Source organism: Eretmochelys imbricata, chromosome 5, assembly GCF_965152235.1.
Source record: "Eretmochelys imbricata isolate rEreImb1 chromosome 5, rEreImb1.hap1, whole genome shotgun sequence".
Lineage (NCBI taxonomy): Eukaryota > Metazoa > Chordata > Testudines > Cheloniidae > Eretmochelys > Eretmochelys imbricata.
Genome location: NC_135576.1, coordinates 29,364,817 through 29,653,174, shown reverse-complemented (window position 1 = coordinate 29,653,174; position 288,358 = coordinate 29,364,817). Strand labels below are relative to the sequence as shown.

General features: G+C 42.8%; 3 protein-coding genes across 3 annotated transcripts; 1 reads left to right on the top strand and 2 right to left on the bottom strand.

The window, feature by feature from the left end:
• Positions 1-97,646: 97,646 nt before the first annotated feature.
• Positions 97,647-108,726, bottom strand: FBXO4 (F-box protein 4). The gene is made up of 7 exons (XM_077816800.1): positions 108,423-108,726; positions 106,039-106,274; positions 104,469-104,686; positions 103,162-103,237; positions 102,470-102,648; positions 100,087-100,262; positions 97,647-99,395 (listed from the first exon to the last, which is right to left on the bottom strand). The coding sequence occupies exons 1-7, from the start codon at positions 108,606-108,608 to the stop codon at positions 99,306-99,308; spliced, it is 1,161 nt and encodes a 386-aa protein (XP_077672926.1). The 5' UTR covers positions 108,609-108,726; the 3' UTR covers positions 97,647-99,305.
• Positions 108,727-109,593: 867 nt separating this feature from the next.
• On the bottom strand, positions 109,594-114,571 carry RIMOC1 (RAB7A interacting MON1-CCZ1 complex subunit 1). Its single transcript, XM_077816799.1, has 6 exons — positions 114,438-114,571; positions 113,726-113,832; positions 113,156-113,302; positions 112,643-112,774; positions 111,491-111,602; positions 109,594-109,990 (listed from the first exon to the last, which is right to left on the bottom strand). The coding sequence occupies exons 1-6, from the start codon at positions 114,523-114,525 to the stop codon at positions 109,704-109,706; spliced, it is 873 nt and encodes a 290-aa protein (XP_077672925.1). The 5' UTR covers positions 114,526-114,571; the 3' UTR covers positions 109,594-109,703.
• A 34,155-nt stretch (positions 114,572-148,726) lies between these two features.
• On the top strand, positions 148,727-287,605 carry OXCT1 (3-oxoacid CoA-transferase 1). Its single transcript, XM_077816798.1, has 17 exons — positions 148,727-148,939; positions 150,803-150,911; positions 157,743-157,833; positions 178,177-178,312; positions 182,164-182,313; positions 191,962-192,068; positions 200,721-200,781; positions 224,228-224,335; positions 227,220-227,334; positions 227,817-227,911; positions 228,562-228,610; positions 233,986-234,058; positions 234,839-234,914; positions 254,214-254,303; positions 273,991-274,071; positions 275,947-276,048; positions 283,612-287,605. The coding sequence occupies exons 1-17, from the start codon at positions 148,832-148,834 to the stop codon at positions 283,651-283,653; spliced, it is 1,593 nt and encodes a 530-aa protein (XP_077672924.1). The 5' UTR covers positions 148,727-148,831; the 3' UTR covers positions 283,654-287,605.
• The last annotated feature ends 753 nt before the right edge of the window (positions 287,606-288,358 follow it).

Here is a 288,358-nt window from a genome sequence, read left to right as displayed (position 1 = left end):
AAGAGGGAGGGGATAGTGGGAAGCCGGGTGGCCTCCGTTCCTTAAGGATGGGATTGGGAGTGAGGAACGGAAGGTCATGTAAGACTAGGGGCTTGAAGACCCAGGGCCTGCTCTGCAGCCTGAAGAGCAAAAGGTGCAAAAGCAGCAGCTGAGGAGCCCTGCTTTGCAAAGAGGAAAGGGAAGAACAGAATTTGTTTTGGGGGGCAGGATTTCTTTATTGGATTTGGGGGTAAGGGGGGAGGGTTGATTATAGAGGGTGGGGGAATAAAGATATGGTGATAGATATTAAACATGTATGGATTTGGGGAGAAGGGCATGGCAGGACAGGTCTTCGTTACCCAGGCCAGTAGGCTTAGTCCTCAGACAAGCAGAACTCAGGGTAATGTTCAAGTCCTGCTCCTTTCTCTTCCTCCAGACCATATGGGGAGTGAGTGAGCCCTGTAAACAATGGAGATGTCCCACTGATTCAGGACCCAGCCACTCTGGCACAGATGCTGCTGCTGCCACAACTCACTGAGGCTATTTCAGGGTCCCTTTGTTTTTTGCCTATTTCCAGTCCCTGCCCATGGAACTTCTCTCAGCATTTTAATGATAAAGAAAAGCCAGAGTTATTGAATAATTATATGGGAGAGGGTTCCAATCAAATGGATTTGCAGGACACCCTTGGCATGGATTGACCTGGAGGGGAGGAAATATACACGAGAAAGGTCATGCAGTTGCTTGAGGGGTACAGTAGCCACCATGCCATCTCCAGCACTTTGGTTTTGTTTCATAGTGTTAATATGGGCTTATTAACATAGTGGAACTTGGAGTTCTAGTCCTGTATGAACCATGTGGATTTCATTTTAATATTGAATTCCACCTTTTAAGCCACATGCATTACTCATAATATGTTTTATGGTTCGTGGATATAATTGGTGGAAAACATCAGGTTAAGAACATAAGAGCGGCCATACTGGGTCAGATCAATGGTCCATCTAGCCCAGTATCCTGTCTTCCGACAGTGGCCAATGCCAGGTGCTTCAGAGGGAATGAACTGAACAGGTAGTCATCAAGTGATCCGTGCCCTGTTGCCCATTCCCAGCTTCTGGCAAACAGAGGCTAGGGACCCTTCAGAGTATGGTTTTGCATCCCTGCCCATTCTGACCAATAGCCACTGATGGACCTATCCTCCATTAACTTATGTAGTTATTTTTTTAACCCTGTTATAGTCTTGGCCTTCACAACATCCTCTGGCACAGAGTTCCACAGATTGACTGTGTGTTGTGTGAAGAAATACTTCCTATTGTTTTAAACCTACTGCCTATTAATTTCATTTGGTGACCTCTAGTTCTTTTGTTATGAGGAGTAAATAACGCTTCCTTATTTACTTTCTCCACAACAGTCATGATTTTATAGACCTCTATCATATCCCCCCTTAGTCGTCTCTTTTTCAAGATAAAAAGTCCAAGTCTTATTAATCTCTCCTCAGATGGAAGGTGTTCCATACCCCAATCATTTTTATGCCCTTTTCTGTACCTTTTCCAATTCCAATATATCTTTTTTGAGATGGGGCAACCAGATCTGCACGCAGTATTCAAGATGTGGGCGTACCATGGATTTATGTAGAGGCAGTATGATATTTTCTGTCTTATTCTCTATCCCTTCCTTAATGATTCCCAACATTCTGTTCGCTTTTTTGACTGCCGATGCACACTGCATGGATGTTTTCAGAGAACTATCCACAATGACTCCAAGATCTCTTTCTTGAGTGGTAACTGCTAATGTACTATTCTCCCTCTGTCATTGCTCTGTGCAAGTCCATAATGCAGTGCTCAAAGCATCCCTGATTTCTTTTGCCTTTGTGCATCCTGCTCCAACTATTACAGGTGCAATTTCAGGCTGAGTATACCAGTTCAGCAAACCATTACTGTCATAGGTCAATTCAGTGGGATTTCAATCTGCCAAACACACATTCAACCACCATTCTACACCTACTGAGAGTGTATTTAAACCTTCTTTTGCCATGACCTCTGAGATTAGGATATGGTTTCAAAAGCCAAGGCAAAAGGAAGTATGTGGGGCCCCCTAGAATAGCAGTGGGGACAGTTATTCCATTTATGACAGTGTCATTTGGTGTGAATAATGTCTCAGCCTGTCCATGAAGGTCAACTCCAAATTGGTGAAAAACCCTGACTTCTCCAGTGCAGTCCATATTGGCATTTAGAAATCAGCCTTTGTGGTCCGCAAGGGCCTGCATAACAATGTAGCAGTTTATGTACTCAGATGACCCTTGAGGAGGACAAACTATGGGCACATGAATCCCCTCAATGGCCCCCGCATAGTTTTGAAACCTCATTCTCTCAAAACCAGCAAGTACTTCAGGGATATTGTTTATGCCTAAGGCTAAGATTTTGTCACGGATATTTTTAGTAAAAGTCACGGACAGGTCACGGGCAAAAAAGAAAAATTCACGGTAGCCGTGACCTGTCTGTGACTTTTACTAAAAATATCCAAGACAAAATGGGGATCTGTGGATCCCCACACTGCCTGAAGGGGATCAGCTGCACAGGGGCTAGGAGCTGCCGCCTGCAGCTCCGTGGGTCTCCTGCTGTCCATAGGGCCCAGGAACTGTGGAGTGCCCCTGTCGCCTGGGAGCTCGGGGATTCCCCGGCCACCCCTGGCTGCGGGGGGCTCGGGGGTTCCCCCGCCGCCCCTGGGGGCCAAGAGCTTGGGGGTTCCCCCACTGCCCATGATGTCTGGGAGCTGCAGTGGCTCCAGAGGCAGCTAGGGTACCCTGCAGCTACTGGTCCCACAGGCGGTGGGGGACCCTGAAGCTACCCACTGCTGAAGTCACGGAGGTCACTGAAAGTCACGGATTCCGTGAGTTCCACGACCTCTGTGATTAAATAGTAGCCTTATTTATGCCCACCATCTTTGGATAAATCACATGCCTCTTTGCATCAGAAACCTCTGCTTCCATTTTACATTCCATAGTTGATGTTCCATTACCAAACTGATTAGCAATGGACCTGTAGCTGGATGGGGTAGCCAGATTCCAGATGATTACAGGAACCTGCTTCTGGAATGGCATGGCTACTCTCACGCATGTGTCATAACATTGGAAGGGGTTGGAGCAATTTGCATGCCAAGCTTCAGAAACATAGCTTTCTTCATTCAAAAGTTCTGGAGCCACTGCTGGTCATCGCCGGTCCGCATGGCATTGTGACCCCACCAGTCTGTGCTTGTGGTCCTGGTCTAGGCTATGCTGAGAGTGGTGAGCAGCATCAGCCAGTTCGAGTCTTCCATGTCTATATTGTCCTTCTCCTCTGACAGGAGCTTCTAGTAAGTCAGAGAATGCTGCCAAAATGTCCACCAGTGTCTCATGGATGCTCTATCCATTTCACAGGTGTGAAACACAAGCAGGACAAGTTTTTTCAAATGGTGACTCCTCCATGTTGCCAGCTGCAGTTGCCGTGAGCGTGCTGACACAAAAGAGGGCTTGGCAGGATGTGTTGTCAGGCCACAAAAACTTCCTGTGAAGTGCCATGGGATGTCCAGTCAGATTTTCCCACCATGCACTAGAAACAAATGGCTAGTGTGGCTACAATTGGGGGAGTCACTTCGAAGCCTGGAATAGGCAAGTTTGACTTGGATCTGCATAGTGCAGCATAGATGTATGAGCATGGGGTGTAAGAGCCAGGTACAGAAATTCTAAACCTAGAGTCAGTATTCTGTGTGAATGTTCAAGCTTGGGCTTACAAACTCTGAGCCTGTGGGTTCAACTCCCACAGACTCTGGGCTTACACTGTAGTGTAGACATACCCTCAGACTGCCCTCTAGTTTCTGGACGCACAGAGAAATACAAACCCAGAAACATAGGTCAGATTAACCAGTTTTTCAGATACCATCACCCTTTTTCCAGAGAGAGTCCATGGATTTCAAAAAATTAGATTTGTAAAAATGTTATAGATTTGTCACTGTGAGAGTAATGAACCATTGGAACAACCCACCAATAGTTGTGGTGGATTCTCCATTCCTGACATCTGTAAAATTAAGATTGGATATTTTTTAAAAAGATCTGCTCTAGGAATTATCTTGGGGACATTCTATGGCCTGTGCTGTACAGGAGATCAGACTACATGATCACAAAGGTCCCTTCTGGCCTTGGAATCTATTAAATCTGTGCACAACTAGGAGGTTCTGGGCTTTGGGGTTCAATCCAGACCAGTAAGGGGTTGAGTCACCTCCTGCCCTGCAACTCTGGGTGCCTTAAATGCTATGCTGTGGTGGCTCACAGCCCTGACCCCAACAGTCAGCCTACAAGCATGCAGGTCACATCCTGGCTTCCATCACCCAGTTACTTTTTGCAGAGTAACCCCAACAGCCTCCAGTCCCCTGTTTCTCTAAAATCATCTGCCAATGTGACAATTTGCTGAGATTCCCGGAATTGTGAGTTACTGTGTTGCCTTGCCAGAAAACTTGTCAGGACTCTACCAAGCCAAACCTTGCCTTGCCGGTGGCAAACACTGAACCCCGACTTCTGATTTCCCCAGAGACATTTCCCTACTGTCTCCAGCCCTCTCCTGAAACACTCCCTTAAAGAGACAATACCCTGAAGCTCATTAATTTAACTGGGGCTTGACAAACACCCCTATTTCAATCATAGGAGCAATCTGGTTTATGGTAGAAGTGAAATAAGTTTATTTAACAAAAGGGGCATAAGATTAAGTGATATCAGGTATAAGGAATAAAGATAGGAAGCATTACAAGCAAAGCAAACCACTTTTAAGACTAAAACTTAACTTTAGCAAATTACAAACTTTGTGTAAGTGGGTTTCACACCTATATTCAGTTCCCAGGGGAAAAAAAACCCTGATAGGTCTTGTTCCAGACTGCATCTACTGGGTCAACAACAAAAGGAAGCTGCAAATTCAAGGACCCTCCACTGAGAACACACTAGCTCCAATTCCCCCTCTGTTCATATATTATCCAAAATATCTCAGTTGTACTAAATCGTTGAATAGTGAAAACTTCTAGACAGGGAAAAGTGTGAACTGTTTTTATGTCATCACCTCAGGGTAGCGCTAGGATAAGGAAATGAAGAAGGGCCATTAGGACAGCACAAAATACCCTTAAAATATTCTTCCATGTACTCAAGGTTGATTGCTAGGATTGATAGACATGGTTTGTAAAATGGTGATGGGTAAGTATTTTCTTTGAATACTTCATAAAAGTGCCTCATCAAAAAGCCACCATTTTTTCAGTAACAATTGCTGAGTCCAGTACAAGGAAATCTTAACAATGTAAAATCTTTTGGAATTATTGTTTCATTACCAGTTGATGAAAACACATGAGTACTGCAACAGTGGCCCTTCCAATTCTTTTCTTTCTATTTCTTTTCCATTAGTGGGTTAGGACCTACCATCTCACAGAAATTAGCTAACATCTTGAATGATCACAGGGGGGTTGCCATAGAGTTGACAGCTCTTGTTTTTATGTCAGAAATGACCTTCTTAGAAACAAATTTAGCATTGTAGAATACTTACTGAGATCCCATGAACTTTCAAAGATGGTGTCCCTTAGTCCTTGGGTTTTAAGTTCGTAAAATATATTTCACAACTCCTTGATAAAGTGTTCCTGGTCAAGGGTATTGGACTGTGAAATGAGCTACCAGAGGAGATAAGACTGATCCAAATCCTATCTGTCATTAGAACATCTTGCCAGCCCCACTTGTTTACTATGACAGGAACGCTATTACAAAGAAAGGAATTACTAACATCCCATATCAAATATACAAAAAGCAAAGCCTCCTAGAACTTGGGAGAGATGACAAACAGAATCCACTGTTAGATCTATTGCTTTAGGCTTGGAGCTGGTGGTGTGATTCTCAGCTCAAACAGACACACCCTCTCTCGCTCCCATTGAGCTAGCACATTAAAGAGTCGCGGGGCCGTGGTGAGTGGTGGCACAGGCTAGCCGCCCCTAGTACAAACCTGCCTGTGCCCTGTGGATACATACTTGGGGCAGCTAGCTTGTCTTGTCACTTGCTGCTGTTTGTGCTCCCACAGCTACACTCCTGTTTTTAGCACCCTAGCTCAATGAAAGGTCGTGTGACTATGTCTATTTGAGCTGGGAACCACATCCCCAGCTCCAAGTGCAGATGTAACCTTTTTAGTGTCTAGATCAGGGCCCCATGGCACTAGACACTTACAAATGAGTAAAACAAAGACAGTCCCTGCCCCAGAGAGCTTAGGAGAACACTATAGAAATCTAAATGACTATATTTAGTTACCCACCACCGGAATAGCGACAAAGCCACTAGATAAGATAGGTTGTGACAATTTTAAGAATGGCAGACGGGTGCTATGAAGGCATTGGAAGTCATGCTTTTCATATTTATACCCAACAGAGACAGATTAGACTCAATGAACTGACCCATAAATATGCAACATACAGTAGTTATGCTAATACATTGTCAATTTCTACAGGGTGATATTTATTGCATCTAGCATGTCAGTCCTTATAGCAACAAAGGACTTCACAGTATCATGGTCCGCAGAAATAAATTCTTAGTAGCTAGCAAATCACAACTAACCTTAAAAAGTAATATAGTTTCTGTCTGCTGTAACAATTAGTGCCATTTTGCAAATACAAAAATTTAAAGTATATAATCAGTACAAGTGATTCCCATGACAAATTCTGTCCCTGTGCCAAAATAGCTGCACCAATTTATACACCTTACCGCCCACAGATTGAAACATCAGGAACAAAGACTATAGGTCATACTTACATGATGGGGGACTCTCACCTGGGAAGCAACAACTCTGAAAAAGATTTGGGGGCTGTGGTGGAGAATCAGCTGAACATGAGCTTTTGTTTGCGGCCAAAAGAGCTAATGATATCTTTGGATGCATAAACAGGGGACTCGTGAGTAGGAGTGGAGAGGTTATTTGGTATAGTGTGACTGCTGCTGGAATATTGTGTCCAGTTCTGAGGCCCACAATTCAAGAAGGATGTTGATACACTGGAGAGCCACAAGAATGGTTAAAGGACTAGAGAACAGGCTTACAGTGACAGACTCAAAGAGCTCCATCTATTTAGCTTAATAAGAGAAGGTTAAGGGGTGACTTGATTGTAGTCTATGCCTAAATGGGGAACAAATATTTAATAATGGGTTCTTCAATCTAGTAGAGAAAGGTATATCACAACCCAACTGCTGAAAGTTGAAGCTAGACAAATTCAGAATGGAAATAAGGCATACATGGTGAGAGTAATTAACCATTGGAACAATTTACAAAGGGTCGTGGTGGATTCTCCATCACTAAAATAATTTAAATCAAGATTAGATGTTTTTCTAAAAGATCTGCCCTGGGAATTATTTTGGGTAAGTTCTATGGCCTGTGCTATACAGGAGATCAGACTAGATGATCACAGTGGTCCCTTCTGTCCTTGGAATCTATGAATCTATAAATGGTGCATTAACTGCAGTACTGAGGAACAAGAGGATCAGTTGCAAGGAGGTTGGAGGGGGGAACAAGACATGATCTGACAGCTGATGGTAACTGAAACCACCCCATGGCTCCTCTCCCTGTGATCTCCAGTAAAAGAATTTGGCAGAAAGCCTCTTCCCAAAATACTAGCCCGTTTCACCATATAATGTCCAAACATGCAAACATAATATGCCCTGGTTCATCCGCTAACTGAAATCTTGTGATATCCTCAGTAAGTTTTGGCCACTGAAACAGCCTCAAGGGTGTTAATATAATGAATTAAAAATTCTTCAGAGAACAATGAGGCCCAGTCCAAGCTACACATTTTAACTAAGCCCCAAGCCACATACACTCCTGCACATGACTTATTTTATGTATTTGCAGTGTTGTAGTCATAGTGGTCCCAAGATATTAGAAAGACAAGGTGGGTGAGGTAATATATTTTAACGGACCAACTTTGGTTGGTGAAAGAGACAAGCTTTTGAGTTAGACAAGCTTTCGAGCTACTCCGGGTATCTTGAAAACTTGTCTTGTTCACCAATAGATGTTGGTCCAATAAAAGATATTACCTCACCCACCTTGTCTCTCTTATTTTATGCATGTGAGTCACCTTATTGAGTTCAATGAGATTAGTAATCAATTAATGACACGGCTGGCTTCAAACATGGATTCTGTCCACACATCATATGATAAAAATTTGAGTAGTCACCGGTGCATCCAACAGTATTGTTCCTCTGCTGGAAGCTTAGATTGGCATATGGTTACCATCTAATAACCAGTCGAGTGCACTCTTTGGTTGGAGTATGTTCGAAGCATGGGGGGTTGTTTGTTTCGCAGTGCAGACAGGACCCCCAGTTACAGCTGTGCAGGAAAGAGTTCAGCTATCCGGTGAGAATCTGAAATGTCAAAAAATGTTCATGTCCCAAATCGAGATGAAAAGTCATTCTCAGGCTTTTTTTGAATTAGTAATAAAAAACAAATGAACATGGATTAGATCAATCAAAATGTTTTATTTGGATAATTTCAAAACATTTTGTTTTTATTTTGACTTTCTTTAACTTTTTTTTTAGTATTACATTAACTAATGAAAAGTCATTTTGAACTAGAAAACAAAACTTTTCATTCAGAAAATCTCAAAGAGGGATGTTCTGACAGTTTGGAAACTTTTTTTAAAATGTTTTGAATCAGGAAATTAATCTAAACTGGCCCTTTCCCACAAACAGTTTTGATTCTGATGAACTGACAATTCGTGATGAAAAAACTTTTAGCTGGAAAATTCCCAACCAACTCTCGCTCTCCCCCTCTCCCTTTCCTGCTCCTCCTTCCCCCCACCCCAGCCCTCTGGACTGTAGGGAACCCCAGGGTGCAGTACCACAGTGCTGCTGATGCAGCTGAATATACATGTTTCCTGGACACTTTATCCCCTGCTGGGAAAACGGCCCAGATTTTCCCAGAATTCACGAATACAAGGCAGCATGATAGGTGCAGTTGCACTAAATTGTGACAGCAGAAAGTCTGCTGTGGGAACACTAACTGAACCATGTTACTTATAACCAGTTACAAAAATCACAGTTAGAAATTTAGAATGGCATATTTCAAATGTCCTAATGCCTATCCAAAGCTTAGGTTGGAACACTTAGGTCCCGGCTGAAAGTAACGTGAGAACAGACTCTTGTAAGGTCTGCAGGTCTTGTAAGGTCTTGTAAGGTCTTGCCTATATATGGGCCGAATTCACTGCAAGAAGTGGAGTGATTCACTACTTGCCACATATAATCACTTTAGATTTTTGATTTTTGCGGGGGTCTTCCCCACAGAACAAAATACAAATGCTGCACTGACTGGTACATCTGCACTGGGGCACTGGGGGCACACCAAAAAAATGAAAAAATAAAATCAGAGTCAGCTAAAGTTAGTTTCGTCTCAGTTCAGAGTAGAGTTTGCACCAGTTAGTATAACTGATCTTCCAAACAAAGGATCCATGCAGGCACCGCTCTTCCATGCCACAGATGGTATTGTTTAAACACTGGTAGGGAACTCAAAAACAGCAGGAACTGAATGTCAAGAATGCTTTTAATTAATAGGCATGCCTGTATCTAAGGTCCTCCTTCCAAAATTTTGAATTGGATGTATCACTGCTTGCACTGGGGCATACTCTCTGCTCCTTCAGTCTCGTTTCTTCTCAGCTATTGAAGTGGGGGTTGGGGGGGGGGGTGAGGGAAGAAGCTATTTTGGTCTTTTTCCCCTCCTTTTTCAGTATCTTTCTAATGAAGGTGTCTCAGTCTCACCACACTCACAAAATAATTGTCTGAACAAGACAATAAGCTCATGATGTATATTTCTTATGCGGAACACCACAATCCATTTCAGCTGCATGTGCTTCTAGTTCCAGTTTGACTATACGAGTAGCTCAAATGTGAAATATTTATGGGCTTATATCTCATAATGCAACTAAGACAGGCATAAATTGAAAAAGCACCATTGTGAAGGTAGAATGAATTATATTGAAAGTATAATTCATTAAAAAAAATGCTCCTTGAAGGGTTTGTTGAAATATAGTTGTCAGGAAGAGTAACATTAAGGAGTTTGAGACAATGGGTCCTCAAACTAGTTAATTTAGAGCTCCTACTGAGCTAGGAGATTGGTAAACGTTAGTATGCAAATAAGATATGTATGTATATTTGTCAGTTTCTGCTTTCTTTTGTCTCTTATGTTAAATTGGCTTTGGCTTATCTGTATAAATAAGTTATCTTAAGCCTCAGAGAGGGGCTCACATCTGGGTGCATCAGCAAAGCACTTTGCTAATAAACAGAGTGGTCTAACAAATTATTTGAGTCCTGAATCTGACTTTGACAATTTGGAGGTTCCACCGAGATGGCAACCGTCTTCACTGGGGCCGTGTGACTCCTGACTGTTCTTAGGACGGCCGTGGCAAGCTGGCACCTGGGCATTTGGCCCAAGCGGTCCTCCGCCAGAACGGAAGGGTGCATGATCGCGTGAAGTCTACGCCATCGAACCCGTTGGTTCCCACTCTTTTCTGGTAGGGATCCCGGGATCTGACATCAGGAATCTGGTCAGGTAATTATTTCTGTGTTTTGTCCGGACTGAGGACTGTCTTGTCTCTGTGTCTATCCGTCCGTCCTGTGGTGTGTTTGAGTCTGGGCGCCGTCTCTGTCCGGGGATCGGCTGACCAAAGGGTTCCTCTCCCCACCATCTGAGTGAGTGAAATCTGCACAATTGCAGCCGCACCGCGCCTTGGGTAAAACCCTTAGTGTGAAAGCAAGAGCGATTGAGGCAGTAGCCTGTGGGCTCCTTTTGTGTGTTGCACCGGGCATCGCTCTGACAAACCCGACTTTCCTTCTTGTGTGATTGGTGTGTAAAGTCCTCCTGTATGGGTAACCAGACCTCTAAGTCTGGACAGTTCCCTAAAGGAACGCCGGCTCAGTTTATGTATTTTAGGAAGAGTCCGGACTCCTGTAAATTTCTGGAAAAATGGTCTAGGATAAGGGGGTCAGGTAGAATGGCTACTAACACCACTACGCTTCTGTCCCCAGAAGACTTTACAGCTATTCTGAGGGAAAATGGGCACTTTTCCCACAGAAATGGTCTATAAGGGACTGCTGCAGGCAGCAGACAGAGAGGGAATCTGATCAAAAATTGTTTGACTATTGGGTAATGTAATCAAAATCACTAAAGGATGTAAGGGGTTTCTATTGGAACTTAACTTGGCTGCTCCTGGTTGTGTCTAGTTGTACAAGATGGAAGTATAATCGGGGTACAGTTGTGTAAAAGAGTAATCACAGTGCAAGGGATGTTAGGCAAAAGAGAATTTTGTGTGTGTGTGTATAGTGCTAAAATCTGAAGCCGTGTCTCAGCTATTACCTGAGAACAAACTTATAGTTTGGTACAGCAGAGAAACTATTGCAAACATGGTCTGTTGCATAAGAGGGAAAACTGAGGTACACCACCTCATGAATTTCATAAATGACCAGTGAGGGGGTAATTCACTAGCCTGACTATAGAACAGCCTGACTATAGAACAAAATAAGGACATCCTGGAGGTAATTCTTCTGTTTTTCCTGCAATTAGCAAGGAAATTTGTAAAAGAAAGTGGTATTATTATTAAGCAATAATCTGTCCCCACCAGGGGGGTGGAAATTGTTTCTTTTGTTTTTAGACTCTACAAGCAAGCTGGCACCAGCGGAAGAATAACTCAGAATACCATGGATCTATGTTTTGTGTTGTTTGTCTGTGGTGTTTGTCTTGTTGCTAGCATTGTTGTGTTTTAATGAACAGAAAACCTCATGACATGGGTGGGGGATGGCTTCAAAAGGCTGACCTTGGGGGCGGGGGTGGGGGAAGGGGGAGAGAGATGTGTACGGGAATGCAAAAGGCTAACTCAGGAGAATCCCAAAATTCAGTAGCTACTGTTAGGATCTTGGGACAAAGACCAAGTAGACGTTTTAAAAGACAAACTTGGCCAACCTAAAACTAAACTGGCAAAAGGAGAGGCTGATTGTTTCATGCAGCGGTGGGAAGAGGCAAATCATAGGTGGACAGAATCAAAACTTGCCTCTCTCAAAGATTCTGGCTTCTATCCCACCAGATGCAACTCATTTTACTGTTGTTAATTTGTGCTCTGCTTTCTTTTCTGTCCCAGTTCACCCTGACTCCCAGTTCCTGTTTGCCTTTTCTTACAAGGGGCAACAGTACACATGGACCACACTACCCCAGGGGTATACTGAAAGCCCGTCATTTTTTCCCAACCATTAGCCCGAGACCTTGCTGACCTTGTTTTTCCATCCAGGTCCACACTAGTCCAATATGTAGATGATATATTCCTCTGTTCCCCTTCATTGTCCGCCTCTGAAACTGACTCTTTAGTGCTCCTTACTGCCCTAGCAAATAAGGGTCACAAAGCTTCTCGCTCTAAACTACAACTCTGTCAAGCTTCTGTCACATACCTTGGCTTTCTCCTCTCCCAGGGTTCCCATGTACTTTCTCCCACCCTCTCACTCTCCAAGCTATCCTTAGCTTTCCCCGACCCCGCTCCCCATGCCAGGTCCTGAAGTTTTTAGGCATGGCTGGATTTTGCAGACAATGGATTCCCCAATATGCCTCCCTTGCAAAACCTCTCCAGGAACTCACTCGATTCTCTGTGCCTGACCCCATGCCGTGGCCCCCTGAGGCCAATTCTGCCTTTGTTTCCCTCAAACAGGGTTTGGCTTCTGCCCCTGCCTTAGGGCTGCCTGACTATTCTAATCCTTTTACCCTTTTCTGCCACGAATAATCTGGGTGTGCACTTGAAGTTCTCACTCAGATGCACAGAGAAAAGAACCGCCCAGTGGCTTATTTCTCTGCCACTTTAGACCCTGTTGCCCAAGGCTTACCCCCCCTGCCTGCGTGCTGTGGCTGCTGCAGCACGCCTAGTCAAAATGTCTGATTCCCTTGTTCTCCGCTCTCCTCTTACCCTCCTGGTCCCTCACTGACCTCACCCTGCTCCAAGACTCTGCCCCAGAAACCGAGAAAGAATCCTGGGTTGCCCAAGGTTGCTCTCTACATCCTGATTCCTTTTGGCGCTCGCCTACTGGTGCCTTTGTAGCCCCCTTTTCACTCTACCTGTCTCTGGCCTCCCTGCTACATGGTGTTTCGCATGTCGGAAAGGAGGGGATGGTCTCTGCTGTATGGTCTCTGCTGTAACAAAGACAGGATGGTGGGCCGCCCCCATTTTAGCTCTTTTACAGCCTGACACTGTGCAGCCTGTACCATTTGCGAAAGCCATAATATTGGTAAACCTGTAAAAGTGGCCCAGGGGTTCCGGGGCCTGCTTCAAGCACCGTTCTTGCACAAATGCCTAAGTGTCAACAATATGAATTTATATTGGTTATGGTATGTTTATGCTCTGGTTGGATTGAAGCCTTTCCTTGTCGCAAGGCTGACTCACTGTCTGTTGCCAAATGTTTGTTAAATTATGTTATGCCTGCCAAGGGAATTCCTGCTGCTCTGTCCAGTGATCGGGGTACACATTTTACTGGACAACTTGTTCAACACCTGGACCGTATATTGTATATCAAACACCTGTTGCACTGTCCCTACCACCCACAGAGTGCAGGTGCAGTTGAAAGACGAAATGGTGTTCTTAAGAATAAGCTTGCTAAAATTTGTGACTCTACAGGATTAAGCTGGCCAGTAGCCTCACCATTAGCCCTTATGGACATGAGATCCACTCCATCCCAAAGGCATAAATTAAGTCCCTTTGAAATTTTTATGGGACGCCCTATGCGAGCTATGACTACCATTACTCCCGTTCCCGATTTGAACTTGACTCACAGTGCGCTCCTTCAGTATTGCAAGGGACTAATGCAAGCTGTAAGTCACTTCTATTCACAGGTTCGAGTCGCCTGGCCCACGGAACCCACCTCTGACGCTTGCCACAACCTCGAGCCAGGTGATTGGGTCTATGTATGGCACCATCTTCGAAAGCATGCCTTGGAGCCCCGGTGGAAGGGTCCTCATCAGGTACTGCTTACTACACAGATGGCTGTTAAACTATCTGGCATCGCAGCGTGGATACATGCTTCACAGTGTAAGAAGGCACCATCCCCAGAGAACCAATCATCACCTCAGGACAACGCAGAGTCAATTTTGACTCCAGAAGAAGACGTAGAGGAACAGTCTGCAATACCTTACAATCTACGCTCTCGTAAGGGTTGCCAGAAGCAGACAACAAAAAAAAAAAAAAAAAAAAAAGCAGTAGCGAGCCTAGTGCCTACTGCCTGGTGGACGTAAAACCGTGACTGCGGTTCCCTCAGTTGAGGTTGTCAGAACCAGAAGAGCCTTGCCTCCAACGTGTGCCTCTGCCTGTTCCTCAGCTGCTGGTATCTTACGGTCTGGGGAGACCATGATGACAATTCTTTTATCCAGCAGCAGGTGTGGATAGCTCAGACCCTTAGTATTTATAATTGCTGGGTCTGCAGCCACATCCCAGCCCACTCTCAAACTGGTGTTCCTGTCCTGGCTATCCCACTTAAGTCCCCAGACCTCACTGGAGGGCCTCGTCCATTTAACAAAATACGGAACAGCAATGACTCTTGAGAAGCGGTGGGAATAAATGCATCTAAATGGATAAGTGTGGTAGAGGGAAAAGGTCATTGGTGTTGGGTGTGTAATGGGACAGGGCTGGATCTGGGGAAAAGCCGTTGCCTTCAGCATATTGTGGCCAATGGTGTATGGGATTATTCAAACAAAACTAAAAAGTGGCAGGCCGAGTATGAAGATATGAATTTTTTCTCAACCTGGGATCAAACAGAGAAATCAATCTCATGTTCCCCCTACAGTAACCTTAGTGAAAACAATACAATCTTTCAATGTCATGCAAATAACACCACTCCTCGTAAGGAGAATTACCCTGTACCCTTTGCGGGATACTACTCCTCCTTTGCAAACACCTATATGACAAATGGGTGCAACTGACCCTTCCCAGCCTTAATAGGCCATCGCTGGGTGTGTGGAACCAGAGCTTATACCGCACTACCAGCTAATTGGTCAGGAATCTGTTATCCCACCCAACTCTTCCCACAATTGCGAGTGCTAGGAACCTTCCGTCGAGAACGCCTCCGCAATTTCAGGTGAAAAAGAAGGGACTTAACAGATACCCAACGGTATGTAAATAACATAAGCCCCTTAACCTGGGAAGAGGCCATTGGCGGTTCCTTCATAGCATTAGGGGGAGTAATGCACCATTCAAAAAGACTCCTAAGGTTACAAGCAGTAGTTGAAATAATGGCAAATGAAACCGGAGAAAGTTTAAGAGCCCTGGCCAAAGAAACAGGGGCAATCCGACAGATGGCCCTCCAAAACCGTCAGGCATTGGACATAGTGCTGGCGGCAAAAGGAGGGACTTGTGCTCTCATTGGAAAAGACTGCTGTGTGTATATACCAGACAACACCAATGAGGTAATAGATCGTGCTAGCCACTTAGAACAAATCGCATATCTTCCCCACGAAGAGCCAAGTTCTTTATGGAAGTGGCTAAGTAATCTTTTCAATTTCTCTGGCATAGGAAACTGGTTGTTTCAGGGAGCCCTAACTCTCCTGTTTGGAATCCTAATAATTTTTGTATGTTTTCAGTTACTTTCCTGTTGTATCCAAAATTGTGTCAGGCATGCTACACAGATAGCTGCCCCAAACCAGAGTGCTAATTTGATGATTTTAAATATCACTGATGAACAAAGAGATAAAGAACGCTTGATATGTGGAACCAAGTCATTGTTGGTCATTGCGTAGCTTGACCAAAAGCAGGGATTGTGAAAGTAGAATGAATTATATTGAAATTATAATTCATTAAAGAAATGCTACTTGAAGGGTTTGTTGAAATATAGTTGTCAGGAAGAGAAACATTAAGGAGTGTGAGACAATGGGTCCTCAAACTAATTAACTTAGAGCTCCTACTGAGCTAGGAGATTGGTAAACGTTAGTATGCAAATAAGATATGTATGTATATTTGTCAGTTTCTGCTTCCTTTTGTCTCTTATGTTAAATTGGCTTTGGCTTAGCTGTATAAATAAGTTATCTTGAGCCTCAGAGAGGGGCTCACATCTGGGTGCATTAGCAAAGCGCTTTGCTAATAAACAGAGTGGTCTGACAAATTATGTGAGTCCTGAATCTGACTTTGACACCATACTAGGAGGGTGGCAGTCAGCTGTGAGGTGTGAGGAACTAATTCACCTGTGGCTAATTTATTTGTATCTCCTTAATTGGATGGGACCATACTGGGTTGGGTGAGGGAGCATAAACGTCAGAAGTGCTGCCTGTGGCATTCTTCATTCATTCTGACCTTGCCTTGTCTCTCACAAATCCCTGTGTGGGGGCTCTCTGGGGATACAGATCATACCTGGTGAAGAGCCAGGGCTGACAGGATGGACAAACCACACATTGCTCCCTGTCAAGCCCACATAAGGTAAAATTACCTTCTCACCCCTCCCATCACTGAGTAGAAACCTTGCTTAAGGCAAAGATCGGTGGCAATGCCCCTATCTACTAGCACAACTCCAATGAGAAAGCCCCCGGGAGCAAAGGGAGGGGGCTTCAGTACAGACAATCCTGGCCTCCACAGAATGTAGAGAGCCAAGCACCAAACCCCTCTGCTTCTTCCACAGGGGGACAAGTCTCCTATCATAAGGGAATGGTGGTGGTGGTGATATTTGCAACATTTCAAGTTCCTTACACAGGTATGTTCTCTGTAAGGGGTGATATGGCTCCTTGAATTCAAAATGAAGGGCCTGGAGGTGGGTGAACAGTTATAGAGTCCATGACTTCTTGGATCATTTCTTGTGGAAAGTGTCAAACTTGGAATTTGGGGATTTATTAGCTTGGCATATGTTTCTGAAGGGGAGAGAGAAACACAACATAATATGTTTATGATTAAAAGCAGCAGCTTGGTCAAGTTAGCCAAGAAGACACCAGTAGTTAATTATTTTCTTGCAGCATCATCAGGAAATATTTATCATCTCTATTAACAATAGCAGCAACAGCATGGCTGTAGATTTTATGGCTGGGCATAATTAAATATGGAGAAATATTTAAGAAGCAAAGAATCCCTTATTCCATTCATTCATTCTGACTGGTCTTGACATTGAAAGAGAAGCTTAATCCTTATAGAATAATTTCTCTTCTCATTTCATTCTCTGAGACTTTAAAATGAGCTAATTCAGATTTTGGTCCAGACCCTGATTCCCTTTTTCATTGCAGGTAGCAGCTTTCTCCACAAACAGTCCCGTTCAAATCAGTGGGGCTACTTGTGGAGTAAAGTGCTATCCATCATGAGTAATGGTACCAGAACCTGGCCTTTTGCAAAGAAAGGGTTCCGTTTCTCTCAGGAGTGTCGTTTTGGTACCTATATAAGCCTTTCATTTTTACTTCAAACAATAGCTCAGGACCAAGATGTTATGCCCCTGACGGTCTTTCGTGAAGATGCTGTGCTGCCCCACTCCATCACCTATCAGAAACCTGCATCCAGCCCTCCAGCTAAGGGTCCAGCAGCTATCAGGTTTGGGCATGCTCAGAGCATGCCTACAGAATAAAGTGCTGCTGGCAAGACAGCATCTCCCCCCCGCCCACCTAGTTTGAGAATCCTGCTTTGGGGCTCCCAGGACTTCAGCTTGCACTAGGCCTCTCAGTAGCTCATTAGCTGTGGGGTAGCGTCAGTGCTCAGCCAACTTTGTAAATGCTGACCAGAGGAAACGTAGTCACGTAGGGGGTTAGGTAGCAGCTGAGTGGTGGCTTTGAAAATGTCAGTGGTGCCTAAATGATGGACTTAGGCACCTGAGTACCTTAGAAAATCTGGGCCTAAGTAACTTAGGTTCCTCAGTTTTATTGACTTTCAATGAGATTTAGGCCCTCAAGGCTCAGAACCTCAAAGCTGTTTTGGCACCTAATTCCCATTGATTTCAAAGGGAGGTAGACACCTGAATGCCTTTGAGTATCTGGGCCTACGCACCTAAGTAACTTGAGGCTCTGGGCCTCAGTGTCTGATACACTTTTGAAAATGAGACTTAGGTGCTTTTGAAAGTTTGTCTGCAAGGTGTCAATAATCTTGGAGTCAAATCTGGATACAGGCCCATGAACAAAAGGTAGCAATAAAGGGCAATCTAGTGAAATGAGTGAAATGTTCATGATAGTAACACAAGATTAGTGTGAAGGTCCAGTTCAATCTTTTTTATTAATGACCTAGAAATGGGAGAAAAGATCACAATAAATTTTGTTGCATACTTTTTTGTAAAGGGACTTACTTCTCAGTGTGGCCCAAAGACCTCTTGATGCCACCTGGGAGAGAGTACAGTGGCACATGGGGTACAGGGATCCCATGGGTTCACCAAAAGGAATCATGTACCAGGTTTTAGGGGCTGGACCATACATTTAAAGACTATTTACTTAAAATAATAACATAGAAATTAGAGGAGGAACAGAATAAAACTCATTAAATATTTTCCACCAATTTGCTCTGAACCTTCTTCTGCTCGAAATGTCCTAAACTGTTTAATTCTGGAAGACCTGTTTTTGTTTTTGTTTTTTTTCCCTTTCAGACGTAGGCTTTGGATGGCTACTTGTTTAATAAGATTTGTGTTTGAAGGCAGCTACCTTTGGTAATTTAGGCTTGTGAGACAGAAAGAGCCACTAGAAAAATTACATACACTCAGACACAAAAAGATTTAGATGGAATAAACTGCCAGGAGGATGAGCAGTAAGGGGTAGGTGGTACTCTGTCTACTAGAGAGGAAGAAATTATTGCTTGGTATAACTTTTGAATAACTGAGGAGGGTCAGCAGCAATCAGGGACTCTCATATATTCATGGTATATCTGTTCTATTTAGATTTTTATACTGGACCCATCACTGTGGTACCTAAATGCCTCTGGAAGTGGCACAGAGCTTTTTACCCAGGCAAGTGTCAGACTGTCCCATAGTTTAGTGGTTGGAGCAGTCTTCTGGGAGACCCTGTTCAAATTCTTCTTCTCTGCCCCCCTCACCCAGGCAGAGGGAGGAATTGAAGTTGGGTCTCCCACATTGCTGGCGAGTGCTTTAACCACTGGGCTAAAAGGAGGCCACTGATGCTGCCACCACCACCCACTTTGAATTGGTCCCAATCCTGTGGGTGGCCTCTTAGCCATAATTTACCATCACAATAAAAGAAATTTGTGAGCAACAAGCTGTGGGAGTCAGGAAATAAGCTTCTCCTGTCCCTGGTGGCAAAGTCTAGTTTCACTCCTGCTGTCCCGCCTTTTGCCTCTCTCCAGCTGGCAATGCTCCTTCCATTCAATGCTGTGATGACTGCCTTGTTTCCAGCGGGTTCACTTGGGAACAACAGCCCTTCCCCCAGAGGGCCAAACTGTTCCCCTGGCGCCCAGACTGTATTCTGTCTGTCAATGTCCCAGCGGTCAACCTCACCGATCGTTACTGTCTATGCCCCTCATGGCTGAGCTTCTTGCACACAGCCCCTCGAGTTCCCGCTTCCTCTACAAATCCCCTTTTTACCCCAGCGCCGCCTCTTTTCATCTCCTTCTTTCACCACTTCCAACTGCCTCCTCTATGGCAGACTCTGAGCTCGAGCTGCCCTCTCATCGGCTGTCTCTCCCCCAGGACAGCATTCTGTGCTGCTGCATCACAGCTCCGGGCCCTAACACAACCACCCTTGGTCAAAACTGCAGCAGATGCTCGAGCTAGCACCAGAGTTATTACACTCATGTTAAGGAACAGCAAAAACCAGAGGAATCTTGAGTCAGCTGTCTAATGAAAATTGTTTCTCAAAGCAGTGTGCTTCTTAATGTGATTATTTTTTAAAATTGCTCTTCGCTATTTATGAAAATTGGTTTCTGTGTGTGTTCTGTTGTCTGCATTTACTAAATATCATGATAGTTATATTGTGTAGCTATCCTTATCACAGGCGCTGATTCAGTAATGTATTTAAGCACATGCCTACCTTTAAGCTCACCTGTAGTCCCATTGATATTGGTACTAACTTTGCCAAGCTAAAGCTCCTGGGGTACAGGGATAACCCTTTGTGCATCAGGACCTGGTATTAAATGAAACTCAGCTTCCCCTGTCACTTCTCCCATTTAAGAGTAAGGGATATAAGAGTGGCTGCTTGGAAGTCAGGGTGAAAATAGTTTTGATAAAGTAGGGCTCTGTACCCACAAGATTGGGATGAACCAGAGGCTGTGGTGCTTGTCTGTTTGCTTGGTGCTTAGGGAAACTTAATGTGCTTTAAGAACAGGAGGACTTGTGGCACCTTAGAGACGAACCAATTTATTTGAGCATAAGCTTTCGTGAGCTACAGCTCACGTCATCGGATGCATAAAGTGGAAATGTGCTTTAGAAATACTCACCCCAAAGGCAACATTTTGCTGACTGTAAATGCTTCTTCACTGAATCATTTCATAGCTTCTTTCCCCTCTTCCTGTGTATTTCTTTTTCCATGTGATGTGTTTGTAAAAATATTTCCTTGGTTCTCTCTGTGTAGTCATGTGGTGCCTATCCCTGAAATATCTGAATGCCAAGTTTCTCATCTGTATGCAGCTATCATATCCCTCACATCAAACGGTGAAGCGAAAGCAAAGTATTTAATCAGTCGCAAAACCCATTTACTAAGCGTGTACTACAAAACAGAGGTTATTGTTATTAATGCAAATAACCAAAGAATGGAAAAAAAGAGCATTATGCTTTTCTGTTAATATATCCTTTTAACAGGAGAGAAAGTGAAAACATATTTACTATTTTTTAATTAGTAGAGAACTCACTCTGGAAATTTCACTAAATAGACCACTGATGAGTTGGACAAGCAGGGTAAAGGTTTATTTACTTTTGAATGAGTGGTAATCAGACGACAAAACAAACAGTCTGGGGAAATGTTGACAGCATGTCTAGAGGTGATTGCAACTGCAAATACAAACAGTCTATATTTTGTGGTGGCTCACTAATACCAATAACAGTAAGATAACAATAAAGGGGAGTTCTTTTGAAAAGTTCAGGAACCAGCTGCTGTTGCAGAAATTCATCTAAAGAAAGTCTTCTTGCTCATAGAAACCACTGAGGCAGCATTGCACCTTTGGCACCCAGGGGACAAATAATCATTATGACTTGGTTAAAAATTCTTTTACAGCTTGAATCGGGTTTTGCTTTGAAGTATTTGTTAAGAAAAGGCATTTCAGAGGGTAGGAAGGACAGAGTATGGAGAAGGACTATCACTCCTCAGGGTGTCAGATTACCTAGATAAACCAGCTGTTTAGGGGGTCTTGGAGGGAGAGGACAAGGAGGAATCTGGAAGGATTTCACTTGTAGGAAGAAGGTGTCCAATCAGAAGATCCCATATTCCAGTTTAACTAGAGAGTTAAGAGATCCAGCTCAGCTGCAAAAGAATTAGAAGCTAGAAGACAGGTTCCTCAGCTTAGTGGCAGAGAGGAGACTGTTGGGAGGTGGGGGGAGTGGAGAAGAAGAGAGATGGGGATGACCAGAGGAATGGGGAAGTAAAGGAAATGAAGGGATGCAGAGAAAGGGGTAGGGAAAGAGATCAGTGAATCACTTTAATTTGGGGAAGGAGGGAGCAAACACTAACAATATTCTGTTTGCAAGGCACCAAAAGTATATCCAGAGCCATTCAGAGGGGGACTAAGTAGGAAACAGAAGAAAGAAAACCATAGCCCATATTTTAATAGTATGAAAACAAGTTTTTTTTTAAAAAAAGGTCTTTAAACCTGCATAATTCAAGTTAATTGGAGACATATTTACAGTGCAGTACATGAAGTTCAAACATACCACAAAGAATGCAGTTTAATTGATCAACCCCAAGAAGTTTCACAAACAAACAATGTAAACACAGTGGAGTATGAGGGTCAAACAACAAACAGGTCTTACATAACATGGCCTCCCTCTGAGCTCTGTATTGCACATAAAACGTCAGTCAAGCAAGAAACTGATAACTGGTCACTTTTCTGAGAGAAATAGCCATCAATTTGCATATCTTGGATGGCATGTCACTCTGTTCCTGAACACACTGATTGCTTAATGTCTTTATCTTCTGTGGGCTAGCACGTGCCTCTGACATGTGTTTCCTGGAAGAAGAAACCCTAATCAGCAGTCAGCAAGATCTCACAAAAAGGGTACATATTTTATGCAGCTTTATGCCTTGGCACTTGCTGTTGCTCAGGTTCTAGTGTACTCTTTCTGCTCACTGAGCCTGCTCCTTTCTAGCCAAGCTACATGCTGTGCAGGAATTGAGTGGGGGTGAGGGGGAATGGTGGAGTGATTTTAATTCACTTTTGTGCATCCCATAGTCTCAGCACTGCCAAGGGCCTCCCTGGTGTAAACTAGAGGGCTGCAATAATGTATGTTCAGTTGCAATGGCCCCCTAGTGTCTGTTGCATCAGCTGAGAATAAGCAAGAGCACAAGGAGGTTCTGCTTCTAATCAGGCCCTTCCTCTTCTCAGAAACGCCCCCTATATGGTCCTTTTGCTATGGGACTAAGAGGCAGAGCAGCCAGCTCTATGCCTTTTAAGGAACCTTCTTATGGCAGGGGTATTCCCAGGTGGCTAGGTATGCTGTCTATCTAGCCCCTTGTGCAGCCAAAATGAGGTAAAGGGGCAGAGACTGGATGATAATTATCCAGTGATGGTTTCTCAAGAAGAAGTTGCACCCCAGTGATTTAGCAAGAACAATTTAGTATAGTGAGAGACAGAGGTGGTAGCTGTTTGTTTGTTCACTGCAGGACAAATTTATTTGAATATGTGCATTCAGTGACAGGAGTTAATATGTTTGTCTGTCTAATACAGGGTGGACAAACTTTTGGCCTGAGGGCCACATCAGGGTTGCGAAAGGGTTTAGGCTCAGGACCGGGCAGAAGGTATCTGTCTCCTCTGGCGACTGCAGCCCAACTAAACTCCAGGACCCACCCTTTATACTTCCTATCCCACCCCTTAACTTCTGGCAGGAAGGGTGGGCGTAATCAGGGCATAATCTTCTGTGGGTTTGCAGGGCCTTTTACCAGTGAAAGAGCCTTACACAGTAATATCCTAACCTCTGTTTATTAACAGTTACCAAAACAGAATGCACATGCTAGGCATACAATGCTCACCACTCCCAATAAGGCAGATGAACTTGTCCTAGTGGCCAGACAGGATCAGGTTGTCCGGGGACTCCAGCTTCCTGCATGGGTGTGATTGGCAAGATGTTGGGGTCTGGAAGCTCTGATCTTGGGCTGTGTCCTAGAGTTAGGTTCCAAAGAACTTCCTTTTGGACCCCAGTTTATGTAGTTAAACTTTGAGTGCTGCTTAGCTCTACCTTCACCAGTCATTGTAAACTAAAGTACTACAAAACAGCGTTTTTCACCAATCCTAGCCCACTACAAAACAATTCTTTAACCAATCAGACCTCACCACTGTAGTTGATTTAAATCTTGCAAAATTAGTTACACAGCAGACAGAAACAATCAAAGAACCAGAGACCATTCAGATAAACAATAGAGAAGTAGGGACTGTAAAATAATAAAGTATTGATTTCACAATCACAACTGTTGATAAGTGATTTCTTGCCAGACAGAATGAAATAGAAAAAAGTTTTCTGTAAACATTTTAAGATCTGTTTCTTTATCTGGTGCTGGTGGGTACTATTAGGACCAGAGTGTCTTCTTCTCAGCCCAGTATTACATTGTTTTAATGTAATTTAGATGGAATATGAAGATGTGATTTTCTGCTTCTTAGCCATGGCTGCTTACTAAAGAAAACAGCCTTAGACCTTACAGGCACACTGACACACAGTGGAGCTGTGGTCAGGGCTGGGAGCTGCAGCTGGGAGCGGGAGCCATGGCTGGGAGCATGGGGGCTGGGGCCAGGGGCCGGGCCACGGTTGGGGCCAGGAGCCGAAGCCTCAACTGGGGGCTGGAGCCAGAGTGAAGCTGGGGGCAGAGCAGCACTCCCTCCCCAGTCCTCTAGTGGGGGCTGCCCCCCCCCACTCTTGAATGCTCTTCCATGCCCTAGGGGGGTGCGCTCCAGCGTTTGGGGACAACTGAATTATAACATTCATTTGCATGTATGTGTTAATGAATTACTCATGTGGGCATGTATTGGCTGCCCTGTTAAACTAACAAAGAGTGATTGTAGAGACTATTCAATTTGATTTCCAGTTTTTTGGACAGCGCTTCTTCCTGTCATATCAAATTGCTTGACTGGGCTAAGAGTATCCTCCACTTAACCTACATCCAAACCTGTTTTTGTTGTTTCATTTTTGAGTGTATCACACTCAAATCATTGTGTTCCTGCTGTTGCTAACCTCATTAATGAAACTGTTTTCCATTGAAAACCATGCTTCCTGTCCCTGTGAGCTTTTTCCTTAGTAAAGAGATCAGGCTTAATGAGGTTTTCTTGTAAGTTAATTCTAATAATAAATGTATGAACTGGGAGCAAGAAAAAAATGATGAGAAACTGAAGTTTTTCCTGTTTTCTGGGACTTCTTTTCAAAACAACATGTTCTCTTGAGAGTCTCCAAAATGTGGGTAGGTGAAAGGCTAATATGCTTTGCACTTTAATAGAAGTAAATGCTCAAAGGCAATTTCTCCTAGCTTATGGTTCTGCAGGTCATAATAGAGCCACATCACCGTGTGATTTTCTTTATCAAATTATGTTTAATTGTTAGACACAAGGCAGGGAAACTGGGCTAATATTGGACTCTGCACTCGAGAAGTAGATTTACATGTTCGTCTTGAGCCTCACAGAGATAATAAAACAAAAGATTCAATTGCTGTTTTTCTCTCTCTCACCATGCCCGAAACAAACAAGCAACTGGCTAGAGAAAACAAACGAAAGGCTATATCAAAAGCTCCGCACACAGTTAAAGTGGGTGAGAAATGCCTTCCTTGGGGGAAAAAAATTGTTCCCATAACGAAGGAGACAACCTTGGTGCAGGAGAATGGCAGGTGCTGTACCCAGGCAATTTGCTGCATTTATCAAGTGTGTGTACAAAAGGGAGGAAAGAAATAAAATACATAAAATCTAGGGAGAGAATGTACCTGGAACACAGTGAAACAGTATCAGTGATATGTGATATCAGTAACTCATAACTAGACATGGAAAAACTTGAACTCAGACAAAACAAGCCCCAAATGAGGGAGTACTTGCCATTCTGATCTTCTGCAACAAGATTGCTAAAGATAGCAGCATTCTGGGAAACTCCTGGCCTGATTTTCCCACTCTAGAAGCAGCAAGATATCATAGAAATTTAGGGCTGGCAGGGACCTCAAGAAGTCATCAAGTCCAGCCCCCTGCACTGAGGCAGGATGAAGTAAACTAGCCAATTCCTGACAGGCAGGGGTGAAAGTAAGTTAGAGGATTTACCGGTGTGCCAGAGTCCTGAGCAGGGGGGCGTGGCCTCAACCGGAAGAGGCAGGGCCTTAAATCCCTGGGCCCTTTAAATCTTGAATTAAAGGGCCAGGGCTCCAGCTGGGAGCCCGGGGCCCTTTAAATCACCCCCGAGCTACCAGCTGCAGAGGCGGCTGGGAGCCCTGGGGCTCGGGGGCGATTTAAAGGGCCCAGGGCTCCAGCTGCCGCTACTGCAGCGGAGCCCCGGGCCCTTTAAATCACTGAGGAGCCCTGGGGGCTCCCAGCTGCCACCGCTACCCCAAGCTTTAAAGGGCCTGGGGCTGAGCTGTGGTAGCAGCTGCCGGAGCCCCGAGCCCTTTAAATCCCCGCCTGAGCCCTGCTGCCCGAGCCCTGGGGTAGTGGTGGCTGGGCTCCATCGGGGATGTAAAGGGCCCCGGGGCTCCAGCCGCCGCAACCGCCCCGGCCCTTTAAATGCCCTCTGGAGCCCCACCGCCGCTACCCCAGGGCTTCAGCAGCAGGGCTCAGGCGGGGATTTAAAGGGTCCTGGGAGGGTAGCGGGGGCTGGAGCTCCGGGGCCCTTTAAATCCCTGCCAGAGCCCCGCCACCGCTACCCCAGGGCTTGGGCAGCAGGGCTCAGGCCGGGATATAAAGGGCGCCGGGGCGGTGGGGTAGCAGCGGCTGGAGCTCCGGGGCCCTTTAAATCCCTGCCGCAGCCCCGCCACTGCTACTCCAGGGCTTTAAATCGCCCTCTCGGAAAGCCGGTCCTGGTACGGTGCACCGGCTCTTACCGGTACGCCGTACCAGGGCGTACCAGCTTACTTTCACCTCTGCTGAGAGGTATTTGTCTAACCTGTTCTTAAAAAAGTCCATTGATGGGGATTCCACAACCTCCCTCGGAAGCCTATTACAGATTTTAACTGCCCTTATAGTTTAAAAGGTTTTCCTAATATCTAATTTAAATCTCCCTTGTTACAGATTAAGCCCATTACTTCTGGTGCTACCCCCAGTGGACATAAAGAACAATAGATTGCAGCCCCCTTTATTACAACCCTTAACATATTTGAAGACTGATATCAAGTCCCTCCTTCAGTCTTCTTTTCTCAAGAATACACATGCCCAGATTTTTAACCTTTCCTCATATGTCAGGTTTTCTAAACCTTTCATCATTTTTGTTGCTCTCCTCTGGAGTCTTTCCAATTTGCCCACATTTCCGAAAGTGTGGCACTCTGTACTGGACACAGTACTCCAACTGAGTACACGCCACTCTCCTCCAACCCCAGCTCCTTTTCAGCAGTACTATCACCTAGACAGTTATTCCCCAGTTTGTAGTTATGCATTTGATTTGTACCTTTCTAAATGTAGTCCTTTGTACTTGTCCGTAGTTAATTTCATCTTGTTCACTTCAGACCAATTCTTCAATTTCTCAAGGCTGTTTTGAATTCTAATTCTGTCCTCCAAAGTGCTTGCAATCCCTCCCAGCATAGTGTCACCTGGAAATTTTATAATCATTCTCTCTACTCCATTATCCAAGTTATTAATGGAAATATTGACTAGTGCAGGACCCAGGACTGACCCCTCCGGAGCCCCACTAGATATGCCCTTCCAGTTTGACATCCAATCTGTGACTACTCTGTAAGTACAGTCTTCCAACCAGTTGTGCACCACCTTATTGTAATTTCATCAAGACCACATTTCCTTACTTTACTTACGAGAATTTCATGTGGGATTCTGTCAAAAGCCTTACTTAAAATCAAGGTACATCATGTCTATTGCTTCCCTCACATGCACTAGCCTAGTAACCCTGTCAAAGAAGAAGATTAGGTTGGTTTAGCATGATGTGTTCTTGACAAATCCATGCAAGCTATTCCTTATAATCCTGTTATCCTCCAGGTGCTTACAAATTGATTATTTAATAATTTGTTCCAGTAGCTGTCCAGGAATCGAAATTAGGCTGACTGGGCTATAATTCCCTAGATCCTCTTTGTTCTCTTTTTTAAGGATGAGTACTATGTTTGTCTTTTTCCAGTCCTCTGGGACATCAGCTGTCCTCCATGAGTTCTTGAAGATAATTGCTAACAGTTCCAAGATTGCTTAAGCTAGTTCCTTAAATACCCAAGGATGAATTTCGCCAGGCACTGCTGATTTGAATACATCTAACTTATCTAAATATTTTTTATCCTGTTCTTTCCCTGTTCTGGGTTGTGGTCCTTCCCCCTAATTGTTAATATTAATGATGTTGAATTTCTGATCACCATTAATCCTTTTGGTGAAGACTGAAACAAAATAGACATTATACACCTCAGCCTTCTTGATGCCATCAGTTATTAGTTCTCCTTCTCCACTAAGTAAAAGACTTACATTTTTCTTCATCTTTCTTTTTCTCCTAATGTATTTAAAGAATCTCTTCTTATTGCCTTTTATGTCCCTTTCTAGATTACTCCTGAGGGAATTATGCACACAAAATTTTAAAATTCTACAAAATTCTGCAAATTTTATTTGTCAATAAATAAATGTGGCTCCAGCATGGCAGTGGGGAGCACAGGCCACTGGCTGCATTGAGGTGGGAGATCACCCTGAAGCTCCCACTTCCCCCAGTACAGGGATTCGGCAGTGAGGCTGCACCTGACCCTGACACCACACTAAGGCTGGGCCTGCCCCAGAAACACCCCGTGACCCTGCCCCTTTGTGCCAGGCACACCAGGTGTGGGTAGGCAGGCTAAGCCCAGCAGGATCCAAGCGTGGAGGGGCTTAGTGTGGGGGGACCCAGGTGTGGGGTGAGAGGTTTCTGTGTCGGGCAGTGGGGGTGTGAGCGGCTCAGTGGGAGATCTGGATGCACGGGGCTCGTTGTGGGATTCCAGGTGCAGGGGCAAGGGGACTCTTCAGGGGATCCAGGTGATGGTGGCTGGGCACAGCGGGGGGGTCTGGGTGTGAGGGTTCGGGGGGGTCCAGGTGCTGGGGGAGTGGGGCTTGGTGGGGTGAGGGTCCAGGTGCAGCTGGTTGGGGCTCAGTGGGGTGGGGGTTTGGATGTGGGGGGCTTGTCGGAGGGATCCAGGTGTAGGGGGTAGGGCTTGTCAGGGTGAGGGTTCAATGGGCCTGCTTAATGGGGCAGCCCCAGCTGCTGCTGAGAGGATGCCACATGCCGGGATCCTGCTTCCCCTTGTGATTCCCCTATCCCCTTTTCTTCTCCATCCCCCTCCCCTCACTCCAACATTCCCCTCTCCCTGTCCTATCCCCCCCCCTTCCTTCCCCACTGCCTCTTCCCCTCCCCCACTTTCCTCATTTCCCCACCCCTGCTTACCCAGCCCCACCAGGGGAACTCACTGTTCCACAGAAAACAGGAAGGCTCCCAGAACACAGAAGGGGACCACAACTGGCACAAGGAGGCTGCGTTCAGCTGCAGAGTCACTGGAGCCCTAGACAGGACGCAACCTCCGAGCTGGGCAGCTCTGCATTTGCAGAAATGAGGAGGGAGGGGGACAGCGGCATGTAACCCTGTGTGCGCCCCATGCCTCACCTGTTTGGGGGGCAATTGCATTCGTGGTTGTCACCCCCCCCCCCCACCCTCCGTGGCTTCTCTGCTGTTTTCTGTAGGGAAAAGCAGGAAATGTGCGGGGCGGGGGGTGCATTTTCTGCTGCAGGTGCACAGTCCCGCAGAATCCCCCCAGGAGTAAATCCCTGGCACGCATGTATGCTCAGCACCCCCGCCATGGTGATCACGCAGGCACGCACGCCCAGTCTCCCTCCCCCAGGCCTGCTGGACAGACGCGCTGCCAGGGCTGCCGGGGAAGAGGCGCGTGTCCTCCGGCTGATTTTTTTTTTTGCATTTTTCTGCGCAGGGTGCACAGAAAACTGCAGGCCATATGAATTCTGCACCCCTGCATTGGCATAGAATCCCCCCAGGACTACTAGACGCAACTCATTTTGTGCCTTAGCCTTTCTGATTTTGTTCCTATATGCTTGTGCTATTCTCTTGTACTCCTCCTTAGCGATTCATCCATGTTTCCACTATTTATAGGATTCCTTTCTGATTTTCAGGTCATTAAAGAACTCCTGCCGTAGCCATATTGGCCTTGTACTATTCTTCCTATCTCTCCTTCACAGCAGGATAGTTAGCAATTGTGCCTTTAATGCTGTCTCCTTGAGAAACTGCCAACTCTCTTGAACTCCTATCCCATAGATTTTCTTCCCATGGGACCTTACCTACTAGCTTTCTGAGTTTGTTAAAGTCTGCTTTTTTGAAGGCCATTGTCCTTATTCTGCTGCTCTCATTACTTCCTTTCCTTACAATCATGACATTTATCATTTCATGATATTTTTCACCCAAATTGCTTTGCACCTTCAGACTTGCAATCAGTTGCTCCCTGTTGGTCAGAAATAAGTCTAAAATTGTTGTCCCCTGGGTTACGTCCTCCACGTTCTGGAACAAAACGTTTTCCCAATACATTCCAAGAACTTATTGGAAATGTTGAGTTTTGCTGCATTACTCTTCCAACAGATGTCTGGGTAATTAATGTCTCCCATTACTACCCATTAGTATTATTTGTTCTAGAACTGCTTCATTCACCTCCTCTTCCTGATTTGGTAGTCTAAAGTAGACCCTGCCATGACATCTCTTCAATTTTTTTCCGTTCTATCTTTATCCAGAGACTTTCAACTACTCTGCCTCTCACCTCGTTCTGAACGTCAGAAAAAGCGTATATAGTCTTGATGTATAATAAAACACAGCCTCCTTTTTCCCCCCGGCCGGTCCTTTCTGAAAAAGCTATACCCTCAAGGCCAATATTCCAGTCATGAGAGTTATCCCACCAAATTTCTGTGAAAGCAATTATTTCATAATTTAGCTTATGTACTAATACTTCCAGTTCTTCTTGTTTCTTCCCCCCACTTCTTGCATTTGTGTACAGACATCTAAGATGTTGAGGAGATTCCCCCACTGATGGCTCTTATGATGCTACTGTCATTTTACATATCCCCTGCCAACATCTAACCCTCTGTTAAGGTCACCTTTTGTTATGCTGACCTGTGGGCTTTTGTCACCTCCCACCTTTGAACCAAGTTTAAAGCCCTCCTCACTAGGTTGGCAAGTAAGTGCGGAAAGATCCTCTTCCCCTTCTTGGTCAGGTGGACCCATTTGTTCTCAGAAGACCTTCTTTCTAGAACAGCATCCCATGAATGAGGAAGACAAAACCCTCCTGTTGATACCATCTGTTCACCCATGCATTCCTCTCCAGGATGCCCGTGCCCCTGCTTGGGCCCTTACTTTCAGCCAGGAGAACACAAACTATGCCCCAATTCCTTCACCCTCACTCCAAGAGCCCTGTAGTCACTGTCAAGCTGCTCAGGATCCTATCTGGCAGAATCATTAATGCCCACAGGAGTAGTGGTCAGAGCGATAGATGAGCCTTAGCAATCTTTCTGTAATAGAGACAGTGGTTGTGTATGTCCAAACCTATGAGAAAGTAGGTAACAATAAGATTTTTTTTAAAAGTTAAGCAGATAAAGCAAAGGCACCATTATAATAAATGAACAATAAAAATTACAGAAGTAGTAGCCCCTTAACTTGTGAAAGCTTCTAATTTGGGACAGGTGGACTAGTTGCTTCTAATTTCAAACCCATTTTAATATGGATGATAGGTAAATTTGATTAACTTAAATGTTATTGGGTTCAAGTTCCAACCTGAAGAAAATGTAAAGAGTAAATAAAATTAATGAAAACATAAATACAATCTACAATCTAGGGGACCCATTTTTCATCACCAAGCTTTTAATGAGATTCCTTCTATCCCTGAATACTCAGTGCAAGCTTCCCTATTACTAGGAAAACCTAGTTTGTTTCGTTTCAGAGTAGCAGCCGTGTTAGTCTGTATTCGCAAAAAGAAAAGGAGTACCTGTGGCACCTTACAGACTAACAAATTTATTTGAGCATAAGGTTTCATGAGCTACTGCTCACTTCATCGGATGCATTCAGTGGAAAATACAGTGGGGAGATTTATATACATAGAGAACATGAAACAATGGGTGTTACCATACACACTGTAATGAGAGTGATCAGGTAAGGTGAGCTATTACCAGCAGGAGAGTAGGGGGAGGGGGGAACCTTTTGTAGTGATAATCAAGGTGGGCCATTTCCAGCAGTTGACAAGAACGTCTGAGGAACAGTGGGGGGTGGTGGGGGGGAATAAACATGGGGAAATAGTTTTACTTTGTGTAATGACCCATCCACTCCCAGTCTTTATTCAAGCCTAAGTTAATTGTATCTAGTTTGCAAATTAATTCCAATTCAGCAGTCTCTCGTTGCAGTCTGTTTTTGAAGTTTTTTTGTTGAAGAATTGCCACTTTTACATCTGTAATCGAGTGACCAAAGAGATTGAAGTGTTCTCCAACTGGTTTTTGAATGTTATAATTCTTCATGTCTGATTTGTGTCCATTGATTCTTTTATGTAGAGACTGTCCAGTTTAACCAATGTACATGACAGAGAGGCACTGCTGGCACATGATGGCATATATCACATTAGTAGATGCACAGGTGAACGAGCCTTTGATACTGTGGCTGATGTGATTAGGCCCTATGATGGTGTCCCCTGAATAGATATGTGGACACAGTTGGCAACGGGCTTTGTTGCAAACATAGGTTCCTGGGTTAGTGATTCTGTTGTGTGGTTGCTGGTGAGTATTTGCTTCAGGTTGGATGGCTGGCTGTAAGCAAGGACTGGCCTGTCTCCCAAGATCTGTGAGAGTTTGTTTTGTTTGTAAATGAATCACCCTGGCAAGGAGGAGACTTTAAATGTTTAAAATGTGTGTGGGCAGAGTAGTCTATTATTATTAAACTACAGGATCCAAGGGAAACTAAGGAGGAGGACTCACTGAATGAGTCACTGTGACAGATACTGCAACTGCATGCAATATCTTTGGGGACCTTCTTGTACTAAGCTTATGTATCACTCTGGACCAGGAATTTTATGCAACTCTGACAGGTGGTTACACAGCTCCTCCAGGAACCAAGAACAGTGAAGGGTGAGTAAGATCAATCACGTAGATTGTAAACACCTCCAGAGAGATACCTCCCCCTGGAGAGACTCGCACATACTGATTCAAAAGGGGGTGTCCAGAGACCAATAGAAAAAGAAAAGGCTTTTAACATAAAAGGGCTGGGTTTAAACTGCCTTGGGGCCTTTTTTCTGATCCAACAAATGGAGAGGACCTTCTGTCCAAGGGGGCCCCTCCAACCCTTGTGGGAGGATTGAAAAGACTTTGGACTACTAGGCTGACTGCTGGTATGTTTAAATTTGTTTGTTGTTTTGATTATGTTCTCGCTCTAATGCTTTTACCTTAAGAGTAAAGGTGCTTGCTTAGCAAGAGCCAAGGTAACTTGTAACTGCTGGCAATACAAATGCAAGAAGCCTGGGAAACAAGCAGGGAGAACTGGAAGTCCTGGCACAGTCAAGGAATTATGATGTGATTGGAATAACAGAGACTTGGTGAGATAACTCGCATGACTGGAGTACTGTCATGGATGGATATAAACTGTTCAGGAAGGACAGGCAGGGCAGAAAAGGTGGGGGAGTTGCACTGTGTGTAAGGGAGCAGTATGACTGCTCAGAGCTCAAGTATGAAACTGCTAAATTAAGTTTAGAAGTGTGAGCAACAAGGGTGATGTGGTGGTGGGAGTCTGCTATAGACCACCGGACCAGGGGGATGAGGTAGACGAGGCTTTCTTCCGGCAACTCACTCACGGAAGTTACTAGATCGCAGGCCCTGGTTCTCATGGGAGACTTCAATCACCCTGATATCTGCTGGGAGAGCAATACAGCGGTGCACAGTCAATCCAGGAAGTTTTTGGAAAGGGTAGGGGACAATTTCCTGGTGCAAGTGCTGGAGGAACCAACTAGGGGCAGAGCTCTTCTTGACCTGCTGCTCACAAACCGGGAAGAATTAGTAGGGGAAGCAAAAGTAGATGGGAACCTGGGAGGCAGTGACCATGAGATGGTCGAGTTCAGGATCCTGACACAGGGAAGAAAGGAGAGCAGCAGAATACGGACCCTGGACTTCAGAAAAGCAGACTTTGACTCCCTCAGGGAACTGATTGGCAGGATCCCCTGGGAGAATAACATGAGGGGGAAAGGAGTCCAGGAGAGCTGGCTGTATTTTAAAGAATCCTTATTGAGGTTACAGGGACAAACCATCCCAATGTGTAGAAAGAATAGTAAATATGGCAGGCGACCAGCTTGGCTTAACAGTCAAATCCTTGCTGATCTTAAACACAAAAAAGAAGCTTACAAGAAGTGGAAGATTGGACAAATGACCAGGGAGGAGTATAAAAATATTGCTCGGGCACGCAGGAGTGAAATCAGGAAGGCCAAATCACACCTGGAGTTGCAGCTAGCAAGAGATGTTAAGAGTAACAAGAAGGGTTTCTTCAGGTATCTTAGCAACGAGAAGAAAGTCAAGGAAAGTGTGGGCCCCTTACTGAATGAGGGAGGCAACCTAGTGACAGAGGATATGGAAAAAGCTAATGTACTCAATGCTTTTTTTGCCTCTCTCTTCACGAACAAGGTCAGCTCCCAGACTACTGCACTGGGCAGCACAGCATGGGGAGGAGGTGACCAGCCCTCTATGGAGAAAGAAGTGGTTCGGGACTATTTAGAAAAGCTGGACGAGCACAAGTCCATTGGGCCAGATGTGCTGCATCCGAGAGTGCTAAAGGAGTTGGTGGATGTGACTGCAGAGCCATTGGCCATTATCTTTGAAAACTCATGGCGATCCGGGGAAGTCCCGGACGACTGGAAAAAGGCTAATGTAGTGCCCATCTTTAAAAAAGTGAAAAAGGAGGATCCTGGGAACTACAGACCAGTCAGCCTCACCTCAGTCCCTGGAAAAATCATGGAGCAGGTCCTCAAGGAATCAATTCTGAAGCACTTAGAGGAAAGTGATCAGGAACAGTCAGCATGGATTCACCAAGGGCAAGTCATGCCTGACTAATCTAGTTGCCTTCTATGACGAGATAACTGGCTCTGTGGATGAGGGGAAAGCGGTGGACGTATTGTAGCAAAGGTTTTGACACGGTCTCCAACAGTATTCTTGCCAGCAAGTTAAAGAAGTATGGGCTGGATGAATGGACTATAAGGTGGATAGAAATTTGGCTAGATTGTCGGGCTCAAAGGGTAGTGATCAATGGCTCCATGTCTAGTATGACAGCCGGTATCAAGTGAAGTGCCCCAAGGGTCGGTCCTCAGGCCGGTTTTGTTCAATATCTTCATAAATGATCTGGAGGATGGTGTGGATTGTACCCTCAGCAAGTTTGCAGATGACACTAAACTGGGAGGAGAAGTAAATACGCTGGAGGGTAGGGATAGCATACAGAGGACCTAGACAAATTAGAGGATTGGGCCAAAAGAAATCTGATGAGGTTCTACAAGGACAAGTGCAGAGTCCTGCACTTAGGACGGAAGAATTCCATGCTCCGCTACAGACTAGGGACCCAATGGCTCGGCAGCAGTTCTGCAGAAAAGGACCTAGGGGTTACAGTGGACAAAAAGCTGGATATGAGTCAGCAGTGTGCCCTTGTTGCCAAGAAGGCCAATGGCATTTTGGGATGTATAAGTAGGGGCATTGCCAGCAGATCGAGGGATGTGATTGTTCCCCTCTATTCGACATTGGTGAGGCCTCATCTGGAGTCCTGTGTCCAGTTTTGGGCCCCACACTACAAGAAGGATGTGGAAAAATTGGAAAACGTCCAGTGGAGGGCAACAAAAATGAACTGGACTGGAACACATGACTTATGAGGAGAGGCTGAGGGAACTGGGATTGTTTAGTCTGTGGAAGAGAAGAATGAGGGGGGATTTGATAGCTGCTTTCAACTACCTGAAAGGGGGTTCCAAAGAGGATGGATCTAGACTGTTCTCAGTGGTAGCTGATGACAGAACAAGGAGTAATGGTCTCAAGTTGCAGTGGGGGAGGTTTCGGTTGGATATTAGGAAAAACGTTTTCACTAGGAGGGTGGTGAAACACTGGAATGCGTTACCTAGGGAGGTGGTGGAATCTCCTTCCTTAGAAGTTTTTAAGGTCAGGCTTGCCAAAGCCCTGGCTGGGATGATTGAGTTGGGGATTGGTCCTGCTTTGAGCAGGGGGTTGGACTAGATGACCTCCTGAGGTCCCTTCCAACCCTGATATTCTATGATTCTATAATACACTGTTCGTAGCCCTTAGACACAGAGTAAAGGAGAGGTGCTGGCTTTGAGGCAGACAGGCTTGCTTGGGATATCCCAGTATAAGGCAGAGAGCTGTGCAGCCCTAAAACCCAGACAGAGGAGAGAGGGACAAGGGTCCCTCCCCAGGGGCAGGTGAAACCTGAAACTGGAGGAGGCACTCTTAGGTCTGGTCTACACTGGGTCGGGGGAGGCAGGGAATCGATCTAAGTTACGCAACTTCAGCTACGTGAAAAACGTAGCTGAAGTCGACGTACTTAGATCTACTCACCGTGGTGTCTTCACTGCAGTGAGTCGACTGCTGACACTCCCCCGTCGACTCCACCTGCGCCTCTCACTCCGGTGGAGAACCGGAGTTGACAGTAGAGCGCTTGGTGGTCGATTTGTCGCATCTATACTAGATGCAATAAATTGACCCCCACTGGATCGATCGCTGCCCGTCGATGCAACAGGTAATGTAGACAAGCCCTTAGAGGTGGGGATACAGGTGTAGCTACCCTGAAACTGTGACAATATGGTGGCATGGGTGGGATATGAACTCTCATAAGTCACACCCTGCAGTAGAGACACATTGCCAGTGCTCCTAGAACTATATTTTCTTACTCAAGCACTAGGGCAAAGTGCAAGCCAGAGCAGTCTTTAACCAACTGCAGCATGGCTCCCTATGCTGATCTAGCTCTGCCGACCAATGCATGTTGGGGTGGGAAGTACCCATAGCTCTGCCCTTCTCCATTTCAGAGAAGGTCATGCCACCTAGCTTCTGCAGTTGCTGTATAAAACTGAGTGAATAATTGATTTCTCAGTTTGGTGGCTAGACCAAAATATTTAAAAAAAAAATGTCATTCCTTTCAAACCAAAACTGAATTTTTTCAGCTTTGTTCATAGAACCAAAGAAATTGACACAATTTTGTTTGACTCCAGCAAAACGTTTCAAATGTCATTTTGAAACAACTTCGCAAAACTAAATGTTGATTCAAATGGAACAATACGATTCTGAATCAAACTTTTTTACAAAACTTCATTTCAAATGAAATGTTGAAATGGTTCATTTCAGAAAGATGTCAAAATGGAACATTTTCATGAAAAAAACCCAACCTTTTTGGCCTCACTTATTTGCCAACTTTGACCCAAATTCATAAATATTTTGGTGCCTTAAAACAATTACTATTCAAAAAATTTTTCCCTAGCTCTATTGCCGTTTACGGAGAGCACAAGGACTCTGACCATGACTAGCTCCTGCACTGGGCAGCAAGGGGATGCGGAAGGGTTTTTTGGATCGTCTATGTACCCTTGCTCCATTAATCCTGCAGATTATCAGTAATGAAACAAGCTGAAGCTTAAGTGCTCTTTGACAGGTCAGAGTCATGCAGTTTTTAGCTCACTTCAGAAGTCACATTATATTTCTCTTACTGAATAAACATAAACAAACCACTTCATGTTTTATTTTTCTGGTTAAGTTAAATGTGTTTACTTGCATCTGAACTGAATTTAAGCACTGAAACTAAATAGATTTAAACTCGGGAACATTTTGTTCTTGCTGAATTGCTGCAGGATTGTTGCAGCACACTAAACAACTGGAAATAATGTAAATAAAACACAATCATTTGCATAAGTAAGGAAATTTTGTCATACAGTTGGTTTTGTAAGCATGACAGTAGAATTCTTAAGGATTTACATTAAGTTTTCCTTCTCCTCCCTCCCCTTACAAGAAAAAGGGTTAATTAAAGGAGAGGAGTGGGCAACAGCATAGTTGCAGGAGTAATGATACAGTGGGATTAATGGGAGCCAGGAACTCCAGAGTCACAATCTCAGCTCTAACACTGCTGCTTCCATGATCATGTGGAAGTCACTTTAACCTTTCTGCCTCAGTTTTCCCATCTGCTAATGTAATGGAGATACTCATTTTACATGGTGTTGTAAAGACTGATTAAATTCTGATTAAATTAAAATACTGCATGTAAAATTCTGATTTAAATAATATTATCACTACTTCAACTAGAAAAGTTATTATTTATTATTTGTATCATTGCAATGAGGCCCCACTTGGGGTCTGAGTTCCTATTATTGTGCTAGGCCCTACAAACGCAAACACAATCCCTGTACTAAAGAGTTTACAATCCCTAATTTAATTCTAGTGAACACAAAGTAGCTGCCTTAAATTTAGGGTGAACAAGCCTACAGAAGTTCCGGTATTCACTACAAGTTGCAATGAACCCAAACTAGATCCTGAATTCTCTCATGTGTTCTAGGTACTGAGTCCTGGAACCAGGGTGCCTCTGGGCTGGTAGCTTGATCTAATGACATATACCCCGCAACACAACATCATGATGCTCAGACTGCAATGTAAATTTTATCATGTTGTGTCAGAATATTAAGGCATTATTGTGCTTCAAGCCTGACTCACAGAAATGTGCATTCACTTTGGCAGGTCAGAACACAACCAACTTCCCCTAGCTCTATTTAATATGACGTATTTTATTAAACAGTTTCATGGAACCAAACATGAGGCCTACTGCTGCCCTCTGATACAATACCAATTCTCGCTGAGGTCAGTGGAAACTGGGTGCAAATCTCTGAGTGCAGAATTGGACCCACAGAGGCAACTTTTCAGGAATCAATCATAGAACTGTAGGACTAACTCCTGCACTGGGCAGCAAGGGAATGGTGGAAGGGATAGAGCCTTCTATAAATTAATTGGCAATAATTCCATAACTCTGGTCTCATTTTTTGACTTATTTTCCTGATCATACATTTTTATTAGAAATAAAAAGATGCATGTATAGGATTTTCACCAAGGTTTCATTAGATGTCACAAATGAAAAATACGATGCCTGTTCTAACTAGCTCTCTCTCCTCAGTGTTGTAGGATAAATACAGTAAAGGTAACTGTCAACATGACCCTTTCTTTCTGAAAACAACAATATCACTTTAAGAGTTTTCCAAAGTCACAAAAAGTGCCCGATGGTGCACATCATTATACTATGAAGATGACTCAAGTAATCTCTGTGACTAATGCACAGAACATGAAAACAAAAGCCATGCATTTATGTCACCTCTCCCCCCATAACTAACTAACTAACTAACTAACTAAATAAATATGATGGTCCCAGGTGCAGTGGAGACTCCTCCACTCCCCCTTACTGCTAATTAATCTCCAGGAACTGATCTTCCCCTAGATCATTAATACTTATCTTTGCCTTGAGTCTCCATTGTATGCATGAGCTAACTCATTAAATTTTTTAAATGCTGCCCACTGCAGAAGAGAAGAAAACCAAAGTTATTTGTGAGATCATATATAGAGGAGATAAAGCCAAAGCTATTTCTTGGATGATTTTGCTTAAAAAAAATGTTGATTGCAGTCTCCATTCACTTGATACACTAGATTAATTTCAGATCATGATGTTTGGTGGTGTTCAAGATACCACATTGCTACTGTCTTTTATTTGGAACATGCTCTGCTTTAGAGAAGTATTTTATAGCAAAATACGTATTTCATAAGGGTCAGATTGCATGCAAAAGAAGAGAACACAATAGTTAAAATCCAGTACTGTGGTGAACAAGCACAACAAAGCCTTTGCTTTGCAGTGATAGCTGTTACTGTTTATTCCAGGGCTTAATTTTGATCCCATGTCTCCATAAATGCATTCCAAACCAACTGCACTTGTTGGCCTGTCACAAACACTTATTTGGCCACTTCATAAAAGTCACTCAACTGCAGCCATCATAGACATTATTCTTCGTCTACATGATTATTATGTATATTAAGAAATGCCTAAAGGCCTCAGCTAGAGTCATTGTGCTAGGAACTGTACAGACATATAGTGAGACCCTATAGTCCCTGGCCTGAAGATCTTATAATCTTAATAGACAAGTTAGACAAATAGTTGAAGTGGAAGCTCAGGACTAGAACCTCATTCTGCAGGCTGTTAGGCCAGTTGACCACTCTGTCTCTTGTCCGGAACTCTACCAGGTAGTCCTCAGCTGTCTGACCCCTCTATATAGCCACTAATGCTATACTAGTAGTTTCTATTCTTCATTAAAATATGCGGTAGAACAAGGGTTCTCAAATATTTGCATAGTGTGAACCACACTCAAAGAGATTCTCATGGACCTCCTTCCCATTTGAGATTGCATATCATGCATGTGGCAACTTCAGTAACTGCTTATTTAGTAACGTAATGGTAAGAAAATATTCATGGATTTTGTACAAGGATGTTAGGGAAGTATTTATCTATTGGTAGCTGTCTCTTAATGCAGTTTAGCAGCTGGAAATAAGAAGGAGAGCCAGCATCATGCGACAAACCATTTCTCCACAGATCACCAGCAACTGTTCCACAGACTACAGATTTAAGTTCTCTGCAAAAGACCATGATCACTCTGTATGTGTGGCTGGCCACAGGTGGATGCCTTCTGCACTACACAACTGCTACATTTAGTCACATGAACCACTGTCAGTATAGTTGTCTCAACCACAGCTTTAAAACTATACAGGTAGATTCACAATGGACAAGTTGAATCAATTGCACCTAGACAACCTAGTGTGTCCTTCAACCAGGTCCCTCAGTATGTCCCCCTTTCTGTGTGTGAAATGAGTAGAACACTGGTGTTCCCCCTTCCCTCCTGGGAATTCCAACTGAAAACTTTCAGCCAGTTCTTCCTGGTTCCAGTTGGCAAGTAGTAGAGTCTACAGACATTTCCCCATAGGAATGGCTCATTGGAATCCCTTGTGTCTCCCTGCACAATGCCCTACTCTGGATGCCTCCATCTCACCCTTTTTAATCTGTCGTTTGCCTTTTCCTGTACTTTTTTATGCAAGCTACTCTTTTCTTCCCCCTTTGGGTTTCCTTTTCAGTTATGTTTATCTTGGTTTTTGCTCTGATTTCCGCCAGCACCTCATTCTCTTTCCCTCAGCACCTCTCTCCACTCCAGAAGGCCTCAGCTTGCTTTGTCAGACTGATTGTTGCTGCCACTCGTCTCCCATGCTTTCTGCCTTCCCCAGCTACCTGGTACACAGCATTGTCCCCTGCATGTTGCCTCTTTCCTCAGAGATGGCAAAGAGCAATGCTGGATAATACAGTGTAGGGTAGAGAGTTGCACAAACAGCCATGAGTGGCTTCCCCCACACTTCAATGCTTGTCTATATGCACCAATATGGGCAATACTGGGGTAGACGAAAAGTGACACAGCATGCTTTGGACACTTTGTAAATTAAAAATCAAACCTTTCCTGTTAGCATGGTGTGACAACTCATCAAACCTGGAAAAGTCAGCCACACATCTCCCAAATTAAGCAATGTATATAAAAAACATTAATGCAGTTCGTGATGATACAATAGCCGAAGTGCACATCAGCAGAGATATCCTGGTCAGAGTCCAGAAAAACATCTTGCAAGGAATGGGCTAGGTATACTGAATCCTGTTTTGGGGGGGTGTTCATGAGATGACCTTCTGAAGTCCTTTGCAGCCTTACATTTCTAAGATTCTGCCTTCCTACTCAAACAGTGCAGACTGATTGATAAGGGATTTATTTACTTTTATATACTATGCAGTAGTTTGAAATGGTTCTGCTTCTGAATCAGGCACAGTAGTAAAGTTGTCAATAGAGTGGGGACCTTGAGGAGCACATGAGACACAATCCACTAGGCACTTTCTGTCTGGTAATGTAATAAAGTTTATTAGCAAAACAAACAAGATCACAAACCCTGCAGTATAGCAAAGGAGATAGAGCTGATACAAAATGACCAGCACTTGCATACTCATATCATCCCTTCAGGGGAATAGGTGAGATCATCCACATATGGTCATCAGGCGAATGGGTTTCAATGTATCAAGATGCCCTCAGGCTAGATCTTAACTTTTAAAGAAGGTTATGCTAATACCCACCATATCGTATACATATTATGGTTTCAATCTTCTTTCCTTATTTGCACTTCCGTACCTCAATAATACAGGGAACCCTATCTTCAATAGGTCAATTACTTACTTACATTATACTCATTAACAGTTACATCAATTAGTTGCCATGGTACTTCTGTAGTTAAAACATGTAAGTTTTGGTTAAGCTCAACATAGAATCATAGAATATCAGGGTTGGAAGGGACCTCAGGAGGTCATCTAGTCCAACCCCCTGCTCAAAGCAGGACCAATCCCCAACTCAATCATCCCAGCCAGGGCTTTGGCAAGCCTGACCTTAAAAACTTCTAAGGAAGGAGATTCCACCACCTCCCTAGGTAACGCATTCCAGTATTTCACCACCCTCCTCATGAAAACGTTTTTCCTAATCCAACCTAAACCTAAACCTCCCCCACTGCAACTTGAGACCATTACTCCTTGTTCTATCATCAGCTACCCCTGAGAACAGTCTAGATCCATCCTCTTTGGAACCCCCTTTCAGGTAGTTGAAAGCAGCTATCAAATCCCCCCTCACTCTTCTCTTCTGCAGACTAAACAATCCCATTCCCTCAGCCTCTCCTCATAAGTCATGTGTTCCAGTCCCCGAATCATTTTTGTTGCCCTCCGCTGGACGTTTTCCAATTTTTCCACATCCTTCTTGTAGTGTGGGGCCCAAAACTGGACACAGTACTCCAGATGAGGCCTCACCAATGTCGAATAGAGGGGAACAATCACATCCCTTGATCTGCTGGCAATGCCCCTACTTATACATCCCAAAATGCCATTGGCCTTCTTGGCAACAAGGGCACACTGTTGACTCATATCCAGCTTCTTGTCCACTGTAACCCCTAGGTCCTTTTCTGCAGAACTGCTGCCTAGCCATTGGGTCCCTAGTCTGTAGCAGTGCATGGGATTCTTCCGTCCTAAGTGCAGGACTCTGCACTTGTCTTTGTTGAACCTTATCAGATTTCTTTTGGCCCAATCCTCTAATTTGTCTAGGTCCCTCTGTATGCTATCCCCACCCTCCAGCGTATTTACTTCTCCTCCCAGTTTAGTGTCATCTGCAAACTTGCTGAGGGTGCAATCCACACCATCCTCCAGATCATTTATGAAGATATTGAACAAAACCAGCCCGAGGACCAACCCTTGGGGCACTCCACTTGATACCGGCTGCCAACTTTTCCTAAAATTCCAAACATATACTTTTGCAGTATGTTAATTTGCCTTTTCCCATCACTTACCACTCTCATTGAGTGTTACATTTATCTTGTGACTTAAGGTTAAACTTAGTCACTACCTACATCATAACTGCCATTTTATATTGAGGCCTTAGCTATGCTAAGCTAATTGTCATACAGGCCTGTATGTCCTTGTGTTACAGCCTGGTAATACCTATGCTTTACTTATAAGTGGCACTTACATCTCTGGCCGGCTACAGTGATATTTTCCTGCTGCCCTCAATTGGTGTGAATTGCTCTGCACTGTTGAAGAGTTACCATATTCCTCATTAGAGCAGCAGTCCACAGTAGTTTGCTGGCTTACCTGCAAATGCACACCCTCTTACTTTTTGTTATTATTTACATTCTCAACCTCAGTTTCCACTCGGAGGCCCTCCTTTTTATCTGATTGTAACTCTGCATGTACCTTTTTCTTGTCTGTGTGCACAGTGTGCTGCTTTTATCTCTTTCCCCTCTCAAGTTTCAGGTGGATTTTCCCTCTCCTCCATACAGTGACAATGCTGATGAATTCTAATGTGAAAATACGAAGTCCAAACACTTATTTCCAGATAATTACATGGTTGGACTCTGAAGCTTCTGTTGCCTCAAGCAAGTTTTAACTGCAGAGCCTAGCATGAGGTAGGATGCAGAAGAGTTTTTGTTGTTTTTGGCAGGGATTATCACTAGCAATATGAAAGCTTGAAAACATCAGTTTGTCTTAAAGGATAACATGCTCAGAGAAGCTTGTGCTTTCCTTATCTCACTCACAAGCAGAATTAAAGTCAGATGTTCAAGCACAGAGAGATGGAAGTCTGGAACTCAGCTTCTGTGTGACTAAAAAAAGTAAGGGCCAAATGGACCACCCCTTACACAGACAATGCTCCCTTCTTCCCTCCATTGCCCTTCATGGATTCACATTTTGATCCTCGCTCCCTCAACTTCCTGCTTCTGTCTTGTTCATCATCCCCTACTACAGGGATCGGCAACCTTTGGCACGTGGCCCATCTGGGAAAGCCGCTGGCAGGCCGGGACGGTTTGTTTACCTGCAGTGTCCGCAGGTTTGGCCGATCTCAACTCCCACTGGCTGCGGTTCGCCGTCCCAGGCCAGTGGGGACTGCAGGAAGCGGTGGCCAGCACATCCCTCAGCCCGTGCCGCTTCCCGCAGCCCCCATTGGCCTGGGATAGCGAACCGCAGCCAGTGGGAGCTGCGATCGGCTGAACCTGTGGATGCTGCAGGTAAACAAACCATCCCGGCCCGCCAGCGGATTTCCCTGATGGGCCACATGCCAAAGGTTGCCGATCCCTGCCCTACTATCTTCAACCCTGTTCTGTGGGCTGCCCATTACTCTTCCTTTCCTCCTGCTCTCCCCTCACGTTCTGCTCCTCTTGCCCCCGCTGCTCAAGGACATAGTGTCCAGCAACCACACACAGACACAGCACTTCACACTTTAGCGCTGATTAGCTCTGATAGCAATTACCCATGGTTCCAGGAGAGCTTGTACAACCCGTGCTGAAGTGGCACTATAATAGCCTGACTGGTGTGGGATTAAAGCTATCTTGGGTTTGCCTCCTCAAGCTGCAGTCATACCCTGCTATTACAATATAGACATACCCACAGCATCCAGCTACTGCTGATTTCCCAAACAATTTATTTAATTCACGATGAGAGGGGTTAAGTACATGAGCTTGTACAGGAATTGGGGTTTCTCTTTTCAACTTCCCACCCTGTAACTTTTTAAATACATGATGTAGCAATCCTGGACAAATACTATTTTCCCTGCCATTCAGCTGAAATCCTGAAATGTAGAAATAATTTCCAAACTCAGAGTTCTTGTTCTTATATGAAGAGGAAAGACACTGAACTGGAACTCAGCAGATCTGGGTTCAGTTTTCACCATAGCCACAAACTTCCTGAATGACCTTGGGCAACTCATTAATCTCTCCGTTTGTAAAATGATGGGTTCATGTGTGTAATGATAGTAGGAATTTTGGGGTAGGAACCAAAGTTACCCATATTGTTGTATGGCAGGGGGATTATGTCGCGAGCCTATCAGCGAAAGCATGTTGCTACAGCACTTGGAGCCAGGCAGGCAAGCCAGCAACTCCTATCTGTACAAGTTCTCAGCAACAAATTAAGTAATGTGTTTACTGTTACTTTAAAAGTCTCCCGTATCTTGTCTTATGTTATAATAACAACCTGGCAACATCACATGGTGCCAGAACAAAACTAAAAGAAAAGGAGTAAAACAGACACACACACATACAAACAAAAATGGACCAACTAAAGCCTCCAGCAAAGGTAGTGTTTGAAGCCATAGCCATGCTGTAAGGAACTGTCCTGCATATGGTCAAGAATGCTAGAGATGTAGCAAACGCAATCATTTTGCCAAAATGTGCAACTGTGGAAAGGGAACATCCCAGGACAAACTGATGTTTACCCTCACAGCAGCAGATGAGCACTCCCAAGATTGGTTCTTTGGTATGCGGACTACCGAGCTTCCCACGGATGAGCGGAATAGATTTTTGCTTATTAATGATCACAAAATGGTGAGCTTTAAAATCAGTATTGGGGCACAGGCCAAGGTGATGTCTGTAAAATTATACAACACTTTAAGGGCCAAACCACTTCAGAGCTCGAGTATCCAGCTGATAGCATACTCAGGTGGGAAACTGCACGTTCGTGGTGAACTCAACTTGAACTGTGAGTATCAGGTTAAGAAAGCATAGCTGGAATTTCAGGTGGTGGAATTTGACTTGCAAGCCATTCTTGTCTTCCAGGCTGTGACAAGTTTAAACTTACATTTGAAGGTTTAGGGTGCTTGCCAAGTAAGCCAACCATAAAGATGAACTCACAAGTACCACCTGTAATTCATGTAAAATTCCAGTGGCATTAAGGGACAAAATAGATAATTATACTGTATGGAACAGTTGCTAGTGCAAGAACCTACAAAATGGGTTAATTCTATAGTAACTGTAGACAAACTGGCTTGAGATGAAATAAGACTATGCCTGGACCCAAGACGTATGAATAAAGCAATATGAAGGGACCATTTTTAATTACCTACAGCAGCAGAAACCACAGCAAGTTAGCAAAAGCACCAGTTTTCACTGTCTTAGATGCCAGTACTAGATTTTGTCAGATACAGCTGGATGACAAATTGTAAACTCTGTACTTTCAACACACCATTTGGCAGATTTGGCAGATTTCCTTTTGGCATCTCTTCAGCTCTTGAAGTGTACTAAGGAGTGATCCAACAGACACTGAAGATCTGGAAGGAGTTGAATGTTATACAGTTGATATACTGGTGTGAGGAAATACTAGATGAGAACATGATGACTGGCTCAAGACAGATGTTGTGAAAGGAGCCTGTGACTAAGCAAGAGCAAATGCAAATTGGATCTGAGAGAAATAAAATATTTGGGGCATCACTTGACAATAGAAGGGCTAAAACCTGACAACTCAAAAATTGTAGCAATAACTGAAAAGGCCACACTGACCTGCTAGGCTGAATTGCAAAATTTACTTACCTTGGAAAATTTATCCCGCACATGTCAACAGTAATAATTCCTTTATGACAACTGTTGGGAAAAGATGTTAAGTTTGCCTGGATACCAATGCATTAGGTGGCATATGAACACTTGACAGAATTGCTTGCAAAGATACCCGCCTGTATGTCAAAGAACCAGTTCCTGTGTCAGCGGATACAAGTTCTACCAGATATGGGCTTGTGTTGCTGGCAAATAGGACTCCTGTTGCTTGTGTCTCTAAAGATCTGACAACTACATAACAGAACTATGCCAAAATAGAAAAAGAAACGTTGGCAATGCTATTTGACTGTAGTTGATTTCATCAGTTTAGCTATGGGGGGAAAAGTAGCTGTGGAAACAGACCACAAGCCTCTTAAGGCCATTTTCAGAAAATCTTTGCACAGTACTCCACCCAGGATTCAAAGATGGTTGGTAACACTCCAGAAATATCAACTGTTAAGTGGGATACAGACCAGGGAAAGGATTAGCAAATGCTGATGTTTTATTCAAAGTGTACATGTTGTATGGTGAAGGAGTAAATTCCAGGGGAAGCTGATGTGGCAATACAACTCATGATGTCTTATTTGTCTATTTCAGGAGAGAAATTGAAGGGATTTCAATCACCTACTCCAACTGATATTGTCCTGCAAAACCTTAACATGAATTATTTTGCAAGGTTGGCCAGACTAGAGACCTGAAATATCAAAGCATATCCATGCTTATTGGTCATATAAAGAGGCACTAATGTGCAAAATGGACTTGTCTTTTAAAGAGATAGAATCAAAGTACCAGAAAGTCTCAGAAAAGAAATCTTCGCTATTATTTATGAAAGTCATCTGGAAGCAGTGGTGTGTAAAAGGAGAGATTGAAATGTTGTCTATTGGCCAGGCATGTATAGTCAAATTGGGGACAGTCCTGCAACACCTGTCAAACCTTCAGAAACAAAAAAATTAAACCGAGCCAATGCAACCACATGAGGTCCCAAACAGACCTTGGCAGAAACTTGTCATAGACCTGTCTGAGTTTTAAGGTGCAGATTATCTTCTTCTGGTTGATTATTATTTTAAATTCTTAGAAGTCTGCTTGCTTTGGGATACCATAAGTCTTTCTATCATCAGACTCATCAAGTCTATATTTGCAAGACATTGCATGCCTAAGAACTTATTGGTGACAATGGACCCCAATTTTGCTCTAGAGACTTCAAAAATTTTGCAGTGTAATGAGACTTTGTACCCAAAACATCAAGGCCGTTGTTCCCACAACCAAATGTAATGGTTTTGAGAGAGCAGTTCAAACTGTTCAAAGGATTCTTTTTAAAAAACATCTAGCTTGGATAACAGATCCCTATCTTGAACTGTTGGTCTATCAGAATACAATTATGGGAAATTCAAAATCACCCGCTCAACTCCTCATGGGAAGACACAAAGGAGAGATTGCCGACTCCTCCCAGTTGTTGCAACTCACTGATACAAGGAGACTGTAATAAGGTGGAGTGGCCTCATTTCGGCACAGAGGGGGTTAATGCACCCTGTTGGATGAACTTAGCTCCACCCTTTCCCCCTTGCAGGAAGTGCAGGGGCAGAGCAGGAAGTATAAGGGCCAGGCGTTGCAGCTTAGTTGGGGTCAGATCAAGGAAGGAGCCAGATGTCATTTCCAGGGAGCCAAACTACCTGCAGAGCCCATGGTAGGCTGTGGTGGGCAACGACGCTTCTAAGCTGGCCTGGAGAAAAGGGAAGCTGCAGCCCCAGGAGACAGAGGAACCCAGAGAGGAAGTGCAAAGGAAGCCACTCAGTGCAGAGATGGGAAACCAGGCTTCTGTGGCTGCAGAACAACCCAACAAATGCCAGTAGGAAACAGCCCAGGGAAATGAGACATTGGGCCTGTTGTGTTGCCAGGAGGTGAGGCAGCAACCTCACATTTCCCCGCTGGCCCTGTGATGGGATCACCTGTTGCTTCTAGGGCCCTGGGCTGGGACCTGGTGGACCAGTGTGAGCCTGGGTCCCCCTATCTCTGGACCCACACTCAGGGCTGGACAAGCACTAACTCCTAGGCAAAGGGACCTGAGCTATTAACTGCTTATGGCTCAGCCCACACTCTCAAGAAACCTGAGCTACTGCCTGCTTGTTTGCTCAGCCCATGCCCAGAAGGCTTCAGGCATTGACTATTTATCAGCTTAGTCCTCAGGCAGTATCCCCAAGCCACAGATTTCTTACTGTACAAGCTCCCATCCAGGAGGCCTGAGCTACCTTGTGCAAACCTGGATGAATGATTACCTCACTCGGCGTGAGCACCAACTCCCTGCCAATGCTGCAAACTATCCTAAAATTGAAACAAGCAAATCAGAAATATTACTTTGACAAAGATGCAAAGCTTTTACCAGTGGAAAATGGAGAGACTGTATTTGTCAAAAAGGGGCATGGGAACCTTCAAAGGTGATTGACCAACACACACTGCTCCTAGTATGTGATCTTGTTGAGACAGAGGAAGGAGATAGGATTTGATGAGGAATGAAAATATGGAACAAACAAACTGTGTCAACATACAGCTCAGAAATGCAAGTGAGACCAGACTAGTCTATTGAAACTGAGTCTCAAGTGGTCAGTTCAAATACAGAAGAAAAAAAATATGGGACACAGATGCTGCTGTTTCTACCTCTAAATGCAGAATGATAAAACCTGCTAGATACAGAGACTAATGGTTCTAGACTCTTTAAGGATTCAGATTAGAGTTATGGATGCTAAATTAAGATGTTACAATTAAGTAAAAAAGTTGATATTTAGTTAAATTGTATGTATCTAAAGAAAAAGGGAGCTATAATGATTATAGGAACTTTGAAGTAGGAACCAAAGTTACCCATAGTGTTTGTCAGGGGGGATTTATTAAGTAGTGATCCTTATTAGTGGAAGCATGTTGCTATGGCACTTGGAGCAGGGCCGGCAAGCCAGCAACACCTATCTGTATAGTTCTCAGCAACAAGTTAGGTGTTTACTATTACTTAAGTCTCCAGTATCATTTCTTATGTGATAGTAGCAGGTTGGCAATAGACATTACAATGCACACCACAGTTTATTTTATTAGCAAAATAAATGTTTAAGGCTGACAAATATTAATGATCAAAGCGCACACAGAGGCTGCTGAGATAATACTTCCTTTCTTCAATTTTTTGTCTGTGTGCTTGTTAATAAGAACATAAGAATGGCCATACTGTGTTTAGCCCACTATCCTGACTTCCAACAGTGGCCAATGCCAGGTGCTTCAGAGGGAATGAAAAGAACAGGTAATCAAGTGATCCATCCTGTGTTGCCCATTCCCAGCTTCTGGCAAACAGAGGCTAGGGACACTTCAGAGCATGGCTTTGCATCTCTTCTCATCCTGGCTAATAGCCACTGATGGACCTATCCAGTTCATTTTTCAACCCTGTGAAGTCTTGGGCTTCACAACATCCTCTGGCAAAGAGTTTCACAGGTAGACTGTGTGTTGTGTGGAGAAATACTTCCTTTTGTTTGTTTTAAACCTGCTGCCTATTAATTTCATTTGGTGACCCCTAGTTCTTGTGTTATGAGAAGGAGTAAATAACGCTTCCTTATTTACTTTCTCCACCCAGTCATGATTTTATACACCTCTATCGCATCCCCCCTTAATCATCTCTTTCCAAGCTGAAAAGTCCCAGTCTTATTAATCTCTTCTCATATGGAAGCTGTTCCATACCCCTAATCATTTTTGTTGCCCTTTCCTATACCTTTTCCAATTCCAATATATCTTTTTTGAGATGGGGCATTGGACGAGAAATGGCACAGTGCCTAGTAAAATTGAACTCAAATTTCAGTTAGGGTCTCTATGTGCTACTGTAATACAAATAAAAATAATAAAACAAAGAGTTCAGACCTTGTGCAATTACACTGATTTATACTCTTATGCACACGACTATATTTCTTAATGCTCAGAATGTTAAACAATAGTATTTAACTGCTTTTATTTTCAGAAGACACAGATATATTAAACTCCTGCATTGTGGGAATTCTTTTTATCTAGCTCATGAGAACACAATGTCCTTTAATAACTGTAAATAACTACTGAGGAAACTGTATTTTTCCAGTTGCCTATCCACTGTTTCAAATAGAATGTAATCATCTCCCACACTTTATAAGCACACAATTAGAGCTGAATGACGTTTTTCTGACACTGTTTCTAAAAGCGTCTTCTGAGCTTAAGCAAAAGTGGAATGGCACTGTGAGGTGGTATTTCCTCCCTGCTTGGAACCCAGACTGATAAAAGAGAAAAACAAGAAACTTTCCACCTTCAAGATGGGAACAAAACCTGGGGAAACTCAAGATTCCAACCAAAGTGATGGGGGGGAAAGAGAGAGAGAGTGAGTCAATAGTTAAAAATCTCTCTTGCTTTTTTTTCTTTTTTCTTAATCTTCCTTGCGTTGCTTTGATTGGAATCTTGAGTTATCCAAGCTCTGTTCTCATCTTGAAGGTTTCTCTTGGTTTCTCTTTTAGCCTTCTCGCCGATCCCACATTGTCCTGCAGTTTCTAGACAATCAGCCATGGTTGGGTTAGAGGATTTGCTCCCACATCTGTTGTTGCTATGCATATGCCCAGGCCAACTTTCATTTAGGTCTCATTTACCTATGCAGTGTTCCATTCACAGGTTGCATGTGTTTTTCAATGAGGCTGCTAACACTTTTATAGGCTGCTCAAGGTCCAGCTTACTCACTGGCACTTTCCTCCTATCTGTAACAGGATGTCATTAGCTTGAAGCTCCAAGTCTATGTCCTAACCAAGGAAAGACTTTTTTCTCCCTGTATGCACATATGTGTGTACACACACACACACACACACAGCCAGATTGGATCAGATCCAAAGTTCATCTAGTTCTGTATCCTATCTCCATCTGTGGCCAGCACCAGATGTGGTACCTCAGACAAGTCTCATCCTGATCTCTGGTGGCTGGATATTGGCTTAAGCCTTAAAGCATGACGTTTACTATTCCTTCCAAAATGTTTGTTTTCAATTATAACAACTCTAGAAATCCATATCAATTTCCAGTCCCTTTAAGCATCTTGTTATGTTCTTGGCCTTGGTGGGTTCCTGTGGCAATGAGTTCCACAGTTTATACATATGGTAACTGTTTTCAATGTTTTTTTTTTAAATTAAGCCTAAAGGTGATGCCATATACAGAACAGAAAATTCAACTTAAATGGGGCTTTTTGGACTAACTCAGTTCAATAGCAGAATTTTGCAGTATCTGTGACATCCCATAATGCTGCATTCTGGGACATCTGCATTCAATCCAGAAATAGCCAGGGGACTTAGCAGGAACTATGAAGAAATTGTTTACATTCTTTTAAGCTTATTTATGGACTGCATAGGCCACCATAGCCTAATTCACAGCTGCATTCATTGACTTGGCTGCATTAATTCTACTTGAGTGTGTTTTTCAGTTGAGGTTGCCCATACAGTGTGAAACTTTTCACACACCTCTAATAGATTCTCTCTCCATTATGATAGTACTTCCTCTGATCAGAACAATTTAACTTCCCATTTTGCAGAATAAACTAGGATTGCAGTGTTTGTTCTGCTAGAAAAAATGGCGAGATGAAAAATATATGTACACATTACAACTTTAGGCAAATGTAAACTGCCTTGCAATTTTGTCATTTCTTTGTTGATAACATAACTGTCTTAGGCTGCCATTTGCAATATCAGATTAATTACGTATTTCCAGTAACCTGCTGTTAGCTTCATTCTTCCTTGACAATGGGGAAAGACATGCTTGGATGATTTCCTCTGGACTCAAATGTCATGTTATTTCACTGAAAAGTCAGATGTGTAGGCTCTGGCAGAGAACTTCAGCAGGGAGCTACTTGATAAATTCTGCTGCAGTTTCGTGGGCTCATTTGTACCCAGTAGAAAATGTTTTCTTTTTCATCTTGTGTGTTTCAACTCAACTCTTACTGCTGCACATTCAGCAGCTTCTATAGATTGTGACAAACAAAAATATTCCTTGCTATACGAGCTCATCTTTATGCCCATCTGCTCTTCAGAAAAACAGGGGTCACAACCACTGGGCTGGTGCTTGTAACAGCTGTAGAATACTTCAGGCCCATTTCTGCTCTCAGTGAAATGAGTGTAAGTAGAGAATGACGCTAATGAAATGAAACTGAGTTGTAACAGAGCAGAATCAGGCCCTTCTTTACTCTCACATGGAAAGTGCTGTTGGAGGAAGCGCTTCACTGGAGCAAGTCTTGGCTGTCCCCAGTCTGATTCTCTGTGGAGCCAACATGAACGACGGCCACAGGTAGTTCAACTGCATCGCTGCAGCCAGTCCCACAGTGCTTTCTAAGCAGCTTTGCACTCTGCCTATTGACAAGTTTCCCTGCAGTTACTAATGGGTGAACATTTTTGCCAGGGACAATGTTCCAAAGAAGCCAGAGGTCTGAGGGGCCTCTCAGGGTTCACTAGACAGTCCGGTGTACATTTTGGTGGATTTTCAAAAGGTGAGAGGGAGTAGAGTGGAGGGGCAAAGAAAAACGTGGGTGAAGTGGTTTTCACCAACTTGAAATGTAAGGAAATTCTTACACGTGGACAGTAGTTCCAGTACCCGGTAACCATGGTACCAAGTGTATTCAGATACCGCACATGTAGAGGAGGAGACTCCTGCCTGGCTCATGGGTGTGCAGAGAAATTCTCCCTACTCCACAGAGTCAGTGGGAGGCATGCAGGAAGGTCACAGACAGATCAGATCCAAATAGAGTGACTAGAAGTCCTGATTTTATAGGGACAGTTCTGATATTTGGGACTTTGTCTTATATAGGCACCTATTACCCCCCACCCCTGTCCTGAATTTTCACACTTTCTCTCTGGTCACCCTAAAGCAGTGGTGGGTAAACTACAGCCCGTGAGCCACATCCGGCCCACAGGACCCTCCTGCCCAGCCCCTGAGCTCCTGGCCCCTCCCCTGCTGTTCCTCCTCCCCCGCACCCTCAGCTCACTGGGCTGCTGGCGCAATGCTCTGGGTGGCGGGGCTGCGAGGCTGCCAGCTCCTGGGGCAGCGCAGCTGCAGAGCACGGCTTGACCCAGTGCTCTGTGCTGCACGGCATGGCTGCCTGTCCTGGTGCAGCCGCGCCGCCAGCCACCGGTGCTCCAGGCAGTGCGGTAAGGGGGCAGGGAGCGGGGCGGGGGGGTGTTGGATAGAGGGCAGGGGAGTTCAGGGTGCTGCTCAGGGGGCAGGGGTATGGATGGGGTCAGGACAGTCAGAGGGGCAGGGAACAGGGGGGTTGAATGGGAGCAGGACTAGACCAAAGCCCATTGAAGTCAATGGGACCCTTTCCACCGACTTCAATGGGGCTTTAGATCATGCTCTCATTAAGTGGTGCATGTATGTAGGGCTTGGTATATTGTAGCCAACACATGTTGAACTTTGTGAGCCAAATTTTCAAAAGAGAGCATAAGTGCTAGCATTAATTCAATCCCAGTCATAAACCTCACATTGCCTGGGCAAAATGGGTGAGTACAAATCTGCAGTTTGATGGGTGCACATTTTTGAAATAGATTTCTACAGTATTTGGTATTGGAATCCTCCTATGGGGCCTAAACACATGTGCATTCCCACAATTGTAACCAAGGAGTATGTGGATTGGTGGTGCAGGTGTCTACTTTAAATCGCAAAGCCTCTACTTCTATTCAAATTTCAAAACAAACTTTCCCCTAACAAAGCAATTATAAATAAACTCTTCCTACTTTTCTAAAGCAAATAATTACAATTTAAAAAAAGTCTAATCCAAAAGGAAAGAACAACTCACATATGTATGGTTGTGCTAGATCAGAAGCCTTACATCACAAAAACCAACTATTCAATGAGAAATACATTCCTTATAGTAGAAGATAGCAACAAAACTTCAACTTTGTTAGGGATGGTCTAGATAATACTTAGTCCTGCCATGAGTGCAGGGAACTGTACTAAGTGGCCTCTCAAGGTCCCTTTCAGTCTTACAATTCTATGATTCTATTCCAACTCTGATTCAGGAATTCATAAAGGATAAATGGAATAGAATGTAACTATTTCTAGGTATATGATGGAGGAGGTCAAATCGACAAACAAAGTGCCAAATTTGTGCCATCATTCCAGTTGCTGCAAGCTATTCTAGACAATGATGGAAATTATACTTATTTTGAGAACTTTTGGAGCTCTCTAAATACGATCATTTCAGGTTTAAAAAGCCTTCAGATGTGCTTATTGGCTGTGAGCAGTTAAACGTAGGCCCTATTGCCCTAAAGCCTCAATTTTGTTCGCAGTTATAATTAGGAATATTAGAGTCAGAAAAGATAGTTTTAAAAATTATTTTATCTTGGACTTTCTTCACAACAACTTCCACTCTGATACTGTTTATTATATAACTGTACCCTCATCTTTTATATTTACCACTGTTGAGTCCATTGCATTTTTTTAGTTAATGCTTTTACCTTCTGTCCGTTATTTCAAAACACCACCTATTTACTTCATGAATTTCATCTAGTGGATCACTTTTTACTTGGATGCCTCACTACCGGGTTCATTTTGTATAGCTTTTATTTATTTATTTAGAAGCATCAGTACAGTGAAAGGAAATAAGAGAGAGAGGAAATAAAGCAAATTAATTATTTCTCCCGCAAGCTACACATGTTGAATCATACTTTTGGAGTTGCAGTATTATGTGCATGCATGGGCACACACTCATACTGGGACACTCCTCCCCATAGGTAAAGAACTGAGATTAATTTCCTCTAAATCCAGTTTTGAGAACCCTTCACTTTTAAAGGGTTCCTCCAGATCAGAGGAGAGGCCCATTGGCAGGCTCATGTGTGGAAGCTTCTCCAGCTGCTGCCTGTATGCTAGCAATTCTTGGGGAGAAATGAAGGAATTTAGTTCCCAGTGCTGCCAATCTGGCCCTTTAAAAATTAAAAAAAACAAAAACACTAAACACTCAACAACATACACAAAACAAAAACCCTAAATGAAGCTGTCCACAGGAGGCACTGCAGACTCTGAAGACACTGATTACACTGGATCAACTGGACATAGTGATACTGAAAATGACGCTGATACAATTTATTCCTAATATTTTTTTCAGGAGCTAGTTACTTAAAAAGCCTTGGGGGAAGCTATTACCGATCTGGCTGAAGGTGCCCATAGAGTGCATGATGCAGCTAACCTGCATAAAATTTCCAAACACCTTGGCTAGCACTGCACTATAACTGAATTAGGAAGTGTAGGGTTCAGAATGCTTTGGTTTCAACGTAGTACTGGAGTACAGAGCAAAAAAAAAAAAAAGCCAGAGGTGGATTAACAATAGATTTTTGGATCTTTGGGATCTAGATCTAGTGGTTATAGATTATAAAGCCAGTAGGGACCATTGTGATCATCTAATCTGTCCTCCTGTATAATACAGGGCATAGAATTTTCCTGAATTAGATCCATCAGTATCAATAAGACTTTCTGGATTTATAGAAACTGAGGATCTGTCTCATTGGGTCTCTCTGGGCTGGGATTCTGGAAGGAAGTCTGTCCATGGTGGCCTTATTAGTTGATCCCTGTTAAAAGGGATAAGATTTTTCTAAAATAGTAGGTTTAATTAGATAACATCATAGTTTCTTAGCAATGCCAGTCTAGGTACATGTGAGACAGCCCATCAGTTATGGCTTAAGTGCCCTATTATCTTTGCAAACTAACAACCTATATGGGGAATTTTAAAAAAAATCTTCCTAGCTTCCCTGAAAAAATGGCTTGGTAATTGTATTCATGGCAATTGCTATGCATGATCGCAATAATAAGAGGACCAACATTATGGAGATGGCAGGTATAAATCTATCCACAAGGCAATGATGAATTCAAAGAGCAAATTACCTTGAAAACAAATTAGTTTGCTCACACAATTATTTTTAATGGATGGTTTGCATCTCTTCTCATTTTAGTAATTGAAAAGCATGTTGCAATTGTGTGCCTTATTTTCCCCCACAGAGCGAATTCAAGAAAGCAGAAGCAGACTGATAACCACTCTTCTGCCTTTGATCACTTCCCTGCTATTTGTCACTGTTTCTTCCAACTTTCTGAATATTTAGGAGCTGACATGCTGCTGAAGTTCTGTAGAAAAGAAACGCTGCCACCTGTTTTTCAGTCTGTTTCAACAATTAATGAATTACATGTGTACGTGTGTGTGTGTGTTTATATGAGAGGAAACATTTTCCTACCACCTGATTGATAGGATATTATTACCGTCCCTTTGGCCTGAGCAGTGAGTCAATACTCAAGGCTTTGCTGGGTTGTTTCCGTTAGGTGGAGAAATCAATTATATGAGTCAGGTATTTCTTTGGTGCAATCCTGTTTGTCTACACAGAATGTACACAAAGTCCTATTTCCCTGAACACGGTACAAACAATAGCAGTTTCTTTGTTCGGAAACCCAAGTTTGCCTTTTCAGTGAATACAGTGCCAAAAAAGCAGGTATTGGTTATGCTCACCAGTGCTTCTCCAGCTCTCTCCTGGCTTTCTGCTCACTTTCTCTTGGCTGTCTGGCTGCTTTCTGCCTCTCAAAAACCTAGACATACATAGCTACATCCAATTAATCCCTCAGCACCTATGTTTGCAATCAATCCCCAGGGAAAACTTTTGGCACACATGGCTAAGCTTCTGTTCATGTCAGTGATTGGGATGTGGGTGGTCATGCCTAATGGTTAGAGCAGGCATCAGTAGCCAGGAATTGGAACCCAGGGTCAGATCCGGAGTCAGAGGCCAGATGGCAGAGCCAAGGGTCAGGGCCATAGACAGCAATCAAAGACGAGGGTCAGAACTGGGCTACCTGGAGTGGGCCAAGGCAGTAGCAAGGCTGGGAACAAGCAAGTGCCGGAACTATCTCAGCAATGGATAAATGCTTTGAGCAGCCCCTGAAATTCTTAGGAGCCAGCCTGTTAACTCTTCCAGCCAATCAGGTAGTGCCACCAATTTGGCAGCCTACTACAGGCCAGCTGCACTCATTAGCCCAGAGACTAGCTCTGCTGCAGGCCCTGATTCCAGACAGCTCAGACCTTGTCATGCTGGCCAGGGCTGGGCCATGGCATCTATTGTTTCAACTCTCACTACACAAAGGCACAGTTAATTGCTCTTTCCATTCAGCCTGAATGAAGGGTGCTTTGTACACCCATCAGCTTTAACCAGGTCTGTGACTGATGGCAGCCATTAACACCTTCCAGCATAATGTCATTTTATGAAGTTGTGAAGAATGAAAAGCTGATGTATAACCTCTTTCACTCTCACATCTGGTTTTCTGAAATACAATCCAAATGATACAAATATATAAAACATTTTGTTTCTTTACTGTTAGGTTCTTACTGAAAAAAGGTCTGAACCAATACACTAGATCTAAAGATACCCGAGCACTGGGAAAGTTCAGAACCAGAGCTAAACTTCACAGGTAACCCCTTTCTTTACAGTGGGCTGAACTGAAACCTCAGCCCCACAACACTGGGGAAAAAAAGATCTGGATTCCATTCTGAATTCTGAGTCGCTGGTCCCTTCTCTGCGTCCTGCAACAACAGCTTAAGGGCCATGTTCTGTGCTGTTTACACCACTGGTAACCTCACTGGGTTGCCCCGTCAGATTGTATAGGATAGGATTTGGTTTCATGCACACCTTTCAAAGATCGTTGCATGCTGAACACCACATCCAAATTAAGTGGAATGGAACAAGCAATAATGTAGTTCCTCACACCTAAACTCATTCTAGCAGAATTCTTACCCCATCCACCAATAGATGGCAGAGTTCACTTAGCGACACATAACAGATTTGCAATCAATCATACAATATCTGTTAGTCACATGAGTAAACATGTTAATGGTTCTTAAATCAAGGAGCAGATTCTCTAACCCAGCCAAAGTCTGCTCAGACCACAATAGGGAACTGGTTGCTGCTCCATAATCCTCAGCCATCTGGCCCTGGAGCAAGTTAGAGCTGAACAAAAGCATCCCCATCTTACTCCACGGGCATAATATCCCTCAGGGTCATTTGAACAGTAGAGGAGGAGGTGTAGCAGAATTCGGTCCTCTCACTGTCCTGAACACATCCCCAGAATGCCCTGACACACAACTCTCTGCTCTCATGCTGGGACTGGTAAGGCTCTGGGGGTGGCTGACACAGGGGGTAGCAGAGCTATCAGCCTCCAGCTTCACATTGGTGAAGAGTTCCCCCTGCATGGCGGGAATTCTCCATTAGCTATTTCTGGGTGCTTTTTACACATGTAAGGACAAAATGGCCTTAGTGCACCAGAGAATCCAACACTATTAGCAAAGCTATGGTATTAAATGTCATGTGAGGATAATTCACCTTGGCTACTGTAGGAAGAGTTCATAAAAGAACTGGTGTTATTTGCACACATGCTTAAAGGAATCTACGTTATTCAGACCTTGTTTTTTCTGTTAGAAAGACAAATTATCAGGGTCCTACAAATTCATGGACAGCTCCAGATAAGGTCGCATCAAGGTTGTGAACACCAAGCTAAGCTTATGTGGTTTTCATTATTCCAGATGTCATCTACTTATTTTATACTCACGTCCAACAAACAGCAGTACATCAAAGTGCACTACAGAACTTTTTAGAGAATGGTGCTGGGTCCACATGGCCTGTTAGTGCATGGCAAACTGGTACACAGTACAGTCACTCCTCAACTTGTCATGCACTAAGTTCCCATGTAGATAAGTCCTATGTCCGTTTCATTCTTATCTTCTTGAATCCACTGTCCCCCCACCCCTATTTTCCACCTCTTCCTCCCTTGCTGGTTACTTAGAAGGACAAGGAATTCTAATCCATTTGCTGCCTCACCCTACCCCACCTCAACCCCACAGCCTCACCTGCGACCAGACTATATGAGAGAAATTCCTACAAGACAAAAGGTGCAAAAAGCCTCACATGGCTCAAAAAGAAAAGGAGTACTTGTGGCACCTTAGAGACTCTCAGAGGCCGCAGATGACACTGCTCGGACACTAGGCTAAAGCAACTTAACACCTTTGCCTTTCTTCCTTTTCCTGCACAAATAAGCAGCCTTAAAAGCAGTTTGTGAATAACATCACACAGCACTAACCTGTGGAAAACCACATCAGTCCACATCAGGTTCTCAATCATTATTGATAATTACTTGACATCATAGGAGTGTGCACAATATTATGTTTTAATATAAATGCACAGGATTTCTTTGAGTTAATTTTTTTTAATTACCTAGGACCAAACCCTTTGCTCTGTTCAATGCATGGATAAACAGGATTTACTCCACATGGGTCAGAATTCTCCTGCCCCAGACCTCTGAACGCAATGGGAGATATTCCCCAACTGTTACTGAATGCTCAGCAGCAGCTTTGCCACCTAGTAGCAGGAAACGGTGGAGTTTGGCCAGTGGAGTTGTGCATATGGTGCAAAAAAATTCACAGTGCAGACAATGCCCAAGTGTCTCTGGAACTGTATGGCTACAGGTGTGATTAAGAGAGAATAGTATTGGGACTGGCATAGCAACCTGAGATAGATTTATGCTGCTATAAACAGACTCCAGTATGGAGCAATGGCGAGGTGCTGGACCTCATCAGTGTTTGGGGGGAGGAAGCTGTCCAGCTGCGCTCCAGCCATAGGAATTACGATTCTTTCAGGCAGATATCAAGGGACATGATGGAGAGGGTCCATGACCGGGATGCACTGCAGTGCAGGATTAAAGTGAAGGAGCTGTGGAATGCCACCGCAAAGCCCACGAGGCAAACAGCCGCTCCGGGGCTTCCCCCGTGACCTGCCGTTTTTACAAAGAGCTGGATGTGATACTTGGGGGTGACCCCACCTCCACTCCAAGTACCACCATGGACGCTTCAGAGCCCAGTTCAACAAAGTGGGAGGAGGAGGAGGAGCAGTAAAGTGAGAGCGAGGGTGCTGAAGCGGAGGAAGGCACCCCAGAATCCCGAGATGCATGCAGCCAGGAGCTGTTCTCATGCCAGGAGGAAGGTAGCCAGTTGCGGTGGCCGGTGCTTGGGGAAGGACAAGCACCAGAGGAGGTTCCCAGTAAGCGGCTTTTATTTTGGGAAGGAAGTTATTCGGTGCTGGCTCTTGGGGTGAGGAGGGTTAGGGCTGCATGCATGCCTAGATGCGGAATAGGGCGTTGATGTGCTCTCACATATCATGGTAATCGGCCTCAGTGATCTCTTCAAAGGTCTCATCCAAAACTTGGGCAATGCGCTTGTGCAGCTTTCTCAGGAGAGCCACTGTGTTCCTTGTCCCAGTAAGACTAATATGTCTGCGCCACTATGCTGTGAGGGGCAGGGGGACCATTGCTGCACACAGGCAAGCTGCATGTGGACCAGGGCGGAATCCGCATTGCAGTAGAAGACCCTCCCTTGTTTCCCAGGTCACCCTCAGCAGCGAGATATCTTCCAGGACGAACTCCTGTGGAAAATGTGGGGACAGTGTTCAGTATAGGGGCCCCCTGCCACTGTTGGCTCTCCCGAAGGCACAAAAACCCAGAGGACAGTACAGCCGTGAAACAATCAGTCACGCTTGACCCTGTGCTTACTCACCATTTTGGGGCTCCTGCGGGTTATGTGTGCTCACTTTGGGATGGGCAAATTATGCTATTGTGTAGACTGTGCTTGCCCTTAGGTACAGGGGAATCATTGCTCTGTCTGGTGCAAACAATGCTGCCTCTGTTAAGTGTTGCATTTTGTCTTTACAACCTTGAGATCTCAGCCGTCTGTGTTATCACCGGCTGAAAGACTCCAAAGAACCAAAAAGAGGCCACATAGAAGCAAGGAAAACATGTTGCATGAAGTAATGCAGCATTCAAGTAATGAAAATCGAAAAGGGCAGGAGTGGCGGGACAGTAAAAGGAGGATCCGCCAGCAGAATGAGGAGCGCCAGCACAAAAGCGTGGTGCTCCGGCAGCAAAGCACAGAGCGGCTGATAAGCATAATGGAGCGCCAAGCGGACTTGATCCAGGTGCTTGTAGCCATGCAGGCGGAATGCTACCGTGCCCGCCCCCACCTGCAGCCCTTGTCCCAAAACTCTTTCCCTTGTGCCTCCATGTCATCTCCAACCCACTTTCCCCAACATCCGGGTTCTTACTGCCACTAGCTGGCTCCAACACCTGCAGCTTCACCACCCAGCCCTGAAAACTACAACCCTTACCCACTGCACTCAACCCCCATCACCATGCAGTACAGACATCCTGAAGTGCCGCACTCATTGCACAGCACTACAGACAGGAAGGCTGAGTAAGATAACAGAACATGTGCAAATCTGTGATTGTACCGTTCCCCACCCCACCCCTTGCCCTTTCTGTTTCCCAAGCAGTTGTGTTTCTTTTTAATAAATGAATTTTCTTTTCAATAAATGGATTTTTTGGCTTTGAAAACATACTTTATTATTGCATAAAGTAAAAGATACCTTAACCCAGGAAAGAAACAGGCACTGCAAGTCAGCATAGCAAACACAGATTCCTACTAACAATGAAACCACTGCACTTCACTCCCATGCAGGGCACCAGAGATTACTGGTGGATTTCAGCCTCAAATTGCTCCCTCAAGGCATCCCTAATCCTTGCAGCCCCGCGCTGGGCCCCTCTAATAGCCCTGCTCTCTGGCTGTTCAAATTCAGCCTCCAGGTGTTGAAACTCCGAGTTCCATGCCTGAGTGAATCGTTCACTCTTCCCTTCACAAATGTTACGGAGGATACAGCACGCGGCTATAACCATGGGGATGCTGTTATCGGCCAGGTCCAGCTTCCCATACAGAGAGCGCCAGCGGCCCTTTAAAGGGCCAAAAGCACACTCCACAGTCATTCTGCACCGGCTCAGCCTGTTGTTGAAAGGGGCCCAACTTGATTATCATACACATTGTAAGGAGAGTGATCACTTTAGATAAGCTATTACCAGCAGGAGAGTGGGGTGGGGGGAGGTATTTTTTCATGCTTTGTGTATATAAAAAGATCTTCTACACTTTCCACAGTATGCATCCTATGAAGTGAGCTGTAGCTCACGAAAGCTTATGCTCAGATAAATTGGTTAGTCTCTAGGGTGCCACAAGTACTCCTTTTCTTTTTGCGAATACAGACTAACATGGCTGTTACTCTGAAACCTGTCATTATTCTGGTAAGTGCTCCTAACCATTTGGTCTCAGTAACTGTCTTTGTCTATGGTATAGAAATATGGAAGGATGATCCTCACTTGACTTGCATAACCCAATATACTACTTTTTAATGAACAACAAAATTGCAAATAAACTGGGTGAAAAGTTAGTAAATTCTTTTCAGCTGCAGTTACATACCCTTCTTATGGAGATGTTTGTATAAACATTGAGGACTTGATTTTCAATTACAACAAAGCCCATTTACACCACTCTGGCTGTTTAAATTTCATCAGGCTTTCTTTAATGCCCCTTTACACTGCCAGAATGGACATAAACGGGTCTTAGTGTAATTAAGAATCAGGCCCCAAAAATTTGCTTTGAAGTCCATTTGCTCCAGCTGCTTATTCCCAATTAGAGGTCTTTCCCCATTCCCCACTGTCTTTGCTGCTCCATTACAATAGTTAATGAAGTATCCTGCTGAAAGACACTCAGATCTATATAAACAAAGAAAAGGGGCCTATTAAAAAAAAGCGGTTATTATACATCACATCGGTTAAGTCGTCATCCAGTCTCTCACTCTCTCTCGCTACAAAAACTTTTGCAGTTACTTTCAGTGTTAATAAAAGTGAGGGAATAATACCATTGGCTTATATCGCTTAAGGGAGGCAGATATCTTGCAGTCTTTCCTATATCCCTCTGTCAGCGCACCTCAATCCTGCTGTACAACGACCTATTATGTCAGCCATCATATTTCACAAGCTAGCCGTTTCACCTTTAATTTTGTCTAATGGTTAAAAAAAATCAGAATTGCGACTATTAGAAGTATTGAGCTCTGACTGCTGACTTTGACTCCATCATTTGTGCTATTTACCTGTTATTCTCCAGTTGGGAAGCCATCGTCTGCCTCATTTCTCCAAATGAAAGATTTGATTGAGTTACATTTTCCTCTGTAGCTCCTGTTTCATTTTGCAGGTAAATCCTGTAATGCACAACAGGAGAACAACTTTCAGACTAGGGAATCTCAACTGTTTTGAAGATAAACACCACCATTTTTGTTTAATGCCCCCTTTTTTTCTCTATGCTAGTTATCAGCAGGCTTTTCCACAGGAACAAATGGAGTCAATTATCTGCTAGTTTGCAGAGTGGAGGTTGAAACAAGATTTGTATTGTTCAAAATACTGTTAAGCTTGTTTGGCACATTTCATCTTCTCGTAACTGTTGTTCTTTGAGATGTGTTGCTCATATCCATTCCAATTAGGTGTGTGCATGCTGCATGCACTGTCATCGGAAAGTTTTTCCCTTAGCAGCTCCCGTCGGGTCAACTGTGGAGCCCCCTGGAGTGGTGCCTTCATGGAACTGAATATATGACCCTGCTGACCAGGCCCCTCCTCAGTTCCTTCTTGCCAGCTACTCTGACAGAGGGGAAGGGAGGGGGGGCTTGGAATGGATATGAGCAACGCATCTTGAAGAACAACAGTTATGAGAAGGTGAGTAACCATTTTTTCTTCTTCGAGTGATTGCTCGTGTTGATTCCAATTAGGTGACTCCCAAGCCCTACCTAGGTGGTGGAATCGGAGTTATGGAATCACTGACTGGAGCACTACTCTGCCAAATGCTGCATCATCTCTGGTGTGCTGGATGATGGCATAATGAGAGGTGAAAGTATGCACCGAGGACCACATTGCTGCCCTGCAGATCTCTTGTATCGGGACCTGGGCCAGGAATGCTACCAGTGAAGCCTGCACCCTTGTGGAGTGTGCTGTAAGGGATGGGGCTGAAACCTTGGCTAGCTAGTAGCATGTCCGGATGCAGAACGTGATCCATGATGAGATTCTCTGAGATGAGACCAGGAGCCCTTTCATCTGGTCTGCAACCGCCATGAAGGAGCTGGTTCGACTTCCGGAATGGCTTTGTGCACTAGATGTAAAAGGCTAGTGCCCACTGAATATCCAATGCATGGAGCCTCTGCTCTTGGATATTAGCGTGAGGCTTAGGGAAGAAGACAGGCAGAAAAATGTCCTGGTTGGTGTGAAAATGTGACACCACGTTTGGAAGGAAGGCTGGGTGAGGTCTGAGTTGTACCTTGTCCTTATGGAATACTACGTAGGGGGAGTCAGAAGTGAGGGCCTTTACCTCAGACATCCTCCTTGATGAGGTAATGGTGACCAGAAAGGCAACCTTCCACGACAGGTAGAGAAGGGAGCAAGTTACCAGCGGTTCAAAAGGGGGCCCCCTGAGTCTGAAGAGAACCAGGTTAAGGTCCCACGCAGGGACCGATTGTCTAATTTGTGGGTATAACCGTTCCAGGCCCTTGAGGAACGGGCAACCATGGAGTTGGTGAAGACAGAACCCCCGGCCAAAGGTGGAAGGCCGAAATGGCTGCAAGGTGTGCCTTGATGGACGATGCTGTGAGACTCTGCTGTTTCAGGTGCAGTAGGTACTTCAGGATGAATAGTATGGGCGCCATTCAGTTACACCTGAATGTAAACCTTTTCCACTTTGCTAGGTATGTGGCCCTAGCGGAGGGTTTTCTGCTTCTGCATAGGACCTGTCTTACCAGTTCCGAGCACAGGTTCTCCATGGGATTTAGCCATGAAGCTTCCAGGCTATGAGATGGAGGGACTGGAGGTTGGGGTGATGAAGGTGACTGTGGTCCTGTGTGATCAGGTCCAGAACTACTTGCAATGGGATCGGGACATCCACTGACATCTCCAGGAGTGTGGTGTACCAATGTTGGCGAGGCCACACCAGTGCCACCCTGTCTCTGCAGACCTGGAGTAGGACCTTGTGCATCAGAGGGATCGGCAGAAAAGTGTACAACAGACGTCCCGCCAAGGGGAGCAGGAACAGAGCGTCCTCAAGTGAGCCAGGCAGTGTTTCTGGAAGGAATGGAATTGTGGGCACTTTCTGTTGCTCCGGGTGGTGAACAGATTGACCTGGGGAAACCCCCATCTTTGGAAGATGGAGTGTATGATATCCGGGTGGATGGACCATTTGTAATTATGGAAGGATCTGCTGAGGAGGTCTGCTAGTTCATTCTGCACTCCTGGGAGATAGGGCGCCTCCAGGTGAATGGAGTGGGCTATGTATAACTCCCAGAGCTGGAAGGCTTCCCGACATAGGGGAGAGGAATGGGCTTCACCTTCCTCGTTGATGTAAAACATGGCCGTGGTGTTGTCCGTCATAACTGCCACACACTGACCTTGTAGCCGGGCCTGAAAGGTTTGGTGTGCTAGTCGTACAGCCCTCAACTCCTTGATATTGATATGGAGAGAGAGCTTGTCCTGCAACCATAGGCCCTGTGTTGGGAGGACTATCAAATGCGCACCCCATCCCAGAGCTGATGCGTCCAGGGACAAGGAGGGCTGGGGGCTGTTTAAGGGGACTCCCTTGCAGGCTGCCTGAGGGTCGAGCCACCATTGGAGAGACTCGAGTACTTGCTCTGGCACAGTGACCACTGAGTCCAGGCTGTCGCGCCCCAGGTGGTGGACCAAAGTGAGCCACGCTTGGAGGGGTCTGAGACTCAGTCTGGCATCCCAGACCATGTAAGTGCAAGCTGCCATGTGGCCGAGGAGACTCAGGCATCCCCTTGCTGAAGTGGCCTGGTACCACCTGAAGCCTTGAATAATGTCTGCCATCGCTTGGAAACAGGCATCTGGCAGAAATGCTCTTGCCTGTATCGAATCCAATACCGCCCCGATGACCTCTATTCTTTGGGTCGGTAACAAAGTTGACTTGTTCACATTGAGGAGGAGGCCCAGATTCTTGAAAATGGATCTGACAATCAGACTTGAGACTCCACCTGTTCCCTGGAGTGCCCCCTGAGCAGCCAGTTGTCGAGGTAGGGGTATACCTGCACCTGCCTCCTTTGGAGGAAAGCTGCTACGACCAACATGCACTTGGTGAACACTGGCGGGGCTGTCAACAGGCCAAAGGGGAGGATCATGAACTGATAATAGTTGTGGTCAACAACAAACCTGAGGAATTGTCGGTGTGCAGGCTGTATAGCTATGTGAAAGTATGCGTCTTTCATGTTGAGGATGGCATACCAGTCTCCTGGATCCAGAGAAGGGATAATAGCACTCAGGGAGACCATGCGGAACTTCATCTTTTCCATGAACTTGTTGAGTCCACACAGGTCTAGAATGGGTCTGAGACCCCCCTCGGCTTTGGGGATTAGGAAATAATGGGAATACAATCCCTTGCCCCTGAGAAACCTCCTCCACCGCTCCCAAGGCAAGGAGCGCCTGCACCTTGTGGATAAGGAGTTGCTCATGCAAAAGGTCCCTGAAGAGGGATGGGGAAGGGGAGTGGAAGGGATGGGGGAGCAGAACTGGAGAGAACGTCCCACTTCTACCGTGCAAAGAACCCAGCAGTCCGATGCTATTTGGGACCAAGTATGCTGGAAGTGGGATAGACGATTCAAGAAACAAGGGGAAGGATCCGGTGTCGTGGCGGATGCACCGTCCCCAGTTGCACCTTCATAAAGCCTGTTTTGAGCCCGAAGATGGTTTGGTAGGACCCTGGCCCTGCTTGGGTGAGGGATGGGAAGGCTTGCGCCTGCCATTCCTACCCCTCCTCCTGAAGAAGTCCTGCCTTGGCCAGGGAGGATAGGCAGGGCTGTCCCTAGGCATACGCGGCTCTGTACGGCACCTGAAAATTTGGGGCATCCCTGGGTCTTAGTCCACCCTTCCATGTCTTCCTATCCCTGTTCTGACCCTTCCTGCAGGCTCCCACCACAGCTGGCTGCTGCCGCCTGGTGAGTTTTCCTTCAGAGGGGATCTAGTACTTAAGAGTGAAAAAACCTTCCAGCCTGTCAGAACTATTAGCACAACACTGAAACTGTTAAAGAGCCATTCATGTGGTAATGAAGCCATTTAACAGGTGTTTGCCAACCCCTAGGCATATACTGTAGGTTTCTGAATTTACTGACAAAAACAGTTGTGCATTACTGTAATATTTACTCAGAACATGTTAGTCTACAGGACCTTAATTTAAAATATGCTTTAAAAATATTTCATTAGTGTGTTGCTGAAGATAATAAAATCACATCTCTAAAAAATCCTTGCATAGATTTTTAGATGCACAACCTGGGTATTCATCTTTAATCTTAAATGCTTGAATCTTCAGACATATTGTTTTTTAAATAAATCCTTCAAAAGACCACCCTTATCTAAAATACACATGCGAGCCCAGGCTGCCTTCGGGCATAGGTGCGCTAGTTTAATAATACTGCATAGGGCCCCATAAATCCTAAGGACAGCCCTGAGGATAGGGGCATTGGTGCTGTTGTTGTGGCTTAAAATGTTTGCGTTAGGTTGCCGAGGTGTGCGTGCCCAACGATTTCATGATCACCTGGGAGTCTTTTAGGCTGTGCAGCCTGGAGTCTGTTTGCTCCAAGAACAGGCCTGCTCCGTCAAACAGCGGGTCCTGCAGGGTTTGCTGCACTTCTGGGGGCAACCTGGATGCCTGTAACCCTGAGCCCCTCTTCATGGCTATCCCAGAGGAAAGGGTGCATGCGGCTGACTCCACAGCATCCAGGGAGGCCTGTAAAGAGGTCCATGCCAATGCCTATCCTTCGTCAACTATAGCTGCAAATTTGACTCTGGAGTCCGATGGAACCAGCTCCTTAAACTTCAACATGGAGGCCCAAGAGTTGAAGTTATATCTCCTGAGGATAGCTTGCTGGTTAGCTATCCTCAGTTGCAGGCCTCCCACTGAGTAGACCTTTCTACTGAAAAGGTCTGTCTGTTTTGACTCCTTTGATTTGGGAGTCAGTCCCTGCTGCCCCGTCTCTCCTTCTTGTTAACCATGGTCACGACTAAGGAGCAGGGCTGTGGGTGCGAGAAGAGATATTCGTATCCTTCAGAGGGTATGAAGTACTTCCAGTCAACTCCTTTAGTGGTAGGCGGGATAGATACAGGGGTCTGCCATAGAGTCTTAATGTTGCTCTGGATCGTTTTTATCAGTGGCAGAGCTACCCTGGATGTCCCAAGATGTCCTCCATGGGGTCCTCCGGTTCAACCACCTCTTCTGCCTGCAACCCCATGTTGCGGGCAATCCTGCGCAGCAAGTCTTGGTGGGCCTTGTGGTCGATAGGGGGAGGGGGTCCCCGAGGCCGAAGCCCCTGCCACCACCTCATCTGGGGACCCTCCAGCTCTCTTGCTTCCTCCTGTCCAGTGCTGAGGACCTCGGCGGTGAACGTTGTCGCAGTGGCATGGGCCTGATTGGGTGGCAGAACTTGTGCTGGCATCGTCTCAGAGCCCCGAGGCATAGATCAGTCTCTGGGCGGTGGGGGCGCTCGACTTTTAGGGGCCACGACCCGGACCCCCTGGAAAAAGACCCCTGGGCTTGGTGGTAAGCCCAGGGGGTCCAAAAGGGCCACTGTGCAAGTGGCTGCCACTGGGGGTGCCAAGGCACCACACCTGCAACACGTCAGTGCCTGTCTGACCTGTGCCAGCTACATCACGAGTATAGCGATTTCACATCTGAGTCCGACGAAGCCGACCTCGACCATGAGGACCACAGCAGCACCAGTGGGTATTGCGACAGGGACCAGTGCCAAGGGTCCAGTGTGGGGGATTGGTGCCGAGGATCTGGTGCCGGGGATCAGTGCCGAGGAGCAGGTGCAGAAGACCGGTGCCACTCCACCCTCGATGTCAAAAAGTGTGATCGCCACCCCGTTGGTGTCGGGGACCCTTGCCTGGAACCCAGTGCCGGCAAAAGGTGCCATGGCGTGAGAGACTGGGAGCGGTGTCGTGGAGAGCGGTACCAAACTGGGGAGGGTAACCGCCTCATCATGGACGGCTTGCCTCTACACAGTGCCAGTCGTTGCGGCACCAGGGGCTGAGCAGCCATCATGGCAATCAGATCTTTGGCAGCTTCAAAAGTTTCCGGGGCGGAAGGCAGCTCCAACTCCTCCACCAAGGACTGCCTTTCAGGAGTGCTGCTGGGCACCGCACGCGGCGGTCCCCTTAACAGGACCGAAGTCGATGGCGCTGATTCCTGCACTCTTGGCGCTCAGTGCTCCTGCATAGAACATAAGAACAGTCATACTGGGTCAGACCAAAGGTCCAGCTACCCCAGTATCCTGTCTTCCGACAGCGGCCAATGCCAGGTACCCAGGAGGGAATGAACAGAACAGGTAATCATCCAGTGATTCATCCCCTGTTGCCCATTCCCACCATCCCTGCCCATTGTATCTGATAGCCACTGATGGACCTATCCTCCATGAATTTATCTAGTTATTTTTTGAACCCTGTTATAGTCTTGGCCTCCATCACATTGTTTGGAAAGGAGTTCCACGGGTTGACTGTGCGTTGTATGAAAAAATACTTCCTTTTGTTTGTTTTAAACATGCTGCCTATTAATTTCATTTGGTGACTCCTAGTTCTTGTGTTATGAGAAGGATTAAATAATACTTCCTTATTTACTTTCTCTACACCAGTCATGATTTTATAGATGTCTATCATATCCCCTTTAGTCATCTTTTTTCCAAACTGAAAAGTCCCAGTCTTATTAATCTCTCTTCAAATGGCAGCTGTTCCATACCTCTAATCATTTTTGTTGCCGTTTTCTGAACCTTTTCCAATTCCAATATATCTTTTTTGAGATGGGGCGACCACATCTGCACACAGTGTTCAAGATGTGGGTGTACCATGGATTTATAGAGAGGCAATACGATAATTTTCTATCTTATTATCTATCCCTTTCTTAATGATTCCCAACATTCTGTTCGCTTTTTTGACTGCCGCTGCACACTGAGTGGATGTTTTCAGAGAACTGTCCACAATGACTCCAAGATCTCTTTCATGAGTGGTAACAGCTAATTTAGACCCCATCATTTTATATGTATGGTTGGGATTATGTTTTCCAATGTGTATTACTTTGCATTTATCAACATTGAATTTCATCTGCCATTTTGTTGCCTAGTCACCCAGGTTTGAGAGATCCTTTTGTAGCTCTTTGCAGTCTGCCTGGGACTTAACTATCTCGAGCAGTTTTGTATCATCTGGAAATTTTTCCACCTCACTGTTTACCCCTTTTTCCAGATCATTTATGAATATGTTGAATAGGACTGGGCCTAGTATAGACCCCTGGGGGACACCACTATTTACCTCTCTCCATTCTGAAAACTGACCATTTATACCCACCCTTTGTTTCCTATCTTTTAACCAGTTACCAGGCCATGAGAGGACCTTCTCTCTTATCCCGTGATTGCTTACTTTGCTTAAGAGACTTTGGTGAGGGAGCTTGTCAATGGCTTTCTGAAAATCTAAATACACTATATCCACTGGATTCCCCCTTGTCCACATGCTTGTTGATCCCCTCAAAGAATTCTAGTAGATTGGTGAGGCACGATTTCCCTTTACAAAAACCATGTTGACTCTTCCCCAACAAATTATGTTCATCTATGGGTCTGACAATTTTGTTCTTTCCTATAGTTTCAACCAGACCAGTTTGCCCAGTATTGAAGTCAGGCTTACCAGCCTGTTATTACCTGGGTCACCTCTGGAGCCCTTTTAAAAAACTGGTGTCACGTTAGTTATCCTGCCAGCACACTGTCTTCGGCACAGGGGAGCGACCCCTATCAGTCTTCCTATACTGCTTGCCACTGGGGAGTGGGAGTAGTGCTGGGTTGTCTCCACAGCCTGCAGTGCTGGGAAGCGCTGGTGCCAAGGGTCTCTTAGGCCAGAGTCCTTCCTTGGCGGCGTGTCGCATACAGAGGCTGGGGCGCTCCGCACGGACGCACTTGGTGCCGGGTCCTGATTGTCCGCGGTAGGCTGGGGGCAAAGAGCGGAGTCCATCAAGAGCTGTTTAAGACAGAAGTCTCGCTCTTTCTTAGTCCTGGGGAGGAATGCCTTACGGATCCTGCACGTCTCTGTCTGGTGTGTCTCCCCCAGAGACTTTAGGCACGAGTCGTGGAGGTCATCTGTTGACATAGGCTTCCTGCAGGATCCAGAGGGCTTAAGCCCTTGGGACCGAAGCATGCCCCAGAACGCAGGGGAAGGGATTGGGAGGTAACCCCAGCCCCAATACCTTATCTACAAACTACAACTATATATATAAAACTATAACTAATTACAAACTAACAGCTACTATATACGCTAAGGGAAGCACTTGCTACGCACGCGCTTGCAGTTTCAACGACCGTCACTGGCTATAAGAAGGAACTGAGGAGGGGCCGGGTCAGCGGGGCATATTTTCAGCGCCATGAAGGCACCGCTCCAAGGGGCTCCACAGCCAACCCGACGGGAGCTGCTAAGGGGAAAACTTTCCGACAACTGTGCATGTGACACTCACGCACCTACTTAGAATCAACATGAGCAATCCCTCAAAGAAGAACCTGTGTGTGGATTTGAAGGCATTACTTGCCAGCCAAACAGCCTATTTACAGTGCTGGAATTAATGTGTTATAATGGCATGACAGCAGAGCATTCAGCAGGTATGACATTAGTTAGACACAGGAGTGAGCTGGATCGTATTCTGCCTGTACTAGCAGATTCTACATTTGTCACATCACATCTCCTTATCACAGAGACAGAGGAGAGAATGATAGTTAGGGTTAGAAAAGGAAAAACTGCATGTGCAACATAGGGTGACCAGTTGTCCTGATTTTATAGGGACAGTCCCGATTTTTGGGTCTTTTTCTTATATCGGCTCCTATTACCCCCCACCTCCTGTCCCGATTTTCCACATTTGCTGTCTGGTCACCCTAGTGCAACAAAGAATGTTGAAGTGATACTAAGGGTATTATCTACATTGCAGATGGGAACATGCTTCACTGAGCTAGCACCTAACAAAAGTAGCATGGCCACAAGGAGCACAGGCAGCTCAGGCTGGCTGCCCAGGTACAAACCTGGGTCTGTATCCCGATGTCTAACTGAGCCACCACAGCCATTCTGCTATTTTTTGCACACTAGCTCAAGCAGAATTAGTGTAAGTCTGTCTACCCACACTGGAAAGCACACTCCTAGCTGCAGTGCAGACATACCCTGCAATTGAGGGTATCAATGGGTAATTTTAGCACTCCTTATGCAGCATAAGTTTCCTTGCAGCCCCAAAGATGTATGAGACTAAGGCTATGTCTACACTGCAGAGCCTACATTAGCACAGCTACGCCGGCATAGTCCATTAGTGTAGATGCAGTGAACATCGACAGGAGTTTTTTCTGCCAGTTTAGGAACACCGCATCGCTGAACGAAGGGAGCTATGCCAACAGAAGCTCTCTTCTGTTAGAACAGCTGCATCTACAGTGGGGGTTAGGTTGGCATAGCTGTGTTGGCAAGGGGTGTGATTTTTCACAGCCCTGACTGGTGTAGTTATACTGATACATGTTTGAGGTATAGACCAAGCCTCCACCAGCCCTTATTAAAACCACTTGGCTAGTGATGGATGTGTCTTCCTTCCAGTCACATCAATAAGACTGCAGGGGAACTGCACACCTAGAAGTTCCCCAAAACGTCCAGTGTGGGAGGAGGGGGCAATACACCTACGCATCCAAAACAACCAACCAACCATGTCAACTGGAATGTTCCCTTGAGACAGAACCTAGGGAGAAGTTGATGAACTTAGCTCTCTCTCTTCCATGTTCTTCTTTTTCCATCTTTTCTCTCTGTCTCCTTCCCAACCTTCTTAAATATTCCATCATAGTTAATAAATCTAATACATTGACCAATTTATCTGACTGTATGAAAAAGAATTTTTAAAAAAACTCTTGCTTTATTTTTTAATAGGGTTTAAAAAAACCCTTGTGTATTCTACTTTCTAGTGAATCCATCTCTACAGGTCTGTGCTTCATACCATTTTACAGCAATAAATAATGTGACTAGAACTTGCACTCCATTCACTGGACCAAATTATTACATTGCTTTGTTACACATTATAGCCTTGTCTATCCTAGCGATATATAAGTGCAATCACTGCTGGAGCTCTGCGAGTGCTGCCATTAAGGGAAGCTTGGCATAGAATTCTGGCATATTTTAAACCACCAGCAATAAATATGTAATAATTCAGTAGTTTAAATTCCTTTGCCTTTCTGCACTAGATTCTCCCCTTAGTAGCACTGGTGGAGTTGCATGTGTGTAGAAAAATGCTTTAAAACATTAAAAGGATAGGGAACCTCCTTCTGCTTAGTAACTGAGTGGCTTTGTTTTAACCCATTTAAGTTTCCTTTTGAGCACGATACAAATGAATGAAAATCATAGCCATCCCAGTACTGGTTATTCAGCACTGTGGCACTCTTGTCATATTGCTAGCAGTCCCACTGAAGTGCTGGGCCTGCTTTTGCAGTATATTATAAAATACAAATGAAGCCTTTACAGCACAAAAGAGTACAATTTTCTCTCATTAGCAATCACTTTGCAGCATGGGTCTGTGCTGCAGTTGGTTTACTGGTTTCTCAAAGCTATTTCTGTGGCTCTCTCAGCTACAAGCGCATCCATTATCATTTCTGCATTTGATACAGACAAGTTTTTACACAGTCACAGTTGTTTCTCTCTGTGTTATAAAGCAGAAACTCCAGAAACAATGTCCTTGTGCTAAGAATACCATTTTTTTTAAAGGAGCTTTAGCCATGACAGAAATTTAAATGTATTTTTCTCCCTGTACTTTTTCTTTAGTGCTCTGCTTAGTCCTTGATTTTGGAAAAAGCATGTTTGAAACTGGCTCGCCCAGCATGTTTATTGCCAATGCAGAGGAGGCCTGTGAATGCTAGATACGCTCCCTGTTTCTTAACCTATTCTCTTCTCCTCCTTTAGATTATTATAGTACTTATCCTCTCTTGTTAGCTGTGAAAGCATCACATTCATTCCTTCAGGTCATCTTCAGATGCTGCACAGATTGTTACCCATATACATACCATACCCTTTCCTGCATCTTCTTCCTATTTTCTGCTTTGAAAAAAAACCCCATGACAGGAATTATTAATTGATTCCTTTCTGTATGCAACAAAATGGAAGGGAAATTATTCTCCAAAGCACAAGATCAATAAAATTGCTTACTTTCACCTGTGAAGGAAACTATATCAAATTTCTACAGCATTTCTGTTATAGTATAATTAATCTTCAATGAAGAATTAATATTACATTTTAGTTTAATTGTACTTTTTCCAATCAAAAATTAATAGAAATGTAAGTTTTCTTTTGATATGAAAAGAAAAAATGCTCAGTAAATATAAGGTCCTATTTTCATTAAAGTGGCCTGCAGCTCCTTCTAAATATGAAAAATAGTTTCATGGCATGGTTAAACATAAAACAAATTGCAGTAACGGGATATTGCACTTTTTTATATGGGTGAATTTCAAAAGAATACAAAGCACACTCTTGGAAATGTATGGCAAAGTTTTTTTTTTAAATTCCTTTAAGGATTAAATTGCAAGGGATTTGGCAGCCCCAAGAGCAACACCACACACCACACCCAGGGCCAACTACCCTCCCCACCCATCTTCCTCCTGCGTGCATGCTTGCTTGCAGCCTCTACTTTGCTGCCACTGGCAAACATCCTCCTGGAAGACCTGGGGAAGAGCAAACTCATGAGTCCTGGCCAGAGAACTGCATGCAAACAATTTCATCATGCTAGAGCATGAAAGACAGAGACTGTATATACGAAACAGAGAGATTGTATATACACTTACACACACACAAGTGTTGTCAAATGTACAAAATTAAGTGAAAAATATTTTCCCTTTTATCTTTAGTAATCTTAGGGGGTTACTTGAAATATTAAGTACAAAATTTCAGACAGAAGTGTAATTTTCGAGTTGGTGGGGTTTCTTTATGCAAAGCATTTTAATAACATGTAAACCTCTCCTGGGTGGTTTCTCTCTTATTTTTAATTCTCAGCCTAGAATCTTGGCTTTTACAGTTACCTTGGACCCCATCCCTTCTTAGCTAGCCTTGAATGTTATTTCATAGTTCTTCCACTCTGTTAAGAAGGCCATCTTCCTTCATCTGTACCATAGTTTTATCTGTGTGCACAAAGAGATTAAAGGCTGGGATCCTACAGATGGAATGAAGAAAGAAGCAGTAAAATTTAAACACAGTCTAGATATGCAGGTCAAGAGAGGGCGCAATCAAAGACAAAAGCAAGATGAACAGACTTGAGTGGCAGGGAGATGGATCCACAGCAACAGAGAAAGGGGAGAACAGGAAGGGATGATATTTTGGCATCAAATTTAAGTTGATGGTGAGACATGCAGACACAGAAACGAAAGCTCAGATGCCTCTATTCTGCCAGAGATACAAGCCTCCCACTTGTTAAACTTTCAGTGCAAAGGTGCTTGTCTTTCTCCCATGCTGCCCCTAAACATGTGTAAGGATAAGGCCTTTTCCTGGAGCCATATTGTAAGGTCTGAGGCCTTTGTCTGCAGCCATATTGGGAGAGCAGCAGCTATGAGCTAAGAATAGGGTTGCCAAGCCTTCCGGATTGACCGGGAGTCTACCGGAATTGGCATCAATCTACTGGTGACTATTGAAAGCAATCTGGGAGATTTTAATGGGCCTCTAAAAGTCCAGTCGGCTGCGTGGCGGGGCTAAGGCAGGCTACCTACCTGCCCTGGCTTCGGGCGGCTCCTAGAAGCGGCTGGCAGATCTGGCTCCTAGGCGCAAGGGTGGCCAGGGGCTCTCTGTACACTGTCTCTGCCCAGAGTGCCAACTCCACAGTTCCCATTGGCTGGGAACCACCGCTAATGGGAGCTGCAGGGGGTGGTGCCTGCAGGCAGGGGCAGTGCATGGAGCCACCTGGACGCCCCTGAGCCTAGAAACTGGAGGGACATGCCAGTTGCTTCCGGGAGCCACCTGAAGTAAGCACCACCCAGCTGGAGCCCACACCCATCACCCGCACCCACACACCAACCCCTTGCCCCAACCCTGACCCCTCTCCCACATCCAAACCCCTCGGCCCCAGGCCAGAGCCCCCTGCTGCACCCCAAACAGCTCATCCCAGCCCCACCCTGGATCCTACACCCCCAGCCGGAGCCCTCACCTCCTCCTTCACCCCAACCCCCTGCCCCAGCCTGGTGAAAGTGAGTGCATGTGCGGGACAGCGAGTGACGGAGGGAGCGGGGATGGAGTGAGCAGGGGCTGGGCCTCAGAGAAAGGGCAGGGAAGGGGCATAGCTTCAGAGAAGGGGCAGGAAAGGGGGCAGGGCAAGGGTGTTCAGTTTTGTGTGATTAAAAAGTTGGGAACCCTACCTAAGAATTAGACGGCCACATCCACACATTCATCTAAATTACATTAAAACAATGTAATAACAGGCTGTTAAAGAAGGCACTGCTGTCCTAATAGGACCCACCATTACCAGATAAAGAAACAAATCTTACGATGGGTAAAGAAAACTTTGTTTGATATCATTCTGTCTGGTAAGAAATAATTTACCAACAGTTCTGATTGTAAAATCTTTACTTCTATTGTTTTGCCTTTATGGTCCCTACTTCTCCCTACTTGTTGTTTATCTGTATGGTTCTTTGATTGTTTCTGTCTATTGCATAACTAATTTTAATTTAATTGTTTCTGTCTATTGCATAACTAATAACATAAATCAATTAAGGTGGTGGGGTATGATTGGTTAAAAAATTGTTTTACAATATGTTAGGATTGGTTAGAGAATTATGTACTAATGGTTTAGTAAAATGATTGCTTAAGGTATAGCTAAGCAGGACTCAAGTTTCACTGTATGAATGGGGGTCCAAAAGGAAGTCCTTTGGAATTGTTGGATCATATTAAAGAAGTTCTGTATTGAAATCACAAATGAACTTGATTCCCCATAGTTTAAATTCCAGGGTATTACTAATTAAGAGGTCTCTTGGTTTTTGGTACTGTTTCTCTCCCTCTATGTGTGAAACTTGAAAGCTGCTAATTGCGTTAGTACATTCTAAGACAGAGTCTGTTCTCAAAGCAATTCACACAGAGAGAGACTCAAAGCAATACTCTGTAACAACTGAAACAGCACCCAGAGACTCCCCGCCCTTTTGTTGTATTAACAATTGTGATTAAAATAGAGATAGAGGATGTATGTGAATGGATGCTTGGTATGGATAATAACAGAATGATCAGGGAGGTGCCAGCCTAAGAATCCAGTGTCCATCAGCTGAAGAAGGCGTCAAGTGGAAATAACCAGAGGACCCCCAGAGGGCAGACTGGAATCCACCCAACAGCCTCAAGAATGGGAGAACCAAAGAACAAGATAACATCTGGCAGCACGGAGTTGTCAGGAATGTGACATCTGCTGATTGATTCAGCAACAGCATGATGAAGCAATTCCCATAGACTGGCATAGGAAGAAATTCCTATAAAAATCAACTCTAGAAAGTGAGAACTTTGGGGTCTGATTCTGCAAACCAACTTCCAGGAGCATCAGATGAGCATCTGACAAGGCCCTGCTCCCTCCTCATGTCCAGGCCACCTGGCCAGTGGCTTGGCATGAGCAACTCTAAGGCTGGTAACTATGATAACAACCTTGCAGAACCTGTGTGTGTGTGTTTGTATGAATGAATGTGTGAATAAATATGAGATTGAATGGAATGTTATAGCTATAACTAACTGCTTACTATGATTCTTTCTGTATTCACAATAAATGTGGTATTTTGCCTTTTCCCCTTTAATAAGATCCTGCTGGTTTTTATTTTATTGGTATAACAGAATCAACTCAGACACAGCCCCAACATCAGAGCTGCCAGACCTCAATACCCTGCCAATGACACTGTGCAGAAGCTGGAGTTCCTCAGATGACCTCATCCTGACTGGCCATCAGGAGAAGTTAATCTGCCTTATTGGGAGTGGTGAGCATTGTGTGCCTAGCGTGTGCATTCTGTTTTGGTGATTGTTAATAAATAGAGGTTAAGTAGAATATTACTGTGTAAGGCTCTTTCACTGGTAAAAGTCCCTGCAAACCCATGAAGTATAAGGTTACGCCCTGAGCCCATGGAAGGGTAAGGGCAGGTGGCCCTAGAGTGTGCGAGTAACAGAGAATTTTGTGGAGGTAACACATGGGAGGAGCTCCCCATAAACATCTGCAAAGCCAATTTGTTGTCTTAATTCAAATCTCTCTTCAAAACTCTCCTGTGCTGTGATGCCTACAAAAAAAAGACAACAGGCAGCTGGTGTGCTAAGACCATGGCCTATCATGCGGACCATCATGGTCCCATTGCTTCTTTGTGCTCCCCCATATGTCTGTCTGTATCCACCTGCTCTCTTGTCTTATACTTCAATTGTAAACTTTTTGGTGCAGGAACCATCTTTTGTTCTGGGTTTGTACAGCATGTAGTACAATGGAGTCCTGAGTCCACAACTGGGGCTCCGAGGTGCTATTGCAATTCCAGTAAAATCAATAATAAAGGTCAGGCCTGAAGATTTCTGAGTCATCAGCATACAAATGGTAATTGAAACCATGTGAGCACATGAGATCACTTAGAGAAAGGATGTAAAGGGAAAGGAGATGGAAAGGACTAAGGACAAAGCCCCATGGGACACCCATGGAAAATGGGATAAGGGAGAAGAACCCACCAAGAGGTGCTGAAGGACTGACCAGAGATAATGAAGTAGAAGTAGAAGAGAAAAGGGTCATGAAAGCCATGGGGAGGCAAGATTTCAAGAAGACACGTGCAAGCAATGATATAAAGAGCAGCTGAGAGTCACGGTAGAGGCCCCGAGATTTGGCCATTAAAAGATCATCAGAGACCTTTGCTAGAATGCCTTTCAGTAGAGCGGAAAGGGTGGAAGCCTGATAGGAGGGGATCCATCCAGGATCAAGTTGGAAAAAAAGTCGAGGCAATGATTGCAGACAGTGTGTCCAGTGAGTCTGGAGATGAAAGGGAGAAGGAAGATGGTGTGGCAGTTGGAGAGAAAAGTGACTCAGGGAAGGATTTTTTAGGAAAGCAGCAACTATAATGTTGACAGGTTTCAGAGTAGGTAGCCGTGTTAGTCTGTATCAGGAAAAATAACGAGGAGTCCTTGTGGCACCTTAGAGACTAACAAATGTATTTGGGCATAAGCTTTCGTGGGTTAGAACCCACTTCATCAGATGCATGGAGTGAAAATACAGGAGCAGGTATAAATACATGAAAGGATGGGGGTTGCTTTACCAAGTATGAGGTCAGTCTAACAAGATAAATCAATTAACAGCAGGATACCAAGGGAGGAAAAATAACTTTTGAAGTGGTAAGAGAGTGGCCCATTACAGACAGTTGACAAGAAGGTGTGAGTAACAGTAGGGAGAAATTAGTATTGAGGAAATTAAGTTTAGGTTTTGTAATGACCCAACCACTCTCAGTCTCTATTCAGGCCTAATCTGATAGTATCCATTTTGCAAATTAATTTCAGTTCTGCAGCTTCACGTTGACCTTGGGAGACAGCCCAGTCCTCGCTTACAGACAGCCCCCCAACCTGAAGCAAATACTCACCAGCAACTACACACCACACAACAAAAACACCAACCCAGGAACCAAACCCTGCTAAAAACCCCGGTGCCAACTCTGTCCGCATATCTATTCAAGGGACACCATCATAGGACCTAACCACATCAGCCACACCATCAAGGGCTTGTTCATCTACTAATGTGTTATATGCCATCATGTGCCAGCAATGCCCCTCTCCCATGTACATTGGCCTAACCGGACAGTCTCCATGCAAAAGAATAAATGGACACAAAACTGACATCAGGAATCATAACATTCCAAAACCAGTAGGAGAACACTTCAATCTCTCTGGGCACTCAATAACAGACCTAAAAGTGGCAATTCTTCAACAAAAAAACTTCAAAAACAGTCTCCAACGTGAAGCTGCAGAACTGGAATTAATTTGCAAACTGGATACCATCAGATTAGGCCTGAATAGAGACTGGGAGTGGCTGGGTCATTACAAAACCTAAACTTAATTTCCACAATACTAATTTCTCCCTACTGTTACTCACACCTTCGTGTCAACTGTCTCTTACCACTTCAAAAGTTATTTTTCCTCCCTTGGTATCCTGCTGTTAATTGATTTATCTCATTAGGCTGACCTCACAGTTGGTAAAGCAACCCCCATCCTTTCACATATTTATACCTGTTCCTGTATTTTCACTCCATGCATCTGATGAAGTGGGTTCTAACCCACGAAAGCTTATGCCCAAATATATTTGTTAGTCTCTGAGGTGCCACAAGCACTCCTCATTATTTTGACTGTAATGTGTTTGCATTGTGAGGGGAAGGAGCATGCTGAGAGTGAGAAGTTAAGGAGAGAGTGTTGAGCCAAAGGGGGTCACTAGGAGACAGGGAATATTTTCTCTAAGGAAGGAAAAGTGATTAGAAGAGGAAAGGTGACAAGAATCCTAAATGTCAGTGACAGGAGAGCAAGAGGAGAAAGTGAGGGGGGAGTGGTGGGACAGGTCCTGTTGGATTTCACCTTCAGAAAGGTCACAGTACCCTGTAGGGAGAGGCAGGAGGGCACAAAATTAGAAGCTGCAGAACTCAATGCTTAACATATCTAGGACTGAAATACTGATAAAAACATAACAATGTCATGTCAGTAACCCACCGGACAACTGGCCAGGGGCACTTTGTTCAATGAGAGAGGAGAACGCTGCAGAACGAGGCAGGAAATGGCTTTCCTGTCTCGTGAATGTTTTCAAGAGTTCAGAAACTGTCCCCACTCCACATCAGGATGAAACTGAGAGCTGGGGGTGGGGAAAGACAGACAGCAGCAGATAGACAATAATCAATAGCCTAGTGGTTAGGGCAGTCGTGTGAGTTGTAAGGGATCCAGGTTTGAATCCGTGCTCTGCAGGGACTTGCATTTGAGTTAAAGCCACTCAGAGAGCCTAAAGTTGAACTTGAACTGCTAACCTGAGTTAAAAACTGAATTGCCCAGTCTTTATTTCTGTTAATCTGAGTTAGCTAACCCTACTTTAAAAAAAAAAACACTTAAAAAAAATCTACCTGCTCCCTCTTTGTCTCTCATTTTGAGCAGACATTCCATTCTGGACCTCAGTGGAAGTTTCATCAAATCTGGTATGTTCCTCTGAACAGTTTCAGTGCAGTGAATCTTCATTTTCCAACAGAAAATTATTGACCAGCTCTACTATTCAGCTAGCCGGGACTCAGCAAAGAAAAGACCTTGCTCAATACACATGGGAGCTGGCAAACACATAACTAGATAAATTGCAGTGTTCAGTCTCTGGTAGTGAAGTCAAATGGGAATGTATGTCTGCATAACAAACCTGGTCTATAAAATCAGCCTTCTAAGAAGCCAGTCTGAAAGTACTGCAGGCTACTGAGAAGCTATGTCAGAAATTACGGCAGACAAAAATATCAAGAAGAAAAGGAGTACTTGTGGCACCTTAGAGACTAACCAATTTATTTGAGCATGAGCTTTCGTGAGCTACAGCTCACTTCATCGGATGCATACCGTGGAAACTGTATGCATCCGATGAAGTGAGTCCGATGAAGTGAGCTGTAGCTCACGAAAGCTCATGCTCAAATAAATTGGTTAGTCTCTAAGGTGCCACAAGTACTCCTTTTCTTTTTGCGAATACAGACTAACACGGCTTTTACTCTGAAAAATATCAAGCTAAATCTTTTATTATTTCTGGAGAACAACCAATCTTGTAAACAAGCACATTCTAACTTTAAGAATTGAGTGGTCTCATTGAGTTTGATGAGACTGCTCAGATGTTTAAACTAAGTACGTGAGAGTGTGCAGGATCAGAGCCCATATCCAGATACCAGAATATCCAAGAACTTAGCATACTAAACAAAAGGAAGTGCTGGCCCTATCATATTTATGGAAGAAATTTTATCTGATGTCTTAGACCTTTTTATAGCTCTACTCTATATAGAAAACTGTTATTGTATTCCATTGCTCAATCAACCTGATAACCCCAAAGCAGGGGTGGCAGTATGACCTTCCATGTGGCTTATATCCAGGAACAAGACAGGATATTTATAGGCATCCAGGAAAGAGCAGAATCTGAATTTAGAGAGCTTCCAGTATTTTTATCTCACAAAGAAAAAATGAGGGGACTGTAACATGCTAAATTATGGGTTACCTATATACATAAACAATACATATTTAGTGACAAAAGCTCAGGTTTAACAACCTTAAAGAATAATATGGAGGACTTGATCACCCTTAACGTGGATGATCCTGAAAAAAAAAAGTCATGGTCCTGCTCTTGCCCTCACTAGAATCCATGGGAATCATTACACTGACCTCAGTGGGCTTTGCATCAGGCTCTTAGGGTCAGATTTTAAAGGCATTTAGGCACCAGACTTGCATTGATTTCAATGGGAGTCAAGCACCTAAATACATTTAAAAACCTAGCAGTGACTGGCTGCAGTATGTCAAAGAGTAGACAGGGAGACATGAGAAGACTTCAGGTATGCTTAGCTCATAGCTCACTTACAATATTCAGTGTATTAATGCTTTTGTGGTACAATATTGTTGTATCTTCCAAGGACGTATGTTCAGACAATTTCACAGAGGAAGGTGTCAGATGGAAGGTATCCATTCTTGGTGGAAGGGCTCTGGCTATGGAACAAGGAGATAATTTCAGAGGAGATTAGACAAAGATGGGACCTGACTATCTCTAGAAAATGCTGTAAAGCTTCCTCTTTGAAAAAGGTCTTTTCCCCAGGGTGTAACCCCCGAGTTGGAAGAGACTTGAGCCACACCTCCGGGAGGCAATACAACAACAAGAAAGGCACTCACAAAGGAATGACATCCATCTATGTAAGCACCCCTATCCAAAAAAAAAAAAAAAGAATAAAAACTTGTTACATAAACAGATCAACCTACCAAATATATTTTAACCTTATGAATATACACATTATTGAAACACACACGCCAAACAGAGACTTTTCCCAGAAAAGGAGGAGAGCCTGAGACACCAACGGGTTCACTACAAACTTTGCTATTGCTATTTATTTTCTATGGATGGCAATCAGATACCACAGTGATTGGTGGCAGTATAAATCCCTAATATCCACAGACAGGCATTGTGAAGATGTTAATATTAATTTAAGTATGTTGCCCAAGTTTTAAAAATAAACTGCGGGGGAGGGAGGGTTGGATGCCGAATTTGAGACACCTTAAAAGGGCCCTGATATTCAGAGTGGGTCCTCAGCACTTTCTGAAAGTCTGTTCCCCATTATATCTCAAACTGGACACTGAAAAATTGGAGCATGCAAAATCACCCTTGAAATCTTACTGCAGATACTTATTTTTATTTATTTCTATTTTAAACTCACTTTGAAATTATTGGCAATCTGTAAATTTAAAGAAGCTATTCTACAATATCTGGGGATGAGGAGGAGATCCACCAAAGGAACCAAATAGGGTAATCGTGTACAGATTTTACACTGTCTCGCTTATAATTGATGAAATGTGATTTAAACTGTAAGAGTCTGTGAAGGGGATCACTCACTACAGGTGCTTCCTAGTGGTCAGGGGAGGGTGTAGAACCTTCTTACTGGTTCCCCTTGTTAACAGATACTCTGCCCCTGCAGTGGTCTGCCCCTTCTGTGATCCGGGTCTTTGGCCAGGCCATGAGTTGTATCTACCCCTTTTGGGGGACACAGAGAGTCCAACAAAAGATAGCCTCATTGTAAGGCAAGGAGTTCCAGGCCAACGTCCCTGGTTTGTGACCCTCCAGGTTGTAGAGTCTTCCTCATCCAGATTCCACTGTTTCCAGGGGAGGCTTTTCACCTTGAGCAGGATCCTGTGCGGGGGCAGAGTTTTTGCACCCCCAAAAGGTGCAGCACTGCTTCTCCCCTGGATTGCTTCCTACCAGTCTGTTTACTCAAAAGGGCAAAGCAAAAACATATCAACAAAATAAATCAAAGGCTAAATCGCAGACCTTGCAGTTGTCCAGAAACCTCTTTCCCTCAGCAAGTCAGATAGATTCTCAATAGTCAGGGGCCCCAGGCAGCTGGGCTTCTCCTAGTGCTCCCTCTGAGGAATAGGTCTGTTTACCTCCCCCAGCTGCCTGGTGCTGAACTGCTCTGCTCTCTAAGCTCCTCTTCCAACCCATACATGCTTTGCAGGTATGAAGGCTAGAGCCCAAAGGGACTCTGTAAACCCTTACTTTCCACTCCATGGTTTGAACACACCACCACAGTGCTATATAGCAATCTTTGTGTTTCTGGAGGAGTCTGCAGAAATTTTAGGGAACCTTCTTTTCAACTGGGCTGTTGATATTCCCTCGCGAGCAGGGATTTTCAACAACAGGAGTAAAGCTGATGAAAGTATTTTGTTACTTATTTATTTTAATACAAAATTCAACTCAACCTTAATTATAATTATGGAGTCAGAACAGCATCTCCATGATTAACATCCTATTGTCTTATTTGGAAGCAAGAAGAGAAAGGAAGATAGACACAAAGAGCGTACATGAGTTAGTAATTTTCTTTCCATAGTCTGACTTTCAGATCTCTCTAATATTGAAAAACACTTTAAAGGAATTTTCCTTATTTGGTTTCTCAAAACTTCTGTATTTGTCATTTGCATTTCTTAGCTTTGCTAACAATTCACTTTTTTTTAGTTCAATCAACATTCTACTCAACTAAGTATGCCGATTTCAGTGTGTTTGGATGTATTCATGTAATCTATGGTACATATGCATATAGAATTTAAACTGTGTTTTACACTCAAACCAAAGGCAAGGATGTATCTGTTAACTAGCTACAGAACATAACAAAGGAGTCACTGAACTGAAGCCACTGAATTTCACAAATAGCAATTGCTTAGCAGTGAATAAGCTAAGTCTCATAGAAGACTTTTGAGCAGCTGCTGGACACATATTCAGCGGCTTAGGAACCTGGTATAAGAATATTTCATAAAACAACAAGTTCTCTTCGGCTCAGAAATAGAAAAGAACCAGCAACTTTTGTTGTTTGAGAGTTGCCGTCGTGCATTCACTTGTGGGAGGTAGTGCCCCTGGCCTTGAGCTGTGGAACTGCCTTAAAAAGCCAGTCTTTTGAGGTGTGCGTGAGAGAGGTCACACAAGGGTAACATCATCTCTCTACTATGCATAAAGGAGTGCAGCTCTCTTTCCCCAACTGCCTCTGTTCCTTCACTGCTGATTCAGGGAACAAACAAAATTTGCCTAAATGACCACAGGCTAGTGTGACGTTATACCCCATATTCTTTAGGGAAATATGCTTATGATATGGATACGGCATAACAGATATATTATATGCAAGATGGGTCTTGTAAGGTATTGTTGGAAAGGTTATGATTTATTGAATGTGATTATGCAATTTGTATGAATGTACCATTTCTATATCTAGAGTTAGGGATATTAACTATGTAACAATTACAACTGTGTGTGTATTTGGGAGACACCCACCAGACAACAGGCCATCAGCCTTGATGGGCCATTAGGAAGAATCAATAAGACTTTGAAGATACTAATCTCTCTCCTTCCTGAGAGGCATCCTGGGATGTAGCTGTAACCCTACTAGGTCAGGTGATACTGACCTGTAACACTACTGTCACCTGATACTAAACACCATCTTGGACTTCTAGTAATTTTCCACTAAAAGGAGCGGGAGGTGAAGACTGGGAAACAAAAGATTCCTGTCTTATGTAAATCTTATTTAAGGCTGGGGAGTAAGGCAAACAGGACTCTTCTCCATTGCCTTCCTGCCCAAGAAGAAAGACTGCTGAAAGTGCCTGAAGAGACAAAGGAACTGAGTGGTGGAAAAGGCAAGGGCTGACTCCAGACTAAGACAGGAGTCTAGTCTGTAAAGAGAAATAACTGGAACTCTAAGCTACAGAAACTCTGCAACTTTCTTAAAACAACATTTACGGTGAGAAATTATTTCTTGAAACCAGTCTCTAAGATCTTAAGCTTAGTATGCATGTTTTGCTTTATTTGCTTGGTAATCTGCTTTGTTCTGTTTGCTATTCCTTATAATTGCTTAAAATCTGCCTTTTATAGCTAATAAACTTGTTTTGTTGATTATTAAACCCAGTTTGTGCAATTTCTAACTTGGGGGGGGGGCAAGAAGTTGTGCATATCTTCCTCCACATTGAGGGAGGGGACGAATTTATGAACTTATGTTGTATAGATTTCTCGGCAGTGCAAGACAATATTATTTTGGTTGTACTTTCCAGAGGGAAGCTGCACTTCAGTGCTGGGTGATTTCCTAGCTGAGTCTTCTCCTAGAGAGCTGTTTGCAAACTCTGTGTGATTCTACAGCTTGTGTGTCCCTACCTGTGTGTGTGTGCTGTCAGAGGCCGGAGAGCCTAATTCAGCAAAACAGGGAGAGGGAGCCCAGGCTAGTGGAGCAGGCAGGCTCAGTGAAACCCCAGTACATCAAGTGACACCCCAGATGGGGGTCTAACACGTCACAGCTCAATCTTCCCTCTGTCTAGCCTATTATTACTATTTTCTTGTAATTATTTTGTGTAGAGTAATATAGCACACATACCATGCCCAGGAGCCTTTGGACTCTCAGTTCATATCAGCCCGCAAACCTTGTAAGGGCTTCAAGAGATGTGCCTACAGGCAGCCCAGCAATCATACTGGAGACTGACACCACATCTAGTGCCTGTCTCAGTGAGATCTGCTCAGCTGACAGTTCGCTGTGCTTTCACTCCACACACGAGAAGAGAGAGACTCTTGAGGCTCCAGGTGCCTCTGGCTTCTCAATGCCCACAGTCTGATATACCTACAGGCCCATTGAGGGTACTCAGACCAGCCGTTGGGCCAAGATCATCTGATACAACACAGGATCCAAGATGTATCTTGCTGCTACAGCTTCAGCACTGCCTTACATCACAGGCCTGAGGCTGGAATCTCCTCATTCTTATCCTGGAGGCAAGTTCCTTATTCAGAACCACTAGTGCTGGCTAAATCAAAGTGACACTGAGGACCAAACAAAAAGAACAAGGAGTACTTGTGGCACCTTAGAGACTAACAAATTTATTTGAGCATAAGCTTTCGTGAGCTAAAACCCACTTCATCGGATGCATGCAGTGGAAAATACAGTAGGAAGATCTATAGATATATATACACACAGATAACATGAAAAAATGGGTGTTGCTATACACACTATAATAAGAGTGATCAATTAAGGTGAGCTATTATCAGCAGGAGAAAAAAACCTTTCGTAGTGATAATCAGGAAGGCCCATTTCCAACAGTTGACAAGAAGGTGAGAGTAACAGTGCGGGGAGGGGGGGAGAATAAACATGGGGAAATAGTTTTACTTTGTGTAATGACCCATCCACTCCCAGTCTTTATTCAAGTCTAAGTTAATTGTATCCAGTTTGCAAATTAATTCCAATTCAGCAGTCTCTCCTTGCAGTCTGTTTTTGAAGTTTTTTTGTTGAAGAATTGCAACTTTTAGGTCTTTAATCAAGTGATCAAAGAGATTGAAGTGTTCTCCGACTGGTTTTTGAATGTTATAATTCTTGATGTCTGATTTGTGTCTATTTATTCTTTTCCGTAGAGACTGTCCGGTTTGGCCAATGTACATGGCAGAGCGGCATTGCTGGCACATGATGGCATATATCACATTGGTAGATGTGCAGGTGAACGAGCCTCTGATAGTGTGGCTGATGTCATTAGGTCCTATGATGGTGTCTCCTGAATAGATATGTGGACACAGTTGGCAACGGGCTTTGTTGCAAGGATAGGTCCTGCTTTGAGCAGGGGGTTGGACTAGATGACCTCCTGAGGTCCCTTCCAACCCTGATATTCTATGATAGGTTTCTGGGTTAGTGTTTTTGTTGTGTGGTGTGTGGTTGCTGGTGAGTATTTGCTTCAGGTTTGGGGGGCTGTCTGTAAGCAAGGACTGGCCTGTCTCCCAAGATCTGTAAGAGTGAGGGATCGTCCTTCAGGATAGCTTGTAGATCTTTGATGATGCGTGGGAGAGGTTTTAGTTGGGGGCTGAAGGTGACGGCTAGTGGCATTGTGTTACTTTCTTTGTTGGGCCTGTCCTGTAGTAGGTGACTTCTGGGTACTCTTCTGGCTCTGTCAATCTGTTTCTTCACTTCCGCAGGTGGGTATTGTAGTTGTAAGAATGCTTGAAAGAGATCTTGTGGGTGTCTGTCTCTGTTTGAGGGGTTGGAGCAAATGCGGTTGTATCTTAGAGCTTGGCTGTAGACAATGGATCATGTGGTATGGTCTGGATGAAAGCTGGACGCCATCATAGGACCTAATCATATCAGCCACGCTATCAGAGGCTCATTCACCTGCACATCTACCAATGTGATATATGCCATCATGTGCCAGCAATGCCCCTCTGCCATGTACATTGGCCAAACTGGACAGTCTCTATGTAAAAGAATAAATGGACACAAATCAGACGTCAAGAATTATAACATTCAGTCAGAGAACACTTGAATCTCTTTGGTCACTTGATTACAGATCTGAAAGTCACAATATTACAACAAAAAACTTCAGAAACAGACTCCCACGAGAGACTGCTGAACTGGAATTAATTTGCAAACTGGACACCATTAAATTAGGCTTGAATAAAGACTGGGAGTCGATGGGTCATTACACAAAGTAAAACTATTCCCCCATGCTTATTTCTTCCCCCTACTGTTACTCTCATCTTCTAGTCAACTGTTGGAAATGGGCCATCCTGATTATCACTACAAAAGGTTTTCTTCTCCTGCTGATAATAGCTCACCTTAATTGACCACTCTCATTATAGTGTGTATGGCAACACCCATTTTTTCATGTTCTCTGTGTGTATATATATATCTTCCTACTGTATTTTCCACTACATGCATTATCCCTTTGGGGGAGGTGTAGCTCAGTGGTTTGAGCATTGGCCTGCTAAACCCAGGGTTGTGAGCTCAATCCTTGAGGGGGCCATTTAGGGATCTGGGGCAAAAATTGGGGATTGGTCCTGCTTTGAGCAGGGGGTTGGACTAGATGACCTCCTGAGGTCCCTTCCAACCCTGATATTCTATGAAGTGGGTTTTAGCCCATGAAAGCTTATGTTCAAATAAATTTGTTACTCTATAAGGTGGCCACAAGTACTTCTCATTCTTTTTGCTGATACAGACTAACACAGTTACCACTCTGAAACCTGAGGAGCAAACAGTAGCCTTGGTAATAATGCAGGACATGCTTATTTTGGGTCCTGCTCCTCATTAGGCACTTTACCCTAGACACTGACTCCAGACCTATCCTCCAGCACAAGCGTCTCTTCCTCATCATTGCAAGTCCATGCAGATGCCTACTAGAGTGAAAGGAAGGAGAACAAGACCCATCAAATGGGCAGAAGCAGTAGAAAGATGCTGTGGTGGGCCTGGCACCTCACTGCCCTTTTGTGGCAGGGGTGGGATGGGGTGTTGGAACCTCGCCACTCCCAAGTTCACACACCCATCTCTCTGTAGGTGGCTGGTTGCGGCCTAATGGCCTCCTTCCACACAATCACCCCTTGGTTGGGGTAGTGCGGCCTAGCGGCTGTAGTCCAGATAACTCACCCCAAGTGTCAGGGCAGTGTGGCCCAATGGCCAGGGTCCACATAAATCACTCCCTGAGTTGGAGCAGTGCGGCCTAATGGCCAGAGTCCATACAATCCTCCTTGCAAGCGGGGTAGTGCGACCTAGTGGCTGTAGTCCATGTAATTCGCCCCATGTATCAGGGCAGTGTGCCCAATGGCTAGTATCCATATAACCCCCCTCTCAGACAGGATAGCATGGCCTAGCGGCCAGAGTCCATAGGACGGTGTGGGGGGGAGTAGGAGGACCCAGGCCCACCCTCTCCACCAGGTCCCGACCCAGGGCCCTGGTAGTGGCAAGTTCCCCTTGCCACCAGCTTGGCGTGGATCTGCCCGCAACATGCCGAGTGTCTGTGCAGCCCTAATGCCATTTGCCTCTAAAGTTCCCCTCGGTCACTTCCTACCATAAAGGCCAGGTTCTCCACTTCAGGGAGTCCTCCGGTCTGTTCCCTTCCAGTGACGTACTCTGTCTGGGCATCAGGGTGCATCCCGGCCTGGCTGGCCTCTGGATCCTGGTGCGCAGGCTGTTCTTCCTTGGGAGCTGGCGGCATGCCTCCTTCTCCTCCGGCGGTCCGCCCAGACTGAGCAGTTCTGCAGGCTTTTATACCTGCTCTCCAGTTGGAGCATGCCCAGCAGAGCTTCCAGGGCAGGGCTTCCTCTGCTAGGAAGGAAGGGTTAATCCCTGCGATACCAGTGTGGGGCCGCTCTGCCCGGTCACTGATGCCCACAAAGAAGATAATGTCTGATTCACAGAAACATTTTCTCTTTAGGTCTTCTATAGAATAGCATCTATTTGCTATAGTATCTGAGAAACCAACAGTCTAACTGATTTCTTAAAATAAAACTTGCCCAATTGTCTAAAGGTTCATTCATCTATACACTTACTATGTGTCACTTGCGTGTTATAACTTTGCTAGACACTAAAAATCATGGACGTAATAGACACTGGATTTATGGTTTATTACAATGATCTATAACTAACAACATCCACCCCCAGCTGCCTTTCCTTCCCACTCCCTTCCTTTCTCCCCTATGATTGGAGGAGTGTTAACGGGGAACTACACCTCAAATGATGCCTTGCAATATGTGTTAACTAATTATGCTAAACAGTCTGTTCCACCTTGTACTTAGCTGTGACATTCTGAGTACATTTCCCAGTCCTGAAGAAGAGTTCTCTGTAAACTCGAAAGCTTGTCCCTTGCTAAGAGCAGCTAGTCCAATAAAATGTATTACCGCACCCACCTTGTCTCATGTAACAATGGTGACATCCAGTGGCTGGATGGGAAAGTCACAATTCCTTTGAATTGAGATGTGCCGTGTTCCAGGCTTCATATTTCAGTTCTAACTCTTTCTGTACAACAGCCACAGGCAGTTCCAGTGAAGGGACATGTGATGAATTATATAATCACTCTTATACCAATTTCTTCTTTATCCTGAAGCTTTTTTTATCTTTATTTTCTTTAAACAGAATGAGGTATTCTTTTTCACTTGCTACTCAACTATTTTGTAACCATATTTCACTCCAGAGGGTGTAATTCAACAGTGGGAGAAGCAGTTCCTCTGTATGATTTATAAAGAGCTTTGGAATCCTCTGTGCTAAGAGGCTCAATCCTGCTGGCCTTATTCTAACTTACGGCAATGGGAACCAAGGTGGACAGTTCTCTGAAAACATCCACTCATTTTCTAACCATTAAAATAGTAACAAATAAGAATCTGAATAAATGTATATTGAACTATATAACTGCTTAAATAAATGTGAATAGAGATAATATATCCCCTCATTAGCAAAAAGAAGTACCAAATTTAGCGTAATGGCTATATTTTGTAGCAAATCAACTGAAGGCAGAGAGGAGAAGTCCCAGAAGAGTAGAGAAGGGCAAACATAGTACCTATCTTTAAAAAGGGGAGCTAGGAGGACCTGGGGAATTATAGACCATTAGGCTAACTTCAATACCTGGAAAGATACTAGAGCAAATTATTAAACAATCTGTAAGTACCTGGAGGATAATAGGGTTTTAAGGAATAGTCAGTGTGGATTTGTTAAGAAGAAATCATGCCAAACCATTTTCCTACTTTGATAGGATTACTGACATAGTGGATGGAAGGGTGGGGGACAGTAGATGTGATATACCTGGACTCTAGTAAGGCTTTTGACACAGTTCTGCATGACATTCTCATAAGCAAACTAGGGAAACATGGTCTAGATTAAATTATTATAAGGTGGGTGCACAACTGGTTGAAAGACTGTACTCACAGAGTAGTTATTAATGGTTTGCTGTCAAATTGGGAGGGTGTATCTAGTGGGATCCCAGGAGGGTCAGTCCTGGTACTATTTAATGACTTGGATAATAAAGTAGAGATGTTTAAAAAATGTGCAAATGACACCAAGATGGGAGGGATTGCAAGCACTTTGGAGCACAGGTTTAAAATTCAAAATGGCCTTGACAAATTGGAGAATTGGCCTGAATTCAGCAAAATGAAATTCAATAAAGACAAGTGCCAAGTATTTCATTTAGGAAGGAAAAATCAAATGCACAACTACAAAATGGGGAATAACTGTCTAGATGGTAGTACTGCTGAAAAGGAGCTGGAATTATAGTGGAACACAAACTGAATGTGAGTTGTCAATGTGACGCAGCTGCAAAAAAGACATATATGATTCTGGGGTGTATTAACAGGAGTGTTGTATGTAAGACCCAGGAGGTAATTGCCCCACTCTATTCGGCACTGGTGAGGCCCCAGCTAGCGTACTGTGTCACATTCTGGGCGCTACAATTTAGGAAAGATGTGGACAAATTGGAAAGTGTCCAGAGAACAACAACAAAAATGATAAAAGGTTCCAAAAACCTGATCTGTGAGGAAAGGTTAAAAAAAACCTGGGCATGTTTAGATTTGAGAAAAGAAGATGGGGGGGAGGGCGGACCTGATAACAGCCTTCCAATATGTTAAGGGCCATTATAAAGACAATGGGGATCAATTGTTCTCTATGCCCACTGAAGGTAGGACAAGCTGTAAAGGACTTAATTTGCAGCAAGAGATTTAGACTAGATATTAGGAAAACCTTTCTAAGTATAAGAATAGTTAAGAACTGGAATAGATTTCCAAGGGAGATTGTGGAGTTCCCATCATTGGAAGCTTTAAAAAATAAGTGGGACAAACACCTGTCAGGGATGGTCTAGGCTTACTTAGTCTGGCCACAGTGCAGGGGGCTGGACTTGATGACTTCTCAAAGTCCCTTCCTGCCCTGCATTTCTCTGGGCTTGTCTACACTACCGGCTGTATCGATGGGCAGTGATTGATCCAGCAGGGGTCCATTTATCGTGTCTAGTATAGACGTGATAAATCGACCGCCAATTGCTCTAGCATCAACTCCGGTATTTCACCTCAAAGAGAAGTGCAAGGGGAATCGACGAGAGAGCATCTTCCATTGACACACCACAGTGAAGACATTGTGATAAGTAGATCTAAGTACGTCAACTTCAGCTACGTTATTCACGTAGCTGAAGTTGCATAACTTAGATCGATCCCCGCCATCCCCACCCCTCTTGCCCTCCTGTAATGTAGACAAGCCCTAAGATACCATGTTTTAATGGTTGTACCATTCAATGAGAATGAAGCTTTCTTTAGGAAAATAATTGAAGTGCAAATGCAAAATAAGATTAAAATTGATTATATAAATCCAGGATACCTGCTTGCTGATTTAAATCATGATTAATATCACTTTGATTTAACTCAGTCCATACTGATAGGCACTACTCTAATGTGTAGAAGAAGTAGGAATTGGCTCTATGTGTGCTTACAAAATAAAAATACAAACCTGGCAGCAACAATGTGGACTCTTCTGTGCTCTGTCACACCAGTGGACGTAACTCTGATACACGATAGCCATGAAAGGTCATTTACTCCTAAGGGCCAGCTCCTGTTTCCACAGAAGTCTGTCAAAACTCCTCATGACTCCCACTTGTATTGAATTATGGAGTGTTGCTGGATGAGTGTGTTGCCTTGACAGGGATGAGATCTGGCCTGAAGTTAAACCTAAAGATGAAAGACAATTTCCTACTAATATCAGCTGAGTTATCCATTCCTCCTAGATCAACATCTTCCCTCTAACCTTTCCCTGTAGCCATTTTATAAACTTTCAGGGCCCTCATGCGCAGAGCTTTGAACTGTTACCTTGTCTTCACATACATTTGCAAGAACATTGCCCAATCATAATTTTCTCCACTAAACACAGCACTGAGATCTGCTGTCCAAGCTTTCTGTCCCTTCCTTGCCACCTGCCCCTCCCCTTTGTTTTTTTCTCATCCTTCCTTCCACTTAAAGCAAGTGTTCAAAGTAAACAACCATGTAACACCGTTTTACTGCTCTGTATTTAGACTACAAGGTAAGGGCTCTGGCCACATCTCTAAGTCCTGTACAGCGCTGAGAACATACTCAGTGCTTGATACATAATAGCAACACTACACAAGTGAATTCCGAACTAGTGAAAGATGTGAGCGTGACATCAGTCAAAGTAAAATGTTTCTTTGCCCATAGAAAAGGCACAATCTGGGCTTCCCTACACTGATCTACTGATGTTCCTCATTGCTGATGCTCGAGTCCAGCTGGAGGGATCATGGGGTAGTTCATTTTTCCATAGCATTTGATTCCTTCACACTCCTGCTGAGACTACCAAGAAGGGGGCCAACTGCGGTGGTGGATTTTGTAACATGCACACATCTCCAGCAGGAATTGGACAGAGGTCAGCTCACCTCACCAAGATAAAGAGCTATCATATGAATGACTCTGACTCATTCCCGACCCATGCCACATTTATGCCTTCAACTGTTAAGTGTGTCTGATTATCAGTTATCTATACAGAGGAGTTTTTTAATCCTCAGTCAGACTATTCATGGAGAAGGAGAAAAGTTACACTTAGATGTCATTTAGGAGTCCCATGTGCAGTTCAGTATTCCTGTGTTCACCACTGATGAAACCGTATAAAAAGAAGAAAAAATAGGCTCTTACCTTGAATTCCCCCTTGTCTTCCAGAAACACACACATTTTTTTTTCCAGACAGAAAAACTTATACTTCTTTGCAAGTTTTCTAATTCTTTGTAAAAATAGGAAAATCAAAAGGAGTACGTCAAAAATGTTCATTTAAATTGACTCGTCTTAATTCCAACCTTTCACATTCCCCCCTGCCCCGTCCCCAAAAAAGCCCTCTAAAACTTTCCCACTGTTTGTAGAACCTGATGCCATTAGGCTGCTGAGCCGCCCTTAAATACTTAAGAAAACCAGGCAGTTATAAACAGCCACCGACTGATCCATGTGCTTAACGAAGAAAATGATAGTTGGGCACATCTATATTGGGAAAATGTTCCACCAAAGATGGTGACACTGGATGGGCTAGTGTGGCTAGGGACCAGATTTTTTTACCACCATGCTGACTAAATCCATGGGCTTAGATGACCGTGATAAAATCACCTCTTCTCTGTCTACAGCACTCGTTATTACAAACACTGGCAGAGCTGCACTCACGCTGAAAGGTGTCTACAATTGGCAAATTTGGAAGCAAGACCCTTCGGTCTGCTTCCTAAACCAGAAACTGTCATTTGAGGAGAAATCACTTTATGTAGCGTAACAAAGCAACATGGTTGTACTTAAATGTTAGGAACTGGTTTTCCAGCTCAAAACACCACAGCACCCCCTACACTCTTGAGATTGTTCGTTGCTTGTTCTACTAGAGGAATTCTCAGTGCTGGGATAGAGACTTGGAAGTGAATCCCCAAAACATCTTTTGGAGAGTGGTGAGATGAGGTATACAAACTTTGTCTACAGAATCAAGCTTTCATTAAAAAAGAAGTTTGTGGCCATTCTGGTTGTGGAGCCACAGCAATTAGGTTTATTGAATATTAGCACATATTCAATAGTTATGCAGAAGATGCAGTTCATGAGGATGTGAAAAAGAATGTTTGAATTATTTTTTTAATGTGAACTTGTGGATAGTGAATATAAATGCTGACTTTGGCCATGTATGGCACAATAAACTTGCATTATATTTCACAGTGTGGGTGAGGTAATATCTTTTATTGGACCAACTTCTGTTGGTGAGAAAGACAAGGTTTTGAGCTTACACAAATCCTGAAGAGAGCTCTGTGCAAGTTCGAAAGCTTGTCTCTCTCACCAACAGAAGCTGTTACCCACCTTTTCTCTCTAACATCCTGGGACCAACATGGCTACAACAACACTGCATATTATATTTCACAGCATTTTAGGGGCTAGAACAGTGGAAAATACTTTGGGTAGATTTTGGGTAAAGGGCGAAGCCTCAGAACCTCTGGCCCCAGACACTGTCCCACCAGTACTAATGATCATTCATGTATTTATCAGTGACAGCTCCACCTTTAGAACAGCTGGGGTGGAATCCTCTCCCTGTTTGTGCTCAGTGAGAGTTTTGCAATCCAGTTCAATAGGGCCAGGATTTCACTCTTGGAGCTCTGTCCTGCCTTAGATAAACTATAAAATGTAATCCAATAAATGTATCGAAATCCCATTTCCATGCAATAGCTGGTAATTTAACAGCAGAGTGCTTCCATTTTCCAGATGTGGGATTTAAGCAGGCCCCTGCTTGTGTAGTACATACATCAAAAGATGGCTTTAAAACAGCAGAACTCAGTGGAGCAACTGCATTTATGATCAATCCCACAATACCTGCCTTGCACTTACTAAAGCACTCATAATTAAATGAGCACATGTGAAGCTATGAAGGGGGTACATTGCTCACTCTAAAACTTTGGGAACCAACAGTATTTGAAACAAAAGTAAGAAGTACTAAGCGAGGTGACTTCTAGCTCTAATCATAGAATCATTGAAGATTAGGGTTGGCGGGACCTCAGGAGGTCATCTAGTCCAACCCCCTGCTCAAAGCAGGACCAATCCCCAACTCAATCATCCCAGCCAGGGCTTGGTCAAGCCTGACCTTAAAAACCTCAAAAGAAGGCGATTCCGCCACCTCCCTAGGGAACCCATTCCAGTGCTTCACCACCCTCCTCGTGAAATAGTGTTTCCTAAAATCCAACCTAAACCTCCCCCATTGCAGCTTGAGACTATCTAATCTTCCTCCATGCTTTTTTCTAATGTGGTTTACCATTGTTTTGATACATTGTGCATATTGCAGCTGCTCTGTGTTCTCTAAGCTCACAAAAAAGGGTATTCCCCAATGTACCTTCACTACTTTCTTTTCTTTAAAAAAATCATTAACAAATATTCATATTAAATCACACCTTTGAAAGTAACATGTAGAAACCAAGATCAGAGCCAACAGGGAAATGTTAGAAAAGAGATATAGTAGGAAAAATCACAGTTATTTTGGTTTAATGCAGGATTTGCTAACATGTGGCCTAATTAATTAAAACAGTATTATTGTGCCTTGAAATAAATGTTCTTCTATTCCTTCTCACCAGAAGGAAAGTCTGGTTTTCGAAACATTGCCATTTAGTTTGCGATGTTTGTAAACACCAACAGTCATTGGAGCCCAAGTATATCACTAACAGTTTCTATGTATTAAACACTTGAGTATGGTAACTGAGTTGATTATGCAAAGCAGCTGTTACTATTACACATCCCTTAAATAAAAATGTTATACAAGACAATATGAAGAACTTTTTTTTTTCAAATTCTCTTTAACTCTCCCCATTGTTCATGTTACCTTCTGAAAAAAGTAAAAGAAAAAAAATTTCCCTGTATCCATTTTCTCCTTTTTCTAACTGAAACTTGTTACCTTCCCATACTCTTGAAAATAACATCATTGTTTTGGTCTATGCCCATATTTCTGCACCAATTACACCATGGAAGAGATATTTTTTGTTAACTGTTACTGGACAGCACAGATGTTTATGGTGCCCACACAAATAAGAAAGATCTGCCATCTTTAAAAAACAATTTATTACACATTTTTGAAGGGAGAAAAGAGAGTGCTATTACAATAGCGATCACTGCATAAATGAATCCTCCTTCCCAACGGATGAAACGGTAGGAGCTGCAGTGGCACCAGAGACAGTTGCAGTCTCTCTCTACAGAGCAGAGTGGCTATTAGACTATAGTAGCATTTTTAAATTATTATTATTATTTTTTTACAACCAGCAGTTCACGTGAAGCCATATTACAAAGTATTGAGATCCATATGTATTTACGGTATTTATGTATATGTATCCAAAATATTGATTGCATTATACATGTGTTTTATCTCTTCTGTTCTATAGAGTATCTTACAAGAGAACTATATACACATACACACTATTAAAAAATAAAAGCTAGAATAGGCATATTGGTGCTCCCAGGGTTAATCTTAGAACTCCAGATTGTCCCTTATGAGCGCTGATACAACAACAGTTAGGACGCCTTGGCTACCTGAGGCTATAGAAACAGGAAATGTTTTTGAATTTCCTTTATTTCTACCCCTGGCCTAAATATCAATCACTGGAAAGTTTTTAAAAAAAGGAACTTTGCAAATGGAATGTTTTGAAATAGATATTTTGCAGGAGTGAGACCAATTCAACCTTCCATTCAGTGATAATGGGAGTAAGGGCCACTTGGAAAGTCCTCTGTATTTTGATAGGAGGAATGATGAAGTTATTCTGGAACACTTGCTGTGCATGCTCTGGCATCTAAACGTGTTTGTATTTTCTCTTGATAGGCCTCACTCTGGACAGTTCTGCTTGAGGACCCAGGCCTCCCAAATGTTAAGTGCCCTCATTTCTCACAGAGATCTCAATAGTAAAACTAAGAGACACTAGCTTAATTTTATAGTATTGATAGAACGTTCACCCAAAATATGTCAGAGGTAGAGGGCTGTTACACCTATGAATACAGAATTATAACACTGTTCTATACAGGTACTTGTATGATCCTCACCACTGTAGTATCCAAGTGCCATGGATGGAGGTGGAGGTAAAGCAGAGACGACTGGCTCCATGAAAACTGCCTATCTTCCTACTCTGATCCCATAGTAGCCCCTCTTGCAGCCAGCTGTCGGAGCTACTCACACAGGGCTGCAGGCTCAAGTTTCTCTTTTCTCCCAGAGCCCTTAGTTCCATGAAAACACATGTGGCCCTCTACCTCTGACATATTTAGGATGGGTTGGAGAAAATGGATTTCTGTCTGGCCTCTCTCAGTCCCAAGAGAGAACAAGACAGAACTCCATCTTCGCCAAACCATCCTAATCCAAGTCTGGTATGACGCACACCTAGGTGATAGGGTTATTCTGGCATTAAACTAATTGGGGGTCAAGGTTTGCAGAATATTTTATGTTATAGAATATGCTGAGAATGAAAAGCATTATAAAAACCGCAAATTAAAAAAAAAAATCAAACCCATTTCTTTGTCAAATGTTGGTATCCAGTCAAACTTGCTTTCATTTATAATTCAAGTCTACATTTGGAAGAATGTTGATTATTAAAATATTTGTAATCACGGAGGGCTGCCTTTTAAATCTCTTATCAGTCAGTACAACATCAGGGCAAAATGTTCACTTCATACTCTTTGCAAATGACAAAGTCCATACAGTATGACTAAGCAAGTCTGATCATTGTGCATTTTTACATTCAACCTCTCCCAGGATCCACTCAATTCCATTTAACAGTCCACTTAAAGTAGCAGCTACAGAATCTTGCACCTGTAAAACCAATAATGGCAGATGTTAATGTGGTATATGGATATACATATTGAGTGTACAGATACTAGATTAACATTCCATATTTGTTCTTAAAAATATTGTCAAATCTGCCTGTTTTGTCACTGGCTTCCAGGTCCCTTAAACAGAACATGTTTCTTAGAGTAAATTAGGGGAAAGGAAACAGTACTGTTCAGAGGATGAATAAAGAGAGTCATTAGAAAAGCTGTACATTACTGATTTCCTATAGAGTTCTCTCTTAAACCTCCCCTCTGCTGTTTATCAGTTAGTTTATCTGACATCTTATTTCCTTCACAGTATCAGTTGGAATCACAGGTTATTTGAAATTCCTTTTTATAACTCTTGGGGGAACAAAGTTTCAAACTTTAGAATTTCACATAGATTATGAATTCTATAATTTCTAGTATATTTTAATTCAAATTATGTAGTCTTCTAATTAACAGTGGTATGTTTTAAAAGTACACAAAGCTTTCCAACATTATACTTATGAAGGCAAAGGAAAATATTTTACCTAAAATCTGTATTTAAGCTTTTCTGCCTAGCAGTTCTCCTTTAGCTACAGTGTGCCACTAATATTTATATTAAAGTCCACTTCAAACATTACTGCTCACTCACGAGACAATATAAAGAGGATGAGTAAAAAGAAAACAAATATTTTAAGAAGTGAAGATACCATCCATGGTTGGCTTAGCAGATTTAATTGCAGTTGATGTGCCATGTAAACACAAGGGATTCTTTTAATGTCAACTTCAGAGGTGCAGGACAAAATCAGTACAGGCCTGTTTGGAGGCCCAAGAGTTGGATCTATCATTGCCAAAATATGAGCAAATTCATCTTGACGGTCGTGTTCTAGAAAACAGTTTGAAATATGAGTATTAGACTATATACAAACCCCGCTATATATAATCAAACTCATCTTTATTACATTTTCTTCTATCTTGGTTCTTAGGAGGATACACATCATTGTAGTTATTGGACTACCTTCCAAGCGATAATAACCAAAGTCACAATAGGCAATTTTCCTAACTTTCACAGAGGCAGTTAGGGCAGTGAGTTGCCCCACCTCCCCCTTCCTTCCATCTCTCCCTTCCTGATTTGACTTTTTCCTCCTTTTCAAAGGCAATGATTTGAAGACAATCTAGCATGGCTGAAGAAACAAAAAGTAAACACACTTTCAGTATTAAAAGATATTCAGGACATGTTTCTTCATTATAGTTTTACATCTTCTGTAAATAAAATGAGATGCTAGAAACAATCCTAAATGTAAATACATGCTCCAGTTTAAATACTCCCAACTGAAACAAATTTTAAAAATCAACAGGTAACCTGTTTGATTCAACTTCCCGTTAATGGACTGGTAAATCAGAAAACACACAACTGTTTAAGACTAGGTCAAAGAAGGAGAGTTATACCATCATGACATGAAAATAAGCAAGGAAAGAACTTTAGATGATAGCAGAACTCTGTTTCAGTGCAGTGCCAGACGTCTGATAAACTAATGAGATACTTCAGTGCATACATTAGGAGAAACTGTAGAAACTTTACCAACCATTTGATAATGGACAGTCTCCTTAAAGAGAAGAAACAACCCGAATGAACTCTGGAATAAAATGAAAACTATCATGTGAACAGCAGTGGGCAACAGTGAGTGGCTTTCCATTGGGAAGAGTACGAGACATGAGTGTATTCTGTCCCCAGGTCTTTTCAATGTATATGCAGAATTTATCATGAGACAAGCCCTGGAAGATTTTGATAAGGTGGAAGGAACTGGGACTTCCACTGATGAACACTTCGTAACCAACCTCAGATATGCTGATGATATGATGCTCTTTGGTGAAACCAATCGATGCAATGCAATAAATGTTGGAGTCTGAAAAAACAGTTAGTGAGGAATATGGACTATTCCTGAATGTGGCAAAAATGAAATTCACGTACGTTGACATGATTAATTACAACAGGATGCAAGCAAACACCATGATCAGCAGTGAAGCTGTAGAGCCAACAGATGAATTTAATTATGTGGGATCATACATATTCAACCAAGGAGGCTGCTCCAAAGAAATCTGAAGACAACTAGGGATGGCTTGCTCAGCCAAGGCCTCCCTCATGAAACTGTGGAAAAACCATGGTATCTCAAAATGTATTACGGTTAGATTGCTCAAAAGCTTAATTTTTTCCATAGCAACTTATAGATGTGAATCCTGGAAAGCTAATACAGTTGACAAGAAGAAAAAAGAAGAGATGTGGTGCTGGAAAAGACTCTTGCATATCTCCTGAACGGAGAAGACAATGCATGCTTATGTTAGAAATATTATTGGAGAGAAGTGGACTCTGCACTTGGAAATCAACAGGTGCAAACTTATATACTTTGGTCACATTTGGCATAAAGATGGAAATATCCTTGAGAAAGTTATCATGGAAGGAATGGTGATGGGCCACCGTAGTAGATGATGAGCAGTGAGCAGAAGGACAGATGGTGTGTGGCAGATCATGGGGAAGTCAGCTGTTGTGTGCGCAAAGTTAGTGATGGATCACAAAGGCTTCCAAAAAATTCTGCTATGATGTCACTAGTATTCAGACATGAATAAGAGGACTTTACTTAGTCTCCTTAAACAAGAAAGCAATTAACAAAACTAAATCTTTCCAATTGACATTTTTTAAATCCCCATCTCATTTGCTCTGATCTTTAGCTCAGATTATTAAGAATTAATACCAAACAATTATTTACACAAAAGGAATAACTGACCACACCTTGCTTTTATATTGTAGCAAAACTGCATATAGCCTGCTTATTAGTGTCCTTGTAAAATTAAATTCCTCAAGTTATATAGCAGATTCAGTAGTCAATCATTAGTAAGAACTGTCCTGAAACCACACTAAGTTCATTTGGACTCATAATTCTTACTCATATTGATTAGTATCTTTCTCTGTACTTCTGAAGGTGAATAATAAAATCAGAATGTGGCCTTCAAAGTATAAATGTATTCTCATGTACTAGTAGCATCTCAACCATCCAAAAAATATGAGTCAACATAGTTAAAATTAATATTCCTTACTTTTATGAGCTTCCGCATTAGCAACATAGATGAATCCATCAACTACTTCGCACACCTTTTTAACCTGAGCAATTACATTGTAGTGTACTGCCTGTTGATTCCCTCCTATGCTGTTTTCTTGGTAAAACATCTTATTGACTGTAACAGTTTGCTCTGTTCTTGCTCTCTTCCTTTCCACGCTGAAAAATATGAAAACACCCCAAACATTTAACAAAATTATCCAGACTAATTTGGAAGCAGAATAGGAAAAGGGAGAGACTCCACAAAGAGGGGAGAGGGGAATGGCCAAAACATACAGAACAGTTTCATCCCTGAAACAGCTTTTTATAATTTGCATGCATAGTTAACCAGTTTTGCAAGATCCATACTAACATGCACCAATGGGTAGGTTCATGCTTATAAATTTCAAAAATAAAATTAGAGACACAAAAAGGAAAGGTACTGCTCTTTGTGCATACTCATGCTGATCAAAGATTCTTTGGGCCAGATTTAAAAAACTAGGCCTACCTTCTGCCACACAATTTGTGAGTGGCAGTGGCAACTGATGTAATTTACAGGAGATGTCCATTCACCTGATTTACAGAAATAATCAAGTGCTGTGATATCCAAATTACATCCGTGGTTGAGACCAGGAGAAAAAGCCGAAATAACTGAGAACATTCAGCTTTATTTTTGCAGAGAACAAGCCTTACCTGGTAGTTGAATACAATGTCAGAATATTGAAATTTTGATGGTTATTAAATTGAAAACTGACTCCTGATCCAATCCCTACAAGAGGAACAAAATGAATTTAGGATATAAAAATATTCAGTTGCTGAAGACAACTAACGCCAAAGGCTGAAAAATCCATAAGGATCATAAATTGGATACATTTAATCAAGTGTGTCTCTATATTACAAGAAAATATATTCATTACATCAGAATGTGACTTTAGACACACACTAAATTGATCACACTGAGATGCTGGTAATTTAATTAAGTATTGCTATAAAAAATTGGATGGCACTTGCAATTATTTCAAGTACATAAATAAGTTATTTAAAATTTGTACTGCAGAAGCACCTGGACACCCCAATCAGGATCAAGTTCTACTACGCTTCCTGTTCTTAAATTACATATTGAGTTCTATCCAAAATGTCTTACACCTAATTTAAAAAAAGATGCAACAAGCGTGACATGTAACAGCAGGAAAACAGCACTCAAAATGCATATTTGCATATGCTACCTGTGAGTACAACTTCATTATTCCAAATCAGTTATGAATAAATAAATATCAGTGGCTCCCAACCAAATAATTTTTGAGTTTTTTTACTCTGGTTTAGAGTGAGGGGAAACTGCAGATGTTTAGAACTATATTTTATGTAAAATCCTGTTGATTAATCATTTAACTACTTCCTATATTTTCCTACGTCACTGTTCTTTTTAATAAAGGCATTTTATTACCAATCTCATATATAAACTTAGATTTAAGTAGGATATTATAGCAGGAAATGGGGTCAGTCATCCACTTTTCCTTTTTTTGTATAATGTGCAGGCAATCAAGCAAAAGTAATTTAAAAAAGAAAAGGACATAGTATTAATGTCAGCTAAAGAAAACTGGGCTCAAGACTTATCCATGATCAACAGCATGTTTGACTTTAAGTTCTGGACCAAAACCCCAGGGTAAAATCTTGACACACACCTCCTCTCCCATCTCCCCCACCCCCGCCCGAATTGATTTCAATGTGAGTTTTCCCACGGACTTCAAGGTACCAAGATTTCACCCTGAATGCTTATTGTTCCACAATGGTATTTTATTCCTCTAATGAGCCACAGAGAGAAAAAAAATCCAGTTTTAGTATAGATTCATAGAACCTAAGTCCAAAAGGGGTCTTTGCAATCATCTAGTCTGATCTCCTGTATAACATAGTCTATAAAACTAATATTCGTTTTAAAGGGAGGTATAAAAAGCACCTTTTCTCTTGTAGAACATGTTTTTAAAGAAACAACTGACTATTACCATGGATTTGTCTTTGAGGTAAGCCAGCTACAGGCAAAATGTCTGGGCAAGTCATCATTCTTCGCACCAAAGATTCATCCAATTCTTCTAAACCTGGTCCAAAAAGGGCAAAGCGAGGTTCTGCTTGCGTGACCAGTGATTGTAAAAAGGAAGTCACAGCTCCATATGTGTGACGGCTTGATTTCAAATGTCTACTCGGAGGACAGCTCTTTTTGTATCTGGGTAAAATAGATATAATTAAAAATTAAACACAAAATACAGAGGCAATATTAATTACTGTCAACCAAATTAGGTCCCCAATGTATTTTACTTGTGACTTGTAGGTTGCTGATTCATATCGATGAGGTCAGTAGTGACAGAGTTGTTAACTGATGGTTGTTATGTAGCCTATGTAAACAAATGAGAAGTATCGGTCCAGTGAGAAATATTTTTGTGGTTAAGGCACTGGATTGGTACTCAGGATAGCAGTGGGATACAAGAGCCAGAGGATGGGGAGCACCAGAAGAGTAGGTGGGTAGACAGCTGCAGAGGCGGGGGATAGAGGAATGTACATAGATGTGCAGGGGGAAGAGGGCAGAATCAGGGAGTTGAACTGGAGTGGGAGAGAGGCAGGAGCCAGGAGGTGGATAAAAGAAAGGGGAACAAGAACAGGCTAGGAGCACAGGGATATAAGGGTCTGTGCCCTCTTGAACACACAACTTAGAATTGAACCCAGGGATCCTGAACACCTACATTCCTCTGTTGTCAGCAAATAATTGTGAAAGCACAGCACTGACAAAGCATGTGTCTCATTCCTCTCTAGTGGCTGATCCACATATTCGAGAACATCAATTATTGCCAATATTGTTCCATGTAACAGATTTTTTCCCCGTTTTTTTTAAATTAGGAAGTTGTATCCAAAAAAAAGCTATATTAAAAGAACATTAAGGTTCCAAAGTCAAGATGCAAAAGTTAGGAAATGCCAAAATTAAGGTTGCCTGGACATTATTATGCTTATTACATGAAATACTATTTTATTCCAAAGGACCTCTGGTTTATTCGATGAGTGCTTGACTTTGCAACATTAATATTCTTTTAATATAGTTGATCGACTGTAGAGATAGATTTTTCATGCAATTTTCTGTACCTGAGTCTGTCAGATAAGACCTTAAAAACTAAAATCCCATTTGCTCTACATAGTACTTTTGGTAAGAGTAGGAGTTTGCTTGTCTTCTGGGCAAAAATATTACCACCACAGTTTTTGTATAGCATGCTGTGGCTGGCTCTCTAACTCCTATTCTGAGGTGGCTGCATTTCTGTGGCGTTATATGTGTATCATTTGCAAAATGCTTTGAAATCCTTTGGAATTAAATAGGTATGTATGAATATTGCAAACAGAAAGAACTGACAGAATTGTTACATAATTAGAAACTTCCTTTCAAGGCACCAGAAATGCATTTTATCTGCAAAACCACTTCAAGAGTCAAGTAATATTTTCCTGTAATTAGACTAGCAGAGTTGTGATTTTAAAATCTGGATTTGGGGTAAGTTATACTGCTTTATACACATTGGAGAAACGCAAAATACTTACATTGTCATATAGTCATACAATGCATTATTATTTAGCTCAGAAAAGGATTTATTAAAGATTTCCACATCTGGAAGTGATTTCCAGTCAACAGAAGACCAAGAAGGGAGATCCCGCAAGAGAAAATATCGCCATAACAATGGATCCCGCACAGCTAAACTCCAGTACTTATTTGTGCTTCCCAAATGGCACAGGTCTTGGGGTGAGAGAAATGACATAATGTATAACTGCACATCAATCTGAAAACATTAAAGAAGAGCAGTTTTAATGACCGAGGACCTCACTAATGCAAATAGAAGAGATTAGGAGGGAAAAATAAAAGCAAAAATAATATTACTTCACATGCAAAAGTATAAACATGGAACAGGTCACTACATTATAAAGTCAAAAAGGGACCATGATTGACTTCCTGTATAACACAGGCCATAGATTATCTGCAATCCCTGTATCTAGACCAACAATTTGTTGCTGAATAAGAGCATAGTTTTTAGAAAGATGTCCAATCTGGATTTAGACTCCAAATGATTGATTATCCTTATTGTTAAAAAACGTACACTTTATCTCCAGGTTGAATTTTGATAATTTCAGCTTCCAGCCACTGAATCTTGTTATGCCTTTATCTGCTAGAATCAGCGTTTCTCAAATGTGGCCACCGTGGCTGAACGCAGTCACCAGGGGGTTTCCCTGTGGCCACGACAGCCTCCTGGGTGGGTGACTGGTGGGGAGGGAGGGCAAAGCATAGGCCTTCCCCTTTCCTCCCTGTTGCTCTTGGACACGCCGCCCTGCACCATCTCTGGAGACAGGAGGAGAACAATGCTGAAGGAGCAAGATGAGTTCTCTACCTGGGGGGAAGAGTGGCTTAGTGGGGCTCACGCTTTAGCCCTGGGGTGGGGACTTAGGGAGCTTGACTGCAGATCACCTGCTGCAGCAATGAGGCTTCAGGTGCCAACATCCGGCTCTAGCCCCAGGGTTTCAGGCACTGACCCCCAGCTCTGGCCATGCAGCCCTGGCCTTCAGCCATGGGTCTTCAGGCTCCAACCCCTGGCTGCGCAGCCGCAGACTCCGATCCCCAGCTCTCGCCACATGGTGCCAACCCCCAACCCCAGTGGCAGCCGCAGGCATCAGGCGCTGATCCCTGGCAGCACACTCTGACCCCCAGCCATGGTCACTGACCCTGGGTGCCAACCCTCGGCTCCAGTGTCTGCCAGTGCTGGGTGCAGATCCCCAGCACTGGGTGCTGGGGTTCAGATCCCTGGCCTTGGGCTCCAGCAGTTTGCTGGCTCTGGATGCTGACCCCTAGCCTTGGCCGCATGGCAGCAGGTGTGGACCCCAAGTGCCAACCCTGGCGGTGGCTGCTTGCCCCAGGGGCCAATCCCAGCCACGTGCTCTTGCCCCCAGCCCTAGTTGCTGACCCCAGATACTACTCATGGATGTCAACCCTATGCTCTGGGGGGTGCTGGCCATGGGCGCCGATCCCCAGCCTTGGTCACATGGCAGCACGCACCAACCCCAGGCTCTAGCAGGTGCTGGCCCTGGATTCTGATGCCAATCCCTTGCCCCGGTCGCACGGCAGTGGGCATGGACCCCAAGTGCTGACCCTTGGTGCTGACCGCAGGCCCCGGTCTTGCGGCAGCAGGTGCTGGCTCCGGGTGCCGACCCCCCCAATCCCTGGCCCTGACCACACAGCAGTGGGCACCAACCCCCAGCGCCAACCCTTATCCCCGACCACACATGTTTGTTTCCCCCCCTACTGTTCCTCACCCCTTTCCCCATGTTTCCCCCCACCCCCACTGTTCCTCACATGTTCTTGTCAACTGCCGGAAATGGGCCACCCTGATTATCACTACAAAAGGGTTTTTTTCTCTCCTGCTGGTAATAGCTCACCTTACCTGATCACTCTCCTTACAGTGTGTATGCTAACACCCACTGTTTCATGTTCTCTGTGTATATAAAATCTCCTCACTGTATTTTCCACTGAATGCATCTGATGAAGTGAGCTGTAGCTCACGAAAGCTTATGCTCAAATAAATTTGTTAGTCTCTATGGTGCCACTAGTACTCCTTTTCTTGTTGTAGGAAAAAGTGCGAGTGCGGCCACCAGCAAGAGTTGGAGGCCACCAAAAATGTTGTTGCGAGAACCCTGGTGAAAAAGAGCCTTCTGGTATCAGACATGAACCCCCAGGTGGTAATTTCTGAAGGCAGGGCAGAATAATCTGACCATGCCTTTGATTTATGGGCGCGCCCAAGTGCTGCAAACAGGATGGGAACCGGATGGCTGGAGTGGTCAGAGAGACGAGGAGGAGAGCCCGGGGTGGGTGGGCTAGAGACGGAGGGAGGCAGGTGGCTGGGCTGGGCGGAGGGGTGGCAGGAGCCGGGTCACTCACTCACCGGCAGCGTCTGCAGGGCGCAAACCTCTTCGCCGGCCTCCTCGAGGCCGCTTCTCGACCGCTCTGCGGCCGCCGCCTGCCCGCCGCGCTGCCTCGGCCCCCGGGCCCACCTGTCCCTGAGGAGGCGGAGGCTGCTGCGCAGGGCGGACTCCAGGCGGCCCCAGTCCCCAGCGTTGCCCGCTGCCATTGCCTCGCCCACCGGCTGCGGCCGAGAGCCCCGAGGGCGCTGCTCGCTCTCGGCAGGCGGTGCCAGGCCCTGGCCCGGCTCGGAGATCCCGGCCTCCAGCTCGCGGGGCGGCTGCCAGCCGGCAGGGAGCGGGGCGTGGAGAGGGGAGCGCTACCGGGTCACCGAAAACCCACGCGGCGCCCCGGCCGCCTCCCAGCTGCGCTGCCGCCCTGCACCGCGCCGCGCCCCCGTCAGAGGCCACTCAGGTGCCGGGGGCCTCACGCGCGCCTGCGGGTCAAGGCAGGGGGAAACCCCGGGCCTCCCGCGGCAGCCAGCCTGGGGCTCAGCCCAGCTGGTGCAGAGCCTTGGCGGGAGCCCCGCACCCTCGGAACGATACAGGGACCCCAGCCGCAGCTCAGCGGCACGTATCCCCGGTGCAACGGTGAGAGCAGCAACGCAGGCTGCTGCGCTCTTAACATGGGCTTAAGTATTAGAGCAGCTGGATAAGGCAGCCCTACAGCAGGCAAGGTTGGAACTAAGGGCAGGGCTTCTTTAGAAACAACCTCAAACCGGCTCTCCAGCACTAGAAAGGGCTTTTACCTACGATCTGTACGAGGAGAGGGAGGATATTTCGATTTTAACCACAGTACCTAAAGCCATAATAACAGACTCTCACTTTCACTGTTCGCTTCTGTGGTGGTAGTGGGTGATAGCTGTACACATCACAAAATCCCCCATCAACAAGTTCTCTGCTATCATTGTTATTCATGACTGTTGAGCAGCTGTGTTATCCTCAACCATTCAGTGCCAAAAGAATATGCGTCACACACACGTGTACACACCTACCCTCTTCAGAATTTAATATTGAGAATACAGGCAGTTCGCCTGATTGGAAGCTCACTAAATTGTAAGATGTTTTTAACCAAATAAATAGCAATTCTCCCCCACAGCTTTCAGAATCGTAGCTGTAAAATTTCCAATAGCACAAGAAAAATAGTCACACTACTGAGGTTTTAACAGTGTTTTGTCTCAGTTTAATGTTGATCTTTCTACTTGTGTTCATCATATATTGCAACTTTCTTGTAAAGAATGGATAACAGCAACTGGTTAATTAAGCTAACTATGGAATTTCTTGAAGTAGTCCAAGATTAGTTTTGCATTTGCTGTATTCCAGTCTTGTCCTTTTAAGAGTCCCTCACACACAGCCACATATTTCATTAACATCTTTTCTCCTACTTCTCGGAAATGCAGCACTGCACTATGTAAGCTGCAATACAGTTCAGTATTAGATTCAGAATCCATTTCATAGGGTCCAGGCTTTTCTTCTCCACAGTGCTTCAGTCCCCAGTAACACATTTCTCCAATATACATCATGGCCAGTACATGGGTATCACTAAATATACCTGCAAAAACAATTTAGAATTCAAGACTCCAGGTGACACAACCCTTATTTCTCCCCTCTTATTCTGTTTAACTAATAATCATTAACTTAATGCTTTTCAACAGATCAAGAATTTTACAAAGGCAGTAAGTATCATTATCCTCATTTTACAGAAGAATACATGAAAGCACAGAGAAGTGAAGTAACTTGCCCAAGGTCACCTAGTAGGCCAGTGGCAAAGCTGCAAAAAAGACTCCAAGTCTAAGTCCTAGCTCATTACTTTGGGCACTCTGTCTTCCAGTAAAAGATGGGTTTTAATACCAACTTTGCCATATACAATTTTCTGACAGGTATCAGTGTTTACTGCAATGGTTTATAAAAATACAGAATGTCACTACAGAGGCAGAGGTTTTTTTAAAATAGGTAAACAAACTTTCTGCACTTCCTCAGCTGCACCGTGTTTAAAAAGCAGCTCCCCAGTAGTATTAGTAGTTTTAGTATTTGGACAATGCCATACAGTAGATATCCATGGTCTTTTACAAAGAAAAAAGATTACTAAAGAAGTGAAGAGACAAAGACTATAAGATAATAATAAAAAGTCCTATTAACTCTTACTTTATAAAAAGTGAATTGTATACTTATGACAAGGCTAGATTGAAAACCCCGGTGACTGTCTTAATCCTCGCTCCAAAACACTTCCTATTTGAATTTTTTAAATTCATTTAACCAGCCTGTGCTTCAATTTTCATCGTTTATATAAATGTACAGTGCCACCTCAAAAGAATTTGTTGAATAGTGACTCCCCATTTTTTTTTTTTAAAACATTTGACTAAAATGTTATATACAGATGGTGCTGGGGGGGGAGGGGGGGAAGAGGGTGAAGCTAAATTCAGTTTTTTTAAAGTACTTTAAGATCCTCAGATGAAAAGCAGTAATAGCAATAGTGATATATAACAGGTACAGCATAGGCAGTGACAGTAAAAATGTCTCAACTCTACCTAATGTGACTCAACCCAGTTCTGGAAGTACGATCTCTAGCACTGTGAACACAGTTAATCGACCATGTCCATTTAATCCTAAGCATGACTGTAGAGACTGCCAGCAAGGTACCACTTAGTGCCAATTATGTTGACACTTGCCTACTGAGAACTGGACAGATCACAAAACATACTGGCACCAAACTGTCTTCAGATGCTAATAACTTTTGGGCACTGACGATCTAGACCAGAATTTGACCCAATGACCTAGATGTCAAAGGCTTTGTATCCCATAACTAGATCATTCAGCTGTCCATTTTCCTGAGATGAATTTATAGTTCAGCAAGTTGTCTTATTCTCTCTCCGCACCCATGTCCACAATTCAGAACAGGAAAACAGGACAATTTGTTCTTGCCTGTTTCTATGATTTATTGTTCTTAAAAGGGGACAGAATTCGAATCTGCATGAAGTTCAACCTGCCTTTTTAAAAATTTATATGGTAGAGGATCTTATAAAGGAGAAGGAACAGGTGAAGAACAATTTACCTTCACTGAGCAATCTAGCTGTGTCTTTATCCTGAAATGAGACATCATTTAGCCGAGGAGGGTATCTAAACCTTAGCATCTTCAGTAAGTAATGGATTCCATCGTTAAGACACTGAATATAAATTATACAGAAAATAAAGTGCTAGAACAGCATACAACAAATTAGATCAACTGCAATGTAATCAATTCTAGTCAGAATTATTTTAAACTAAAATGTTTTCTCAAGTACTTATGTGAAGGAAAAACAATAAGATGAATATAATTTTAAAGGCAAAAGTAATTTTTTAATTTATGGAGAGTCATAAATCCATGAAATTAACTTTTTTCCATCTTCCTGTGTTCAGATATGCAACATAAACCATATTAGATTGCTATATTTATGACTTTAGTTAAGACTTTTAAAATTGCTATTTTAGGGAGATTTAAAATTTTAGCTCAAATTAAATTTAATGTACTAATGGGTAACACAAGAGAAGTATTTTCAGGTAACTTTTCAAATGGCTGCTGAACAGATTAAAAGTTCAATAAATTATTTTAAGTAGACAATGTCCAAGGGTAAAATTTTCAAAAGTGCTTATGTGAATTAGGAGCCTAAATCCTATTTTCAAGTGCAATACACATATTTAGATATAAGCTTAAATCTCAAAAAATCAATAGGATTTGGTATCCTAAGGGTCTGTCTACATGGAAAAGTTATACTATTATAAATTAAAGTTTAAATTTCATCAATTCAGTTATTACATTTAAGAGCACCTTTTTTATATTGAAAAAAACAAACAAAAAAGAAAAACCTTTGGAAGGAATTCATGACAACTGAAAAAGAATATCCACAAGGGGGTTTATATCAGTATAATTATATCTGTTTAGCTATAGCAGCTTAACTAGTAAAATTTTCCGATGTAAACAAGTCACTTAGGTGCTTCTGAAAATTTTACTCCAAGTTTTCAACTGTGATCCAGTCCAATGACAGAAGAGAAAACTGTGGATAGATTAAAAATCTAATATACTTTGTGACTGTTGTGATTTTGTCAAAACTCCAATCTAACTCAAAGCAAACAGCTTGTCTGAGGATCACAGTTTTCCCACGATCACTAGCTTGTTAGAATTACAACAAATTTTAAAATGCCTGCTTGTGAAGAAAAGGGGCTTTACCTTTTTAAAAAAGTCAGTGTTTTCTGTTATCCAGCATCCTCTCTCTTTTACAGTGTGACAATACATGTAGAGTAGAGCTCCTCGTCTCCAGGATAGACATTCTAACAACTCTGTACCAAGAACACCATGTAGCTGAAATAAAACTCAAAAGCTGAACCAAAACTGTTGTTTTAGCCCTAGGAAATCAAAGAAATACATGAGAACTGTGAAGGGCACAGAATTTATTGTTTTTCGATTAGGCACCCAAAAAGGTCTCTTGAAACTCTAATGAGTCCTGGACTGGACTACAACTAGCAAGAACCACCACCGTGAGAGTCTAGTGAGCTGCTTCTAAAAGTGGTCTGTAGACCATCATTCAAGAATCAGTGCTTATAGACAGATAAGAATCAGAACGTTTTAAAAAGACCTCAGAATATTTTGTCGTTTACCCATCAAAATGAAAAATAAGTGTCATTCTCTATTAAAAACCCCAACCATTTGAAGTAAGGTTGTTTGCCATAATTCAGTACTCACATCTTGATGCATGTTGCTTTCTTTAACTAGAACCTCTGGTTCTGAAAGAATACTGATAAGTTCTTTAACTCTCTGTGAGGAAGAATCTTCTGGAAAATCTTCATCTACAAGTTGGTTCTCCTCAAAATATGTGATGTCCAAGACTATCTATAAAAAGGGAAAACATACTATAAACAAAACATTCAACAAATTCATTAAACATTATATACAGTAAAATGAGCTTGTTAATGTTATGATTTGAAAGTTAATTTTATAACATTTAATTTAGAAAAACTCACTCTAGAGTTCACAAATCACAAAGTTAAAATTCTTACAATAATTTCAGTCTACATAATAGACAAGACTCAGTGTTGTCCTCCTCTAACACTGGTGCAACTCCCATTAATTCTGCTTGTCTCTGATCCAGAGCATAAAGTGACCTGAATTTTCTGAAAATGCTTGCAACCACCATAAAATACACTACAGGCATCTACGAACATTGAGGAATCTTTTCATGCTATGCCACCTTTTCTTTAATTTTAATGATAAATGTGACTGTTTCTTAAAGCATGTCTCATTTAAATACCATACCTGTGTGTAAAGCTGCAAAAGATTTGAAGGATTTACAATTTCTTTATCTTCTTTACAAAGATCTTTCAGCTTCTCCAGCGAGATAGCAGCCTTCACTAAAAAAGCATCTATAAGAGGATGGGGAAAAAAAGACCTCCTTAGAAAGCCAGAAAAATGTCTGGCAATAACTTACAATCAGTGTCTTTCAACAGCCTGGCTTGCCTGACTTTATCATTACACGTTTGTATCCATCATAACAATATCTGCAGAAACACTGGCTCGGTAACCACAAAAACCTACTCTCTAAATTTGTTTCGTTTTAGTTCTCTCAAACGGCTGAGTAGTAAAATACTGAAACAAGCCAGAGGCGCGTTTTCTTGACAGCCTACTGCTTTTGTGCCAAAGTTTGACCTTCCCTATTTTTTAAGTTCACGGTCTGATGCTTTAGGAAGAGGCTACACACTAGAATTCAAGTTTTAGTTGAAAAAGTCTCTCTTTGGCCTAGATGAGCCCTTGCCACAGTGACAGGCAGAGGCTCGGTGGAAACAAGTCTCCATGAGGAACCCGGGACAGAGCTCTTGTTAGGCTGGCCCATGGGGAGGCGCTGCCGTCTCTGCAGGGCTCGGCTGTACATGGGGCAGGAGGCCAGGACGCTCCACAGGGAGAAGGACCGCCTTCACGCCGGCTGCCTCCAGCGGGCAGGGCCGACGGCGCTGGGGTAACCCCCGCTCACCATCTCCGCCCGCTCCTCTCAGCCGCTCCAGCCTCCGCCCCAGCCCCGCCAACCGCTGCCGCAGCGCAACCAGCACGGCAGCAGCCATAACAGCACCAAGCACCACCCGGATCACGTGACTCCACCAGCCTTCTCACGTGACCTCATCACCGACCCGCAGCCAAAATCACGTGACAGGGGAGGGGTGAGGGGGGCAGGCCTCCCAGCTGGTGAACACGCATGCGCTGGCATGGGAGTGACGGGACCAGCCAACTAGATGCGGGGGAGAGGGGGAAACTCGGTCCTTGCGCATGCGCCATAGAGATTGCGTATGTGTCTGTGTGGGTGGTATCGCTTTCCGTCTTTCCCCCTTTGCGAGTCTCTTTGGTCGCTCTCGGAAGGGGGCGCCGCCCCCAGCGTGAGTGGGGTTTAACCCGTTGTTCTCCGCCCTGCCGCTCGGCTTCTTACCCAAAGCAGGGCTGACCCCCTCGTTCCTTAGTCCCCCCCGCTTAGCAGCTGGGATGGGGTCAGGTCATTGATAGGTGTATCCCACGTTTACCCCCCCCCCCGAAGGTGCTGGCCCTAGGGGGCGGAGGATACCTAGCTTGGTAGAATTGTCTCGTTTCTCTGGGGTCCAAGGCAAAATGTTTCATAGTAAATCAGAAGTTGCTGCCATTAGGCTTCAGAGTTAACACATGAGTCAGAAGCTCATGTCTCTGAGATGGCACAGCAGCTGGGTCATGCTTGGAAAGTTTTTATTCACCAGAGGGGATAGAATGTAAACAAACAAATAAATACCCTTCAGAAAGGAACAGGGATACTGAGGAGGTGGGTGAATATCTTCTACTGACTCTTATAATCCATACTTGAATGCTGCTTTTCTTCCTGCTATGCAGCTTCAAAGCCTTTGGGGAGCATCTCCACTAGAATCAGTTAATTGTTTATAAATCAGGATGCAGTCCAGACCTGATGTAAAATGGTTCTTGGCATTAAAATAATTGTAAGCAACAGTGACTTAAACTGCAGGCAGAATGATAAAAAGGCAGAATTTTTCAGATTTTAAATTGAGCATTGTCCCAATTCCAACTGCTTCGCTGCTGATTCTGAGGGATAACATTTAGTATTGGGGCACACTCAATAAAACTGAAAACTAGACAAAAGTAAATGTACATCTATACTTGCTTTGGAGACAAGCTGCTGCTTCTCCATGTCTTGGTTCCTATCCGACCTAAAATACTACCTGCAGGTGATGACCTTCAGAAGTTCTGCAGAGGCTGCCTGCTATGAAAAGATATTTCTCTTTCCCCCCAACAACAAGCTGCTAGCACACCATAGATTGTTACCATCCTGTTTCATTGGTATAACAACTGTATTTCTAAAGTGCCTTTAACTATAATGGTGACAAGGTTTCAGAGTGGTAGCCGTGTTAGTCTGTATCAGCAAAAAGAACGAGGAGTACTTGTGGCACCTTAAAGACTAACAAATTTATCTGGGCATAAGTTTTCTTGGGCTAAATCCCACTTCATCAGATGCATGCAGTGGAAAATACAGTAGGAAGATATAGATAGATAGATAGATATATGCAGAGAACATGAAAAAATGGGGGTTGCCATACCAACTCTAACAAGGCTAATCAATTAAGGTGGGCTATTATCAGCCGGAGAAAAAAAACTTTTGTAGTGATGATCAGGATGGCCCATTTCAAACAGTTGACAAGAAAGTGTGAGTAACAGTAGGGGGAAAATTAGCATGGATAACTATAGGCACTTCAACATCCCCAACAGTTATTTTCTGGTCTGGGAATAAAGTCCCTTCCTGCAGCTTTTGAAACAGACCACAGTTCCTGAAGATGTGAGCGTCATGTACCTTTCCCGGCCATCCCACGTTGATGTTGGTGAAACGCCCCTTGTGATCCACCAGAGCTTGCAGCACTATTGAAAAGTACCCCTTGCGGTTTATGTACTCACCGGCTTGGTGCTCCGATGCTAAGATAGGGGTATGGGTTCCGTCTCTGGCCCCACCACAGTTAGGGAATCCCATTGCAGCAAAACCATCCACTATGACCTGCACATTTCCCAGGGTCACTACCCTTGATATCAGCAGATCTTTGATTGCGTGGGCTACTTGCATCACAGCAGCCCCCACAGTAGATTTGCCCACTCCAAACTGATTTCCAACTGACCTGTAGCTGTCTGGCGTTGCAAGCTTCCACAGGGCTATCACCACTCGCTTCTCAGCTGTGAGGGCTGCTCTCATCTTGGTATTCATGCGCTTCAGGGCAGGGGAAAGCAAGTCACAAAGTTCCATGAAAGTGCCCTTACGCATGCGAAAGTTTTGCAGCCACTGGGAATCGTCCCAGACCCGCAACACTATGCGGTCCCACCAGTCTGTGCTTGTTTCCCGAGCCCAGAATTGGTGTTCCACAGCATGAACCTGCCCCATTAGCACCATGATGCGTGCATTGGCAGGACCTATGCTTTGACAGAAATCTGTGTCCATGTCCTGATCACTCACGTGACCGCGCTGAGGTCGCCTCCTCACCCAGTATCGCTCTGCCAGGTTCTGGTGCTCCATATACTGCTGGATAATGTGTGTGGTGTTTAATGTTCTCCTAATTGCCAAAGTGAGCTGAGCGGCCTCCATGCTTGCCTTGGTATGGCGTCCGCACAGAAAAAAGGCGCGGAACGATTGTCTGCCGTTGCTCTGACGGAGGGAGGGGCGACTGACGACATGGTTTACGGGGTTGGCTTACAGGGAATTAAAATCAACAAAGAAGGTGGCTTTACATCAAGGAGTATTTCAGGCAGGACTTCACTGAGGGTTCCAATAAGAAATGGTGCACCTAAGTAATTGTTCTTATTAGAACAAGCAGGTTGGTCTGGCCTCTCTGATTGATACATGGCTAGATTTACCTCGCTGCACCTTCTCTGTGAATGACTGCAGTGTGACCTAGAGGAATGAGTCCCCTAGATGGGGGAAAGCAAATGAGTACAAAACAAATCTGGTCTATTTCTTGTTTTGATCCACTCCATCTATCTTTTACATCTTTGGCTGGCAGCGGACGGTGCAGAAGGACTGCAAGCCATCCACATCTCATGGCTGCTTGGCAGAAGATGGTGCAGTAGGACTGCTAGCCATCCTCATCTCTTGCCTGCCTGGCAGAAGATGGTACGGTAGGACTGCTAGCAATCCGTATCACCTGCCTGCTCACCATAAGATGGTTCAATAGGACTGACTGCAGGACTAAAGAGAATGACCTGGTCAAGTCACTTCTAATGTAGTCCCTGCACCCATGTCTGCCCAGGCGCTCCTGGCGAATGTGGCCAGGAGCACCTCGGAAATGACGATGACGGCTACCAGTCCTACTGCACCATCTGCTGCCACAAGGCAAGGGGTTGCTGCTGCTGTGTAGCAATGCAGTACCACGTCTGCCAGCACCCAGGAGACATACGGTGACGGTTACCTGAGCAGGCTCCATGCTTGCCGTGGTATGGCGTCTGCACAGGTAACTCAAGAAAAAAGGTGCAAAACGATTGTCTGCTGCTTCTTTCATGGATGGAGGGAGGGAACGGGGGCCTGACGATATGTACCCAGAACCACCCGCGACAATGTTTTAGCCCCATCAGGCATTGGGATCTCAACCCAGAATTCCAATGGGCAGCGGAGACTGCGGGAACTGTGGGATAGCTACCCACAGTGCAACACTCCGGAAGTCGACGCTTGCCTTGGTACTGTGGAAGCACTCTGCCGAGTTAATGCACTTAATGCACTTAGAGCATTTTCTGTGGGGACACCCACACTCGAATATATAAAAACGATTTCTAAAAAAACGACTTCTATAAATTCGACCTAATTTCGTAGTGTACATTGCAAAAAAAGAAAAGGAGTACTTGTGGCACCTTAGAGACTAACCAATTTATTTGAGCATGAGCTTTCATGAGCTACAGCTCACTTCATCGGATGCATACTGTGGAAACTGCAGAAGACATTATATACACAGAGACCATGAAACAATACCTCCTCCCACCCCACTCTCCTGCTGGTAATAGCTTATCTAAAGTGATCATCAAGTTGGGCCATTTCCAGCACAAATCCAGGTTTTCTCACCCTCCGCCCCCCCCCCCCCCCCGACTCACTCTCCTGCTGGTAATAGCCCATCCAAAGTGACCACTCTCTTTAAAATGTGTATGATAATCAAGGTGGGCCATTTCCTGCACAAATCCAGGTTTTCTCACCCCCCCACCCCCCTCCAAAAACCACACACACAAACTCACTCTCCTGCTGGTAATAGCTCATCCAAAGCGACTACTCTCCCTACAATGTGCATGATAATCAAGGTGGGCCATTTCCAGCACAAATCGAGGTTTTCTTACACCCCCCCACACACACACAAACTCACTCTCCTGCAGGCAAAAAAAAAAAAAAGTCCCACAGCAGCAAGTCTGAGAGCTCGAATCAACTGAGTCAAGCTCACGCTATGGGGCTAATAATAGCAGTGTAAACATTTGGGTACCAGTTAGAATCTGGGCTCTGAAACCTGGTGAGGAGGGTGGGTCTCAGAGCTCTGGACAAATTACTTGGGCTCATATGGCTTCCTTTATGAGGCTAAAAATAGAAGTGTTTGTAATAATAGCTATGTAAATTGTTAAATGCAACATGTGTTATGTAAAAACCTCAGAGAGGTACAGTGATCATTTTATTTGTGAAAATGTGTGTTGCAGGTGGGGTTTAAAAATCTTTTTTGATATCTTGCATCATCCTTATCGCTGTGTTCTTAGGAGCCAACATTTTGACTTAATAAGATTATGACAAGGGCAGTTTTGAAGTTCAGTGCACAGCAGTTAGACAAGTTACAGTAAGCATATATTTAGACTGCAGATGAGCCTTGAGTATGTTATATATATAATGATTACTGTCATTATTAATGTATGGATGGGCAGATGGATGGAGGCATCATAGCATCATTTACCAAAAACTTTTACATTTGTATCTGTTCAGTGAAGGGAGATATATGTGATATCTCTCATTGGGCGTGATCTGCACATTACATTAGGGAGAACATTAAGTCAGAGTTACTAAGGAAAATGCACAAAGCTGAATCTGGTCAGTTAATTATCAACCAGAATAGCTCAAAATAGGGTGTCAGCAGGCCACAAATGACCACCTATCAGTTTATGGAAATGAACTCTGTCAAGCTAACACAGTGTCAGGACTGCTAAGAAGCCCCTTAATGTCACTGAACATATAGTAGAAGGTCTCAAATTGGATCACTCCTATCCTGCAACTCGACCTATTTTCTGTGTGGTTCACAAAGCCGTAGTAGAGTAGTTCTGTCTCAGAATAAGAATGAGCTGCCCAAAGTGTGTACCTACGGTCTCGGATGGGGTTGTACTCCGGTGGCTAACTGGTCCCTCCGCCCATGCCACTGTGGCTACATTGCTATTATAATGGACTAGCTTGATCATCATTGAGCTCCTCCGCGAGCCTCCCCATCGTCTCCATCTGAGCAGCCTGAATGTCCTGCAGCCAGCCCACCTCCGAACCATGCCTAGGAAAAAGCTGTATACGCTCATGCTCCATACCCTTCACTTTCTAACCCTCATGTCACGCCCTGAAACCCAATGGAGGGACTTCCTACCCCCTGTGGAGCGTGAGGAAACCCGGTGGGCCAGTGCAGATTCTGCCCTGGTCTCACAGGATATTAGCTGGTGGTTCCTTCATGAAGTCATGAGTACGGGTGTGTACCTGGTGTGGTTCACCATCTCCCTCGACACCTGCCCCTTCTTCTGCAAGAGGCAGATTTTGGTGCATATCTACATTGAATGTGCCAGGTTGCAGCCCCTATTCTGGCTCCTCCAAAATCTTTCCCTCAAGTTCTGGCTACACTTTTACCCACATCTCCTGATCTATGCACGCTCCACCTGGGGCCCCTCGAGGTTGCGAGACCTCCTCATCAATCTCCTCCTCGTGCTGATGAAGGTGGCCATCCACCATACCAGGGGAGGAAGCTGGATGGGGAGGTGCTCTGCGACTGTGGGACCTATTTCCAATCCTCTATTAAGTCGTGTCTCTGAGCAGAGTTCCTCTAGACCATGTCGACTGGCTCCCTGGATGCCTTCGAAGAGCAGTGGGCTCTCTCTGGGGTTCTCTGTTCAGTGTCTGCCTCTGGATGCCTGCTTTTGACCCTGTGACCCTCACTCCCATCCCTGTTTTTTTCATTTGTTGTCCCTGTAATCTTTTTGATGCCTGGGTCCAGTGGCTCCTCCCCTTAGCCTGTGGGGGTAGGGGAGTGTCTTCAGAGTTGGGCAGGCTAGTGTCTGCCCATCGCCAGAGCCTCAATAGGTTCTATGACTCACCCCTCCTCCAAAAGAGCCTGTAGCAACTCACTAATCAGGCATGGTACAGCAGCCTATCCCTTAGCAGGACCTGGGTCAGATGACCCCCAAGCACAGGTATTTCACTTACCCTCCCAGAACTGCAGGTTAGTTTGTGGAACAGCACTTCTCGGCCAGGAACCCTTCTGTTGACTTGCGGTGTTACAGACTCCCTAGGCTCCCCGCCTACCCTTGATCCAGTTCCTGCCCTCAGTGTTACCTGAGCCTTGTTTCAGCCCACTTCAGACTTGTCTGTGCCCTACCCCAATACTGCTGCAGACCTGTTTCCCCAAACCCTTGGACTGTCTCCAAGCTGACTTTGACCTTTGGCCTGCTTCCTGACTCTGACTGTGATCCTGATTTGGTTTGTCCATGGACTCTGACCCCGATTCTGGCCCACAGCCTGTCCCTGAATGCCAGTTTCCGTGTTGCTCTTGGCCCAGTCCTGACCGTACATCTAGCTTCAATCATCACTCCAATCACTGGGCCTGACCATCCAGAACCTGACACCCACATGTATAGTGCATTCACTGGTGGTACCACTCCAGACACATACGATGGCTTTGGTATGTCACTCATGTCTCGCACCCATAAAGAAGAGTGGGGATGACTACTACATTGTAGACCAGAATCTTAGTTTCCATCCTCAGATCTCTGTCATTAAAGACATGACAAGGCAACTTTCCGAAGGATGTGCTGGCACAACAGACACTATGTTCAATCTCCACATGAAAATTGGCTGCCTGGGAGAGATGGCTACCAAGGTAAGGGAAATACTCAACATTTCACCACTGATGACAATTTGTGGGAGAAGGGGAGCAAGTTGTGCTGGGGTAGGCTGGTGGAGCACCTTAGTCTTCCCAATGTTGAGGGCAAGTCCCAGGCTCTGATAGGTGCCTGAGAAAAGATCTAGGGTGGATTGCAAGTCAGCCTCGGTGTGCACGAGTATAGCACAGTCGTCAGCATACTGAGGTCGGTAATAACAATCCTGGTGACTTTAGTTTTACAATGAAGATGCTGCAGGTGGAAGAGCTGGCCATCCATGAGATACTCAGTCCTAATTCCAGAGGAAAGGTGGTCATGAATCAAGATCACAGCAAAAAGGGTTGGGGCAATAACATAGCCCTGCTTAACAGCAGTACGGATGGTGAACGGGTCCATCTCCATCCCATTACAGAGGATGGTGGCGGTGATTCCATCATGATGTAGCCTAAGAACACCTGAGCACTGCCTTAGGAAGAGTCTCTGTATCAGATGAGAAGAACATTGCACCAATGCCAGCGTTCTCTCTGCAGCTAACATCACCAGCTTTTCCCCCCAGCAGACATCATCCTTGTGTCGAGGGATAGCCACCACTGTATAGTGTATTCAGCAGAATCTGCCCTTAATAATGTAGTTAAACTCAATTAATAATGAAGGAGACTGAAAGTCCTGTATTCAGTGTATTTCAGTGCACTTTCACTCCTCATGAGTGACCCTTTAGTTTACTTCTAGTAAAGTTTCACTCTATCTTGTGGGTTTCATCCTGCTAATCCACTTGAATGTAGTATTTATTACCTACCAATTGGGAATTAAATGCTCCATTTTAAGTGGATTATCATCACACCTTTCTCCTCTTCTCCAGTTGAAGTTACAATTACTAGAAGTAACAGTTATTACTGGAAGTTAAAATTATCTTGTAAGGTGTGGGGGATGTGTAAGGAGGAATTGCTGACTCCTGGTCAGGCTGCAGTTACTCATAGCAATTAATGAAGAGGAACTTATAGTGAAGTACAAGACATTGGCATCAGCTGCAAAATTTGAACCTGAATCCATATTGCAGCACTTCTGAAGTCTGAGGGTGTTGTAGTCTGGTATTTGGTTTTGTCCCAATGTAAGAGGGGCAAACACAAAACTCAGGTTGAGATGTGTGTTTGGATTCTGAACCCCCTCTCACTCCCACAAAGGTTTAGTGAACTGGAACTGAGATTTGATTCAGGCATATTATCAAAATGAGCATACACTATTCTCTCTCTAAGATGAAAAGGAAGAGAGATCTCACCAGATAATCCTTCTTTCTTTTACAGTGAGGCTTCATCACATTACAACACTTACAGCATTGCACCTGCCCCGAGGCAGCTGCACCGCTGTAGAGCTCATGGTGGTGATGTTCTAAGCTGATGGGAGAGAGCTCCCATTAGCTTAATTACTCTACCTCTCACAAGAGGAGGTAGCTATGTCAGCGGGAGAAGCTTTCACACTGAAATAGAGCTGTATACACTGGTGCTTAGGTCGGTATAACTTATGTCACTCAGGGGGGTGGATTATTCACACTCTGAGTGACATAAATTATACTGAAGTAAGTTGTAGTGTAGACAAGGTCAGAATCTCTGCTGGAAGTGAAGTTTTTAGAGAAAATAACCACCTCATTATAAAGGGGCTCATTGTATATTGCATAAATAGTGGTGTATTAGGGGTTATCACTCAGTGTCTGTCTTCACGTCTTTTTAATCATCCATATTAAAATCACCTCTATAAATAATACTTTGATTATATCATCAGCTTTCAGATGTTTATTTTCTTGCTATCTCTTAACAGTGCCGGAGAGTTGCAGTTATCATCACACAAATATAGGTCAGCTGAAAGTATTTGACAATGTTTATAATTTCCTCGCTGATTTTTCTAAAACATTTGCTAGTATGAGCCAGTGCAGTGCATGGGGGGGGATGGGGGAGAGTAAAACTCAGCAGGGTTTGCTGACAGCTAGCCGAGAGACTACCCTGCCAAATCAATCTAGAGGATTAGCCTAGACAAGAGACTTTTACTTGTCACGTAAAGTCAGATACTCTATTTTTCTATGAAACTTTTGGGTTTTGTGGCTTTTCTGTCTGTGTCTCTGTTAAATATAATAACAAATATGGATGTGATTGCAGAATACTACGTTGTCTCTATATATCTGGTAGAGATTTAAAAACAATTCATAGAATTTACAAATTACTGTAATGAGTCCATAAAACTAGTACCTGTCCTTTACCCAAAGAAGAAGATTAAGGCCCAGACTTTCAGAATTGTGAACAAGTTCTATGCTCAAAAATGCATGAGTCTAATCATCACTCACAATTGTGATTCCACACACAAACCTGATAATTTTGTGCACAAATGTAAAAATGCATTTTTGCATATGCAGTGATGAAACTTGGGCCAATCTAATTGAGTCACATAGGCCATCAATATAATTGTCAGTGAATTATGAGATGCAACAACCACAAAAAAGGATGCATTTTTATTTTAAAGGAAACTGTGTATGAGAACTGGACTCAGCTGTTACATATTGTAGATATAGACAAAAAAATCAAAGTAGGTCCATGTTTCTGGTACCTGGGGATCATTCAGGATTTCCACAATCCATCTCTTCTACAAGAACTGCTTGTTGGAGGTCTGTTACCTAGCATCAAGACTGTTGAGAGTGCCCTTTGAGTGTTTCTAAGCTGTAAGTAAACAAGCCTGTAATGATTCAGACAAACAGTTCATGCCACAGGATAATTCTGCAACCACGGTGCATAATGACCGAGGTGTCAGACCCTGACTATGCCTTGACTTTGTAAGCCAAGCTTTCAGTTACAGTATGTGATAAAAGAAAGGGATAAGGGAAGATTTAAGAATGCTAACCTTACTTTATGACTGAAGAATCTCTGAGTCCTGTGGAGTAAAAGTAGTGACTAACTTGCAAGCTGTATGTAATTCTGAAAGCATTTCCCCTAGATGATTTGTGGTTTAGACACAATACCGCTGTTAAGCACTGTATTTAACTCACTGATTGGACACTTTCAAAACAATGATCTAGAACCATGCACCCTTGTGAAAGGAAAGCTGGCTGGCTGGCAGCATCTTCACATGCTGTTGGAATTTTAATTATAAGGGAATCTGAGAGGCCTTCTGCATCTCAGGTGAGAATGATCAGGTCATACTTGTCAATTGCAAGTTGAATCTAAGGGCTATCAGAGGTGCTTATATTAAACTTGGTACAGAAGAATCAATATATTCTCTAAATGGAGCCCAATGGCTTTCAATCGTTGTTCTAAAACTGATACCATCAGACTGTGAGGGAGAAAGATAAACAGAACTATTCTTGTCTGCTCTTGGGGGTTTGAGAGTTCAACAAATTGCTACAAAGTGTCACCAATGCACCCAGCACATTCCAGCATTTAATAGAGAAATGCCTGGAGACATGTATTTCATTGAAATACTCTTATACCAGGCTACTGGCTTATGTTTTCCAAAACTTTACAGAAATACAACAGCAGGCTATTGAAGGTCTTAAATAAACTGAAAGCGTATAGCTTGAAACTGTCTCCAGAAGAATCAGACCTATGCCTATTATGCGTCCTGATGGGATATAGTTACTGGATAGATAAGATCAGTACCATGAAAGAATAGCCATCTGCTATAAATGTACAGAACTGAAATGCTGCTTAGGTTTCACAGGCTGCCATCACCATTTTACTGAGGGTATATCAAAGATAACCTGACCATTAAACCAGTAGACAGAGGGCTATCTTCCACCAAAAATAGAGGGAAAGAACTACAAGAGGCCTCAAAAGGTAGCCCCAAGTGACTGTAACAGGCCTCTTGAAAAGTGATGGACAAAGTAATATCTGGAAGGTTTTGAATGCTTAACAGAAGTCAATCACAAGACCTGCTAATCAAAAACTGCCATATGTCCTTTACTGCAGTGTTTCCCAAAATAGGGCCACCGCTTGTTCAGGGAAAGCCCCTGGCGGGCCAGGCCGGTTTATTTACCTGCTGCGTCCGCAGGTTCGGCCAATCGCGGCTCCCACTGGCCGTGGTTTGCTGCTGCAGGCCAATGGGGGCTGCGGGAAGCGGCGCGGGCCGAGGGACGTACTGGCCGCTCTACTGGAATACTTACAGGATAGGGAGTAGCTCTCTATCACGAGTAAGACAGACAACTATTAGTTATGGCAGGGAGCAAGGGATTAGTGAAGCAAGGGATTAGTGAAAAGTGAAAAAATTATCTTGATTATTAGCTAGAATCTTTATCTTTAAAATGGGCTGTTGTGGGAAACTTTCACAATTATTTATATAGTAGTCAATTTAGTATCTTCACTGGCAATAACCATTCAATTTATATGCTTCCCAATGCAAAATGAGATAGAATGGGACACTATTGGCCAGCTGCCGTATCAATTTATATTTTTCAGATCAAGTGTAGAGTGGGGAACATTAACTGAGATATCAATGGTATTTCAAGGCAACCTTGAGAGTCCTCAGCAGACCACTATCATCATTAGCCAAAAGAGCAGAGGACGGATTAATTTAGGCAGTGTTTCCATAGTGGAATTGAAAGTTGTCACATTTTCAGAGGGTGCTGTAACCACTCTGTCAACATCTTGCTATAGGATTTTTGCCATTTGAGAGAGTTACAATGTCTGCTGCTTTCCTTGTTGTCTCAGTTGTAATGAGTCCTGCCCAATGGTTTTGGTTCTTGGCCACATTCTGTTCCAGGCATGACTCCTAAACACTTTTTTCAAGGTCACAGGGAAGACTCATCTGTAAACAGTCATTCAGTTTACAAAAACAGAAAGATTGCCTATTGCAAAGTAAAGCAATTCTGAGCTGCAAGAAGTCAAGTTATTCCTTAGAGAGTGGAACAGACTAGAGATAATAGGCAGAATACTTTATGGATAGTACACAGTTCAGGGTAGAATGCACTACCAATTAGTTCTGCCAGTGATTTGCATATCAAATATGTTCAGTTTACAAGTAAAAAGATGGTATTTCTGGCTGCTAACTATGCAAATTTACCTAGGATATGGTAGTCAAGCTAGTTTTCCTTCTTCTCACAATCATTTGTCATTAAGCTTCTGCAGTCTAGATCATGCATTGAACATTACTTGTGCAGCCTCATTTTCTTCAGTGGATTTACACAGGAATAGCTGGCATGTAAACAATTCTATTGTCATTGTACAAGAAGGAATATAATCTAACTCAGTCTTTTGTAGCTGTGTTGGAACAAACAGTAAATAATTTTAGTCACCAAAGTAAGTAGTGTGACTTTGAATAGAGTACACACAAGGAGAAGACCTGTTGAGCAAGAAGTTGCTATTTTAACTTTTCAAGTAGAACTTGAATAATAATCTCTACAATTACATTATTGCATTTGAAATAAAACTGACATACCTACTGGGGAAAATATAACTATAAACACAATGCCATTTATGAGTGTTTGGATTATTGAACATTTTGTCCTGAAGTTTAATAATCTTCAGATCAAAGTCTGAGGGTGATTGGCATGATGTTATAGTTTGTGTGTACCTTCCAAAAGCCAGATTTCTCATAAATGCCTACAGCTCATAATCTATGTGCAAGTGTCTGTAATTAGTGAGCAAGTCAGGTAATAATTAACATATGACTATGGTGAGGATTTGGAAAGTGAAGAGGGAAAATACAGTACTAGAGTTAAAACTGCACTTGAGTTAGTGAAGTGTTCATGTTAGCATCCTGGATAACATTTTTAAAATGTTCATCGACTTTCTGTTGGGAAAAAGTACTGCCTTCTCCCCCTGCACTGGGAGGAGACAGTGCCCACAGAATAATGAAATTAAGCATGTGCAGGTTTATTCAGCAGAAATTAAACATGAATCTATGAAAGTCACATAAATCCAAATGTCAGGTCTCCAACAGTACAAGTTTGACCCCAATAGGCTTCTTGCTAACTAATAGGATTTTGGGTGTTGCCAGTATAAATTCCTTTTCACAGAGCTCTTTTATTGTTGAATCCTTTTTTGTTTCTTTTTTCTTTCAGGTCTCTCAGTATTAACTATGTGGCTGGTGCTGTTGCTTCCTTGCAGTGTTTAACTGAGGCTCACCAGATGCACCTAGAGACCCCAAAACTGCTGGGAAACCTCAGTATTAAGAGGCCTCCGTGGAAGCAGGTTAAACAGGTTGTTGTCTTCACAATCTTTTGGAGGCTGTGAGAGGCCCTGCTTTGATATTTTCAGGCTCCCTCAATAGTTGTTAACTGTAAGCAGCAGAGTCTGTTTTCAGCTCATCTGTGTTATAAAGGGCACTAAAATATCACACTTCATTATGTGCTGCATAGGAGTTTCTGTTTCATAGATGTTCTGTTTTATCAGGCAATCCTTTTAACTGGTTTGATGCTGAAGAAAAGGTAGGGAACTGCACATAACTCTAAACTTTGAGTTGTCCTTAAGTATTTTCTTTAGGTTTCTAGAAAATTATGATGTTATGATCCCTGAAATAGGTAGTGGCCACAGAGGAACCAGATGTTTACTAGGACTGAACCAAGGGACCCTTGAGTGGGCGCACACAGTTATTATTTATATTATTGTCACAGTATATAAAGGCTTAACCTGGTTGGGGCTCATCGTGCTGTAAAACTGGCCCTGCCCCAAAGAGCTAACAGCTTAAAAATTCTAGCCAAAATTGCCAACAATCAGCCCAGATCTATGACTGGTTTCAGGGTATTGAAGTCTGTATTTGATGCTCTCCACTTCTGCATCCATGCAGCCACATGTCACCCTTAGAAGTCTTGGAAGTAGGTCACCTGGCCCAAGCACAGGGATGTACAGGCTTACTGCCTTCCTCCTTCAAAGACAGAAAGTGTGAAACAGTGGATGGAGTGCCCTGGGTGATTAATCTTATCTCTTGGAGGTCAGATTTCATAGAATTTTAGTAGAACCCAAACTTCCAAATAAATCTGAAGGCCCTGTGCTCATCCATGTGAACTGAATATTGAAGGTTTAGATTCATGTAACCCACAACAGCTTACCCTTTTAGGGTCCATTCATTTGTAGTATCTATGGCCATAGGGGAGTCAGACCTGGTTTCTCATTTTGTTTTTTGAGCAGCATTCATCCTGGCCAGTGATGATATACATGTGGGTGTTGTTTGATTGTTTGGGTTGATTGGGTTTTGCATGTTTTCTTTTGCCTTTTTTAAACATGTACACAAAATAAAAATGGTATGCAGTAAGCTGATTGCATGCATATACAATCTGAATACAGAGAGAGAGAGCAGAAGGAAAACACTATCAGTATGTCAACCTTTCTGGATTTTGAGGATGGCCAGGTACTATATAATTAGCAACTATACTCTCATTTTCAGCTGTGCAACCCCTCTGAAATCAGTGGGGTGTCTGTTGTTCAGGTGGAATTGAAAAATCATGAAATCATCATAGTATCTTGCGGGCGCTCTCTCTCTCTCTCAATTAAATGAATTTTAATGTCCAATACTGGACATAAACTATTGCTACCTGCAAAATGATTAGTGGGTTTGCCTAAACAGTCACAATACTACCAGTTCGCTTGGTAAGGAACTTAGTGTATGAAATGCATTACTATTGCCTTGTAGAGAACTGGAGTTTAAAATGCAGTTCTCTCTCTTTGCTGCCAAGGCATGTTTGGAAGTACCCTACTTAGCTATTTGATGTGAATGTTACATTACAGAGTCTAGAAAAGCCTGTTTTTGTAGCCCTACCAGCCATGATCTGGCATGCAGTATTTTTCCTTTTAAGGGCATATGTTTTAATAGTGTTGTTGTTGGACAAGTTCTTTCAAGCCTTTCCTGGTGTATCTCTTACTATTCACATAGATCATGATTAGTTTGCACTGTAAAATATCATCTGTCTCTTCGCTATTTGGACAAATGGACAATCTGGACAATGCTTTCCTCTCTTGTGGCATTCTGAAGGGTTTGACCAAAACCCAAGAGTAAGAGATTCACAGCAGATGAAACTAGTTCTCTTACTTCCTGAATCAGAATTAAGAGCAGTCTCAGTAGGTTCCAAACTACACACAACTATGGCACTGTTGCAGCTGGCATCTGTAGAAATCAGCTGATCAGGCTTTTTGTTTCTTTAAGGGAATATTCCAAATGTTAAGAAATAATAAATTCATTCTTATCCTTATTCCAAGATTAGTTGGAACAGTCTGTCTCTGTTAGAGGTTGTTAACTTCCATCAACACAGCCTAGGCTAGTGAAATTTACCACGCACATTAATTTAGCTTTTGCTCTATTAAAGCACTAGCTGTAGAGTTTCCTCAGGTTATGTTATATAATATACTGCATGTTGTTTAATAAAAATTGGCTGTTGCCTTAGTTTATAGGTGCAATATAACTTAAAAAAAGGAGGGCACTGGAAATTAGAATACCAAAAACCAATTCAATATTATCTTCTTTTATATGGAAGATTCTGTTATACCACAATAGTTTCTCTATTAAATGAGCAAGGACATGTTCCTAATTCTACTGAGATACTTTTATCATGATGAAAATTCTCAGTGTCTTGCTAACTGATCAAAAATCATTTGATTTTCAACATCTACTCAGGAATTTACCTTCTGAGTCTTGGCAATTAAAAGTAAGATATGCTCCTAGTTAAATCACATTTATGGAAATATGAGGGAGCAGCCCTGGTTTATTCCTTTGCTTCAGCTGCTTTATGCTGTTCTCAAGGGTGCCAAGTAGCTAGAAGGCTAGCTCAGCCTGCTCCCTCAGAATCCCCAGGGACTGGTTCCAGCCCCCGCAACTCACACTGGCTGGCACCATGGCTAAATTGCTGCAGTTCTCCAGTGACTTCATAACTGTTGGAAAGTCTCCATAGGCAGACAGGTGTAATTTAGACCAGCTCAGAGGCCAGCCAAGGACTGGGGAGCTGCAAAGGTGGCACATAGCCACTCCTCTCTCCCTCCCATCCCTCCTTACCTCTGGGTCTACTCTGCAAGCAGCTTGTCCAAAGCAGAGAATATGATCTAATGCTGAATTTAAGTATGTTAACAAATTCTGGAAGAAGAATTTGGGCTTTACTGGGTTCATATACTGAAAAAGGTTAAACTGGATTGTACTAGCTGCTCCTCATCTCCACTGGAAAAAATTGTGTGGGATTGTATTCTTGGCTTGCTAGAGTCTTTATTTATAGGCTTTATTTGTATGTAGGGTACTTCTATTATTTTAACTCAACAGCATCTTAAAACAATTGGTTGGGGTGGTGGTGCGGGGAGAAATGAGTTACTGAGCCAAATTAGTCTATAGTGTTTCTCCACTGACCTCCTGGGGAGTTACACCAGAGATGAAGTTGGTCCACTGTGTTGACTGAATTTGCAGTGATTTAAATTTGCATTTACTGAAATGCTCTTTATACAGATTAATTTTCTTTTATCGGTGTTGTTGCTTTGCCTGTTTTGAAACAAGTCCAAGTGCTATAATAAATGGAAAGACAGGTTGTCTAGTTTCATTGTAGCAGCATTGTATGCTCCTATCTACTTGGCTGAACTGATATTTTGTAACTTGTACTTTTATCAGTACTCCAAAGACAATCATAATAGTGAATGCTGTTGTCACAAACTGTTTATTAGAGGACCACTACCATGATTTCTACCAACAATGAAAGGTCCTATAATTAAAGAGCAGGTGCTTTACAAAATGCATGCACAAACAGGGAAATAGGGAAACTAGTGAGACTCTGATATTAAAAATAGACTGACAGTTCAGTTTTATCTTGCTTCATTAATTAACATCCATATTAGAGCAAAGGAGCAACTCCTATTTAGGAGCAGGACTTGAACGAAACCAGTTATTTCCAATGTGTTATTCAGTGGAACCAGTGAGGCCTGAACTGTATGAAACAGTAGATTTTCAAATTGTCACAGAACGTTTAATATAAAGTCTAATGAAGCACACTTACAATATCAACATTTTGTCTATGTGAATCTATAATGACAGAGGACCTCACCAGACATCAGTGAAAACTGCAGTGGTAGCTCTTCAGATGACTTGTGTTGGGATACATCATGCTGGAGATTCAGGCCCCAATTTCTCAGCTGTGCAAGGGAGCCAGCACAGGTCCCTGATTCTCAGGCTGGATGTACACTGACTCTAGTTTAGAGCCATGCTGCTCTAAAATATATCAGCTGGTTATGGATCCTATCCGTGCCCTTTGGCCACATACCTTCTTTACTCTCTCTGTTCTCAGTACACCTTCTTTGCCAGGGAGTGCAGATTGGGTGGCACACTGACCAAGGGCATATATTATAACCTTACTGCATCCAAATCTGTTAAACACTTGATCCCAACTTAAAATAATTTGTTTTGCATCTTGTTAAGTAGCCAAGTCATACACCCATTTTTGTCATATGCATTTGTAGATGGATCTTCAGTTTAGCACACATGCAACTTCCTGTCCACAGTTTCAAACTCCTCTGAATGGTATCTGTCATTATCTAAACCAGTGGTTCTCAACCAGGGGTCCAGGGCACCCCTGGGGGAGCCACGAGCAGGTTTCAGGGGGTCCACCAAGCATGGCTGGCATTAGACTTGCTAGGGCCCAGGGCAGAAAGCAGAAGTGCCACCACCCTTAGCTTCTCCGTGCCCCCTATGGTGTGAGGGGCCCCGGGCAAGTGCCCTCCTTGTTAGCCCCTAACACCGGCCCTGGTTTTTATATGCAGAAAACCAGTTGCTGTGGCACAGCTGGGCTGTGGAGTTTTTATAGCATGGCGGGGTGGCCTCAGAAAGAAAAAGGTGGAAAATTCCCGATCTCGACATCCCATGACGGCTTTGCCAGGTGGACTTGTTTGAGCTATTTTAAACAAACTTAGTTTTTTAATTTTAACATCAAATGATCACTATTCATTTTGTATACACTTGCTCTAATTACTTTGCCCTCAGTTTTATTGTCTATTTTGGGACTCACAGTTTGTTAATTTATTTGTGCCACAAACGAATCTGTTGTAGAACCTTGTAAATTTATTAACAGACTCAAACAAAATACTCTGCTTCTGCATCATCGTCAGAGCTTTGTCCTGCAGCAATATACGTGTGAATGTCTTTTGCTTTTGTGTTTCTGCAATTTGTACTGCATGGAGCACACTTATGCAAAATGGCTGTTTTTATTGTATCATGACACTGCAACTCATGTGCTGGATACATTTGTGCCATGTTATGATTGACCCTGCATTTATTTCAAACAGATCTGGTTTCTGCCATTTCTTTACCCTTGTATTTTAGCTTCACATCTTTTGGTATGCATTTTTAATTAGATGAACTTCAGTTCTTACACTGCTTGCCAGCCACTTCATTTAGCAAGCACAGTTTTTAGTAGTCCTGCAAATATCCACTGTTCTTTAAAAGTCTAGTCTATTTCTTGTTATATCACCAATCTGTTAAATATTCAGATTCACAGACTTACCTTTATTACTTACACTGACCATTACATTACAAATCTAACATCCAGCAGTTCATTTTTTATAAAGAAAATTTACCTTCCATAAATATCTTGGTGTAGTTCACGGTATCCTTGAACATTTTAATTACTTTGTACAGCAGTTTCCAGTACTTTACATGCTCCCACTGGAATTTATTTGTAGATTTCTAGTGCCTCTGTGTCTGCAACATGCAGTAGTGTGGAAGATTTCACCCTCTCCTGACTTCTCTGTAATATAAATTTTTGTGGGGGGATATAGGGAAGCTGTGCAATAATTTTCTCCAGTTTTCTACCAAATTCCTTACTAAACCAAAGGGATTCAGGTGGATTCATTTTCTCAAAAGACTGATTATACGGTGGCACAAGAAAACAATACCCTTTAGTTAAATAGTTACTCACTATACACCTGTCTAATGTGTTTGTAGCTAAGTGCAGTGCATGAATGTATAGTCCAGGCATCCACAAGCCAATGAATCTACCACTATTCAAACCAGGGGTAGGGAAACTTTTTGACCCAAGGACCACAGCTGGTTATGGAAATTGTATGGCGGGCCACAAATGCTCATGAAATTGGGGTTGGAGTGTGGGAGGGGGTGAGGGCTCCGTCTGGGGGTGCAGGCTCTGGGGTGGGGCTGGGAATGAGGGTTGCGGGTGCAGGAAGGTGCTCTGGGCTGGGACCGAGAGGTTTGGAGGCAGGAAGGGGATCAGGGCTGAGGCAGGGGGTTCAGGTTTGGGAGGGGGTCAGGGTTGCAGGCTCCAGGCGGCGCTTACCTCAAGAAGCTCCCAGAAGCAGCGGCATGTTCCCCCTCTGGCTCCTACGTGGAGGTGTGGCCAGGCAGCTCTTCGTGCTGCCCCATCCGCAAGCGCCACCCCTGCAGCTCCCATTGGCCGTGGTTCCTGGCCAATCGGAGCTGCAGGGACGGAGCTTGGGGCAGGGGCAGCGTGCGGAGCTTTCAGGAGCTCTTGCCACTTCCAGGAGCCACACGGCGTCCCAGACCCCACTTCCCAGCGGGACCTTGAGGGCCAGATCAGGGCTGGATGCGGCTCCCAGGCAGTAGTTTGCCCACCACTGGTCCAAACCATGCTTCAAGAACTGAATTTGCTTGTCAAATTCAGGTAGACCTGAAAATTGGTTTCAGAATGATAAAGTTCTAGTTCTCTCAGGACAGGATAAAATGTTATGCATTTGTCTAGAAATAAATGGCTTTGCTATGTCTACACTTACAGTGGCATGTAGAGTACAGGTGCTACGCTCCCAGTTAGCATAGGTGCAAATAGCAATGTAGAAGGCAGGGCACTGCTTAGGTGAGTAGAGTAAAAACACATCAGAACCTTAAGGAATATACCCTACACAGTTCTCCATATGCTTGAGCAGCACATCCCACATCTACACTGCTATTTTTATCAGTAGTGTGACAGTGTCCCACTGCCAGAGCCCTTTCCCCTATGCAGTGGGGAAAGGCTCTAGTAGGCAGAGAGCAGCCGGGAGCTGCCAGAGCCTTTCCCCACTGCAGTTAAGTGTAGAGAAGGCATGTGATTTGAGTCCTCCTGTAAGGTAAAGCAGTGCTGCTATATGGACAATGGTACCCTACTTGTGAACTAACCCTCTATGGATTTGTGACAGAATTACTCTGGAGGGCAATTTTATGAACGTGTACCACTGTCGGCACTTTGCGATACTATTTCTTTGACAGATTTCCCTTAATAATGTAACTAAGTTAGCTTTATGCCATGTAATATAAACTCTTCAGTTAAGGTTTGATTATGTGCTATAACTACAAAGTGTAATGATTAACCTAAAGCAGCTCTAAAATAGTTACCTTACTCTCATTAACTGGAGCTAGTGACTTCTGTTTGGTCTCAGAGTTTCACAATTCAGCTACTATTCACTCACAAATGTTGTTAAATGTGAATAATGTTTGACTTTTTTGCTACTAATGTCACAGTGGCTGGTCATAGTTTATGAAAAGAAAAATAGGAACAAGTTTAAAATGCGGTACGTGTTCCAGAGAATTACTGAGGTTGGTCTGTAGTATGTTGTTGGTTTATCTAGTAGAGCCTCATACAGTGGCTGGCTAGCAGTAGCATTTACTGTTTGGGGAGCTTTACAATTACCAATTCAGTCTCACAACACTCCTTGAGGAATTAAGTATTATCTCTGTTATATCTGTGGGAAACAGATGCACAGCAAGGTTAAGTAACTTGCCCAGGGCACAAAACCAGGCAATTATCGAGCTGCAGTTGAACTGGAGTTCCTGTGTCACAGACTTGTATGTGTATTATTCACTAGATCCCAATGCCTCTCTTCAGTACTTCAGAATGCTGTGCAAATATTATGCATTCGTTGAATGCTGGTGCGGTACTTAGGTTGCACAAGGGAAACTGAGAAAACACAGCAGCGGAACTGAGACAAGAGCTTGTTGACATGGGGACCAATTAATCCAGATATCCTGCATCATAGAGTTTAAGACTGGAAAGGACGACCAGAACATCTTGTCTGACCTCCTGTATATCACACCACCAACACCCCCAGCAACCACACATTAAGCCTAACAGCCACAATTAGATCAAAGTATTATAGCCCCTAGGAGACTGGACTATTATGTGTCACAGAACCGAGGAGAGAGAAAAAAGAGAGAGATCACTTGCTAGAGTAGCAGCTTGGTAAAGAGTAGGCAGTAGTGGAAGATGCAGAGATGCTAAAATTAACTTAGGTTAAGAACTAGCAGGGGTGACAGCCCAAGCCTATGTTAGATGTAGGGCATGTGGAGGCAAGGAATAGTAGACAGCAGTGAAAAGGTCATGTATTTGCTGTGAGCTAACTTTTGATGGGAGAGCAAGTTGGGGTCAGGTTGAGTAGAGCGGAAATGACTCCACAGCCCAGTTAGGGTTGCCAACTTTCTAATTGCACAAAATCAAAAACCCCTTCTCCGCCACTTCTCCAAGGCCCCACCTCCACTCACTCCATCCCCCGCTCCCTCCGTCGCTCGCTCTCCCCCACCCTCACTCACTTTCAATGGGCTGGGGCAGGGGGTTGGTGTGTGTGTGGGGTGAGGGCTCTGGCTGGGAGTACAGGCTCTGGGGTGTGGTCGGGGATGAGGGGTTTGAGGTGCAGGGGGGGCGGCTCCAGGCTGGGGCAGGGGTGTGTGTGTGGGGAGTGAAGACTCCGGCTGGGGGTGCAGGCTCTGGGATGGGCCCGAGGGGTTCAGAGTGCGGGGGGGGGGTGGGCTCTGGCTGGGGGTGGGTGGGCTCTGGGGATAAGGGGTTTGGGATGCAGGAGGGGTCTCTAAGATGGAGCAGGGGACTGAGGTGCGGGGGGGGATGAGGCTCTGGCTGGGGGTGTGGGCTCTGGGGTAGGGCCGGGGATAAGGGGGTTGCGGTGAAGGAGGGGGCTGGGACAGGGTGTTGGGGCTGTGGGCTCTGGGAGGGAGTTTGGGTGTGGGGGGACTCCGGGCTGGGGTGCAGGAGAGAGTTCTGGCAGCAGGGTCCCGGTGGTGCTTACCGCAGCTCCTGGGAAGCGGCCACCAGGTCCCTGCAGCCCCTAGACGCATGAGTGGCTGGGGAGGATCCACACACTGCCTTCTTGCCCACAGGCGCCCCTTCCCCCATGCAGCTCCCATTGGTCACGGTTCCCAGCCAATGAGAGCTGCAGAGCCAGCAGCTCCCTGGCTGCCCATGCATCTAGGGGCCACAAAGACTTGGTGGCTGCTTCTGGGAGCCGCGCGGAGCTAGTGCAGGCAGGGAGCCTGCCTTAGCCCCAGGCCCCCGCTGCGCCCCCGACCGAACTTTTAATGGCCCGGTGAGCACACCGGGGCCCTTTTCAACCAGGCATTCTGGTCGAAAACCGGATGCCTGGCAGCCCTAAGCCCAGTGGTTAGAGCCACCATCTGGGAGGTGGGAGGAGACCTGGGGTCCAGACCCCTGCACCAACCACATCCAAACGGAACAGTTTTAATGGGAGAGCCTCAGGGAGCCCCACATCAGAATATCCCACAGCTGAGGGGCTAGAGAACTTTCCTGAAAGGTGGGAGTTGCCTGTTCAAATCTTTTCTCCCCCGCTGACAGAGAGGTGGGAATTAAATCTAGTGTCCCACATCCCAGGCAAGTGGTCTAATCACTGGGCCAAAAATTACAAGGTGGGCAACTCCTCCTCCAGCCAGTACTTGAATGGGACCCAGTCCAATAGGTGCCTTCTGAGCACACTTACAGGATTAGGCCTCACATGCAGTTTAGGCAGCTGAATGCCTGTCTTCCCCCTGGTTCATGGATCGCATGGGGGCTTAGTCAGGAGACACAGGTGAGTTGCATCATACGCACATCTAATTTACGTGAATTCGACTATATGCGCTCGGCAAAAAAAAAAAGAAAAATAACAAGATACCTGTAAATAGTGTGGGCGATTCCACCCACCATTCCACTCAATGGGCGTATGCCCCAGAGTGAGTGTGAGATGGGAGATGTGAATCTGCTGTTCCCTCAGTCAGTCTCAGTTCCCACATGCCTCTCATAGTGTGAGCATCTCGCCGTGCTGAGTGTGATTCTAGTGTTTAAAGATAACGTATTTTTCATACAACATGGCCCTTAAACACAAGCCAACTACTTCATCTGGTGCTCAACTGAAGAAACAGCGATCTGTTCCAACACTGGAGGAAAAACTGGCTGTGTTGGGCTTATTGAGAGATGGTATGTCGGTCTCCAACATGGCAGGTAAATATGGCCGCAACGAATCTAGCATCTGTGCCATCAAGATTCGAGAGAGAGAAATTCGTCAAGCCGTGGCATCAGGTGCTCCAATAACTGCTACAGTGATGAGCCAGGTGCGTGATAAGACTTTAGTGAAGACTGAAAAGGCTTAAACTTATGGCTGGAAGACATGAACCGCAAACATGTGCCTATCGATGGCAACACTTTGCGAGAAAAGGCTCTTAGCCTCTACGCGCTGTTCATACCTCCTGACGAAGAGGGACAGCCTTCTGATGAGAAGGAATTGAAAGCCAGCCAAGGTTGGCTTAACAGTTTTAGGAACCGCTTCAACCTCACAGACATGCAGACTACTGGTGAAACTGCATCTGCCAATGAAGAATGATTTAATTTCTGAATACGATCCCTCTATGGAACGAAGCCTCAAAATCACACGTCGTATTACAGACGATTTGAGACCATATCAAGAAATGTTTGAGCAGCTCAAGAGACAACAGCGACAGTTGCCGATCACCATGTTTTTCAAGGAAAAACAACCAGCAGCAGATGAGCCTACGCAATCAACTTCTCGAGCTGAACCAGAGCCCACCACTTGGTCTACGACTCGCTCTCCATCACCCAAGCTCTCCGTCACCTCCGTCTCCTGGATCGACATCAAGCCCTGACGACCCCCTGTAATTAAAAATACAGTACTGTAAAATTATATTTTGCATACGTACTCTTTATTATATACTGTATATTACTGTATACATTATGAATTTATACATATTACTGTACAGGGTTGTATACACAAAACCAAACACAGTATACTGTACTTTCTGGGTGATTTAACGGACTTTCAAGGGTAATTTTGACTGTATGCAATTGTAGCCTTACGCGCTGACTTTAGAACCTAACCCCCATGTCAGATGCGACACCACTGTAGGCATCTGAACCCCTGGAGAGAGAGGCAGCAGTGTACATGCCCAAAGCTGAAACATCGGTCCCCAGAGAACTTTTACTTTGAAAAATTTAGGCATCTACAGGATTTGGCTGGAGTTTTGTGGATTGCAGTAGAGCCAAAACTGAGATGTAGATGCCTAAAACAGGGGTATATACAGGCATCTAAGAGAGAACTAGAACTTTATTAACTAAGGGCTTGCTCCTGAAAAGTTCTGAGCACTCTTGTGAGGTGCTTCTGCAGACTTCAGTGGGAGTTGAGGGAGCTCATCAACTTGCAGGGTAGAGGCCACACTGCACAGGACTACCCTGAGAAATCATGATTAGTTAATGAACCAATCAGAACATGCCAAATTGCTTAAAACCTAACTGGTTTTGAGGAAAGTGAATGTAAAATCAAAATATCTGCTAAACTGAGCCCACTCCTCTCATTTTTCGCATGTGTAAACCTTTTAAAAGCCCATACTGATATTTCTCACTTTTAAAAAATATTGCTCCTAAACTGAGAGTTTGTATTCTAACTTTAATGCTTGGGCAGATCTTTGATCTATGGTATAGGGTGGGTTATAATATCAAAACTAGTAAACTTTAATTACTGAGTTATACTGGTGGCATCCACTTAGCTGATGCTGTGCAAGGGTGTGAGCTTATTCCTGTGTTTATACTGGTTGATTGGCCTCATTTCTTGCTGTTACAGTTTAAACAATGTTTTATGCATTTGTTCAAAGGTTCAAACAGAGCATCTGAAAATAAACAAAAAGGGTAAGAAGAGTTAGTTCATTTGAAATCCAGTATTGCCAGATGAGGTGGTGAAATGTGACTTATTTTTATTCTGGATTTCCACTGTATTAGACAATACAAAGAAAAATGAAGTCTGTATTCTTAAGCAACTTAGCTTGATATATTTTTGCACAATGAGTGAAAGAGCCATAATTATTAGCTCTTATGTAAATCAATGTTCTGCTATTAACATATATAAGTTTAGGTTCCACCTTGTCAGTGACATAGGATGAAGGAGATTATTTTTCATGCCACACTGACTTCAACAAGATTTCATAGGGTCATAAAGAATGGTTACTTACTTGTACAGTAACTGTTCTTTGAGATGTGTTGAGCACATATACATTCCACTGCCGGTGTATGTGTGCCCAGTGCACTTAAATCGGAGACTTTTTAGCAGTATCACTAGGCAGCACATGCACCCCTGCTCTCCTTGTGCTCTCAGGTGATGCCATAAAACAGAGAGATCCACCGCTTCTCTCTCTTCTCCTTCACATCTCAGTATATAATGTCTTAAGTAACAGGGAAGGTGAGAGAGCCATGGAACATAAATGTGCACAACATATCTCAAGAAACGACAGATACTTCAGTGATTGTGCATATATACATTCCTTTACAAGTGACTTACCAGCAGTTCCCTTACAAGTAGAGGGACTTTGGATCATGTGACACTGACTTGCCAAAGTTGGCATCGTCACAAGAGCCTTAAGTGATGGCATAATGACTGGAAAAGCTATGTACAGATGACCATTTGGCTGCTTTGCAGGTGTCAGCTATTAGGATATTGCTCAGAAAGGTTGATGAAGTGGACTGAGCCCTGGTGGAGCAAGACGTTATTCTCCGTGGAGGACACACTTTTAGCAGGATGGTAGCAGAGCATAATGCAGTCAGAAATCGAATGTGAGATATGCTGAGCTGATACTGATTGACCCTTAATTCTCTCAGTGTGTGCTACAAAAAGCCTGGAAGAAGTTCTGAAGGACCTAGCATGATCCAGATAGTACACAAAACTCTATGAACATCCAAGATAAGAAGTTTTTCTTTAGCTTTGGAAGAATGTAGTTTTAGGAAAAATACCAGAAGATTAATAGTTTGGTTCAGATGGAAAACTAACACAATCTTAGACATAAACTTAGGGTATGATCTATGCCCCAAAAATGCTGTCTTCATAGATAATAAAGGTAGAGAGGTTGTAGCAATGGGTTCAGAGGTGGAGGTGTCAGAATACTGATGAAGTGATTGGTGCCGGCCTAACAGGTTGGAGAATTGGTGATGGTGCTGAGTACACCAATAATGCCGATGACTCTAAATGCTCCTATGCTATGGAGGGAGCCAGTGGTGCTGATCATGCTGATAGTGCTGAAAACACTGGAGTTCCCTTAAATGAAGCCAGCTGCAGCGAAGGAGAGTCTGATAGGGAAAGGCAGAGAAGATACCTTGCCAACAAGAGCACCTGCAACAAGAGCAACAGGTAAGTTCATTGGTGCCAGTGGAGTTGAGATAGACTGGATTAGCTGGAAAGGAGAAGAGGGACCCACTAACGGTGAAGATACTGATCTCAAAAGTGCAGAAGGAGCCAGAGTTGATGGTGCTGCCTCAGACAGAGCTGGTGAATGTTTAGATTTGTGACGCCTCAAACTGGTATCTGAAGATTACTAGAAGATTTTTTTAGGAGACGTCTGAGACTTCACAGACTTGTTAGCATTGGAAAGCTTAGAGTGCTTCAAAGAGGCTGATGATGAGGGCAACGGGTGACATCACTTACCAGCTGTGTGCCTCAAATGAGGAGCAGCTGGAGGGCACTCCTCATCAGTCTAAATCTGCTGCTTCATGGGTAGGGCTCAGTTCTGATGCAGGATGCATCGCTTCTTTCATGAAGTGAACTTTGAGGTGGACATCCCTCTGTTTTTTAGTCCTGGTGGGGGAAAAGGTATAAATGGAGCATTATCCTTCACATGGCCCTCAGCAAGACAAACCAAGCAGCTCTTGTACCTATCCGTGACAGGCATAGCAGCCGTGCCCTGTGACACACTGCTTAAAGCCTGGGGATTTTTTCATAATATCCTCCGGGTAACTACTAAAACCATAAGTAACTACACTGCACTAAATACGATAACTGTGTATACTAAAGAGTTTTGAAATACTGGCTAACCAAAGCAAATGCTATCAGGAGCACCAAATCTCACTATGCACAATGAGAAAACTGAGAAGGAGGCTGCAGACCACCCCTTTTATATACCCTTGCCATGGAGAAAGAGGAGAGCAGGCATCCGTGCACCATCTAGTGGTGCTGCTGGCAAAAGTCTCCAATTCAAGTCCATTGGGTCTACATACACCTGCAGTGGACTATGTATGTGCACAATCACTGGAAGAAGAGCTAGCAGGATCCAATTTCCATTGAAGGCAGAGGAAAGACATGTGACTTTGGATCAGGCCCTTGGTGTCTGGGTCTCTTCTTAATGGAATATTTTTCTAAACTTCAGTGCACAATTTGTACTGAAATTGTACTGAATTTGGATTGCCACTATGCAATCAATATACAATTCTAGTCAGAGACTTCTTCAGCATTTCCATACATTTTGACCTCTTTAGAGGTAGAGACATGGAAAGCACCTGGAAATTCCAGTGGAACTACTCGCCTGGGGTGTCACATGATCAGTACTGAAGTTTGCAGTGTAGAATGAGATCAAAATCAAGAGTAGTTTAGCTGTAGAAGTAGGGAAGGAAAACAACTACTTTAAATATTTGGTTTATGCAAAATTTAAATTTTGCTATTTCTATTGCCAAAGAATTATGAATTATGTTGTTTGAGTCTTTTCTATCCTATAGACATCCAGATTTTTATAACTGTGCACAAAAATGCATCTGGCGTGTGTGTTTGTGAAATTACCATAAGTATGTGCATATCTGCAGTGTTGTATACGCAGATCGCCAGTTACCCATTTAGCTGGACATTTGAACTTGTATGTTTAAAAATGTGGTCCTAATATTCTTTGCATTCCTTGAAACCACCTGAATTTATTTTTGCCTGTTGTCTGAAAAATGACAGCATGGTGTATGATTAAGATGTTAATGCTGGTTAACACTGTGATATCAGGCTTCTCCGCTAACTTGTAGCTCTCATAAATATAAAGGGAAGGGTAAACCCCTTTAAAATCCCTCCTGGCCAGAGGAAAAACCCTTTCACCTGTAAAGGGTTAAGAAGCTAAAGGTAACCTCGCTGGCACCTGACCAAAATGACCAATGGGGAGACAAGATACTTTCAAAAGCTGAGAGGAGGGAGAAAAACAAAGGGTCTGTGTCTGTCTGTGTGATGCTTTTGCCGGGGACAGAACAGGAATGGAGTCTTAGAACTTAGTAAGTAATCTAGCTAGGTATGTGTTATGTATTTTCTTTAAATGGCTGAGAAAATAGCTGTGCTGAATAGAATGACTATTCCTGTCTGTGTGTCTTTTTTGTAATTTAATGTTTTGCCTACAGGGATTCTCTATGTTTTGAATCTAATTACCCTGTAAGGTATCTACCATCCTGATTTTACAGAGGTGATTCCTTTACTTCTATTAAAAGTCTTCTTGTAAGGAAACTGAATGCGTTTTCATTGTTCTAAGATCCAAGGGTTTGGGTCTGTGGTCACCTATGCAAATTGGTGAGGATTTTTACCAAACCTTCCCCAGGAAGTGGGGTGCAAGGATTGGGAGGATTTTGGGGGGAAAGACGTGTCCAAACTCCATTTTTTTCAGGAACCCACATAAAGTTTGGTGGTGGCAGTGGAAATCCAAGGGCAAAGGGTAAAATTAATTTGTACCTTGGGGAAGTTTTAACCTAAGCTGGTAAAGATAAGCTTAGGAGGTTTTCATGCAGGTCCCCACATCTGTACCCTAGAGTTCAGAGTGGGGAAGGAACCTTGACAGTAGCCTTTGGCCTGCTCTACGCTACAGTTAGGTCAACTCAAGGCAGTTTACATCAACCTAACTATGTATGTGTCTACAGTAAAATTTTGCTCCCACCAACATAACTGCTATGCTACACCAACTTAATAACTCCACTTCCATGAGAGGCGTAGACTCAATGTCAATGTAATTAGGTTGACCCAGTGTCAATGGAGACACTGCATTGCTTACCTTGACTGTTACTGGCTTTCAGAAGCCATCCCACAATGCCTCACACTGACAGTGCAATTGATACAAGTGCTCCTGGTGAGGACATGTACCGCCAACACAAGGAGTAAAGCGTAGACACGCACAGGTGATGTAATTACTACGGCGGCTGTATGATTATGTAAATTAGGTCAACTTATTTTTGTAGTGTAGACGTGGCCTTATACTCTAAACAGATTGTTACTGAATGGATTTTCATCCTTGTCTCCATCAATTCACATTCTATTGTGGCCCCACAATTTAGCAGAATTGATCAATTCAGCTTTACACAGTTTTACAGAATTTAGCGGTCCTGTGCATCAGCTACTAAATAACACTGCGTATTTGCCATGCTGCCATTTATGTAGTAAACTTCTTAAGATTAAATGATGAGATGCTGAGTGTGGAGCTAACTTTTCAAAGAAGCGCACAATACCTTTTGCGCTCCCAAGACCCTCCTATAAGTCTGAACATTTGACAAGTGTACCCCTATGTGCCTGTTTGCACTTACAATCATCCAGTTTGCACGCACATGACTTCATGGGTACACTCTTGTAAGCCTGCTGGGGTGAAGACCGTCTTTTTGTTCTGTGTTTGTGCAGCACCCCACACAGGTGCTCCAGTAATACAAATAATAAATAACATTCACTTTATACTCCTTTAAAAATTGACTCAGTAGGTCAAAATTATTCTCTTCTACATTTACATATAGTTGAAGAAAGCATGCTGAGCAGTCTTTGGTTGCCAGTGGTTTGGAACTGGAACAAAGAGAGTGAAACTGCTCAGAACTGTGGTTTAATGACAAATCTGTAAGGGGATTTTCTACTTTCATGAGCACCAACCTCCCTCATGTTATTTGTAGAAAACATATATAATAGTGGAGGGATGCTTTGTGTTTTTCTTCTTCCAGCAATAGAAATGCCAGCAGCAAAAGCACTGTATCATGTAATCATTTAAACAAGCTATCATCTGTGCTAGTGATGTTCTCCTACCCAGCTGAAAATGCCTGGAAGTGACCATGTGATACATGGGTAGTGGCTGAGCTGAGAGTGCTGAAATTTAACCATTTAAAATCGTAAAATTTTGTATTACAGTATTTTAGATTTTTTGAAATTATATTTGTATGCAAGCAGGTATACATAGTAGAAATATTATATACCTAAATAGCAGTCCAGAAGAAAAGGGAAACAAGTATAAGTTTAAACATAGCAAATGTGACACATTGTTCAAAGTTTCAGATGAGAAATGTACAAGAACGGATGTCTCTCTTGAGGGATAATTCAAAGTTGCATCCCCTCTCTAGAACGTGGGCAGCAATTGTAACAGAAACATGACAATAGTAGTTATTTTAACATTCATTATAGAAAACATGGCTTTTGTTTCATGTTTGCCATTTTGTGGTTTGCTTTCAGTGTTTCATTTTGTGACTCTCTTCCTGAAGATGTTCTCTCTCCCCATTTGTTTTCTTAATTTTTTTTGAATCATAGAATCATAGAATATCAGGGTTGGAAGGGACCTTAAGAGGTCATCTAGTCCAACCCCCTGCTCAAAGCAGGACCAATCCCCAATTTTTGCCCCAGATCCCTAAATGGCCCCCTCAAGGATTGAACTCACAACCCTGGGTTTAGCAGGCAATGCTCAAACCACTGAGCTATCCCTCCCCCTAAAATATTCATAAGCACTATCTACCCAACATCAAGATACGCGCTGGGTGTAAGGCTGGTTGTTTGTCAGATTGTCACAGATGGGCATGGAATCTGAGAATACTGGATGCTAAAAATGAACCTGTGCAGAGTTCATCCATTGCAGAGGCAATAGCAGGGATGAGGAACTGCACAATGTGTAGCCTGAACATATTCAGAGAAGTGAGACTGAAGCAGAGCCAGCTCACACAATCAGCTAATTCACTTCCAGTGGCATCCCCTGTCATCCTACTTCAGATGTCAAAGTAGCTCCCACACCACCATAGATTATTTTTAGAGAATTTGTAGTTATCAACAGTATTTTAGGAAATTTGTCATTGTCATTTTTTCTCAATACCTCAGCAACATGGGACACGTGTACATTTCTAGAACTCCTCAGCTTACTCCGAAATATTATCAATAGGTCCCTTAGGGCCAGGTCTAGCTATCATTTATGCACATGAGTAATTCCAGGGAATTTATTGGGACTTCTTGCAGGTATCAGGTTATTAGAGAGCTGTTTGCAGAACTGGGGTCTTTCTCCTTCAAGCGTTTCTATGGTTTGGAATTCTGTCAGATCATGGGGACACAACAGCCGGCTCTGTAGGGCCAGGGAAGGAAACTGGCCACCGACTATACCAGTGCTGAAGGTCAGATAATCCCTCGCATAATGACAGGTTACAGAGTAACAGCCGTGTTAGTCTGTATTTGCAAAAAGAAAAGGAGTACTTGTGGCACCTTAGAGACTAACCAATTTATTTGAGCATAAGCTTTCGTGAGCTACAGCTCACTTCATCGGATGCATACTGTGGAAAGTGTAGAAGATCTTTTTATATACACACAAAGCATGAAAAAATACCTCCTCCCACCCCACTCTCCTGCTGCTAATAGCTTATCTAAAGTGATCACTCTCATTACAATGTGTATGATAATCAAGTTGGGCCATTTCCAGCACAAATCCAGGTTTTCTCATCCCGCCCCCTCCCCCCACCCCACAAACCCAGTCTCCTGCTGGTAATAGCTTATCTAAAGTGACCACTCTCCTTACAATGTGTATGATAACCAAGGTGGGCCATTTCCAGCATAAATCCAGGGTTTAACAAGAACGTGGGGGGGGGGGGGGGGGTAGGAAAAAACAAGGGGAAATAGGTTACCTTGCATAATGACTTAGCCACTCCCAGTCTCTATTCAAGCCTAAGTTAATTGTATCCAATTTGCAAATGAATTCCAATTCAACAGTTTCTCGCTGGAGTCTGGATTTGAAGTTTTTTTGTTGTAATATCACAACTTTCATGTCTGTAATGGCGTGACCAGAGAGATTGAAGTGTTCTCCGACTGGTTTATGAATGTTATAATTTTTGACATCTGATTTGTGTCCATTTATTCTTTTACATAGAGACTGTCCAGTTTGACCAATGTACATGGCAGAGGGGCATTGCTGGCACATGATGGCATATATCACATTGGTGGATGTGCAGGTGAACGAGCCTCTGATAGTGTGGCTGATGTGATTAGGCCCTGTGATGGTGTCCCCTGAATAGATATGTGGGCACAGTTGGCAACGGGCTTTGTTGCAAGGATAGGTTCCTGGGTTAGTGGTTCTGTTGTGTGGTATGTGGTTGCTGGTGAGTATTTGCTTCAGGTTGCGGGGCTGTCTGTAGGCAAGGACTGGCCTGTCTCCCAAGATTTGTGAGAGTGTTGGGTCATCCTTCAGGATAGGTTGTAGATCCTTAATAATGCGTTGGAGGGGTTTTAGTTGGGGGCTGAAGGTGACGGCTAGTGGCGTTCTGTTATTTTCTTTGTAGTAGGAGACTTCTGGGAACTCTTCTGGCTCTATCAATCTGTTTCTTCACTTCCGCAGGTGGATATTGTAGTTGTAAGAATGCTTGATAGAGATCTTGTAGGTGTTTGTCTCTGTCTGAGGGGTTGGATGACCCAGCACTCTCACAGATCTTGGGAGACAGGCCAGTCCTTGCCTACAGACAGCCCCCCAACCTGAAGCAAATACTCACCAGCAACCACATACCACACAACAGAACCACTAACCCAGGAACCTATCCTTGCAACAAAGCCCGCTGCCAACTGTGCCCACATATCTATTCAGGGGACACCATCACAGGGCCTAATCACATCAGCCACACTATCAGAGACTCGTTCACCTGCACATCCACCAATGTGATATATGCCATCATGTGCCAGCAATGCCCCTCTGCCAAGTACATTGGTCAAACTGGACAGTCTCTACGTAAAAGAATAAATGGACACAAATCAGATGTCAAGAATTATAACATTCATAAACCAGTCGGAGAACACTTCAATCTCTCTGGTCACGCGATTACAGACATGAAAGTTGTGATATTACAACAAAAAAACTTCAAATCCAGACTCCAGCGAGAAACTGTTGAATTGGAATTCATTTGCAAATTTGATACAATTAACTTAGGCTACCTTGCATAATGATTTAGCCACTCCCAGTCTCTATTCAAGCCTATTTCCCCTTGTTTTTTCCTACCCCCGCCCCCAGACGTTCTTGTTAAACCCTGGATTTATGCTGGAAATGGCCCACCTTGATTATCATACACATTGTAAGGAGAGTGGTCACTTTAGATAAGCTATTACCAGCAGGAGACTGGGTTTGTGTGTGTGTGTGGGGGGGGCGGGGTGAGAAAACCTGGATTTGTGCTGGAAATGGCCCAACTTGATTATCATACACATTGTAAGGAGAGTGATCACTTTCGATAAGCTATTAGCAGCAGGAGAGTGGGGTGGGAGGAGGTATTTTTTCATGCTTTGTGTGTATATAAAAAGATCTTCTACACTTTCCACAGTATGCATCAGATGAAGTGAGCTGTAGCTCAGAAAAGCTTATGCTCAAATAAATTGGTTAATCTCTAAAATGCCACAAGTACTCCTTTTTTTAGATAATCCCTGGTGTGCTAGGGCTAAAGCCTGTCACTCAGTAAAGGAAGATTTCATAGGAGAGCAGGATCAGGGGGGCTGCTGTGAAGCGGGGAAATGTGTGTGGGGGGGGGAGGGAAGCAGTTCAATTCCCTATGCTCAGTTCTTTGCCCCCTTGGCTTCAGTTGTCATCATGTAATTACATCGCCCATGGGGCGGCTCTAACCCAGCGCTGCTTCCACCGCTGACCTGTGTGGTCCCCCCGGCCCTGCTCCCGACTTCAGTGCCCGGCAGCGGGCTTGGGCTCCTGCACCGCGTCTCAGAGCCCGGGAAGGGAAGCTGGATGCCCCGCGCCTTGCCGGCCCTGCTCAGTCTGGTGGGAGCTGGGCTGAGCCTCCCCCCCATCACACACCGCCCAGGGCGCCCCCGATCATCGCCCACCCCCAGCTGCTCACACCTCCTCCGCAAGGGTTAAAAGCAAGACGTCAAGGGCAGCCAGCGCCGAGCCCCTGCCCCACCCCGCTCCCATGTGATCGCAACGCCCGCCGCAGCCGCCGCCTCGCGTTCTCGCTCCGCTCCGCTCCGCCCTGCACCGGCTGGGCAGCTGCAGCCTCCACCCCAGCGCTCCTCTGCTCGGCCGAGGGCAGCTCCCCGGCGTCTGGACTCTCGCGCGCTGCGAAGCCTGAAGATGGCGGCTTATAAACTCCTTGGCAGGCTGAGCCCCGGCATCTCCCCTCCCGCCGCTCGGGGAGCTCGCAGGGGGGGCGCCCCGGCGCTGCGGGCAGCCCAAGCCAAGGTAAGGAGCGCGGCGGGCCGGGGGGGGGGGGGGGGAGGGCAAGCAGAGAAAGTCCCCCAGCTCTGAGCGAGTCCTGGTTGTGCTGGCCTCTGTCCACAGCACGAGCGCGTCCCATTGACCGTGCCCTGCAGCCACCTTGTGAATTGCCTTAATCGATGGCCTGTTTCCCCGCTTTCCGCCTCGCTGCAAAGCCACGGGCTCCGCGCCGCCGCCGCCGCCGCCTCCCCGCCCTGGCTACGTTGTAGCTGCTGTCAGATTCGGCTACAAAATGGCACGTTTCAGCTCTGCCCGGCCTGAGAAGCGGATCTGGAGAGCCCTTCAGCCCAGCCAGAGGGCGGCGTGTGGGGCTGACCTTGGGGAGGGAAATCTCTGACTTTAGGATCCTGTCCTCTTACTTTTCATAGCCAGCATTCAGGGCTTCCCGTTTCTTCATCAGATCCGTTCTTGCGTTAAGTGGGTGCCTGTTTTGGTCTGTAATGTGCACAGTGTAAAACAGCGTCTTGTAAGATGCAGTGTCCTCCCTCCAGCTAGGTCACTGTGTTGGATCAGAAAAGAAGGGAAACTATGGCGTCATCAGGGTGTTATGATTAACTGATTATGAGCTAGTTGTTCAGGACTTGTGCTATTGTCTTCGGGTAAGACAAGATGTGACTTTTTTAATACACCTGTGAACAAATTCTTGGATATTTCCTCAGCCCCAGAATGGCCTCTTCTGCTGCAAGAGGCTTCTTACTAAGCAATATAGATGAAAACACTAGTCTCTTTATATTGCTAGCTAAAATGTATTAAAGGGGAAATGAACTACTTTCACCATGCCCTTTGGTAGCTTTTAAATTACTTGGTTTTAATAAATGGTGTGCCTCGCACAATAGGATATGGAAGATGGGGTCTGATCTTGGGGTCAGTTAAGATTTTTAGGGCTAAAATTCAAGATGTAGGGCGCATCTCCTGCAAGTTTGAAACTTGATTTGGAGCTTTGCATGTAGTGACCTTGCAGGATGGGGCCTGTAGTTCATAATCTGAAATCTTTTTTTTCAACATTTGGAATATTGATGACTTTGTAAGATGTATTCATCAATTTAAAATATGCTATTCATTGTATAGCTTCAACATTTTCACAGGTGGGGGTGGTTGACCTATAATCTTACCCACATGGTTCTGTACAGTGCAAACAACGGATGATGATTCTGCATAACAAATCACAAACAGCACTTAACAACTGAAAACCTAGTTCATTTCACCTTGGCAAGGCTTCCTAAGCTAAGGATTTATATCCACATATTTATATATCTCCTTTTATAGAAGTGTGTGTGTGTGTACAGATACGTAAGCCAAACGATATGGGTAAGATGAGAAGCATATTCCACCTGTACTATTTAGAGCTGCAACCCCATAATTAATGTTAATGCCAGACACTTTAAAATCAGTACACTGGGTTAAGTGAGTTGCATTTATTGGAAGAAATGAACAAATACTGATATTTAACTATGGACATATTTATAAAATACACTGACATCTGTAGACAAGATCATCTTATTAGGCTATTTCTTATCTAAAGAGACCCCTAAGTGGAATCAATGCTACATATAAACATAGTAGCATAATATATATGTCATGAATGCCAGGAGAAGCAGAGCAGCCAGAGGTGATCTTTTGAAGGACCAGGAAGGGCCCTGGTTCACAAAAAGGTATTGGAGCTCAATCCTCCTTCCTTTCCAAACACTGGAAGACTCTTTGCTATTCAAACTCTGAACTTAGCAGATGCAGTCTCCTCCTACACAATTCATGGGATACTCCCCAGGATAAAGCTGTAATGCAAAACATTTTGTTCATGCATGCTGATTTCTTTTAATGTTGTTCCAGATTTGTGGCTGCTATTTCTCTACCAGCAGCCGTCGCAACACCAAATTCTATACTGATGCTGTGGAAGCAGTAAAAGACATACCCGATGGGGCAACTATACTTGTTGGTGGTAAGTATTAATTTTACTATCCTTCATGGAGAAAACCTCTCATCTTCTGAGTAGGACAGTCTCAACTTGAATTTTTTAATTGACTAATTTTAAATAAAAAATGGTTAGAACACCTTTTAAATATCATGTAGCACGGAAAATATTTTGTCTTCACATAGCATTTCCTACTGTCCTATTGATGATTACAGGGGCCTTTTCAGTAAGGAAAAAACTGACGGAGTCTTAGCAGAAAAAAAAGGGGGGGAGACAGAGAAAATTCCCCCTCTAACTGTCAGTAACAAAAATCTTGGATGTTACTTGATGTGGAATGTTTTCAGGTGGGTCGCCTTTTCAGGTTGCTAGTATCCCCTTAAATGATGAGACAAAAATTTGCAGTTTGGTAAAATTTAATATAGATTTTGGTGAAAAGTGGAAGATGGAAAAAATTGGGAGCTGGGGAACGCAGAACTCTTGCCATCTGTTTAGCGCACATCTTCAAGCACCTCTGCAGTTGTCTACATATCAATGAACTGATTGATGGCACAAATTTAATACCCTATTTCATCTCTGCCCACCCTCCCAATAGAGCTAAACATGTTGATTTATCTCTGAGACAGAAAGAAGAGAAATGCTAAGAGTGGGTGGGGAATGGGTGATGATTGACCCTGACATGGCAGGGAGAATGGGCAAACGGAGCCTCTGGCATGGGGTGGAAGGTGGGAATGCAGGCACACACACATGACATGGGGGAGTGGAGAGGAACAGAGAACTCATAGCAAAGGGGAATGGGGAACCCTGACAGAGGGAGAATGGGGGCACACAGAATTGCTGGCAGATGGAGAGATTGGGGGAGCCTGGTTTGGGAGGAATGGGGGTAATGGAAAAATGGGGGTGCACACAAAGTCTTTGTCATTAGGAAGGCTGCAGGAAGTCTCTGAAATAGAAGAGGGTGGCATACGGAGCTTGTGCATGGAATGGAGGAATGCAAGGAGCCCCTGATTTGTGCAATGAATTTAGTGCTTCTTTAGACCAAAGAGTGTGGCTCCCTACTTATATTGTGCGTAATGAATATGGGTAACTTGGGACTTGAGCGCCAAAGGCCATGTCTACATTACAAACTTTGGTTGATGCAAGTTACGTTGGCATAAAGCCACTGCAGTTAGAACATTGCTTGTACGCATGCACGCTTGGCTCCTTGCATTGGCGCTGCACGTATTTTCCAGGAGCGCTTGTGTCCATGCGTAGTGCGGTGCATCGTGGGTAGGTATCCCACTGTGCAGCCCGTCACCCTCCAGCACACTGTCTTTCACGAAGTTTTGGCAATGCCTGGTAGGGCAGAAGTGAGTTGCACAGGAATGACTGGGAGCATGGGGCCAACTTCCCAGCGTGCCACTCTCCATCCCGTAATGACATCTGTCCCTTAATTTTCACTCCTTTTTAAAAATTTATGAACCTGCGTGGCCCTCCTTGCTTTCTGCCATCTCAGTGCAAAACTCTGCAATCTCCACGCTTCTGTCAGAAGAGATGCAAACACTGGAGAATTGTGCGTCCTTTATTTGTAGAGCCGGAAGAAGAACCAAATGGGTAGAGGGGGAAGATTGCTGTGGGACATAGTACAAACCAATTGAAGGCTGTTGGTAGCATTCACATAGCTGCAGATGGTGGTGCGCCACTCCTGGGCCCAAGAAATGAGCACTGACTGGTGGGATCACATCGTAATGCTGCCTTGGGATGACCAGCAGTGGCTGCAGAACTTTCAGATGTGCCAGGCCACATTCCTGGATCTGTATGCTGAACTCACTCTAGCACAGGGACACCAAAATGAGAGCTTCACTGTCAGTGGAGAAGCGAGTGTTGATCACACTGTGGAAACTTGCAATGCCGGATTGCTATTGGTCAGAGAGAAATCATTTTGGAGTTGAAAAAATCCACTGGGGGTGGGGGCTGTTTTATGCAGCATGCAGGGTTAATTGTCTCCTGCTGTGGAGGGCTCTGACTCTTAACAACATACAGGACATAGTGAATGGTTTGCAGCAATAGGGTTCCCAAACTGCGGTAGAGCAAGAGACAGCATGCATCTCCCTATTTGGCACCAGACCACCTTGCCACTGAGAACATCAGCAGAAAGGGATACTTTTCTATGGTTATGCAAACATTGGTGGATCACCAGGATGCTTCACCAACATCAATATTGACAGGTCAGGGAAGGTGAATGATGTTTGCATCTCTAAGAACACAAGACTGTTCAGAAAACTGCAACCAAGTACTTATTTTCCCGATAGGTGGATTACAATTGGTGATATTGAAATGTCAATAGTGACCCTGGGGAATGCAGCCTATCCTGGCTCCCCATGCTTATGAAGCTATACGCTGGCCACCTCGACCACACCAAGGAAAGATTCAATTACAGGCTTAGCAGGTGCAGAATGACAGTTGAATGTACCTTTGGTAGACGGAAGGGATGCTGGTTTTCACTCACAAGGATGGATTTCAATGGGGGGGTGGGGAAATATCCCAATAGTTAAAGCTGCCTGCTGTGTCCTGCAGAATATATGTGAAGCAAAGGGGGAAAAGTTGCTGCCGGGGTGGGGGTGGAGTGACCGTCTGCTGAGTTTGAACAGCCAGACACAAGAGCTATAAGAAGAGCTCAGCATAGAGCTATCTGGCTCAGGGAGGATTTGAAAGAGCACTCTAAACAGTTAAATCACAGTAATGCATTGTGGTGGACTGTGCTCTCTCCCTGGCCCGGTTGTTTTGCGGCCTGTTAGGAATTGTGGGTGCTTGGCACACATCTATGAATATAACACTCCCAATGCACCTGTTAATTCTGTGGTGCTTCCTGTATATTTGATTATTGCACTGTCACAGATCCCATGAGTTTGTCTCACTGCACAGTAACAAGTATGTAGGTACTTTCAGAATAAAGATGAATTATTTCCCAAATAATAAAATTTTATTCAGTAACAAAGTCAGTGCAAAGAAAAATCTGCAGCTTAAAATCAAATACATTTAAAACTCAATAAATTAATGCAACAGAACTTAAAAAGGGAAAGAACATTCACATCTATTTTACCTACCCATGCAGCAAGTGGGGCATTCATAGGTCAGTGTATGTGTAGCTGTGGTTGTCCATAATGTCACCGGGTAGAGTGGTAGGGGTTGAGATGCTGCCCCTGATGCCATGTGATATATTGAGGGGGTGGTATAGGGAAGTGCTGTAATGGAGTTGTCTGTGGACTGCAAAGGGAGGCAAGCCTGTGATATTAAACCTGTAGGCTCACAAAGGTCTGCAGAATCTGTATTTGCTGCCGGAGAAGCTCCACTATGTCCTAGTGCACTTCCCTCTCTTTTTCCTGCTGGGACTCCTGGGCCTTTCTCCTGTCTGCTCTTTCCTTCTCCAGGCTGTCTGCACTGTTCATCCTACATGTCCTTTGCTCATGGTCTGGTGCAGCACTGGCTTGCAGGATCTCATTGAACATATTGTCCTGAATTGTCTTTTTTCCCCTCCTTATCTGGCTCAGGCATTTGGCGTGTGTGTCGGGGGTGGGGGCGGGGGGGGAACACCCCACGATGCCGCAAAGGCAGAAGCTGCAGATTAAAACACACACAGCTGCCTTTGTCAATATAGTCACAATGGAAAGTTAAGGTTCAGACCTTCCTTCCCTTGCTCCCCTAAAGTTTTAAACAGGACGTGCTTATTTGCACTTCTGCTTCAGAGTAATTGTGCACAGTGCCACTCACAACACCAGCCATGGCCCTCAAAGGTGAGGGAAACGAGGAGGGAATTTCTTGGTTGCATGGAACTATGAGAAGGGCAATGGCAATGAATACCGGCACCGTTTTCACAGGTGGTGGTTTTTAGCTTGTATCTCATGCCTGAGGGTAATAAAGGCACAGAAAACACCACTGCTGTTGGTGTCCCAAAGCTGCCCAGGCCTGTATGCTGCTGGCCTGTGTACTGCAAAGGTGCCTGCCAATGTTTATTGCTGACTGGCATGGAAAAGTGTCCTACCACAGAGGAAGAAATAAGGCTGCTATCCCTAGAAATCTTCAGGAGAGGACTGCAGAGTATCTCCATGAAGGTTTCATGGAGACAGCTCAGGAGGATTCAAGGGACATCCCTGTGTTCATAAACTGTTCTGCATGCCTCCTCACCCAAAACTGTACAGGGGAGTGAAAAGCAGATAACTATACTACCTCTTTTTATTATACTGCTACCTCTTCTAGTATGAGTCAATTAATGAAAAGTTGGTATCGGTATCCTGTTAAATTGGGGGTGCCATCAGTATGTCATTGTAATGAGAAATACCATTACGTGTTTACCCGAGGTTCCTTCCCCTGCAACAGGCTCACCCATATTTGACTGCTGGGACTGACTGAACTGTAGTAGAATCTCAAACAGGTCCTGGCGTGCAACTGGGGAGTCCATCTACACCAGATGTCCCCCTCCTTCTCCTCCTCACTGTTCGTGTCAGGGGCCTGTGGTTTGGGCTCCTTGGAAGTATCCACAATGGTGTACAGCGGGTGGTGGTGAGGTCTCTGCCAAGTATGGCATGCAGCTCTTTGCAAAAGAGGCAGGTCTGCAGCTCAGCACTGGATTGACTGTTGGTTTTCTGATAAGCCTGACACAGTTCTTTGCTTTCAATCAGCACTGTTGCTGATCACAGTTGCCACCTTTCATGCAGTAAATAAGCACCCCGACTTTCACAATAAACCCCTAATCAAGCTAATCCCGTTTCAAAACAAGGCCAAAACAAGCTCAGCCCTAAGAACCCGCAACACTCTAGTTGACTAGATTTCCCCCCCCACCACCCTCCAGCGTGCAGTCTGGGACTGTGGTGGGCTCGCTGTGCACCCGTGACTCTCTCTCCCCCTTACCCCTGCTTGCTAGGAGCTGATCCCCGCCCCCCCCCCCCCCCCCCCCCAGCAACAAGCTACAAGCCAAAAATTAGCCAACAGGCAACTCACAAGCCAAATAAGCCAAAAACAAGCCCGCTTTTTGCTTTTTTTCCCACGGGTTTGTCATGTCTGCTGCTGATCTCTGTTGTACCTCGTGTCCCACATCCCCTGTGTGATCTGCTTGTAGATGTCCATATTTCTAGGGCTGGGCAATAGCTGTGCTTCCATAGCCTTTTCCCACAGGCCCAGGAGAGCCAGTATTTCCTGTCTTCTCCAAGCAGGAGCACACCTGGAGTGTGTAGATAATATGGTCTACTGGGCAGTTGAAATCCGCAATGGAGAGCTGCTAGGTGTGCTCACCGAGCAAGATAGGAAAAGACATTTACAAAATTTGTGTGGCTTTAAAGGGGAGGCAGGCCTTCCGGTCTCTGTGATCTCTGGGTGGTGAAGTTAAAATTGTGACCAAAGCAGTCAGTGTCATGCATTGTGGGACAGCTGCTGGAGGACTGTTGGAGTCGACATAAGTAACCAGTGTTTATGCTCATGCTGAGGCAACCTCGGTACGTTGACTATGGCTCAGTGCTGCTTAGGGAGCTGGTATTACTGTGTTGCTGTAATGGGGCACTCACATCAGTGGGAGACACATTTAAAAGTAGACATATGTACAACTAGATTGACGCAAGGCGTCTTGCATCAGCCTAACTTTGTAATGTAGACCAGGCCTGAGCCGCTAAGGTGCTTAGGAAATTTTTTTTACTCACACACATGCACTCACCCACAAAAACTTTGAAATTCCCTAATGGAAAAATGCTGCAAAGGTTGAAAATGTTACTTATGACTGATCTAGGTTATATTTGTGCTACAGTTTCCTTTTACTGGCCAATTGGTAACACTTTATATCTACATTATAAAAGTGTCCTGTATGTGTCCTATTCAGAAGTTAAAAATATGTAACTTTTGCTGTGAAATCTCAATATATTTTGTAAACAGAAAGCTAGATTTTTTTTAAAGATATCAGGTAATCACATTTAAAAAATGTAGCATATGGGCTCTCTTGATAGTTACCACAAATTCATAACAATAAGGCTGCAGAGAAGTACACACTTAGTGCAGAGATTTTTTTATGTACATCAGGAAGTATTACAGTTTTTGTTCCAAACAAAGAACAAAATTTTTGTCTTGCAGAGTTTACAATAAAAAAAACATGTGGGTCCAATACAAATATACAAGTGTCCAAACACAATGATGGGCAGTTGCCATCTAGCAAGTACAGAAGAGCATGTGTTCTTCTTAGCTGAAATGTTTTATGGAGTACCTGGGTTTTTACAAGTTGCTGGTGGGGTTTATAAGGCAAAAGAGGGGCTGCCCCAAGCCTATGGGGCTGCATAAAAGGTAGACACAAAGATGAGAATACAGAAAAAGAGAACTCTGATCGCAGTTACTCTAGTTATACAGATTGGTAGCAGAGATCAGAATTAGGCAATCTTCAGGACTGAAGCTGGACTGGATTGAAGTAGGGGGAGTATATCAGAGGGAATGAAGGTAGAGATGTGGGTGGAGGCAAACTATGGGTTGTGTGAAACTGAAGAGGAGAAGCTTTAAACTTAATATTGCAGAAGTAGGGAAGCCACAGCAGAGATCCAGTATGGAGATAAATATAGCCAACATAATGGGAAGGGAAGATGACTTTTGGATGGACTGAAGGGAAAAGAGATTGTACCCTCCCAAACCAACATTCATAGTAATGGGAATAGTGTGATTAAAGTCCTGTTCCTTATTCTGAGAAACATTTTCTCCAAGTGTTGAGCTGCTTATTTATCTATAACCAGATTATTCTCTTCGGTGCAGAATGTGTGTGGTTTTTATCATCTGCTGCACAGATTTATTTCTTATGATGAAATTGTTCTCTCTAGAATGCTTGTTATGTGCCTTGTTTGTGTTTGTTTTGCATAGGTTTTGGATTGTGTGGAATTCCAGAGAACCTCATAGGAGGCTTACTGAAGACTGGAGTGAAAGGGATAACTGCAGTCAGTAACAATGCAGGGTAGGTGTTCCTACACCCTTGGAATATTATATATAAAGAATTAATAAACCTGCTTACATAAATTATATTTTAACAGAGCTGTGATAAGTCTTGCATTGGAAGTGAGGTTATATTTTCCTTTGGAAGAGCCATCCTTGTGACTTGACATTCTATGGCCAAAATTATCCCAAAAGGATGATGTAAGGTGCATGTGCTTTGAGCTGCCAAGATCTTGTTTTGATTTGGACAAATTCCCATGGCTGCTCATTAAGCTATTTTTGGAACAGTTATTTGGGCATGACTATAGAAGTACAGTAGACTTCCAAGCTTTGTCGTAGAGAGCTGTTGTCACTGCTGTGGCATATGGTGAGTTATTTATTCTGTTGAATGCCACCACAAAACCTGGTTATACATATTTCAGCTAAACTGTTTTAAAAGCCATGATTTCAACTCTACTTCTTTTTTTAAGTCAGGGAATTTTTGAACACTCCGTTTAGTACTCACATAGTAACTTTGTTACAAGAAAAGACTGCAGAAGGGATCCTCCTCAGTGAGTTTTGGGGTATGTCTACACTGCAAAAGAAACCCGCAGCACCAGGTCTCAGAGGCCAGGACAGCTGACTTGGTCTTGGGCTGTGGGTCTAAAAATTGCAGTATTAACTTTTGGGCTGGGGCTAATGCCCGGGCAATGAGACCTCCCCCTCACAGTGTACAGAGGTGGGTTCCAGCCCAAGCCCAAACATTAACACTGCAGTTTTGTAGTCCCACAACCTGAGCCCCGCAAGCCCGAGCCAGCTGACCAGGCCATCTGCAGTCATGCTGTGGGTCTCTTATGGCAATGTAGACACCCTTCATGATCGTGTGTCTTCCAAAAAAAACCCAAAAACGCTTAACAGTTAAGAAATTCATGTAAGTGGGAGGAGAGAATGACTCCTGAGTATGGATATTACCTCTCAGCCTTCACGCAATTTATCTTATGTATTTTTAGAACTCTTTGATCTTGATTTCCAGAGCACTTAACAATCTTTGTATATAGAAATAATTTCGCTAGGGTGACCAGATGTCCCGATTTTACAGGGACAGTCCCGATTTTTGGGTCTTTCTTATATAGGCTCCTATTACCCCCCACCCCCATCCTGATTTTTCACACTTGCAGTCTGGTCACCCTAAATTTCACCCACTGAAGTGCGTCTATTTCTGGGGTGGAACATAGTAGCTATTTATCAGTGCACGGCAATACTGTTAGGATAGAGAGTGAAACTACAGGGAGGATGCAGATGTGCAGAGTATATTTACTTATCTTTGAATTTGCCCAGCCCATTGGGGCTAACACCCCATCTCCTTTGCAATGTCTCACAGGATGATTAGTAACCAAAAGTGGTGTTAACTTTTGTTTTAATAACTCATCTGATAAAATGGCACTGTCAGCAACATAGTAACTCCGAAGAACAATGTTTTGTTATTGACTTAGAGGGAAGAATGTGAAATCATAAATATGTCTTCTTGTAGCATTTATGCTTTTTCCTGGGACTTTTCCCATGACTTACTGACTTGACCTAAACTTTCTTTTCTTGTGAAATCTGTGATCACAGCACAATGCGCTGTGTTTACAGGTCATTACTGTAGTGTAGATTTGTTTTACCATTTCTGTCCATGTCCCGCCCCCCACACCACTTTTTGGCACAGTGTCGCTTGTAATGTCAAGCAAACAAAGTAATGCCAGTGTGCTATCATTTCTGCAGACTTGTACTTACTTTGTTTGTTCTATATTCTGCATTCACATCAAGGCAATGACAAAATATCACATTGTTTCAGTAGAACTGGATTAATATTGGTGGTTCTTATGGATCATTTCCTCAGAAAGGAAGTTTGTGGGACCCTATCCACATCTTCCAGGGGAAGGGTGATGATGAATCAGGGACCTCGCATCTTGTTTGTTGGGGGCAGTGAGGGAACACAGGAGCATAGGTAGAAAAGAAGACTTGAAAGGTTCTTTCCCCTGTAGGTGGGTTCTTAACATTATTTTACCAGAGGGAGTTAATTGAGTTAAGAACAGAATGTCATTCTAAGTATTTTCTGCACCAGTGCAGGCATTAGCATATTAAAAATAAATAAAAAATAAAAAGCTGTTTGAAAAGTGACTGTCCTCTTCCAGGAAAGTTTCCTATTATAAAAAGTTCAGAATATTAATGTATAACACTTGAGTTCTCATTTAACAAAATTTTAGCCATTTTAAAAAATCAAGCATCTGAAACTACAAAATGAAGTTGGATGCTTCCTTGAGTTAAAATACAAAATGAAGCTGGGTGTAACTTGATAGTGTGAAAGACCAGATCCAGGCTTTTACTCTTTAACTTTCTTTCCTCTAACTTTACAAGTGGAGCTTAAACATTAACAAAGTATCTGTTAATCTGCTGCTCTATTGACAGTGTAACTAAATGATAAGATAATGCTGATCCATTCATCATTTAAAACACTTTTAGCCTTTATCATTGCCAAATTTGAGTGAGATTGTTGAAAGTGTGACATTGTAAACTGAAAGTACTTTTCTTTACAACAAAACACCTGTTAGTGTCTGTCTTCACATTTTTACATTTATTCTGATGTAGGTAATTTCAGAATACTGCTGTTCCTTTTTAGCAATATGAGAATTCATAAATTTTTAGGAGACACTGTGTAGTTTATGGTAATTTGACAAAGTCCATTGCACTTCTGTCTCATCAGAAAGCTTCCTGCTTCTGATATAAGGTCTCTTGGCTCTTGATGGAACCTTTGCAAATATCTTCCATCTTTCCACACTCCTGTTTAATCCTGTTGTGCTTCTCTCCATTGCCCTCTCATCCCACTCCTCTTCCTTTCCCTTCTTTGAAAGATGCCTCCAGACTGACATTTTATTAACTTTACATATTATTATCTTTGATTTTAATGAAAGGTGATATATGTTTTTGAGGCTAGAGATTGGGTCCGTGTATAAATGTCTATACTTCTTTTTAGGTTGAAATCCAACACTTAATGTTACTTTCATATGTTGTTTGGACTAGATCATACCCTCAGTTACACCTGTGCAACTTCATAGATTTGGTTTAGATTGATTCGAATAGAAGGAATTGGGGTAGAATTTGGCTCTGTGGGCCAAATGCCAGTTTCTATGGGATGAAGCAAAGGAAGGGAAAAGAGGCCTGAAACCATTTAAAGGTGAGGAGAGGGGTAGCTCTATCATATGCTTCCGCACTTGCCATTCCCAAATGAGCAGAACATCATAATATAGCTGAATAATTTTTTTTTTTGCTGAGGGGTGGAACTGAGGAGCAGCCATTTTGTTCCATGCCCCTCCAGCCCCAGGGTCATACTAGTCAGGAGTTAACTGTGCTCCAAGCAAAGTTGACTGTCTCGCATGACCTTCTCATAAACAAACTAGGGAAATACAACCTAGATGGAGCAACTATAAGTTGGGTGCATAACTGGTTGGAAGATTCTTCCCAGAGAGTAGTTATCAATGGTTCACAGTCATGCTGGAATGGCATAATGAGTGGGATCCCACAAGGATCGGTTCTGGGTCCGGTTGCGTTCAGTATCTTCATCAATGATTTAGATCAGGGATCGGCAACCTTTGGCACACGGCCCACCAGGGTAAGCCCCCTGGCGAGTCAGGCCAGTTTGTTTACCTGCCGTGTCTGCAGGTTTGACTGATCACAGCTCCCACTGGCCATGATTCACCATTGCAGGTCAATGGGGGCTGTGGGAAGCAGCGGCCAGCACATCCCTCGGCCCACGCCGCTTCCCACAGGTCCCATTGACCTGGAGCAGCGAACCCCAGCCAGTGGGAGCTGCGATCGGCCAAACCTGCAGATGCGGCAGGTAAACAAACAGGTCTGGCCCACCAGGGGGCTTATCCTGGTGGGCCGCGTGCCAAAGGTTGCCAATCTCTGATTTAGATAATGGCATAAAGTTTGCGGCTGATACAAACCCTCCCCTCCCAGCTTGGTAAGTGCTTTCAAGGATAGGATTAAAATTAAAAATGATCTGGACAAACTGGAGAAGTAAATGCAAAGTACTCCAGTTAGGAAGGAATCAGTTGCACACATACAAAATGGGAAATGACTGCCTAGGAAGGAGTACTGCGGAAAGGGATCTGGGGGTCATAGTGGATCACAAGTTAAATATGAGTGAACAGTCTAACACTTTTGCAAAAAAAAACAAACATTATTCTGGGATGTATTATCAGGAGTATTGTAAGCAAGACACAAGAAGAAATTCTTCCGCTCTACTCCACGCTGATTAGGCCTCAACTGGAGTATTGTGTCCAGTTCTGGGTGCCACATTTCAGGAAAGATGTGGACAAATTGGAGAAAGTCCAGAGGAACAACAAAAATGATTAAAGGTCTAGAAAACAGGACCCCACTCCTTATGAGGGAAGATTGAAAAAATTGGGTTTGTTTAGTCTGGAAAAGAGAAAACTGAGAGGGGTCATGATAACAGTTTTCAAGCATATAATAGGTTGTTACAAGGAGGAGGGAGAAAAAATGTTCTTAACCTCGGAGGATAGGACAAGAAGCAATGGGCTTAAATTGCAGCAAGGGCGGTTCCTAACTGTCAGAATGGTTAAGCACTAGAATAAATTGCCTGGGGACGTTGTGGAATCCCCATCATTGGGGATTTTTAAGAGCAGGTTGGACAAACACCTGTCAGCGATGGTCTAGATAATACTTAGTCCTGCCTTGAGTGCAGGGGACTGGATTAGATGACCTCTCGAGGTCCCTTCCAGTTCTATGATTCAAACTCTCCTTTGCAACTTCTGCTGGTTGGCATCCTGGAAAGAGCTTGGCTGTCAGTGGGAACCCAGGACCATATTCCGCTCCCATTGAAACTAGGCTTTCCACTGACACTAATGGGAGTCAGATAGGGCCCCTAGAGAGCAGTGTGATGGGGCATGCTTTCCTTAGGAATGCCCAGAAATCCATGTTGCTGCAGATTCTTGGGCTCTGAATGGTTTGAAGGCTGTGTCTCCGTCCCATTCTGTAGGGCTACAAACAGCCACTATCCCTGAAGGAAGAATGCAGCAGTAATCCCATAACACTCCTTGCCAAGATCATAAAACATTTCCCCAGCCTTTTTCTGTAGGGCATGAGTGTGTAACTCTGTGTACTTTATTTAAAAGGGTTGTGTCTGTTCAGGACAATGATATAATTGATCAAATTTGAATTACTGCATGTTGAAAGACTTGCATTCAGGATGAATTTTAGGCTTGTGATCCTCCACCTATGGTGCATTTTACATCTGAGGAAGATGAAAATTGAAAACAATTATTACACATGCACTGGCTTGTTTTGACTTCAGTATTAATAGTAAGCCATGCCTACTTTTAATATTTTTTCCCTAATAGTACCACAGGCCATTGGCATAAAAATGCTTCTTGAAATCCTAAGGAAAAGGCTATCAACAGAGGACAGCTAATTTTCAAAGTAGATCACTATTTAGCCACATAAAACCTTGACAACATCCTTTCACTGAAACAAGAGAGATCTCTTCCAACTAACGAGACTGCTGACCACTATTCACTGATATAAAGATGGAGAAAGTTAGATATTTCAGCCAGCCAAGCAATTAGATTAGAAAACTCTTGTGAATGAGTAGGTATATTGTCTGTTCCTTTGAACTATTTGGGAGACACCAGGGCTATAATCCTGTAATCATTTAAGCAACAGTGTAAATATTTACTCATGTGGGTAAAGGTACTTTTGCCCTGAAGTGTCTGCAGACCCTCACTCCCATTCCTGTTTTTCCTTAATTGTGCCCCAGAATTACTTGGGATCTGGGTCCGGTAGCTCATCCCTTTAGGCTGGCGGTAGAGGCCTTTAGCCCACCCATGCCTGGATTCTCAGTAGGTGAAGAGTCTGCAGAACTGAAGCCCTTGTTAACACAGAACACCAAGCAACTATCCTCCTAGAGCACTGTCATCCTTCTGTAATTGCAGCTACTCTTAAAAACTCTATAGAATTTTAATTGAGTCTAATCTTTTTATAGGTTTTGGAATGATTCTGTAGAATTATATTGCAGGGATATACTCATAAATACTATATGAAGGTTTAAAAAAAACATACAGCCAGTTCAATTTCTTCTTTTCATAAAGCCAGTTTCATAAAGGGTCTGTTTCTGCTATCCTTACTCAGTTTGAGGAGTTCCGTTCATTTCAACAATTAATTTCAGTGGTTCTACTTGTGAAGTAAGGAACTACTTAAAATCAGGGCTGCAGACCTAGGCCTAAAATGACTGTCATCATGATTCATATGGTGGAAAAATGGAAAAAAATAATTTTAGTTAAAACAAGTCACAGGATCAAGGTCTCCTTGATATCTCTGTGCCTTCTCAGTGGGCCAGATTCATGCCTATTATAACTCCACTGAAATCATCAGTTATACCATGGAGAAATGTGGCCCGATGTCCAACATCACAAAACCATTTTTTTCTTGACAACATTTGTTTCCATTGGTGGCTCTTAATGTATATTTATTTATCTTATTTTCAAGGCCATAATTTTGGGCTCTGGGAATTCAATAATATTTCACTATAAATAGTACAATAGAAGACTTCTAGGTTACTACTTAAACTTCCTAATCCCCTGAGATGATCTTCTAAAAAGAGATTGGCAGCATACTGTCAGATTACCACTGATTCAAACTGTCTGCTTAAAGGCATGATAACCTGTTACCCGCACTGCACTCTATCATTTGTGTGCTTTCTGAAGGAATCCCTTTGATTTTGGAGGTAAACTTCCTCTAGTATGTTGAACTGTGACATTGTGGTAAGGATTTGACCTGCTTGTTATAACAGCAGGCTTGGGACTGAATGGAATAGACAAAAATGCTACAGAAGTGGAAAAGGGTTATTGAATGTAATGGGAAAGTATTTATTACAGGCTTTAATTACTGTTGCTGAGAGCCAAGGTAGATAAGACGTCTGTGACTGTGTTGCATTCTAATTTAGATTCCAAGCTTCTTTGGTCTAGGACTGTGTTTACAACTGTACTTTGTACAGCACCAGAAACACTGTCAGCTCTTAACAAATAACTAATTATAGTGGAATGAAAACATTAGTAATATGCATTACATTATGTTTACTAAAATAGATTTTGCTTTTCCTATTTTATCTGCCATGTAACTTCTATGGATGCATGGGACCTGAAGTTAAAAGTCAGTGGCAAAAAACTGTTAACACAGAGTTACTGTTGCTTGGTGGTATGTTGTCCTGTGGCAGAATGTTGTTAAGCTGAGCAAAACTCAAACTTCTGAAAACCAGGAAAGACACAGTTAATGTTGCCTATGCAGGCTTGTCTCTGTGCTCTCCAAGCAGTACCCCATTACATGGTTGTTAAAACATACCTTGACTTTGCCAACCCACACTGTTGCTGAAATGTACAAGCTCTTCACCTCCTTCTACAACCAGTTCATTCTTATCCACAGGATTCCATCTAACAAGACTGATGGACAAAGAGGCTCGGAGGTGATTGCTCATGTTGTCTTCCCTCTGTTTCCCTGGAGTTGGCAGTAGCTTGTGTCTAGTCGATGACCCTGTCTCTGAGAAACAGTGAAGTGTTAGAGCTTGTAATGTTTGTGCCATACTGTGTACATTTTCTGGTCAGCCATGAACCCTCCGCTTTCCCAGCTAATGTGCTTCGAGCACTTAACAACTTTCATATTGACTTTGTAGCAATTATACAGATGCTCAGTCAAATCAGAAAAAACTGTCACAACTCCTGGATAAAAATCTCTTACACCCTCCAAATCAGCTCTCGTACATTGTATGGGGTGCACACCAGATTTAAGGCCCAGATAATTTTCACCTAGTGAATCACTGCATCCTCAAACATGATGCCAATGCAGGCCACCTCTCTCCACGCAGATTGGCCTGTAGCCAGCAATCCCCATGTCATGGCGTACTGCTTGCTGTCCTATAAACTTCTGCAACCTTGTGATCCAGGAATTGCCCAGAATCACCTGTTGGCAACCCTTACAGCATGCAGATTTCTTTGCCCTCAGCAGCCAGGGTACCTGTGCTGTCCGTTCCAAATCTTTGCACTATGTGTGTCTTTGGACACACCACATTAATTTGCCCTGAGAGCACAAAGTAACCACTCCCCCGGTAATCTTTCCAGATGACACATCTGTGCAAGAGTAGAAGTGAACATGTTCCTAAATACCTATCCCAATTTGGGTCCCCCAATTACCTTTCATAAAACTTTGAGGCACTCAAGCGATTTTTTCCCACATCACATGAATCGTTTGATCTCTAGTTCTGTGCAAAAGAACAAACCAAAGAACTCCTAGAAACTTTTATTGAAAAAAAAATGGCTTTTTCTTTTCTTCAGGGCTTATATGTCCATAACCCTTAGCTCCAATGACCACCCCCATTTGGGTCACTAGCCCTGCTCTGCACCTCCTGAGACAAACCAACTCCTCTGAGGCACACCAAATTTCAGAGGAATCTGACTAAGCATATCAATTTCAGAGGATTTACAGGGATGCAACCTTAACTATAGTGGTGCTGCTGTGCCACTAAAGTAAGAGATATTCCCTATCCCACAGAGCTCTCAGTGAACTGGTGGATGTGCAGGGTTTGGTGCATTGGCAGAGCTGAGGGGTGTAGGGGAGTTAGGGTGCACTGTTGGGGTGCTCCAGTAGAGCTGGGGGTGTAAGGTAGTTGGGGTGCACTGGCAGAGCTGGGGCGTGCAATGCTTCCCTCACCTAAGCCCCCAACTCCTCTCCCCTTCCCCATAACTCCTCTACCCCTATTCCTGTACTCCTCCACCCTCTATATCCCTCCCAGAAAGCATTCTCGTGTCTGTTTTTTCTCTCCAAATGCTTTTGATTACATTCCCTCAAATAAAATTGCCACTCATCACTCACAAATTGTAACACAACCACCAGTCACTCAGTCCAAAGCTCCATTTGTCTTAGGTGGGGGGTTGTCATGATCTTTTCTTTGTTAATTGAAGGGCGACTTCACAGCCATCAATCTCAATGAGATCTGTGGTTTCATCCAGTCATTAATACCTCTCAGTTTAACCGTACAAGGCAATGGAAAGAGACCATTTGGGAGGAGGGGGGACAGGAGGGGAAGGGACAAGACTGTAACTTAAGAGCTCCTCAGTTAAATTTTGGATCATGAACGCTACCCCATGAGACACACCAGTCTGATTTACTGTTTGGCTTTTAGAGCATTAAAGCAGAGTCAAGTTTTAAAGCATATAAAATGGTAGGAATGGAAGCCCTTTAGCCATTTTGTCTTAAATACCATTCTCAGTTTGGGTCCCCCAAAGATTTAGTGGGGGTCCTGCACTGCCTTGGGTAAAACTCAACAACTTGAGACCATTTTTGAGCCACATCACGTCAATAGTTTGATCTCTGGCTCTGCATGCAAAAAAGAACAAAAACCAAACACCAACCCAGAAACTTTTTGAAAAATGGTTATTTTTTCAGGATTTATATCTCTGCAACCCTGGCAGTTTCAAATGACCCCAAATTTGTGTGTCTAACCCTGCCCTTCACCCTATTGAGGCACACCAACTTTCAGAGGAATCTAAGTAAGCATGTTGATTTTAGAGGACTTAGAACTGTCCATCTTTAAACAGGAGTTGTGACACAACCTTAGTTAGCTGTAGTGTAGTGTAGTGGGGGGAGGGATAGCTCAGTGGTTTGAGCATCGGCCTGCTAAACCCAGGGTTGTGAGTTCAATCCTTGAGGGGGCCATTTAGGGATTTGGGGCAAAAATTGGGGATTGGTCCTGCTTTGAGCAGGTGGTTGGACTAGATGACCTCCTGAGGTCCCTTCCAATCCTGATATTCTATGATTCTATGGTCCTACCATGCCACTATAATTTGGGTCAGATTTCCTGATGTGACTTCCTCTGTGAAGTAATTTATCCAGTGTCCAGATCTCTGTCTTAATTTCCCCATTATTATTTATTTATGGAAGTCCCACTGTGTGGTAGTTGCTTTCTGAACACACAGGAAATGGAAACCTGTTCTGTGTGTGTTTTAACATTTCAGAAATACTCTGTAAAATGAACCCTTGCATCCAGTATGTCTCAGAAGTGTTGAGAGGCTTTAATTCATTCTGCTTTTACAGACACACAATTAGACAAAGAGTTTATAATTTAAATAGAGAAAATAACAGCTGCGGTGGGGGGAGGGGGGAGAAGGTCTGTGTCATGTTGAGTCTGTGGTTTCTACTGTGTGTGTGGAGGGTGCTGCTTCTGTGTGATGTATACAGATGTGTGGATGCATACATAGACAGAATATATGAAGTTAACTACATTGCCCCTCCAGGAAGTGAAGTTACAAGCTAAACTTGCACTGCAGTGAGTTGCGTTAGGCAAACCTTGCTCTTAGTATGTTGCCAAAATAATAATGGCAATAAATAAATCCATAAAATATGATCAGTTAAGTTGTTTGGTCTATATGTTTTTAACTTATAAGGTTCTTTATTACGGTTACTGAACAGCTAACACTTTGTAAACTATAACCCCAGAAGAAGGCTGCACAGCTCATGTTTCCAATTTTATCATAGGAGTTATTTCAGGATGGCAGTACGCATTGTCCTAAGGTTACTAAAGTATGGAGCCATTAAGAAATCAAATACAGCAGTGAGCAGCTTGACTTCCAGATTTTGACTACATGATGATGATGAGTGGAAACACAGGAGCTGATCTAAGCTTAACTGTAGTACGGTATCAGTACATTGTCGCTCTAACACCATGCACCAGAAGTTAACCTTAGCCTTCAATCACTATCATATTTCATTCACTAGGCCTTTGAAGTATGTTGCATGTACTGCAGATTCAAACATGATGAGTACAAATTCTGCAAATATCTTCATCAGTAGGAGAATATGGTATATGAAGGGACATGAAATGAAAGAGGGGAATGAACCCCTTCATTTGTTGTAAGTAGAAATGTTGAATAGTATTTCACAGTGGAGTGTGAAATGGGAGGAAGCCGACTGACTTTCCTGCTAGCCTAAAGGCAATGAAGCATAACAGTGGAACTTAGCATAAGTCTGAGCAGAGTCTAGAAAATGTGTTTTCAATACATTTCATAAGGTATTTTGCATATAAGTAAAGTACATAAGACTGGATTACTTTTTTTTTTTTTTAATTCATTTCAAAGTAGTAGTAAGAGTGTGCACTTCTGTGAGGGATTCTTTTCAGAACGTTTGTCACTTGCCCTTTTCAAACTTCATGACCACTGTCTGCCTTTTATTGGTCACCCTCAGAAACAGGGTACTGGATTTGATGGTCCAATGTCTTGATGGGCAAGTATTCATAGGTGGCTGGTGACAACAGTGTTTAGTCTTAAGTGCCCAAATTCCTTTTCAAAATGAGATTTAGGCTCCTAAATCAGTTAGGCATTGCAACACTGAGTGCAGCAACGCCTAAATAGCATTAACAATTTGGGCCTTAAAGTCTGATTCATCTCCCAGTAAAATCAATGGAAAGACTCCCTGAACTTCAGTGGGAGTTGGATTGAGCCCTGACTGCTTTTCTAGTTCTTGTGCCACCACCATAGCTGTTGGAGCACTTTACATTAGGGGCAGCAGCTTGCGTAGGCATATCATGCCCCTTCCGCCCTATTACCATAGTTCTCTCCAAAATATTTGAGGGAATTAGCTTGCCCTGCCCTCAGTCACCAGGTGCTGACATGACTTCTCTGCTCTTACTATATGATAGGAGGAGTTTTAATTTCAGTGCTGAATTGGATAGTCACGATGAAATGCTAAGGGAGATTAGAGAGGCTATCAAAATAAAGAACTCAATAATAGTGGGGGATTTCAATTATCCCCATATTGACTAGGTACATGTCACCTCAGGACGAAATGCAGAGACAAAATTTCTTGATACTTTAAATGACTGCTTCTTGGAGCAGCTGGTACAGGAACCTACAAGGGGAGAGGCAACTCTCGATCTAGTCCTGAGTGGAGCGCAGGATCTGGTCCAAGAGGTTACTATAACAGGCCCATAATATAATAACATTTAACATTCCTATGGTGGGAAGAACACCTCAATAGCCCAACACTGTGGCATTTAATTTCAGAAAGGGGAACTATGCAAAAATGAGGAGGTTAGTTAAATAGAAATGGAAAGGTACAGTGACTAGAGTGAAATCCCTGCAAGCCTCATGGACACTTTTCAATGAAGATATTGAACAGAACCAGACCCAGAACAGTTCCCTGGAGGCCCCACTCCATATGCCTTTCCAGCTTGACTGTGAACCACTCATAACTACTCTCTGGGAACGGTTTTCCAACCAGTTATGAACCCACCTTAGAGTAGCTCCATCTAGGTTGTAATTCCCCAGTTTGTTTATGAGAAGGTCATGTGAGACAGTATCAAAAGTCAAGGTATGCCATATCTATTGCTTCCTCCATCCACAAGGCATGTTACCCTGTCAACGAAATCTATGATGTTTGTTTGACACAACTTGTTCTTGACAAAGCCATGCTGTTACTTATCACCTTATTATCTTCTAGGTGTTTGCAAACTGATTGCTTAATTATTCGCTTCGTTCTCTTTCAGGGTATCGAAGTTAAGCTGACTGGTTTGAAATTCCCCAGGTTGTCCTTATTTCCCTTTCTATAGATGGGCACTATATTTGCCCTTTGCCAGTCCTTTGGAATCTCTCCCGTCATCCATGACTTTTCAAAAGATAATCACTAATGGCTCAGATACCTCGTATGACAGCTCCCTGAGTACTCTAGGATGTATTTCATCAGGCCCTGGTGACTTGAAGACATCTTACTTGTCTAAGTAATTTTTAATTTGTTCTTTCACAATTTTAGCTTCTGATCCTACCTCATTTTCACTGGCATTCACTATGTTAGGCGTCCAACTGCTACAAACTTTTCTGGTGAATACATTCCAAGAACTTGTTGGATAATCTGTGCCTTCTGTATTATTTTTCCAACAGATGTCTGTGTAATTGAAATCCCCCATCACCACCAAGTCCGGTGCTTTGGGTGATTTTGTTAGCCTGATCCACCTCTTCTTCCTGGTTAGGTAGTCTGTAGTAGATTCCCATCATGACATCACCTTTGTTTTTTACCCCTTTTATCCTTAGCCAGAGACTTTCAACAAGTCTGTCTGTCTGTGATCTAGCTGGTGATAGAGAGTAAGGAAGCATTATATAATTGCATAATTGCCCGCATCATTGAAGGACAAAGAAAGACTATTTTATGAGGGGATTAAAAAGTTCTACTTTTTGTCTGTAATAATGGATAATTCCAACTGGTTTTCCCTGAATTGTAGTTGAGTTAAAAATGTAAAATATATTGGTGTTTTCCATGAGGCTCTGTATATTGCGAACTTGCAGACTCAGCTATAGTGTGCTGGATATCTGGATTTGCCCCATAAAAAGTTTCTTTTTATAGGTTTTCTCTGTTTCTTCTTCCAGTGCTTGTTCACGTCCATTCCACATTAGGTGGGCGCGCGCCACGTGCACAAGCGTTGGAAACTTCTCCCCTTAGCGGCTCCTGTCGGGCCGGTGGGCCCCCTGAGTGGAGCCACTGTGCTGTGCATATATACCCCTGCTGGCCCGACCCCCTCCAGTTCCTTCTTGCTGTCCATGGCGGTGTTGGAACAACCTCTCTCTCTCTTGTAGAAGAGCAGTCCCTTAGCCTTTAGAGTAGCTTTTATCAGTTTGTTTACGTACAGATTGTGGACACTTAAGTCATTAGGTGCTTGGAGGCCTCCATCACCTGCCCCGGGCCGCAGGGCATGCTGCAGGCCCATGGCTTCAAGGCTTGCGCCACGTGCCGCAAACCTATGCCAGTTAGTAACCCCCACGACTCGTGTCTGTGTTGCCTGGGGGACGGACATCAAACTGAGCGGTGTAGGATTTGCAAGGCGTTTAAGCCAAGGACAAGGAAAGAGAGAGACTTTCGCCTAAAGCAGCTATTGATGGAGGCCGCATTGCAGCCGCTGGGCCCGGAGCGCCTGACACCGGCTCAGGCTTCCTTGGTGCGTAGTGTCCCGGAGCCGTCGAGAGACCCGGCACTGGCTAAGCACCGTAAACTGTCAGCCCTGGAGCGTCAGGCTAGGCCCCGGCACTGCTCGTCCTCCCCGGTGCGGCTCCTGGCGCAGCCTGAAGGAAGGCGCGGTCGTTCCCCGCACGGGAGGCCGGCGCCTCCCAAGGCCTCGAGCGCCGACAAGAGCGGGAAGGCCGTGGTACCGGCGCTGACACAGGCGGTCCCAGCAGCACAAGCCCCATCGAGCCCAGACCTAAGTGAGCTCAGTGCGGACGATGGGCTCCAGGGCATAACGGATCAGCCCTTACGCCTGGCACCTTTGAGGCTGCAAAGGACCTCATTGAGCCGGCGGCGGCGAGCCCCCTCCTCCGGCACCCGTGCCTCGGGAGCTGTCGAGGAGTAAGCCGGCAATGGTGTGCCGCTCGAGGACACCGTCCTGGCCCCACTCCCGGAGTTGATCTTGGTCTAGCTCCGACTCTGCGGACTCACACTTGCCTGCCACCGAGAAGGAGGTTGTGGCTCCAGCAGCGGGTCGATGCGAAGAAGCACCAGAAAGGGCACGCCGCTCTCCGGCACCGCCCAGAGACCGGCACCAGGAGGAGTTGAGACGGCCCTCCCCAGAGGACTCCAGCAGACGGTCCTGGTCCAGGGAACACTGGCACTGGTCCTGGTCCTGGTCCAGATCCCGGTCCCAGGGATACCGGTACCGCTCAGCCAGGAGCCACTAGTTCTCCCGCCAGCGCAGATCGTTGGCACCGCCATGGCCTTCGCGATTGGCGTTGCCGCAGTCCGGCACCGGCTCTGACTGCTATAGCTACCCACACTGGGGCCTGGACAGCAGGGACCCTCAGGGGAGCTGGTAACCTCAATGGGGGCTGCCAGGCCATTGGCCCTTCTGGACCCCCTGGGCCTATTAGGAGCACCAAGGGGCCCCGTCCAGGGCAAGTTACTCGGTGCAGCGGTCCCGGTCCCCGCACCGACGCCAGGCAGTGCCGGAGGCAACAGTATCCAGGCCTCCAGCATCCCCCCCCAGCATAGACCGGAGAGTCCGGCACCGAGCCAAGTACTGTCCCATGGACTCCCGCCCCGGCCTGAGCCGGAGGCCCCTATCATGGGAGATGGGGAGCAGGAGGACCAACCAGAGGGGGTCGAGCAGCAGCTAACCTCCTCATCTTCCCCCGATGAGGCGGTGGCAGGTACAGAGGTGTCCGACCCTCCACTGATAGACCATAGAGCCCACCAGGAATTGCTGCGCAGGGTCACCCAAAATTTGGGGTTGCAGGCCGAGGAGGTGGTTGAGCAGGAAGACCCCATGGTGGACATTTTGAGCCCCGAAGGTCCATCCAGAATAGCGCTCCCGCTCATTAAGACCATTCAGTCCAGCTGTAAGATTATATGGTAGACCCCGGCCTCCAGCGCTCCAATGGCTAAAGGAGTGGAGTGTAAATACTTTGCCCCATCTAAGGGCTATGAGTTCCTGTTCTGCCACCCAAGTCCATGCTCCCTAGTGGTTTCAGCGGTAAACGAAAGGGAGCACCCTGGACAGCAGGCCCCAGCCTCTAAGGCCAAGGAGGCGAAACGACTGGACCTTTTTGGCAGAAAGGTGTACTCATCTGGGGGCCTTCAGTTGAGGATTGAGAACCAGCAGGCCATCCTCAACAGGCACAATTTCAACTCCTGGGCGGCAGTGGGGAAGTTTAAGGACAACCTTCTGCAAGGTTCCCAACAGGAGTTCACAGCCCTGGTGGACAAGGGCAAGGCAGTAGCCAAGACCTCTCTCCAGGCCTCCCTGGATTTGGCAGATGCAGCAGCTAGAACAATCGCATCGGGGTGGTCATGAGGCGCTCGGCTTGGCTCCAGGAGTCAGGCCTGCCCCCCGAGGTCCAGAATACACTATAGGACCTCCCCTTAGAAGGGTCCAGGCTCTTCTCGGACCAGACAGATGTGAGGCTGCATAGCCTCAAGGACTCGCGAGCTACACTCAAGTCGCTGGGTATGCACACCCTGGCGACTCAGAGGAAGCCCTTTAAGCCGCAGCCTCCCCTTCAATGCCTTACCGTAGGCGAGCCTTACCGTAGGCGAGGCAGGGATAAAAGGCAACGGTGCAACAACAACAATAACAATAATGCGCCGGGCCAGAACCAAGGTCAGCACAAACCCCAGCTGGGCACTAAGCCAGGCTTTTGAAGGTGCGCTCGAGGACAGCGTACCAGACCAGTCACTGGATCTGTCCCTTTGTTTCCTGAACCACCTATCCCGTTTCTCCCGTGCGTGGTCCACCATTATGTCAGACTGTTGGGTCTTACGCACGGTACGGAATGGCTACTCACTGCAGTTCGCCTCCCTCCCCCCCTTCCATTGCCCTTCCCCGTCCCTCTTCAGGGACCCCTCTCACGAGCATCTCCTAGAGAAGGAAGCCTGCTCGCTGCTAGAGGCGGGGGTGGTAGAGGCGGTGCCGGATGGGCCTAAGAGGAAAGGGGTTCTACTCCTGGTACTTCCACATCCCCAAGGCCAAAGGGGGCCTTCGCCCCATCCTAGACCTGCTCAGGCTCAACAAATTCCTGGTCAAAGCCTGATTCTGCATGGTCTCTCTGGGCACCATCATCCCTTCCCTGGATCCGGGGAACTGGTACACCGCCCTCGACATGAAGGACGCATACTTTCATATCGCCATCTTCCCAGCACATCAGCGGTTCCTACGCTTCACCATGGGCCGAGAACATTACCAGTTTGCAGTTCTCCCGTTAGGTCTAGCTGCGGCCCCAAGGGTGTTCACAAAGTGCATGGTGGTGGTGGCGGCCTTCTTACGGAGGCAGAGAATCCAGGTGTACCCGTACCTCGACGACTGGCTCCTGGCAGGCCGTTCCAAGGCGGAGATGCAGGGCCATGTGGAGGTGGCCCTGAGATTGTTCCGCGAGCTGGGGCTCCTGGTCAACGTCCCCAAGTCCACGCTCGTACCCACGCAGAAAGTGGAATTCATGGAGGCGGTCCTGGACGTGGTGCAGGCCAGGGCAAGCCTTCCAGTATCCCGATTCCGGGCTATCCAACAAGCGGTGGCCTCCCTATGCCAGTTTCCAACGACAATGGCCAGGTGCTGCCTGCAGCTGCGGGGCCACATGGCAGCATGCACATACGTGGTCAGGCATGCCAGACTGAGACTTAGGACTCTGCAGGCATGGCTCACTTGGGTGTACTGCCCAGGCAGGGACCCCCTGGACTTCGTGGTGACAGCCCCAAGGGATGTGCTGGACTCCCTGCTGTGGTGGCAGTCCCAGTCTGTGGTTTGCGAAGGATCCCCTTTGCCGCCCCACTACCGGACCTGACGCTGGTGACGGACGCGTCAGACCACGGAAGGGGGGCTCACCTGGGGGATCTCATGACGCAGGCGTTGTGGTCTGGAGCAGAGCGGTCGCTCCATATCAATGTGAAGGAGCTCAGGGCGGTTCGTCTCACCTGCCAGACCTTTCACACTGCTCTGAGTGGTCACAGCATGACAGTTCTGACGGACAACACTACTGCCATGTTTTATATAAACAAGCAGGGCGCGGCTTGTTCCTCGCCACTTTGTCGCAAAGCTCTCCTCCTCTGGCACCTTTTCATAGCCCACACAATTCACCTCAAGGCGTCCTATCTCCCGGGGGTGCAGAACGAGCTGGTGGATTCCCTCATCAGGTCATACTGCATGCATGAGTGGACACTCAGAGAGGACGTCGTGCTTTTGCTCTTCCGCAGGTGGGGTTTTTCCCAGGTAGATCTGTTTGCCACCAGGGCCAACGCTCAGTGCCCGCAGTTCTGTTTGTTCCAGGGCCACAGCCCGGGCTCACTCGTGGATATGTTTGTGATCCCGTGGAGAGGGGGCTTGATGTATGCCTTCCCCCAGCTCCCCTTGGTGCACAAGGTCTTGCTCAAAGTGCGCAGGGACAGGGCGGTGGTGATCCTCATCGCCCCAGCCTGGGCCCGCCAACACTGGTACACATCGCTCCTAGAGCTGTTGGTGGAGGCCCCAGTAGTCCTGCCCCTACAACAGGACCTGATTACACAGGACGGTGGGTGGCTTCTCCACCCTGACCTACAGTCACTGCATCTGATGGCGTGGAGGCTCTGTTGCTAAACGCCCTGGAGAGCCAGTGCTCCCTTCCCGTGCAGCAGATTCTGCTTGGCAGTAGAAAGCCCTCTATCAGGGCGGCCTATATGGCCAAGTGGAAAAGGTTCTCGTGTTGGTGCGAACCCCGACAGGTGTGGCTGGGCCAGGCCCTGGTGCAGGCCATTCTGGAGTACCTCCTGCACCTCACGCAGCAAGCGCTAGCCCTGTCCTCACTCAGAGTGCACCTGGCGGCCATCTCCGCCTTCCATCTGGGGTTCTCGGGGGGCTCGGTGTTTTCCATTGGTGGTTCCTTAAAGGGTTGGAGAGGGTGTTCCCATACTCCTGTCCCCCCAGTCCCTCCATGGAACCTTAACCTGGTCTTTTCTAAACTCATGGGACCCCCTTTCGAGCCCCTCGCTACCTGTTCTCTCCTCCACCTTTCCTGGAAGGTGGCATTTCTGGTTGCCATTACCTCAGCCAGAAGGGTGTCCGAACTGAGGGCCCTCACCTCTGAGCCACCGTATACAGTATTTCACAAGGATGAGGTGCAGCTCCGGCCGCACCCCAAGTTGCTCCCTATGATGGTCTCCCGATTCCATTTGGGCCAGGACATTTGTCTGCCAGTGTTCTTCCCGAAACCCCATAAGGACCCGAGTCACCGCAGCTTGCACACCCTGGATGTGCGTCGAGTGCTGGCGTTCTATTCTTAGCACACCAAGCCCTTTTGCAAATCCGTGCAGCTGTTTGTGGCTGTAGCCAAGAGGATAAAAATCCAGTGTCGGCGCAGCAGATTTCTTCTTGGATTACAAGCTGCATCTGGGCGTGCTATGAGCTCGCAGGTGTTCCCATCCCAGCGGTCACGGCCCACTCGACCAGGGTGCAGGCGACTTCCACGGCATTCCTGTCACGGGTCCCAATCCAGGAGATCTGCAGAGCAGCCACCTGGTCCTCGGTGCACACCTTCATGACCCACTATGAGGTCAACCAGCAGGCCAGAGAGGACGCGGCAGTTGGCAGAGCGGTCCTCCGAGCAGTTGTTCTGTGACTCCTACCGTATTCCAGAGGTAAGCTTGTAATTCAGCTAATGTGGAATGGACGTGAACAAGCACTCGAAGAAGAAAAAACGGTTATTTTCTCATAACTGTTTTTCTTCGAGATGTGTTGTTCACGTCCATTCCACCACCCACCCTTCTACCCCTCTGTCGGAGTCGCCGGCAAGAAGGAACTGGAGGGGGTCGGGCCGGCAGGGGTATATATGCACAGCACAGTAGCGCCACTCGGGGGGACCCCGCCGGCCTGACGGGAGCCGCTAAGGGAAAAAGTTTCCAACGCTCATGCACGCGGCGCACGCACACCTTATATGGAATGGACGTGAACAACACATCTCGAAGAACAACAGTTACGAGAAAGCAAGTAACCGTTTTTTCTTATCCTGAAATCTGAGGGCATACAGCAAATATTGTCCTTTATTAGCTAACAGGGAGGCATCTTGTTACAAATGTTCAGTAAACAAACACTAAAACTTTAATGCTGTCTTTATGGGCAGTTGCGGAAAGAACGTCTTATAACTTGCTTCTTTGTGGGAAGAAAGGGCTGGGCTTGGAGGGCTTTGAGGCTTAGGGAAAGTTTGGGCCTCATTCATGTCCAATAGTCTGTCCACGTCCTACAGAGAGCCCCGTTTAAAGTCAGTGGGGCTTGGGGTGTGGAGCAGTCTGCTGCCATACAAAGCAGGATTGGGGCCATGGGGGGAAGCTTCCTTTGGTTATTGTCTGTCTGTATTGACAATTCTTTAAATTAAATCTTAATTTTGTGTCTGTGAGACTGAACCTGCTTCCTTCTGTCTGCTCACTCTGTAATGGAAGTCTCATCACATAGCCTTGTCCTACTAGCAGAGAGGGTGAGATGGCGGCAGCAGCAGTAGAGGATGCAATGGGATAGCTATAAATGACAGTTTAACAAATAAAACACCTTTCAAATAAAGTTTTTAGCTTTACTTAGTGTTCTCACCCTGAGGGTGATGTCTGATCACAAGGTGTCAGTGACTCCTCAATTCTAATTCTAATTCTGACACTGACATTTTTTTCCTCTAAAGACTGTGTCTTGCTCCTTTGCCTCCATTTTCTCATCTGTAAAATGGGAAGAATAATACTTCCCTGTCTTACAAGTGCCTTGTTAATTCATTAATGTTTTATAAAGTGTTTTGAAGATGGCAAAATGCTCTGTATTTTGGATGTTGACTATTATTGGTGTTTTTCTGCACAGTGTTGACAATTTTGGACTTGGTCTTTTGCTTCAAACTAAGCAGATAAAACGGATGGTATCATCCTATGTTGGAGAAAATGCAGAATTTGAACGACAATACTTATCTGGAGAATTGGAAGTTGAGCTTACACCTCAGGTAAGCTGCTTTCCATAGGGGGAATCAGTCAGTTCTCCTTTTTCATCTGTAATAATGGATGATTCCCATCTTGTTTTCTTTTTAAGGTGTCTTTTCTCTTTAATTGTTGTTTTACAATACTAATATTTTCCATAGAGGTAGGTTTGTGTTGTAAACACACATGGCAGTTGTTCTTAAATTGTGGCCTGTGAACTGCTGGTGATCTGTTGTGAATTGACTGATCATGCAATGTAAACTTCCCATTATCACCTTAAAAGGCTTCTTAATAAGAAATTAAATATTATTTGTATTGTTCACTGTTTGTTTCTAGAAGTGCCTGCAGTCTTCTAGGCAAACGTACAAGAGAGAACAGGTCTTGCTCAGGAGAACTTACACTCTTAAAAGCACAAAATGACAAGTTGAGCAGCCTGGAGAGGAAGAGTCAGCTTTGGGGAGTGAGCTGGGATTGAGCGCTAGTGGAACAGACTTTATGGCAGGAGAAGGGGGCCAACAGTTGAGAGTAAAAGGGTGTGAAGTGGAGGGAATAGACGGCCAAGTCTATGGAAGTGATTGGGGAAAGAACTGGTAAGCGGGAACAGAGAGTGAGGAATAAAGTCAGGGACATTGATGGATTGGGGGTCATGGAAGGGTCAGGTGAAAGTAATGGCTCTTGGGCAATGTTGAAAAAGATGAAATGGTAGTTGGAGGGTGGGAAAATTTAAAATATTGAGAGATCCAAGAAAGAGCAGTGTGTTGAGAAGACACGGTTGAGTGAATGGCTATTTTGGTTTTGATCCAGGGTTGAAAGTCAAACTAGAAGTTGAGTGCTAAGGGGTCAAACAAAGTAATCAAACATGAGGGTGAGAGACTGTGAAGAGAAGAAGATCCAGATGTGAAAATCAGAGAAGAAGGTGTTTTGTGGAGGAGTTATGTATAGGGATATTATGCAACCGTGAATGAGTGGACAGATGGGCCATAAGACTCTCTCTATAGATGTGGTTCATGTTATCAAAAAAGTTAGAGAACCCCTGAGTTGGGGTAGTTGCTCTATCTTTGTTTATTAGATTAGAAGTAAATATGTAACTTCTGCTATCTAGTGGAAAAGAGTTAAAATTGGAGTTTTAAGTTGCACAGTGTGAAACTTAAACATCAATAACATGTTAGTTGAATTTAGTCATACTTTTGTGTTAAATCTCAGTGTACCTATCCTGTGTTAGAATTTAATGCTTACAATCTAGCTCTTCAGTCAACCCAGCTATAGCAATTCTTGCACAAAAGGATAATCAGGGATTTGGGTACAAGGGTAAACTAGAATGTGGGTATCAATAAGACACCCTACTAGATCTAATATTGTAAAACTGACTGCATAATTCTAACACATGCAGCTAGTCACTAAAACATATGCCGTGTTATTTCAAAGGATAAGACATAACACAAGGAATAAAGGGTGTTATTAATGAAGGCTGCAATAGGACCCCCAACTTTGTGTTTGCAGCTCTGACCCCAGGTACATATAGAGTGCACAGTTGCTCTTGGCTCTGTGCTACTGAGAACACTGCTTGTCAGAACACTAGAGATGGAGAAACATCCAGCGTCCCTTTCTACCCTATTGGCTGGCCCAGAAAAGCCCTGGCTCTTGCCACTTCCTCAGCTACCAAACTTTATTTATCTTCTATGTTGAACACCTCCCACTCAGACTGTCAGGCAATCCACTTCCCCCTCTCCACTTTGTGACCAGTACCGCCAACCTGAAGATCTAACAAACTTCTCAAATGTGAGAGTTATGTGATACTGGGTATACCAGGTACATGTTTTTAACAATAAGATTCATTAATCACTGGAACAATTTGCCAGGGGATGTAGTGGATTCTGCATCACATGAAATATGTAAATTAAGATTGTATGCCTTTCTAAAAGATATGCTGTAGTTCAACCACAAACTACTGGGCTTGATACAGGCATTACTGGGTGAAATTCAATGTCTGGTGCGATACTGGCGGTCAGACTAAGTGATCACAACAATGATCCATTCTTGCCTTAAAATCTGTAAGTCTATTAATATAATTTGGGAGAGATAATAGGGGAAGAAGGATACATTTCTCAGAAGTTACTTTTAAAGCAAAGTAACAGAAAACAGTTGTTTGTAGCTAATACAGGTTTTTGAAAGCTAGTAATTCTGGTGGAGATGGATTAGCTGCAAAGTGAAAAAAGGTAGATAAAGGTACATATTAAATTAAATAGATTGTATGGATATCACTATCATGCTGTCTGGAATGCCATCCTCAAGGTAGGCTGTCAAAAAGCCAGGAAGTCACCCCAAGTTGCTTATATGTTTTATAATTAGATTTCACCAACACAGTAACAAATGTGAACTCCTGAAGCACACTATAATAGTCTTACTGTGGAGTCACAGACAGTCCCTTTGGGTATTCTGGTCTATGTTGTCACCCGTGCAAGCTGGACTTGGTTGCTATACACCAAAAATCGTATCACATTCAGGTTGCTTCCAGTCCCAAGAGCCCAGTCACTTACCCCAGGTCAGTTTGTACCCCGGATCTCTCACCAAAGACAATGCTGGTAGCCAATCCTGTAGTAAACTAACTAAAGATGTATTAACTAGGAAAAAGAAATGAAAGAGTTACTTTCAAGTTAAAGCAGGCAAACTTATATACACAAATGAGTTAGTCAGTGGTTCCGAGAGATGACAGAGTTGTAGCAATCTGTCAGCACTGAATGTCTTTGAGGGCTAACCCCAGGTTGACCTTGGAGATCTTTGCTTCTGTTTCGTAGCTCCAGCCCTATAAGATTCCAAACAGCCAAAGAGGTGAAAAATTTTATTGTTCACTACCTTTATTTCTTTCTTCCAGAATTCAAGCTCATGGGATGTTCCCTTTTGCACATAGCCTCTTCATGTGTGGGAAGGGACAATTAAGTCTTTGCACTCTGATGTCTCACAATGGCCCATTTAGTCTTGATAGCCTTCTTAATAAGCAGGAGACAATTCCTGCTGACAGTTTCAGGTCAAACATTTTTTTACAGTTATAAAGCAAATACTTTATCACATGCTTTAAGGTAATATTTAAGATATTATAAGTGAGATTAATGCATGCAGCAACTTACAAACTTTTCATAAAGTCTAAACACATTGTTATAAGTACAATATCCATCTTAACAATACTACAGGTGAAATAACTGGTTTCCAGCAATGAACTGGTCTGTGCTCAGCTGAAGCCTAAAGCTTGGGGAAGAGTTGTCACTTGGCTTGCCAGCCTCACAATCACCACCGCCTATTTGGCACTCAAGAAGAGAACCCAGGATTACTGACTCCCAGCCTCCTGCTGAAAGTAATAGGCATTGCTATAGCCATGATATAGCATCCAGTTGATATAGCATCCGTTGTTATGTTTCCCTAGAGGCTTCAGAGCATGAGAACTAGAAATTAGGCAAATATGTAGGTTGGTAAAAAAGACTGTACTAATACTGATAGGCAAGTGGGGAATAGGAAGAGAACAAAGAGTGCATGGATTTGAGTGAAAGACATGTAAACAAGCTAGAGAAAAGGGGTTATAAAAGACAAAGGCCAGAAGTTGAATACTGAGTGAATGGGGAGTTTAGCTACAGTGTGCTATTTAGTAACTGATGGCCAAGAAGAAGGGTTTTATTGTCTAACTGTTGAGCCACTTCAACACAGGAGAAATAACAAGAGGGGGGAAATAAACTATTTTTCACTGTTTCTCTTAGGATCAAGAGGAAAAGTCCCAAGGTACAGGAACAAAAAAACCCACAAAAGTGTCTCTTACTGAAGTGGCTGTCCTTACAGGAAAATCAAATCCAAGTCGTCATTGTTTGCTTCTGAACTTGTTCTCCTCCAGGGTACGCTTGCTGAGCGAGTCCGTGCAGGAGGTGCAGGCATTCCAGCATTTTTCACAAGCACGGGCTATGGAACATTGGTACAAGAAGGAGGAGCGCCTATCAAATACAACAAAGATGGCAGCGTTGCCATTGCCAGTCAGCCAAGAGAGGTAAGATGCCATTCTGTTGTACTAAAGCCTGCAGTTTTAGAATCTGAATTCCTTGCCAGTTCACAGGATAAACAGCAATGTAACCTCTTCTGAGACCATCTGAATCTTGAGATTACAGATTAATAATTATGTGAATTCAGAAGGGTCAGGAAGTTGGCTTGTTAAAGAGAAGAAAGCTCACTTGGCATGAACATACTCAGAAACCCCTCTGAGGGCAGGTCTACACATAAAACTTTGCATTGGCGTAGCTGCATCAAGGCAGCCGTGCCCCTGTAGCACTGAAGTGACAATGCTCCTTTGCCAACGGCAGAGCTTCTCCTATTGGCCTAGTTAATCCACCTCCATGGAGGCAGTAGCTAGGTTGATGGGAGAAGATCTCTCTCCGACATAGCGCTGTCTACACCAGGGGTTAGGGGTTAGTGACATAACTATGTCACTCGGGAGCAGATATGCCAAACCCGTGGAAAAAATGCAGAAATTGGGTTTGTTTTTGGCTTAATTGTCCTGTGAGTTGCTTGTTGGCTAGTTTTTGGCTTGTTGCTTGTTTGGTTTGTAGCTTGTTGCTTGTTGTAGCTTGTTGCTTCTTCTTTTTTTTGATCAGCTCCCGGCAAGCAGAGGTAAGGGGGAAGTGGGGGAGAGAGTCAGGAGTGCACAGCAGGCCCACGACAGTCCCAGACTGCATGCCAGGGGGGATCTAGTCACATAGAGTGTTTGGGGTTCTTAGGGATTGGCTTGTTTTGGCCTTGTTTTGAAATGGGATGAGTTTGTTTTTTGGCTTATTGTGAAAGTCATAGTGCTTATTTACCACGTGAAAGTTGGCAGCTGTGCTTGGGAGTGTGGGTTTTTTTCACACCCCTGAGCCATGTAGTTATACTGATATAGATCTGTTGTGTAGACCTGATTTTGGGCACTGATAGCTGAAATGTGGTTTAGTATAAGGCTTTGAAATTAAAAAGACGCGGAAAAAGGTACTGCTTCAAATTGAGAAACAGGACTCTCCTATAGAAATCAAAGGGGTAGGATCTGCAGAAGGGGAAACATCTGTGTATTACTCTATATATTGTGTATAATAAACTGATGGAGAATGTTATTTCTAATGAATGTTCTGTCTCAGCTGCTGAAGATCAGTACTGCCCTCAGCGAAGGTTACAACATCATTAGGGCTAAAGCAGTGCTTTTTCCCAAGTATTCTCTACTGTTTGTTGATAGTTATTTTTAAAAGAATTTCCTAATTGTCCAAACAACTTTCCTTCTCTTCTTTTACAAGAAGATTGATTTTATAATAATAATTCTGTGTCTGAAGACACTGAGTAATCATCAACTTAATCTAAGTTTTTATATTGAACTCATCACTGTGGTTTTTTTAACATCTAATTTAATCTTTCTTCTCTGTTTATTAAATGGCCCACTTTCTCTCTAGCATATCTGTTTTCCCTTGGCATATTTTTAGAAGCCCTTCATGGTTTTTTTGTGTGTGGCAAGAATCAACTCATTCTCCTGCTTCCCTCCCAGTCTCTCCAACCCCTGCCCACAAAACAATCTAACTATTCTTGTTTGGTTGCCTCCCTCCATTTCAATTTTCAGTATAGGTTTCATTTTATTAAGTAGCTCCTCGTGAAGCCCTATAACTGAACTTTTGGCTCCTTAGGGTTTTTTTTTTTCCAGAGGAATTATTCTTTGTTATGCTCTTTCAGTATTTTTAGATGCTCCAGCCTTCTTCCACACTGTTGTGAGAAATTAATTTTTCATGTCTACACCGGGATTTATGTCCTCACTGACTGTAGATGAACGATAATCAATAATATTGACACCAAAGTTCTTGAGACAGATGGTGGTGGTTTTAGACTCATAGAAGATCAGGGTTCGAAGGGACCTCAGGAGGTGATCTAGTCCAACCCCCTGCTCAAAGCAGGACCAATCACCAATTTTTGCCCCAGATCCCTAAATGGTCCCCTCAAGGATTGAACTCACAACCCTGAGTTTAGCAGGCCAATGCTCAAACCACTGAGCTATCCTTCTCCCTCCTCTGCTCTTTCTTGCGTAGTTCAGTCTTCCTTTTTTTCTAATGATTTCTAAAGAAATGTGATGGTTAAGAATTGGATCACTTGGCAAAGAGGTTATTATGTAACCAAAATCTTGGTGCAATTTAACAAGTATTAGTCTGGTTTCCAGCTCTATTTAATTTTCAAGTAATCCTTTAAAAGCAAGAGCTGTAGCATAATTGATACACGGTATAAGAACAGACAGGCCTGATGGGTCGTCATTTAAAGCAAGATGCAGAAGGGGGTTCAAGTTTCCTTTCACCTACGCTGGGTACCTGTGTTAGGGAGGGCTACAATACCTTGATGGTCCTGCCCAAAGGAGACAGATGGGTAAGGCCATAGCCCTACCTGCTTCTGCATCAGACATCTGGGCTGGTCCCACATGGGCAGAGCATATCTCTGCCCTGTGAAAGAAAGAGCAGCTCCGTCATGTTCTGTCTTGTATTCCATCAGAATCCCAGGAGAAATTTTACCTGCATCATTGATGCTGATTCCAGGAGTTTCCACTGTAAATTGTTAAACATACACTGTTGGGGGGGGGGGGGGCGGGGGGTGCTGCTGTGCCTCTAAGTCACACTCTCACCCTCATGAAATAAATCATTCTGTATAATAAATCACAAACAATGTACATATAGACCACTAAAATGGCACCCATCTGGCATTCAGAACAAGAGTGAGAAGGGAGGGTAAGTTTGGTCTACGACACCAGGGCAAGGCTCTACTGTTCTAGAATGTACCATTGGACCATTAGTGTCCACACAGAGTAGACAGGTCTCCAGTATCTTAAGCTTAATTGGCCCTTCTGGGATTTGAGCCTGTGATTTCAGGTATGTCAGATCTGAGAACAAATCCTATCTCTCATTGGGTCTTATTAAGTAAAAGTGTTCAAAAGAATACTGTAAAAATAGAATTGTTTTGCACCTATATTTAGATTGTCTTAGCAGTCTTCTTCGCATAGGAGCCAGGCCGGTGAAACTTGCCAGGAGCAAAAGTTATTCAAATCGGGGGGGGCTGTTCATATGGACTGTGGGTGTATCAGGGCTTCACCCATGTACCAGCCCCCTGGCCTCTGAGCCCTGTGCTTCAGTCCTCCTCCATGAAGATATGGGAGTTTGTGGACCTGAAAGCTAGGATTTGGCCTCTGATGTTGAACCACTAAGTGAATAAACAGGAATATGTGAGTGCTATCAGAATATATATTAGCTAACTTTTTGGGTGTGGTATGACCATGCTATAAACTTTAAATTAGCATAATCCCATTTCTCCCAGTGTATTCTAGTTTGTCTATTTTAGGCTGTTGCCTTCTTTCAGCAGGGAGATGTCTTCTGCTTACCATCTGTGCTTAAAGAAAAGGAGTACTTGTGGCACCTTAGAGACTAACCAATTTATTTGAGCATAAGCTTTCGTGAGCTACAGCTCACTTCATCGGTTGCATACTGTGGAAAGTGTAGACGATCTTTTTATATACACACAAAGCATGAAAAAATACCTCCTCCCACCCCACTCTGCTGCTGCTAATAGCTTATCTAAAGTGATCACTCTCCTTACAATGTGTATGATAATCAAGTTGGGCCATTTCCAGCACAAATCCAGGTTCTCTCCCCCAAACCCAGTCTCCTGCTGGTAATAGCTTATCTAAAGTGACCACTCTACTTACAATGTGTATGATAACCAAGGTGGGCCATTTCCAGCATAAATCCAGGGTTTAACAAGAACGTCGGGGGGGAGGGTAGGAAAAAACAAGGGGAAATAGGTTACCTTGCATAATGACTTAGCCACTCCCAGTCTCTATTCAAGCCTAAGTTAATTGTATCCAATTTGCAAATGAATTCCAATTCAACAGTTTCTCGCTGGAGTCTGGATTTGAAGTTTTTTTGTTGTAATATCACAACTTTCATGTCTGTAATGGCGTGACCAGAGAGATTGAAGTGTTCTCCGACTGGTTTATGAATGTTATAATTCTTGACATCTGATTTGTGTCCATTTATTCTTTTACGTAGAGACTGTCCAGTTTGACCAATGTATATGGCAGAGGGGCATTGCTGGCACATGATGGCATATATCACATTGGTGGATATGCAGGTGAACGAGCCTCTGATAGTGTGGCTGATGTGATTAGGCCCTGTGATGGTGTCCCCTGAATAGATATGTGGGCACAGTTGGCAACGGGCTTTGTTGCAAGGATAGGTTTCTGGGTTAGTGGTTCTGTTGTGTGGTATGTGGTTGCTGGTGAGTATTTGCTTCAGGTTGGGAGGCTGTCTGTAGGCAAGGACTGGCCTGTCTCCCAAGATTTGTGAGAGTGTTGGGTCATCCTTCAGGATAGGTTGTAGATCCTTAATAATGCATTGGAGGGGTTTTAGTTGGGGGCTGAAGGTGATGGCTAGTGGCATTCTGTTATTTTCTTAGTTAGGCCTGTCCTGTAGTAGGAGACTTCTGGGAACTCTTCTGGCTCTATCAATCTGTTTCTTCACTTCCGCAGGTGGGTATTGTAGTTGTAAGAATGCTTGATAGAGATCTTGTAGGTGTTTGTCTCTGTCTGAGGGGTTGGAGCAAATGCGGTTGTATCGCAGAGCTTGGCTGTAGACCATGGATCGTGTGGTGTGGTCAGGGTGAAAGCTGGAGGCATGTATGTAGGAATAGCAGTCAGTAGGTTTCCAGTATAGGGTGGTGTTTATGTGACCATCGTTTATTAGCACTGTAGTGTCCAGGAAGTGGATCTCTTGTGTGGACTGACCAGGCTGAGGTTGATGGTGGGATGGAAATTGTTGAAATCATGGTGGAATTCCTCAAGGGCTTCTTTTCCATGGGTCTAGATGATGAAGATGTCATCAATATAGCACAAGTAGAGTAGGGGCGTTAGGGGACGAGAGCTGAGGAAGTGTTCTAAGTCAGCCATAAAAATGGGGGGGGGGCGGTGAGAAAACCTGGATTTGTGCTGGAAATGGCCCAACTTGATTATCATACACATTGTAAGGAGAGTGATCCCTTTAGATAAGCTATTAGCAGCAGGAGAGTGGGGTGGGAGGAGGTATTTTTTCATGCTTTGTGTGTATATAAAAAGATCGTCTACACTTTCCACAGTATGCATCCGATGAAGTGAGCTGTAGCTCACGAAAGCTTATGCTCAAATAAATTGGTTAGTCTCTAAGGTGCCACAAGTACTCCTTTTCTTTTTGCGAATACAGACTAACACGGCTGTTACTCTGAAACCTGTCATCTGTGCTTAATTACTGTTTACAAATTCCAAGGCCAGAAGGTCCATTGTAATAATTTAGTCTGACCTCCTGTATAAGACAGGCCATAGCACTTGCCCAAAATAATTCCTAGAGCAGATCTTTTAGAAACGCATCCAATCTTGATTTAAAAATTGTCCGTGATGGAAAATCCACCATGGACCTTGGTAAATTGTTCCAATGGTGAATGACCTTCACTGTCAAAAAAAAAATGTGCACCTTATTTCCAGTCTGAAATTGTCTAGCTTCAATTTCCAGCCACTGGGTCATATTATACCTTTCTCTGTTAGACTGACGAGCCCATGATTAAATATTTATTCCCAAGTAGACAATTATTGACTATAATCAAGTTACCTATAACCTTCTCTTTGTTAAAATAAATAGATTGGGCTTTTTGAGTTAATCACTTTAAGGCATGTTTCCTAATCCTTTAATCATCCTCATGTGTCTTCTCTGAACCCTGTCCAATTGACCATGTCTTTCTTGACACCAGAACTAGACAGTATTCCAGCAGTAGTCACATTGGTGCCAAATATACTCCTACTCAAGATTCCCCTGTTCACGCATCCCAGGATTGCATTAGCTCTTTTGGCCACAGAGGCACATTGAGAGCTCATGGTTAGCTGTGTATGTGTCCCCCCCCCTCCCCCCCGAACACAGTCCCTCCCGCATTCTGGAGGTATGACCTGCACTCCTTTTTCCTAGATGTATACATTTGCACTTAGCTGTATTAAAATGCATATTGTTTGCTTGTGCCCAGTTTATCAAGTAATCCAGATCGCTCTGAATCAGTGACCTGCATTCTTACCATTCCCCCAATTTTTGTGTCCTCTACAAACTTGATCAGTGATGACTTTGTTTTCTTCCAGGTCATTGATAAAAATGTTAAATAGACTAGGGCCAAGAACTGATCTCTGCAGGTCCTCACTGGAAACATACCTGCTTGATGATGATTTGCCATTTACAATTTGAGATGTATCCATTAGCCAATTTTTAATCCATTTACTGTGTGCCATGTTCATTTTATATCATTCTAGTTTTTTAATCAAAATGTTATGTGGTACCAAGACAAACACCTTACAGTATTACCTTTATCAACCAAATTTGTAATCTCATCCAAAAAAGATATCAAGTTAGTTTGACAAGATACATTTTCAATAAACCCACGTTCATTGGCATTATTTATAGTATCCTCCTTTAATTATTAATCGAGTCCCGTATCAGCTGCTCCATTATCTTGCCCAGGATCAATGTCAGTTTGACAGGCCTTTAATTGCCCATGTCATCCTATTTACTCTTTTTAAAAGCTGACACAACTTTAGCTTTCTTCCAATTGTCTGGAGCTTCCCCAAGGCTCCAAGACTGATTGATTGAAAATCAACATGTAATAGTGCAGTGAGCTCCTCAACCAGCTCTTTCAAGACTCTTGAATGCAAGTTATCTGGGCCTGCTGATTTTAAAATGTCTAACGTCAGTCGCTGCTGTTTAAAATCTTCTTGAGATACTAATGGAATGCGAAGGGTGTTCTCACCATCAGTGAGCCTATATCATCTGTTTTTCCCCAAATACAAAACAGAAATATTTATTGAAGACTTCTGATTTTTTGCATTACTATTGGTCATTCTATCATTCCCGTCTGGTAACAGACCAATATCATTGCGAGGATTTTTTTTGTTCCTAATATATTTTAAAAACACCTTCTTATTGTTCTTAGCTCTGCTGGCCATAGATTTCTCCTTTTGTTTCTGTTATCAATTTTCTACAATTCCTAGCTTCTGATTTATATTCATTACTATCAACTCCCTCTTCTATTTTTTTTATAGCTTCCTTCACTTTTTTTAACCTACCTCCTTCCTCAGTTGTGAAATCATGGCTTTTTGGGCATCTTGTAAAGTATTGTTAAATGATTCCCAATTCTCATTCACATTTTTCTGATTAAATTCTTCCTCCCAACTGATTTGGCATAATTGTTTTCAGCTTTGTGAACTGGCCCTATTAAAACACGAAGTGTGTATATATATTACAATCATAGTTTAGTTCTCAATGGATGTGCACAATTTCTATTAATCTTAATTGGGTTGCAGATCAGGGGAGAGAAGATACTTTTACTGGTTTAAATAAGGCATTAATAGGAAACCTTAGTATTTAAAGAAATTCAGAGGGTAGGAAAATTTAGCTGATCAAAACTGTAAGGATAAAAAGACAGTAAGATTAAAAACAAAATTGCCAAGGAAGTTCTTAAACTATAATTTGTCTTTTCATTTGAAGGCTTAAGAAGTTTAAGTCTAAAATACACCAAAGTTGCTTTTGACATATTTAATAAAATTAACTGTTTTGTTTCTAACTAGGGTATTTCTCCTGTTAACATTACAGTAATTACAATGTCTGTTTGAGCTGTTTCTGAATCAACATTTTTTTTCAATTAGATTATGATTATGTGTTTTACTGTCACAGCAAATCAGACCTATCACAGAAGCTTCAGGTTAAGAACTAATGAAAATATTAGTGTTCAGAAAGAGTATAAAATTGTTTAGGAGGCTGGAGGGATTATTCTTTCCTTATAAATTAAATGAACTAGATGTATGTATCTTGACTAAGTGACAGCAAAGGTATAAAAGACATTCACTTGAAATTTATTCATGTCTGTGAAGTTTTAGTTAAAATTGAATATGGACTTCTTTGATCTGATTGGTGTCGCTGAGAGCCAGTGTAATTAAATACAGACAAAAATGTTATTTTTTGTGTTTTTACAAACTTAAAAGCAATCCAGTCTATTAACCCAGGACTCAGAGGGAGATTTTTTTTTTTAAACTTAAATAATTGAGGTCAGAGGAAGTCTGTTCACTTGCCTGTTGTTGTACTGTCAGTAGCTATGTAACACACTGCACAGGGACTTTCAATCCTAAACCAATATTAAGTTTGTAGGTAGAAAATTGGTTAGCATCCCCCTTTGTTCAGGTTATGTAGCCATTCAGGAATCATTGACCTGGAATAGAGAATGGTAAGGGAGCATCAGTGTCAACTAGCTTAGATTTCTCTCCCTCATGTAGATTTATGGTCTCCAGTGGTCATTCAGTCCATGAAGTAGGATTAGAATCCAGGATCATATTGGTCTCCTTGATTCTTTTCTCTAACTGTTAGAGAGCACAACTCTTTTTTTTCTTTTTTTTAGTGCAAGATTTAGGTGTAAATTGCATTTAATAATAATAGTACCTGGCTCTTATATAGTGCGTTTATAATTTAAGACTACATGGAGCTAGGCTTGCTCATTTATTTCAGTTTGGTTTGGTTTGACTTTGATGGTAATGCGCAAGAAACTGTTAAAAATTTTGATCATTGAATTTTCTTCATCTATACACTCTAACACAGTTCAGCATGGATAATCCAGGTCCCTCTTCTAAGGCCCATGACCTTTGCTGTTGGGCCTCAGTAATGAATAATTTAAAAAAACAAACATGCTGATGGATGACTTACCCGTACTAGCTGTCCTCTGGTGACTAACCTGATTTACACTGACACCCTGTTCTGTCTAGTTTCCTGATCCCTATACAACAGTTTTGCTTTGAGCATCAGTAAACAATCATGAAGAGAACAGAGTTGTGTTTTATAAAATATAGAGATAATTTTACTGAAAGGCCATAGCCAGACTTCAGTTTCTGCCTTAATGAACCTCCCATGTTTTGCTTTGCTTCATTTAGCACAAGTTTTGAGAGCACTGTTAGGTCATAATTCAGGAGAATTATTAGCTTAAGTATAAAAACTCATTTTGTAGCTAACTACAAGTTGCATCTAATTTCATGGAGCTATTAAAATTGTTAGTTCTTGGTCCATTTATGAGTTACGTTTTCAAATTACACAGCACCAAAAGAAGATAATTTCTGAGAACAATGGGTAAAATTCACCCCTGTACCAAGTGTCTGCATGCGGGCTGTGTATCACTTAAACCCTCAAAATTGGACTTAAGAGGCACATAGACTTCGGGTGGGTCCTCTGCATCTGGATGAATTTCACGCAGTGTGAATACGAACTCTGTAAATATCACAGTTGCAGCACTAAAGCACTGTTACTCTGTGCGAGCTGCTGGAAGTCCAGCATAATGCATACTGAATGCCAGTAGGTGGTGCAGTGGGAACAGGGACTGAATTCCAGTTTTATGTTTCTCTAAACAAGGAAGCTATAGCAACTATAAAATCAAGTTATTGCCTCTCTGTGCACCTCTGTTATTACCCACTTGAGCTATAAGACATAACTACACATAGACACAAAAGAAGGTTTAAATTGAATTGTCTGTAAAATAAATCACATAAAATAAGTTTTATATAAGTCTGTTTGATGATGCCTGCATCTCAGCAGTGCACTATTGTTCCCTACAGGTGAGGGAGTTTGATGGTCGTCACTATATTATGGAGAAGTCAATTACAGGTGATTATGCGCTCGTGAAGGCGTGGAAGGCTGATCGTGCAGGAAACGTTATCTTCAGGTATTGCCCCTTTGCCAGTGGAGGAAAATCCTTTAATAGTTTGGAACAATATGAAAGGGAAATGGAATCCTGTCTCCTGTTTGAGATCTTACTGACTTCACTTTTATTCATTTTGCGTTGTCCTACTGTCAAATTATAATCCTATAAAAGGTCAAAAAAATAATTGCATATATTAATGGCTTTCAAGAATAAGAGAACAGCTGTGAAATTCAAAAAAGTGATAAAAATGAGGCATGGCTGATAAAAGCCACTAATATTTCCTGGAAAACTTATCCGCTTTCTGTACCGACTGAAACTTTTGAATAAAGTTCAATTTTTTTTAAGGACAGTATATTGGGTAGGGTCACAGGTGTCAACAAGAGCCAGCTGCATTTAGTCTGCAGTCCAACCAATAAGCTTAATTATGACCTGTTGAAGTCCATGGTTCAACTCCTATTGATTTCACTGGTGAAGGATCAGACACTTTATGCCATTATATATCATCCTTTGTGATGGAAAAACTCACCCGTCTGTATGGTGGTGAGTTATGTCCAGGTCCCCTTAAAGAACTGTGCAACACAACGTTAGCCGCAGTCTGAGACCAAGGTATGACTAGGCAGCTGTATTGCTCCTGTGGTTTCTCTTCCATTTAAACAGGAGAGATTTGCTTATGTTTAACACAGTTTTTTGTTTGTTTGTTTTTTGGCTGCTAACAGAAGAAGAGGTAAGTGTTGTGGTAGCTGAGTGCACTTTCTTACAGTAAACTGCTAAGTCAAGTAATCCAGCCCTTTTGAATATTAGAGGAAATAAGGAGTGCAAAAAGCCCCAAGTGTTGACAAACCATAAGTCAGATTCCCAAAGGAAACATGCAGTTGTTCGTCTGTCTTAAAAATCATGGTATTTAAATCAATGGCATTGTTTTTTGCCTGCCTTATGATTTTTGAGCCTTTAGGACAGAGGTGGGCAAACTACGGCCTGTAGGCCACATCCAGCCCAAAGGGCCCTCCTGCCCGGCCCCTGAGCTCCTGGCCCGGGAGGCTAGTCCCCAGCCCCTCCTCTGCTGTTCCCCCTCCCCTGCAGCCTCAGCGTGCCACGCCACCGGGCAGCACAGTTGCAGAGCTGCAGCCTGACCCAGTGCTCTGGACGGTGCGGCTGTAGAGCCACCAGACACCAGTGCTCCAGGCAGCACGGTAAGGGGACGGTGGGGGGGGGGGGTGCGTGTTGGATAGAGGGCAGGGAAGTTCGGGGTTGGTGGTCAGGGATGTGGATAGGGGTCGGGGTGGGTGGTCAGAGGGCGGGAAACAGCAGGGTTGGATGGGGCAGGGATCCCAAGGGGGCAGTCAGGAATTGGGGGGGGGGTTGGATGGGGCGGCAGGGGGCAGTCAGGGGTGTGGGGTCCAGGGTGGTCGGGGGACAGGGAGCAGGGGGTGGTGGATGGGGCAGGAGCCCTGGGGGAGCTGTCAGGGGGTGAGAAGCGGGGAGGTCGGATAGGCAGCGGGGGCCAGGCCATGCCATGCCTGGCTGTTTGAGGAGACACAGCCTCCCCTATCCGGCCCTCCATACAATTTTGGAAACCCGATGTGGCCCTCTGGCCAAAAAGTTTGCCCACCCCTGTTCTAGGAGGAAGCTTCCCTTCTTCCCCCACTTCCAAATGAGAGCTTGTTTCTGGTTGAGCACTGAACTTTAGATGTGTACACACAAAGAGATGTAGGCCACCCTGTTGGCTGTTGCCTTCTCCTGTCCCCTGGGGTGTGGGCATTGAGAGCTGTCATTCTATTTCTTCTACCTGTCCCTCCATGCTCCACACAGCCCCCAATCCCATATCTTCCCCCTAGCATTTGCTTGCCCCCCACATTTCCCCTCTTTCTCCACAATAACATACCTGTCCCATTCTCCCTTCTTTTCTACATTCTGCAGCATCGTACTGGTCTCTCTCTTGCTACTCACTTTCCATTGTATGTTCCTTTTTCCCTCCTGCTCCCTGCACCTAACTTCTATACCTCCTACGTTCCTGAAGCACAGTTGATATGAGGAATACTTCACTTGGAGAGGAGGTCTGAAAGCTCTACTTTCCTATTCGGCAGCTACTGAGGAGAGGAGGAAACGTCTCTGGTTTAGGAAACGGTATCAGGCCTGGGATACCTACAGCCAAGATTTGATCTTCTTTGCTCCTTTCTGCAAATGTCCAGCTAGCAGGTTGCCAGATCAAGTAATCTAATTGTAAACTAATGGTACCCCTCAGCCGGAGAGTAGAGAGCAGTCTTACTACAGACACTCTGGTTTTTACCCCGTTGCGTATCAGGGACACTTCAGAGGGGAAATTGCAACAGACTATAGTAAACCTATTTTACCTACTGTGTGGCCTGATACTCCATTCTGACCGGTTTTCAGTACCAATAGGGTCTGTTCCAAACACATTATTGCCTTGAGATTTATGACCTCCACTCTAAATGAACTGAACAATTCCTGGATTGACTGTGACTCACTGGCTACAGGAGCTGTCTGCTTGTTGGGTTTTGCCACATTTTGACAGTGGATCTCCTATGCCTTTGCCTCCTTTCCGCCGCAGTAGGAATGAGATCTAACCCAGCCAGGCTGTCATTCACCTTCAGGCTAAGGGCAGAAGTGAAAGTGTTCTTCTGTTGCACTCTAAAAGATAGATTAAGGTATATTTAATAGATTTTAAGGCCAGAAAGGACTAGTGTAATCTTCTAATCTGACTTCCTGAATATAGGCTGTAATATTTTACCAACTGACTCCTGCATTTAGCCCAACCATGTGTGGCTGAACTGCATCATGTCTTTCAGGAAGAAGGATTGAGACGGGATTGCTGCAAAAGGTCTTGTTTTGTAGCCTGTAGCATTTTTGTTCAATACAGCAAACAGTAGCTGCATTGTCTCCAAACATGTTTATACTGAGCAGACTCACTTCTAGACAGTCTTTGCCTAGCAAGCCTAGTCTCCCTAATAGATATCGATGTCAATTACAGTGCAACATAATCAAGATAATGACCAAAATGTTTTAATGCCTTAAAGAGGACCAACTAATCCAAGCTTTGGATCTGATTCAGCCAGGGGAGTATAAATTACTCTTTCCTGTGCCAGCTACGACAAGTTGCTCACAGGAGAATTTCATTTCATTGGTTTGGGGTAGATGTGCCCTCTGGATAGCAAGGACAACTCAGTTCTCACCAGTGCATCCCAGGAACACTGCTGGTTGGAGCTTCCTTAGAGAGCTGCTATATGAGTGGATGTGCCAGGTGCTCTGGTCATGCTTCCTGTTCGACCAGTACCAGCTTCCTGTTCGACTAGTACCACTCAGTTTTGTTGCTGTTCTGGCTCTTGCCAGTCCTACCCCTGTACATGGAGCTGCAATGCTTTGCACCAGCACAAGGACCCATTTTTCAGGGAGCTCTGTTACTTGTGAATTTAGCCTATGGCATGACTTTGAACACCGTTGTGTCCAGATTGGATGTAAGTTGTTTAGGGCCATTATAGGCTACAAGCAACTGGTTTCAGCTACCTTTTGCTTTCATGATGATTGCTCTTGATATGCCCTGAGGCTAGCTTAGATTCCAAAACCAGGAGAGTGGACTTACTGATCTGGCGGGCATGTGTTCGCCTGTTGAGTCTGCTTGTTATCTAGATGGCTTTAACAGCTATGTTCTACCCTGGACATTTTAAAATGTTTGCTTTAGATATATGGGCAGTAAACAAGGATATGAGAGGAAGATACTTCCACTACCAACATCCTTTGTGAAGCTTTGTATCTTTGATATGTTTAAGGAAGTTGGCAGTTCAGAAAGGTAACAAACAATTTATTGTTTTGGTCTGTGCCTATAACAGTAAGCATCTAGAGAATGCTACCTTAAGGTCCTTCTGCATTTTCAGAGATCAGTTATTGTAATATGCCACTCACAAGGAGCTGATAACTAGAGTTGGAAAGATTACATTTTTGTTGGGAAGCATGGATTTCACCATACACACTCCCACAAACTGAAAAAAAAATATTTCTAATGATAACTGAAATTTACAAATAAGTAAAATAAGAACAATTCTTCTTGAGAACTTATTTTAGAGTTTGATTTAAGGAAATTGACTTTGTCTATTTTGGCACATGATGCTGACAATTTGTGTTTTAACAGTTATCAAGCTTTAACTTTAACTCAGTATCTTCTATCGTAAATAATTGTCTGCCCTCTCCATAATGTCCTGCAACTGTGAAAATTTAAATTGATAAAAATAAAAAAGTATAAAATAAACATTGATGTTATCTGACACAATTATATATAAAATCGAATTCTGCCAATCCAATCCATAACTTTCAAATTGGTATCATCAGTGAGTCTCCCACTATAGATATGCAAATGAACAAGTACTACAGAAACTGTTGTCTGAAAGAGAAGATCATGTTATCAATTCACTTTTTAAAGCTCACTCGTGCACTCCTGTAGGTATATGCGTATTTCCCCACATCTAGTAAAAATCGGACACTGTGCATGTGTATGCAAGTGCAGTAACTGAATTTACAAGCTACATACTAGCTGGGGATATGAGGTTGAGAGTTCAAGCCCATAGGCAACACCTGACTTTGTTAGCTTTTAGCACACAGCATCTATTTATATGAATGTATTTTTTTCCACAGTGATTTTGGAAAACTTTTGATTTCTTGGAGCGAAACCTTTGACTTGCATCTCATTTTTACATCACGGATACCATTTTCAAATATCTCTTTAACTTCTTATGTTTTGTGACAAAACTCCCAAAATGTAATGTACATTTTAGCCCGAAACATTTTACTTGCTAAATGTGATAACTGGATATTAAAACTAAGATGCTTTTCCTTATTGTCTGTCCATGTCTGTGCTTAATATTGCTTGTTTTTTGTTTGCCTGGAAACTTTGCTCCTATTTTAAGTTAATATCAAAACTCCCATTGACTTCAGTCGGACCACCTGGACAATAATACACTTAATACTTGAGATGCATTTGTTGTGTGTTGCTGTACAAGGTTTGTTTATAATAAAGCTTTAATACAGAAGATTAATAGAAAATTGATCTGTTTACATTAGTCAGATTCTAATGAAATTAGACCAAATAATCAAAAAGAATGCCTATGTTATCAGACTCCTATTGATGTAAGGTTATTATGTAAAAATATTACTTTCCAGATCAGAATTTTGAAAACAAAAAAGCATTCAAATTCTGGTGAAATCAAATTTTGAGTTTTTCCCTTAATTTCACTATTTAAAAATGTTACCACTTCACCATTATCAGACATGATTATTTTTAGCATAATTAACAGGATAAAGTTTGGCAAAGACTGAAATAGCAAGCCTAATAAAAGGAATTCTTCTTGCAACATAAATGTTATCCTTCTAAGATGGGTAGGTCTACGTATATCTAGGAAAATATGGGTTAGTTTACTGTCATCACAAACCTTTTCTTTTGTCTCCAAACTATTGGCATCAATCTCTCCCAATCACAAGGAGATTCAAAGTTTACTTTCAGAGTGCTATTCAAATGGTTAGAACCAGATAGAAGCATTGATACTGGAATGCTGTTCAGAATCTGGAAATATTAAATAAAATTAATGGGGAATCAACTACAGCTCTAGAAAATCCTTGGAAACCCAAGGATCTCAATGGTATTTTGCTTTGGAAAGTTATTGTAAAACCTCAGTTTTTCAATAGATCAATGAGAGAACCTTTTGAAAGATGACTTTTGGTCTAGTGCTGATTTCATGTTTCTATGAATCTGGAGTAATGCCATTGAAATCAGTAGTTTCACAGGTGTAAAAACTTACATAAATGAGATTAACCAGTTTATTTGAGCATGAGCTTTCGTGAGCTACAGCTCACTTCATCAGATGCATACCGTGGAAACTGCAGCAGACTTTATATATACACAGAGAATATGAAACAATACCTCCTCCCACCCCACTGTCCTGCTGGTAATAGCTTATCTAAAGTAAATTACCAGCAGGACAGTGGGGTGGGAGGAGGTATTGTTTCATATTCTCTGTGTATATATAAAGTCTGCTGCAGTTTCCACGGTATGCATCTGATGAAGTGAGCTGTAGCTCACGAAAGCTCATGCTCAAATAAACTGGTTAGTCTCTAAGGTGCCACAAGTACTCCTTTTCTTTTTGCGAATACAGACTAACACGGCTGTTACTCTGAAACCTGTCATAAATGAGATTGTATGCAATGTTGTAGTATATTACAGAGACAAGGTGGGCAAGGAAATCTTTGATTTGATCAGCGTCTTTTGATTAGAGCTTGTCTCTCTCACCAACAGAAGTTGGTCCAGTAAAAGATATAAATGAGTTTGGCAACTTCTTTAAGCCTTGTCTACTCTTACAGCGGTGTGTAGAGTACATTAGTTACACACTGTTGCATCCACACTCGTTTCGGTGTATAGATTTCACTGTGTTGGAGAAAAGCTCTGGCATTGGGGAGACACAAGGGAAAGGCTCCAGCAGCTGGAGAGCAGTGTAGACATGGGAGACACTGCATGGGCATGTAGAGAGCAATGTAGGGTGTTTACCCGAGGGTTCAGGAATGTGACTCACTCTATTCACCTGAACTATGCCTCACTGCCTGTGTTGCTATTTGGGCTAGCTGCTAGCTGGGCATGCAGTGTCTGTACTCTACACACTGCTGTAAGTGAAGACATAACTTCAGTTTGCAATTGGAATTTTATCTTCTCCACTGTTTGCAAACTGTTTAAAAATATTTCTACCTTTTTCTTTTCCCCCGTAGATTAGAGATTTTATTTGTAACAGTCTGATTTTTGAATCCAGGTGTCTATACGTTTCTTAATGATTGAACTTCTGACATATGACACCGAGGTCCATAATAATAGGTGATTGGGAAGAAACATTCACTTTTAACTCTTCTTTTTCTCTAGATATCAATTCCCATTCCATATTTTTTAAGTTCTCCTTATTTTTCCTTGGTTGATTTTCTATTCTACCTGTCTTATTTTAAGGGTATATTTCACTCTCATTGACTATTAGTGAATGTTCTATTTATGTACTGAGACAGGAATATACACCTAATTTCTGTTTTCGATGGTTCCTCTCCTCTTATGATCTTTTGGCCAGAAACAGCCCCAGTATGTCAGATGCTATGAGATGAAATATCTTTTTTTCTCCCTTAGTCTCTTCCAGAGATTTTATAGTTGCTGGTTAATGTTAATAAAACAATTTCCATCTCTGTATTTGGCCTTGGACTGTTAAGTTGTTTTCACTCCATCTTTGTACTACACTAGAATCCAGAAACAAACTGTGTAGTGCATGCTACGTGTAGGCATTTGGTACAACATAAAAAACCAGGAGGGGGCAGTGGAAGCCCAAAGTTCAGCATGGTAAAAGCAAGTGATGTGCATGAAACAATAGGATGAAGAGACAAGGAGTAAAGACTTAGAAAGTAGGTCTGGCCAGAAAACAACTCCATTTCTGCCAGACATTGCAAGGTTTCAAAATTTGTTTTCATTTCAATGTGGAACAAAAACAAGAACTTTCAAAAATTTTCACCAAAAACATGAGAGAGACAGACAGACAGAGACCCAGACCCACTCCAGAGTAGCCAATAGCTTGGTATTTAGGGCTGTCAGCTAGGATGTGAAACACTAAGGTCAAGTCCCTGCTCTAAACTGGACAGAGTAGGGACTTGAACCTGGGTCTGACACGTATATTGGGCCAAAGAGAAGGAGACTGACTGACTCTTTCTGTCTCTGATTTTGGCCAGAAATTCCATACTGGACCTGAGAAATTTTCCTGATGAAATGTTCACTGAAACACTTTGATTTTGATGGAAAAAAGTTTCTGCAGAATTGTGTTGACTAGCTGCATTGGAAAATAGCATGTACTTAATATTGTGGCCCAAAATTCTAAAAAGGAAGTGTAGTTTTCTGAAAAAGTAGCATCTCAGATGTAGGTGTGGAGGTGGCTCAATAGACTTTTCTTTTTTTCTGGTAAGATCTGGGTTTGAGTTCTGGCTAGGTCATAAGGGAAAGTGTTTGTTTGTTTTGTTTGTCTTACTCCCTAGATGCCATTTTTCCACATTACAAAAATAATACCCAGGGAAATTTGTCCCAGCTGGCAGGCTTGGTTTGAGAGAGTCCCAGGATTGGCATGGCAGAGATGTTAGTTAAAATAACTGGATGAAATTTACTCCTGTGGAATTGGGCTAGCACAATTCCCATGTGCCATGTAAGTGATATTTTGAAGTCATGCTTGGGACAGTAGTGGTTTATAGGCTGTCTGCTGGTCCTCTGCACAGGAGTGAATTTCGTCCAACAGGCATTACTGCAACCAGGGGGAATATGGCACAGAGCATACAGCTGTTAGCTCTGAACAATTAAATAAGTGAGTTTATCAGTTGAATATTTAATTGCAAAAACTAATGTGGCTATTAAAAGTCAGGGAAAGCTGTAAAGAACATGTGATTTATCAAAATGTAACATTTTCATATGCCTTTTATAAAATGCTGTTATGGGTTTCTTTTCTCCCCTTTTCTATTAGCAATTGTATCCACAGCTATCTGAAAGAAAATAGTGTAACCTTTATTTTGCAGGAACATGTTGTAATAGCCTAATTCTGAAATGGATATAATTTTACTCTTACTGTTAATTATTTTCTCTCTTTTCTCCTTCTTTTCCTGTGATAGGAAAACTGCAAGAAACTTCAACCAACCTATGTGCAAAGCTGCCAAAACAACTGTGATAGAGGTAAGCATAAACAATGTTTTCAGTGTAAGTGTTGCTTATTCCAGAGTAAAATCATTGTATTGTCAGGTAATTCTAAAGCTAAAGTAAGAAATGTGTCACTTGATTGTATACAGTAATTTACAAAACAATGGGTCAAAGAAAGATTCACTGTTGCAGTGTAACTTCTGTTTTGTTAGGTAAGCTTTGAGATGTGCCTTATGCATTTCTGCCTTCACTGCTGGGAAAAGTTTTCTGATCGCTCTATAATATATGTACATAACCTGCAGACCAAGATCCATTGCAGGTTCAAGCTTACCACCACTGCTGGAATACTATGTCCAGTTCTGGTGTCCACAATGTGGATAAATTGGAGAGAGTTCAGAGAAGACCCATGAGAATGACTGAAGGATTGGCAAACATGTGATTGAGCTCTTTCAGTCTATCGATTTAGCTTAACAAACAGAAGGTTAAGGGGAGACTTGATAACAGTCAGTAAATATCTACATGGGGAACAAATATTTGATAATGAGCTCTTCAAACTAGCAATGAAAGGCATAATGCAATCCAATGGCTGGAAGTTGGAGCTAGATAAATTTAGACTGGAAATGAGGCATAGATTTTTTTTATGGTGCAAGTAAGTAACCATTGGAACAATTTACCAAGAGTCATGGTGAATTTGCCATCACTGACCATTTTAAAATCAAACTTGGACGTTTTTCTAAAAGAAATACTCTAGGAATTATTTTTGGGAAGTTCTGTAGCCTGTGTTGTATAGGAGGTGAAACTAGATGATCACAATGGAACCTTCCAGCCTTGCAATCTGTAAATCTATGCATGTAAGACAAGTGGGCAATGGCTAATATAACCTTGCTTTTTGTCCCTGATCTTATTTTGGAACCACTTGTGTGGAGTCACATTGACTTCAGAAGGAAACACCTGCGAATGGATCTGATGCAGAATCCAGGCCTGTCTGCTCAGCTGATACAGTAATTTGAAAAACTCAGGAACCAATGGCTGCATGTACATTAAAACGTCCATAATCCACATGGAGCTAAACCATATAGTCTGCAGAAAGCAATAGTGATCTCTCCCTACCTCTCAGCAAAGGTGTAATTGTGGATGCGATTTTGTGGGCTCTATGTGACTAAGATTTCATTATTTTTACAAACTAAAATGCAGTCTGTTTAGTAGTCTGCTATAAAGTATTGTCATAATTCAAATTAATCCCTAACTGACATAATAAGTGAAGAGATTACTTTTGTGATACATTTTCTTTCTGTCCTGCTTGTTAATTTACAGTGGAATTCCAGTGTTAATTAAGGCAAACAGGCACATCTTTGTTCAAGATTGGTCTGTTTCACCAAGTTGGTGGTACGTGAGTTTTGAACATGCACTTTTAACATCATAAAACTTGAAAACTTCACACATAATGCTGCTATACACATTTTACCATGATATTACTGATCAGGAAGTTATGAGTTTTCAAATGATATCTCACAAGGCATACTTTGTACAAAGATTATTGTGATTGTGTGGAGGGTGTGAATACAGGGCTGCATCGTGGCACACTGTATTTGCACCCCTTTGGATTTTTGCAAAGATTTTTATCTGTCTGAACATTTCTGGAAAGTAAATTTTGGAACCGGAACTGAAACTTTTTTGTTTTGTGCGGAAATAGTGGATAAAGGTCACACAATTCAATCAAAGCAAACAATATTTGGTCACTTGCCAGTCATACTGCTTGATTATTGAGTACTCACAGTGAATGGGTTTATGAACATCAGAGAACAAAATTTGTTTTCAACAAAAACTTACAAAGTTTTTCAATTTAAAATTGAAGCTGGATGTAGCAATGAATTCTTCAGTCCCTTCTAGCCTACTCTGTCCCTGCCTGGTATGTACTGGCATTTAGGGAGAGGCTATGGAACAGAGAGACTTTTCTTCTATTCCCACATTGCATCCCCTCTTTCTGCTGCCAGGAGAACTTCTCTACCCACAGATGAAGGGGCAGAATTTTCTTCTCAACAAACAGTTAACATATGAATTTCTCACTGCTGTAATTCCATTTAAGACTAGCTGTTAGATCTGTCATAAACTATAGCTGCCTTGGGGTCCTTCAACACTTGCACTGCCATCAACTGCTGACAGTGCTCTATGCAAGATGGCACATCTGCATTATTTTTCAGCTATTTTACAGAAAAATAAATGGGAGGGTGGGAAAGACTCCACTGTCATAACCAAAGTCAGAACAATTAGATACTTTGTCTCCTCTGTGCATTCAGACATGGGATGCCAGAAGCGGGTCATCTAACTCATAACCACCAAAGAGTGATGCAAGTGACTGACAGAAATCAGTTGTACATCTCTGTGTATTTATAGATTCTTTTTTGAGTCACTGGAATTTTTTTCATTAATACAAACTATACATTTGTATAAGTTTATACAGTTCTTTGTATATGGTGCGGTAGATAATTTTAACTTCTTTCCCTCTGTATTTATATTTATATGTTTGACTTTTATCCACTTTTAAGACAAACTCTCATTTTATTGAGGTATGATTAGGGTTGGGTGTCCTATTCCTTTGCACTTCCTAGGAGCATGAATACTATCCTACTACTGGAAATGCTCTTCTCAGGGTATTTCCACCCTGGCCAAAAGGAGGAAATGTGTGAGGAATCAGTCAGTGCATATGAGAACCTGTTTTTGCAAGATTTCCCACTGAGTTTTGAAGACTTCAGAGAGCATTGCACATGAGTATGTGAAAGCAGAATTTATTCCTTAATATGTAGGTTCTTCTGCCATCAAGTTGAAGGTAGTGGGGGTTTTGACATTGACTTCATCTAGAGTAGGAACAAACCCTTAATTATTTTTTTAAATTCAGCCAAGAGAGAATTTGGCAGCAGTGTAGGGGAAAAAACCCACAGGTATTGTTTAATGCTGAAGAGCTGTAAATAATTAAACTGTGAGAGGATTTTAGAGAAGGAGGACTAAGATTATCGCTGATATAAACTGGTAACAACACACTCAACCTAGAGCTATTGACTTCAGAGCCCTGGCAGCAAATTTTCAGGTATTGTCCTTCAACATTGTTTTTTGCCAAAAATATCCTCTGGCCAACTTCAATCCTTTCATTTCAGTTTCTTTACTGGATCAGAAATGTCTTAACTCTAAGTTCCTGCTAAGGAAATACACAAGGTATTTACTGGCTTGAACAAATTTCTTTTGAACAGTTTGGTGTAAAATTGTATCCGTGGATAAAACCTGATACCATGTGTGATTATGGAGATCTTTGCTTAGGCACATCTGCATCAGTCCTGCACAGAAAGTTAGACTGCATCATTTCGAATTCAACTGTCACATGACCAGTATTGAAGGTCATAAAAAGATATTAACTAAACTACATAATTTATATAGATCATATGAACATTAAGCTATAGCAGAGAAAATCATTAAATGATCAAAGTTTTGGCAATATCAGTTCCTTGTGGTTTGGTCGCCCCCCCCCCCCCCCCGCCCCCTCTCCCCGAAACTAAAATGCCAGAGGGGTTAAAGCTTATTCTGTTCCCTTTCAATTTGTTTCTATGCTATACTTTCACCTAAAGCATTACATTCTGTATTTAACATTTTCTTCTCATTATGTTCACATGTAAATACTCACTCTAACAATGTAATTACATACATAGCTCTGTGTGTGGATCTATTCCCCACTCAGAAAACCTCACTAATTCTGAGAAAGGGAACATTTAAAAATGTCTCCTCTGCAAGAGTTAGGAAATATTTTACTAAAAAATGAAGAGTTACTGTGCCAAGTTTGGAGACTAAATTTAATTTTTAATGTGTGAAACTGGGTTTTAGTCCTTCGTTAAGTGCAGTTCACAATACTGTGCAACCTTAAGTCTGGAGTTGCCATTCATCCTTCTGTAACTGTGTGTGTGTGCGTGCAAAATAATACCAAGACCTGATAGCACGTTTCATCAGTAGATCTCAAAGAACTTTATGAGGGAGGTCAGGACCATTTCCCCTGTTTTATAAATCTAGATAGTAGCATAGTGTAGTGGGTATCTAAAAGGCAAATGATGATGTTACGTCCAGGTCAAGTCCCTCTAACAGATCATCACCAGGCTGTTCTAATAGGACCCACCTTTGGATTCCGCTGGGTCTGGGTAGAGTCCAGGCACTGTTTCTGCGTCTAGGTCTCCAGGGCACACTCCCAGATGCAGACTTCCATTCTGAAACCCTTCCTTTGGATAGGGGACTCCACAGTCCAACTACCCTAGGCTCCCAAGACCAGTGCTGAGACAGCTCAAGCCTTCCTACTTGCTTATGTACACTCTGTCAGAGTCTCCCCTTCTTTGGACAGTCTGGTTTAGAGTTGAACTCTCTGGGGACTTGTGGCAGGTAAAGTAAGAAACACAGGTTTTGTGCAGGAACTTTTTAAACATAGTTTACTCTTAAACAGCATAAGAGAGTGACGAATCTAGCCAAAACAACAAAAACCTGAACACAATTCTCCTCCCCGCCTCCGAATCCTCACCACTCCTGAGAGTCTTTCCCCCACTCCTCCAGCTATCGCTCTCTGTTTCTGGCTATGAAATGGTTCCCCCCGCTCAGAGGGCATATCTCTTTTTAAAAAACAGGCTGATACACTTTCCTCTGTCTGTCCTTCTGGGTATTTCCCCATGATCCAACACCCCTCTGGGTTTTGCTGTGCAAAGAGTCGTTAAAAGACAACGGTTAATCAGTAGCAACCTCATTGTTTTATCAGTGTAGAGCTATTCAGTTGTTGATGCCCGTGTTTCAATTTCCCAAACAGAGTCTGTTCGCTGTGTGCCAAGTCCCTACTACAAATGGATGATATAAGTCACAATCATATTGTTACTATAGATATATTCCCCAAACTGTCTTGGATGGAATCCCACCGCTAAACTCTGGGGACTCATGTTAGTGTTGATTATAAAGTTATGGGCAGTACCAAATTTTGAGGAAGACTTTTTTGCTATAACTATTATTTTTCCTATTCTTACAGTGTCTGACTCACCTCCTTCTATCTCTCATAGGGCCTGTCCTTATTTTCCCTTCTTCATATGCCTCTGTGATAGGAACTTGCCGTATTGTTGAAAGGGAGTGGAGTAGCAAGGGTTTGGCATTCTAGCTTTTCCCCTCAACTATAGGAATATAAATTTACTTCGTGAAGGTAGGTTGTGGAGCAATCAGAGGACTGTTGGATGGAAGCCCTTGGCTGTTGTGTTACCAGACAGCAAATGGGAAAGAGAAGTCAAAATGAGGTTAGGCATGGAGCATTTTTGTGGGAGAGAACTCATCTTAGAACTAACTCTCTTGCAGTGCCATAGAAGTAGGTCAAGGGGAAGATTGTGCCAAGTGAAGGAAGGCTGGCAGTGAGAAAAGAGCTCTTGAACTGAAGGCCTGACTCTTGTAGTTGGACTCCAGCTGAGAGAGCTGGATCCTGATATTCAAGGTAGTTTCCAACAGGAAAAAGTCTGGGTTCCTGTCACCCACTCACGTACCTGGAAATATTTGTTCTATTTGTCCTTTGCAGATCAATAAAATGGCTGTATTCCCAAACACAACTTGTCTTTACCTGAAGGATGTTTTGAAACCAAGACCTCTGACTTGTCTGAGCTTCCCTTTCCTTTTTTTCGTCTTCATATACCTGTGAGGGTCAACTTTTTAAAGGTTCACCCTGGCAGCAAGTGGAGGAGTAGAGTTGTGTGCATAGTTAAAAGCACTTTCCCCATAGTGTGTTTGACTTCTTAAAACCAATGTTAGTTGATTGCATTCAGCAGCATGCATTCAAGGTAAAATGCTTCTATGCAAGAATTCCTACTCTTCTGCAGCAATTTGTCCCTGCTGTCCTGAGAATATCAGCTCAAGTGGAGTGGAAGTAGTCAGCTGTCAAAACTGTGAATGTTCCCAATCAAGCCCTAAGCCATCTGAAACTCGCATTGTTGCAAAATCTAAATCCCCACAAGGTTTATTGGAAACAGAATTCAGTCCTTAATGTGTTCACAAAGTTTGGGAGTGAAACTTAGCCAATTTGTGGCTTGTCAAACCTAGAGATGGTGAGATAATTTTGGAAATTGCAATGGAAAACCAGGAAATTTTTAATGAAACTTCTTGGTTGATAACGTCTTTTGTTATAATAATGTGACATTCATGCTTTTGATGCAGTATCAGTTGAAACTCAGCAATCTACATGGACTTTGCCTTGGAGATTTTCACTTGTGAGTTTGGTATTAAACAAAACATCTTCACCCATTTCTGTAATATACACTTGTATATCAAGAGTTGTGGGCTGCTTGATTATAATAACTATGCCATATGTATTATGAGAAGGAAGACTGGGGTTTGTCCTGTGAGTTTGTTAATTGAGCTAGGGTTCTAAGCTGTACTTTTTAGGACTTTGTGGCAATATGGTCTTTCCTATCCATCCACACAGCCAAAACTCTCTTGTCCAAACTCTTTTCTCATGTCTCAGTTACTGCAACGTTCTGTTTTCTGGCCTCGACAAATGCAATCTTGCCTTGCTCATATGCATTGAGAATGCTGCTGCAAAGTTAACACACCCAGCCTGTAGCTTTGACCACATCTTTGAATCCCTCCTCTGGCTTTCTCTTCTCTATAATATCAAACATAAGATGCTGTCTTCACTTCCAAGACCTTTTTGCAGCCTATCTCCACCCTACCTATGTTCACCCTACCTATCACCTCTCTCATTTGCTATTGAGATGTCAGTTTCTGCCTTTGAATGATTTACAATATCAGCCTCCATCCTCCATGTATTAAATTTTCAAAAAAAGAAATGGAGTACTTGTGGCACCTTAGAGACTAACCAATTTATTTGAGCATGAGCTTTCGTGAGCTACAGCTCACTTCATCAGATGCATACTGTGGAAACTGCAGCAGACTTTATGTATACACAGAGAATATGAAATAATACCTCCTCCCACCCCACTGTCCTGCTGGTAATAGCTTATCTAAAGTAATCGTCAGGTTAGGCCATTTCCAGCACAAATCCAGGTTTTCTCACCCTCCACCCCCCCACACAAATTCACTCTCCTGCTGGTGATAGCCCATCCAAAGTGACAACTCTTTACACAATGTGCATGATAATGAAGTTAGGCCATTTCCTGCACAAATCCAGGTTCTCTCACTCCCTCACCCCCCTCCAAAAACCCACCCCCATACACACACAGACTCACTCTCCTGCTGGTAATAGCTCGTCCAAACTGACCACTCTCCAAGTTTAAATCCAAGTTAAACCAGGACATCTGGGGGGGGGGGGGTAGGAAAAAACAAGAGGAAATAGGCTACCTTGCATAATGACTTAGCCACTCCCAGTCTCTATTTAAGCCTAAATTAATAGTATCCAATTTGCAAATGAATTCCAATTCAGCAGTTTCTCGCTGGAGTCTGGATTTGAAGTTTTTTTGTTTTAAGATAGCGACCTTCATGTCTGTGATTGCGTGACCAGAGAGATTGAAGTGTTCTCCGACTGGTTTATGAATGTTATAATTCTTGACATTTATTCTTTTACGTAGAGACTGTCCAGTTTGACCAATGTACATGGCAGAGGGGCATTGCTGGCACATGATGGCATATATCACATTGGTGGATGTGCAGGTGAACGAGCCTCTGATAGTGTGGCTGATGTTATTAGGCCCTGTGATGGTGTCCCCTGAATAGATATGTGGGCACAATTGGCAACGGGCTTTATCTACTACCCAAGATCCATAAACCTGGAACTCCTGGGCGCCCCATCATTTCAGGCATTGGCACCCTGACAGCAGGATTGTCTGGCTATGTAGACTCCCTCCTCAGGCCCTACGCTACCAGCACTCCCAGCTACCTTCGAGACACCACTGACTTCCTGAGGACACTTCAATCCATCGGTGATCTTCCTGATAACACCATCCTGGCCACTATGGATGTAGAAGCCCTCTACACCAACATTCCACACAAAGATGGACTACAAGCCGTCAGGAACACTATCCCCGATAATGTCACGGCTAACCTGGTGGCTGAACTTTGTGACTTTGTCCTTACCCATAACTATTTCACATTTGGGGACAATGTATACCTTCAGATCAGCGGCACTGCTATGGGTACCCGCATGGCCCCACAGTATGCCAACATTTTTATGGCTGATTTAGAACAACGCTTCCTCAGCTCTCGTCCCCTAAAGCCCCTACTCTACTTGCGCTATATTGATGACATCTTCATCATCTGGACCCATGGAAAAGAAGCCCTTGAGGAATTCCACCATGATTTCAACAATTTCCATCCCACCATCAACCTCAGCCTGGTCCAGTCCACACAAGAGATCCACTTCCTGGACACTACAGTGCTAATAAACAATGGTCACATAAACACCACCCTATACCGGAAACCTACTGACCGCTATTCCTACCTGCATGCCTCCAGCTTTCACCCTGACCACACCACACGATCCATCGTCTACAGCCAAGCTCTGCGATACAACCGCATTTGCTCCAACCCCTCAGACAGAGACAAACACCTACAAGATCTCTGTCAAGCTTTCTTACAACTACAGTACCCACCTGCGGAAGTAAAGAAACAGATTGATAGAGCCAGAAGAGTTCCCAGAAGTTACCTACTACAGGACAGGCCTAACAAAGAAAATAACAGAACGCCACTAGCCGTCACCTTCAGCCCCCAACTAAAACCCCTCCAACGCATTATTAAGGATCTACAACCTATCCTAAAGGATGACCCAACACTCTCACAAATCTTGGGAGACAGGCCAGTCCTTGCCTACAGACAGCCCCGCAACCTGAAGCAAATACTCACTAACAACCACATACCACACAACAGAACCACTAACCCAGGAACTTATCCTTGCAACAAAGCCCGTTGCCAATTGTGCCCACATATCTATTCAGGGGACACCATCACAGGGCCTAATAACATCAGCCACACTATCAGAGGCTCGTTCACCTGCACATCCACCAATGTGATATATGCCATCATGTGCCAGCAATGCCCCTCTGCCATGTACATTGGTCAAACTGGACAGTCTCTACGTAAAAGAATAAATGGACACAAATCAGATGTCAAGAATTATAACATTCATAAACCAGTCGGAGAACACTTCAATCTCTCTGGTCACGCAATCACAGACATGAAGGTCACTATCTTAAAACAAAAAAACTTCAAATCCAGACTCCAGCGAGAAACTGCTGAATTGGAATTCATTTGCAAATTGGATACTATTAATTTAGGCTTAAATAGAGACTGGGAGTGGCTAAGTCATTATGCAAGGTAGCCTATTTCCTCTTGTTTTTTCCTACCCCCCCCCCCCAGATGTCCTGGTTTAACTTGGATTTAAACTTGGAGAGTGGTCAGTTTGGACGAGCTATTACCAGCAGGAGAGTGAGTCTGTGTGTGTATGGGGGTGGGTTTTTGGAGGGGGGTGAGGGAGTGAGAGAACCTGGATTTGTGCAGGAAATGGCCTAACTTCATTATCATGCACATTGTGTAAAGAGTTGTCACTTTGGATGGGCTATCACCAGCAGGAGAGTGAATTTGTGTGGGGGGGTGGAGGGTGAGAAAACCTGGATTTGTGCTGGAAATGGCCTAACCTGACGATTACTTTAGATAAGCTCGATGATTACTTTAGATAAGCTATTACCAGCAGGACAGTGGGGTGGGAGGAGGTATTGTTTCATATTCTCTGTGTATATATAAAGTCTGCTGCAGTTTCCACAGTATGCATCTGATGAAGTGAGCTGTAGCTCACGAAAGCTCATGCTCAAATAAATTGGTTAGTCTCTAAGGTGCCACAAGTACTCCATTTCTTTTTGCGAATACAGACTAACACGGCTGTTACTCTGAAACCTAAATTTTCAAACTATCTCTTTGTGCTTTCCCCTGTGCTGGCCCTCCTGCTTTGGAGGAACTCCCTGTAAACATCTGCAAAGCTATCTCATTATCTGATTTCAGATTCCTTCTCCGAACTCTCCAAGTTTGCCATGATGCCTACAGTGGCTGGGCTGGTGCTGTGCTGAGACCATAGTCTATCATGCTGACTGATACTGTCTCCTTGTTTCCTCCCTTGTCTTTCTGCATCTGTTGTCTCTTGTTTTATACTTAGATTGTAAGGTCCTTGAGGCAGGAACAGTCTTTTTGTTCTGTGTTTTTACAGCATCTTCCACAGTGGGGTTCTGGCCCATGACTGATGCTCCTTGACACTGTGGTATATGAATAATAAGAATGTTTGAATTAGAAGCCTCAGTGTGTTAAAATGCACTGAGTGTGGAAACTTCTCATGTTTAGTTATCGTTCTAAATATTGTGCCAGACTCTCAGCTGGTGTAAATTAGAATAGTTCCACTGAAGTCAGTAGACATCTGCCAATTTACACCACCAGAGGATCTGGCCCCCATTCTCCAATTTCAGTTTTCTTTCCTAGCCTTTAATGTTTTTATATGAAGTCTTGTGTTAGTGCTTCTAGTCCACGATTTTCTTCTCTTCTTCTGAGGTCAATGGAACTTGAGGTTCTTGGTACTTCTGAAAATTGGGCAGGTTCTCACGTATTGATTTGGAGCCTAATTTTAGGCTTCCACTCTTAAAAACCCTTGCTATTATTATTATTATTTGATCTTTAAGGTTAATTGTAATATAAAAATTGTAATGTTAGTTGACAGTACCAGTAAATTTTATCAGGACTGAGTTGGCAGCAAAGAATTTATATGCACAAAAATGATATCAATATTTTCTTCTCTATGTATTCGGATTATCCCTGCCCTGAAGGGTTAACTATATTATTTCTTTGTTTTTATAATACCTGGCACAATGGGGCCCCAATCCATATTCGGGCCTTTGGGTACTACCATAATATAAATAATAATAATAATAGATGATGTATTTAAAATGTTTATAAACTAGCTGTCTGAATATCTAAGATCAGAGTACTCAGTACTTTTTTTTTGGTTTGTGGCAGGATTGCTAAATATAGCTCCCAGGGCAAACGGCATTTCCATCTCAATCAGAATACAAAAAAAAAGGTAGTGTTCTTCTCATAAAAATGCATTAAATAAAAATCATTAAACCCTGCATAGTTTCTCCGGTTGCTTAGGAACAATATTCTACCTACGTCAGTGAGCTCGATTGTCGCAGGTACAGTGAACCATATTGCACTGAGGGACAGAAACAGATTGATTGAAGTAAGTCATTTATATCATATTGCCCGTGCCAAAGCATGGCATTACTTTTATTGATAATAGAGAGGAAAAAATTATTTTACGATGCAATCCTGCAAAATGCTAATGCACAAATATAACTATTCTCACGTGAGTAGTCTCACTTTCTAGAATCAAAATTCCTGGCCCCTAGTGCCATGTTTCTAAAGCCTAAATTACCATGTAATGTTCAATTGTTTTAATCTGTAGACAGATTTATTTTGTAAATTACCAAACTTATAAAGTAAATCTGTAGACAGATTAAAACTATTGAACTTTAGATCATAAATTTTTCAGAGGGACCTTATTTAACATGCTTCTAATTTGCAATGAGGAAAAAAAAGGTGGGGGGATAGTGAAAGTCAGGGGGTTTTGGTTTTGTTGTTTGGTATAATAAACCAGTCTCTCTTTAAAGATAACCTTTAAATATAGGAGTCCAATGTAGCACTTCACAGCTAGAGCACTGAATGTTCTGATATGGTTTAAATTCATAGAGAATCAAATCCTTTCTGGCTATCTCTCAGTGAGACTCATTTGTGTGTAACGTGACAATGGAGTTCAAACTTTTTGTTTTGTTTCTCCGTGTGTGTTTTCATTTTTTTTTCTTTAAATTGACTCCTTCTGAACCGAGTATGAGCTTTCTGAGCATTAAGCTCCAGACTTTTAATTCTGGGATCCATGTGCAGATGTAGTCAACACAGTCTTCTAAAGAAAAAGAGCCCTGGGAGTCCTATGGTGTAACTTCCCAAGATCTAATTGGGTTCTGAAAAGTAGTTACACAGGAAAGTTTTGGGTGATCAATACACACTGGTCAAAACAATTCCACACTCCAAAATATGGCGTGCATAATGATGACAAGTCTATAATTATTAATTATTTATAAAGCTAATTTCAGTTGTTCTCAGGAATTGAACTGACCTCTCATTTACACAATCAACTTTATATTGTATATGTTACCTTTAAATGTACCAATGCTGTGCATGAGCCAAAAGACCTGGTGGTTTTTATAGGAAGACACTGTAAAGTGGAAGGATTTTTAAAATCTACCATTTCATTATGTATGCTAACATGTACATATGAATTGATGACAGTTACAAGCAATCAGGACAGGGGGAGCAAGATGCATTAGGCAGTAGTCCACCACTCTCTGCATCATAAAACCACATATTATGAAGAACTATGGTCCAGGAAGGAATGTACCATGTAGTTTCAGGGGTCACTAATTCCTAGAGTTTCTTAACCTATTTTTGGTTTAAATCAGCTTCGCTTTGTTAAAGTAATGAGGGGACAAAATAAATGATAACTTTTGTGTTTTCAGATGCAGTTTCCCAGTATAAGTTGAGAAAGGCGTGGCATTCAGGGTTGAAATTTTACAGACCATTAGTCTATAGTGTGGACTACTGCATTTGGGCATGAAAAACAAACAAACAAAATCTCAGATGGGCGGAATATTAAGATTTAAAAAGCTGCAGCCAAGTAACTATTTTATGCAACATTGCATAGCATTTTAAAATATATGAGCACTTATCTCAGTTAGGTTTTAATCTTTCTGTCTCTCCACCTTCACCTAAAAATGTTTTTTAAATGTAATTACTGAGTGAGGAAAATGACGGTTTAGGAAGGAATAGAGGATTAGAATATTAAGGACATCTTGGCTTTGTATCATGGTTTTCTGAAGTGAGACTATTTATTGCTGTTGTAGGAGACTGTAGGAACACAGTAATATTCCCAGATAGAAGGAGGTCATTCACTTTCCTCTCTTTCTACCCCATTTGATGGATTTTTTTACATTATTTTCAAATAAATGCTATCTACCACTATATTTCCCAAACCCACATTGAGGGTCTCTGTGAGAAATCTGCACCCTCCAAATGTGAAATTGTGCTCTTTTCAATCATGGATATGTTTCTCAGAATCAAATATTGGGTTGCTTTGTTCACTTTCTGTGATTAAATCACTGGGACACACCCACTTTACAAGAAGTTCTTTAACAATTCATTGACCCAAGAACAATCCCAAGCCATATCCCATTTTAACCCAGGCTAAATAGCTTAAATGTATTGGATTGCAATTGCTTAAAGGTATTGGATATCATTCCTTTATTTTATTTTATTGAAGCAAGGAAAAGCAAAGACTAGAGGTTGGGTTTTTTAGTGGCATGTTACAAGTGCTCTGTCTCTGACAGGTGTAATTTACACATCTACATTTTTAATTTATGGGTGTATTTAGTACACATAGAATCTGGAAACAGCAACCGACCTTTTCAGACTTGGGTGCCTAACGCTAGACTCTCAAAGTGGCTGATTTTTTCAGAGGTCCTGAGCACCAAGAGATCCAAATGAAGTGATAAGCACAGCAGGTACTTAGGTGTCTAAGTGATCTAAACTTCATACTAAAATAATTGCAGGTACATAATTATACCCACAATAATTTACTCCAACAAAACTGATGACATAAAAAAATGGAAGCCTGATTAGGATAGGCTGAAAACTTGGCCTTTTGTATTGTATTTGATGACTTTCTGTCAGTCCTAACCCCTGCAAAGTGAAGAAAGACATCTACTGGCCAGTAGTTCAACCTGCTACTTTCACATCTGTTAAAATGAACCGGTTCACATCTCTCCCCTCTTCTTGGCTCTGACATTCCCATTCACTGAAGTGTGGTAATGAGCAACCCACCAGCTATAGACTACATGACAATTTTTTACTTTCTTCTATAACCCTCTAGGACAAGGCTGTCTAGAAAAAAATCTTAGTAGCTGAGACAAGTAGCAGACTCTTGATACTGTAGGATTTGTAATAATTTATTGTAGTGGGGTGAGAGATACTCTGGAGAGAATCATACTGTGGCTAGCTAAATATTGTTGAGAGCTATGGAAAAAATCTGAAACCATAGTAATAGCGACAGACTGACCAAACAGGAGAGGAAAAGACTCCTCAATAAATACCTTGAATATCAGCTGGTTTGGGGGGGCAAGGGGGTTGTTTGTTTTTTTGTGCCATATCTCAGTTTTCTGTATTAGTTTTTGACATTTTTTATGTTATTCAAATTGAGCATTTACATAGTGACTTTCAGACTGTTCACTTGCTCGTCATAAGTAGATTAGGCTGGGCTGTCTTGTACTCACATTCTTGCTACTGGAGACATATTTAAGTGTCCAGCACTAGCACGTGCCTATGAAAGGAGATATGCAGAGTTGTAGTATGCAGGTCACGCCCAGGATATTAGAGAGACAAGGTTGAGGAGGTAATATCTTTTATTGGGTCAACTTCTGTTGGTGAGAGAGATGCACTTTTGAGCTACACAGAGCTCTTCTTTGGGTCCTGAAGGTGGATTTGGGCCAACTGACTTCCATCTACTTTAGATGCATGCCAGCAAGTTGTCAGTAAAGGGGAGATGTATGAACGTAGCTGCCCTCCTTGTCTAGACTTTTCAGACTACAATAAAAACAAAAGGTGCTGAAAGAAACTAAAGATTTCTGTAGGAGCTACATTTCTCTTGTAGTAGTTTAGACCGAGAGAGCAGTCACACCTACAATATATATATTGTAACATAATTTTTTTTTAAAAGGCATTCTAGCAGCTGTACTCAGCAGTACTGAATCCAGACAGCAGGAGCATGGTTTGGTTCAGCTGTTATTTCCCATAGAACTATGATACAGACGAAGTAGAAAAACTTCGTATGATCAGAAAATTAGAGTTCTTACTTGTTATGACTTTTTGAATGTCATGTTCTAAAGATAATTTTTCACATTTACTGCAGGCAAAAGGGATGCAGAGTTTCTCCATTAGATTCAAGTAAACAAAACTTCCTTCTTTAAATAGAAAGATATTTTAAAGTCAATTCCAGCTTTGGCTACTGTGCTTTTGGGCTGTGAGCTTATCACAACACCTGACTCCTGTCATTTTTCCCTATGGGTGGTTATTGCTTTCCTCCTCCTCCTGACAACGTGCAGGAAACAGAATTTTGACGCATTATGAACTTTCCATTTTCTTAATATTTGCTAGTAATATTCCATGGTTACTATTAGGTTCACCAGTTCAGTCATGAACCCTGAGAAACTATTTCAGCCTTTCTCTCCCTCACTCCACCCCAATTTGTTTATTTTCTTTCAAACTTTCACCTTCAAGAATATTTCCAGCTATCTTCTTTCTTACTGTGCATGTCAGTAGAAGAATGTTTGTTTAAATGTAAAATATTACTTTTAAGAATGTAGTAAGACCATTCATTTGATTGATGTATCAGCTGTATGAGCTATTCAATTTCTGAAAAATGCAAATACTGGTAGATGTGTTATTTAAAATCTATCACCATGTAAATGAAGAAGAAGAGTGACTAACACACACAAATCACCATACAGCATTCATATGCATTCTCTCTCTTTCAGTAAAAGTTGGCAAATGCCTGATTATTTATTTTTTTTCTTCTGAAAGGCTTAAGATCAGTAACATTACAAGTTAATAAATTCTCTGCCTGTGACCATGTCAGATTTCATAAGTTCACCATAGTCAGGTCACTAATTGGATGTATTCCTTGAATCAGCTGGAGCTTTCCTTTTGAGGGTTTTCAAAGCAGCCTAGGAGGTTGAGGTTTTGTGAAAAATCTCAGCGTCTTCCTGTAGTGTTTCTTAACATTTGTTTAATTAATGTCAAGAAATGAAGTCATAGAATCATAGGACTGGAAGGGACCTTGAGAGGTCATCTAGTCCAGTCCCCTGACCTCATGTCAGGACTAAGTATTATCTAAGCCATCCCTGGCAGGTGTTTGTCTAACATGCTCTTAAAAATCTCCAGCGATCAAGAGTCCATAACCTCTCTAGACAATTTATTCCAGTGCTTAACCACCGATGGGAAATTTTTTCCTAATGTCCAATCTAAACTGCCCTTGCTGCAATTTAAGCCCATTGCTTCTTGTCCTATCCTCAGAGGTTAAGGAGAACAATTTTTTCTTCATCCTCCTTGTAACAACCTTTGAAGTACTTGAAAACTGTTATCATGTCCCCTCTCAGTCTTCCTTTTTACAGACTAAACAAACCCATTTTTTTCAGTCTTCCCTCATAGATCATGTTTTCTAGACCTTTAATCATTTTTCTTGCTCTTCTCTGGATGTTTTCCAGTTTGTACACTTTATTTTTTTCTGAAATGTGGTGCCCAGATCTGAACACAATACTCCAGTTGAAGCCTAATCAGCATAGAATAGAGTGGAAGAATTACTTCTTGTGTCTTGTTTTCAACACTCCTTCTAATACATCCCACCCCCTGAGTATCAGGCATATGGTGTCCTTGGTCTTCCTCTAGCTTCTAATGTATTTGTAGAATGATGCCTAAACTCTCATCTTTGGTTAAATCATGTCTCTTTTTAATGTATGGTCTGTGCAAAGGTGAGAAAACTATTTCAATTCATTTTGATTTGTCTTTTCCATGATTTCAGTTAGGAGAAATGTTGCTTTCACTGAGCTAAAAGCTCATTTTTTCTCATTTGTAATAATTTATTAAGCGCTTGATGCATTTTAATCATTAGCAGCTTTTTTTATTTATTTTACAGTCTAAACAGCTCAAAGTCTTCTGATTTTAGTATATTTTGAAAATTAATAGTGAGGGCAGGATTCTTTTTTACAACATTGAATTTTGTTTGCAAGTTAAAGGCTATTTCTCCAGTGAGATCTTGGTTAATGAGCACCCGTATTATTTAGGAGTATAAAAATTTAAAATTGGGTTGCCAGTTTACAGTGAAGTTATCTTATTCAGTGCCTTGAAAACTTCAACAGTATCAGGACTACACATCCCAGTGTTCCCTTCAGCTATAGCGTACCTGCATCGCTGGAGGCCTGTAGAAATTCTGGGGTTGCCGTGGCTATGGTTTCAGGGGAAGAACTGAAATTCCCTTGTTAAAAACTGAAATAAAGTAACAAAAATGAAATTGAACACGTTGAAGAAAGTGATGCTCTGACATTAGTTAACGTTGTGATTGGTGCTTCAGCCATTACTGAGTCACTTCAGAAAACAGACTTTATAACCTTGGGCACACATGCAGTTAAACAGTATTTAGCATTTTGCCACTAGTTGTGAGCAATGGGTAATCTTGTTGCTTTAGTAAAGGCCTTGGAGGGTAATTATTCAAAAAAGGAAAAGAGGAAGCTATGATTTATGGAGGCTTTATTTTCCTTTGGTAGACAGCAAAAGGTTTGTCAGGGTTTTTTAAATGTATATATTATATATTTATAATTTTTTATTAGGGCTGTCGATTAATTGCAGTTAACTCATGTACTTAACTCAAAAATAAATTGTAATTAAAAAAAATTAATCATGATTAATTGCAGTTTTAATCGCACTGTCAAACAATAGAATACCAATTGAAATGTATTAACTATTTTTGGATTTTTTTACAATTTCAAATATATTGATTTAAGTTACAACACAGAATACAAAGTGTACAGTGCTCACTTTATATTATTATTTTTATTACAAATTTTTGCACTGTAAAAATGATAAAAGAAATACAAGTACTGAAGTGCAATCTCTTTATCATGAAAGTGCATCTTACAAATGTAGATTTTTTTTTGTTACATAACTGCACTCAAAAACAAAACAATGTAAAACTTCAGAGCCAACAAGTCCACTCAGTCTTACTTCTTGTTCAGCCAATCGCTAAGACAAACAAGTTTGTTTACATTTACAGGAGATAATGCTGCTGGCTTCTTATTTACAATGTCACCTGAAAGTGAGACGAGGCTTTCGCATGGCACTTTTATGGCCAGCATTGCAAGGTATTTACATGCCAGATATGCAAAACATTCTTGTGCCCCTTCATGCTTCAGCTACCATTCCAGAGGCCATGCTTCCGTGCTGATGACGCTTGTTAAAAAAATAATGCATTAATTAAATTTTGACCGCCTTGGGGGAGAATAGTATGTCTCCTGCTCTGTTTTACCGACATTCTCCCATGCATTTCATATTATAGCAGTCTTGGATGATGATCCAGCACATGTTGTTCGTTTTAAGAACACTTTCACTGCAGATTTGACAAAATGCAAAGAAGGCACCAATGTGAAATTTCTAAAGATAGGTACAGCACTTGACCCAAGATTTAAGAATCTGAGGTGCCTTCCAAAATCTGAGAGGGACGAGGTGTTGAGCATGCTTTCAGAAGTCTTAAAAGAGCAACACTCCAATCTGGAAACTACAGAACCCAGACCACCAAAAATGAAAATCAACCTTCTGCTGATGGCATCTGACTCAGATAATTAAAATGAATGTGCATCGGTCCACGCTGCCTTAGATCGTTATTGAGCAGAACCTGTCATCAGCATGGATGCATGTCCTCTGGAATCATGGTGGAAGCCTGAAGGGACATATAAATCTTTAATACATCTGGCACGTAAATATCTTGACGCCGGCTACAGCAGTGCCATGTTATTACTTTCAGGTGACATTGCAATCAAAAATAAATATAAAGTGACCACTGTACACTTTGCATTCTGTGTTGTAATTGAAATCAACATGTGTGAAAATTTAGAAAACATCCAAAAATATTTAAATAAATGGTATTCTGTTATTGTTTCAGTGTGATTAATCACAATTAATTGTTTTAATCTCTTGACAGACCTATTATTAATTTTTCCAAATACAACAAATATAATGGAATACCAGATTAATCATAACACACGCACACAGTAAATGGGACACAACATATCTATCTTCAGCGTCTATGTGAATCATATGCCTCTAAAAAGGCAGCCCAGATTGCTTTGAATTTTTTGAACAGTCCCTTTCTGTGGAATGCCAGTCATTTACTATTGGCAAGATCAGCCATATCACTGAGCCAGGACTCAATATTTGGTGGGGATCAACTTTTCCATTTTTGCGGGATTATTTTTTTGAAGACCGAAGTTGCACATGGGAACCACGCATCTTTGTTACTTGGTAATCTCCAGGTATAAGGAATATATCCCAAAATGAAATTTAAGGGGGAGGACTCCAATTTAGCATCCAATACAAAATTGGTCCTTCGACCCACGTCATACCAGGAATTCTTGATACAGGAACACTCATAAGTCATATGAGATAATGTAGCACTACGGGAGTTAATTTCCCACAATGGTCAGCATTTATGAGGCCCATTACTGTTAGCCTATGGACAAGCTATAAGCTATAGCTTATTCATCTTTTGATGAATAAGCTATAGCTTCAGGTCTATAGTAGCTTTTTTAACATAAGCTACAATTATATTCCATTGGGTCAGAGATAGCTGGGTATCCAAATCTGTTTCAAGCAACTTTAAAATTATCAATCTTTGGCAGAGTTTTTTGGCCCAGTAAATCATAAAAGGATACCAGTGGTTGAGGAAATCCCTGAAATTTCCTCCAAAATAATAAATTTTTGGAGGTTCTGGAGCTCTCAATACACCCGGTCCAAATATATTAGTAAGTAAATGCTTTAACTGGAGATATGCCCATGCTTCGGAGAAGGGCAAGACAAATTGTTGCTGAAGATCTGCAGATGGTTTAAATTCGTGATTGTCAGTTAGTTGTGACACAGTCATAATTACTTTGTCCACCAAGCCGTCCACATCATGGTTTTGCCACCGAGTTTAAGGATGGGATTGCTCCACAGGACTGCCTGTACCTGGAAGAATGGATGGAAGCAGAACTTTCTAGCCAAGCTTGTCTCACAGCTGTTATTGTGGGCACTTTGGAGCCATCAAATCTATAATAATTTGATCCTACAGTGCATGAAAGGGAGACAGATTATTTCAATTCTTGTTCAATCTGAACCCAAGCAGGGGTCTGTGTGGTCATATCTAACAGGCACAAAGATGCCTATTTAACAGAAAGAAGATACGATAATATCCCAATTTTAGGGTCTTTAAACCACAAATTGAAGGCCTCCTAAAATGGACCAAGCCCATCTGCCATCTTCAGAACTGAAGTTACTCCTCAGATTTTACTGTACAGACGCTCCCCAACTTACACAATCGTTTCATTCCGGAACGCCTTGCGTAAATCGAATTTTGTGTAAGTCGGAAACATATACTCGACCATTATGAAAAAAAAAACCCTAAAAAAACCTACCTCCTATTTCTAGCTTACAGAACTTTTTCCGTAAATGCCGATTTGCGTAAGTCGGGTCTTGTGTAACCCAGGAAGCATCTGTATAGCTAAGATTGATAACCTTTTGGTTTCCTGTGATTTCTAATATCTGATGAAGTAAAGCCTTAAAATAAATTGTAGCCTGCTCTGAGCAGTCAGATGACATGATGGTGGAAAAACTGGCAGCTAGTCTACATTTGGGAAGTTTTAAGAAAATGGCTAATGTAGACATGTGAGGGCTAGACTCACAAAGAAACACAAGCATGGGCATGAATCTGTGGGTGAATCCATTTGAAGGAATGGGATCTTTGATCTTAAGTTCTTCAGGGCAAATATGTTAATTTTATTGTCTACATGTCACACACATTTATGGCAATACATACATAAAATAAATAATGTTGATGATTCTTGTGCTATGTTGACAGCTGCATCAAAAGACATATGGGATAAAAATAAATGCCAAATAATAAGGGTAGTGGTGGGGGGAGATAGATAACAATAGATGGTATCTCTAGAGAAATCACTTTATTTTAAGTCTTCTGAGGAAGAAGAATACAATGGGTCACATTCTCCGCTAGCATAACTCCATTGAAATCAAGAGAGTTATGCCAACAAAAACTTTGGTTCAATAATTCTAACCTTTAATAAGAGGAGATAAAAGCAGTTTGAATCAATCGTGATTAATATTTCTTGGGCCCACTTTTTCACCTAATAAGTAAAGACAAGTAGTAATGAGAAAAGTAGGACTCAGATTCTAGATGGTAGCTGTCAGGGTTCCTTCCCCACTCTGAACTCTAGGGTACAGATGTGGGGACCCGCATGAAAGACCCCCTAAGCTTATTCTTACCAGCTTAGGTTAAAAACTTCCTCAAGGTACAAACTTTGCCTTGGCCTTGAACAGTATTTCACCACCAAGCGTTTTAAACAAAGAACAGGGAAAGAGACCGCTTGGAGATGTCTTTCCCCAAAATATCTGCCCCCCCCCCGCCTTACAACCCCTTTCCTTGGAAGGCTTGATAATAATCCTCACCAATTTCTACAGGTGAACACAAAGACCCAAACCCTTGGATCTTAAGAACAATGAAAAATCAATCAGGTTCTTAAAAGAAGAATTTTAATTTAAAGAAAAGGTAAAAGAATCACCTCTGTAAAATCAGGACGGAAAATACTTTTCAGGGTATTCAGATTCAAAACACAGAGGATCGCGCTCTGGGCAAAACCTTAAAGTTACAGAAAACAGGAATAAAGCTCCCTCTTAACACAGGGTAAAAATTCACATAAAACAAAAGATAAACTAATCCGCCTTGCCTGGCTTCCATATACTGGTTGCAATATTGGAGACTTGGATTAGGATGGGTTGGAGTAGATGGATTTCTGTCTGGCCTCTCTCAGTCCCAAGAGAGAACAAACATAAACAGAGAGCACAAACAAAAGCCTTCCCCGCCCCCCACAAGATTTGAAAGTATCTTGTTCCCTTATTGGTCCTTTGGGTCAGGTGCCAGCCAGGTTAGCTGAGCTTCTTAACCCTTTACAGGTAACAGGATGTTGCCTCTGGCCAGGAGGGATTTATAGCACTGTATACAGAAAGGTGGTTACCCTTCCCTTTATATTTATGACAGTACCAGATGATCTGTTTTATGTATAGTTACATTGAACTGTCTGTGCAATTCTCTTCTGTTTTTCCTCCTTTTTGATTTTGTTCCAGGATTCTTAAAGTACCTGCTGTTCTGACAGAGAATCTTCATCTGTGTTCTCCAGGATTTTTTCATCTTATCCTATTTTTGATCGCAGAGGTATTCTGCCATCTCATAATATAGATGACAATGTGACCAATGATTTAGCAAGATAATGCATGGATTCTGTTGCACCATTTTGTTCCTGATAAAATCTTTTTATTTTTAAAACACTAAATTGACTTGGCCCACCCTACCTTATGAACTTTTCTTCCTCTTTTCCTGTCATTGCTCCCTCTAAATGTCTTGCACTGGTCACTTCACACAGTTTTGCCACTGTTTGTGCCAGAACCTTTTCCTCTAGAGCTCTTGCCATATGAACAGTGTTGTGTATTCCTGTCTCATCAGGTCTTTGAAAACAATTAAAGATCATCTGAAAACATACCCTCTCTCCCTTGTCTGTACCTTTTTATTTTCTCTTTCTCTCTGCTACTTTTTATTATTAGTTTGTTTAGACTTTTATTGGCACCCTATAAGGAATATTAGGATAAAGGTTGTGTGACAGGTGCCATATGAATTTTATTATTGATGAGATTTTACAGAGACAACAGATACAGCACATGGATTTGTTTTCATCTGAGAATTATGCATGCTAACCTGGATTTAAAGTAATTTAATGTTTCTTCATTTGTGATGACAGTGCTCTGAGATTTATTCAACATAAAGATTAGGTAGATGGTATAACTCCCTTGATGTATCCTGTTGCAGAAGCCTTTATTGTTTAGGAATCCTTAGACTTGTTTTAGATATCTTTATATTGAGTTTAATGTTGCTATTGTAACATGTTCTCAGGAGACTAGCTCTGATATGATTTCATTTCCTTTTGAATACAGAATTTCTAACATCATGAACATTGCATATGTTCTTAGAACTTGAAATTTAACATTTTTGAAATACAGCATGTCATAGTAAATATTCTGTCTTGTTTTATACAGCCTTGCATTCTAGTGACTGTCCTACAAAAAAGCACATCTTGAAATACTTTCAAAGTGGTCTCCCTGATCTCCAGATTTATATGCCTAAAATTGTACACTTTGTACCCCTTTTGCTACCAAAATTTTGTTTCCCTCCATTTTGTGCTTATTATTTTGTATGTGCAAAGAACTCTCATGTGGATGTGTAGGAGATATTTGTGTGTGCAAACTGGGCAGCTAGAAATATAATTCTTCAGAAATGCATGTGGAAATATCCTTTCCCCAAAATTTTGGAGTTCCCTCCATGTGTAAGAAGGAGGCATGCAATTTTAGACATGCTTATTTTGAGGCCATTCCACTATTTTGGCCCACTCTCTGTTTTTTCTTGGGTAGATCTGAGCTACTCTGCTTTGAGTATCTGGAAGTTTCATCACTAAAACTCTCAAGTCTTTCATGTCTTGAGAGAGTATTCTGGTTCAACAGATATATTCACTCTTCCTTTTCCTCTCCGCAGGTAGAAGAAATTGTTGATATAGGATCATTTGCCCCGGAAGATATTCACATTCCAAAGATCTATGTCCATCGTCTCATAAAGGGAGAGAAATATGAAAAGAGAATTGAAGTAAGTAGTTCAGCTTCTTAGCCACTATGTATGTTGACCCAGAATAAATTTTATAAATCACAGAATTTCTGCTTGACCATTAAACTGTAGCCGTGATAAAATATTATGAGGTGGATTCTCTACTGTGTCAAGTTCCAGCTAGTGCAGGAGATGGGGAGGGAATGGTTATGGATCCCCAATTGTCAAGCTTCAGTAACTGCTTCCAGTCACTGCATAAGATAGAGGAGCCCCTGGACTTGTCTAATTTAGGGCAGTTGGTTATGGTCCCTAAGAAACCTTATACCAGCTTAAAATTTGGGGCATCGCGCTCCACCCTACCCCTTCTATATCATGATCCCTCCTCTTCCCAATATGCCACCTTGACTGGCAGCATGGACAGTGGTTGGTGTAAGAGCCGGCTCTGCCAACTTTACAGCAGGTGAGAGTTATCTCCCACTGGGAGGCTTGGCAGCAAGGGCCAGTTCCAGCCTCTTCGTGCTATGCAGGTGGTACAGACTGGGCCCAGAAGAGAAAATTTGGTCCTATATTCATATTTATGTGGCAGTGTGTCCTGGAGGTGTTTTTGTTTTTTGTTTTTAACAGAAACTGTTACTTAATTGCATTCCTCTACAGAACTGGAAGACCTTTGATTGTCAGTATCTATTTTAAAAGTTACAATTAATATTAATGAATATGGTGGTAGCCTTTTAGCTGACTGCAAAGAAAGCAGCTATTTCATTGCTACACTTAGAACCAACCTGGAAGAAATTGTCCCTGCTTTGGTTCTGTCGTGTCCCCTCCCAGGAGCAATGTCTCTGGGTTCAACTTTGTGGAATGACAGCTCTCTGGAAGTACAGTTAAAAATTTTATGGGCCAGCAATCTTGCAGTATGTTCTGACACAGCTTTAATATTTCTTTGCAGTCAGAAATAACTTTGTTGGCTATATTTGATGGTTATTTTAGTGGGAGTGGGAAATATGAAGGGAAAAAAGGTATGCTGACTTCTGCCCATTTTTGTTATTAAACAGTTGTCCTCCTGAGACTGTTCTGCTATAAATCAAACTTCAGTGACCACCATAAAATCCCAAAGGCCTGGAAAGCCATAAGGCCCTATACTTGAGTAAACTCTCCCTGGGGTAAACCTTCTTGTGCACCTCAAGCAGGATGATAAATCACAGCTTGCTTAGCCACCAGTTTATTCTGCACAAACTTGGCGTGTCACTAGGTATCTGACTGGAGCCAGATGTGCCAAAGCTCTTAATCTGTGGGCACTTTGTATTAGACAGCAGCTAATACCCCGTTCCCGCCTTTTAAGACATGGTCTATTACATCCGCTCACAAGCATTTATCTTTTTCAAAATGTATTGATTTTGCTTTGCTTAAAATGCTGTTGTCATTTCAGTTTGGCTTCAGAGGCTTTCCCCTTCTTTCCAGTGTAGCACCTACATACAAATGCTGCTTGGCTTTCTTCTCTGATTTGCCCACTACAGTGGGGGTCCTCCTAGGACCAGGAGATTAAGCCAGAACTTTAACAACAAGGCCTCATGTCATACCACTTACCCCATTTTTTATCACCTTTTAAAATGTTATACAATAGAGTTGCAGCAGGGATAAATTTGGTCCATTGAGTTTTGTAACCCTAGCAGTGATGCATCTCATCAAATAGAAATATAGCAATGAAATTGCAAAGTTATTTATTTACTGCCTTACACAGAGCCTATAAAACAAAATTTGAGGCGTGGCGCTCCACCCTAACCCTTCTATATCATGATCCCTCCTCATCCCAATATGCCACCTTGACTGGCAGTATGGACAATGGTTTGTGTAGGAGCCAGTTCTGCCAGCTTTACTTACTACATTTTGAGCATAAATTGGATCAGGCATATTACAGTTCCCAGTGGAATGTTTGGAAAGGATTCCCATATAAACCAGCTTTAGTTAGAGTGGTGGGAAAAGGAAGGCATGTTGTTGTTCTAATCATGTTACAGAAATGATAGTCCTACTCCTATACCATTTTGTGGTGGTGGGGTGCAGAGCAGGAGGAAGCAGAGGAATAAATAGAAGCTAGCTTGTCATACATTTAATGTCTTTAGATGTACAGTTTGCTCCTGCCTAATTGGATTCTGATCTGACCCCTTTAGCGGGAATGCCTTTGGTGTACTTTCCATCATGCATTCCTTTTTTCCATGGAAGAATCCTCCAACACAAGGCAGGAGCCAATCTGTGAACACTTTCATTTCCTGCAGGAAGTGAAATAATGAGCTTGGGGTTCAAAGGCAACAATGAAATGATCCACCATTGTAGGGAAAGCAGCCAAGGGTTAAAAAGAAAGCTTTTTTAAAATGAAATTAAATTACATTCAAAATAAATGTTTTAATTTAAACATGGATTTTATTTAACAGCTATGTTCCCACTAAAGGCTTCTGTTCCATCAGTGAAAATCCCTTCTGCCCACATAAACTTACTGTCTTGAAATATGGAAAAGGTAAAGGACAAAATTACAGAAAATATATTTTTGACAGACACTTTCTCAAAAGAATAGTGCTGTTCTTGACAGCAAACCATCCCTTGTGGGAAAAGGCTTATAGAATTTAAAACCATGATAACTTTTATAGAATAGTAAAGCCAAGTTATCAAATTCCATTGCAGGGATAATATTGTCTAATAAGTTCTGTAGGCTACTGAAAAAATTCATATAGAAAGGATTTCATTTGTTGTTAAATTCTATCGGGTTTTTTTTTTTTTTTTTGGCAGTACTTCCTCTAGAGCCAAAATTGGTTCCATCCCTACAATATTCTAAAGGACTTTTGCATAAAGTCTCACTGAACCCTTGAGCCTGATGTTTGTCTTGCAGAACAGGAATCTTAACACCACAGTTTGTTTTTGACAATGTCTTACTTTGTAGCGATTATCCATCCGAAAGCCCGAAGACTCAAAAGCCAAACAAAAGAAGGAAGGAGATAATGTGAGAGAGCGGATCATCAGACGAGCAGCTTTAGAGTTTGAAGACGGCATGTACGGTATCCTCCAGCTGTTGTAGGTTAAAGAAATGGGATTTGCTGTGATAAAATAGCAGCTGCAGCTGTTATTCCTGGCACATGTTTGTTACCATCTTCACTGTCCACTACAGCACCTGTGGCTCTCGTTATATTAACATCCTGTTGAAATAGATGGAATGTTAGGGCGTACAGTAGGAGATGTTCTACCTGGAATGTTCATTGGCAGTCAAGTGATTAATTGATCTTTCTTGAAAATTGTAAGCACCCTCTGTATGAAATGAAGCTTGCTTGGACAGTTTTATATTAATGGGTTAGCATCTGAGAGAAGCAGTCCAAATGACAAAATAATTTGGCATAACTTTTGAGGCATATATTTGAAAAGCCAAACAGTTTGTTAAAAAAAAAAAAAAGGAGGGTGTGTGATCACAGCACAAATATAATTTTGTTAATTTACTCATTTACGGTAATTATAATCTAGTTGTGCCTTGACCAATTTACTTCAGCTAATCTGGGCATAGGAATTCCACTGTTGGCCAGCAACTTCATCAGTCCAGACATTTCAGTTCACCTGCAGAGTGAAAATGGAGTCCTGGGCTTGGTAAGTATAGAGTCAGTGAAGGCTTATGTAATGCACTTAAATTAATTTGTTTTTTTCACAAACTGTTTACACTTTGAGCTCAAAGAGCTGCCACGTTGCAAGGTGCTGTGTATTCTTGCTTAAGCCCAGGAATGTATTTAAAGCACATACTTACTTGAGAGATATGTCAGTAGTCCCATTGGAGTTGTGGGACAGATTACAAGCTTAAAGATAAGCATATACTTTGGCAGAGGGCTTTGCTGTATTGGTGCCAGAATGCTCAGCACCTTGCAGGATCAAGCTCTATAAGAGGTTTTTAGTTGTGACATCATACATAATTTTAAACTAACATAATACGTATGCATATTTTACTATAGTGATGTTTTCTTAAATTGAACCTGGATGCCTGTAACTTTAAGAATTCTGTAGCTTCAAGGAAAACTATATACATTTAATAATTATAATAGCCTTCAGCAGTGTCTTTACCATATGGTCTCTGTTCATGGACTAGTGTATGTTTCAGTGCACATACTAAATAAAAGAGGTGTAACACACAGAAAAATCCAAATGTATTATGTATTTGTTTTGAGTCACAACATTAGAATTAATAAAGGAAAATACTGTGTAATTCTGGATCATCAATAAATATTAAGACTGTGTTTTGTTATCAGGGTCCTTATCCACTTGAAAACGAGGTAGATCCAGACCTGATTAATGCAGGTAAAATCATTAACATACTTAACTTCTGGAAATTGTTCATAACTGATTTAACATTTGATTCAATACTAAATCCAGAACACTGGTGCAATGTTACTTGTAAATATTTATGTTGTTTTGCCTTTTTTATTACGGACCTATTTTCAGTCACTATGAGTTTCGATCATTAGTGACCATTAATATACTAGCTAGTCAGCATATGTATCATCACTGCTTTCTAGTAGTGACAGTTAAAGGAGGCTTTTTTTAACTCAAGCAGTGAAGGCTTGTGTTTTTACTTTTTTGAAGCAAAAGATTCTTAGACCTATTCCCCAATTCAGCACGTAGACTTGCACTGTGATGTCTATACGCACATGCATTTGTTCCCACTGTTTTTCCTGGGATGTCTGGAAGTGCTAGAAATTTGTCCCATTGACTCTTGTCCCAGGCACGTTTGGCAAAATTCCTGGACTTCAGTCACTGTGTGTTTAATATCTTCGCTTCTCACTATTTAGGGATTATATCTTTGGAGGAACAATTTAAGCAACTTTTCACAGATCTCACTTGAATATTTGGAGTAGATACTTCCAGTGTTCCCTCTAATTTTTTCTATCCATGTGTGGAATGAATTTTGCTATGTGCACCATATCAAGGTAATGTGCGGATGTGCACCACCACTAGAAACAAAAAACCTAGATATAATATATATTTTTTTAAAAGTTACCAAAGGGATAATTACTCCAGCCATAACAGGTTAGGCATTTTAGAACTCACTACTCAAAGAATTTAAATTTATGTGTAAGAGAAAAATACAAATTATGAAATGCATGGACCAGTCAAAAAACTAAAACAACACACTTTGAAAGAAGTATCAAGTAACAACAACAACAACAATACAAGTATGTGTTGGGAGGTGAGTGTGATAAGAACATAAGAACGGCCATACTGGGTCAGACCTAAGGTCCATCTAGCCCACTGTCATGTCTTCCGACAGTGGCCAATGCCAAGTGTCCAAGATGGAATGTACAGAACAGGTCATCACCAAGTGATCCATCCCCTGTCGTCCAGTCCCAGCTTCTGGCAAACAGAGGCTAGGGACACCATCCCTGTCCATCCTGGCTAATAGACATTGATGGACCTTTCCTCCATGAATTTATCTAGTTCTTCGTTGAATCCTGTTATATATCGTCTTGGCCTTCACAACATCCTCTGGCAAGGAGTTCCACAGGTTGACTGTTCGTTGTGTGAAAAAATACTTCCTTTTGTTAGTTTTAAACCTGCTGCCTATTAATTTCATTTGGTGACCCCTAGTTCTTGTGTTATGAGAAGGAGTAAATAACACTTCCTTATTTACTTTCTCCACACCGGTCATGATTTTATAGACGTCTATTATATCCCCCCTTAGTCGTCTCTTTTCCAAGCTGAAAATTCCCAGTCTTATTAATCTCTCCTCATCCAGCACCCGTTCCATACCCCTAATCATTCTTGTTGCCCTTTTCTGAGCCTTTTCCAATTCCAATATATCTTTTTTGAGATAGGGCAACCACACCTGCATGCACTATTCAAGATGTGGGCGTACCATGGTTTTATATAGAGGCAATATGATATTTTCTGTCTTATTATCTATCCCTTTCTTAATGATTCCCAAGATTCTGTTCACTTTTTTGACTGCTGCTGCATATTGAGTGGATGTTTTCAGAGACCAATCCACAATGACGCCAAGATCTTTCTTGAATGGTAACTGCCAATTTAGATCCCATCATTTTATATATATATATATATATATAGTTGGGATTATGTTTTCCAATGTACATTACTTTGCATTTATCAACATTGAATTTCATCTGCCATTTTGTTGCTCAGTCATGCAGTTTTGAGAGATCCTTTTGTAGCTCTTTGCAGTCTGCCTGGGACTTAACTATCTTGAGCAATTTTGTATCATTTAAAAATTTTGCCACCTCACTCTTTACGCCTTTTTCCAGATCATTTATGAATATGTTGAATAGGACTGGGCCCAGTACAGACCCCTGGGGGACACCACTATTTACCTCTCTCCATTCTGAAAACTGACCATTTATTCCTACTCTTTGTTTCCTATCTTTTAACTAGTTACCAGTCCATGAGAGGACTGTCCCTCTTATCCCATGACAGCTTACTTTGCTTAAGAGCCTTTGATGAGGGACCTTGTCAAAAGCTTTCTGAAAATCTAAGCACACTATGTCCACTGGATCCCCCTTGTCCACATGCTTGTTGGCCCCCTCAAAGAATTGAGTAGATTGGTGAGGCATGATTTCCCTTTACAAAAACCATGTTGACTCTTCCCCAACAAATTATGTTCATCTGCGTGTCTGACCATTCTGTTCTTTACTATAGTTTCAACCAGTTTGCCCAGTACTGAAGTCAGGTCTTACTGGCCTGTAATTGCTGGGATCACCTCTGGAGCCCTTTTTAAAAATTGGCATCACATTAGCTATCCTCTAGTGATTTGGTACAGAAGCTGATTTAAATGATAGGTTACAGACTACAGTTAATAGTTCTGCAATTTCACATTTGAGTTCTTTCAGAACTCTTGGATGAATACCATCTGATCCTGGTGACTTATTACTGTTTAGTTTATCAATTTGTTCCAAAACCTCCTCTAATAACACCTCAAACTGGGACAGTTCCTCAGATTTGTCACCTAAAAAGAATGGCTCAAGTTTGGGAATCTCCCTCACATTCTCAGCTGTGAAGACTGATGCAAAGAATTCATTTAGTTTCTCCACAATGTCCTTGTCGTCCTTAAGCGCTCTTTTAGCATCTCGATCGTCCAGTGGCCCCACTGGTTGTTTAGCAGACTTCCTGTTTCTGATGTATTTTAAAAATTTTTTGCTATTACTTTTTGAGTCTTTGACTAGCTGTTCTTCAAATTCTTTTTTGGCCTTCCTAATTATAATTCTATGCTTCATTTGCCAGAGTTTATGCTCCTTTCTATCTTCCTCACTAAGATTTCACTTCCACTTTTTAAAGCATGATAGACAGAGTGTGTGTGCGTGTGTGTGTGTGTGTATGTGAGAGAGAGATACACACTGCCTCTTTAAGTATACTGTCCTTGTAAGTAGATTGGTACTTAGCAGTCTGAAGCCTGCTTGTTCAGACACAGAAACAGCTGCCAGCAAGCTCCCTCCCTCCGGAGCCCTGTCGTTTCGTCCCCCGCACTCTGTGGAGATGGGGGGATTGAGTGGAGGGGGACACCTTGATAACGCCCCCTCCTTCTTCCTTCCCCTCCCCAACTCTGCACAATAAGCAGGAGACTCCTGGGAGCCGCTGGCCAGGGGCTCCAAGGCAGTGGGCAGGAACAGTGCGGCAGTGGGTGGAGGGGCACCTGAAGTGCGTGGCACTTGATAGCCTGCTGGGTGGCTGCCCGGCCATGCAGCTTAGAGGGAATTTAGGATACCTCTAATTAGGATACCTCTAATACCCCTGTAATTCACCCATTTCAGCTTCAGACAATCCCTCCCCATCTTTTGGCAGGAAAAAGTGGTCTCACAGCTTTGAAATGGGAAAACTAGCATGTTAGGATTTGTTTGTTTTTGTTTGTTTGGGCGGGGTTTTTAGTTTCGTTTCACAATACAAAGTTATGCAATGCAGTTAATCCAATTCAGTTTAAACACAGGCCTTGCTTCTGCAGTGGGATCAGCTAGTGCAGAGACCTACACCCATATAGACTCCCATTGGTGTTAACGGGACTCTGCAGGGCCATAGGCCCACACTAGTGGATCCCAGTGCAGGATCAGGTATATACATCTGGTATTTTAGAAAGGGCATTTCATAACAATATAGATCTCCTCTTTAGCTGTACTAGCTAACATGATCTGCTAAACTGAATAGCCAAATGAGATAAAGCACTGATATATAACCAAGTTTACAGTTTAATTTAGCTGTACACTCCAGCAACTGCTCTCTGTCTTGTAAAAATATTTGCTGCCTAGCTTAATTAATTGATTCTGTTATCAAAGTGTTGTGTTTCCCACTTTGAACAGTGCCATCTCTGCAATATTACTCAGTATTATTTATTATTATTAAATATTATTTCAGTACCTAACAAAGTTTCACCAACAGCTGGCTGTGGAAATATTTTACATGGGGAGATTTTCCAAGGCACAAAAAGGAGTTAAGTACCTACCTTTGAAAATCTCCGTGTGTGTGTGTGTGTGTGTGTATGTGTGCACACAAGTTAAGCCTTGAGAATAATGTAATTTTTTTTTTAATTAAACGGCGTAAAAATTGCTCTTTAAAAATAATTTATCCTAAATTGGCAGCAATCATCTGGTATTTGAAGTATTCTTTCAAACACATGTGGTAGAATTTGCAAAGAACTTGCAAGATGAAAACGGGATTGGATATTTGTATGGGTATCATAGTTATCATAATTAATTATAACAAATTTTACAAGGGATATTAAATCTCATGCTTCAGGTTTTAAATCAATCTCTAACTATTAAAGATACCTCCTAGGAAAGACAGGAAAACCAGTACTTCTTGTGCCTCCCCAGAAGTGGTGCTGGGAGGCAGGAAGGCGGTCCGGTGCTAGGTCTAGGGCTAAGGTCCTTCAGGCCTTCCATGTGATTTGTCACGTGGGTGCCGGATGAGGCTTTGTGTGCTCCATTCACAGGACCAGGAACAGCTCAGGGAGCGACTGCTTAGCACATGGAGGCTGCTCACAAACATTCATTTTCTTGTACATGCACCTTGGAGACAAGAGCGTGAACCAACTCTGTCACGCATTTCCACGAGAGTAAATTCCCAGTCTGGCCTCCTCTTTTGGTAACATTTTCTGTCTTCTCCAGACACTTTCTTTCTGCTAAAAGTTGCCCCACACTTTTCCCACAAATGGAATGAAAAGCTAAGTCCAATGAGGCAGTGGGATCTATCTGATCACCTAGAACTACATACTCCATCTTGGTCTATAAAATACTTCCTGCTACTCACGCTGCACAGTGACACTTGCCAATTGATTTGGTATCAGTATAACTCAGGTGCCAGTCTAAGGCCACGTCTACATTACACTTAGACTGGCACAGCTGTACGGATACAGCTGCGCCGCTGTAAGATCGCTTGTGTAACCACTCTATGCAGAAGGGAGAGAGCTCTCCCATCAACATCATGAAATCACCTAAACAAGAAGTGGCAGTTATGTCGGTGGGAGAAGCTCTCCTTAATTCATGGCCTAATTCAGCCCCGCCCAACTCCCTCAAGCCATTCTTACAGAATAACCTCCCACTCCCATAATTCCAAAAAGCTTACTCCAATAAATATTGACAGAGTCTGGTGGAGTTTGACATGACAAAGATCCCTTCCTATTAGATTTTCCTAAAGAACACTAGTTCTGTAAATATAACAGCCCATTTCTTTTACAGGTAAAGAGACAGTCACCGTTCTTCCAGGTTCCTCCTATTTCTCTAGTGATGAATCATTTGCAATGATTAGAGGGTATGTAACAGAACTCTTAATCTGTTAAAATGCTGAACAAAGAATAGGATGAGTCACTAACTAAACTAATTAGTAATGCTCTGAAATGTGATTATCATTTAACAACCTGTAAAACTATTGTGGATGTTCAGTGAAAATTTACAGGAGGATTAGGTCAGGCTACTGGAAACTGAAATATTCAACTGACTATGACTGATAGATGCTATAAGGATGTTTGCATCTAACACCACTTGGCTGTATCTAAACACATTTGTAGCTGTGTTTTAAACAGCTACTTTTTAGTCACTTTCTGAAGAATCTAATCTGTACTTGCACGCTGTATATTCTCTTTACTCAGCTTGTGTCTGCAATCCTGATTCTGCCTCCCTGATGGAAATTCACCATCTGCACCTGTTTTTTGTTTGTTTTTTCGGAGAGGAGGTTGGATACAAACAAACACTAAACCATAATGTCTCTGAAAAGATAATCAGTGCACATAATATGTGAAGGAGTGCATTTAAAAATGTGAGTTCAGAGCTGATTTACTGTGAATGCAATTAACCAAAACCAGACAAATATAATCATGTTTTTGAGGCTCAGACGGCAGAGAGAAATCCAGATTAGTACTATGTGTAGGGGAAAAAAGTGTATATGTAAGTGACAAACTGCTCAGTTCCTCTGTTGTTTACCACCATTTTTAGGAGCTTTATATGATATATTAAGACAGTGAACAATAACTTGGTTGGATTTGTGGGCTATTATTTTAACTCAGAATGCTAATTGCACACTATCTTTTACCAGAGGTCATGTCGATTTGACAATGCTTGGAGCAATGCAGGTGTCTAAATATGGTGATCTGGCCAACTGGATGATACCTGTAAGTAAACACTTGTACCATGAATGCTCTTACTTTAGAACAATACAAATGTATTTTTCCTAGCTTCTTTCATAACAATGGTGTTTTGAAACTGCAGTTCCTAAACTGGTAGCAGAGAGGGAGAGAGATTGAGACAAGGGAGGATACATTTTGAATGAACAGTCACAGGTGCCTAACTTCAGTTAGTTATTTTTAATAAGTGTTCAAAAACTGGAGATTTAAGGAGCTTTAAAGACATTTGATAGTGGAACCATTGCACCAGACATAGAATTTTTGTTCAACATCTTGAGTTCCTGGAGACTTTCACTGTAAGATGTGTACTGTTTCTTTAAATCTGTGGCAAGAAGACAGGCACAAAGGAAAGAGTTTAGGCAGAAACTGCGCTGTGAGGCAGAGAAAAGGAGAGAACACGTTCAGCTTTAAGGTCGATACTGTTTTCCTTCAATATCACCAGCTCCAAGCATTCATAACTCCTGAGCCAGGCCTCTAAAACTGAGTTTGTATTGAAAAGAATGAGATTTTTTAAATAATAATGTTGGGGTCTTTTTATTTGCCTCCTAGTTTTTGAGCTGTTAGGGTTCCCATTTTCAAACTTTTCTGAGTTTCCTGCAGTTTAGAGATTTGTTGCATGCATTTTCAGTAGCTCTCAACACAACATCAATACCAGTAGGGAGTAAAGAATGTCTAACTATAGAGAGGTTTCAGAGTAACAGCCGTGTTAGTCTGTATTCGCAAAAAGAAAAGGAGTACTTGTGGCACCTTAGAGACTAACCAATTTATTTGAGCATGAGCTTTTGTGAGCTACAGCTCACTTCATCGGATGCATACCGTGGAAACTGCAGCAGACTTTATATACACACAGAGAATATGAAACAATAGCTCCTCCCACCCCACTGTCCTGCTGGTAATAGCTTATTTAAAGTGATCATCAAGTTGGGCCATTTCCAGCACAAATCCAGGTTTTCTCACCCTCCACCCCCCCACACACAAATTCACTCTCCTGCTGGTAATAGCCCATCCAAAGTGACAACTCTCTACACAATGTGCATTATAATCAAGTTGGGCCATTTCCTGCACAAATCCAGGTTCTCTCACCCCCCTCCAAAAAACACACACACAAACTCACTCTCCTGCTGGTAATAGCTCATCCAAAGTGACCACTCTCCCTACAATGTGCATGATAATCAAGGTGGGCCATTTCCAGCACAAATTCAGGTTTTCTCACTCCCCCACCCCCATACGCACACAAACTCACTCTCCTGCTGGTAATAGCTCATCCAAAGTGACCACTCTCCCTACAATGTGCATGGTAATCAAGGTGGGCCATGTCCAGCACAAATCCAGGCTTCCCCCCCCCCCCCTCCAGGGACACACATACACACACAAACTCACTCTCCTGCTGGCAATAGCTCATCCAAACTGACCACACTATAGGGCTTGAAGTTGGTAGGAAAGAAGACAGCCCTACAACCAACAGTCAAAGCAAATTCCTCTTGTAGGGAAACTGGAGATTCTAAGATGTTCCTGGCTGAAAAAATAAGAAAGTTGGACATGTTTTGGGAAGGGGCTATGAGGAGCATAAGAAGGTTTACAGCAGTATATATTAAGGTCACTGGTTCTGGCTGCATATAAGTGAAGCCAAAATATTACAGTCTAGTGATCGTCCTGTGACTGTTTTGAACTCATTTGTCTTTTTCTGATAGTCATTCACTTGTAACGTGAGGGACTAATGTTGCTAGTTAGATGGTTTCAGAACTCATTGGCAAAAACCCCTGAGCAAAGATGGGCACAACTACCAATCTTGCCTTCATTTGCAGTTACTTATTCACTCACTTATTTTCTTCAATTTGATGCCATTGTCAATAGGAGCTATGGGTTTTCACAGATGAAATGGTGAAATTCTAATCCATGAGTTTGACCCATTTCCAGTAGTACCATATGGATAAAAAGAATAGCTTTCAGGACAATCTGATGAAATTTTTGCAGGCAGAAAACCCTTTGATTATTGTGAAAAATTGGAGCTAAAAATTAATATCCCTTCTCTGTGAACCTGTAATGTTTCACTAGTGATTGGGCATCTTTTATACCTTAACCTAGTTTAGGGAACCCGGAGGATGATCAGGTATGCTGTTGGGCCAATACCTCTCATATTTGGACCCTAATATTTACATTAAATCAACTGTGCATTTCTTAAGATGCCAATTAGTACTAGATCTTTATGTAACTTGCCACTGAACCTAATTTGGAACATATTATATTTTTTTGTGTGTCTTGAGTTACAAAAATCCAAAATAAATAATAAACTCCGCCTCTTTTGGAAAGGAGAAGAATACTGTGAAAAAAGGGAAAGAATCAAATTATATTTTTAGTCGCTGATATGATTTATGATCTGCACCAAGATGAGATTAATATGAGGTCACCAAATATGTTTCTAAAAAGAGTCAAGGAGCTAATGGACTGAATTCCAATGTAGTTAAAATTAGAGTACAGGTGATTTATTTATTACAGCTATGTTTCAGAGAGTTCAGACTTCCTTTTAAAATAAATTTTGTATCTAAATCTTATACCAGTTAGATGGGCAAATGATTATCAGTCTGATACCGTAGATGCAAGTCTCCTGAGGACTGTGAAAGATATCGTTCTCTTTATGTCATCTTTTGAACCACTTTTATTTTCTCTTCATATTGAATTAATACAGTTCTGTCAGAAGACTTCATCTTCTTTGTTTTGCAGAGGATGTGACTATTCATTACATAATGCAGAATGAACTAATTATTTACCTACTGGTTTGCAAAAATTATTTTGAATCATTGCATTCTGGATCACAAAATGTGTTTAAATGACACACACACAAACATTTTTCAATCTAAATTTCTGGGGTTTAAACATAAGTTTTATTTCTTATTGAAGTATTTTTCCTCAGTGTCAATCATTGAAAAAAATAGTTTTTGTTACACACGCTAGGGATTTTTCTTGTCTTGGGGGAGATATGCTCAACTGAATTTTTGAAGTGGTTTTTTTTTTAGTGTGTGTGTTAAGAAAAAACAGTCCTCGAATGGGAGATTGCATGGGTCATATATATTTGAATTGGAAATGCTCTAAAAGTGTAGTATATAGAAATGACAGCAACATATATACAGTGTTTCCACTTCAAACTACAGTTACAAATGGAGTTCAAATGAAGTCCTCAATCCTACACTAGATTCCAATGGCATTCTGTGACATTGTGCGGAGTCACATTAGAACTCCATGAGTACAGAGGTCTTGCAAATCGTGATGATGGATCCGGTCATATTTCAAGTATTTTTACTAGCGTATGCCACCTCGGTAGTGGTATTATTATTTTTATTATTTATTATTGAGCTAAAAGTCTATATCAACATCTAGTCTATCAACAGAAGTCTGTCCAAACATTTCTTAATGCTCTAAAGCATGTTTGGATTTGATCACTCAAACAGTTGCCACAAAGGAAGGATTCTTTTCTCTTTGCTCACTTACACTATTCTTGTAATGGTACAAGGAGACCAACAATGTTTCCAGCTATAGTGCTTTTGCTGCAGGTGCAATCTGAGGTTTTGATTTTAATCTGGACATCTTTAGGGTTTGAGTCCTTAGCCAAATTAAGTCTAAGCATTAGTCTATCTTAGACTTAGTGAGAAGTGTAAGGTCATGCATTTAGGGATTAATAACAAGAATTTTAGTTATAAGCTAGGGACGCATCAACTAGAAGTAACGGAGGAGGAAAAGGACCTTGGAGTATTGGTTGATCATAGGATGACTATGAGCTGCCAATGTGATATGGCTGTGAAAAAAGCTAATGTCGTCTTGGGATGCATCAGGAGAGGTATTTCCAGTAGGGATAAGGAGGTTTTAGTACCGTTATATAAGGCACTGGTGAGACCTCACCTGGAGTACTGTGTGCAGTTCTGGTCTCCCATGTTTAAGAAGGATGAATTCAAACTGGAACAGGTACAGAGAAGGGCTACTAGGATGATCCGAGGAATGGAAAACTTGTCTTATGAAAGGAGACTCAGGGAGCTTGGCTTGTTTAGCCTAACTAAAAGAAGGCTGAGGGGAGATATGATTGCTCTCTATAAATATATCAGAGGGATAAATACCAGAGAGGGAGAGGAATTATTTAAACTCAGTACCAATGTGGACACAAGAACAAATGGATATAAACTGGCCACTAGGAAATTTGGATTAGAAATTAGACGAAGGTTTCTAACCATCAGAGGAGTGAAGTTTTGGAATAGCCTTCCGAGGGAAGTAGTGGGGGCAAAAGATCTATCTTGCTTTAAGATTAAACTCGATAAGTTTATGGAGGAGATGGTATGATGGGATAACATGGTTTTGGTAATTAAATATTCATGGTAAATAGGCCCAATGGCCTGTGATGGGTTTTAGATGGGGTAAGATCCAAGTTACCTGGGAAAGAATTTTCTGTAGTATCTGGCTGATGAATCTTGCCCATATGCTCAGGGTTTAGCTGATCGCCATATTTGGGGTCGGGAAGGAATTTTCCTCCAGGGCAGATTGGAAGAGGCCCTGGAGGTTTTTCGCCTTCCTCTGTAGCATGGGGCACGGGTCACTTGCTGGAGGATTCTCTGCTCCTTGAGGTCTTTAAACTACAATTTGAGGACTTCAATAGCACAGATATAGGTGTGAGGTTTTTTTTTGTAGGAGTGGTGGGTGAAATTCTGTGGCCTGCGTTGTGCAGGAGGTCAGACTAGATGATCATAATGGTCCCTTCTGACCTAAATATCTATGAATCTATGAATGTTCTTTATTGATGCCTTTCAAGTGGGCAGTCAGTATAGTAACATATCTGTGGATTGTGGGCATGTCCTTCAAGTTAGAGGTCCCCTGACTCTCTGGAGTTCACTTCTTCCCCAATCCTTAGGACCAAAAAAGGCTGAGTTTAATGCTCATACGCACCGCAAGACCTTTGTTTACTCAAGCTTTTTGTGAGAGGATTGCTAGAAAGGAGTTTGAAGTGGTTGTTTAGAAGGTGTTATTTTGTTTGCTTTATTATTTTTATAGTAAATACGTCTTGGAGTTGAAAAGAGGAACATTTTATAAATGGAAAAATAAATAAAAGATAAACTTCTCCCTGCTGTACAAAGTACTGCTCAACCCACATGCAGTGTTGCCTCACGTACCTGGTGCATCCCCTCTGAAAAACAGGCATTTTCAATTACACTATCAAATGTTGCTGTAGCAGCTCTGACTGAAGAAGTTAACCAAAAAGTAGGCATTTAAGTGTTTCTCAGTCTTTTTCTACCTTCTGTTTTAAATAAGACAATATATCATCATTATTAGGTGACTTCACTGAGCTTTATATATCCTTTTTTGTTGCAAGATTTATGTTGAATAATATACAGATACTTTTTTATTGCAAGAAGCTAACAATCAGGGGAACTTAAAGTTCCATTTTATTGTATCATTTTTCACTTAGCTTTCTATTTTCATAGTTTCATCGTTTTTATATGCCACAAGTCTCTGCTTGGTGGTATTTCCATCAGTTGGAGGCAAGTAATAATCCTAAACCTTCAGGGTTTGAATAAGTATCATAGTGAAACTATTCTTCCTCTCCCTTAATAGCTTGATATCACTCAAGCACTGATGCTTATATTTGTATTTGCATACATTCATAATGAGGAAATCAACTGGGAAGGATTGTTAAAATAATTGTAGCCCTCTCTCCTTCCCTTCTTCATTAACTTTTAATGAGAGTTTTGGGGTAAGAAGAGCAGTATGTCATTCTAAACATCCTACAAAATGCAAGGCTCGGGATACTGGTCTGCTCATGGGAAGCGGGGAGCTTGTTCTTAATCACAGGTTCTTGATGACAGGCTGACTCCATAAAACATGAAGGTTTATATCCTTTGCATGCGAACATTCATTCCATTCTCCCCTCAGGGCCCCTGACTATCTTTGCTTGCCTCTTAAGGTTGCACCTCAGCCCTTCCTCCAGCTTTTTCAGCTCACACCGTCCCAGGCTCCTTCCTGGCGCATCTGAGGTGGGACATTCATTGAGATCTTTGCTCACACCCTGGCACTGCAACCTTCCCAGCACTTACATCTCACTGAGAAAAATTTATTGCCTTTATATCACTTCCTTGGTGGCAAGCTTACAACTCTATTTGCCCCTGGAACACAAGCCTCAGAATTCCACTAATCTGGGAGGAAGCCAGGCACAGGTGGGCACTTACCTTTCTTTAAGGCCTACTCTGGGACACAATCCCCTCTTTGTTCACTTTGTTTAATTGTTTTTTTTTCTTTTGTATGCCACAAAAGGAAATGTCTCTCCCTCTAAGGAGCTCAGGGTAAAATTTTCAAAAGTGCCTAGGTCACTTAGGGGCTTAAGTTTCATTGAATTTCAGTGAAACTCATTGCCCGCTCAGTAGAAGGTAGACAGATTGCCAATCACAAATTTTAACCTTTTGTGATTATATATTCTGTTAAAATAATAATAAAAAAAATGACTGGACTATGTCTCCTTTCACTTTGTCTCCATATTGTTTTTACCTGTGCCAGTGTATCTTTTTCTATTGTGTATTTCAGTGTCTGTGTTCCTCACTCTTAATCTTCTTGTGCCCAGTAATATTTTCCCCCATCCCCGTCCTTTTCTTTCCTATGCTTTAATCTCATTCCTTCTTCTTAATCTTTTTTTCCCTGTCTCTATCTCCCCTCCAGGAATCATCTCTCTTCCACTGCCCAGCACCTCACAGCACTCTATCCATGTCCCCCAACAACCCAGCACCCAGTTCTTTCTTTCTCTCTCTCTCTCACTCATCCACTGCACGGATCAGTCTAGGAGTCTGTTGCTGCAAAAACTGTGTGTGTTCCGCTTCCTAAAGACCACAGTAGAATGTTTAAAAATAATGACACATTACGTTTCTGCAGTATTTCTAATTCTCTATTTTTCTAAGTTCCCTACATAGTGAAGTAAGTTTTGGAGTAAGCTATAGTACCTTTCACAAAAAAGTAGCAGGGGATCTGATATTGCCTGCCAGTGGGGTTTCTTTGACTAATGATGCTTTTGCATTGCTAAAATACCCCCAAGCCATTAAACATCAAGCTTTAAGAGAGGAGAGGAAAAAAAGATTAAAAGTGATGGATTATGCTTCCAAGGGATTCATTAATATTAATATCATAAATACTGGTGCTGCTGATATGATGTAACAGCAAATAAACCATTGAACCAGTGACAGAGATGCCCTGTGGCTAAAGGTTGATGAATCTTAGAGTAAATTTTGTAAAACTTCTGTGGGTTCCATGTCAATAGATAAAAATTTCTTCCAAACTTTTCCCTGCTGTATTACCATCACTAATGTGAAGGGAACGTGCTCTGTCTTACATAATGGTTCTGATTTAATAAAATACCTTTTTGGAAGATCTGTAGTACATAAGAACAACAGAATATGGCTAATAAATATGCAGAATATTGCGTCCCAGTTGTACATCTTATCAACTGGTACTTTAAGTAAGCATGCAAGTAATTAGATGCAATCCATTTAAAAAGTGGTGTCTCCTTTTGTGTAGCATCACACCAGTTCTGGAGATAGAACACTAGGTTTTCTAACCATCAAAGATATCTGTATGTGCAGCTGTCTTCCCTATAGTCAATTTTAAACAATTACAACTAATGACTAAGAGAATTAACTCTATCTCTGCATATTCTTCTGCCGTAATCTAAAGTCTGATGTTGTGGTAGCTGCTCAGTTAGGGTTTTGGGTTAAGAGGACAATGCTCATGTAAATGAACACATTAACACACACACACACACACTAGCTATTAATTGTTAGTTGTGCTTATAGCACCTTTCACTCCCAAAGATCCCAAAGTGCTTCACAAGCTGTAGGCAATTCCAAGCTATCTTGTGCAGGTGTACGTGGTAGAGAAAGGGAAAAGGCAGAAAGAACCTTTAATTCTCTGGACTCCCCCGGCACAAGAGCAGGCCAAGATACAAACCTAGTTCTCCCTTGAGCACTAGGGAGGAGGCCTGACTAATGCACCCAGAGACCCTCTATGGCTCTAAGGTAGCATGCTCAGCCATCTTAGTGGTGGATCGGACCTTCGGTCCCTTAGACACATGCTGCCTTCAGACACAGGTGCTGTGGGGGAATGCATATTGCTCCTTTTTATAGAGCAGTAGCAAACAATGTTGCAAAGTTTCTTGTTCCTGACCCCTCCTGCTTGTGGTGGTGGTGATGTAGCTGACAAGGCAGGTTGGCTGTAATAAAAATTGGAGCAATATCAAAATTCACTTTCATTTTTTAAAAACTGATTTTAATCTGAAACATTTGGATCGAGATTCTCAAAAGTGACTAGTGATTTTGGATGCCTCCATTTTTTTTAGGCTCCCAACTTGAGGCACGTAAAAGGAGTCTGATTTTCAGAAAGCTGAGTACACACTGAAAATTAGGCCTGTCTATGGGGTCTCAAGTTGGGCACACAACAGCTAAGGCTGAGTCGCTTGGAAAAAATTGGCTTGACGTTTTAGAAATATCAGCCTAAAATCTTAATGCTGTACATCGAATCCCAGATCTAACTTGGAGCAGCCAGGATTAAAGGGTTAATAATGAAAAGAAAACCATCTAATGTAAAGAAAACCAGAGTACAAAAATACTGACCCTTACCAAAGATTAACTTTGCAGAGAAGCGATGAAGAAGGTCAGTTCCAATTTAATAACATTTTATTTTAATTTGCTATCCGTAGAGGTCAGTCTAACCTAGGACTTAGGAAATTAATGTTATACATTAAGTGGTAATTTTTCACCCAGTCTTAAACATTTGTGCACAACTTTCAATGAACATCTTTTTTTGAGACCAGTTGAAAATCTGGTCTTCGGTGCGTTAGAAAAACAACATAGCTGTTCCGTTTGCACCTGACCCAAAGCTAACTCAAGTCAGTGGAGAGACTGCTATTTATTTCAGTGAGCTTTGGATGAGAGCTTGAGTGAGCTGTTACACTAATAGTAAACAATAGAAAAAATTAATATAAAGGGAATCCCTCCTTTGGATTTCCCAGTATGTTGTAGTTTCTCCATGTTTGCCTCTTAGGTCCTGAACGTGCAAGCACTTATGCACGTGCTTCACTTTAAGCATGTATGTAGTCCCACTGCCTTTACCAGGACTGCTCAGATCTTTGTAGGATCAGGAGCTTAGATTGTAAGCTTTCAGAGCAGGAACTGACTTCATTTTGAGTCCGTGTTCAAGCCACTACCAGCACACAAAAAAAAAAAGTAATAATACAGTTACTTAGGCCAGGTCTACAATACGGACCTAAGCTGGTATAACTACATCACTCAGGGATGTGAAAAATCCACACACCTGAGTGACGTAGTTATACCGGTCTTAACACGCCCCCGCGCTATGTCAGTGGTAGAGCTTCTCCCACCAACATCGCTACCACCTCTCAGGAAGTCTCTCCTGTCAGCACAGGAGCATATTCACTGAAGCGCTACTGTGGCTTAGCTGCATGAGTGCTGTTGCGCTGATGCAGCGTTTTAAGTGTAGACTTGCCCGTGGTTGTAGAGCTGAGAGAAACTCTTTTCCCATTGAGATGGTTCACATTTGAAACAGGGATTTTCCTAAGAGTTTGTTTAATCAAGAACAAAACTTCACTATTTTCACCAGCCCATTTTCCTGGCACAACAGTAGTTTTCACCCACAAAACTCCTCTCTGTAAATAATTCTTAGTGAAATTGTGAAAGGTTTCTCTTGTCTCAACAAGTCAACAACTGTTACTTTTCCACCATTTTGCTGATGACATTAAGATTTCACACAGATCTCATTGGCTTTGTAGCTGTCGGTCAAGGTCAGTATGAATCTCCTTCTCCCTGATAGGGAGGATGTGACTGAAAATGTAAGAATAATAGGAGACACTGCCAAATCTACTGTGTTTCCCTGTAGATTATGGATTTTTTCTGCAGTCTGCCTGGAAACTTAAGCAATTAGCTGTTGTCAGAGTTAAAGCAGGGATTTAATATGAAATCGAAATCGAACAGTGTGTGTGTGTTATGAATTAGCTGTAGCACTAAAATGTTTCAAAGTCATATTCTCTCTGGCTTCTCTTTTATCATTTAAATCATGGGCCAGATTCATTCTTGGTGCAACTCCAATGAAGTCAGTGAAATCACAGCAGGGATTAAGTTGGGGAAATATCTGTAGAAAAAGCTCAATGATGAGATTCATTCAAGTGTGTAGAGTAGCCTCCGAAGTGAAGTGGCAGAAGCTACCACACTTAAGAAATTTAAAACTAGGAAAAAGTATGAAGAAATTGTGTTGTAAGGACCATTCCTTCCCTGGCAGAGGGTGGGCTTGATAACATACCTGATCAGTCTCTCCCATTTATAATTTCTAGTGTTCTGTGAATATCAAACATTGCACATTTATTTCTTGCTTCCAAATTATACATAAAGATGCAAGACATTCAATGAGAAGCATACTTCTTCTTTCATCATTATTGTAGGTAGTGGAATGATTACCTACTGCTGCAAAGTAAGCAACTAAGTGCTATATAAACAGATAATATTCGGGCTAATTACGTTTATTAGATTTGTACATCTCTGAATGTTCATGGGAGCTGTGCTGCTAATTTCCAGTGCATTTTTGAGCAGCTACCCCAGACTGCATGAAAACAAATTAGGCATGTTGCAGAAAATATGGTGGGGGCAGATCTGTTAACTCAAGACTGGGGAACCTGCAGTTACCTGGATTCTCATGCTTATCTGAGTTCTACGGTTTCCAAGAGATGATATTATTTAAATTATAGGCAAAAGCATTAACTTCCTTGCAGACATCTGCTTTCTAAGTGAAGCATGTAATGTTGATCAGCTTTCTAGTTTCACCTGCCTCTCTCCCAACAAATACATACCTGGAAATCCTGCAGAGCCCTTATTGCACATAATTACTGCCATAAAGAGGCCACTGCAGGATGAAAGGAAGAGTAGAGCATGTTGTATTAGCTCCATTTCTCCCTCCACTGCGTGTGAGGCTTTTCTGTCCTATTTTATTTTGATTTGCTCTTCCCCACACTTCATAGCGTAGGGGGAGTATAGGGCTCATAATCGGGATGGTTATGGGTGCTCTCCTAGACATTTTTATTGGGGGGGAAATGAGAAATCTGACTTGCACAGCTTCCTAAAATGAGCAGCTTTTTCAGACTAAAACTATTCACTGCCTATTTCAAAGACAAGAAGATATGTCAAAAAATCCTTGATCCTCGGGTTAGTTCTAGAATGGAATGGCACTTGCAACCTTAATTGTGGAACCATAATCACTGGCTGAGCACGGATGTTATGTAATGCAGTTTTTGGAATTAACATTTAATAATCACTACAGAACATGCCCTACATTTTGGTGGGGCCATGTACAGCTAAATGGAAAGCTTAACTTGACGCTCTCTAGCCCTGTCATAGTAATTTACATCTTCATATAGTGCGTGCATTTGAATGCTGCACAGCATTAAGACATTTGTTTAAGTAGCTCTTGAGATGCACTTTCAGTGTTTTCATTTGCATTTCACTTTGCAGTTTTAATTCAGTGCCAACAGTCATTTTGAATTAGTTTTATGGGAAACTAACTTCATAAAAATTGACTAACTTTCCTTTAGGCATATGTCATATTTTAAATTACTTCTCTGTTATAGAAAATAAATATTTAACATCCTCAGCACAGTCATTTTTAAGCATACTAAATTTTAGGAAAAAGATATTTGATGAAATTTTCAAAAGTTCATAAATTACTTAGGAACCTAAATTGCGTTTTCAGAAGTGTCTAAATCCCATTGAAAGGCTCTTTTGAAAATTATATCCATTGTCTTTTAATTCCATGTTTTGTTGTGGAAGTTCAATGGGAAATGGGTGTTCAACACTTTTGAAAATAAGGCCACCTATTTAATAGCTAAATATGTATCTAGAAATTAAATTTAGACATCAGTTTTTAAAAAAATCTTTGCCATGTGTATATCTAATAGCATGTACATACACAATTATTGCATTCAAGGACTTTAACTGTTTGCTTCTGCGTTACTTCTTTCACCTCAACCGCCAGAAAAATACCATTAATGACTTCCTAGTATTCCTTGCTAATGTTCCTTCAGTTAGTCTTTCTGAGTAAAATCTAATCTGGCTGTCAGGGATGGCAATATAATTACAATAATTCTGTAATTGTGCCATTTGAGGCCCTACAGTCACTGAAAAAAATGACAGAGCAAGTATATTCTAGAGCAATTCATCTTCAAGCTCTATCCAGTAAAATCTTTCCTCCATTGGGGAAATGGAAAATAAAATACTGGAAGAAGAGTGATTTTCTTTTTTGGAAGTAAGCTACTGTAAGCATAATTTCACTTGTGAACAGAGTATATTGATGTGCAATGTTAAACTTACACTATTTATATAGGCACATAATTATTTTCTTTATAAAACATTCTGTATCCTCTGAGATCTTTTCTTTATAATTGTAACTCAGGGCTTCCCTGGAGCTTGCTGATATACTGATAATTTTTTTCAACTCCTACAAAAACACGTAATGCAGATTATATTTCCTTGTTGTATGCGTCTCACTTGAATCCTTCACATACACAAGTGGTGATAGCAGCCTTATGGAAGATGAAGGGGCCTCCAGGGCTAATGTAGGTTGGGGATCCATGAGTACCACTGAGGCTCACTAAGTAGACAGGCAGAGCAAAAAACTCTCCATACAGGTTTTAGGTTCACCTTTTGAGCAAGCCCCATTCCTTGTGTCCCCGTGCCTCCCAGCAGAGATAGCACCACAGAGGAGTTAGGTTAGTCTAATCACCGTTACCCTCATTCACTATTTCCTGCAAGATCTAACCCCTTTGCTTAGCAAGGAGGCTGGAAATAGCAACTGATTCCCATATCTGCCCCTCCCCAGGCCCATCCAACATGTTCCACTAGGCCAGCTAAGTCCAAACCAGGATCTCCTTCAAGTGTAGGAATAGGAAGGTAGGGGAGTCATGCTGACTCTACTCCTCTCCATCTGGTTGGTTTTGTGAGGTTTTCCTTAGCTCCACGCCATGAAGGCGAAGGAAGCATCTGACTCTTGGAAATTAATCAGCATTAATGCCAAATTCCCATTTCTTTCCCCATCCTAGGCAGTTTGTTCAAAATCCTTCAAGATAGTCACTTAAAAGGTCAACTTGAACTGTAAACACTACTAAGTAGTTAAATCAGTCACTCTGGTTATTTGATGGCTACCTGCATCACTAGGTGGAGATGGTGTGAAAATTGTGGTTTAGCTGATACAGCTTCAAAGTAACAGCATTCACAATGGCGTGCAAGAGTTTCTGAAGCAACCCTTTTATTAATCCAGAACACAGAGTGAAGCATATGGTTTCTTATCACTAGTTGACGAAGGAAAGGCAGACAACATTCATATTGATTTAATATATCCTGATAGTATCCAGCTGACTGATGTGATAAGCCTAGGTGCTGGAACAATTTTTATATGGGGGTGCTGAAAGCCATTAAACTAAACTGTAAATCCTGTAAATGATGGAAACCACTTCAAACCAGGGGGTCCTGCTGCATGCCCAGCTCTCCTAGTTCCAGCACCGATGGTGATAAACTACTTACAGTGGGTTTAAACTTGAGGCATATGACTAGCAGTGAGCATGGACTAAGGAATTGGTCTCAGTTTCTTCTTACGGTGTGTGTTCACTTAAATCCTCATTTCTTGATCACACAGGGAATTATTAGAGCTGTTCCTTCATTTGCTTAATAACCCCAGCTCTTTCCATTGGATCCCTCTGGAGTATTCTTTATTCCTGTGACTGGCACAGGTTCTGCTCTGTACCATGTGGATATTCTTAGAAAGTCCCTTTGGGTAGGTGCAAGCCACCATGAACCTCAGAGGGAGCAAAATATGCAGGGCATCTTTACAATAGCTGTACAGTGTCTGTGACTTCCCAAGGTATCTTTAAATTCAGCCTGAACTGAAAAGGTGGCAGTAGGAGGCAGAATTCATTCCATCCTTGTGCACTTTTTGTAGCAGTTATGCTGGCACAAAGGAGAAGGAAGGCAACAGTAAGCCTCTTCCTACCCCCACTTTTGTAAGTATTCCTATTTTAGGGAAGGCGAAGAGCTGATTTGAAAAACTTTCTTCCTAATCCCAACTCTGATTGATAAAGAATGTTCTTATTATAATGCATGTTGTTAGGGAGAATTTGAACCAGTGCACTAAAATAGATCTTTCCTCTGGATTCCCAAACAAGTTCCATTAATGTATTTAGAAGCGTACAATGCTCATTTAAAGAAAAACAGCACCCAAAAAAGTACAAACCCTGAATTCTGTACAAGCTTGTTGGGGAGGGGTATAATAAACTTTAGGGTATATTTCTACCTGTTGCCAATTTTAAAATAATTTTGGTTTTTCCAAGGAGTTGACTAAAGCAGTTAGTCTCTCTACTTTCCGGTTATTTAATTACAACATTTCTATTAAGAGTGTTTAATCAAGTTGCAGAGAGTGACCTATTGTACCTACTGCATTTTATCCTATTTAAGAGAAAATTAGATAGCAATTAACACTCTAACTTCTATGTTAAGTGAAACAGTGTAGTTCTGCCTCTAAACCCAATGCCTCCTTCAGTGCCCACTGCTATTAGTCCTAATTAGCTTTTAGCAGAAATTTCATGTAACTGTTGGCTGCTGTTGCAGGCAGTTTCCAGGAAGAGTAAATATTTATTTTTAAGACAGTCTTCATTTTGAGCACAAGGCACTCAAATCATTTAACGAACAATCTGGTATATGTTGACTGCAATTAAATCTAGCATTGAGCTTTAAAAGTAACAGAAATCCCTTGTCAATGTGCAGCGATAGTAGGAGGTATAACTGGGGACCGAGAGCTCTGTTTTCACTTAGAACAGACTAAGATCTGCTCATTTGCCTTTAGTCTGAGGGCCCATTTTCAGCATAAAGGAACAAAAGTGGCTTTCTGAGAAATCATGGGTTTGGGAGCCCTTAACCCTACTTTGCACATACAGACTGGCATGACTCCATCTGACACTAGTAGGGGCCACAGAGAGAGGAAATTCACAACCTCATTTCCACACTCCTATTGGCAGCAACATGTATCTGGCCCAAATAGTGATGTTCAATTTTAGTAATATGAAGTTATTTCTCTTGTAGAGCACATAACTTCAAATAGTTGTATGATGTTTTTTCAGCCAGTTTCTTTTCAACCTCTTTAGAATGCTCTTCTTCCCCTCCCCACGTGACTAATGTGTGGGGAAAAGCCAATCAATCGGAGTTCTGCACATGGATGGAGGGCAGTATATGGTCCTTAGGCATCATGTGCTTCTCTAAATGCAATTTAAACATTAAGGTGCTCAGGAGCTTGAACTTAGCACATGCTTTTAAGTGCCTTGCTGGATCAGGAGCTTAAACTGGTGAATGAAAGGAAGGAAAGAAATCCCAAGTTGCACCATTGATTAAAAAAAAGAGCATCCCATTAGCAGCGAAGGCTTGATGCAAAGGGCCAAAAGCCCCTGTGCTCAACTTGCATTCCCTCCACATATGTGGAGGGATGCAATATCCTCCTGCCTGGGCCATAGAGGAGAATATCTCCAGCTGCAGGCTTGCCATGCTGTACCATCAGCATCCTTTCTCACTGAATCCTAATCTACATGGCTCTCCAGATAACTAAAGGAAGCAAAACCAGCCAGGGACCCTATAAGGGGGCTTCAACGTTATCATGTGGGCATGTTAATGACTAGGGTGGCATAATCCATGATAACTCCGCCATGAAAGTTTTGCAGGGTTAATGAGGAAACAATGCCACATCTTTAGCTATCCCTGCGTCATGCCCTAGATAAGTGTCTGTGCAAGGTTGCTGAGAAGACAATTCAGCCCCTGCAGAACTCTGTATTTCCAGGTTTCCAGGGAAAAGTTTGGGTAGTGCTGTCAATTAATGTCCAGTGCACAAATCTGAGTGGCTGACACAGAGCAGCATTCTCCCAAGGTAAATGTTGATACTCCTTCTAGGATTGTAGTTTCAAACAAATATTTTGTAAAGTATCATTAAAGCAAAGTCTCCCAAGTTTGTTTTTTTTTTTTTTTTTTTTTTTTGGAGAGGGTTCGAAATGTTTCTTATAATTACTAAAGATGCTAATCATAATCAAGTGCTAGTAAATTATTTACATTTTGAATGAAAATCTCTTGATTTAATACAAATTATTAATATGGCCAATGAACATATTTTAAGTGATTTAATGTAGGTAGAAAGAGCTGGGGAAGCTTTGACAGTTGGCAGTTGTTTGTCACCTTGCAAAAAATGCAGAAAAATGCAATTTTCCATGGATATTTGTTTCTCTGTGGTAAAGAAATTTCCACTGAAGTTGCTGGCCAAATTGGTAATGGAATAAGCTTTTTTTCTGTATCATATGATACACTGCTTTATGTCATGGATCATAGTTATGCACTGCGTTGCCTTACTGAAGTATGGGACAGCAGGAAATAAATGGAAAAGAAAGAATTATCAGGGGAAAGTTTTACATTTGGAAACTCCCCATATGTATGTCTCTTTCCAGGCTGTTTGACCTAACACTGTTATGTTTTCCATACGCAAAAAGAAAAACATGTATTTCAGTCAAGATTACTTATTTTCGGTAAAGAAAACAGCCAATCAAAGGAAGAACAATGATAAAACCTTCATGACAGAAAGCAGTCTTTTCTCACTTTGTTAGGCCCTTACTCTCAAATTGCCCGACAGTCTTATCCACAGCGCACAGGTAGGCAGAGATTGACAAGCCATTTAATTTAATGATGCAGCACACAGAAAACCATAGCTAAATATTCACTGCAAGCACTTATATTCAATATAGCATTGTGTGCAGTTATGTATTTGGGGGGAAACAGAATATATAGGCTCTGTGGTGATGGTAACAATCTTTTCTTCCACTAGTATCTCAGGACAATGTAAACAGAAGCCTCTGAAGTTAGACATTTTAAAATTAGCAGATAACTTTTATCCAAGAGGTCTAAAAGAGCTTGTTCAGGAGCTCGCTGGAACATTAATGTTGATTTTCAAGAAGTCTTGGACCACTGGGAAAGTTCCAGAAAACTGAAAGAAAGCTAATGTGCCAATTTTTAAAAAGGGTAAATGGGATGACCTTGGTAATTATAGGCCTGTCAACATGACATAGATCCTCGGCAAGATAATGGAGTTGCTGACCTGGGACTCGATTAAGAAAGAACTAAAGGAAGGTAAAGCAATTAATGCAGATCAACATGGATTTATGGAAAAATAGATCCTGTCAAACTAATTTGATATTTTTTTTTGTTGCGATTACAAGTTTAGTTGATAAAGGTAATCGTGTTGACATAATATATTAAGACTTCTGGAAGGTGTTTGACTTGGTACTGCACAACATTTTGATTTTAAAAGAGCTAGAACAATATGAAGTTAGCATGGCACACATTAAATGGATTAAAAACCATATTCAGCTACCTGAATTCAATTGCAAATGGAGAGTCATAATCAAGTGGATCTGTTTCCAGTGGGATCCTACAGGAATTGGTTCTTTGCCTTGGGCTATTTAACATTTTTGTCAATGACCTGGAAGAAAACATAAAATTGTCTCTGATAAAGTTTGCAAATGAGACACACATTGCGGGGTGTTGTAAATCATGAAGAGGACAGGTCACTGATTCAGAGCAGTCTGGATCCCTTGGTTAACTGGGCAAAAGTAAACAATGTATGTTTTAATGTGGTTAAATGTATACATTTAGGAACAAAGAATGTAGGCCATCCTTACAGGATGAGGGACCCTATTCTGGGAAAGAGGGACTGAAAAAGATTAGGGGGTCATGGTGGATAATCAGCTGAACATGAGCTCCCAGTATGATGCTGTGACCAAAAGAGCTAATGTGATCCTGGAATGCATAAACGGGAATCTTAAGCAGGAGTAAAGACGATATTTTGCCTCTGTATTTGGCACTGGTGCGACCACTACTGGAATACTGTGTCCAGTTCTAGTGCCCACAAATCAAGAAGGATGTTGGTTAGTTGGAGAGTGTTCAGAGAAGAGCCACAAGAATGATTAAAGGATTAGAAAACATGCCTTTTAATGATAAACTCTAGGAGCTCAATGTGTTTAGCACAAGAAAGAGAAGGTTAAGAGGTGACTTGATTACAGTTTTAAGTATCTACATGGGGAACAAATATTTAATAATGGGCTCATCAATCTATAGGGAAAGGTATACAATGATCCAAAGGCTGGAAGGTGAAGCTAGACAAATAAGGGAATAAGACTGGGAATAAGGCGTAAAATTTTAACAGTGAGAGTAATTAACCATTTGAACAATTTACCAAGCATTGTGGTTGATTCTCCATCACTGACAATTTGTAATTCAAGATTAGCTGTTTTTCTAAAAGATATGCTCTAGGAATTATTTTGGGGAAGTATTGTGGCCTGAGTCACAGGAGATCAGATCAGATGATCACAATGGTCTCTTCTGGCCTATGAATTTATGTCACACTTTAAAAGGAATAATGCATGTCATAAAAGTAGGAAACATTGCATGGCTGAGGAACAAAGAGAAATCAATATTGATCCATATTTATTTATTTAGCTATTTCCAAAACAACATAACAAAGAGCTCTGGTGTGAAATAGAGACAGCAGCTTGAGCTGCCATGGTGCTAAACCCATGGTTTACAAATCAGCACAAGCACAGATCTTTTTGTTGCAAATTTTTAGCCCACAAAATTTTCTTCCGCCAAAAGAAAAGGAAACTTCCAGCACTTCCCTGCGGCCCGCTGCTTCCCGCAGCTCCCATGGGGACCAATGGGAGCTGCGGGGGGCCATGCCTGCAGACAGTCAACCTCAGCAAAATGTCTTGCGGCCCCGCAATCAGCTTACCCTGATGGGCCGCATGCAGCCTGCAGGCTGCAAGTTGCCCACCACTGGCTCAAGTCCTTTGCTGAATTGGCACCTGTCTACTTTGTCTTCAGTTGAGTTACACCAACAGTGGCATTAACCATGTGTTTTGATTCATGACTTTCTTTCTAACTACGTTAGATAGTGCAGTCGATTCTTAGAATGGGGCAGCAGAATATAACTGGCTGCATGTTTCCTTACAACATTGTTCTGTCAATGGCAATGATATGACATACAGTGCTTTTTTTGCATAGAAAACTGGCACACATGCTTGTCTTTCTGAAAAGATTTAATCTCAGTGCAGCAAAACGTTTGTCTCATTTTAAACTGGTTCCTCTTGTAGTAAATATATCAAGGCATTTGACTCTTCTTTTCAAAATTCTGTTTTAGGGTAAGATGGTGAAAGGAATGGGCGGGGCTATGGACTTGGTGTCTAGTGCACAAACCAAAGTGGTCGTCACCATGGAGCACTCAGCCAAGGTAAAGCTTTATCTCATCCTTCTAGATGTTAAGATCTAAATCAATATTTTGCACTATAACAAAAAGTTACTTTATCTACCTTGTGGAGATTCTTGAGAATGTTGCTGTTAGTTGCAGTTAAAGTACTAACAGGTGTTTAGGACACTTATTTCTTTCTTGGGTACAAATCTTTGACTTAAAAAAATTTAGTATTTTTAAATCAAGTGATTTTATGTAATTGAGTGATTTTATGTAATTTTAATGTGTGTGCAAAGTGCTGGATCTACAGCAGATGCTGTAGATGGTACTTGTTCTTCACCTTCCAGCCGACTGGAAAAGTGAAGTTTTCCATGGACATTCATTTCACTGTGAGGAAAAGAAATTTGCCATTGAAATTGCTGTCCAAATTCATAGTGACAGCTCAATGAAACAAACCTTATCTGCATGATTTCATACAGTCTGTTTCATATTGCTGCATCAGAAATACAACGTTAGAGACTTTCATTTTTGGTAAACAATGAATGCTGAGACTGTAGAGTAAACAATCCAGGGGTCTAAGTGGCAACCCTGCACTTTGGGAAATCTTGCAATATTGGTTGGACACTTTGATTGCTTAGGAGAGTTGTGTGTTGTCTTTTAACTGCTAAAATATTAAAAATCTACCTTTTTTAATTCACAGTTGAATTAAACTTGTAGATGGTGGTAGAATATAGAAAGAAAAAACAAAAAAAAAAAGTATGGTAAAAGAAAGGGATTTCCTCTCCACGCCCCCTCCACCCCCCCACAATGTATTCTGGGATGGTTTTCTTTATCTTCTTCGTCAGAAGCATCAGGGATGGCTGCAGCTGGAGATGGGACATTGGACGGTGTGGGCCAAACTTCTGATGTGGCATTGATCATTTTCTCATGCAGGTGCTTTTCTGACTGGTTCTTGCTCAGATGCTAACTGATCATCATATGTAGGGTCAGAAAAGAATTTTTCCCAAGTTAGATTGGCAGTGACCTTGGGGTTTTTTCACCTTCCTTTGCAGTGCATGAGTGCAGGTCACTTGCCAGGACTATCTGGGTATATCTCACTTAATCATTTCCCTTCCATTGAGAATCTGTGCACCTTGGTCCCTCCTATTCTCTGCCAAGGACACATAGTTGTCTAGTCTTCTGTGGACTCTAATACTATGGTCTAATTTCTGTTGTTGGATTTAGTGCGCGGATGCTGGGTGGTGTTGGGGAAGGTCAGATTAGATGATCTGGTGGACCCTTCAGGCATTAAACTCTATAACAAAATAACAATGGTAGTTTTAATGAAAACTAACAAGACACTGGAAAATGGTTTATAGAATCTTTCACCAGTTCATCCGTAACGAAGGACAGTAGTAAATGAAAACCACCATCACCACAGTGCAGTTCAGGGGTCTATGTGAAATGAGTTGGTGTGCTCACTCGATCACCAGGGATTGTTCCTCAGAAGATGGTTGAAGCAGATTGCTGAAGCATTGTGGGGGAAGTTTACAGCCATTGCCCACGTTGCCTCTGTTCTTCGGATAAAGGACAGAGTTGGCAATCTGGCACCTCAAGCACTAATTAAAAGAAAAATAAATTGTATCAAACCCTGCAAGCTTTACAGGGTTATTATACGAGGTTCTAAAGGCATTACAGTATAAAATAAGCAGCCGAATGTTGGATCAGCATTCATGTCACGTTCCCCGTCAGTACCCAGTCTTGGCTGGGGAAGGTAATGATCCAACCAGCGGACCAAATTTGGTGATGAATCCTGGTCCTGTTCCACTTGAGCCATGTTGCACATATGCTAAGACGATGATCTCTATTCAAGTCACAGGGGATAAAAGACCAAATCTTTTGCTTGTATAAATTGGGCTCCTCCCTTGAAGTCAAAAGAGCTGTGTTAATTTATACTGGCAGAAAATTTGGGCCAAACTCTCCCAGTTGCCTTTACTTGAGAGCACTTTACATATGAGCTTTCTGTGCTGGGAGTGTTTGTGATATTGAACCTTACATTAGTAGCATGTGTGACGGGTTCCCCCCAGGGTGCCACTTGGAATTGGGTATCACTGAGCCCCCTGACCCACCAGCATGAGCTCCCTCTCAAACTGTACTGCTATGACAAGCTGCAAAGACCTTCAGCCTGCACTTTCACCAGCATTCACACAGGTAGGGACACATGCAGGCTCTCTAACCACCAGCTTCCCAGTATGGGACCCCAGAGCAGTACCATCCTGCCCTAGTCAAATCTGGCCAGTATATGGGTTTAATACCTCGTCCACTTCTCCCTCATTGTGAAGAGATCATACACACTTGTGGTAACCAAGCTGAGATTTTCCCCAAGCACTCTAGTCAAAATTCACTGGCTTAGATTAAAACAAAAACAAGTTTATAAACTACAAAAGATAGATTTTAAGTGATTATAAGGGATAGCAAACAGGTCAAAGCAGATTACCTAGCAAATAAACAAAAATGCAAACAAAGCTTAATATACTAGATAGATTGAATATGAATTAGCAGGTTCTCACCCTAAAAGATAATGCAAGCAGGCTGCTGATTTTTGAGGGCAAGCTACACTTGCTTTACAGCTTGGAATCCCCAAATGTTACATACACAGGCTAGAAATCCCTGTAGCCTGGGTCCAGCACTTCCCCCAGTTCAGTCTTTGTTCCTCAGGTGTTTCCAGGAATCTTCTTGTGTGGGGAGTGAAGAACCCCAGATGATGTCACTCCCTACCTTATATAGCTTTTGTGTATGGCAGGAACCCTTTGTTCCAAAGCTTGGTTCCCAGACCAGTCTGTTGAAAATATTGACATCCCAAGCTGGAGTCCAACATCACATGGCCTGGTCACATGTCCTTGTAGAGTCATAGCAGCTATTACTTACAGGCTGTCTGGAGTGTTCCCAGGAAGGCTCGCCAGGTGGGAGATAAGCTTCTCCGAAGGACTATTGTTCTTTCTAATGGCCCATTACCCTGAATATGCCCTTTACAACTAGCTATTTAGACTGAAAGCATCTCATCTAGTGAGCATTACCCAAGTGTGATTACATTTGAAGTACAGATACATAGTATTTATAACTTCAGATACAAAAATGATACATGCATGCAAATAGGATAATCATATTCAGAAAATCATAACCTTTCAATAACCTCTCACGTGACCTATCTTGCATAAAATGCATCACAATTATGCTATAACCATATCATAATAGTATCACTATGAGGAATATGGGGTGCAGTGTCATGGCATGTATTTAGGGGATTAATTAAGCTTATATTAATTTACCAAATCCAAAGTTTCTTCTTGCATTTTTAATGAACTGTCAGTTATATATTTTGCTAGGGAAGACTTCTAAAATAATAGATTCCTGGCACTCAGATTAAGATGTTGCTCTTTCTCACTGTACCAGCAAAACAGGTTCAATACAGAAATTACCTGTGTGAGTTCTTTCACTTCGCAAACTAACAAAAAGTACATTGCATATGGTAGTAATCTTGCATATTAAAGTATTTCATATTGATTTTGTTCTAAAATAACTAATCTTAGAAATGTTATTTTGTGTGTGTGGGGGGGGGGGGGAAGATATTGTACAGGTAGTACATACTGCATGGAGCCAGTGAAGAGGCTCAGTGTTTGAAATCTGTAAACTTCCTAATGAGTGCTATCTATGAGACCACCTAATTGGTACTATAAAGGGCCGCATGATTATGCTAATGTCACATTTAAGTGTCTGGTACATATTCTGAAGAGAATTGCGGTGCATAAATATCAAGCAAATGAAATAAAATAAGCACTGGTAGTTTTGAAAAAGCTGTTTATAGTGCAAAAGAATACTTTAGCTTCACAGTGAAAATTATATCAAGTAGTAACAAACAGAAATCTTATTTTATCTTAGAAAGTGTTATAAACTGTTTTATACTGCACCACACTGCTCTGCAATAGATCTTTAATAGAGAGTAGTCATAGTAAGGGCTTGTCTACACTTACATTTTATAGCTCTAACCAGTGATGAGCTGCCAAAAGCTGAAGAACCGGTTCCTTCAGTCGCTCCAGGTCTTTGGCGGCACTTCGGCAGCATATCCTTCAGTCGCTTCGGGTCTTCGGCGGCACTGAAGGGCCTGCCGCCGAAATGCCACCAAAGACCCAGAGTGAGTGAGGGACATGCCGCTGAAGACCCAGAGCACCGCCGGGTGAGTAAAAACTAAAAAGGAATTCTCAGGGGAGCCTCTCCAGCTGAGAGCTCAGGCAGGCTGGACAGGACAATCCCATGGGCCGGAGTTTGCCCACCCCTTTAGCAATCGGTTTTAAACCAGATTCAAAATTTAACAACCGGTTCACGCAAACTGGCTCCAGCTCACCACTGGCTCTAACTTGCTGGATCAGGGGTGTGAAAAATCACCCCCCTGAGCGCAGCAAGTCTGAGCACTTTAAAGCACTAGTGTGGACAGGCACCGAGGGCTGGGAGCTGCGCTCCCACCTCCACAAGGGATTTAGCGCTGAGCGCTGGATTACCAGGAGCACTGGGAGAACTCTTTCCCAGCGCTCATGCGCGACCGCACTTGCATTTCAAAGCGCTCCCACGGCAGCGCTTTGAAGTTTCTAGTGTCACCATGCCCTCAGACTCAGTTTGGTACTTGCTTTCATGCATTTCCTTGTGATACTTTCAGGCTGCCTGAGAAGACTTCTCTTTACACTCAGTTGATGTCAGTGAGACGGCTCATGTCTTTAAATTGAAAACAGTTGCGGGTTCAGATCTGATTGGAGCACTCAGCAACTTGCAGAATCAAACCCTTAGATTATAAGCTCTTCAGAACAGGGACTCTCTCTTACTACATGTTTATACATTGCTTAGCATAATGGGGTCTCAGTCTTGGCTGGGCCTTCTGGGAACTACCATAACACTATTACTATTAATAAGCAAAAAGATTTTTTTAAAGTCTAAATACAGAAGCAAAACATTCTTACTTTGAGAGGACTCCAGAGCCCCTCTCACTGATTATTCCTATCAGGGTGAATTTTGAAAAAGACTTACAGACTACACACCCTGCACAGATATGGCCCTCCCAGAGGCAAAAAAGGCACTTACTCTGTCCCTCATTCAGTAGAATAGCTGTATCACAGAATGGGCAGGGTTTTAAACCTTGAGATTTTCATTCCGCCATAGGCCTGATAGTCCTGGATTCTGAGGCAGCTAAGTAACAAAAGTCTAATGCTATCTACATAATTAGTATTATGTTGCCAGTGGACTAACAACAAATATGTGTATTTGGAAAAATTAAGAAAAAACAAATACAGTAACCTCACTAACAACTATGTAACAATAGAGAGACTACAGTATTGGGGAGAACACTGAAGTTACTCTGTCTCACTGCCATGGACAGTAAGAAGGAACTGAGTGGCAGCTGGGGTTGCTCCTCCCTTAGGAACTAGGAGACACAAAGGCATGCAAGATGCATGCATGGCCCCAGTGGACACTGCTGGTAAAAAGATTCAGCTCTCCAGTGCATGCACACCAAGAGTGTACAGATACTCAAAGAAGAATCCTCTTAGGGAAGTAGACCAGATAATCTAATTAGTCTCTTCTTTTTTTTTCTACAACTGTAGCCAATCTTTTGTATCTCTGAGATAGCAGAAACCAAAACAAAGTTATAGTCTCATCTATGTTTTTATTATACAAACCATTTGTTATGATTTATAACTAGGTCTATAAAAATTAGGAATGCCTTAGGGAATTTGTATAGCAGTAATTAGGAAAGTTAAGTAAATTAAATGTTTTTTTTTAAAAAACCTGCCTTCAGGGATTACTTTTCAGCGCCATGTATAAGAGTTCAACGAGACTCCTATTTAAAAATATAGAAGTTTCACGTTTTATCTGAAACAGTGAACAGAAGATGCAAACTTTCAAAAACAGAGCCCTAAGTTGACCAAATAATGTGTGTGCATGCATGTGCAAATACATAACCAAAAGTGCAAAAATTTTGCATGAGCAAAAATCCAATCTGTGTGTGCAAATATCCATTTGCATGTGCACATGCATATTCTTCAGGCACAGCTTTGATACGAATGTGTGCAAATACTGGCCCTGAACACTTATACCTAACCTCCAGAAGTCAGGAAATGCAACTCAGGCTGACATTACATACACAACTCATCCATGCACTGTTTAAAATAGTATAAGCAAGATCTCTTTTTGTAAAATTCTTGGGACTGACTTACATGCTACTTTAGTCAATGGGAGTGCTGAAATCTGAGGAGAATGAAAACGCAAGATGTCATAAATATAAAGGGAAGGGTAAACCCCTTTGAAATCCCTCCTGGCCAGGGGAAAGCTCCTCTCACCTGTAAAGGGTTAAGAAGCTAAAGGTAACCTCGCTGGCACCTGACCAAAATGACCAATGAGGGGACAAGATACTCTCAAAAGCTGGGAGGAGGGAGAGAAACAAAGGGTCTGTGTCTGTCTGTATGCTGTGCTTGGCCAGGGATAGACCAGGAATGGAGTCTTAGAACTTTTAGTAAGTAATCTAGCTAGGTATGTGTTAGATTATGATTTCTTTAAATGGCTGAGAAAAGAATTGTGCTGAATAGAATAACTATTTCTGTCTGTGTATCTTTTTTGTAACTTAAGGTTTTGCCTAGAGGGGTTCTCTATGTTTTTTAATCTAATTACCCTGTAAGATATCTACCATCCTGATTTTACAGGGGGGATTTCTTTATTTCTATTTACTTCTATTTTCTATTAAAAGTTTTCTTGTAAAAAACTGAATGCTTTTTCATTGTTCTCAGATCCAAGGGTTTGGGTCTGTGGTCACCTATGCAAATTGGTGAGGCTTTTTATCCAACATTTCCCAGGAAAGGGGGGGTGCAAGTGTTGGGAGGATTGTTCATTGTTCTTAAGATCCAAGGGTCTGGGTCTGTAGTCACCTAGGCAAATTGGTGAAGCTTTTTACCAAACCTTGTCCAGGAAGTGGGGTGCAGGGTTTTGGGAAGTATTTTGGGGGGAAAGACGCGTCCAAACAGCTCTTCCCCAGTAACCAGTATTAGTTTGGTGGTGGTAGCGGCCATTCCAAGGACCACGGGTGGAATACTTTGTACCTTGGGGAAGTTTTGACCTAAGCTGGTAAAGATAAGCTTAGGAGGTTTTTCATGCAGGTCCCCACATCTGTACCCTAGAGTTCAGAGTGGGGAGGAACCTTGACATGGTGGCATAGTGGTGGGATTAACCTGAAATCATTTTGAGATCCAGTTGAGATTTTTTGAACTAGAAATACAGATTTTAAAAAGGAATTTTTTTTTTTTCCTTTGGAAAGCAGTTGAAACTGAAAGCAGATTGTTTTTCTCTGCTTTGTGGCCAAGCAGAGACAAAAGGGGATTATCTTGTGAATTGCAGGTTTTCTTTGCCTGGAGGCAGGGTACTTAACTCCTGCAGGGAAATTCACAGTCTTCCAACCCAGAGGTTTTTTTTTTTTTTTTCCTTCCTAAAAGTAAATAGGGGGTGTGTGCTCTACCCATTTGCCTGGAGACAAAAGTGGCAGGGTTTTTTTTTTTTTTTTGGATTTTGATTTTTTTGTTTTACAAGGAGCACAGGTTTGAAAGGGAATTTTTTTTTTCTTTGGGCTGGGTAAGCAGGTTTCCAAGTAGCTGGAGGTTTTTTGCTTTAAGTTGGGCCCAGAGCAGAGACAAGGGAATTGTCTTTTTCTGTAGGCTGACAATCACTATCAGAGAATAGGTATTCTATTCCAGCACAGCAAAATTTTACAGCCAAGTTTTGTTTGTTTATTTCTAAACCTCGGGTGTAAAGTTAGTTAAAAACAGAGAGGTTAGAATGACCAAATCCTCAGCTCGACTACAGCTGGAATTAGCCAAATTTCAGGCTGAGGAAAGACAAAGGGAACATGAAAGACAGATAGAACTCATGCGGCTGAAGAAGGAACAAGAAAGGGAGGCAGCGAGAGAAGCAGAACAACACCAAGCGGCTGCTCACAGGAGAGCTATGGAAGCGAGGGACAAAGAACTGGAGGAGAAGGAAAAAGAGAGGAAGTATGTGGAGGAGATGGAGAGGATAAAGGCCCAGCAGAATATACCAACAAACCCTAGCAATCCTTCTCCAGGTACCACTTCCCATCCCAGAAAGTTCCCCACCTACAAGGCAGGTGATGATACTGAGGCCTTCTTAGAAAACTTCGAAAGGGCCTGCCTTGGGTACAACATCCCTACTGACCAATACATGGTAGAGCTGAGGCCGCAGCTCAGTGGACCCTTAGCTGAGGTGGCAGCTGAAATGCCTAAAGAACACATGAACAAGTATGAACTGTTTAAATCCAAGGCGAGAGTCAGAATGGGGATAACACCCGAGCAGTCTCGTCGGAGGTTCAGAGCCCTAAGGTGGAAACCAGACATGTCATTTACCCGACATGCCTACCACATTGTGAAACATTGGGATGCCTGGATATCAGGAGCAAGTGTTGAATCTCCAGAAAATTTGCCCTTCCTAATGCAAATGGAACAATTCTTAGAGGGTGTTCCTGAGGAAATAGAAAGATACATCCTAGATGGGAAACCCAAAACTGTAATCGAGGCAGGAGAGATTGGAGCCAGATGGGTGGAGGTGGCAGAGAAGAAGAAAACTGGTCGCAGTTGGAGCGGAGACCAGAAGGGACCACCCCAGACCACACCCTATTACCGGGGGCCGCCCAAGGCCCCACCTACCTCCCAAAGAACCCTCCAGACCCCTTATCGTCCTGCCACCCCGTTCTCCAGCAACCCTCCTCGCCCCAGTGACCCGTCAGCTGGACGATGTTTTAAATGTAACGAGCTGGGGCATGTAAAGGCCAACTGCCCCAAGAACCCCAACAGATTACAGTTCATTGCACCGGAATCACACCAGAGGTCCACAGGCCCAGATACCTCCCAGATACCCTTGGAGCGGAGGGAAACTGTGAGTGTGGGCGGGAAGAAGGTCACCGCGTGGAGGGACACCGGAGCACAAGTGTCAGCTATCCATGCTTCCTTAGTGGACCCCAATTTAGTCAACCCAGAGATCCAAGTGACGATTCAACCCTTCAAGTCCAACTCTTTCAATTTGCCTACAGCCAAGTTGCCTGTCCAGTACAAGGGCTGGTCAGGAATGTGGACTTTTGCAGTCTATGATGATTATCCCATCCCCATGCTGTTGGGGGAAGACTTGGCCAATCATGTGAAGCAGGCCAAGAGGGTGGGAATGGTCACCCGCAGCCAGGCTAAACAAGCCGTGAGGCCTAGCTCTGTTCCGGAAACTTCTATCAGGACCCAGTCAGAGGTGATGGACCCGGACCCCAGGCCAATGTCTGCAACAGCAGTAGTGGATCCAGTCCCAGAGACCCAGACGGAACCAGTCCCAGAACCGGAACCAGCCGAACAACCAACACCAGACCCCGTGCCAGCACTGAATCCAGTACTTGCAACCTCAACACCAGAGGGCCCCACCGAACCTGAACTGGCAGCAGCCGATAACCCTACACAAGAGGCTCAGCCGGAGCCTGAATCCCAACATAGTGCACCAGCGGAGAGCGGTTCACAGTCAACAGAAACAGCTCCATCCCCTATATCGCTTCCAGAGGGACCAAGCCTAGGTCCCCAATCCAAGGAGGAACTGATGTCTCCAGCATCAAGGGAACAGTTCCAGACCGAACAGGAAGCAGATGAAAGCCTCCAGAGAGCTTGGACGGCGGCACGGAGCAACCCCCCGCCTCTCAGCTCTTCTAATCGATCCAGGTTTGTTGTAGAAAGAGGACTTTTATACAAGGAAACTCTTTCTGGGGGACACCAGGAAGACTGGCATCCTCAGAGACAGTTGGTAGTTCCAACTAAATACCGGGCCAAGCTCTTGAGCTTAGCCCACGATCACCCTAGTGGCCATGCTGGGGTGAACAGGACCAAAGACCGTTTGGGGGGGTCATTCCACTGGGAGGGAATGGGCAAGGATGTTTCTACCTATGTCCAGTCTTGTGAGGTGTGCCAAAGAGTGGGAAAACCCCAAGACCAGGTCAAAGCCCCTCTACAACCACTCCCCATCATTGAAGTTCCATTTCAGCGAGTAGCTGTGGATATTCTGGGTCCTTTTCCGAAAAAGACAGCCAGAGGAAAGCAGTACATACTGACTTTCATGGATTTTGCCACCCGATGGCCGGAAGCAGTAGCTCTAAGCAACACCAGGGCTAAAAGTGTATGCCAGGCACTAGCAGACATTTTTGCCAGGGTAGGTTGGCCCTCCGACATCCTCACAGATGCAGGGACTAATTTCCTGGCAGGAACTATGAAAAACCTTTGGGAAGCTCATGGGGTAAATCACTTGGTTGCCACTCCTTACCACCATCAAACAAATGGCATGGTGGAGAAGTTTAATGGAACTTTGGGGGCCATGATACGTAAATTCGTAAATGAGCACTCCAATGATTGGGACCTAGTGTTGCAGCAGTTGCTCTTTGCCTACAGAGCTGTACCACATCCCAGTTTAGGGTTTTCCCCATTTGAACTTGTATATGGCCGTGAGGTTAAGGGGCCATTGCAGTTGGTGAAGCAGCAATGGGAGGGATTTACACCTTCTCCAGGAACTAACATTCTGGACTTTGTAACCAACCTACAAAACACCCTCCGAACCTCTTTAGCCCTTGCTAAAGAAAACTTACAGGATGCTCAAAAAGAGCAAAAAGCCTGGTATGATAAACATGCCAGAGAGCGTTCCTTCAGAGTAGGAGACCAGGTCATGGTCTTAAGGGCGCTCCAGGCCCATAAAATGGAAGCATCGTGGGAAGGGCCATTCATGGTCCAGGAGCGCCTGGGAGCTGTTAATTATCTCATAGCATTCCCCACCTCCAACCGAAAGCCTAAGGTGTACCATATTAATTCTCTAAAGCCCTTTTATTCCAGAGAATTAAAGGTTTGTCAGTTTACAGCCCAGGGAGAAGATGATGCTGAGTGGCCTGAAGGTGTCTACTACGAAGGGAAATGTGCTGGTGGTGTGGAAGAGGTGAACCTCTCCATGACCCTTGGGCGTATGCAGCGACAGCAGATCCAGGAGCTGTGCACTAGCTACGCGCCAACGTTCTCAGCCACCCCAGGACTGACTGAACGGGCATACCACTCCATTGACACAGGTAATGCTCACCCAATTAGGGTCCAACCTTACCGGGTGTCTCCTCAAGCTAAAACTGCTATAGAACGGGAGATCCAGGATATGTTACAGATGGGTGTAATCCGCCCCTCTGAAAGTGCATGGGCATCTCCAGTGGTTCTAGTTCCCAAACCAGATGGGGAAATACGTTTTTGCGTGGACTACCGTAAGCTAAATGCTGTAACTCGCCCAGACAACTATCCAATGCCACGCACAGATGAACTGTTAGAGAAACTGGGACGGGCCCAGTTCATCTCTACCTTGGACTTAACAAAGGGGTACTGGCAGGTACCGCTAGATGAATCTGCCAAAGAAAGGTCAGCCTTCATCACACATCTCGGGCTGTATGAATTTAATGTACTCCCTTTCGGGCTGCGAAATGCACCCGCCACTTTCCAAAGACTTGTAGATGGTCTCCTAGCGGGATTAGGAGAATATGCAGTCGCCTACCTTGACGATGTGGCCATATTTTCGGATTCCTGGGCAGACCACCTGGAACATCTACAAAAAGTCCTTGAGCGCATAAGGGAGGCAGGACTAACTGTTAAGGCTAAGAAGTGTCAAATAGGCCTAAACAGAGTGACTTACCTTGGACACCAGGTGGGTCAAGGAACTATCAGCCCCCTACAGGCCAAAGTGGATGCTATCCAAAAGTGGCCTGTCCCAAAGTCAAAGAAACAGGTTCAATCCTTCTTAGGCTTGGCCGGTTATTACAGACAATTTGTACCGCACTACAGCCAAATCGCTGCCCCACTGACAGACCTAACCAAAAAGAAACAGCCAAATGCTGTTCAGTGGACCGGAAAGTGTCAGAAGGCCTTTAACAAGCTTAAAGCGACACTCATGTCTGACCCTGTACTAAGGGCCCCAGACTTTGACAAACCGTTCCTAGTAACCACAGATGCATCCGAGCGTGGTGTGGGAGCAGTTTTAATGCAGAAAGGATCTGATCAAGAATTCCACCCTGTAGTGTTTCTCAGCAAAAAACTGTCTGAGAGGGAAAGCAACTGGTCAGTCACTGAAAAAGAATGTTACGCCATTGTCTACGCTCTGGAAAAGCTACGCCCATATGTTTGGGGACGGCGTTTCCACCTGCAAACCGACCATGCTGCACTAAAGTGGCTTCACACCGTCAAGGAAACTAACAAAAAACTTCTTCGGTGGAGTTTAGCTCTCCAAGATTTTGATTTCGACATCCAACACATCTCAGGAGCTTCTAACAAAGTGGCTGATGCACTCTCCCGTGAAAGTTTCCCAGAGTCAACTGGTTAAAATCGTCCTTGAGATGTGGAAAATATTGTTAGTCTTTATGTACTTGGTAGTATATTTAGAGATGCATGTGTCTTATTAACTCTGTTTTTCCTAGAGCTCCAGGAAGAAATCCCAGCCAGTGTTTCACCCTAGCTGAGATTTGGGGGGCGTGTCATAAATATAAAGGGAAGGGTAAACCCCTTTGAAATCCCTCCTGGCCAGGGGAAAGCTCCTCTCACCTGTAAAGGGTTAAGAAGCTAAAGGTAACCTCGCTGGCACCTGACCAAAATGACCAATGAGGGGACAAGATACTTTCAAAAGCTGGGAGGAGGGAGAGAAACAAAGGGTCTGTGTCTGTCTGTATGCTGTGCTTGGCCAGGGATAGACCAGGAATGGAGTCTTAGAACTTTTAGTAAGTAATCTAGCTAGGTATGTGTTAGATTATGATTTCTTTAAATGGCTGAGAAAAGAATTGTGCTGAATAGAATAACTATTTCTGTCTGTGTATCTTTTTTGTAACTTAAGGTTTTGCCTAGAGGGGTTCTCTATGTTTTTTAATCTAATTACCCTGTAAGATATCTACCATCCTGATTTTACAGGGGGGATTTCTTTATTTCTATTTACTTCTATTTTCTATTAAAAGTTTTCTTGTAAAAAACTGAATGCTTTTTCATTGTTCTCAGATCCAAGGGTTTGGGTCTGTGGTCACCTATGCAAATTGGTGAGGCTTTTTATCCAACATTTCCCAGGAAAGGGGGGGTGCAAGTGTTGGGAGGATTGTTCATTGTTCTTAAGATCCAAGGGTCTGGGTCTGTAGTCACCTAGGCAAATTGGTGAAGCTTTTTACCAAACCTTGTCCAGGAAGTGGGGTGCAGGGTTTTGGGAAGTATTTTGGGGGGAAAGACGCGTCCAAACAGCTCTTCCCCAGTAACCAGTATTAGTTTGGTGGTGGTAGCGGCCATTCCAAGGACCACGGGTGGAATACTTTGTACCTTGGGGAAGTTTTGACCTAAGCTGGTAAAGATAAGCTTAGGAGGTTTTTCATGCAGGTCCCCACATCTGTACCCTAGAGTTCAGAGTGGGGAGGAACCTTGACACAAGAATTGTGCTATTATGAATTGTGGGGTTTTATTTATTCATTCTTGGACGCATGCAGTGCTGGTCTTATGGGTCAGCGACACAGGTGACTGTCCAGGGCTCTGTAGTCAGGGGGCATACCATGGTCAAGAAACTGCAGAAGGGCACTGAGTTTCTAAGTAATGATTACTAGCCATGCCCGCTCACGAGGGAAGGAGAGGGGATAAAGGGGGCTGTGGGGTGGGAACCAGACACTCACACACATCCCCTCTCCGCCCTCCCGGTAGCATGACACCTGCTATGCCACTGCCCTTCCACCTGCTGCTGCTCTGCCTGCTGAGTGGCCACCTGCTGTTCGGGAAGCCCGGGCAGGGAACAGGCCACCTGGGCTCGCTTTGCCGACCTGCCCTACCCGGAAAACGAGCTCTTCCTCAGGGAAGGTGTCATAGATGGTTTCCTGTAGGGGGCAGGCAGCAAGCTCCCCCAAGGTGCTATTTTCCCTAAGGCTAGCCCTTGCACATGTATGTATAATTTGGGCCTTTAGGAACAAGAAATGCCTTATGTGCATTTCTTTTGGAGAGCCTGTTGTGGAAATCCCTGTATTAATTATTCTGTCTCTGCTTTCTATGGGAAGGTACTACCACAAATAAAGTACATTCTTCATTTTTCAGCAAATATGTGGTCTCATAGCCTGATGTTTGTGGGCTACCACTCCAGATTTTTCTTTATCTTCTCTGAGAAAAAACGTTAGGACTGACACCAAAAACATTTATTTTAGTTGATTGTTGTCTATAATTATCATCTCCTCTTTGAATGGTTTATTGTACTGTATAATCGGAATGTATGGTAGATGTGCAACTCATATAACCTGCTATGTGATTATCTACTTGTCATTTTTGAGTCGGGCAAGAAAAATGGCATTCTCACAAACTAATTTATTTTTAAATTGAGAATTTTGCTCTCCCTGGAGAGCTTACGTTTTAGAAGCTTGTCCCTCTCTTTTGGTTCTCAATACTGCTTTGCTCTTGCTGCTCCAAGAGTGAAGAAACTGCAAGTATATAAAGCTAAAACTCAGAAATAGAAAGCTGCTGTTATGCTTTTTAGATGCTCTGTCAAAAACCAAAAACGCACACAACCCTCACCAGTAACACCACTTCTGAAGCAAGTAGCATTCCCTTGGGGTAGCTATTTGTGCCAGAGCAGATTTTCTGTTCAATCCTAGTTATTTCTTTAAAGAGTTTCTCTTTGAGAGCAAACTGTTGTTTCATCTGCATCTAAGAAGTAGTTCAAACTCAACAGAGGTGTGCTCCTTCATCCCCCTCAGAGCCCAACATTCCTACCAACTGAAACAAATATATGAGTACACATTAACCATGCTCTTGGAAAAGAGGATTTTGTTACAAACCTGCACTGATAAGAAGTCAATGGTTTAGAGACAGCCAAAGACATCACTCTGAAAATAAACAACAGTAATAAGATAATTCACAGAAAGGGTTAGGATCTGATGATGGATTAACAGAAATCAAGATGTAAGACATTGACGTGTAGTGAAAGGCTACAGGGGAGAGAGAAATGACATCTAGCTGCAACAAAAAGGACAGATTGATATCAGATCCTTCAAGACTTCTGAGGTGTTTGTGAATGCCAGTAATCGGGGTGGGGGTGGGGGAACAGAAGAAATATTAAGTGTGGGAAAAGCTAGAGGGTGAAAGAACTAGATACCAGCCAAAGTTACTGCAATGTCAAGAGCTGTCAAAGTAACTTCAGCATTGACAGAGAATATTGAATTTGGGCCTTGTCAGTCTTCATAAACACCAAAGTAGTTTTCTTTACACTTACTCGTACCATAACTTCTGTGCTTATCACTCTCTGTGATAAGTGCAAGTTTAGGATGAATAGGACATCACCTCGGTTCCACCACACCACTTATTCTGGGAGATTTGGGAAACCATCATTTTGTAGGTTTCAGAGTAGCAGCCGTGTTAGTCTGTATTCGCAAAAAGAAATGGAGTACTAGTGGCACCTTAGAGACTAACAAATTTATTTGAGCATAAGCTTTCGTGAGCTACATCGTTTTGTATTGTGGTATGAGTCAGGATGATCCAGTTATTTTTCAGGTGAAGCTATCATTTTTAGTTCTATAGTCTCTTCTAATTCTATTTGAAAGAAGTGGCGAACATTTAATATTGGAGATCAGCCCAAGAGTTCACATCTGGGTCTGAACTTTCCCAAAATTCAAGGGGATTTAGATGTAGTGTGGTGGTTTTGGCTTATCATTACCATGCTAATATCTGTTACAAGCAGAGTCACCAGGTATGTTCTATGGTTGATACATTATTTAGCCCAGTCTTGAAACTTTTTATCTTATAACCAGTTTAAATTTTTTTACATCTTCAGCTACAGTGATGACTCACAAAACCTCCAGGTTGTTATGATAGGCTCGTAAATTCTCAGAAAATTTGTTCTGTACTCAAGAGTAAGTGCTGTACTTTTGAAGACAATATGCTATATTTTTCATACAGACAAAGAGGTTGAATTTCCACAATAAGTGTAAGAGAGAACTCAATGTTAATTATGAAGTTGCAGCCAGCACTTCAATTGTTTATTTGTACGTCTTCCTTTAAACTTTGAGAAGTGCTTGAATGCTAGAGGTTTTCTGCCCATGGGCTCTGATTTACAGTATCAGGGCATATATTTTAAAAACTGAGACCATTGTTTTACTGTTTGATTAGGTCGGGGTGGGCAAACTTTTTGGTCTGAGGGCCACATCTGGGTGGGGAAATTGTGTGCAGGGTCATGAATGTAGGGCTGGGGCAGGGGGTTGGGGTGCAGGAGAGAGTGGAGGGCATGAGAAGTGGCTCAGGGCAGGGGGTTGGGTGCAGAAGGGGGTGTGGAGTGCAGGAGGGGTCTCAGGGCAGGGGGATGGGGAGGAGGAGGGGTGCAGGGGGTTGGGTTGCGGGGTGCAGGAGAGGTTTGGGGTTCAGGCTCTAGCCTGGCACCGCTTACCTCGAGTGGCGGCACACAGCAGGGCTAAGGCAGGCTTCCTGCCTACCATGGCCCCGCGCCACTCCTGGAAGTGACTAGCATGTCTGGGAGTGGCTCCGTGGGGTGGGGTGGGGTGGGGCAGTCGGCTCCACTGCGCATTGCCCTTGCCTGTGGGTACCGCCCCCAAAGCTTCCATTGGCTGCTATTCCCCGTTCCCAGTCAATGGGACCTGCAGGGGGCAGTGCCTGCAGGCAAGGGCAGCACACAGAGCCCTTTGCCCCTCCCCCAGGGCTGCAGGGACGTGGTGCTGGCTGCTTCCGGGAGCAGCATGGGTCCAGGGCAGGCAGGGAGCCTGCCTTAGCCCCACTGCGCCACGGGTCTGGCAATCCCGCGGACCAGAATGAAAGCCCTGATGGGCTGGATCTGGCCCGCAGGCCACAGTTTGCCCTCCCATGGATTAGATAGTAACTGCTGTCAGCAATTCTTTTATCTTTTTTTCCAAGTGAGTTTTTTCCTTGTAAAGACGAGAAAGGCAATAGTGCTAGAGAATGATGTTTTATTTATCCACCAAATAGGCACAGAACATGCAATGTTAGGCAGTTTGGCGAAACATGCACTACCCTTGCCCAGGAGTAATAAAAATCAAGTTAGGCCAAGAACTGAATGGGTATGAGGACTTTTTTTTGCAAAGAATAGTAAAAATATGTATACAGCTGTGTGTAATAGTGCCTTTCTGAAGCTTGAGTTGGATGGAGGCCTCCAGTGCACACCACTGAACAAAGACATCATAACTGATCTCAACCACCCTTGGCTGGGGGTCGAACTGACACAGGTGATGAAGAGCTGAAAAGCTCATCCCATTACCCTATGTCATCCACTCCTCCGTTGTGAACAGTTCTAATATTGATGCATCGTGGTAGATTAATGATGTTTTCGCTCTCAAATAACAAAATGTGTTTGTCAACAAAACCATTTTTAGCACAGGTTGGACCAGATTTTGGATCCCACCCGCCCTCCACACACATACAAACACACACACTTACACTCCTCTTTTATACAATCAACACCTCTTAAACACAGATGGTAACAGATCCCACAGTCTCATCTGAGTTCTCAATCTGGTGTGGCCCTGCAGATATAGGTGGAGATGTGTGGGTTCCAAAAGCCAGCTCAAATAGTAAGCAGCAATAAAATAATCTTCAGCTGAATTGTTCAAGACGCTGAAATGCATCTGTTCTCAGGGTCACTGAGGCTCTCTTCAAGCTATCACCTCTGCAAGCCTGTACATTTCAGTCTCCACAGGATACCAAGAGGAGATATTACATGACCTTAAAAGTGTACTTGCTGTGTTACTGAAAACTTTTAAAATAGCACAGATCAATCTTGGCTGTTATGAGAACAGAATGCCAGAAGGTCCTTGAGAAAGGTACAACATAAGCTGATCATTTGAAAGTAATGCTGTCTGTTTCAAGTAATTATTTTCATTAAGACTGAGTCAGTGAGCTGTAGCTCACGAAAGCTTATGCTCAAATAAATTGGTTAGTCTCTAAGGTGCCACAAGTACTCCTTTTCTTTTTGCGAATACAGACTAACATGGCTGTTACTCTGAAATCAGTTTTATCTGAGGTTTCAGAGTAGCAGCCATGTTAGTCTGTATCCGCAAAAAGAAAAAGAGTACTTGTGGCACCTTAGAGACTAACACATTTATTTGAGCATAAGCTTTCATGAGCTACAGCTCACTTCATCGGATAAAGTGAGCTGTAGCTCACAAAAGCTTATGCTCAAATAAATTTGTTAGTTTTATCTGAGTAGTTCCCTTGATACTAGATGTGGATCTTGCTTATATAATTAGAATGAAGCAATAGTTCCTCCCAGAAAAAATTTCTTTCACAACCCACAGATTGCTCATTTTGTCAGCATCCAGGAATTGACTTTTTGCTGAGGTCTGGCTGCTCAAGCTATATTAGACTTAAGGAGAGCTGACAGTGGTAAAACACAGAGAATTCATCAGTGAGTTCAGCTGATTAATTTAGACTTGCAACACTCTAGATCTCCTTTGAAATGTATAAAAGAAAACTGATAATTAGACATAAAATGATAAGAGTATATTACCAAAGTGTACGTTTATGGCTATATCTGTAAAATACGTACAACTAGCAACTGAAGGGCAATGATCAGTCCATTTTATGTTCATTCAGAGCAGTTTCTGCCTACATTCATTTAATAGGAAGTCTCATAGTTCAGCTGACACATAGTGTCCCTGAAGGAAATTAAATAGATTCCGTTTGATAATATTTGTAGGCTGATGCTCTGTCTAAGAGAGAAACCATGTGGCTTCTACATAACACTTTTGGATGATACAGTTTTGACCAGCCTGTATCATTTCTCGATTTTGCTGTGTGTAGGCACAGGGAAAGGGGTGTGTGCTAGGTGAGCATGAAGACTCTGTTGGGTAGAGGGGCTGAACTTGATTATATGAATAGCTATTCCTGGCTGTGGGTACAGCCTCCTAAGGGCTGGAATCAGTTATGTGTGCATCAGACTCTCTGTAAGTACTGTGCATAGATAAGCATGTCGGAGAAATATCACGTAAGTGAGCTGGTTCCCTGCCGAGTGTACAAAGGAATGGGTATGGAAGGTTCCCTGTAGTTTCTGTGAGCTCCCAAGTAAGTAACCACTATTTGGGCTTTCACCTTAATAATAAAGAGCTAGATTGTGCTTTTAGGCACAGCCCAAAGCAAGACAAGCTCTATGAATTGCACCACCCCTGGAGGCATGGTTTTCCAGAGAGATTTCTTTGAGGTACAGTTCCCTCCCTGCCTTCCCCTTATTCCAGCAGCCAATTATGACAGCCCCAGATCAGCTCAGTTGCTGCATTAATTGGCTAAGGCTCCACCCGTTCCCCACCCAGCTCCAGGAGGAGGGAAGCGGTAAGTAGAAATACACTGGGCATAGGGTCTGTGTAGCCCACACAAGGATGTAAAGAAGTTCTTATTCCCTTTTACTCCTCCGCATGAGTCTGTAATCCAAGACACGATCTAGCACAAAGTGTTTGGGATCAGATATAATCTGCCATCGGAAAGGACTCCAGAGTTAGAGGTCTGAGTACAGTGTGTGTTTCATGCATGCAGAGTGCTTATGCCTGTGATGTTTAAGTGTATTATTTTCTTGTCCTTATCTGAATTCTGAACAACAAATATTGGTTCTTGAAAGCTAATGTTTGTCTGTCTATTGTTAAATGCAGGGCAACGTCCACAAAATTATGGAAAAATGTAATTTGCCACTAACTGGGAAACAATGTGTAAATCGTATCATTACGGAGAAGGTAAAGTACATTTCTTTAGTCCTTTTCCAGTCTTTTTTCACTCTAGAAAGTGCCACCAAATCATATTTAAATTTAATTTAGTGCAAGCATGAATGATATGCAGCATCACTTAACAATGAAAATGGTAGATCCCCTTGGAGGTGGATTCAGGAGTTTGGGTGGGTCTCAGTTTTCCTTTGAAAAATGCGATCCTTTAGCACCCAAACATACTTGGCCACGTTTTCAAACACATTCAAATGCCTGTGATAGAATTATGAAGAGTGTCTGCTATCAGCCTTTCATGGGACTACTTGTGAAGTAATTTACTACTCAGTGTGAGGAAGGGAGGCAGAACTGAGCCCCAAACCGTCCGTTCGCTGCACAGAGTAGTTCAGTGGACCTTTTCAATAGAGGTTGAGAAAATTAAGTTATTGCTGCCACTACCTTTATTTTATTATAAGTGCTTACATTTGGAGGGCTAAGGGTAGTCTCTGCGGGAGCCCTCTTATCATACTAAGTAGTGTGCTTCAAAGGCAGTCATGTTAGATGCCATTTTCCCCCAGGAGTATATTACTTGTTATCTTAAATAAATCTTTCTCCACAAGGTAGAAGAAAACAAATGAAATGTGAAACTTATTTAAAGTCTGACTCTAGGAACAGGCTACATACAAATGTATAGTTGAAAAGGAAAGTTGAACAAAGATTGGGGAAAAAACAAGTAACCTACAGGCATTTTTATAAGAACCAGCCCTGGGCAGATCCTTCTTTGTACATATATGCACCTATCATATATTCCTATAAGAAATATCTCTTATGTATACACCAGAATATCACTTAAATTCAACTGGAAACTCTAACCATCTCCAAACCAACATCCTAAAGTAGGTGTTTCTTACCTCCAGTTTCTGTCTTCAGATTTAGGGATGTAAATCCCTGTGTAATTTCGTAAATCAAATTTGTAGCCTGATATACCCCAGGGAAGGATAATTAAGTGTTCAATCTGAGCTTCAGTCCACTCCTGTGTCAAATCTGTGACTTCCCTTTGATTCCAGGTTAAACCTTCACCTTTTTCAACTGACTTTCTCTGGGAAAATGTCTCGACATATTATGAGTTTTATTGGCTACAGCATGCAACCAGTATAAGTCTCTCTGGCTGGCACCCATTAAATCCCACATTACCTGTATTTTGCATCTGTGGAAATACAGAAACAGCCTTTATTATGTATGTATTTATTATTAAATGTGCTGTGAGCTGTGGAAGTGCAAAGCAGTAACCAGAGTGCCAGAAAAAGCTTCAGAAGGTGCTGTCCTTGCTCACTTACACAGGCTTTGCCACTTTATCCCAGGTGTTCTGTAAAAAACACCACCACCTCTGCTTCATTGGCAGCCCTGGACTCCCAAAATAATCAAATTGGACAAAATTGGATGGTGCAATTGAAGTGGAGAAAATCACCCATGGACCCTTCAAACAATCAGATGTATTTCACTTCTGACCCTAACCTAAAAAACAAAGAGAGCAAGCAGTCCCCTCTTCCACCACCAGTTGTCACCTCTCAGGCAAGCGTAAAATCCAACCAGAATTGCCCAGTAAGGTGTAGATCCCATCCCTACCAATTTGTCTAAAATGGCTGAATTCATCCAAAGAATAACAGATACATACTTTTACAATATTAACTCCCCTGTTTGTTTTTATTCTTTCAAGTACTAATGAATATTACACTGATATTTACTGGACAGTTATAGGTAAGAAAATTGACACATGTAAATAACAGCATAATTTGTTACCCTTCTAATGGAAGTGTACATATTTCAGCTCACCATTTTTTATTATATAGTCATTTCCTTATTATCCCTTCTTACACTAAAAATGACTCATATTTTATTTGAATCTGACAGGCTGTGTTTGATGTGGACAAGAAAAAGGGACTGACCCTGATTGAAATCTGGGAAGGACTGTCAGTAGATGAAATCAAGAAAAGCACTGGCTGTGACTTTACAGTAAGTCATTGTATGAACAAATGTAGTCATCGTGTTCCAGACCTAGCCATCTTAACAGATAAGAAAAGCACATAAGCCTTTTATTTGTAATCCAGTAGCTTTCATCTTTCAAAGTGTGTGTGTGACTGTGTCAGGGTGGCAGGTGATACTGAAGTTTAGATCACATGGATGCTTGCCATGAGAGCAGGGAAGGAAGTTGTAGGTTCACTAAGGTGAGAGCGAGCGAGGGTGTTAGGCCTGGGATTGGGGACTGGATGGGTGCAGTAGAAGAACTGGAGAGGAGGACTGGATTGGCAAGGACAGTTGGGGAGTGAAACTGAGCAAATGCATTGAAGGGGATAGGTCAGCTTCACTAGGATGGTGGGTGAATATTAGAGCCTGTTCAATGATATAAAAATTAGCTCACCCAGAGCCCTTTTGTGCACAGATTTTTCTTACTACATTTTCCAATACACAGTTTAAAATTGCCCCATATGTGTGAAATGTTCTCTCTGTACTAATCTATAAGGCCACTACTTTCTCATCCTTCAAATCCCTTCTCAAGAGTCTCAGTTCTTTAGTGATGCATACATGAAATGGGCCAGTTAAAGATGGAAAGGCTTGAGGGGCAGTGGGGTATAACTAATGATGTATATTTAACCAAACAGATGCCGTATGTGGTGCATATAACAATTGTACATATTTTGAATGTATTCTTGTGACAAGGTAATCTGTCCGCTTATTAGTAGTAGGGCCTACAGGTCCTTCCACCCCTGCACCATGCCGTGGCCCCTTTATGGTTTGATACTCAAGGATCAAGAAAAATGGCAAAGGCAGATATGGGAAGACAGGAAGCGGTCCAGGGAACAGTCTGTGACTGGGGACAACCTGTGCTGCTCTTCCTTAAGGGACAAGACCAAGAGCTTTGGTAGAGAGAGTGGGGCAGGGCTCCCTTCTCTCCCAACCAACCCTCACCAGCTCTGGGAAAGAGGGCTGTATATATGCTGCCTCTTCTCTCAGAGCCTAGAGACACCAGCAGTGAAGGTTAATACTTGCTGACCTCTCCCAGTCCAGGGGAAAGGGGTCTACTGGCAGAGAAGCTGACTGAAAGCCACAGTTGGCCTGAGGTAAAGATCACAGCGCAACGAGGGCCTCCTGTGCCAAGGAGGGAGAAGTTTGACAGAAAGCCACCCCATCCCTTACTCCAAAGAGGAAGGCTAGGAAGACCCCTGAATATAAGAGTGGAATCTATAGACCAGAAAGGCCAGGACTATTAAAAAAAAAACAAGTCCCCAAGACAGAGGGCAGGTAAGGCCTCCTGAATGTAAAGGGGAGCTCTTTGAGGGAAGTTGTATAAGCTAAATAAATTATATCAGTGGTTCTCAAACTTTTGTACTGGTGACCCCTTTCACATACCAGACCTCTGAGTGCGACCCCCCCCCCCTTATAAATTAAAAACACTTTTTTATATATTTAACACCATTATAAATGGTAGAGGCAAAGCAAGGTTAATGGATGGAGGCTGACAGCTCGCAACTCCCTCATGTAATAACCTCGCGATCCCCTGAGATGTCCCGACCCCCAGTTTGAGAACCCCTGAATTAGATCCCAGGGGAAGGGAAATATTGTTTAAAGACTGTGGAGGCAAGTGATTGATTTCTGAACCCCACTAAAGGAAGCTGAGGAAAGTGTGCCTACAGGACATTGCTGTGCCACAAGGTAGCACCCTGCCACTATCCTCCTTCCACATCCACAATGTGGTGCTTGTCCTCTTATTTGGTAAAACCTTTTGAGGCAGAGACAGTGAGGGCAGGTGCTGTCCTTCAGGCAAGGGCGGTACCTAGTACACTGTGCATTCTGTACTACCAAAATACAAAATAATGAAGAAAAAATTACTGCAGTTCTACAATGGGATACACTAATGTGGACAACAACCTCCTGTGGAGTCCTTGCTGGGTGGGGCTGAGAATTGTAAGATCACAAGCCAGAAATTTTGACTTCATAAGCTTCCGTATCTGCATCTGTAGGAATACATTTTGCTAAACAGTTTTGCCAAAATATTGTGTGTTAGTTTTATTGTTCTGCATTTTTTTTAAATAAATGAGAGGCAGGTATGAGGCAAGTCACTTCTGAAAATAGTTTCAGCTAATTGGGAGGAATTCTATTTTTAATGTTGAAATGACCTGCAACTGGCAGAGTATAACACGTTGCTATAAAAACAGCTTGACTGCATAATTCATTGTCCACATAACACCTTACTGAAGTCACTCTATTAACCTTGTGTTTTAAAATTTCTCTTTTGAAACAACCCTCCGTATTCAGCAGTCCTTTACACAAAAGAACTGGTTTTGATCATCCTTCCAGTAATGATTTAAGGAAAGGGGTTGATTTTTTGCGTACTTTGATAATGTCAGGATTTATTTTTCTCCAGTCACAGAGCCTCGCGTGCAATCAGTAAAGTCCATGCTAAAGCATACAAAAATTGACTGTGTAGATTCATCTTTTTTTGCATTCAGTACCCACCCTCTATAATCTTGGAAGTTTAGAAAGGGGGTTAAGCCACAACGTATTTAATGTATTTTTATGGGCCATTTGTGATCAGCATTTAAAGAGCTAATGGCTGAAGCTACTGTAGTAGCACGTGTGGCAGTCATTCATAATGACAACTGATAGTCGTTGGGCCAGGGGACGAGAGTGAGACTGACTGTATAGCCTGGTCGTTAGGGTACTCATTTAGGTAGACCCGAGTTTAAGACCCACTCCAATGACTATGATACATAAACACGGCAAAAAAAAACACCACAAAACATGGCAGTGAGACTCAGAGCCTGGGTCAACTGACTTGCGCTCACAGGGATCATGCTATGGGGCTACAAATAGCAATGTAGATGTTCCCACACAGGCTAGAGTCCAGGCTCTGAGGCCCTCCTCCTTTGTTGGGGGGCTCCAGCCCAGGTAGGAACGTCAATATTGCTATTTTTAGCCCCATAGTTTGAGCCCAAGTCAATTGACCTGGGCTGAGAAACTCGCTGCCATGGTTGTTTTGTTGTTGTTCTTTTCCAGTGTTGATACCCCCTATTTAATAGTTTATACAAACTGGAATAGCTTCAAGAGGAGAGACTGAGAGAGAGTCACCCCAGAATATCCCATAGCCCAATGGCTTGGGACATTGTCTTCAATTTGGGAGACCCTTCTTATCAGGTGGAGGGGGCACATGAACTTTGGGTCTCCCCTATCCTAGGTGAGTACCCTAACCACTGCCTAAAGGTTATAAGGGAGGGGTTTTGCCCCCTCCTCCCCGTCCAGTATTTTGTAAACTTAGTCCACTTTTGTCAAAATGCCCAATATTGAAACAAAATATTGGGTTGGGTCAAAATGAAGCATTTCATTTCAATGCTACTGAAACATTTCGTGTTTTTGGGTTCAGTTGAAACTATTTGGAGAACTTTACACAAATTTGTGAATAGTTTCTGGTTGACTGAAACTGCATTTTTCAGCGAATCGTTTATTCATCAAAAACATTTCACCCAGCTCAAGCCCTGAACTCTGTGGTAGAATAATACCTGAAGAGCTGCGTTGTGAATGCTTTTCCTCATACACCAAAATGCTGACCCTGTCTACCTTAGAAGATACCACTTGCTATACTTAAATTATTATTTCTGTTCAGTGAGTTGAGTTTTGCTGCTGTTTACACCAGAAAATAACAATGACTTTAATGACATTGCGCCGATAGGAATGAAAAGCAGAATTCTCTCATCTTATACAGTACTTTTTCCTGTGAAGAAGTACTATTTTGTATAGAACTAAAGAAAATAGATTATGGAGTTGAACGTTTCTGTTGATAGTATTTTTCAATGGCTTCAGAAAACATCAGCTACATGCCAAGGGACAAGTGATTTAGAGTCACCAATCTTTGTTAGGAACCTGGTATTGTATCAAAAATAAACAATTCACCCTGGATTTCACTAGGCTGTGAAGACAAAGTATTGGCTTATCTTGTACACTTAAATCACATCTGCTACCGCCTGGCTTGTAGACCAGCTTGGCAAAGTAATCTCTTTTGGCTTGTACCAGTTTATAGTTTTGATGAGACCATGAGAGAACAGAATAAGAAAACATTCTTTTGTAGATGTATTTCATTATAAAAATTGATAAGGCAAGTCTGTCTACATAAAGATTCAGCTTCTTGTTTTTTCCTGTGAAAGCTCAATTCTAGGTCAGGGATACAAAAAGACATTAAAAGCTAACATGGAGCTCAAAACTGTGGCTTTCAGACCAAGAAAAACAACCCATGTTTGACTATCAAGCAGCTGTTGGTTTGGTTAAAAAAAAATTGAACTGTCTAAGGTCAAGCCAATGAATGAAAAATAATATGAAGTATGGGATATCATCAATTTCTCTGTGGTTTTATTTCATAGAGATGTCTTTCCTTTTTATAAAAACAATGGATTGTTTATATGATGGAGAATGTTTTAAATGTATAGCCTGTTTCCTGTCCTTGTCACCCCTCTCCCACCGTGGAACTTGCATTGAGCAACAGAGTTTTGTACAAAGAGGCTAGAATATGCTCTTTAACTAATGCCTTTATCTGCAAGTAAAAATAATTTCCAGATAACACGATATAGTGATTTTTTTAGGCATATAATGAATGGCTGCCCAACCATACAATCAACTCACATCACAACCTTGGACGTGGGAAGGGGAAAGTTTTGGCAGAGGACACAAGGCCCTCAGCCAAAATACCCTGGGATTTTTGATGTTCAAGCAGAGCAGACCTCTGAGAAACACCACAGATTGAAAGACACACTCTGTAACCTAGGTTTCAGAGTAGCAGCCGTGTTATTCTGTATTTGCAAAAAGTAAAGGAGTACTTGTGGCACCTTAGAGACTAACAAATTTATTTGAGCATAAGCTTTCATGAAAGCTTATGTGCAAATAAATTTGTTAGTCTCTAAAGTGCCACAAGTACTCCTTTTCTTTCTGTAACCTAGGTATTTATGTGCCTCAGAGGGATATAGAACTGAGTGGATCCCGTTGGGATTTAGACCCGTGGGGAGTCTATGCATTGTAAACTTGATGATTCCCTGATTTTAAACCACTAGCCATCCTTGGGCTGCTCAAGCAATTTTCTGCTTATTTAATTTTATTTATTCATAGCAAACAGTTATATTTAGGCCTGATTCTGAAAAGTGCTGAGGATGTGCAACCCATTGACTTTCAGTGGATCGGACCCTTGGAGGGAGCGGATGCTGGGCACACAAGGGACAGCTGAAGTGTCAGATGTGCAAATACCAATGAGAGAAACATGAGATTTAACGTAATGTGCTCATTCAAATGTAAAACACTCCAAGCAGGGCTGGCTCTAAGATTTTTGCTGCCCCAAGCAAAACATTTTTTGGCCGCCCCCGCTTTTTTTTCGTGCCCTGCCCCCGGCTCCACGCCAACTCCGCCCCTTCCTAATCCCTTCCCCAAATCCCCGGCCTCACCTCCTCCCCTGGGCGTGCCGCATTTCCCCGCCCCCCATTGCTTCCTGTGGCTCCCCCCGCCCCGCAACCCCCCGCCCTAGCTCACCTCTGCTCTGCCTGCTCCTGGAACACGCCGCCGCTCCGCTTCTCCCCCCTCCATGTCAGGCGAGGGAGAGGCAGCGCGTTCAAGGGAGCACGGGGAGCGGAGGTGAGCGAGGGTGGGGGGGGAGCGCAGGAAGTAATGGGAGGTAGAGGAACCACTCCCCGCCCCAGCTCACCTCTGCTCCACCACCGCCGCCTCCCCCGAGTGTGCCACCGCTCGGCTTCTCCTCCCTCCCTCCTCCCCTCCCTCCCAGGCTTGCCGCGCGAAAAGGGAGGGAGGGGGGAGAAGCGGCTCAGCGGCGGCGCGCTCAGGGGAGCAGGCGGAGCGGAGGCGACCCAGGGCTGACGGGGGCACATTTCTAGGGTCAGCGTGGCCGGCCCCGGAATGCCGCCCCTAGCAATGTGCCACCCCAAGCACCGAGAGCCAGCCCTGACTTCAAGCCACACTGGTACTGAAAACCAGGACAACAGATAAACAATATCTACTCACCGTAATTGAATTTTGTCACTGTTGTCAGAAAATACAGAGCTAGAGTCTGCCATTCTCACTCACCTCCAATAGTTCCTTACTCCTCAAGTATTTTTATTTATTTCAGTGGAAGCACTCATGGAATGAAGTACTGCTCAAGGCTGGCAGAATTGCCCCATGCTAAATACAGTGCATATGCATTTTAAGATGTGAAAACGTAAGCCTCCTGGAACCCGTCCCAAGGTGTCCATACACTGAGAGAGTTTCTCCCACTGCTCAATGCACATGCTTGCTGCAATTTATTATCCCAGTTTACACGGAGCTTTGAAAAATCAATGTACAGTGTCTCATTCCACCAAGATGTCTCATTAACATTCAGCACAAAAAATACTCTGTGTGAACCAAGCCTGGCTTCTCAGCTGCTACTTCCACAAGAGACTGGATGATTTATTGTGGTTCAAGGAAGAATAATTCAAGAAATTAAACTGCACATTGTCTGTAGGAAATAAAGACCTGCACCTCTAAAAGCAACAGGCCACTAATGGTTGCAAAGACATAATGTGTGAGCATGTTCAGCACTGTGAAATGGGTGGGATAAGGAGGCAGAAGAAATGCAGTGGGTCAGATTTTACGGAGACCGATTAATCATCTAGACCTGAGGTACTGGAGGTATTCTCTTTCATCCGAGGCAGCTGATGTCATCCAGGTTGCCTTTGCTCTTCATGAGGCTGGGAGTAGAAGGCGATCCCTTCCTGAGACTATCCAGCAGTGTCCCTCTATCTCTATACTCAGGGCTTAGTTATAACCATACTAATTTGGATCAGTCATTTGTGCACCGTTTCAGCTCTCCACCCCCAGCAAATTTCCTCACCCCCCTTCCCATCACACACATGGGTTCTTTTTTTCATCAGCTCTCCCTTTTGGGTTATTTTTCTGTTGCCCATTCTGTTTTGCTAGGATGGCTGCTCTGTCTCAGTCTATATTACTAATTGGTTTTAATTTTTGTACAGTACCGTATATGCTGGGAATGAATGACTTAGAAAACAATCAAATAAAAATATCCTTGTGATGGAATAAGTTGGGAGATGGAGGGTAAGAAAATGTAAATAACCTTGCACTGTATTAATGCTAGCTGAAAATACTCTGTCTTTCCTGACTACATCCCATTCAAACAGTCTGCACAGCCACGGATACCATTTTTCTTAAATCCAATCTTTGAATTGTTCTACATGGGCCTGTCATGACAGGACACTTCTGTTTTGTCAGGTGTTTGAGGCGGATTGATGGACAAGCTGAGCTGTTTTCGGATAATGGGGTTTATTAGCTAAGGATTTCTTGGCAGTCTTGTGTTAATATTGTAATGGCAGTGCAATAACCATTGGAAGATCTCAACTGTGTTTATATATTAAAAGCCAGTTGGTAATGGGACTTCTGCTGCTGCAGTGTTTCATAGTTGGAAATCAGGGGACAGGGACATGCTTACAATAACCTAGTTTGCACTGTTGTGTGTGTTTGCCAACTTATTTTTTTCTCTCTCTTTTTTTCTAGGTTGCACCAAATCTCATACCGATGAGGCAGATTTCAACCTGAAAAGCAAGCTGGTCTGGACTTGCCAGAGTTCTTGTTTCCAAACGGGAGCTCAGTGAAGGGAAATCAGTGTCTGTTTTGCAATTATACTCTTTTTAAAGGGCTTTTAAAGTAGTTTCCTAGTAGTTAGATTCAGGCTGTGATAGCTGTTTCTCGCATGACATTACAGTCCAGTTTTAATAAAAAGGTGAATTTAATACCTAACTTTTTGATAACCTCATACTACAACCATGATTGTTAATAAGCATTGACTCAAGGAAATGCCTTGTAGAAGTCGTCTTATTGCTGAGGACTACATTTTTTAAAAAGTACAGACCTACTGTGCAAACAGACTATGTGCATGCCAACTTCCAACTGCCTGTGCATTTTCTGAAGTTTTACAAACAAGTTAACCCCTGGAAGTGGAAATACTGCAAATGTCATAGTAATTCTAATATATGGTGAGGCGCTTCTTGATTTTCTTCTGGGGGATGATTGCTGAGCTTGTAGCAAACATGTAGAGCTGCAGATGTACATCTGACACATGGGCTTCCACTTTTTTGTGAAAACTTGGGTCCTCAACCTGTTACCAGTAAGTCAGTGGCAAAACTCCCATTGAAATCAATGGGAGCAATTGGGCCCTTAACCTTGAATGTATGATCATTTTCTGTGGTATCTATGTACTGGTGTTAATGAAGAGAAGGTACACCTTCTAGAGTATGACTCTGGTCTCTTCTATTTGAATGATGAAACCCACAAATGTGTAACCCAGATAGGGGCCACTTTGGGAGGGAAACACAAAAGGTCTCTTCCCTCAAACAGGCAAGTTGATGGCCTTGCAAAGGATATGGGCCTGGGTCACAGAGAGGAAAGGTGGGTGGACAGGGATAATGCTGGGTTGTAAGGAGAAGGGTGGAGTGACCGTGGAAGAGTCAGGGAAAGGAGCTCCTTTTCAGAACTGACATTTTATCAACTATTCAAATTCGGATTGAGGAAAGGTTTAAAGTGATAGGCTCCCTGTTTATCAGCTCTTTCCCCAGCTCTTGCCGATCCAGGGAGCAAGTAGCGTTTCAGGACTCGCATCCACAGAAGCCACAGTCAAGATGAAATGCAGTTTCCTTTCTCTAGGTTTCCTACCCTCCCCCCTCCCCACTTGATAAGTCTTTTCCCTTTCCCACTCTGAGTTACAAAGAGAACTGTTGTTTTTTCTATATAGTATAGAACACAGGTCTGACAACACAGGTCCTTCCCTCTCAGGCCAGTACAACATAACTCCATTACATGGGACCCTAATTCACAAAAATCCATGTTAACCAAAGTCTAGTACTAGCTCTAGATGCAGTGGCTTCTTTCCCAATTCTTCTAAATATTTTGGAAGTTTCCAAAATGCTTTGGTTAAGTGAGGTCCTGTCATACATGTGACATCAACAGTAAGAATCAGATATATGCCAGGAAGCCATGCAAAAGAAAATGGTACATAATATAAGCAACCCAGGCAGAGAGAGAGAGAGGAAAAACTGAACTTGAGACAGATTAGGAAGTCTCCCACTTCATAAAATGTTGTGGGAGGAGCAGGGGAATGTTCTGAACACAGCACTGGGGGCCAGAAATAGTCCTCCTGTGTCCTAGCTCCTCAGTGTCCTTGGGCTTCTCTCCTTCATTTCCCTCAGTTTAGCGGGGAATAATACTCCTTCACAGGGTTCTTGTAAAAGTAGGCCTGATCTACACACACATTTTGTACGGATATAACTAATTTGATTAGGGGTGTGAATGTCTATTGCTATACTGGTGCAGCCCCTACTGCAGATGCAGTTATACCTGTATAAATGTGCATTAGACCAAAATAGCATCTCCTCCTTTCCCTAAAGGAATAACCTATACTAGCATAAGCACCTCTACACCAGTATAACAGGGTGCACACGGGGGGGTTGTACTCCTTTAACTATACAGGCATATAACTTGGGGGTGTAGCCAGGCCTACAAGTGAATATCTGAAGAAGAAAGCTGTTGCGTAAGTGGTAGTGTTAAGGTCACGTTTAATACAAAGAGGGTTTTGGCTGATATTTAATTTGTTCGAAAGATTTGAAGCTGGCAAAAGCGCTCCAGAATAAGCTGCAAGCAACAATCCTGCTCTGGCCCTAGTTTCCAACCAGCTCTAAGATCAGGAGGTTTCCTATATTATAAGCTCTGGGAAAAGATGTCAATTAACAGTTTGACCATTTCCACCCATTTGGAGTAAAACCCAAAAAGTCAGATTTAAGAAATTATTTCCAGGGGTTTTGTATAGCTAGATTTCTATGGGATTGCTCGGTAATGGCTCTGCTATAATGGAAGCTAATGCACTGTGGGTTCGCATAAAACAATCCCGGGTTGATGATCAAGCGGCTAAGTAGCCTGAGCTAATCCACAAAGACCCTTCACGGATAGTGTTTGCTGTTGAGAGAGTATAGTGTCCTGGTGATGTAGACAGTAAAAAGTGCATATCATTATCTCTATTACTGAGGATCAGTTAAGAGCCACTTTTGATGGAATGGATGGGGTCATAAATAGGTTCCTGCTAGCAATTACTCTTGGATTTACTAAAGAACACTCAGTATGTATATTGTTTTTTAAAGGGAAATACGTAAAACATATTATCTAAGGAGGGGATTTACCACTCCTTTAATACTTTTAATTTGTCTATAAAGAAAACTATGTTTAAATAAAGGAGGGGAAATCTTTTAGAAAATCTAGAGAATTGAATGTTATCTAATGGGATTAACCATATTAAATTAAGCTCAGTAGCAATTAATTTGGTGGAGATTGTCTAAAAGTTTTCCTCGGAGTATATTTACCACAACTGTGGTGTCTGATAGGTGCGAGAGGACAGCAGCAAATATATATTACTTCTCCCCCTAGGATCCTTCATTCAGATGTGCTTATACCATTAGACTTGATGTTCGATAGAGCAGAATGGTCTAATAGTAGTTAGAAGTTCAATATCTCAAAACCTTAAGCAAAGGACTGGGGGGCCAAGAACTCTTGAGTTCTAATCTTCACTTTTCTGATTGTTCACTTGTGGCCTTTGAAAAGTCTCAGACACATGCTCTGCTTCAGTTTCCCTAATTGAAAAGAGAGATTTACCTTGTGAGGATTAATTAGCTAAAGTCTGTACAGCAAGTAATATTTTTCCTTTAGGGAAAATTCAACGCTTGATCAAGAGTAAAAAAGAGCATTTGGGGACTGCCACGTGTGATGAATGTTTTGGACCTGATTCACCTCACGCTTGTATGAGTGTCACTCAGGAGAATTGAAGTCAATAGAATTACACGAGTGGAGATAAGAGTTGAATCAGGACTTATCAACATACAATTATAGTGTAAATATCTGTCTTCCATGCTATCTGTATTTGCTTCAGTAACTTGATACTATGGGAAGGTATTTATATTCTTAGATAAATGTCAAGTGACCCCCACAAGCCAACTGTATTAATTTTGTGGTCATGTTTTGGCAAGACTTTGTATTATGATGAGTGCAAATGTATAAATTTGATTTTCATAGCGGCCAAAGCCATTCTTGTTAGTCAGCCGGACAGCTTTCCTTTTGAAGAGCACAAGGAAGTCTGGTTCATAGCTGTAATGTACAAACTAGGTAATAGTTGTGATGACAGGTTCTTCTTTCTCTCCTCCATGGCAACATGAAGGCCAGGAAGCATGAGGAAGGTCCAATTGGATATCAATTAGATCATTACCTGGACGGCAGCACTTCACAAGACAGAGATAATATAATGCCCTTGAGTTGAAGAAGGTGGTGATTCTGTCATATCACTATGACTTATTTCTCTTTCTAATTGTTTAAACCAATACATGATTTTGTCTCTTGGAGAAGCAAAAAGTGAAAAGGTGTTATAAATGGCTATTGTATTGTAAGCTATATGTCAAAGTCCTTTACGTGTACTTGCAAAACAATCAATAAAAATTAAAATATTTAAAAAGGGCTGATCATGTAGATTGCTAGTGCTCTTTATAATGAAGCATCCTAAGAATGTTCCTTTAGAAACGTACGAGAATCAGCAGACTTAGTGTTGGCATATTGAATGTGCTATGATAATGACAGTGCACCTTATTACACAAAATGTATGTGATATTAGCTGGAGATGGAGGAACTTGATAAACAGGAGGAATGCAAAATCGGAGAACAACAACTGAGCCCAACTAACTGGTCATAGTGCTTTGCATGGTATTTCCTCTTGCACTGCATGTTTGGCCAGTCTGAGTGACAGCTCATAAAAGCATCCACAGTAAATGCATTGTTCAAGTGACTTGCAGTTCACACTGCTCAAATGTGAGTATAAGGAAAAGGAGATGCCAAGGAGGGATGAGATCATGAGCCCACCTGCATGTAGCAACATATCAAGAATTACTTTGTGTGATCTGGACGCCTTGTGGAATGATTTGTCCCTCTAGAATAAAGATTATTGCACAAAAGGTGGGAGACAGTCTTTTTATATTTAGCAATACAAGGACTGAAGCTCCAGTATTAATGTGCATCTGTAGCCTGAAAGTGTTTTAAGGCATCATTCCTGCCCAGGAAGATAAATTCTAGTGTCTGCCTGATGAATGATCAATCATGGTGATTGCTGAAATGATGGAAATGCTGCCCGTATATGATAGACTTCTGAACATCATTCATGGGCATGTATGTCAGCGTGTCCTTTTACCTCATATCACAACCACCACAACAAAAAAGC

Coding starts and splice junctions, on each gene's coding strand:
- OXCT1 (XM_077816798.1), top strand. CDS start 148,832: ATGGCGGCTTATAAACTCCTTGGCAGGCTGAGCCCCGGCATCTCCCCT. Junction 200,782..224,227: donor CCAAAACAACTGTGATAGAG/GTAAGCATAAAC, acceptor TCCTCTCCGCAG/GTAGAAGAAATTGTTGATAT. Junction 234,915..254,213: donor TGGCCAACTGGATGATACCT/GTAAGTAAACAC, acceptor ATTCTGTTTTAG/GGTAAGATGGTGAAAGGAAT.
- RIMOC1 (XM_077816799.1), bottom strand. CDS start 114,525: ATGGCTGCTGCCGTGCTGGTTGCGCTGCGGCAGCGGTTGGCGGGGCTG. Junction 113,833..114,437: donor GAGAGGAGCGGGCGGAGATG/GTGAGCGGGGGT, acceptor ATCCTCTTATAG/ATGCTTTTTTAGTGAAGGCT. Junction 109,991..111,490: donor AGCTAGATTGCTCAGTGAAG/GTAAATTGTTCT, acceptor TTGTTTTTGCAG/GTATATTTAGTGATACCCAT.
- FBXO4 (XM_077816800.1), bottom strand. CDS start 108,608: ATGGCAGCGGGCAACGCTGGGGACTGGGGCCGCCTGGAGTCCGCCCTG. Junction 103,238..104,468: donor ACCTCAAAGACAAATCCATG/GTAATAGTCAGT, acceptor TTCCTCTTGTAG/GGATTGGATCAGGAGTCAGT. Junction 99,396..100,086: donor TGCTAAGCCAACCATGGATG/GTATCTTCACTT, acceptor TTGGTTTTACAG/GTGCAAGATTCTGTAGCTGC.